This window comes from Poecile atricapillus, chromosome Z (genome assembly GCF_030490865.1).
Source record: "Poecile atricapillus isolate bPoeAtr1 chromosome Z, bPoeAtr1.hap1, whole genome shotgun sequence".
In the NCBI taxonomy this organism is placed as follows: Eukaryota; Metazoa; Chordata; class Aves; order Passeriformes; family Paridae; genus Poecile; species Poecile atricapillus.
The window spans coordinates 13,029,148-13,317,505 of record NC_081289.1 but is presented as its reverse complement, the minus strand read 5'-3'; the positions used below and the strand labels follow the sequence as shown (position 1 = coordinate 13,317,505).

General features: G+C 38.4%; 7 protein-coding genes across 30 annotated transcripts in view; 3 read left to right on the top strand and 4 right to left on the bottom strand.

Moving 5' to 3' along the window:
* The window catches only part of LOC131573139 (ataxin-7-like protein 1), a 114,289-nt gene extending 78,783 nt beyond the window's left edge, over positions 1–35,506 (top strand). For 5 of the 7 annotated variants that reach the window (XM_058826781.1, XM_058826778.1, XM_058826783.1 and 2 more), the window contains 9 exons: positions 3,382–3,604; positions 11,175–11,458; positions 16,168–16,250; positions 17,097–17,353; positions 19,497–19,689; positions 22,014–22,135; positions 24,751–25,702; positions 29,637–29,711; positions 32,845–35,506. In XM_058826781.1, coding sequence (XP_058682764.1) covers positions 3,382–3,604; positions 11,175–11,458; positions 16,168–16,250; positions 17,097–17,353; positions 19,497–19,689; positions 22,014–22,135; positions 24,751–25,702; positions 29,637–29,711; positions 32,845–32,886 — 2,231 coding nt within the window. In that variant the 3' untranslated portion in view covers positions 32,887–35,506. Of the gene's footprint in view, positions 1–3,381; positions 3,605–11,174; positions 11,459–16,167; positions 16,251–17,096; positions 17,354–19,496; positions 19,690–22,013; positions 22,136–24,750; positions 25,703–29,636; positions 29,712–32,392 lie in introns of all 7 variants that reach the window. The other 2 variants (XM_058826779.1, XM_058826782.1) reach the window with 2 other exon arrangements.
* A 7,217-nt stretch (positions 35,507–42,723) lies between these two features.
* On the top strand, positions 42,724–44,443 carry LOC131573106 (EF-hand calcium-binding domain-containing protein 10-like). 2 transcript variants are annotated; one of them, XM_058826703.1, is made up of 5 exons: positions 42,724–42,857; positions 42,978–43,142; positions 43,248–43,310; positions 43,422–43,506; positions 44,020–44,443. In XM_058826703.1, exons 1-5 carry the CDS (start codon positions 42,758–42,760, stop codon positions 44,054–44,056), a joined length of 450 nt encoding a protein of 149 aa, XP_058682686.1. In that variant the 5' UTR covers positions 42,724–42,757; the 3' UTR covers positions 44,057–44,443. The 2 variants fall into 2 exon arrangements, with proteins under 2 accessions (XP_058682686.1, XP_058682687.1); XM_058826704.1 differs by lacking the exon at positions 43,248–43,310.
* Positions 44,444–45,073: 630 nt separating this feature from the next.
* Positions 45,074–55,989, bottom strand: LOC131573105 (RAD50-interacting protein 1-like). The gene is made up of 14 exons (XM_058826702.1): positions 55,906–55,989; positions 54,662–54,857; positions 54,242–54,483; positions 53,899–54,072; positions 53,672–53,821; positions 52,373–52,529; positions 50,434–50,544; positions 50,024–50,249; positions 49,294–49,431; positions 48,365–48,564; positions 46,942–47,156; positions 46,105–46,285; positions 45,902–46,020; positions 45,074–45,309 (listed from the first exon to the last, which is right to left on the bottom strand). Exons 2-14 carry the CDS (start codon positions 54,836–54,838, stop codon positions 45,096–45,098), a joined length of 2,304 nt encoding a protein of 767 aa, XP_058682685.1. The 5' UTR covers positions 54,839–54,857; positions 55,906–55,989; the 3' UTR covers positions 45,074–45,095.
* Positions 55,895–56,580, bottom strand: LOC131592725 (collagen alpha-2(I) chain-like). Its single transcript, XM_058864452.1, has 2 exons — positions 56,461–56,580; positions 55,895–56,374 (listed from the first exon to the last, which is right to left on the bottom strand). Exons 1-2 carry the CDS (start codon positions 56,578–56,580, stop codon positions 55,895–55,897), a joined length of 600 nt encoding a protein of 199 aa, XP_058720435.1.
* Positions 56,581–56,734: 154 nt separating this feature from the next.
* Positions 56,735–78,942, bottom strand: LOC131573150 (pseudouridylate synthase 7 homolog). Of its 7 annotated transcripts, none has more exons than XM_058826809.1 (18): positions 78,817–78,942; positions 77,531–77,782; positions 76,025–76,084; positions 75,022–75,400; positions 72,633–72,729; positions 72,424–72,525; positions 71,620–71,764; positions 67,277–67,388; positions 65,900–65,977; positions 64,134–64,262; positions 63,785–63,910; positions 63,426–63,487; positions 62,930–63,090; positions 61,929–62,055; positions 61,122–61,223; positions 59,244–59,373; positions 58,124–58,215; positions 56,735–57,455 (listed from the first exon to the last, which is right to left on the bottom strand). In XM_058826809.1, the coding sequence occupies exons 4-18, from the start codon at positions 75,369–75,371 to the stop codon at positions 57,319–57,321; spliced, it is 1,950 nt and encodes a 649-aa protein (XP_058682792.1). In that variant the 5' UTR covers positions 75,372–75,400; positions 76,025–76,084; positions 77,531–77,782; positions 78,817–78,942; the 3' UTR covers positions 56,735–57,318. The 7 variants fall into 7 exon arrangements, with proteins under 7 accessions (XP_058682792.1, XP_058682796.1, XP_058682797.1 ...); XM_058826813.1 differs by lacking the exon at positions 78,817–78,942 and adding an exon at positions 78,258–78,431 and having other exon boundaries at positions 61,929–62,020; positions 62,967–63,090; XM_058826814.1 differs by lacking the exon at positions 78,817–78,942 and adding an exon at positions 78,258–78,431 and having other exon boundaries at positions 61,929–62,020; positions 63,003–63,090.
* Positions 78,943–98,654: 19,712 nt separating this feature from the next.
* LOC131572655 (SRSF protein kinase 2) lies at positions 98,655–228,374 on the top strand. Of its 7 annotated transcripts, none has more exons than XM_058825913.1 (17): positions 98,655–98,821; positions 98,916–99,000; positions 185,565–185,716; positions 191,502–191,610; positions 192,156–192,243; positions 192,491–192,578; positions 197,704–197,810; positions 200,133–200,298; positions 202,341–202,366; positions 203,832–204,078; positions 205,042–205,530; positions 209,353–209,453; positions 209,547–209,654; positions 219,026–219,095; positions 219,803–219,895; positions 220,327–220,419; positions 226,720–228,374. In XM_058825913.1, exons 1-17 carry the CDS (start codon positions 98,806–98,808, stop codon positions 226,902–226,904), a joined length of 2,223 nt encoding a protein of 740 aa, XP_058681896.1. In that variant the 5' UTR covers positions 98,655–98,805; the 3' UTR covers positions 226,905–228,374. The 7 variants fall into 7 exon arrangements, 6 of the variants coding, with proteins under 6 accessions (XP_058681896.1, XP_058681893.1, XP_058681891.1 ...); XM_058825910.1 differs by lacking the exon at positions 220,327–220,419 and adding an exon at positions 219,246–219,270; XR_009276034.1 differs by lacking the exons at positions 220,327–220,419; positions 226,720–228,374 and adding an exon at positions 219,246–219,342.
* A 1,775-nt stretch (positions 228,375–230,149) lies between these two features.
* On the bottom strand, positions 230,150–286,937 carry LOC131572654 (inactive histone-lysine N-methyltransferase 2E-like). Of its 5 annotated transcripts, XM_058825905.1 has the most exons (28): positions 286,662–286,936; positions 278,079–278,135; positions 276,485–276,562; positions 268,452–268,636; positions 261,687–261,798; positions 261,117–261,346; positions 259,432–259,512; positions 259,192–259,250; positions 255,071–255,243; positions 254,044–254,082; positions 252,225–252,437; positions 250,679–250,809; positions 249,442–249,559; positions 249,182–249,291; positions 248,048–248,309; positions 246,066–246,164; positions 245,142–245,306; positions 243,835–244,143; positions 241,735–241,989; positions 241,416–241,560; positions 240,440–240,693; positions 240,236–240,292; positions 238,766–239,329; positions 235,496–235,797; positions 233,743–233,831; positions 233,528–233,641; positions 233,280–233,371; positions 230,150–232,440 (listed from the first exon to the last, which is right to left on the bottom strand). In XM_058825905.1, the coding sequence occupies exons 4-28, from the start codon at positions 268,520–268,522 to the stop codon at positions 230,926–230,928; spliced, it is 5,559 nt and encodes a 1,852-aa protein (XP_058681888.1). In that variant the 5' UTR covers positions 268,523–268,636; positions 276,485–276,562; positions 278,079–278,135; positions 286,662–286,936; the 3' UTR covers positions 230,150–230,925. The 5 variants fall into 5 exon arrangements, with proteins under 5 accessions (XP_058681888.1, XP_058681887.1, XP_058681886.1 ...); XM_058825904.1 differs by lacking the exon at positions 276,485–276,562; XM_058825903.1 differs by lacking the exons at positions 276,485–276,562; positions 278,079–278,135.
* Between the last annotated feature and the right edge of the window lie 1,421 nt (positions 286,938–288,358).

Here is a 288,358-nt window from a genome sequence, read left to right as displayed (position 1 = left end):
CACCACCACCCTGGTATAGGCAGTGTATTCTGACACCTGATAGCCTTCTCTTTTTGTCCTATATTCCCATTATTTCTCTGAAACGTTACCAGTGTCCAAGGGTGATTGACTACCACATACATTGTAAGGAATGAAGAATCGAGAGGCAACTTGGTAATTCTTGAGAAGGAATATACCAACATATAGTTACAATTTATGCCCTCACCATCGAGATTTGTCTGAGAATTCACACCTTTGTCAAATACAGCCTCTTGCAACCATGCTTGCCCAGCACAAAAAGGGGACTTTCAGCCCCTTTGGAGAGAATTACTCTTCCAGCTCTCCACAGTGCCATACCTGCAAGGTGTTGCTGCCATCTTCTTCTGCTGACATTGAAGTGACATTAACTTTTGTGAAAAAATGTGCAGATTTTACCCGTCCAAGCAGTCTCAGAACACTTTTGTTTGTGTGGCACTGGCTATTTGCATTCTTTCTCCTGTATGACTTTACAGGGGTCACAGTTTCCATTCTAGGAAATTTGAAGTAAAGCTGGGTAACGCTGATGATACTCAAATGTGTATTGTACCTGTCTAAAAGGTGGAAGATTTTCTGTAGCACGTTTTGAGGGAAGAGGGGAATTTGAGGAGGTAAAAGGAAATGCTAATTAGGGCAGTTGGTTCTGATCACAAGAATAACCACCAATTTGACACACTCAGCTAAAATAAGTTTTTTTTCCCTTCCCTATCTTTTAAGTAAACATCTGCTGCTTAAAGCAGTGGGATGCACTTTATTATAGTCTAATTACAACAGTTTCCACCATATTCTATGTTAGAGTAAAAAATCCAAGGTTAATGTACTAGTTTGCTCTTAAAAACTAATAAAGTGAGAAAGTTGTCTTGGGAAAAGCACCAAACATTTAGCTTGACTAAAAATCCAGTACAAAAAGACTCTTATAAAATAACTTGCTATGGCATGTGATACTTAATGACTTTAAAATATATATTTAGATAATCAGTATCTAGAATGTTCATCTTTCCAGAAGATTAATTTTAATAAGAGTAATATATTTCATTTCCAAACATATCCATAGGGCTGATATTGATGACACAGTTTACTCGAAACCAGTCAGGCTTAAGAAAACCAGTAGCTGTGGTAAAAATTGGAGTAATTAATCCTAAGTTTATATAGCATGTGTGTGGAAAACATGTTTTCTCACAAGTTTTACTTTATATATGGCTTGATTTTGTTGGTAGCATAGCAGTTCCTTTTCATCAGTCCCCAAGTAATTTATGGGAAAGTTGCGAATTTTGATTAGCCTACTTAAAATTGATTAAATAGATGCTGAGAAAGTTGGTAAATCTTGAAACAATAGCTATTATGTAATACAATAAATAGTCCATGAATGGAACTGTGCATTTCAAAATCAGATGTGTAGCTTACACAGGTGTTACCACAAATGTGAGGTGAAATGAATGTAAATCCACTGCATCCTGCAAAGGACTTTTAAAAGCAGAGGCTGCACACTGAAGTGTGTGGTGGGGTGAAAAGTAGCGAATGATAGGGGACATTTTGGGAGTCACAATAGATACTTTTGTATTTGAAAAAAAATTAAGACTGTTTTGTTCTTCAGTTGCAGGAGAATGTGGAGGGAATTCCAGCATTGGTAATTAAAGCTGTGAATGTGAAGATATGGAAATGCTTGATCTTAAATAAAAAATGTCTTTATTTAGTTATTTTAGATCTAATAGAAACATTTTGGAATTTTTTAAAGCATTTCTCTTTGTTCTTGAGGTATTTGCCTATTGCAAGTTAATCATGGATGAATCCTTCTGCTACTGGCAAGTTTTTACTTGTGAGGATGCCAGACAAATTGTCATGTTTTGATTCTCTGTGGGAAAATTTTTCTTAGTTGTCCTTGAAATATCAGACTAGTGAGTGCAGGGTTGATGATGCAAGTACAAAACCTTCCCATGTATTAGCAGGTCGCTGGTGCTTCCTTAACCTGCTCTTGGTTGACTGTGTGATGCTGGTCAAGCTAAAAGAGTAGCACCTACTTGGATTCTTCAAGTTAAGTGCTGAAGGCTTTAGACAAGGAAAAATTGCTGCATATTGAATGAGAAACTCCACCTTGTCTGAAGTACTCGGCCTATGATTATGTTCCGCTTGCTACATTTGATTATGGTGTTGGTTGTGGGAGTACCTGCCTGATCCCTGCTGTGATCAGGCTCTTGGTGTTCAGGCACAGCAAACTGGAGTCCGTGCCAATGAGCCAGGCCCTGCTGACCGGAAAATTCCTCTTCCCCAGCCCATCCGTGCCAGCCGCTGCTGCCTTAGGCTGGCTCACTGCAGGGTCAGCGGGCTGGGGAAAGGGTGCTTCACAAATGGGGCCAGCAAGACTGTTCAAGATTTGTAGCACCCCTTGAAAATATCACAGCAAAGATCAACTCCTGTCTCTTGTAAGTATTTTGTAGTTGTGCTGAAGTTCACAGCACAAGCCTGTTGCTTGCTGCACACTCATGTAGCCAGCTGGCCAAGCACCGGCACTTTGACCCTGGAGAAAGATATGATTTGTAAAGAATGGCCAAAACAGTCTTTCTACTTTACAATATAAGGGACAGGACATTTAGATTTTAAAAAACACTAATAACGACTCAACCAAAACAATTTCACTGAAGCCTGCCTTGTGCAGGGTCAGCCAGGCCTTGCCTTTTTGTAGTGCTTGAGAGGCCTCTGGTGTGAGTGTGAGCCATGCTGACCTTCAGATGCCATGTTTGTTACTGAGATGTAAACGTCCTGGGTTTTTTGCACGTGCCATTTGCTCTGTGTGGAAAAAAACCCAAGCTTTTACCTTGAATGGTGCTTGGAGATAACCAAGTGAACCAAGCAGAGCCCACCTCTCTGGAAGGGCCCGGAGCAGTAGACGTTTTGCTACTTTTCAGTCTTCCTGTTTTTTTCCTTACAGTTTCTCAATAGAATTGAACCAAGATAGTCATAAAGTAAACTGCCCAATAACTAGGTCAGTTGAATTCATCATAAACCTTTATAGGAGCAATCACATATCTGTCACAGAGCAGTTTACTGAGTCATCTTAGCTGTTACATACTCTCCTTTCTTCTTAGCATGAAAGAGCTGGGACACCAAGTACACCTCACATAGATTTTCTGGTAGATTATTGCTATTTATTTTACTATGTTTTACATTTTTTTCAGATTGCTTCATGAAGCTGATTTTGTCTAATTATCATTTGGCTTGATTACATTCCCAACAGTAATGAACTGGTGTTCTTTGGAGTGATGAAAATCATTGTAACTAGCATAGAGAAGAACAACTTCCTCTTTCCCAACTTGTATTTTTAATTTTAGCCTATGACATGTTGTAAAATTAGTTTCTTTTCTGTTACAGAACGAAGACACAGTTCAATGTGTAAACCTTCCCCTTCTCCAGCTTCTCCAGCCTGTAATTCCAGGACATCCCTAGTACAGATGAAACCGAAATCCTGTATCAGCGGCCATAACCCTGTCAGCAGCAACTCAAAGCCATTCAAAACGCCCAAAGACAATCTACTTACCTCCAGTAGCAAACAGCACACAGTCTTTCCTTCAAAAGTGTCACGGGATAAACCATGGTAAGTACCAAAATAATAGTGACCAAAGGTGTTGGTGTTCAAAGTACTCTATATATATATCACAATCATCACAAAAATCTGTATTCTCATTTTACCTAAGTTTACAGTTTAAGCCTCTATATTTCTAAGGGAGGAAATTAGGATATTCTTGAATGAAGAAAAAAAATTACATATAGGAAGAGCAAGAAGGACTGGATTACTTTTTCACTGTTCCATCGAGTGTGTTTTTCTAAGATGCATATAGCAAGTGAGGTATTGACCCAGTTTTCTATCTTTAAGGTCCATCTTCCATTACACTATCAGCCCTTAGAACTGATGCTTTTAAACAGTTTAACAGGATAATTTTTTGTGGAGTTCTTAATATTGGCTTAACTGATGTTCATGAAAACTTACTGGTTATAGTCAATTATCTTCAATAGCAGCTGCTGTTGGAGTTCATTCTGTATTTTGATAATGTTTGATGCCTTATGAGATGACAAGAAAATTCTGGCTGCAAAAATCACTATTTTGGGGGTGTCTTACATCATGTACTGTGATATATGTACACATACAGGCTTTGACACTGCCATGCCCATCCTCCCGTGACTGTGATGATAGCGGCAGAGTTGCAAAAATATAAATGACAGCAGAACTGGGTCACTATTTTATCCCTTAAGGAACTGTTTTGTCTTCATTATCTACAGGAAAGATGCTTTGTGATTAGGCCATTAGGTTGGTGACTTGAGATCTGGGTTCAGTTCCTGGTTCTGTTATGCCTTGCTCTCTTCAGTTCTTCATCTGTAAATTTGAGATAGTGAGACTTCCTTTTTCTTAAGATTTATCTACTTACTTTATAAAGATCCTTCTCTTTTGTATATAACACCTAGCATAAGAAAGTCATGATTTTAGGTAGGGTTTCTGGACACAACTGCCTCAAAACAGCAAATCATTTAAAGCAAACTGTTCACTCATGAGACAAAGAATAAGCTCAAATTATGTTAAAGGCATAGCTCATGCTTTCTGCCTGAAATGTGCACAAGTTGGCATGATTTCAAGGACAGCAGCTTCTGCCTAGCTGTAGAATTTACCTTGTCCTAGAAAAATATATTCTTCCTATAAATCTGGACCCACCATCTTTTTAAGCATGATGAGCATTGTGGGCAATTATGATATAAAATTCTGAAAATAGGAAATCTGATTGGTTAGACTATACACTCACACATTAACTAGAAAAGCAGAATAGCCACTGTCTCATCTGTGTGTAAATACCTCTTTTACTGCTCAAAACCAAATATTATTGACTGAATAGTGACTTTTCCTTATGAATGTTGGAGGGGAATTTTATACAATAGAGGATTCTTTTATAAGTCTAATTAAAAGTAAATCAGAAAGGACTTAAGAGTATTAACAGTATTGACTATAAACCTATTTCTCATCCTGTTACAGACAGCAACATACATATCCACATTTCAGCAGACTCACTGAATCTATAAACAATATCTTCCGTTCTGGCAACAGATGTCATTCTGGCAGTCAGTAAAAGCTGGAAGGGAACAAAATAACTGAGTATTTCCACCAATCCCTTTTCCTTTTATTGGGAACATCCTAAATATTTACTGATGATTAACAAGGTAGATTTAACCATTTAAAAATGTTGTACTGCTCCGTTGATTGTTTGGCAATAAATATGACAGTAGTTGTACCCGAGAATTATGTAATTCTTGCAGCCATGCTAGGAGATCATACTGCAGTTTTGTTTTGTTTTGTTTTGGGGAAAAACAAGGCATATAGTAATTAATAATACTGTAATTACCACATAGCAAATCACAAACAGTCTGAAGTGAAGATCAATGAAATTCTCTTGCAAAATATAGTGTTAAGTGCTTTAGATTACATGATTTGTTAGAGAATAAAATCTGTCTGCTTATCATCGCAGGTTATAGAGAGCTGACAGCTGTTACAGAAGAAAGTGCTTGCTCCTATTCTATTAGAGGATTATAATATTTATTTAGAATACTAGAAAATATTCAGCAGATCTGATTTATGGTGAAATTATTAATAAAATTTATTATTTTTTAAGATTCTGTCTTCCATTCAGCTGCTGCACAAGCCATAGAATTTCTTATCTTAGGTTTTAGAAAGAAATATTCAACACAGAAACGTTTGTCTCAAAAATGCAAATAGGATTCATGTTGTATCCAAGTGTGCTGTGGTTTATCATCCTCAGAAGCTTCCAGGTCTTCAGTGCTTTTGTCTGTTACATTGTAATCTTATGCCAAGCATTTATTTGATATAAGTTCTTCTAGACAGTTGTCAAATCAGCTATTTCAGGAATTACATAATTTTAATGATTGCTTTTCAGACCTGGAACAACCTGTGTTGGGCTTGCCTGATTCTTTTGTACAGCATCTCCTTTAAGTTTTAGTTGTTACAATTAGGATTTTGGGAATGGCCTCTGCAACAGCATAGCCCAGTTTCTGTGTTGTTTCTGTGCCTGCCTTCATGTAGATCCAACTTCTGTTGTTAAATTTGTTATAGTTTTGATTGAAGCATCGTCTTAACCATTGACCAAGTAGATCTTTCTCTTGTTCATGTCCTCTGTTGTTCTAAGATGTGCTCCAGAGTTTCAGGTTGCTCCATGGCTAATGCTTTAAAAATCTTGATTGGAATGATCAGATAAAAGAAATATGGAACTGTTTCATTTTTCAGCTGCTGTTTTAATACTTTCTTGTAGTTGGAATATAAAGTATTATTGTGAATACATCATCCAGAAATATCTGTCAGTTATGATTTTTTCCCCTGTATCTCTACCATCGTTGCTATTAATACAGCAGTGCTTAGAGATGGAGCAGAGCTGGAACACCACTGCACTGTGCACAAGATAAATGCAAACCATAATTTTCTGCAGCTTGCAGGCAAGGTGGTAAGAGGTATAGCAGAAGGGAAGAAACTGGGGAGGAAAAGGCAAAGAATTGGCAATAATAATAATTATGAACAAGTGATCATAATTAGTAAGCATAGGTCAGATGCTTACCCTTTGTAAAAGGAATTCCTGCAGCTGGAGCTCTCTTCCTCACTGCTGACCTACCCAAAGGATGCTGCTTCGCTTGCTGTGCCCCAGCACAGCTTCTGGGTGCTGCCATGGAGGATTTAGGTGTTCATTTCCACCTATCCGTGATCCTAAGGCAGCATAAAATTGGGGTAAAGTGTTGAAATAAGCTAGTGTTGAGAAACCAGCTGAAGCAGATCTCTTTGGCCTCCCTCCACAAAGTTTAGCCTACCAGAAGTTCTGAAAATTAAAAAAATGAGATTAAATTGATATGGTTTTCATCAACACAGAGAAAACTGATTCTCTGTAAACAGAAAAAAGATCCCAAAGGTATACCTGTGAGCAATCCTTTAAAATTTATAATGTCACTTTTCAAAGTATTTTTTAATAATTTCTTGCCCTTTATTTCTTCTTTTTAGGAAGTACAATTCTTCATTCTGAGACTGAGAAAGTTAAGATAGTCATGATTTAAGGATATTCCTATTGCACCATGGAAGCAAAACTCAGCAGGGTTAACTTGGACCATACAATCTAACATTAAATCACAAATATTTTGTACATTGTAGAGGCAATCCCAGCAATATAGGATAATGTTTTATGTTTTTAAATGTTTGTGAATTTCTTCTTTCACAAATTTGAAGTGTTGAATGAGTGGCTGAGCTTTTTAGAATGAATATAATTACAAATGACCAAAACATAAACCCAACAAAATTACATAATAGGAAGGAGAAATAACTTTTGAAAGCCAAGAGACAGGAAAACAGAAGTAAAAGGTGTGAAAAGAAGTAAAAGAAGTGAAAAGTATTGTGACATACTGCAGTTATTTTTCTTGCTTGCTGGAAGGGACCTACAATGACCATCTAGTCCAACTGCCTGACAGAGCACAAGAAAACAGAAGGAAATGTTACCTTATTTGAAAAAGAGAATAAGCTTCTAAAGTCTATCGTGACCATGCATTTTGTGTAGTCCTCGTTTTTGATCCTTTTTCTGGTTCCCTTCTAATTCATCAACATTGGTGTTGTACTGCTGGTCAGCAACACTGGAAGCCATATTCCAATATCAGTATAACCAGGGAAATGTGAAAACCATGTCTTACTTGCCATATCCCATTTTTGATATAAGCACAACAATACAATAAAACCTCATATTGCTTATTCACTGTGACCACTGAATATTTTTGTCATTATTTTCCAGTGTGTTGTTTCCCTGTATTTCACTGCAGACTGAACAGCTTGTTATTTCATGTGTAACTTTACATTCATTTGTGTTAAAATGTCTCTTTGAGTTAATGAACTTTACCAAACACTCCATACTGCTTTTCTAACTTTTTCTCTTCATTATTTAGTTTCCCTCAATCCTGATTCCATCAGCAAATGTTATCATCAGTAATCTTATCTTTATTTCTCAGGTCCACTGAAGTTTTGGTCATGTCAGACTTGGTAATGATGGCTAAAAATGCCCCTAGAAAAACAGCCCTAATGAATAATAGATCTCAGAAAAGCTAGATTTGAATTTCATATTGTTTAATATTCGCTTTTAAATAATTTGTTTTATAATGCCTTTCAAGAACTGGAACATTTTCATAGTTATCTCTGAACTGGTAACCTCATCAAAAAGTGAAACCATATTTCTTTGCCAGGATCTGATTTTCTGCAAAGGCGTGTTAAGTTATTGTTTATCAGTTTATTTTTATTAGCTTTTCCAATGTTTCTTCCAAGACACTTTGGTTTGGGTTTTCAGTATGGGTGCAAGATCAACATTCAGCTAGCTTCTCTAAGATTCCAAGATTCAATTGGAAATTATTGTGCTGAGACCCAATACTGCTCCTACTCTTTTGGAACCCGTGGCCACATTATGCAGATTCCCATATGTAAAAAGAAGAAAAACATTGATTATTTTTTAGCTGGCACTTTGCACTTACTGAAGGAATCAAAAAGCATTGTTATCTGCCTGGAGAGAGTTATGCTATTTCCTTCTTAGTGCAGAAGAAATAATGTTTCTGAAGTGTTTGCTTTGGTAGTAACTTTTATTGCCTTTTAGGTAGATACTGCTATTCTTACTAGAGTTTCTTTTCTAAAAAAAAGTAAATTTATCTTTACTGAATACAGACCTTTTTCCTCACTTTATATGTTTGTTGCATATTGTTTTTCTAATTGCCCCTTTCAACAGCTGTCTTTAAAAAAATCTAAACAAGCTTATTGTTCAAAAACTCCTTCTGAAGTACAGTAAATAATTCTAAAAACCTGGGTTTTCTTTTTCTAACGAACTTTTGATATAAATCTTCAATTTTTTACTCAAAAAACTATGTTTGGGAAAAGAATTCTTTCTTATCATCAAATATAAATATAAACATTTGTAATTTATTTGCTTTTTAAGACTTTAGTAGTTGACTCCAGTCACTGTTGCTGTGCACCTTCCAGTTTGCCATTTGGCTATAAATTCATCTTTAAGTGTTATGCTAAGACTAGAGATCCTCACTCTTGAATGCAGTAAAAGAGAGAGAAATTATCATCTGTAGCTTCTGAAATCATAAATAGTTTATTGTAGAGTACCTATAGAATCCTATAGAATGTGTATGTCCACAAATACTGGAGTATTTTTCTTTTTTCTTCTATACTACAATGAAATGCATAATGAAGGTTGACTTGTTATCTGTAACAAAATGAAGGAAAAATATTCCCTCCCTGGGCATTTTTCATTGTCACAGTAATACATCTGTATGTGCCCTAGGATCTGAGATTCTAAACACTGCAAAACAGAGAAACCCTGGTAATTTTTATTAACAGTATTTCACTACTAGACCAGATAATACACTTGATTCTCAGTGAATATCAGTATTCTGAATTAAGATAGTTCTTTAAAACTGGGCATGCAGATTTGCTCTTATGTTTTTATATGGTTTATGTATAGTAGAACTACTTAATGTAAAATTATCCTATTTTCAGAAAATGTAAATGCCATCTGTTTAAAGATAAAAAATAATTCCTATGCTGAGATGTTACAATTTTTGCCTCCCATTTAACTTAATAAATTCAGAGCAGTTTAAAAAAGGAGAGGATCAAATCCTCCCTTTCATAGCTACATGTTTGCATTTGTTGAAATACTTAATGCAGTTCTGATTTTGTAAGGTATGTTTTTTGCTTAATTACTGGCCAGTGCTCTACACTTTACTGCAGTTGCATCTGTATTCTGACTAACTGCTTTATAGTACCACAGGAGATAGAATTTTTATATAATTTTATTCCAGCTCCAGAAGATGTCTTGGTCTAAATCTTCTTCACAGTTATGTATACCTATTGTTTACATCAATGTTTGTACATTTCCCTGTGTTAAAATACCCTTAGAATAAGGTCTTCAGCAGCTACAGAGAAACAGAAGTTTGTAGGAGCCCAGGAAAGCCAAGACTTGAGTTATTTTGGACCCTGCTTCAGTGTTTCCAAAGTGTGTCCCATGGAGAATGCCATCTCAAAGTCATCTTTTTCTAATTGTGAAAACTTCACACCTGTTACACTTTCCTTCTGTAGAAAGGTGCAGCAAAGTTGCCATTTCTCAGACACAAAAGACTGAAATTATGTGTGATTTGTGAATGGGGGGATGTCCCTAACCATACATGCATTATGTTATATTTTTTTTATTTGGGTTTGTTTCAGTAGGGAGGGGTATATAATTTATATATTAACTGGTAGTCATGAGATACCCAGTTTTGGAGTTGTTGAGTAGATAAAAAGCTGTCACTGGATATTTCCTCATGAAGATAGAACCCAGAAATGTTAAAATACTGTTGCAGCTGAAAATCATTTGTCTCAATCTTTTTTGCTGCCAAATTAAGAAGGTAACATTTGTTAGTGTCACAAATATGCAGTGGTGGTAGTTAAGTTAGAGTAAGTTAGTTACTGCAAACTTTACTCTGAAAAGGGACAGCTAAGTTAATAATTATATTAAGAATTTTTAAGTCCCGAAGATTTTATTAAAATACATTGTAGTAATGCTCAAGTCATCAAGGATTTTAATACTTTTAAAGGGACAGCTGTTAAGATTTCTATGCTTAAAATCTCTTTTCTCCTTGTTTCCAGAACTTGTATGTCATTCAGACACATCTGAGCAAATGAATTATTTTTGTGTTTGTTTAAAAATATTAATATTATTAGCAAACTGCTTCGTTATCATGGTGAGTTTAGTACAGCATACACATATCTGGTATGTGCTTGTGTTAAAGGCATGAAACTGTATTTGTAAGGGGTATGTTTTGCTTAGTACCAAATACTGATTTTACTTATAAATAGTAGGGGATTGGATCTTAAAAAAAAATACAAAGGTTCATTTTCATAATTCTCTACAGAGAATTACAAAATTGATGTCTGGCTTTGTAAATACTTGATTGAACAAAAATAGTCAATACTGGTACCAAGTATTTCATTTTAGTCTGGTCTTGAGATACTGTGTCACTTGCATTGAAATTTTTGTATCTGTGGAAAGGGATTAAGTAACCCTAAATCTGTGGTGCAGGAAATACCACATGAATATTTTCCTTTGATCTTGCAGCGTTCCTGTTCCAGTAGTCAGTCTAGAGAAAATTCCTAACCTAGTGAAGGCAGATGGTGCCAATGTTAAAATGAATTCTGCAACCACTACCACCATCACCTCCTCCTCAGCTTCTTCATCCACCATACCTGCTCCAACTTTGGTTAAATCTGGTTTGACATCCAAGTCAGTGCCACCATCACCAGAAAAGATTCTGAACGGCAAAGGAATTGTAGCTCCATCAATAGACAAGAAACACCAAAATGGCACTAAAAGCAGTAACAAGCCTTACAAAAGACTTTCAGGTAAGTGATGTTGTAGTTCACCTTTTGTGGTAGTCTGTTGTTCTTTGTTAATGATTCTATAGCTCATAATGCAGCTAATAAAATGTTGGGTTTGGTTTGCTTTTTTTTCTGTAAGATGCCGGGTTGCATGTATGAAAATGAAAACTTTCACACTCTAAGCATTTGTAAAGTCTTTTCAAAGTACACATTCTGTTTAGCTTGAAATTACTGGTCAACAGGCCAAATACTAATTTTTAAGGAAGTAAATTCATTAAAACAGAAAGACAGAAGACTTCTTCAAGCCATTATGGAATTTGAGTCTGTTTACAACAAAGGAAAATGTGCCTTGGTTGGGTGACTTTACTTAAATCATGATCAAGTTGAACAGGTTTAAGACATTGGTTTACCCTCCAAGTCATGATTTTTTAAAGACTCCTTTTTTTTATTTGTTTTAGATATGAGAAAATTCTTAAAGAGATATGGGAAATGCTGGGGAAGTGTTGAAAGTCATAATTTCCCTTCACTCCTCTCCCCATGCAATTCATATATGAGTGGCAATGTTTCTAGCGTGAGGATCTTGATCTTTTTCAGGAAGACAGGACAGTGGAGTTGAGAAAATGACATTAAATGGGAAACAGCCTGGATGGCCTTCGGCAGGGTAATTTTGAGGATGTAGGTCCTGTCCAAACCTGCCACCAAAGCACAGAACACCACATTGTGGGTGGGCAGAGGCTCTGTTAGAAAGGTTGCCATCCACGTGGAGTTCCCTAGAGGTGACCCATGCCAGCTGCTGGGCAGTGAGGAGAGAATTTGCCCCTGAAGGCAGAAACCAGATTTTTGCTATGAACGAAAGGAAACAAAGTGTTTTGAGGGTTTTTATTTTATGGGTTTTTTTTAAAGCAAAAGTAACTGACTCAAGTTTATGGCTGAAGAAGCTGTGCAAGGTCTATTCATCAGCTCGCAGTACTTTGTGACTCGGGCAGGAACTTCTTGTGTGTACTGAAAGGCTAATTTTGCTAATGGCAGCATGATCCGCATTAGATCGTCACTTTGGCACAAAGTTCGTTCACATGATTTCTAAATGTGCACTAGTTATGAACCAGTATAAGTTGTACTAGATAAATGCTTTCATTTCCAGTTCATGAGTGTGTCCTATTTTTTGCCTGAATATCAGGTTTATTTTTTTAGTTTTCTCAGATTTGGCAGTTTGCCGATGGTACTGCTACCTTGGCTGGATTTCAGACCAGTGTGAGGTGTTTGCTAGGGCTGTGTTGGGCATGGAACAATGCCATTGCCTGAAAAGATTCAGTACACTGATTGCTTTCTTAACTAGTTAAAGGTGGCATATAAGAAAACAGAACTGTTGTTCATTTATAGCTTTCACAACATGAAAAAAATGTTACAAGAGAGTAGTTTAAGATTAGGCTTTAACCCTTACATTTCACTTTTTAAAATCCAATGTATTATTCTAATAAAAACTCTCTATATTTTACAGTTAATTTAGAATATTGCTTCTTTTTAACCTATTGTTTCCTGTAATGGTTTAGATGCTAAATTTAGCTAATTTAGTTAACCAATTCAGAATTCCTCCTTGAGCAGTTGAAACTGCTAGTGGTTTTCCTCATGTCACCACTTAACACTGCAGGGCTGAGAGTGATACTTGTACATTTTTGTGCAAGTACTTGCAGAAATGTGTTCATAAAGGAGAATCAGTTCTGTAGCTTCCTACAGCTTGCTGGCTTTTTCTGTGGAGGTGGCACTGTTCTTTCTCTAGGCTCTGACTTTCAGTGTCTCTAGGCTATGGTGGAAATTTCTGCAAAGGACTGATTGAGCACCTGGATAGGCTGGTGTTTACCTTTTTATGGCTAACAAAAACACAGAACTGAGACTTTTTACAGCTTCTCTGTTATGGTCAGATTTGTGATCTGTTCAGTCTTACTTCCATTGCCTTGAGAATTGATGCAACAATGCAATAATTTAGGGATTATAAGCAAATTGTAGACGTCCTGAGAGCACTGGAGATGAATTGCCTGTAGATTGTGTGTCACTATGATGTATTCCTCTCCATTATTATACAGGACAGTGCAAAGGCTGAGAAAAAGATCTTGGAAGGTCAAAGAGATATTTAAGATATCCCATAATTTCATGCATTTCATATGAAAAGGATGAAACTTCAGCTAAGGGATTTAGATTTCCCTCGGTCCACTGCCCTAGAGCTGGACAGATGTTAATTTTTGAAGCTCCCTAATAAGTTTGGCCAGTTTGCATCTGTTTCCTTCCCTTTTTAACAACCTCTACTGTCTCTCACACCATTTCCCTGATTGTGATTGAAGTTTGGTTTTTTTCTTTGCTGAGACCTGATGGTTGTGTGATGAATCAACCTGCCCTCTTTTCAGGAGCACTGTCCTTGTTGAGAGAGAGGAAACAGCTTGTGGAACCACAAAAGACAGTCTGTAGCTGCCCAGCAGAAGTGGATCAGTGTTTCCTAGTAGCAACTGCAAAAAACATTTTTTTTTCCCCCTAAATCTTCCTCAGTTCTTGTTCTCTTTGGGATGCTGTTAAAGAATGCAGATGCCCAGCTTACGCCAAGTAAAACTGTTCTGTTGCAAACAGAAGTTTATGACAGTTCCGTTTTGGCCCTTGCTCTTCTCTTGGTGAGGTTATAACAAGTGCTCTTCACTTTATCCACTGAACATGAAGAAGTAGAATCCATTCCAGAAAAACAGCTTTCCCAAACTGTGCCTGTGCACAGGGGTCTGGGGCTTGCCACACTCCACATTTCCTAACACAATACTCAGAAGCTGCATTTTAGATGATAAGAAGGTGGTAAGTTTTTTGTAGTGTGTTGCCCAAACCAGGCATGTCTGTAGCTGGCAATTAGATGGTCATGATTTCTCTGGAGCAGCCATAAATGCTTCAGCCAGGAGAAGTGGTTTCCTGTTTGTCCAGTATTTTCTGTTTCTCAGGGAAACCATAATATTTTGTTGTTTGGTCAATGGCAGAGGCTTCCACTCTTTCCTCCTGTAGCTCCTTATATTGATTTTATCTGTATATCTTTTCCTAAAAACTGGATTTGCTATAATCAATCCTACAAGTGTTAGTCAGTTGGGCCATTTATTGACTAGTACCAATCTGGAGCACTTTTGAAATTTGAAGTGTTTCCTTGTTGATCCAAAACAGTCCTTGCTTGGTGACTTTCAGAACACATTCCATAGCCTTATAATTGCCTTCAGGACTTTTCATTTGAAGGCTTATTTATTAGCCCATATTTTCTCTTTAGTTTTTTCAATTTGCATTGAAGGTTTAAGGTGGGTCATTCAGGAAACTGTAATAGGAACATCTTACACTCAAACTGCAGGAGTAACTTACTCCTTTAGTTCATGAACATGTGTTTTCATCTATTAAGTAGAAAAAAATAGTTATTATATTGAGTCATACACAGTTACTTTTGTGTTTCTGTTGTGTTGTAAATACCAAAGAAACTACAACTACCTACAACATATTTCAATCCCTTTGTAGGTTTCACAAAAAAAACCAACCCTGTACCAGCTGCTTTTTCCAAGCTCACTTTTTTGTATGGCTCTGCTAATAGGTTAATAATATAACCATTTAATGTTTGGATAAGCATTTTTAAGTCTAGATAGCAGGATACATAAAACTGCTAGAAACTGTGATATCTGAAGGCTAGTTGCTGTCTAACATTAAGCTACTTGTCCTTACTTTTCTTATTCCAGCTGTTGTACTTGCTGTGATGCTGTCATAACATTGTAACACAGCTGTGAATCACTGTCTTCTTAGCTCCCATTTGTTTGTTTATAAAGAATTTTTAAATCCTCTGATTAAAAGTTGTATTTGAGTACAGGATATTTAATATATCTGAATGTAGCACCACTGTATAGTTAAAATAGGATTTGGCAAATAGTTTATATTCCCCTACCAAACAAAAGCAAACCAGTCTGCCAATTGCACCATAATTTGTCAAGGTGTATGAAGGTAATGGTAGAGGGTTTTGATGGCATAAACTAACAAGTGTAGATCCATAGTTTTGTTACAGCTCGTAGTGCAAACTGTAAAATTGTATTAACATAACCTAAAGGAGGTGATGCTATCTATGGTATAGAAATACTAAAATATTAATGAAATTAAATATGCAGGTACAGCATATTAAATATTAATGCCCTTTTAATGTTAATCATGAGTAGAACTCAAGTAAAAGCCTTTTTCATAATCTCCGCAAACTTTAAATTCCATCCCTCCCTTCACATCGGGAAGTAAAAACTAACATACATGGTATTTTTATAAAGATGTAGGGGACAGATTTAGATAAATTTTATTTTTAAAAATGCCACCAGTTGTTTAAAGCACTTGTGATGCTATTTGTGTCTTAGCCCATCTCTGGAGCCAGAGCTGCAAATGCTCTGAGGCAGCCAGAGTTAGGAAGGGAACTGATGTCACAGGGATTTGGTTTGGTCCTTTGTTTGGGCCACTCTACTGTAAGCAGACTTATTTCCATGAAGTCTTTGGCTGAAATCCTGCTCTAAATGGTTTTAAACATGCAAGGACCAAAAGATGCACAGCTATAAGTGTGATGCACATAGCACTGTTATGGGATCAGTGGTTCAGGCTGAGCCTGATTAAATTAATTTCTAACAGGAAAATTTATAAGCTACTCTAGTTAAAACTTCTGTAATAATCTATTTTTTCTCATTTCCCATTCTCCCATCAAACAGAAAGAGAATTTGACCCAAATAAGCACTGTGGAGTACTGGATCCTGAAACAAAGAAACCTTGCACAAGATCGCTCACCTGCAAGGTATTTTTCTTAGAAGATAAAATATCAGATGCTTTGTTATAGTTTAAATCCTACCACAGTAGTTTGAGAGGTCATACCTGCTCCTGTCTTACAGACAATGGGTATGGTATTCAGGCGCTGTCTTCAGGTAATTCTTTTGTGTAATTCTATTTCTTTGAATCAGAGCATCTGCATTATTCCGCTGATATTTCTAAAAAGATTTTTTTCTTGTCATTTTATTATGCAAAAAGCATTAATGTTTCATGTAGAAACCCAAGTGTTATTTTAAATGCTTCTTTTTTGGTTCATGTGTGCAACAACGTTGAAGTATAGTAATTTTTTAGTTAAAAAATTACCATATTTGTGTATAATAAATTACTTGGAGGCTGCCCTTGTGATAGTAATAAATCCTGTGTCAAAAAGTAGCTGCAATGTGAGATGTTTCTAATGAACATTTGTATGTGTATGTGCTGCCTGTCAGTAGAGATGATCAGCTAAATTTGCTTTAAAATGTATTCATGTTTTTCAATCCAATGAAATCAGTTTTCATTGTAAGTTAAAAGCTATAATGATTTTCTTAATATCTTAAAATTACTGGAATTCTATTTTCCATCTTGGAAAAGGTAAGTCAATAGTCTCTATTAAATAAAAATCATTTGAAAAAGTAATTTTAGCCTTGATGTTGGCATTTAAGAATGACTTTATAAATTATCAAAGATAATGTGGATTAGGAGCTTTATTTCCATAACTGTGGCTAAAGTTGTTTGAAGTAGATTTTATCTTTTAGAGTAGTGGTGTATCAGAAGTATAGAGGACTCATAAACAATGTCATGCACACACAAATGCTTTTTAACCACCTATTTTTAGACTCATTCACTTAATCATCGACGAGCAGTTCCAGGCCGTAAAAAACAGTTTGACATCCTTCTAGCTGAACACAAAGCTCGATCCAGGGAAAAAGAAGTTGCAAAAGACAAAGAGCATCCACCATCTGCAAGGGAAAGCTATCAGAGCCAGCCCACACCAGCACAAGACTCTCTGTCAGGATCCTCAGTGAACTCTGGGCAAGAATCTAAAGTAACATCTCCTGCAAAATCTAGACCACCAAATTCTGTACTTCCAAGGTAAGCACTTCTGCAGTGTGGAGTGTTGCGTTCTGAAGGTGCTGTAAGAAATTTCTTAGACTTTCATATAACTCATTTTATAAGCTTTTAATACTTTTTTAGGCTATTGCACAATAAAACGTATTAATACAAGAATTTCTGCTAGCTTATGTTAATTGAACTCTGTCCATGGTAGCCTGTGATCTAATTGGAAATGAGGAAAGGAATAGTGTCCACCTTTGGCTCAGAATCTCAGACTAACTGCATTTTTTTCCTAAAATGATCAGTAATAATTAATAAAGATTCTATTCAAATCATTTGGTCACACCTGGGAATTGAGAAAAGTCTGTTTACATCAATCAGTGTAGGTATTAGTGGTAAAATTCTGCACATTTATATAAAATTTTTCTCCAGAAATACTTTGCGAATTGCATCAATGGAATTGTAAAAAAGGGTGTAATTTAGTGTTGATTTAAAACTATTGATATGAAACCATCCATAGCATGTCTTCCCTTATTTTGAAGATTTTTCTTAGAAAGGACAAAAACAGTCTTCAGAAAGACAATGAAAACTTCTGAAGGCATCCTTTTGCAAAAAACAGAGTAAGGTATTTGATCTACTGAATTCTAATTATCCTCTGGAAAACTTCACATATATTTTGTTTATTTGTGGGTTTTTTTGGTACTCATTTTGGCTGGTGTGCATAGAGCTAAATCAGTTGGTTTTGTTCATATTTATATTTTTTCATCATTCATTTCTTTGCAGAAACCTTAGTCAGGATTGGGTGTTCATTTTGGGACTTTCCTACTGTGATAGTCCTTATTTGAAAGAGATACTTCTTGTATTTACTATCTTGGGTCTTACAGAGACAGCTGTTTCCAATGTTTTCTGTGTGGCCACCAAGCCTGAATGAGGTTTCATTCCTGTGGCGGCAGAGGTGGACCTTGCTGGGTTTTAGTGAAAAAGACAATGAGAGAATACCCACAGATGAGCGGTGTTTCTCTGCTTAATTCTTGGAAAAGCAGTGACCTTACACTGTCCTTCCATAGAGAGGAGCACAGACAGACAGGTAGAAATGGGGCTTAGTAGGTATTAACAATCAAAGTAGCAAAACTGGAGTGCAATTCCACGAGAGTCAGCTGCAGAAATTGCAGAGGTAGTAGTCGAGGAGGAGGATTTTAGCAGTCAGACATTGTTTGTACAGTCTGCATTTCTGTTTCAGCTGCAGCGCCTCTTGGGCTGTCCTGCCTGGTTTCAGAGCAGCCATGGAAGCCTTGTGGCCTCTCTGTGGGGGCCAGCAAGCTGCAGCTCTGCTGCTGCCGGTGGCACAGCCCGCCAGGGCCACCGTGGGGGCTCAGCCGAGCGCTTGGGGGCTGCGGAGCGCTGGCACAGCCCAGGTGACAGCAGCTGCAGCTTGGGCTGTGCCAATCGGCGAGCAATCCCTACTCAGGTCAGGACAGGGCTCCTGTGTGCAGGCTCGGGGACTGCACTGTCCTGAGAGCATGAATTAATGAGACTGAAGGAGGATTTTGCCCAGTGTGGGCATCTCCTCCAGCCTCAGAGCTCTCCATACATACTTGGTTGTACTGTAATTGAGAACCTTTTCCACTCCCACTTCTAATCTAATCTGTTTTCAAACTAGTTTTGAAAGGCAAAGCACCATTATACCTTGTCATGCAAGGACATTCCTACTTTGTTTTATTGCATTTTAGACAAAGGTAAAAAATGCTGTGAGGAGTTCTCCCAGTTACTTCACTCACTAATCTACCTGTAGAGGGGGTCAGCTAAACACTCCTATATTTAGTACACTAATTTAAGTAGGATTTTTATAAATGGACCTTTAGGATTAATAATGTAGCAGAGATTTTATATACCTGTGCTTTAAGCGTTCCATGTCTCTCTTAAGATCTGAAATCCAGCTTCATGACAAATTTAAAATTTCAAATTTCAAATTTGGTGATAGACAGGTGTTTCTGTTAACATTAACTTGATGACAACCCCACAATATATTTCTGACAAGACCAAATGTCAGCTATTCGGTGTCTTTTACTCTCCTTGTTTACATTGATAATTTCTGGCATCATTTGCTTTGATGCTTGATGCCAGCAGGTAGGTTTCTAGAGCCTTTGAATGCTGATGATTTAAATATATGTTCTCCTTCTAGACCTTCATCTGCAAATAGCATAAACAGCAACAGTTCTTCAAACCACAGTGGGTATGTACCAGAGCTGCCACTGCCTTCCATGGGAGGAGATATCACAAGCAGATTGTCCAGTGATGAAGGAGAAGTGGATGGAGCTGAAGAATCTGAGAAATTAGACTGTCATTTTTCTGGACACCATCCCAGACCTCTTGGGGTATGTGTCAGTCTGGCATGCCTTGCCATTGTTCTTGCATAATTAGGGAGGGGAGAACAAATAAGTAATTTAGTAAGAAGGTAAGGAATGAAGAAGTCACATTCTGAAAACTGTTCTAAAGAGAAAAAATACTTTTGATAGAAAAGGGTAAGGATGGGATAAGGTAGAGACCACTGGTCAGTACACATGATACATTGACGTAGGACAAGATAGGCAGCAGAAAATCAGAAGTTCTATTTTTAGATTGTCCTCTCAGTAGACCTCAAATTGGATGTAGCTCTGCTAAACGGAGGAAAGTTGCATTGCTTTAAATGTGACATGAGCAGATTTTCTCTTGGTTGTTGCAGTTCTTAGAAAACTGTACCTTGCAGTTGGTGGCAGAAGGCTAGTACAGTGCTCCATTCATTTCTGTAGTCTGCTTTAAAGCAGTAATTAAATGTCTTTTATGTGAGTGTATGTGGACTTTGAAACTATTGCTTCATTCACCTCAAAATGAAAAGACTCTGGTGGTGGCTCAAGTATGTGTTTGAGCAGCTGGTTTTGTCTTTCTCTTGTGTTAGTGAGAAATTCATTGTAAGTAGTAAAAGGTGCTTTGTGGTATTATCTCTGCAGTGTGAATTTGTTTACACTGTTCAAACCAAGAAGCAGTGGAAGAACTCTTGAAGTTCTTAGGAGTTGGTTCTCATAAAAATTGAGTCAAAGAATACACTTACATGTTTTCCATATAATATGCAGAATAAACACTGTGATAACTGGTAGCATTGTTTGTATTCCCTAGAGCAAATGAGAACTTGTTACTGTCAGACACCAGGAAAAAGTATGACCCAAACATTAAATGACTGTCAGATGAAATCCTGTATTTGGTTCTTACAGAGAAAATGAGAATTACTGTAGTCCACACAATAGTATGATATGCAGAAACCTCCTGTTTCCTTGGTACTATGGCATGCTACTTTGGTTTTGCTGACTGCTTCTCTATGAATTAAAAACTAAAGGTTCACTGCATGGGTGCCTACACAATTCAAAAAATAATCTAAGTGCAGCCAGTTCTTGTACATGCCTCAGCAGTGAGGCATGGCTGTCAATAGCCATTTTGGTTTAGGATCCTAGTTCTGTTTCAAGGCAAACCCACTGACTCATCTGTTCTCTGAAATCGTAACATCTCTCAACTGAAGCAGTTACTGGTAGTGAAACCAGTTCTTAGTCCATATCAGTGTGAAGTCAGAAAAGATAGTGTCAATCACATCTAGTTTATGTTAATTGCTGAATTTCATATTCAAGTAGACTCTTTTCCTTACAACATCCTTCTCCTGGCCAGGTGGTAAAAACTGATCAGGGGGAAGGTCAGTAGCTGCTTAAATTTCCTCTTGGTGGTACTTGGTGTTAGTGGTAGCTTGCTGGGAGGTAAGACTAGTTTGTCAGCTTAGGTGGTGATTTTAATTAACCTGTTTAACCTTGTCATGAAACAGAGTTAAAATGAACAGTTGCAGTGACCACTTGCTGTCCATTAAGCTAATGAGTGCTTTGAATGGATGCTCTCCTACTGCATCAGTGCTTCTGCTGTCAGCCATAATTGGTGTGACTGTGTCCCTTGTATGATGGAGAGTTGTCTTGTTTTTGAGGATGATTTGTAACAGAGTTCTCTCCTACAAATACATTGCAGCAGTTCTCTGCATCATGTAGATCATTAAGACTGAGCTGAACCAAGAGCAGATTCCTGATTGTAACATTTCAGTGTAGTAGGACTTTTCAAGAGGTTCTCCAGAGGAGGTGGTGCAGGTACTCCTGAACTGCAGAATTTTCAAAATACTACTCCTCCAGTAGATTTTCATGCACTGTCAAGACTGTAGCCGATGTTCTGTTGTAGCACAGATGCCATGGATGATAATTTACATTTTTACTGAAATGTCAGGGATTTGTTTATTAAGTAGATACTAAAGATGTTCCCATTGTACTTTTTTTCCACTTCAGTTATATTTTTATTGCTGTCATGCAATTATGAGATTTAAGACACACAGAACAGTGTAACTTGTCTTTCTGAGGCAGTAAGAATTTTTTCTTTGAAAGTACCTCAACAGGTACATTCTTTCTCTGGCACTGATTCGTTAATGAAGTATGAAATATACTTTACACTAAGCTAAAATATGCACATATTTCATAATTCTTAAAAAAACTATTTATGCTGTAGATAATGAAAACCACATTTTAAAAGAAGTTTTATATGCATGATACAAATTACAATGGTGTTCCTTGATCTACCAATAAATATTTCATCATGTAGAAATAATTTTTTATAAGCAACATTGAAATACTTTTTCTTTCAGTTCTGTTCATACGGCAGTCGCTTAATGGGAAGAGGGTACTATGTCTTTGACAGAAGATGGGACCATTTTCGATTCGCACTGAACTCCATGGTAGAAAAACACTTGAACTCACAGATGTGGAAGTAAGTGGAATTTTTACACTTCTTTTTTTTTTTTTTTTTTCTTGGTGGGTAATTTACTTTTTTAATTCTTTAAAATTTCTAAATTAAACACTCCATGGGCCATTTACTCCATTTGTAAAATTACATCTGTATTAAGGTATAGCAGTAACATGTGTACAAATATTTTCTGTTAAGGAATATACAGCCCAACGGAACAATATCCTAGTCCAATGTAAATTTCTGCCAGATCTAGGACTCTTTCTAGTCCCTAAGAATCCTGATTTTGCTTAGAATTTTATGCCTTTATCATGTACCTGTATCACCCATTCAGGCTTTGCTGTTCAAGACTCATGAGTTGTACGATAAGAAACTTGGTGCACATCCGTCTGTGCATAAGATGGAATATGATAGGTTTTTAATCCATAGTGCCCTTACTGCCTTTGAGATCTTAAAAGTTTGATTATTACTCACTGTTGAAGCACCTCTCTATCACATATGCAGCTTCCAAGCATTATAGGCTTTGACTACACAGATCCATTGAAATAGACTGCACTTCTAAAATAGATATTAATTCTTTTTTTAAAAAAAAGTAATTAATAGTTCATGGCATCTACAGATAGATAGATTTTTTGGGGATATTCTGCTACAGAATATGCATTCTTTCAACGTAATGATGCTGAAGTGCAGTGTTTCATGTCACTGTTTATTATCAGGACTGTGTTACATTCATTGGATAACAGCCATTAGATAAACAAGGTTTGATTTTCATTTAAATATATATATTTTTTAAGCACTAAAGCTTGGCTTGTCTGACTAACCTGGTAACTTAATGATAATGGTGACATTGTGCTAGGAGATAGAGTTTAGAAATGGTTGGTTCTGCCATAAAAGGGCCAGTTTCATTTCTGTTCAGAGACTGATCATGCTCAATCTACTTTGTAAATTTGTAAACTAGTGTCTGTCACCTTCCACAAATAAAAATATTTTAGTTTCCTTATACAGGAAGATTAAAATTAGTTACCTATTGGCTTTGTTTGTCAGGAGAAAAGATGCTTAGGCATCTGAAAAAACATGTACCACCACTAGTACAAACTAGTACAGAAAACAAACCTCTGTAGTAGTCATTTGATACCAGAAGTAAACAGGCCTTATCCTGCTCCCACTAAATCTGATTTTAAAAGTTTTCCCAAATTTTAGCTCTTATTATAATCTCTAATACCTTGATGAGCTCCAGCCATACTCACTTGTCTGTATAACACAGGAAGCTGACAGTGCCTAACCCCTGTTTTATTCCTCTGCTGTCCTCAACCCTCCTCTGGGCTTTCTGTGTTCCCCAAGCAGACCTGGATGTGAGGCTGCTATTCTATAGCTCTGCAGCTGTGGCCACAGGTACAGGGATGCAGGGCCATGTTCTCAGAACTGTAACATTAACAAAGTGCTTTAATCCCTAGTTCTCAAACTACTTTGCAAAGGTGGGTAGGAATTGTTGGCCCTTCTTTAAAAGAAACCTGAAGGACAGCTCTGATAAGCAGCTTTGTTTGCATTGCAAGTGGCAGGCAGTAGGACTTCCTCATTTCTGGCAGCATGGACTGTGTGTAATCCCTTATGTAACTGTGCCATAAACAGTGTTCTGTCCAACAGTCTCCACAAGAGGAATACCTGGAGAGAACACTTGTAATTAGGATTTGATTTATGATAAAACAGCACACCCAGGGCTGTTCTTTTGTTGTACTTCTGTGATGGCAAGAGTAAGCCTTTAAAAATGGGAAAGGTGTCAGTAGTGAGGATAACAAGGGCAGAGTTATGGGGCTGTACAACTTCTCAGAAAAGAGAAATAGGATTAAACCGGGACTTAAATTTAAGTCTAAATAATGGGAAAAGCTCATATATTAGTTTTCCAAGAGACATTAGGAAGGTCTGGTTCTTTGATAACACCACATTAGATAAAATAATAGATGATGGCTGAACGGAAAGGAATTTGAATACACCTTACTAATTTCACAGGTAATACTATTATACTTTCTTCTCAAAAGAGTATTCAGCTTTTTATAAAGCTTATCAAGCTCTGTTTAATATTTTGTCATTTTTTCAATATCAGTGAAAATTAATCAACAATTTACATGTTTAATGCCATCTAACCAGCGCTCAAATGAGCTGTTGGGAATAGCACTGCATTTGGAAAGGGATGATCTTTCCTCTTTATGCTCAATGATTAAGTGCTTCACAACCCCTCAGACTGTCGCATTTACTACTTTAATGAAATCTAACCTATGAGTTTAGGTTGATACTGAAACTGTTCCACAACTTGAGCTTTGAAGCAAAGCATATACAATTAATGAAACATGGTGACTAGGATATTTATAGGTGCCACTGTCAGGCATTTATTTGCATTTTTTAATTGTTTAGTAAAATAAGAGAAGGAAAAAGGAAATGAAATTTGTAATAATGTTTTTAAATTGTAATATTGTGCACTTAATTGCTGTATATGATTAATAGAATAAAATAGGAATCAAAATTGTAACAAACTAAGTTTGCCTTTTTGAATAAATTAATGGAAATTATTTCCTATCTGCATTGTTTGGATGGAATTTTTTATGTAGCTCTCTTCTTCTTTTTTCCCTCCCTTTTCTATTTAGGAAAATTCCTCCTGCGGCAGACAGTCCCATGCCTTCTCCAGCAGCACATGTCTCCACTCCTTTTCCAGCATCAGTCTTACAGCCCTTTAGCAACCCCAGTGCGGTGTATATTCCTTCAACACCTATCAGTTCAAGAATCACTTCTTCCTACATAATGACATCAGCCATGTTATCAAATGCAGCCTTTGTGACAACGGCAGAGACAAATTCCATTATGTCACACACCACAGCTTTTCCTCACATGGCTGCAAGCCTAAGTATCATGGACTCAACTTTTAAGGCGCCATCAGCTGTGTCACCAGTGCCAGCAGTCATCCCTTCCCCATCCCACAAGCCATCCAAAACAAAAACCAGCAAATCCTCAAAAGTGAAAGACCTGTCATCTCGGAGTGATGAGTCTTCAAGTAACAAAAAGAAAAAGCCGCAGTCGTCGTCTTCATCGTCGTCATCATCCTCATTATCTTTGCAGACATCTTCCTCATCTTCATTTTCAGGGTCCCACAAAAAGAACTGTGTCCTGAACCCCAGTTCAACGTTGAACTCCTATCAGGCGACATCCTCCTTTAACAGTGTGTCTGTGCACAATACCAATAATGGAACAAGCCCACTCAGTGCCAAATCGGAGCCCTCAGGACGGACTTCATTGTCAAGTAGTTCAACAGACTCAGTGAAACACATGAGCATGGTAGTGAGCAGTATTGACTCTTCTAATCTGTCTGTATCTTCTCTCGTGCACCACTCAGGGGACCACTCCCTGGGAGCACATAATGCAGTGTCTTCTCTACCCCTTTCTTTTGACAAATCAGAAGGAAAAAAACGTAAAAACTCTAGTTCTAGTAGCAAAGCCTGTAAAATCACTAAAATGCCTGGTATGAATAGTGTTCATAGAAAGAGCACTGCCAACCTTATTTCTGCGGTGCCAGATCCTACAAGCAGCTCCATCTCTCGGCAGGTAAGGGACTCTTCCAGTTATTTTTTTGTAGATCATGTCTGACTTCCTTGAAATATTTCATACATTCTGAAAAGAAAATGCCACAGATGGGTTTTCATCACACAATTTGCTTTCTAGGTTAATACAGAAAGTTATTTGTTTTGTACCGGTCATAGCAAGATGCTCTGAGAGTTAAAAAAATTGTATATATATATTTATATATATATATATATATATATATATATATATACACTTTCTCAAAATATTTTTATGAGATTTTTTTATTCAATTATTAAAGTAGCTGTTTCTATCTCAGCAAGTAAAATTGAATGTCCGGAATGGATAAATAATTTTTAGATTTTTTTTTTCTTAATTCTCATCTCTCTGAAATAAATTGTATTATTTAAACAGGAAGATTAGAGTCAGAATTACTGTTTATTTCTTTTCCAAACTTGTTGCTGGTTCATTTCCTAATGTTATGCAAGTCTTCATATCACATCTACCTTTCTCCTGGGGAGAGTCTGTGGTGCCTGACCTCAGATGTTGTTTCCTGTTTGAAACTGGAAAAATTAAGGAATTGGGATCTTAATCAGATGACCTTTAGTGGACATTTGGTTACCTTTTTCAGTGTACATGTGTTCACAGAATATTGAAGTCAGTGCAGCAGATAAGGTTACACACATTGCTTCATTGATAGTAACAGAGCTTTGGCTCCTCTTTCAGTGGTGCTATGTAAGGACAAAAGTATATGTGAAGCAAGATCTGGTGGGAAAACTGCCAATACAGTCTTTATAATGATCAACTGTTTCATTCTGCTGCCGTGCCCAGTGCTGTGCAGTGCACACAAAACAATGCTTGGCCCTGGTGTATGGAACACAAAGCCATAGAAAATAGGATACCTCAGAGCATCCAGAGAAGGTAGCTTAGGAATATTTTTTTTTTTAATGAAGCTCTCATTTCCTAAGGATATTGCCCATAAAAACAAGTGTAATTTAAAAAGAAGATGGTAAGTGCAGAGCAATCTGTAAGTAATATGGCAGAAATGGGAGAGGAGAAAAGGAATAAATGCATTCTAAAGCTGATATAGAAGACAGACTGAAGGTCTCAAAGAATGGTCTAGCAGGTATATTTTCTCTTTCCTACTTCCAGCAGAGGTGCAACAGAGATGAATTGTTTGGCTTTTTAAAATGGGGAGTGGCATTGTATTTCTGTTGTAAGCCTCTTAAACGTGTCCTGCAATCAGAACTGATCTTCAAGTAACTGAAGTCAGCAGAGGTTGCTGCAAATTCTTCTGTCACACAATCTGAATTTTGAAACGTGTGCCCAAAAAGATTAAATTGCCCTGAGGTTTAAGGTGTCAAATGGAAAGAAAAAGTAAGTAGAAATTGGTACTTTGGTACAAATATGGGTAATATTAAATGGATTGTATCATCTTTTCGCAGAACATAGACTGTATCTGTAGCTAGTGCAGTGTGAGGAAATCTTACAGAGGAGGTTCTGAGTTCAAATTCTGAGCTCCCTTGGGATCAAATCTGTTCCTGTGTGTCATTCCTGTTTCAATTCCTGATGTATTTCGTCGTGTTGCACAGTAATAGAAGTAAATAAACCCCAAAAAATCTATCAGAGGTCTTTGCTGAATATTTGTAAAAATGTAATTCTGACTAATATTTTTTTCTGAAGTAAGAGGTTAAATATTTGTAGTGAGTGTTACAATATACAGATATTTAAACATGTTATACATATATGTATGTATTGTGTATATCTATATATGTTTTATATATATGACCAGGTGCATACATACATACATATATATGTATACATGCATATATGTGTGTGTATGTATATATGTAAAAGTTGGTCACACTTTCCTCTTATATTGCTGGTTTTTGGAGCTACAGCAGTAGTCAAAAATAGGCCTTTGGGGTTAATTGTGTTTGAGAAGTGTAGCTGGCAGCTAATTGTCTTTGTGACAAGGATACTGTATGCAATACAGTATAAATGGAATTTGTACCCATTTAAGCATATGGGTCAAATAATATTACATACTCTACATGTGTTTATTGGAGCTCTGGAGAGTACAATACTTAAATTCCCTTTTAAGCTGTGCTGTTTGACTTGCTGTGTTCTAGAAATGCAGTTACAGTAAAAATCCCAATCAAAAAAATGGCACAACTTAAAATCTTGCTCTTGTTCCTTCATGTAACAGGGCAAATTGAAGAGACTAAGAACACAGCAACAGGCGATAGGCTCAGGTATAGTTTTCTTATTTAATTCAACTCTAGACTGGATAGATAGTGTTAGACCATTGGTTAGATAGAAGTGTTAACCATTGGGTTTTGAAGTACACTTTATTTTTAAAAGACTCAGGGGAGAAAAAAAGGATTTGAGTTTTGGCCTCCCACTTATACTTTTGGAATGGTGTTTCCCCCCATTATAAACCCAAGACATCTGAGAACCTTTCCTTCATTTCAGAGTGCTGTACCTCTTTGGCCTGTGCGACTGTTTCTCCATTTCAAAAGAGGATATGTATTTATTTTGAAGGGGTTTATGAATGCTGTAATGGTGTATGTAGAGAAGAAAGATTTGCAGGTGTGTCCCGATGTTCTGAATGACCAGGAAAGATAGAAGGTTGTGTGTCTTTAGTCAAGATTTGTAGCTGAAGAATGTTTTCCTCTGTTATGTTAACAGCTGTGACAGGCAAAACAAGCTGAAGGGAGCAGGACAGACAAAGGCCTATCCTTTTAATTTTCATGCACCATGGGAGCACCTTCAAAACTGGCTGTAAATAAAATCTTTAAACATTTATTCTGGATAGGATGTGAACAGAGAGCACTGTTTCAAACAATCTCTGTGTGAGAAAGTGCAGGTGTGGAGAGGAAGAGAGAGGCTACCTTTCACTCTGTACACGAAATGGCAGAATAACAAACAATGCTGTGGAAGGGAAGGAGAAAGCTGCTCTTGTGGAGGCCCTGCCAGCCAATGTCACAGCCCCACCAAGTCAGTACGAAACTGGCTACTGTATTTCTCACTGTTTAGGAGACAGGTTCTTGCTACTTCTCCATCAAAGGATTAAAATGATGTTACTTGAAGTCAGTGACTTTGTAAACAACTATTCACACTGCAGTCATCTGCCGTTTACAGACAGGTTAATAGTTAATTTTTATCAGTCTTGTAACCCCTGTGGAACTACTCATCTGACTCAACAGCTGTGTCCCTTCTTGTATGGCAAGAGAAATATCTATACCATGTTTACAGGTCATTGTAGAAAAACCTATGACAGGCTGCTCTTGCAGAGTGCTGGAAATTCACAAACATTGAAACAAGCAGATGGAATATTGCAGTATTATAACTAAGTATTTTTAAATGGATGTATGTGTACTACAATTTACACTCATTTCTAAAGAAATTCTCTGATGCAGTAATGGATACAAATGCAAATTTGAACTTCTGGAGTTTGGTTCTTGTGATTAATACTTTTTTTATTGAGTAATGATATATGGGAAAAAATGGAATCACTTAGGGCATACCCTGGTGCTTGGCCACTTGGTTTTTGGCCGTTTTGGAGTGGGGAAGATCTCCTGGGGAGGATCCCATGACCTGGAGCACTCAGTGCTCTCTGAACAGCTGCTCTAAGTGACTTCAGTAACTAGAGAAACCAGTATTTCTGTCAAGAGAGGTGGGGGGGTTACAGTTTATATTCCCTCAGCAACTGTTTTGTATGTTATTTTCTGACCTGTAACAGTATTTATGTGCCTTTTAAGACTACTTAAAGTGTACAGGCTCTGAGAGATAATGATGATTCTATCTGAAGCGTATCTTTTGCAATAGCAAAATATCTGTGATCCAAATGTAATGTGATTAGTACCACATTACACAGGGAAGGGAAGGCCATCACCAGCATCTGAATTCAACTGACAAATGTGCCTCTCAATACTGCTCAATTAATGTTTTTCAGATTGGAAAAAATAGCAGTGTAGCTTTGTCACAATCCAGTCCTTCGAGTACATCAAACCCAGTACACAACAGACAAGTAAGTTGCTTTTTACAAAGTGTACTTAAGTAGTCTGTAAACAGTTTTGAAACACTTTATACTATAAAATCTTAAAATACAATTTATGAATACAGTTCTTTATAGAAGCTGCCTTTCAGTGGACTAATACTAGACTTCTCCTCTCATGTAATTTTTTTCCAGCTGTTTTTCCCTCCAAGAATTATGAATTATAAATTTTTTTGCTTGTTTTTCACCACCTGAGTTATGGCTCAGGTTGGCTCATGTGCTGCTAGCTGGCTGTTGCTTTGGTGATAGAGGTTCAGCAGCAGCAGGTCTCTGTTGGTTTTTCTGTCCAACTTCTGCTGAGCAAGACGGCACAGCAGAGTCCCCAGACTGGCACAGGAGGGACAGCATTTAAAAACAGGCCAAAAGTGAAAGCAGCAAAGGGAGAGCAAAAACAGGACAGAGAAGACAAGGCACTTGACTATTCAGAGGAACTAATCTGAAAGCATAACTAACCCATGTGTAATGTGAGTTCTTCTTAAACAGGCTATGAGTTGGATAATGATAATAAATGCTGTAACTCAGCTTTTTTTATCCAGCCCTCATCTGTCTGGAGGACTGCCACACTGGTTTACTTCAATATGGCCCCTACTATTTGACTCTCCAACTTGAGTACTTTATCATGAATTTAATATAAAGTTCTTTAGTGTGAAAAGGTTTCCCACCTCAGCAAGGTATAGTCACAAGTAATTCAGAGGATTTTTCTGTACAGCCAGTGTCATAGAATTCTGTTATGTATTCTGGCTAAATTATGTATCAATAGTTACTCCAAATGGTTATGCTGTTTAGTTTCTGCTGTGTAGACACAGGAGAAGAATAGTAATGATAACCCATCACTGTATGCCAAATTAAAATACTCTGAATCACTCATATCATGAGATGAACAGTAAATTTTATTTTTTTTTCTTTCACTGCTGAATGCAAAGCAATATATGTATGGGAAAACTACTCCAAAGGGAAAAAAGTGGAAAGTTTCTTCATACTTCTAGGGAGTGGCATTTTCCTGTGTGACACTGTCATCTGACTGCCAGTGACAAACTGTTCTGAAGTGCAAAACTGTTTTTGTTTTAATGTCTTGCTCCTGTGTTAGTATAACATACACGCTGCCCAAGGGGCAGAACTTGTTGGGATGTGTTGCCTAGATCCCATGGGGAAAACCTAAGAGTACAAAAGATTAATTTTGTGTCAGCTCTATGTAAACTGAGATTATTGCAGAGCTTTTCAGCTGCCTGTTTTCATAACTTTATCAAAAATAGAAGTGCTTACTAGTTTTAAGCTCCACAAACTCTTTATTTTTAAGAATATGTTTCTGTCAGTTTGGTAGTTGAATGTGGAGCTCAAAGTACAAATACAAAAAAAATTAAGTTGATACTAAGTTTTATTAAAATTTTTTTTTTTTTTTTAAACTTACACAGGATTTTAGTATTTGGAACCACAAATAATGATTCCCTTTATAATAAATGCTTGTCACTGTCAAATTTGAGCTGCTTTGTTGGCAGCGTTTATCTCCAATCTAGCAATTGAATAGTCTCTAAATAAAATCTGTCTTAAACTATGGTAATATTTCATTATAAAGGTGTTAATAATTAGGTAACAATAAGTGGATCTACAAGTGTATGTTGTGTCAGTAAAAACTGGAAGCTGAGCTCTCTGGTTTTGAATGTTAGTGTTGCTATAACCATGATAATCAGGGAGTCCAAGTGAAGCAAGATCTGTAGGCAGAGACAATCTCTGCTATACACCAGGGTTTATAGTTGGAAAAATCTGGCAAGTTTTCATGAATACATCACAACAACAGACTTCTAACAATGCAGTTGGAAGCAGAGTTGTAGCTGCTGAGCTAAATGTGCATATGGAGCAGTTCCTCTGGACTGCCTCCGCTGTGTTCCCTGGCCAGGCAACCTGGTGGAGCTGTCTGCTGGTGCAGAGGGAGAGCCAAAGGGAGGAGAAGATTGTTGTTCTCAAGAGAAGGGAGAGGGGTCCATAACTCATCACAGGGTTGAGTGGCTGGGTGAGAGTGTGGCATTTGGAAAATTGTGTTGGGCTGTAAACCCAGCCTTGTTTGCACCTGTGACGGCCCAGGCGCAGTCTGACTGGGAGAGCTTCCTGTTGACCTTCCCAAAGCAGCCAGTCAGAACGACAGGACACAGAGCAGCACTGGGAAGGTCACCTGCCACCCTTAACTGAGTGCTCATTATTGAGCTGTGAGCTGAAGGTGGCCTGTAGTTGTTTTCATGTCACAGGAGTAGCTCCTTTTGATCACTTGCTGCATGTGTTGAAGTTCACTTGGGTACTCCCGTGGGACTGGTGGATCACAAGAATTGTTGTGGGCCTGTCAGCTCGCTCCCATTGCATTAAACTCCATCAGGTTGAACGGATTCTTCTCAATTAATGTTTAATATGAATATTGCTGCCCTTCTTTGAGACCTGAACTAGGGATTGTATGCATAAAAGCTTGCCTGGTTTTCTAACTATTGTTGCTTCAGTAAAAGAAATACTACTTTTTCCTAAAAAAACTACTTGGCCTTTAACAAAAATTAATGGAATAGTAGTTTTACAGTCAAATTATTTGTGCCTGTATGTATTAAAAGTTTGTTTTCTCCAGATTTTATTCTTGTTCTAGGTTTTTAACTAATCAAGTCTTTTTGTCTTCATAGTGCTTTTAGGTGCCTGAAAGTGTTAACACTTCAAGACCTCAGTATGCGGTGGTTTTTAAATACTGAGTAACTAGATCATTTTATTAAGGGAAGGTGACAACGTGTATGCTGTGTGAGGATTCCTTGTGCATGAAAACATGCTGTGTAGAGGAAAAGATTCTTCAGAGTTGTCGTCTAATTGCTGCTCTTTATTTGTAATGATAACCAAGTTAATGAACATGAGATTCACCAAAGCTTACTAAAATCAGACTGTCCCAAAAGGAAATATGCCGTTTATTCAAAGCAGTTCCTTTTCTTAAAGGTCTAATGTAGTCAGTAAACAGGGAGGAAATTTAGTTCAGGGACTTGAAAAAAATTCCTGCTTTGAGTACTGTCAGCCACAGACATTATTGAAGTGTTTTATACCAAAAGACATTGTGTGATTTTGAACCTGGCTCTGGTTTCTCTTTTAGAAGACATCAAACCGGACTGGTAGAATAAGGACTCTTCCATAACAAGGAAAAGGAACCAGCCTATAATCTCTAGCTCTCAGCAGCCCTACTCCACAGGGTTTTTCTTTTCTATGTCCTGCAGATGGATTTAATCTTTTATGAATTTGTGGTTTTAAAGAGAATTAAATTTACAGAAAACTGTAATAGTGATTTGTTTAGTTTTTCCACTTGTATTTGCCACTGATCTGTACGTTCTGCTTGGTTATGTTTCATGCCTTTTAAAGCTGTTAGCGTTGCAATGCTCCCTTTGTTTCCTAACCAGAACACAATGGACATTCAAAAAAAAAAAAAAAAAAAAAAATCCAGATCATGATTTGAATTTATTTAAAAGATCTCCAAATTTTTTCATTAAATAAAAATTACAGTAATTCTGTATTTAAGCTTGTCCTATGGATAAAAATTGAGTGCATTTCTTAGTAATTTGCAAACAGCTGGGGCACTGCAACTTTAGGGACTAATCCTGATTGGTGCTCTGTACCTACAGCATTTAATAATTTCAGTGGGAATTCTGAGTGTTCAGCCTCTTCCAGGATCAGGCTCTTAAGGAATCTATACTTCAATCAATGCACAGCAGAATTTTGCACCAAACTGTAATTACTGTTATCAGGGGCCCAATGTGTAAAATCCCCATGTCTTGGGGGATTTCCAGACCCTTAAGAACACAACACTTGATAACTTCAGTGAACAGTTTGGGTTTGTGAGAACAGGAGTTGAGCAAATTGGCTTGCATTAATAGAATTGCACTGACAGTGTTTCTTATAGGATTACTGAATAATTTTTTAATAAAATATAGATTTTATAATCAGGAAGCCAATACTAGGTACTGGAACAGTAGTACAGAGGAGTTAATTTTTATTTCTACAGTGTTAAAAGTGCACTTATATGCTGGTTTATTTACATCTTGGGGAAAGGCGAGAGACTGCAAATAGGGAGATTATTACTACTTTCTTTTTTAAAAAAAGAAGGGTTAAGGCAAATTTTAAGACTAAAAATGTTTAAGCAATTATAAACAAGGCTAGACCCTTTGAAAAAAAGTTTAGAAATATTCTTAAAATAAATTTTTATAGTGTTAATTTTGTAATAATTTATGTTTTGCTATACTTCAGAGCTAACTGACTGGTATAGTTTCAGAAACAGTATGAAACTTAGGAAAGTTTAAGCAATGTTTATATTTTTAAAATGTTCTTTGAATTATGTTTTTATTGTACATTTCTTCAGACTGAAAAATGTGTACATATCTTTGTTATTTTTGCACAATTTTTGTCTTGTTCAGTTTTAGGAGCAGTACTATGTTGATTTTTTTTAATTTATTTTGAGTTATAAAACTGCAGGATTTTAAAAATCTCAGTAACAAAGTCATCCTCTGTAATCAATGAACTGCTATTTCTAGTTGTTGAGGGAAAACAGTGGTTGTGAGATTCAGTGGTTGCTTCTGAGAAATAATGCTAATCAGTGACTGAAGGAGCAATTTTGTAGTTTTAGAAAGCTTTAGCTGTTTCCATGCATCTTTTAATTGGAAAGCTGAATTATGGAGCCTGTCCTTTGAATGCTGCTTAAATTTTATTTTCAACTGGCTTACACCTGACAGCATTTCAGGAAAGTTAAGCACGAAGTAAAATCCCGTGGTGTTCTTTCATCATCAAAGAATCATTATTTAATGAAATGTACCTGAAATTTTAGCCTGCAAAATGAAATGGAAGTAAACTCTCGGAAAAAAGTGGAAACAAACTGGACCAGCCTATAATGCATTCTTAGTGTAGCATTCACTCGTAGTTCTTTTTCTTCCCCATTTGCCTGAAAACCTTGTGATTTGTTTCCAGCAATAGAGGCTCAGAAGCTTTGGTTGTTACACATACGCAATGCATAGGCCCGTCAGCCATAAAAAGCGACTTGGATAACTTGTATGCCTTCTTTTGTATCGATGTAACAATTGTAAATAGTGCTGATCGACCTTTGTAGAGAATAGTTTATACAGCATATTCTATTATTGCTGATTCTCAGTGAACTATTGTTTTAAAAAAAAATAAGAAAAAAAGAAATTTTTCTATTTACACCTTATATTTTGTTATGCTGTTGACCCATGGCACTTTAACAAAACTCTGTGGGTTTTGCATAGCTGGTCAGTCATGGGATATATTAAATAACTGTTGTTGCACAGAAATGAATTTGCACCTGCTATATTGTGCTTTCCTACTACAGATTTTAGAACCTTTTCCAGAAGACTTTTGAAGAAAGCATGTCCAATCATTCTAAGAAAAAAAAAAATGCCATACTTGTACAGCCAATTTCTTTTCTACAATCCATATTTTGTAACACTAAGTATTTTCATTCTTTGTCCTGCACCTTTATGTATTAGCAGTATCAAATAGAATTCATTCCATGCTTGTGATAATTGTAAGCAGAATAAATGTCTAAAGTAGGTGTAAATAGTAAATTCTATGGCTTACAGTTTAAAAAAGGAAAACCAGAACAAACATGTATCTGATTGATACTGCCATGGTTCAACACCGGGCCTGGAGATATTCTCTAGTGAGCGATTGTATTTTTTGTTTTTTGCTTTATTATTATTTTTTTTTTTGTAACATGGCTTTGTAAATAAAATAATTTATATGTTTGTAAGAAACAGATGGGGTTTGTCATTATTTCTCTTTGCAAAGCAAAAATGGTGTGCATTGCAAGACTGCTCTTTCTCTTTCCAGAGGCTGAAATACATTTTGCAGATGCCCTGCACTGAGAATTCCGTGGTAGTTCAAAAGATCTGCCCAGCTTTCTGTACAGGGCTGAATTCCTCTGGGATTATTTTTGGCATTCATGTCTAAAATATTTCTGTATTTACATGTCAAGACACGTGCAGTGATCAGCTATTGAGGTTTTTTGCACTTATAAATCATTTTTAAATTCCTTTGCTTAGCTGAATGCATTTTCTCATTCCTTATCAGTGTAAGAATTAACTTTGTTACAGCTGCTAGATTTAGGAATTCTCACTTCAATGGGCAGTACAAATTTATAACCGGTCTTTTTATCATCATTAATACTAAAACCGCAGCTCTTATCTAGGCATTAAGATTCTTGTTCTGTGCAGAGCCTGTTCCAATTACAGATCAAATGAGACTTAAATTGTTCATTGGCTCGACAGCTCTGCAGAGAGGATTGCAGTTTTTTCTCTCACAGGCACCCTCGTCTGCAAATCTGGGGACGATGTACATTTTCATGCTCCTTTTTTGAAGTATCTGGAAACTGTCTTGGAGATGCTGTAGGGAAGATGCTCACAATTACAGTACCTTTTCCAAAAGCAAGCAATTTGGACTGCCACCTGCATTTTTGTGTGCACACAATCAGAACTGGCAGAGGAGACAGGAAGCTGGGCTGCCTTGCAGGAAAATGGAATTGAAGGAGGGAAATTTTACCTCCTAGGTAAACAGCTTTTTGTGAGGTGTCTTGCATTTTCTGAGACCTGTCACAAAAGCTAATCCAAAATTTCCTCTTTACTGTACAATTCATGCCTTGATCTGAGATACTCTGAGATACTTGTATTTTGAATGCTTTTTTTTTTTTAATAATCTTTAGTTTATCTTTTCTACTACAGAAAAAAAATTAATATCATGAAGTAGCAGTAGATGCTGAAGTTTTATCTGATAAAAGTGGTCCCCACGTATGGCTAAAGAGTAACACTGTTCATAAGATGCTTTGCTATTTCTAGCAGCCATTAGAAATTAAAACTACAGCCAAGAAAACAGAATATGGCTGATATATTAGTTGTATTCATTTCTTGCCATCGTTGCTTATGGCCAGCAAAGGTTGAAGACCACTGACTTTACTTCCCAAAAATGAATCAGATTTTTAGTTCTTGTGGGTTTGTTGGAATAATCTTTAAGCTGTTCTCATATTTGGAGTTGGGTTTCCCCTCCTTTTTTTGGTTATGTACAAGTATTTTGCTTGTATCACTCCTCTCCTGCTTCTATTCTCTAACATGCTCTAAATATCACCAATTTTAGAGGAAAGCAGATCACACTGTAACTTTGTTCATTGCACTGTAGTTTTTATGCTTCTGTTTGTACCATGGAATTATTTATAAGAAAGTCATTGCTGTGTGCAACCAGGATATGTTTTATTCTTCCAAATCTGTCAGGATTCACAATTGGAAAAAATGCCAGATACTGATTCCAGAAATATTTGGAGGAGCGTCATACAACACATTCAGACTTCAGAACACAAGAATGTTTATTTCATGCAAATTTTTCTATGCTGTTTTGCTCCTTGAATACTTCCTGAAAGCAACAATTCGAAGTAAATGCAGATCTCTTTTAAAAGATACTTTCCTAAGTAGAAGAAGGCTAAAGCTGATCATTCAGCAGCAGGTCCCAGTCTGCCCTTTGACTGGAGGATCCATGGCAGATGATATTGGGTTCTTCTCATTTTGTAATGTGCCACAAATGACACGGGCTGCATTCTCTTGTGTGGGGGGGTTTTGTTCTTTATGACTGACCCAAAAATCTTTAGCTCTTGTCTGCGATCTGTTGTCCCTACAGAAAGGAGAAGAGAAGCTTTAGAGGAAGTTTGCCAGAAATAATAGTCAGGATCCAGGAAACTTGATTTGAGGGTAAGGACACCCGTAGGGATTTGAGATGGGGCACCACCTTCAGCTGTGCCCTTGGCCAATTTCCCAAATGTGACATATTAAAAATACATCAAATAAAATAATTTTTTTTAAATTTAATTTTTTAAAATAAAAATTAAAAATTCAATCTGGGTTTGACTAACTTGGAACAGTTGCTAACATGGTTGATGTGACACTACAAGGGTAGTTTTTCAGAAAAGCTGTTTATCATGGACAAAGTGCATTTACAGAACCCACAGGTGTGAAGGCCTTTTGGTGTAAGTACAAAGAATGGCCTGATGAACATGGGAGCAGCCCTGGGAGTCCCATGCTGGCATCAGCTCATTTCCAGCCTGGCCCTACTGAGGCAGCAGATGAAATGGTGATGGAGGAGACATCACTGCAGAAGAGAAACCATCATCCCTTCCCAGTGGGAAATTTCCTCAGTGCTGATTTGGAGAGCTCTGGCACAGGTGAGTGAGATAGGTCACTACTGGGAAATGACTACACAGGCTCAACCTCTTTGCCTTTCCCACCACTGGTGCAGAAAATTTATATTTATATTTATATTTATATTTATATTTATATTTATATTTATATTTATATTTATATTTATATTTATATTTATATTTATATTTCCTCAGTTCTAAGCTGTTCTCAACAGCCTACACAAGAAACCTTCCCCTCTGGTCAGCTCTGCTCTTAAATCGCAATTATTTGCCTTCTGTTTTTTTAGTTTTCTCTTATTTTGACCCATAATCAGTTAGGGAGTTTTGTAGTGCGGTTTCTTGGGCATTTGGGGTTTGTGTTGTTTTTATAATCTTGCCTTTAGCTACTCCTTCCATGTTACTTTTCTTTAGGATTTGTGTTATAACACCAACAAGGGCTCTTCCTGGTAACTCTGCTTTTACAAAATACTGACTGAAGTGACTACAGTTAGAGTAGATGTGTGGATTTGCAATCAAGTACAGGAAAAAAAGGGGTTACTCTTCAGAAACACAAACCTTTAGAGATGCACAATCCATACTTACTTCTGCTTCTTAACTGCATGCCCACCTTTTTGTTGCTCAAAATGTCTATTTGAACCATGGGTTGTCAGACACACTGAGGCGATGGCATCTGACTTAGATGGACCTCTGATCTCTCCTACCCTGTGTAGTGTGAACTCATTCTACAGATACTGCTGGAATAAAAGCATCTGTGCTTTGAAGAGCTATGGGCTCAGGGCCTTAAACAGGAAAATATACTGTATATATCAAAGAATGCAGACTTCTGCTCAGGTAACTTCTTTTTTCCCCTTAGCCTTCAGCAGGAGGCCAACCACAGTTCCAGGAAATCAGCTTCATGGCTTTTCAGCCAATTGAGAAGTGGACAGTTCTGTGACAGTAAAGTCTTCTGATATCAAACTAGGCACTTTGTGACTTATTTCTCCTGGACTCACAAACAAGAAGTACTTTTGTAACTTATTTTCCCCAGTACATGATTTCTGATGGCAGGTTTAGCCTTTATTTTGCAGCTGAGTGGGTGAAAGAAAAACAAAAAAGGCAACATTCACAGCTTAGACTGATAACTACGGGCTCTTGTTCTTTTAGAAAGGACTAGGATGGCACAAGTGGTGATCCAGCTACTGAAGTACATCAAGGACAATTTTTTGACAGAAGGGCTCAACTAGCAGAGGGGGGCTATGCTAGACATGCTGCTCACACCTAAGGAAGGGCTGCTGGGAGCACTGACACTGGTGGCAGCCTTGGCAGCAGCGACTACAATATAGCAAATCTTAAGATTCTGAGGGAAGTGAGGAAGATGAATTGCAGCCCTGGAATTCAAGAGAGCTGACTTTGTCTCCTGCAGCCATTTTGTTGGCAGAATCCCTCAGAAGACTGACCCAGGAGAGTTAGCTGAAGCACAGGAACAGTCCATTCTGATCTGCAGGAAGCTGAGCAGACATGGGAGATAGTAAGGAGCTCTCCATTCAGCCATGCTGGGTAAGTCAGAGGCAAAAGGCAAAAACACAGATTGTGGAAGCAGGGGTGGACTACCTTAGCAGAATAAGCTGCCTAGGCATGCTGAAACAGAACCAGAAAAACCAAAGCTCAGTTGGAGTTGGAACTAGTGAGAGATGTGAAAGACACTTCCAGAACATTAACATGGAAGGAAATGTAAAATGTGAGCCCCACTGCATGTGATAGTTAACCCGGTGACAGAGGACAGGGAAGTGACGGAAGGACACTCATTGCTACCTTTGCTTCAGGTTTTAACTGGAGAGGTCTGTGCTTGGAGCTTTGGGCATAGTTTGGGCACTGAGGTGCTATCCCCAGGATGTCTGAGTGAAGGACTAGTTATCCTGCATCTCTAGAAGCCTATGGGAAAAGTTGGGCTAGATTCAAGGATATAGGCTGATACCATTCCCATGTAGCTGAGCACTGGAACACAGAGCAAATGATGCTGTGAAATCTCCATTTGGAGACAGTAAAAACTTGAAAAGGCAGTGAGCAACCTGAGCTGGTCTTTCAAATTAACCCAGTTCGAGAAGGAAAGGGAGTTGACCACAAGATCTCCAGAGGACATTTTCAACTTAATTATTCCACTGTTCTGTACAGTAAAAACAACCAAAAAAGTTGTTCTGGCTGTTGGAATAATTAATACTCAGAAGCTCAGTATTTCTGTAGTTAAGCAGTTTCCTCTGTAAATATATATTATAAAATCCCCTGATGAAGAGCTCACCTGTATCTTAGAAGTCCTTGGGGACACACAGAGGGAAGGTGCAGTGGAGCTGCAGCAATGGCAGGACCAATCCCTACAGCTCACCCTAGCAGAGTGCTTCCCAATGTCCATGCTGAGGAGCAGCAGAGGTAAAGCCTTAAAGGAGCTGCTCTCAGCAGCTGTGTGCACAGGAAGCCTGTGGCACATCTGAGGATCTTCCTCAATCTGTATTGCTCCTGTCTTTTCCCACAGCCCTAGGCTTCAGTCTTCTGCCATTCCCATTTGAAAGAACATGTCCATCTGCCTGTTTCCCCCTGCAAGGTAGTTCTGGAGCCAGCTGCATTTCTGACCTGCAGTCCCTGTTTCTCTTCATTGTTACAACTCTTAAAGGCTCATTGTAGTCTATTTAGCCCTATTAAATTAGATAAAAGGCTTAAATTATTAGTGATATTCTGTAGAAGACTCAGCTTCTGTCACAACAGGTATTAAGCCTTTTAAACAAATTAATTTATATAACCAGGACACTTTAAACACATGAAAATAATTTAGTCCTTTAGTTCTTTATTAAAACTCATTTAGCAGCATCTCTATAAAAGAACCAGAATAATTTCAAATGTTTGTCAAATCCTGTTTTTCTCAGCTACCAGAAGTTCAATTTCTCTTACAATAGCCCATGCAAGCTCTATACAAATTATCCTGAACTATCATACTTTTTATCCATATATATGGATAGCTGATACTATCATTATATGAACTGAAGATAATTTATTACATAAGTAATAAATATGTGATTCATTATCAGAATATTTTTTTAAGTAAATAAATTGTGCTTCCTTAATAGGGGAATAGAATTTTAAAAAATACATTTCTTGTTGTAAATCAAATTGGGGTCACTCTGTTTAGTGATTTTATTTTTTTTTAACCATTCCTCAGGGGAAAGCACTTAAATCTGTAATTCCTGTGCTTATTCTTAAAATTTTAGCCTTAATGTGTATTTCATACTGGTTATTTGTTGACCACTAAAGGAGAAACATCTTTTGCCAAAAGCTGGTTTCTTTTACCCAAACACTGTCCTACTTACCTACCAGTATCTCATTTGTTCTTTTCCTGTCAATCTTCCTATCCTCATTTTCAATAATGTATTTTCCAGATCTCTATTTCTCCTCTGCTGACCAACTCTTCTCCTGTTTGTACTTCTCCACATTTCCATCTGCACTTTCTCCTATGGCTCCTTTTCGGGAAAAATTTTTGCTAGTGCTTTGTGAACTCTGCAGAAAGGCATAGAAAGACAAATGCAGGAATGGATTGAGTAACTATGGAATGTTTTATTTAGGAAAAGGAGATTTCCATCACTGCTTGGCAACTGTCATAGGAGGCAACTGTTAGAAACCTCTAGCCCTGAGACTCAAACCAAGTAGCATAGTAATTTAAAATACTAAATACATACAGCACATGGCTGTACAATCTCTGCAGCTTTGGATGCTGCCTTTCTCCCACTTTATCTAAAAAAAAAGTGAATTCTATTACTGTCTTGTGATAGTTTTGGCAAATAGTTGAATATATTTAGCAATAGTCTTTTCATAGGAATACTGTTCTTTACTATATGCTCATTTACCATTGTTGGATTTTATTTGATGGCAGACAGTTATATATTTGTAGATTTCCTTAATTTTGTTTTAGTGAGATACTTTACTTGATTACGGTTCTATTAACAGAGGGTAGTACAGTGAAAAGCTTCTTTCATGTCTCTTCTCTGTTTGCAGAGGCTATGCTGCAAGGCTCAATAATGGTTTTAAAATGCAAACTCTCTTCCTCTCCATTGCTGGCCATTGGTTTTGCACTTCGTACGGGTGTGGAGCTCTGGGAACATCCTGGCAGCCCCTCACACGGCGGGGATGAACCAGGGCTGTGCCCGCGGAACGGTGAGAGGTGAAGAAGGTGGTACCGCCGGTGGAAGGAAACGTGGCTGGAGCTAAGAACACAGAAACACAGAATCCTTAGGGCTGGGAGAGATCATCCTGCCCAAGCCCCCTGCCCTGCAGCAGGTGAGACGGGAGCGCACCCAGGCGGGTTTGGAATGTCTCCAGAGGAGGAGACCCGCGCCCGCCCTGGGCAGCTGTTCCGGTGCTCTGTCACCCTCACGTAAAGTTCTTCCCCATCCTGAGGTGGAACTTCTTGTGGTTTTTTTATGGCCAACGCTACCCGACCTGTCGCTGGCATCGCTGAAAAGAGTCTGGCACATCCTCTTGGCAGCGGCCTTTGAGATATTTGTTGCATTGAGAGAGGATATCATTAGTCTTCTCCAGACTAACAGGCCCTCAACACCTGCACACGCGTTAAAAAGCACCGCGTGTAATTTGCTTTCCCCACGAACCAACGCAGAGCCGGGACCCAGCCGGGAGCGAGGCGTGGCTGTTCCGGTGCTAACGTGACGACTTCCAGGGAAGTCAGTTTTTCCTTCCCCTTCCAGCTCACCCCAGCGGAGCGTCCCGCTCCTCTGCTCGCCCTCCTCCCGCCCCGTGCCCGCCCAGCTCCCGCCGCGGGCCCCGCTGCCGCCTCACGCCTCACCGCGGCATGGCGACGGCCGAGGAGCAGAGCCGCGAGTACCTGCGGCGGCACCGGCTGCCCGAGCTGCTGCACCGCCTCGGAGCGCTGCTGCTCTTCCACCGGCCCGGTGCGCACGGGCCCGGCCCGGCCCCGCCGAGAGCGGGGCGGCAGCGGGGGCGGCGGGGCCAGCGGCCTCCGCTCCCCGGCTGAGGGCCCGGTGCCCGCGGGCACTCTCACCTCGTTGCAGAAAGGCCACGCGAGTTCCTGATCCAGGTGCTGGAGAGGGTAAAGGCTGGGAGACGAGCCGAGGGCGAGTACCCGTTCCTCATGGACGAGGCCAACGTGGACGCCATGTTCAGCCTGCTGGATGTCCTAGGCCAGGGCCACATCAGGCCCGTGCAGTACAGGGAAGGTGCGCCCACCTGCACCCCAGCTCACAACAAACTGTTTACTTGCACAGAATTATTAAAATAGTTTCCAAGTTGCCCATCTGTATACTTCAGAATTATCCACACAGCTGCCCACAGGACCTGGAACTTGGGAAAGTTGAGAGTTACATGTGGTTGTTTCCTACATAGAAGTTATGTGTTGTTATGCTACACGTTTACCTTCTGTTAGATCAAGGCACCTTTAAATTTCAATTTGTCTTTCCAAAAGACTCACATAAGAAATTCTCTTTTGTTAACTTTAGCTCTTAAAACTTTGGGACTGAGCACTGAGGATTTGGAGCTAGACGATGACATGCTTATCACACTGGATGTATTCAAGAAAGGAATGTAAGTTTAATTGAAATCGTAGTTTTGTTTTTTTTTTTTGGGGGTACATATGCATAGAAGATATTTTACTGAGATTTATTTTTTATTTACAAAACTACATAATTAAAGGACTTGCTAGTTTAAGCTTGACTGTGTCACTTTGCGTTGCAAGATTAAAAAAAGGTCAGTGATTGCCTGACCTTCTTGCCATGCTGTAAGGTGAACCAAACTCCATTCCCTCCACCAGCTCAGTTTCAGGATCTTCTCATGGTACCCGCGCCTAGGTCAGAGCAAGGGTCATCAGGCAGCCCAGGGGTTAAAATACGGATCTAGAAATGTGGAACAGTGAGACTCTGTTGTCTTTATCAGGGGTGGTACCACAGCTGGAGATGAAATAGGTTCAGAGTTCAAATAATTCCTCATAGTCAAGGTATGGTTCTAGAAGCGATTTTTTTAGTAACTGTTGCAATTGCTGAAAGGTAATGAACTAATAATCTTAATTATCTAACTAGAGATTTTCTGTTTCTGTCTTAGGAAGAAAAAGATGCTGGAGAGCTGGTCTGTGTATTAGTTTGAGCAGCGTTCTGCAATATATATATATATATATATATATATATATATTAAAAACAGGCATCTTCCCCAGTTTTTCTTCTGGTTTGTCAGCTGTGTTGATTTTAAGCAATACTCTCTTTTTCTCATCTTCCCCACCCTTCAGAGGAACAATCAGCTGAAAAGGACAAATGACAACAATGTCTTCATGTTGAGAAGGCACTGAAGGGAGTATCTTTAAGAATTGCTGTTCTTAATATAATTAGACAGTTAAAAAAAGAAGTAGAGATGTCTTACGCAACTGAAATAGTATTTTGGAGTTTCCTCTTTCAAATTATAGTTTACAGTAAAGAATTGTTACCCGTTGGCTCATTACCACTGAATAAAATCAAGTTTGTTTTTGGCCTGGTGCTGGGTTTTGGTTTTCAGGTATTTTTAAGGAAAAAACAACAATGTATGACAAATGTCCACAGGTAAATACCAAGTGGTATTTTCAAATTTAGCACACACTATGCAATTTATAAGGAGAAACTTAAAAAAAAAAAAATTAGGAGATTGTTTTTTCTGTACAAGACTCTTAATTTCTGTGAACAAAACAGTGAAATATTCCTTCTTTCTGCATTGATTATATACATTTTAATACAGAACATCCGTTACCTGGATTTTGGAGCTGTGAAACATCTGTGTTTAACTGAAGACCAAGCAGTTCATAGGGAACATTAGCCCACATTGTACAAAAACACATTTACAGTGTAAATACTCTGTGTTCCTTAGAATGATACAGCAAACACTGACAAGGCAGACTATTCATTAGAGATGAACACAGTTTTAGCTTCCAAATGCAGTGGCAAGGTGGCCATGGAAAATAAGATCTGCACAGTTCAACACCAAGTCATTTTGAATTGTTTTTTTTTTAACTGTATAGAATAAGGCGAAAGATTAGAGTAAAACATTCTCTCAGCATACAGAATTGAAATAAATAAGTATTTAAAGATATCTGCTTTGCTTTTGCTTGGAATAAGTAATCTAGACCAAGTTATTAACCATTTCTGAAGAAGTCTTTATTTTCCTGTATTTGGCCAACTAGCTCTCAAACTGAGAAGAATCTCAACATCCCTTTGAGACAGTTTATAAACTCCAAGTTCATTTAGTGCTGCTGTTGCAGATGGCTGGCTTGGCTTTAATGATTCATTTTCTGAAGCTGACTGTAGGACATCCTTCAGAAGCAAGGCAGAGCCAATATTCAGGTTCAGGATAATGCAGGCTTCTTTTATGCTAGAGGAAAAGTTACATGGATTAATGTAAGCAGCACAAATTTAAATGTAACAAAAAACCTTCCATGCTCCATGTTGGTTTAAAAATATTCAGATTTCAGCCCCAATTCGATGAGGATTTTGATGCTAGACTCTTCAGGAGACTGTGGGCTAGGAAAAAAGACTAACCAGAAAGAAAGTAGCAGCTTCTCATCCATGACAGCAGCTAGACTGCTACACAAGATAATCCTGAGGAAGAACATAGTTTTAAGTACTCCTTCTAACAATAAAGTTTGTTGTGTTGTAACTGTATCTTTGACAAGTTTATTTGGCCAAAGTTTCAGAGGTTTGTGCTACTTAATATTTCTTCCATAATTTTATCTAGACCTCCTGACTGCACAGAATACTCCAAGACATGCCAAAGTCTGTGCTGTCTGAGTACATGCTGCAGAATCAATTTTTCTAGTTGAAAACATCAGATGCATGAATGATCCACGCCTTTAAAGCGTGGATACAAACTAACCATGAAAAACACTCGGTTTTAAGTAAAACACTTGCATTTCTTTGGACACTCACTTTTGAAATACCAGTAGATCAGAAGTTTGCCTACTTACTGCTTGAAGTAGTTTTCTGGCCTCTTGCAGTAGTGTGAAAATAAGGGGAACAAATTCCGACTCATGTCAAACTGGAGTTGTGCTGCTCCTCCTTCATTGAAATGATTTGCCATAATGATCTACAAACACAAAAGAGGTGCATCTGCTGTTTAAGCCAGTCACTGAAGCGTACATAGCACTGCACAGGTCACACTGATACCCACTTCCTGATAGATGTACAAATCCACTTTCTCTGCAAGCATTTGCCAGAAAATTTTAAACAGCGAGTGGCAGAGCTGCTGCTCCAGTTGTAGCAAACGGTCTCGCAGTGTCTGCAACATCGGGCACGCCGTGCTCGACAAAGACATCACTGCTTGCTCTGCTTGAGAGGGTAAAGACAGCCACCTAAAAGAAACCATTGCACTGCAGTTGTTAGAATTAAATTTATATTACAACAACTGAAGTTAAAATTACCCTTTAAAAAAAACCTTACCCATTTGCAATGTTTCAGAGACAATTCTTTCCCATTTCTAATCTAAAAGTTATCAGTCTAATGCTATGTTTGAATTTCATTTAATATTAAACTCATGCTTTAGTTATAAAATCTCTGAACATGTCATTCTAGGGAACCCCATCTAACTTGAAAATCATTGAGTTGTATTTCTTATACGAAGTACTTCAGAAATTCTACTCAGGAGAAAATATTCAAGAATCCCTAGGAGTCTGTGAAGACAGAACAGTCATGATAGCCCATTTTGCATAAAATCTTCAATACTACTATGAAGAAAATAATTCCTGCTCAAAATAAAAAACTAGAACGATCCAGAATCTTTCCTAGGGTTTTTAACTAATGAATGCACTAATTGTGGAACTACTTTAGAAAACATAGCATGACAATGGTCCCAAGGTAAGAATGAAGAGAATTTTCCAGAACTCATTACCCTGCAGCTTTCCCACTCCAGAAAAAAAATACTATTATCTATTCTTGTCTTTATTTACCTCAGTATTTTTAACAGGAAATAATACCGTAATATGTGAAGAGATTAAATAAACAGAATCACCTCTCTTTTTTGTACAGCTTTGCAGCATCTTTGACCTCTCTGAAGACATGATCTACTTGTCGCGTCAGCATGTCGTGCTTCAGGCGCTCCAGGAGGTTGATCATGTCATCAAAGACAGAGCTCTCCATGGACGCCAGCTGTCCCAGCTGGAGCTGGCTCACCGTGTCACTTTCTGCACAAACCTCTAGCTCGGCCTGCTGCAGCTGCAAGAAGAACTAGGCAAACAAAACCAGAGAGGAACACCACAGAAAATAATCTTACCCCTTGAACTTTTCATTGGAACTTTGTTAGGCATAGTTCTAGAAAACACTCTCCTCTGGCACATTTATAAAATAAAATTTTAAGATTTTAAAAACACTTTCTTATCTTTCCCTGTGGTCCTGATTTAGTGAAAAATAAAACATGCTGGTTTAATCCTAGTGATGGAACTGATACAGGTTTCAGATACAACAGCAGATAGGTAAAGGGAACAGATCTAGAGAAATACAGAAAAGATATTTTAAGATTGACAGCAGCATGCTTTTAAAAAAAATTACTACCTTGGCCTCTTTAAGATTTGCAAAAGTAAACTTTAATAGTAATTTTTTTAGCAATGATTATTCATTGAATCATAAATTTACTGTGCTGACAACAGCAAGAAAATTGAATTTATCAAGATCAATGTGACATTGTGGTAATAGCTTGTTGGTTTTGCTTTTAAGCAGTTCAAGACACTGTAGTATATGCAGTTATACAACATGAAGACTGCTGTCCTGTCAAGTCAAGATTATCCCCTGCTAGAGCCACAGCTTCCTGTGAACACAGTAAGAATTTGGAGGTTCCCACAGCACACACAATGCCTTGTTCTGCACACTCCATGTGTAACAGGTTTTTTGAACTTTAGCACCAATAGTCTTAGAAATGCTGAAATTCTGCACTAGGCCATGCTGCCAGCAGGCTGTTGTACAGCAGTCACTAATTCCCAGTTATCAGTGAGTGGCCTTTCTGGGCCACACCTGAACCACGCTGCAACACAGATTACCCACATGGGATTTGTCTAAGGTCTCCTGACATGGGAGGAATTCAAGCACCAGGCAAAGGCTGCTTCTCTCGTTCAGAGATCTCCAAAATCAATTCATTTTTTTTTTACAATAAAAAGCATTTTAAAAAAACTACTTTTTTTGTCTCTTCAGATTGTTCCATTTCCCAGGCTCTCTCTGCATTTCCCTAGGAAGTTTATAATTGGCATCTTAGGCCTCAAACAATAACCCGTCCTTATTTATTCATCTTTTACTAAATCCAAATTTATATGTCATTCTATTTTTTCAGTAATTAATTCTCTTAATACACCTAAAAAGTGATGAAAATAAAATGTCTGTTACAAAACAAACATCCAAAGTCCATTTTTAAATATTTTGTTTCCTAAAGAAGATTAATTACTTACTACATTGTCAGCCCAGTCTGCCAGCACTGTTGCTATATAGTTAACAGCATTAAGGATTGCACAGTAGCGGAATCCTAAGGAAGCTCTTGTCTCTTCCTTCATTACTTGAGTTAATCGTATCCTGAAATCATCAACTAACTCCTTCTGTAGGCCCAGGAACTGGAGTTTTCTAGAAGCTGTTGGAAGATTCTTATACCTGTCTGGAAAGACATTAATAAAATGTTTTTAGGCTTTCCAGCAGTAAATAAAAGCTTTTCAAAAAGAAACATTACAGGCACATTACCGTACCACCTCACACCTATGAGAACATAATATAGTCATTATTTAAATGTCAGTATTTAAAACAGTTGATATTTCAATGTTTTCAGGGAAACTGTTTGCCCATGCAAAAGCTAAAAAGGCAATGACTTTCTTCTCCTTCCTCATTCCACAAGCAGCTTATATTCTAACACTTGAAGCAATGTGTGGTAACACCACACCCTCCATGGTGGCCCCTTAAATCTTCCTCACACAGAGAAAAGCCATTGCAGATGCAACTGTCTCCTGAAGACACGCTTGCTCTTATGTACTGTTGCAAAAAAAGAGAAGTTACTTAATAGCTTCTGAAGTCTCACAGATTGGAAAGGACTATTAACATTTATTACTGCATTGCAACAAATTATATTCTGCCAACTATGAGAGAATATGGTAAATATCAAATGTATATTTTTAATTATTATTTTGCAAACATGTTACTAGGTCAAGATTATTCACGCATGAGTTAGTGTCCAAAATACAAAATGAACAGGAAGCTTTTATTAAACTGCAGACATGACAACTTTGCAACTTGGTGATTACTGCTGACCATGAATATTTAGTAAAGAGGTCTGTTAGCTGAAAGTTCTTTACTGTTCATTACAAACAAGAGCAATGCCCATAGATATAATTACCTGTTATAACTAACAAGAGAGTCATAAAAGTTTCAGCACAGTCTGGAACTTTCATTTCATCTACATCAGTGATATCTTTGTACTGTGATATCCACGCAGCCTCTGATGAAAGCATAGAGTCCATCTTCTGAAGAGCAACTGAGATGGAAAAAACTTGTAAGTTAAGTTTTTAATTTAAAAAAAAATCTAACAAAAGCCCCTCTAAAATATATATCAAAATAAAAGCTTTATGTCTAGTAACTTAAGTTCTGCATTATCAGGTTATAAAAATTACTGACAACTCATTTCATACAAAACCAGCTTCAATGTATCTGCATTTGCAATGCCGTTAACCGAGTTAAACTGCAGAATTGATTGGGGGATTTTATTTGTTTTTTAATAGTTGGCTCGTTCCTTTCCAATATACTACTTTTTCATTTCTCAGAAACTAATGCCTCACCCTTATTTCCGTTTAAAGTCCATCTCTGTCTGTACACACATAACATTTGTCTAAAAATAAGCCCACTTGATTGCATACAGCTTAGGGGCAAGAGTGCCACAAAATACAGAAGTACTGTTGAAACCAAATCAATTTTTATTCAGAATAATTACAGAGCATTAAAGTACCTATGGTTTTGTTAGTAGCCCTGTCCAAGTGACTTATCCTATTTAAGAAGGGTAGCTGTGTAAGTTGACACATACTTTCTGACTGTGCAACATAAAGGCCAAAAAAATGCACTGGAAATCTTACATTTTTTTTCCACTGTTAGCCACCTTTGGAAGCAGGATTCTTCTGACAGAATATGCATGCAACTGGGAAAGCTGCTAAGATAACCATGAACGCTGTATAACTCTCTCTCAAATAGAAGTACCTCATCCACAAGGTGACAAAAGAGTGTATCATCATACAACAGGCAGGGAATATCAGCAGCCAACTTCTCCAAAATCAGCATTACTAGAGCACGAGAGAATTCAAGCTTTGGAAAGGAAAGAAGTGAATGTCAGAGACAGGAAGTACTGACATGTGCAAATACGTACACAAGAAACTGCTACTAGACTTAGTCTTACCACGTACACGTTTCAGTGGAAATGGGCCTACACAAATATCTATCAGAAGCTTAGATATTTATATTCACATTTACAAACCATTTAATTACTTACCCCAGCATTCACTGAAGATCCTGCCTTGTCCAGTATTGGCTGGATTTTGTCATCAAGGAACTTTGAATGATTTCCAATCCACATAAGTACTTGTGTTAAATACCACTCAGGCTTATTTAAAAAAGAAAAGACATTATTAAATGTATCCAAACATATATCCAAGTGCTACTAGTATTTTAGTACAAATTTTAAAAAATGCAGCTCCTTCCTTACCTTCTCTTGATCACAGGTCATACAAGTCTTTCACTCTGTTTTACTTAACTTTCATTTGTATAAAAGCATTGTCAGAAAAATATTTCTGGATTTTCACTGTCTTAAATGTACCAAATATTGTGTCTCTCAAGCAAAAATTCCATTTTTATTTCCCCTTTCTCTACTGCTTTCTTACTCATGAGAGCCTTGTTTCTGCTTCATATGCTTCTTCCTGTTATCCTGTGTGGCCCTCATTTCTTGGTACAACAAAAAGGATGCACTCCTGAGAAAAGCTCTGCTCTTATTGTTATTGTACCTAACCTCAGTCCCACCTTCCCCCTAGAAGTGGGGAATCACTTCTTATTTCACATTTTAATGCCTTTAAGCTTTTTCAGTTTCATCACCTAAAAATATGGGCTTCAGGTTTTGATGAACACTTCTTTCAGCGTTAGTGCAACTGGAAGCAGTTCCTGTTTTCCTCATTCCCAACAACTAAAGAACCTTCTGCTGAGGTGCACTCACATTTTGTGTGTCTGTTTCTCACCTCTGTATTCATTTTCAGTTGTCTCATTCATTTTATCATGCTTGGGTTGTTGGGTTTTTTGATGCTCCTTCCCCAGCTGGGCAAGGTCATTGTGAACTCTGAGCCTCTCCTCTGAAATACTGTTAATCCTGTCCAGGTTGCTGCCTTGTAAATATTTTACATTGTTTGGGTTTTTTTTCCTTATTGCATTATCCAAGTAATTACTAAAAAAAAAACCCCAAAACCCAATCCAAAACCCCAACCCAAATTTCAGCAAAGCCCTGTTGAAATATCTTTCTGACCTGAATCTAGATTCCCTGTAAAATTTTCTTAACAAGTTCTTCTTCTTTAAACAGTTGTTCACCTATTGTTGTTTGCAAATTCAGTGTCTTGAACATAATTTTCCATTTGCTTTTAAAATAATTTTTGTTCATATCTGAAACACCTCTTTCACACTGACCTACACAACAGTATTTTAAAAGCTCTGTAGTAGCATCTGTCAAGACTGCAAATGTATTTAAATTTACACAAGATGGTGATCATAAGCAGACTTGGGACTTGGGCAACAGGACTTGTAAAAAACAGCTCTCAAACTCTGCTCCAGATGTGTTACAGTGGCATTAGTGCAATGAAACCCATTCCAATGCTAATTCTCAAATAAAAATCCTCAGTCCTTGAAGGCAATTCACACAAAAAGTGAGTCAGTTTCCAACAACTCGGCATCTTGTTTTATGTCAATTAAAAAAATTCAACCCATTTAAAAAAAGAATTATTTAACAGTACCTTTAGACTAATCCCATTTCATATCCTAACTGCAGAATCCAATATTTTCAGATACATGAAGGTAGCCAAACACAATGCCAAAAATCAAAGTCACAGCCTTTGAGCTCAGGAAATACAGAACAGCACAAAACCATTTTCAAAAAGACAGAAGAAATTAATCAAAACTTGTGAACAGATGGGAGTCAGTCTAAGATTGCAATACTGCTTTATGAAGGATCTGGGCAAGGGAAAAATATTGCCTCACTCAGAGAATATGCCTGTGTCTCTGAAAAGTCTCAAAGTGCTATCTCGATGTCTGTCCACACTTAGGTAGGCACAAGAACTGCACAGGATTCAAAGAATCCTGATTTTGGAAAATGTGAAATCCATACAATTTAAACACAACAATCTAGAGGTTGCTTAGAAAGCAATTGAGAAATGTCAAACCACTTTCTCACATACCTTGTTAAGAACATTGGTTTGTTTATTTCCAGTGAAATGATACTTGAATCTCTTCTGAAGAGGATTCAGCATGATCTGTATCGGAAGGACAATTGGCGGTGAAGGGGGTAAGGGGTACTTTTCTGGCAACTGTTTAGGTTTGGTTAACAGCTCATCTCTAAGTTTGACAGTCAAGGATGGATGTAAGCATTGAACTATCCCAGCATTATCATTTTACTGGATAAACACTGCTTAGTTCTACAGCATTGACTGAAGGCAGTATTATGAAAACAATACAATTCCTCAAATATAAAAGATATTTAAAATATTCCACTTTACATAATATTATATATAACTCAGGCCCTTAGAGATTATTTATTCAATGACAATACATACCCCTTAAGTCTGTTTGATTTAGGAAACTTATAAGAACCCAGCAAACCACCATTGTCAGAAACAAACACAGTGGCTGTCCAAGAGACACACTTATTCATATTTGTTAAAGGAGGATAAAGACTCCTGGAATTAATAAATGCAATACATGATTTCCCACTTTCATGTAATAGATTTAAGTGAGCCAGTCTGCCAAACCAAAATTGGTGCCAACTCAGGATTGTGTACAATGGCCTTGCATCTTTCCACTACATGATTAAGAAAACCAAAAAACTGGCAGCCATAGTCACACACACAAAGACTTTGTTGAGCTTTAATTTTAACTATTTTTTTGTGAATTATTTAATTCATAAAAATCAGGAACAGAATGAGCGGCAGTGCCCTCTGAACAACCTCAAAGGCAGACTATGATTGTTGCACAACAGAAATCCTTATGCAGTCTCCCCTTTTTGTAAAGTCTCCTTCCAAGACATGTATGTTTAGTTTTCCCTCTTTTTCTTCTGGGGTGAGACATATTAAAGTGATTAAAGCTGATTTCATATAAGGCTATAAAAGGGAAAGCATTAACTGTGGCTAATAAAACACACATCACACCATTTTTTCATTAACATGCATGGGTAATGGTACCAAACAGTGTAAGGCCAAATCCTCATGCAACCTCAAGTGTCAGCTACAATGACAGCACTGGATCTGATGATTTGGAGTTAAAATGTTGCTACTGACAAAAAGGACGACTTTGGCACTTGGCTTTTTCTAAATGCCAAAGAAAACCCAGACAAAAGCCCCCACAACATTCTAATGTTAATACAAAGCAACATAAATTATGTCTCTAGGGAGAATAAAATTTCAAATAAATCTCCTTGAGAATGTCCATCTCTAACAGTTTTTATACATGCTAAAATACACCACAAGAATTTAAAAGGATACGAGGTTTGCAGTTTCAGAAGCTGACAGAACAGCATCTCCAAGTTGTTGTACACCTCAGGAGCATTGGCTGGTGCAGCAAGGCCAAATGTCTGGGACTGAGGCGGCCCCACAAAGGGCCAGCGGAGCTGTGTCAGTACCTCCTCAAAGTCACTGCAACATAAAATAAGCACTTGGATGTAAACTTACAGTACAATGTAAAGATGAGGGAGTCACAGTATCTCTCTTACCTTGTCAATTTGTCCTTAAGGATTTTATGCCAGAATTTAACAGTGGATCTCACAAAAGCAAGAAGATGAGAACAAGATGACTCCTGAAGTTTAATATCCAGTTCTGCCATGAAAGCTAGAGTACTGGCTGCCTCTGGAACATTGTTGGTCATCAGATATTGCTGAATGCTATCACTATAAAACACAAAAAAGTCAAGGCCAAATATTTATTAATGATAACAGAAAAGAATAATTTGTGTATTGAAAAGTAAAGACAAAACTTTCTTGAATTTAAAATATTTTAATAATGGGATAAACCAGGTTACCAGCCTCAGAACATATACACAGTACTCAGAAACTTTACCTCAGCTCTTCTATGCGAGAAATCCACTTGAGGTAGGCCAGGTGTCGCTCAATCTCTTCAACCTGACCGATCAGTACATCGAGATCCTCCATCCATGGCTCGGCTTTCAGCAAGTGGCTATTGATGGACTCAGACAGAACAGTTTCTTCCTCTAGAAGCTGACTCAGAGAGTTTTTGGAATCTTCTGCATTCTTTAAGGCATTCTGAATTCTTTTAGGAACTTCTGATGAAACTGTAAGTACCTGCATTGACAAAGAAGTATTAATGCAGACATAAAACCATTGCACTGTGTAGAGCAGTACCATTTGAGATACTGATACATTTAATTTAGTTTCATATTCTTATTCATATTCTCATATGAATATATGTAATGTAACATGTTCAGAAGAAGGAAAAAAAATTAAACAGAAAGATGCTTACCTGTTCCTCTAAGTGCTTTTTATTTTCAGATAGCTTTTCAATCAGACTATCTAGCTTTCCCAGTGACTCATAGTCATTTCCAAGTTCTCTTTCCACAAATTCAGAAACATAGTATGGAATATCACAGTGGTCTAGATCTCTAGTGACTTCTTTCTTTTTAACAGCAATGCTTGCCATGTTTTCTTTCTCTGCAATACTGAGGATACAGTTTCTAATTAGCCAACACAAAGACAGCACAAACAAATATTATCTATAGAGGAACAAAACTCCATGAAAAACTGGGCAGTTCAATTCAAACTGAGACTGAAATACCATATTCATGAATTATACTGTTTAAGTGAGACAATTTGCTGGTTTAAGTCTAATCTGAAGTCTGATAAAACCTTGCTTACATATCCAACTGGTGAGTTATTATATATTAACTAGCAAAGAGAAATACATCTGTTAATTTCTTCCTTCCCCAAAAGCATGAATTCTATTTAAAATGGTTCAATAAGTAAGTAGTTCCTATATATATAAAATATAGAAAACTTAATGAAAAGTACAAAAAAAAATACAAGTTGCAACGGAAGATAACGTTCCACTTTCCCTTTTCACAAGTTTAGGATATTTCAGAGGCACCAACTCACCACTAATGTGTTACTAGCAAAGTATCTATATGGGCCTCACAATAATTTGGAAAATAAATGCATCACTGAAATATTTACCAAAAAAACCCCAGAGTATAACATAAAAGACACTTGCTGATCCACACATTTGGCAGCATCCAGAGAAACCTGACATTGAGAGGATGTTCACAGTGAAACAAAAAAGGCAACAATGACAACTGTTTGGCTAGTTCAATCCTCAACTTCTTAGTATCACTTTCAAAACAGTATTTAAAAATAAAAACCTATACACTTACACTTCGTCTGCTACAAGCTTTAATTAAGTTGAACCCCCTATTATACTGACAACAGCACAGAGAAAATGGTACAGCTGATGAGCCAGAGTTGTAGAGGCAATAGAGAGCACCAAAAAGAACAAACTGGGTGACCAAGGGTGCTGCAGAGGAAGAAGCAAAGAAAACAGAATAGCAAAACTCCTGTTTGCAGCAACCTAAACATAATATGGCAGGAAAAAGATAACCGAGCGATGCTGTTTTCATACTTAGGGAAAAGGATCGGGTTACAGGAGAGAGGAACAGGACTCTGGGCGCATCACTCCCAGCAGCTTCCTGCTCAGCCCCGCGGCTCAGCACCCACCTCGGACAGAGGGCCGGGCCCTTCCAAGGGCCGGCTGAAGGCTCTGCGAGCTCCGGGAGGCTGCGAGCGAAGCACCACCGACCACGGCCCGGGCCGTGCGGCCAGGCAGCCCCTCAGCCCGGCGGCGGCTCGGCGAGCCCTTCCTCCCCCGCCACGGGCGAAGGCCGACGAGCCGCCGCTTCCCCTCGCAGGATGGTGCCACGGGGACGGGAGACCCGCGGGTGCCGCCGGCCGGAGCCCTCAGTGTGCTCCCCGCGGCCCCCTGCGGCCGCAGCGCCGCCCCCGCCGCGTCAGCGGCGCCGCGGGTGAGGGAGCGCGGGGCGCAGGCGCGGCGCCGCTCCAGCGGGACCCGCTTCCCGCGCCCCGGGGACAGCCGCGTCCCGCCGGCTCGGGGACTGTCCCGCCCCGGGCTCCGAGTGACGCGGCCTGCAGAGAGCCGTGTCCCGCCGCGGGCTCCGAGTGACGCGGCCTGCAGAGAGCCGTGTCCCGCCCCGGGCTCCGAGTGACGCGGCCTGCAGAGAGCCGTGTCCCGCCGCGGGCTCCGAGTGACGCGGCCTGCAGAGAGCCGCGTCCCGCCGGCTCCGGGACTGTCCCGCCCCGTGCTCCGAAGGACACGGCCTTTCCCCTCACGGCCTCCCCGCCCCCTCCGCACGCAGCCGCCGTGGCCGGCGGCATGACTAAACACCGGCTTTGCATTTGGCTGAAAAGGGCAGGTGGACTCTTTAGAACAGCTCCACTCTATTTCTTTTTCCCCCACAGGAAGGCTGACTCATTCCCCACCAACAATGGGCAAGGGCCAGGCCTAAAGGAAGCACTTACTGATACACGCTCAGAATTTCAGATTAATTTATTTTTAAGTACCTGTTCTTTGGTACAGGTATTGGCTGGAAAATACAGGTATTTTCTCAATGAGAAGTCGAAATAGTTAGAAGAACTGTACAGCTTTACAGCTCACAAAAGCCTTGCTAGCAGAATCCGCTACTGCATCAGTGCAAATGCTATCAGCAAAACTCTAGCAATACCTATGTTCATCAGTATCTTAATTTTATTGTAATTCATCTTTCTCCATGTATTTGAAAAGACTTTCAAGGTGGGCTGAACTCGTAAAAACATTCAGTGCTTGCCCAGAGAAAGCAAGCTAAACATTCTTCCAGGTCTGATGCCATTATAAGCTCAAATCTAAAGACGCACTCATGTTACAGCTCAAGCAACTTACTCATTCAGTAAAAAGCACCAGTCACTAAAATCTGTATTATATTACAGTTACCATCTTGCAAAGGACTACTGAAGTTAAATGCCAGCACTAAAAAAACTTAAAAAAATACAAATCTCTTACTGTGACTCTTTAAAGATTTGTACAGAACATGTAAATAAGAAAACACTTTGTTAAAATTAAGTAATTTTGCAGTTCATTCAGCGCAACCAGGTAGTATTCAGTTGTGTCTGGTTTTTTATGCTTGTGTCCATTTTCAAAACTTCTCGGATCGCCATGGTAGCGTAAGTGGACGGGGGAAGGGAGAACTCCATCTTGAGTGCCCTGAATTTGCCATCTATCAGAAGACATAAGAGACAGAAAGAAAGAGCATGATTAAGGGCATATATAATGCTTATTCTGGATGCCATCTAAACTAGACTAACAGTTTCCATAACCAACTTAGCCTGTCCATAAAGCAAAACAACCACCACCATCACACTCCTGTTTATAATCCACAGTGAAAAATTTAATGAAACAAATTTCTAACATTTTCTCTCAGCACAAAGTGGTGGTTTCAGAGTTTTAAAAGCAAGCATCTGTTCTTTCAGAGTGAATTCCCAGCCTGTCTTCACTTTTCTGGAAAGCAGTATCAAAACACCTTGTGACCAGAGCTAAGTATTTGAGTCTGTGTGCAGCACCAATAATACAAGCTCAGTATATAGACAATTTGTGACTTAATTCTACCTTTTTTAGTTGCAGACATTTACTGCTAAGCATTTACTTGATTTTACAGATGCCTGTAAGAAAATCTAACAGTCAATACGGATACTGGAGGAATGGCTTGCACCTTGAGAAATTAGGGTCCTTATTTAGATACCTGGCTTTAGAGGTCGTTGTTACCCTTGCTTAACAGTCCATAGTTAAATGAAAGCCCTTCCTTAAAGGAGCTTTCAATATGTAGCAGTTGAAAGCAACAGCCAGCTCAAACTTCCATTTAGCAAACTAGCAGAAAAACTGACTTACCCATAGGGAGAACTGGTAATGGTTTGCCTTCCAGTTTATCCAAATCCGTAGTAAATAATGGGATTTTAGGATCATCATATGCAACAACTTCCCTTTATAATATACATAAAATTTATTATTATTAAATTATTTAGGTTAACACATTTTATATAACCATGTATTTATTATAATACTATTTTTATTATTATTGCAATTTGGCATTTACAACTGGAATTGAATTAGGCAAAATATCATGTAAAGCTTTATGTAGAAGACTTGGCCTTATGAAGATTATTAAAAAACAATTTTAAGTTAGTGAGAAGTTTCTTTGCATAACTCATCTGTTTGCCCTTGTGTGCTGTCAGAATTTCCAACTATACAAGAAGTATAGCTCATGAAATTAAGGGAAGAATGATGTCAATGCTAAGGGTACCTAGCAGGAGCGAAGCCTTTCAGTACAGTCATCCAAACTTTGAAAGGGCTCGAAGACATTGTACAGTTTCTGCTGTTCATTTAACAGAAATCCCATATGTAACCATGAGGCTGAAAACCTAACTGGGAAGTAGATAAGCTTAATATTAATTAATGCTGATGTTTCAAGTACATAAATATTTGTATTTTTCTGCTTCCTCCTAAGCCCTCTACATTTTACTCTACGCATCGGTGATGTCTTTCTGCACATTTGTACAGATCCCTGTTTAAAAGGTATTTATTCAGTTGCCATATGAAAATTAGGCTGTATCTCTAACAGTGATTTAGTAGGTTTAAGTGATACAAATTTTCATAATTGATAGGTAATTGGAGACCAACCTTCTCACAGCAAGACTACAAAAACAAACCCCCATTTTGAATATTATCTATCATTGTTTCAACATAAGTAATTATCTATGAAGTGTTCAGACAAGCGCTTGCAAAAAGTGAACAACTAGATACATGTCTTGATACTCTTCCACCACAGAGCCAAGGAATAAATACGGGTATAGCTCCCCTTCAGCTGCATTAAAAACATGAGAGAAGTGCAGAGAGAGTCCTCTCTACCTGTTTCAGTCTGTGTGGATGTCCCATGGATCAATCTCATGTTGTTTTATACTTAAATAAACGGTGTCAATTCAAGTGTAATTTCCTTTATGCTCCCACTCACCAATTGACATTCTGAGGCCGAATGATAATCTTTCTGTATGCTCCAGAAAGTGAGTAATCTCTGATTTTATGCCTCATGTTGTTGATATCAAGGTTGTCAGCTACCAGCATCTCCTTGTAGGCCTCACCAACTGCAAGAGAGGAAAATATTTAATAGGAGAGAATGTACTGTGGCAAATTTAAACGGCCTTTTTTCATGGATTGTTCCCTTCCCTTACATTCAGTAAGTTTTCAGCATATATGGGATGCTACACAGAAGTTTAAAATTACTGCAAATCTTATTACCTCTTTACTTCTACACCCTGATTAGTAGAGGCAGTAACAAAGAACGCATCAAATCAAATTTCAGCTGAAAACAAAATTTACAAAATACTTTACTGACATTTAAATATCATCTCATATATGCTTTCCAATTTTCTAGACTTCAGAGGACTAATCTCAGGTATATGGAAAAAAATAATTAAAGGGCCAGACTACCCATTACTCTCTCATTAAAAAGCAACAGAGAGAAATCAGTTGACAATTTGACAACCAAGTATAAGAACAGTTCAGTCCAGTACTGAGGAAAACGTGCAAGGAACTCATGACTAACCTCATCTATCAGAACACAGAGCAGGTGAAACCTAGGGCCAGCTACAAAGAGGCACTATACCAGCATTGTCCAGGCACACAGAAATGGTGTTAGGAAAGCCAAAGCTCAGCTACAGTTGAAAGCAGCAAATGCCATCAAGACCAAGAAGAGTTCAGCTGCAACATAAGGAATGAAAGAATACAAGGAAAGCAATGGCCTGGTGCTATACAGGGCAGCTATCTAGTGACAGACGTAAGGCTGATGGTCTCAGTGCCTCTCTTGCCTGAGCCTTGACCAGCACAGTGTCCCAGGCCTCTCTTCTTAGAGGCAAAGTTGAGAAAGAGAGGGGCTACCAGTAGTGGGAGAAGATACAGACTGAGAGAGCTGGCTCACATCATGGTGAAGGTTTCCCTATCATCTGAGATAGTGCAGATCTAGGGAAGTTCCAGACAACTGCAGAATACCAAGTGTTGTACCCAATTTCAGAAAGAGCAGGAAAGATAATTAGGGAATTACAGACCAGTCATACTCCCTCTGGTCCCTGGGAAAAATAATTATCTTCTTTGGGTACACAACGACTGTGGGTTTGATAAAGGGGAGAAAAAGGACGAGAAAAAGCAAAAAGCCCACCAACCTTACCGTCTTCTATGATGAAATTATTACACCTGTGGGTGAGGGGAGAGCAGGGACTGCTGCCTGCCCTTGCCTTTAGCAAGGCTGTCAATCTATTCCCACAGCATCTTTGTGTCCAAGGTTAGAACATTACAGTGGGTGGACTGGTAAGTGCGTAACAGCTGTCTGGCTCAGCATCTCAAAGTATAGACACTACTGGTTGCAGCTCTACCTAAAAAGCAGAATTCCTCAAGGAACTGAGATGTGTCCTGTGAAATAGTGGAGAAGAGCTTAAATTTACCCCAAGTAATCTGTGGGCTAAGCCAAGCTGGGGTGGCATTCAATACATGCAAGGACAGGACTGCCATTCAGAGGGACCGAGGCACACTAGAGGAATGGGCCAAGAGGAACCTCATGAAATTCATCAAGGACAAAATCCTGTACCTGATTAACTCCTTGCAGTGGTACAGGTTAGTGAGAAACTCTGCTCTGCTGTCATCTGGGATTCCCAGTGGGAAGGAGACTGAGCAGAGCACCCTGGCAGCAACAGAAGGCTGACATTAATGTTTTAGAGATCTGCAGTGATGTATTGCTTTAAAAGTCATGAAGGTTGACTAGTTCCAATCTTCCTTTTAAGAACAATCTTAAATCAGACTTCCGTTTTCAGAGTAAATATTTCAGTTAAGTCAGACTTACTTTTATGCTTTGGATAAATAACATCAAATCCAGGCAATGGCATCACTACATCGTGGATAGTGTAGTTATCAACATCTCCTTCTTCAATGTGAACAGCTGTAGCTACAGTCAGGATAGAAAAATGAAGTTACCAGTATGGATGCCTGTGACAGTTCAGCTAAATTTAAAATGAAGCCTTTGATTGAAATAAGCTTACTCTGAGAAAGATAACTACCATGTTTTATCTCCACTTAACAGACAACATTTCCAAGAAAAGAATTAACAGCCTCCAAGGCTGTCACAGTTACTGGCAGAATCACAGCCTGGCTTCCAGTGATTTAAAGCTACATGAACTAAGGACTGCTAGAGGAAGAGCCCCCTTCCATGTAGCAGGTATACATAAAGGAGAAATACTGTAGGAAATGCCAGAGCAAATATAAGAGAAGAAAGTTTAACTGAGTGGAGCTTCTGCTTTACAACACACCAATACAGTCAAGAACTTCTATGGTTAAAACTTCATAACATCTTTCCACACTTCATAGCTCAACTAGGTTTGATGTCATTCTTGAGAATAATCAGTCCTCCATAGTCTCTCTTCCCTATCCAGTTATTTGGAAAGACAGGCCAACAAACAGCTCATGGAAGTGTAATACCTAACTTCCAATTCCTTGCACAATTTGTCTAGAACAGGGCAATGGATTGAGATATCACTGGGCCAAAATGGGTGAGAGAAAAGAAACTATTGAAGCAGTATTAGACAAACAGCTACATGCCTTGTTTTCCTAGGAATCTGAACTACACAGCATCACTGGCTTTGTCTGATTTTACCTCCTTTAAGTATGAGATCTCCTGGCACAGCTCTAAGCCCGTATTCTTCTATTCTCTTGCTCACCATGTTATTCCATACATAACTCTGGTAGCTATGAATATACATTAAACGATTATTTCTTGGTATCTAGAGGTAAAGAAAAAAAAATTAAACACTGGAAAGATATACTTTCTGTTTTTTTTCTGACAATCATAACTAAAAAGGGGTATATTTGAAATGTTACCTTATCCAGCAAAAAGACTTACACCATTTCTTGGTATACATATTTGATTTTTGTTCCATGTTTGAGAAAAGGATATGTGAAGAAATAATGCTTTTATACATTTGAAATATGCACAAAAAAGAACTGTGCTTAAGTTTACCAAAAAAACCCTCCAGAATTTTTTAATTCTACAGGTCAAAAATATGGGTCTATTATTATAAAACACTGAATTCATATTCAACCTCTTGAAATCTTAAGTAAACTTCGCAGCTGTGAAAGCGCAGTGTTACTCTAATTATCTTCCTCATAAACAAGAAATTATCCCCCAGATCCTACAATGGGCCCAGTAGTTTACTAGTGATGAGGTATTTTCTCCAAAGACTTGTGCTTGATTACAGCACTTGAAAATGACAAGTGGATCCATCACCTCTATATCAGGCTGATTCATTAGCCCACCATCAGTTTGATTTATACTTTTAAAGCAACAGGAAAACACTGAAATTGAACATCTGCACAATTCTCAGATCCATATTATATGTAGCTACTAAGTATAACTGTACTGCTTCCCACATACCAGAGAGATTGTTGTATAAATTGGAAAGCTCATTATGCATACATTAATTGGAGATGTCATCAGTTACTACACAGCAGTACTTCCAGCAAAAAGGCAGGATAAACGCAAAGATTTTTAAACTTAACCTTCTACTCATCAAGCATCAATGAGTCTATTTTAAATCCATCCTGATACCATCAAAAGAATGTTTATTCAAGTAAATACCACCCAGCTTTTACACTCACTATGCCAAATGCAGAGATTATGTTCTTCATTCCATACTTTAAGAGTCCACGTAGAAGTTGTCCTTCCACGCACCTTTTTACAGGTAGCTTCTTGAGCGCTGCTGCTGGATCTTTAGTCTTTGCCCATTCTTCTCTGCATTTGACTAAGTATCCCTTTTCAGCTAGAACAAGGATGTAAAATTAAAATATTTTAACTATACACCAAAAAAAGCAAAATCTCATCTTTTGTTAGAACAGTTGAAAAATTAAATTTTCAGTCATGGTAATTAGAGAATCACAGAACACTTGAGGTTGGAAGACCTCACATGGAGCAGACACTGTGAGTGCTCAGGTCCCTTTTCAGCCCCCCCGCAAGAAACTGCACAGCAAGGAAAGTGAGGCAGAAAGGGAGAGTGAAGATTGCTTCTCCACTACTAAACTGGCCTAAGTTTTTCATAAAGATACAGTTCTTGGAGAAGAGGCAGAAACACATGATGTATCATTTTTCAGTTCTCACCTCCTGGTCGTGGTTTTAATATCAAATCCATTACTTCAGTCCAGTTGTTCTGTAGAATAGCTCTAGGATTCAAACACGAAAGTGTATTAAGAACTGACTGAATCTATTTTAAAGGGATTTAGCCAACTTATAAAAAAAATAAGTATTAGTGTTTAGACTTATGCAATGTTAAAAGTAGTGCTATTATGCAAGATAACTGCTGAAGCAATCTCAGAAACAAGATCTATCTTCAATCTAAATTTAAAACTGGTACAGGCAATATGTTAGAAAAATGTTCCCAAAAATACATTAAGTTACATGGTGATAAGAATAAAATTAAAAAAAAAAAAGAAGGGGGGGAGGATGAAAGCAACACATACCTGCCAATTTGATAAGTAGGAACAGCTGTGGTTCCAAATCTTTGCATTCCATAGTAATTAATGAATCCAATTTCCCTGAGTGAATGCATTGCTTGCTCTATCTGGTCATCAGTTCCTGTTATGTTTCTAGCATTAAGAAAAAAGTTATAGACAGATTAAGGATTTATGCTATTTTTGAGATGTCCATTATATTAAAGCTCAAGATCAATATTATATAGCATGCATCAATTTCAATAGTCTCCTGCCAACAAGCCTTCTTTTTTCTATCACCAGTTGCACTGATATCACTTATCTATTTGAAGGAAAAAAAATTCTAACAGAACCATCTAAATACCTACTAGCATACTACCTGAGAACAACAGTGAAATGGTTCCCTTGCAGTTCTCCCAATTTCAGTGGATGGTTCTTGTAACTGAAATTTCCTAATTTGAAGTTCATCAAACATTTATTCAAATGAGCAAGTCTTTGTGCAGTGATTCTAAAAAGAAACAGGCAAAAGTGACCAACCTATGCTTAGAAAAGCAGGTAAATATAGAAATGCTGTCATTACAAAACAAAAACCAGTGAGTCCAGTTTCCCCAGTTTTCTACCATTGCCTTTCCAAAATACTTTAATGAAACAGCTAAAGGAAGATAATATATAATTCTTAAGGGTACTCATACAAAAGAAAATGTACCTTGTGATAGACTGTTAGCACTATTTTTTCCTATCTATGTTAAAACACGTACTCCAAAAATGTATATTGCAGTATTGATGTATAATGTACCCCACAGGCTGAACTCTGTATTACTTGAGTAACTACTTCATGAATACAGCCCAGTTAGCACAGTCATAGATACAGTTAAGTAAAATTAGCTACTGTGCTTGCCTAGTGCAGATGAAGGAACATGGAATCCAATCTGTCACTGATACCTGCCATTTTTGTTGCTAGTATTTTTAGAAGCATACCCTGTTCTTTGCATCACCAAGCTGCTCTTGGACACTTCTGCTAAATTCTGCCAGGATAGTGAAATTTATGAACCAGCATGGCCAGCATACTCAGCTTAGAGCAAGCTGGCAACTGGCAATGTCCCCCGTCCTGTGCAGGAAAGTCAGAGGCTGTGGCACCTGAGCAGACACCACACAACACTTAGAGCACTCTGGAGCTCTTGGATACCACATTGGAAGCGATAATGTTAAAAAGTAAATGGAACAGCACCTGAGATGGCTGCACCACACATTTGGTTAATTGTTATCACTTTGCAAAGCTGCCTTGCAGCAACACAAATCTGGGGCTTCTCACAACTCACATATCACTATTTCCTTTTATGTGTGCTAACACACACATACAGAACATTGGGAGAAAATATGAACAGCTCAGCAGTGGATGCCCTCCTTTTAACAAGGATTTGGTCAAACCTCTGTCTTTCAAGCTGTGAATTCCTCACTTAAGGAGTGTGTTTTTCAAAAAGTTGCAAAAAGTAATGGAGGTGGGATATTCCAGCCAGCTAAAATGATATTGTAATATCATGGGAGACATCTGCCATTCTCAGTTATGGATCTAACACTAATTTAAAGTGCCCAGAAACCATATAATTATCTTAGAATATGACAAAGTAAATTTTATTTTCTCTTAGAAGTTAACTTAAGGGAGTAGGTTAAGGCAGGAAAAACTCCTCATCCTTTTTTTGCTCCTTCTGACGACTCATAGATGAGCAAAGGCAGTGTTAGCCTTTTCTGGCACTGTTCAGAGAGTGCAGTGAAAAAGAAAATAGGATTCCAGTTGTAGAAAGAGAGAAACAAAAGCCAGGAAGGAAGTGGGACATTATTTTCACCATGCCATTCTGTTTTTCTGCTGTTGCATGAGATCCAAGCAGCCTAAGAGCACGTAGGCAATCTGTCCCACTGCCTGGGCCAAGTACACGTAACCAGCCTGTGACTCAGAGCACCACTGACCGAAAATATCAGTAGTAATCACAGAATACAAAAGCAATATGGCATTTTCATTAACACCTGTGTTTTACAAGGTCAGGACCTGAACCTGCCATTTGTATCATTGAGTCTTTAAGGTATTTAGTGAGATATCTAAGCTACCACGGCAGAAGTGCAAATACTCCAGACTGTACTTTTACTTACCTGAGAACAGCAATTTCTTGAACTGTTATAGCCCTTTTATCCTTAGTTCCCATGTAGGAAAATATGTTTGGCTTCACTCTTAAAAACAACAGTAACATATATACATTATCTATATTAAAATAGCAACAAATCAAACAGTTTTTACCATAATTGCCTAGAATTACTAATCTTATAAATTAAAAATAGAAAAATATATCTACATTCCTCAGAACTGGGTTACAATTTGACATGTGTGTGACATTTTCTAATCTCATCCATGAGTACATAAAACAGAAGGAAACTTCTCTGGTTTAATTATATGTAGACAATTCACTTTTACAACTTCAAAATAAACAGTGCTTTCAAAACATGAACTTTGAAATACTTCTTTATACATGTTCCTTCAATCCACAAATGCACAGCCACTACCAACTTCACTAAAAAAAAAACCAAACCATGTCCATTTTTTCCTTAAACTTCAAACATGTCTGTTTGAGTATCATGCCTGCACATTATGAGAGAATATAGGAAGTTAGTTTAAAATTTGATCCAGTCCTTTCCCTGAGAGGAAAATTTTCTTTCCTTTTCACTTCGTACCTTGCAGCCTGCGTTAGAGTTATTCCAGTTAAGGGCTCCAGGGGGTAGCAGGACTGCCATTACATACAGTTTTCCACCTAACTATGCTCTTGCCATTCTGTTCTCAATACCAATACTAAGTAGTTCACTTGTTACTGTCTAGATTACAAATTTTTTTTTTTTTGGACAAGAAAGGCAAAGGGAGAAGAAGGGGAGAAGTGGGGAAGTTTCCCTATGAATAGATCACTGAACTGACCCAATTTTAAAACTGCTCTTCCTCTGCAATTCACTGTGTTCATGTCATGCCTTGGCAAATCTTTTTGTTTCTGCACTTGATGGGGTGAAAGGAACTAAGCCTGTGTTGCCATGGAGAAATTAATACATGGAACAACAGTTTATCAACTGTATCTGCTTAGGAACCGATCAGCATATTATCACAATATCTAACAGGTTCATAACATACTCGCATATATTCACACATTGGGGAAAAAACGGCTTTTAATTCAGGTTATGTACTTTGAGGCTTTCAGCTGCCAAGCCTTTCTCAGATCAGCCAATGTCAACTGTGGACTTTTTCCATAGAAGTGGTAGTCTTTGAAATTTCTTAGGCTCATTTTGTTCCATTCTCACGGCCTCACAAAAATTCTAAGTTTTAAATTTGATGTTCTAAAGTAACTTTTTATTTTAAACTGTCTACAAATTAGAGAATAGCAATCACTTGTGTTGATCTTATATAATTCTGAAGTATAACATTTACAGCAACAAGAAACATGGATGGGGAGGGCTGCACGCCAGCCAGGATGGCAGAAACAACAGCCTTACCTTAAAAATTTGGATAGGACATTAATGGCATCCATAGTGTCCTTATTCTCCTTGTACAGTACAAAATGGCAGTAGCTTCCCCTAGATTTTGGCCAAGAGTGCTTTCTTGGATCTTTAAAAGCAAAAAAGGTTAAAGTGTCACTTTTTGAAAATTTAATGTATTTGCTATTGCAGCTACATTTATTTTAAATACGCAAGATTCAATTTCTGCTATTTCCATCTGCTTTAAAAGAAATGAAAAGGAAAGAGTTAATTACTGACAGCAAAAGCTGTGAAACACATTGAAAGAGACCTCCCCTTCCACTGGACTGTAAACTTCTCTTTAAGCAGTTCTGCCACCTAGAAAATCCTGAATGAAAGAGTGACATTTCCTTTGTCATTAAATTACCTGAAAATATAACCTAGTCATTTAATTGCTGTATCACCTGAATAAATTTTTCAAAAACATTATTATTATACTGACTTTCAGCAATAGAAGCTACACCACGTTTCTTCTAGCTCCTTATATAATTAATAGTTGAGGACCACAGGAGCCCAATTTGTGGGAAGACTACCGTTATTATTTATAGTACAGACATATTCTTTATTTCTGTATTACTTTTTCTGTGTGTCATGCAAAAGAGTGAATTGTATCACTACAAAACCCTAAAAAATTATGCTCAAAAAGTTGCTTTAAGATGGCTGTTTTTAAAAATCCAATGGGAGCAAGAAATCTGGTACAAGAGAGACATTAAGGTACCATCCATGGCAGGTATGATGCCATGCTTAGAGAGAAGGCCAGAGGCTAAAATAACTTCATACACCACAGACTATTTACACACACTGATTTACAATTCTGTGCTACTATTTGACATTTTCTGAAGAAGGAAACTGTCAATGATTCCTTAAATTTTTTTTTGCACATAAAACCCTGCCCTGAGATAAAACTTTCAGTTTCTAATAATCCACTGTCCACGGCATTAATGGGAAGGGAGACTAATTCCACAGAGGTTTAGTAATCAATTGTAAGGTTCCTTCAATTATTATTATCAATTCCTTGTTATTTAAGAACAAAAGTAGGAATTTGTTTTGCTTTAAATAAGAGGTCCCTTACCTCTTGCTAGCCACTAAGCAAGTAAAAAAAGGCATAAGCATCTTTCCTATCAGCAAAAGCTAACTGAAAAAGCCAGCCTTATTTCAATATATAAACACCAATGCAGGACGGAAGTTCCTGGGAAATACTGCTTTTTCTTTCACATTGGCTTTATAAAGTCCAGATATCCCACAAAGATATATTTGTTTAGTTCTTGCTTGCTTTTGAGAAGCTGCCATTCATGCACACACTTCTGCAAAGATAATTTTGGATGCTACAGTATAAAATACTATATGTAGAAGTTTTAGTCACTTAGAATTATTGCATCATTTGTCTTACACCATCAGTTTCTAAGCACAGTCCCTTTCCCACAGAGTTTCACAGGACCTGAACTGGAGACCTCAAGCTCCTGCTGGTCTCTCCTTCTGAGCCATCACTACTCTTAAACTAAGTCAATGAAACACTGCATTCAGCTGAAGAGAAAGGTTCTCCATGAAGATCTCAGCGATTAGAAGGGAAGAGAGTAAGACAGAGCTCAATTCACAAAGGAGAACCTTCTCCATTCTTCATATTTAACTAATACATCTTGCACATGCTCACTTCAACACAGTTCAAGAAGTGTGCTCTAATGTAATCTACACTAAAAGGATTCTCTATACAAATGGGCTCCTCATGCTTTGGGCATCACAGCCATGACCCTACCCAAAGAAAGCTGCAGCCACAGTCCTGATACTCAATCATTCCTCACCCAATACTTCAAAGCATTCAGCTGAGTAGACGGAGTAGTGGGACAATTTGAAATCCTTATTGCTGTGTTTCAGAGTCATGTTACATTTTTGACAATAAAATTGTATTTCCAAGCCCTTTTTCCAAACATTTTGCTGAAACTTAGGCTTGGAAGCTCTTTTTTAACAGCAGGACGTGTGAGAAATGCTTTTGAAGTTGTATAAAGACAGATAGTAGTGTCTGAAATACAGGTTGAAAGGCAAAGGCTTGGCTAACTGAAATCCATGAAAAATTTACCATAGTTGTCAACATGTACTGTCAAAATTGATAATTCATATCACTTATTAATAGAAGACTTTCTCTGCACCAAATGAATACTGCCTATACTGCACTATGAAAAAGAGGTACAACAAACCTAATTCTTGGCTGTTTCAGGGCATTTTAAGTAATACTTATGTGTAGGGATTTTTAAGAAATTGTTACAAGTTTGGCCAGTCCTGTTGCTATTTAGGAGGTCGTAATGGTTGGCATTTCATTTCTGTTAGTATGAAATGTCAACGTCTCTTACCTGTTGCAGTTCTGACCTCTGTCCCAGTGCAGAGCATAAAGAGTATAAAAGAGTAGCATTTAATTTTTAGACTGTCAAAGGGTTTTTAGAGGTGAACATGCAGGTTTATGGTCATGGGATTGTTTATGCTTCAGGGAGCATCCAACAGCCGGGTGGTGGATGACAGCAATTTAGACAATTATGGAATGGAATCGTGCAGAGGCAAACAGTGAACACATGGAAAGCTTCAATCAGAGATGCAACAATCTTAATTTGTGGACAGTGATGAAACAACAGTTTACTGACAATTTAGTAAGACAGTATTGTAAATATTTGGAGGGTAAATTGACTATAGACACAAAGCTTCTGATTTTAAATTTTAAGAAGCATGTTTGGTAACGTTTTATGTTATCAACAAAACTAATCAGGTATCTCAGCTAATAATCCAATATTCTACACTGCTGAAATGTTTCTTGCCTGGGAAGCCCATTATGACTAAGACATGTTTGTGGCTATATAAACAAGAGAGATAAATATAATCCTGACTGGGAAGAACTTCAATCTTACATCCATAAGCATTTGCACACACTCAGAAACTGACATCTCCACCAACAAATGCACAGATGCCTGCAGCATCACAGCTGGGGAATCCAAGTTTAAATAGATTACACTTTTCTCCATCACAAGACGGTGCTCCACATAATGTTTTAATCCTAGAGACACATCACTAAATTCTTTTCAGCATATTTCAAATACTTATATTCTTTTATATAGTATCCCTTAAATCAGCTTAACAACATCCACTTGACTGTAACAGTGATTAAAGAATAGAAGCAGCAGAAGGAAAAGGTGGAGGAAAATCCATTACAAACCAACAGAGAACAAAACTGGCCGAGGAGAATTTTGTGCTGGTAAGCATACAGACTCCATGCATAAAGCATGCAAACATATGCATTTTCTAAACATGACTAAGTAAGACACATAAACACATAATAATTGGACAATAAAAATACAACATTCCCATATTTGCTTACAACTGGCCTTAAACAAACAATTAAATTAAAGGGGAAATTATTTTATTTCCCATTTTAAATTACTCTATTTCCTTATCCTTCCTCCATCAACTTTGTCTTTAAAATTAAAGGGTAAGGTTTACATACCATCATTTGTAGTAGGTTGAAATGACAGAGGAATGCAACCAATTTAAACCAAACCTTGGTATCTTTAGTTAAATGTGCACCATTCTGCAGGTAGATAATCCTCTAAACTTACAGTAGCAACAAATTTTTAGTAACTTTAAAAGATGTAAAACACTTTAATTTATTTCCAGTATCCAAAATAGCATTTTGCAAGATTAAAGTGGATAACACTTCATTTTGAAAGTCCTTCATTACTTTGACTATTTCAAAAGATTAAGTGTGATCTATAAAGAATAAAGATAATTTTCTGTAAATATAATTAGCCTTGGAAGCAGAATTAAAAATCATGGTAAATAAACTATGTTTATATGAAATTATAACTCTGAGAAAACAAAAAGATGCTTGTCTCTATTCAAGCCATTGAGAATTTTGTCATGAATATTCAAGACAATCAAGATTACACCATCTATCAACCTAATGTATATTTTCCAACTACAACCTCTTACATCCACAACACACACCTACACACACAGTTAAGATCATGAAAGTTAAATTCAAAAAAATACTGGAAATAAAGCCTCTGTTTTGCATATTCCCACTGAAGTAGAAGATAATGTTTTCTCTTCTAATATGGTTTTACTGGATGAATTATTTGTAAAGAAAAGCAAGTAGAAATTTCAATTTAAATCATTTCTTGTGGTCTTAATGATTTTAGATGCACAGCATAAGCTGAAGTGAGGAAAAAATGAAGCAAGACTACATTAGGAAGCACGCTCACTTGAAGTACTTACTAACAACTCTTACTTTGGGGATAATTTTAGCATTTACTTTACCCATCTGCTGTGATACTGAAACTCACTTGCCAATGCTTTTTTCCCAGCAGCATGATAAGCAATAATGTATTTCTTTCCATCTCGATCTTCTGTTTTAGTCTCCAGTCCTGGAAACAAGGACTTCACAGCCTGATGGATGATGGTTCTTTTTTCTTTGGTGTCTTCAATTACCTGTGATAATAACACATACATGCAGAAACCAAATAAATTAAGAGAAAGGGGAAGGGTGTCTTAAAGAAAAAAAAAAAAAAAATAGCTAGAAAAGATTATTTAATGTACGAATGCTTATTTGAAACTACCAGATATAATCCTACTCATCTCTGTGCCCCAAATTTAGCTCAATAGTTATTCTTTGAATATGTGGAATGTTTGAATGTTTAAAAATATCAAGGTTTTTATTTCATTTTCTTATCTTGTTACAGAAGACTACATTTATCTTCTTTTCTATTAAATCATTAAACACTGACCTTGAAAGTAGTGTTCCGTCAGGATAGATGTTTTATGTAAACCTCCTTATTCTTTAAAACAATACTAGACAGGAAACCAAAATACTGCAATATAATTTTAACACCACAGGAATTAAAACCTGTATTTAAGTTCCTGTATTCTCACCAAAATCAAAGTGACAACTCACAGATGCATGAATTCAAGTACATTTGTAAGACTTTACAGACTTAAACCCTAAACTGGACACCGTTTGGTGTTATCTGTCACATCACGTTCAAATTGCTCTTATACTTTACATGCTTTATAAAGTGTGTGCCTTCTCATTCCCTCCCTCAGCCTCCCTCTGCCCACATCCCAAAATTCATACCATTTATTAATTTTACCTCTATGGCAACACTAGCTTCCTTATTCTTAAAAAGCTGGAGCTCTTCTAAACGCTGCTTGTCTTCGTCTGACAGAACTGTAAATGTTTCTTCTGATGGGTCCTAATATATGTTTGGGGAGAAAAAACAGACATCCAATAATTCTCTTCAGTCTTATAATGTCCTTGCTTAAGGAGCATTAAGAAGCATAGCCATTACCAAATCTTTACCTCAAAATTTACCTCATCATCCACTGGAACAGAAAAGTCATCTAAATGGCTCACACGTCCATCTTTGCCTATTTCATGGACAACAAAGTCTGAGTATCTGATAGAAAGAAACATGCATTACATTTGTAATAAAAAATCCCACATCACATAAAGTCCTTCCCTAAAAAAGCTGTTTGTTAGCAGAATTCATCAAAGAATTCTGAATTCATGTAAATCAATTCACATAAAACAAACTTTACCATGAGAAAGTTGTACCTATTCCTACCCCCCAGAAGGACAGCACAGGAACACATATCCAAATACAGCAGACTTCTTTGCAGATCACCGAACACCTGCTGTAGTTATTCTGAGTAATTTTCTTACTAGCTTCAAGAGACCAGTAATGCTTATTCCTCAATCCCAGTCATTACTGGCAATTAAGACTCTACTGCATAGCCACAATGTGCAATGCATTAACTACTGCATTATCTGTCACTTCAAAAAGCCTACAAAATAAAGTGCATTTCAGCTGCTCTACGGGCTGGACAAATTCAACTTTGTTCATATATTCAGTTGTAGAGAACATCATTCAAATAAAGTTACTCTGCATACTCTATGAGAGCAAGAAAGAATTCTACTGTGACATTTTCAATCCAGTCACTCATGTCTAATAATAAAAACAGCTCAACTATAACAGAACACAGTTGGAGCCTTGTGTTACAACTACTAAATGATTTTTAAGTAGCATTTGCTAGCAAAGTGGGGAAAAAAAAGTGAAAATAATTCCTATTCTATCAATGTTAAAAGATGAGTTAAACTTCACCAGAAGCTTTCTACTGTACCTCCCCCAAGCACCCTTTTGCCATCCCTCTATGCAGATATACACTATATAGGTAGAATTCCCTCCTGAGGAGTATTATGTGTCCTCTCTTGTATTATCTGTAGCTGTCTAGACATGTTAGCGACAGTACCATAAAAATGCCAAGAATTAATTAATAATAGGCGTTAAAAACTAGGATCCAAAAAAATCCGAGAAACCCACGAATTTTCTACCACATGGTAGAAAACTGGCCAACCAAATTGGCAGATTTCCCAGAAGATGGTTTAGCACAGATTATGTTTCCCAGAGAAGGGTTACACTAGATGCTTAATGCTGCACATAAAGATTAAATACATACATAATACGCATATATCATTTTATTATGCAAAATTATCTATATATAAGGCCAGTATTTAAACACAGGGACTTTTCAGTGTTTAAACAAAGCAACCGTAACTGCTTTGCTATGTCAGGGAAACAGTGATTCTCACTTCAGTGAGCTTTTGTATTTGCATTCTGTTTTGTATTTGCATTTTATTTTATTCAAAGCTATTCTTTAATTTTAAAAACCTAGAAGTTTCATTTCAAAAAGCTACTAAACCCCAAAGATCTTATTAAATATATAATGTTTGTATATAATAAATTCCACATCCTGAATTTTAAAACTCCCTTCAATGTAAATGACATTACAACTGAGCAAACAATAATTTAAAGCCTAACTATTCTTGTTTACAGAAATTAGGACAAAAAAGTCAGAGAACAGTAAAGAACAAAAGAAGGATGGTTTTGATGTCATTTTTCAGTGCATCTCGTATCAGCACTGAGAAAAGGTACAAAAGGTGGGCGTACCGTGTAAGGTTTAATGTGTGCTGCTGCCAGAGAGCAAAGGAAACAGCTAAGGTCAGTGTAATCATGTATCTCTACTCATATACAGCCTCCTTCATTAGAGCTCCATCTGACAGGGAAATAAATTTTAAAAACAAAAAACAAAACTAAAACAACACCAAAAAACCCCTGTCACAGTATTGTCCCAGTACAGCTGGCGTGGACTGGACAAAGTAAATCTGACCATAACACCAATCCACTTCAGCTAGCCTAGCTCATGCCTGAACATGCCCCCGGATAAATTACAGGGGACCCACGGCCAGCCCTATCCAGGATGAGCAGTAAGCACACCACTGGACAGGATGCTGGGCAGGGAGACAGATTGCAGCCAATGGCTGTACAGCCTAGGAGATTTGAATTGGATATTTAAGTGAGTTCTGAATAATAAATGAGGCTGTTTGTCTCATGAGGACCTGGATCACAAATTGTGGCGCTTTAGTCTCCCCACCCACGACTGGCATGTTATAACCCAAACATCCCCCCCACAAAAAAACCCAGAAAAACCCCAAAACAAAACAAAGAAAACCCCACCAAACAAGCCACAATCTAGAAAAGTCCCAAATTAAACATTCTTTCAGTCTCAGCAGTAAAAAAAGTAATGAACCTCATGTAATCCAACTGCAATCTGTGAGTCCAAGAAGGAAACTGGAAAACTACAGCTGTGTTACACAAGGAATTAACATATAGAACAAGACAAAGAGTTACCTCTCTTTTAAGATTCCAGAAAACCCCTTATGAGAGCTAACAAATTTAGTTATGCCAACATCGCTTTCTGTCAGTCCATGCTTCATCATGTCTGCAAAGCTCTCTGGATCTCCATCTTCATCACTGTCCCCTAGGTCCTCTTCTTCCTGCTCCTCACTTTCATCATTGGGGATCATTTCACTTTTTATGTCTTTGAGTTGTTCTGTTACAGTCTCAATACTCTGCCCAGAGTCACTCCCTGCCTTAGACTTCTCCAAGATCTTCTGTCTTTTAATTTCATCTGCACTGGCCACATCATCCTCAGAGTGAGGACGTTTCAAGGACACACTATTCATTTCTACAGCTTCCATGTTTAAGGCACAGGGTAAGATAGAAAGCCCTGGGAAAGAAGAAGAAAGACTTATTTTCTATCTGCTAAGAGCAATACTAATACATTGTCACTTCACTCCAAGGACTCTGCCCCCTGCAATTTTTCAGGAAAACCATAAACTTTCTGCATTTAAGTTAAACATCAAGTAAACGCCTAGAAACAATACGTACTTGGGGGGAAAGAAGGAAGATATTATGAGGGCAGCATGCATGCTGGAATACAGCAGAGCAAGATTCAGTACTACACTGACCACTTACCACCATCTTTACTTACCATGGCTGCCTCCAGGCCTGTGCACACACCAGCACTGCTGTCAACAGCAGTCTGGTGCCCAAGAAACTGTCTGTTTCCAAGCCTTCTCTCAAACATGGCTACCCTCAATTATTCCCTATTCTATCAAGATTCCATCTTGCAAAGACTGAGACAAAGAGAATGGCTGAGTTCCCCCAAACTTGAAACCTCATGCCTTCCTTTTCTATGTTCTTCCAACACACAGAATGCCACACAGAACTCAAGGTGGCAGCAATTCAGCCCAAAAGGTAAGATGGATGAGATACCAAAATCATTGAATCAGTGAGACAAGCAAAACAACAAGGAAATTTAACAATCTCTGAGGAGAACATGACTACTCACGCTGGTGAAATAGGGCTCAGAGCTGCCACCTTTGTGTCAGCAAAACCACTGCCTTCAGATCTGAAAAGAAGAGGAAAACTAACTCTTTGAGAAAGTTTTATGAAAAAAAAATATTATGAAAACATATATGAATGCAATCCTTAGAGAAAGCAGCTGCCCCTGGCCCAAGTGTTATCAGCTGCATAGGAGCAAACACAACTGCTCAGATGGGCATGTCAATAAATACAATTGCAAAAGTATTACCATTCTAGTGACCCAACACATTATTCCTATTTAGCAAGCTACAGGAGAGTACTTGGTTTTTATTTCTAAGTGTATAAAAGGAAACTGGAGTTCCTATAATTAGGCATGGATAGGACCTTTCTTCCAGCATCACCCAATTGGCACAGAAGTGTACTGGGGATAAAGTGCAGGTTTTGGTAGCAGGGTCTGGATGGGAAGAGGCCATAAACTGATCTGTGTGGGACAGTTCCAGCTGGCTCCATAAACCTGCTGCCTGCCATCCTCCAGCTCATCAGATGAGCACACAGTGCCTCCACTCCAGTTTATTTGAGAAACAGAGAAGCAACCAGTGGCAGCAAACGCAAAAGAAAGTGCAGGAGGAGACACATGACAGAGTGCTCAAAAAGGCACAGAGAAGTGTGGAGAAGAGGACAATTGCTGTGGACACAGCTGGAGATTCGCTCTTGGAAGGAGCCTCTCCACACTGGAGCAGGGATACCCCTGAAGGGACTATGGCCTGTGGAGGTGCCCACCCTGGGACAGGGACACCCTTGAGGGGCCCCACATGAGTGCAGAAGTAAAGAGCAGTAGAAAGAAACCCCCATGTTCCAACCCCAACCTCTTGCACTACCACTGCCTTGTCCAAGGGACAGAGCATAACCTGAGGGGTCAAAGAGAAAAGGGGAAGAAAGGAGTTTTCCCCAAGTCTGTGTTTAAGTAGTGGTCTTCTCTGCATATCACTAGCCAACTGGAAATTAAAAGTTAACTGGTAATAAACTAAATTCCCCATGTTGAGTCAATTTTGTCCACAACAACCAAGTTTCAAGATGAATAGAATTCAGCTGTTACTGAGAAATTAATCTAGGCACAAAGCAGCATTTTAGAGCTATATACATCACCCTGTATTACTTCTCCAGTCATCAAATAGCATCATCTATCCAATTTTAAAGGGTATGTTTTTAAAGAAAACCCTGCTACTAACTTGATAATCAGCATGAGCTGGGTTGCTAAGTAATTGTCACTAGTTAGCTGTTAGCCACTGCTGACTTCATGGCCTGGATTCCCCATTGAAGAGATCACCAGCTTAGGGTAAAGAGACAGGAATGACTGCTTTAGAAACACCTAAAATGTTTTGCTCAAATGAGGAAGTGAAAATGGATGCTACAAAAATATATGAATAAAAGGAAAATAAAGAAAGACTTACAAAATTAAGTGTATGTATGGCCTGAAGAGTGATAAGACACACACACACAAGAAAGCAGAACAATTAGCAAAACAATGTACCTTCAAGCTGAGAGCACCAATTTTAGTCTGTCTTCAAATAAACGCTCATAAAACTCTTCCTTCAAGAGGAACGATAAATAAAATTCATAGCCAAATGAAGCAATTCACCACTGTTTCCTGATTCTTTTCCCATGTACCAAGATTTACAGAGGCTGGGTTATAAAGCAGTGAAGTGGAAAAGGCTCTTAGATGGCTTGTATCTTCACATAGCGAACAAAACAGCACTCAGCACAGCAAAATCCTGTGAGACATCTGCCAAAGGTAGGAACAAGAGAAATCTCATGCTTCTTAAATAAAACTGTAATACTTAGTTATTGAATTATACAACCTGTTATAAGAATTCGATACTAGTCAGAAACACTCCTCACACACAGACTATTCTCACAGCAGAAGAGTGACTCATACTATAAAGTACTGTCCTGAGCCCAACGGCAGCCCTCATCGGGGATGTATTCTGCAGGATAATTGCTTGAAGGAGCACGTTGAAGCGAGCGGGGCACACACTGCCTCACCTGTGCAGATTGCTAGTGACAGGCACCTATTTTTTTTGGCAGCTGCTCAACTGTATCGGCACTTTTCCTAACAGGTGTTTCCATAAAAGCCAGAATCTGCATAAACACCAACTCCGCAAAGTCAGTGTTTTAACAGAGACTGAGTTTACTACTGCAAATAAAGCACTTGATTCTCCGCAACAAGAAACGCCGAGCGATTACTCCTGGCGCGGTACCTGCCAAGCAGGCACAGCGGGGGCTGCACGGCACTAAGTAACAGAGCCGGAGCACCGCAGCGCTGGGTACGAAGCCGCTTTCTCATGACACGAGGCACGTGGGATTAAAAGGCGACCGAGGAGGGGACGATGTTGCAGCAGCAGCGCCCCAAGGCCAACCCTTGCGGCGGGGGCAGCGCGGAGGGCGCGGGTGGGGAGGGCAGCGGCGCTCGGAGCCCGCGGGCCGGGCAGGGCCGCCGCCACAGCGCTCCGGGCACCGGGCCGGGCCGGGCCGGAAGAACCGCTACCAGCACCGAGGCTGCCGGGGCAGGGCCGGAAGAGCCACTACCAGCGCCTAGGCTGCCGGGGCAGGGCGGGAGGACACGCTGGGGCCCGCCGGGGAGCGGCAGGGGAAAGCCCGGCGCCGGTGGGGGAAAGTTGCCCCGAGGCGGAACCCCCCGGCCCCGCGCCCAGGCGAGGAGCGAAGAGCCGGCCCCGCCGCAGAGCCCCGAGCGGCTGCCGGGGAAGGGTGCGGCTCCGCCCGCCGCCGGGCAGGAGCCGCCGAGGGGGAGCCACTTACCCGCACGCCGGCACGGGAGGACGGCCCGGCGTCAGCACGGCGGGGCGGGAGGCGGGGGCGGCGCGGAGCGGGCCCGCCCCGGCCCCGCGCGTGCGGAGGCGGCCCCAGGCCGCGCCCGCCCCCGGCCGGCCCCGCCGCGCTGATGCCGGGTGCGGGAGAGGAGCCGGGGGCGGGCGGTGCTACCTGCCGGGGGCTGCTCCTGCCCACGCTGCCATGACCGCCGGCCGCCTCAGGCTTCCTGTGGAGCGCCCAGCGTAATGGGCAGGCGATGATTTACAGAAGAACGGCAACTGTGCAGAACAAAAGTTTAATTTCCAAAAGGCGGCTATAGCCGAAGCAGGGAATCGTGTACACGAGATGGTGGCCTTCCTGATAGTCCCCGGCATCTGAAATACATTGCGCTAATTGAATGTTAGTCCCAGGACAAGGCAATGTTCGAGTGCCATTCAAAACCTACACTGTACCTATGCAAATCACTTTAAAATTCAGGCCTGTGCTGTCAGTCTTTTCTGACGTAGTCAGAATGTCATCTTCTACCCTTTTTTCTATTTTAGGCACTGGTGCAAGGAAGGTATTTTCATTAACTTTAACACGTAGATTTGTCCTTATTTTTAAGATCGTGTGTGTCATGTCTGAATCCCAGCCTGTCTCGGACTTCCTCTTAGCCAGGCTATTAATACCAGAGTTCACTGTCTCATACTTTTCATTCTTTCGTTGTATTGCATTCACAGTCTTCTTATGTGATGCAACTTACAAGTGGTATACATGTATATGGGCAACGTATTTTCTCATCTCTTGTACTTACTTTTCCCCTTGGGGTAGAATAAGAAAGTAACACAATGGAGTACTTTTCTTGGGATTAAAAAACTCCCAGATATGCATGCATTGCTCAATGACTAGCTTATTAAAAAGACCCCACCAAGGAAAAAAGGAAGGAGCAAAGATGCAGCTCTCCCTAGTTCTGACCAGAGATGGATCCATAGAGTTTTATTTTAGAAAGCACTAAGGGGATCAAATCTTTGTCTTTTTGACAGAGCTTTAGTTTATCTCCTGTCCAGCCTTCACACTCGGAATTTCATTAACCTACTATATACCAGTAGGGATATCAGGAATCAGTTCAGTGCACTTCTGAGGAGAGGTGAACAGTGGACTGTAAACAGCAATGGAGGTTAGTGATTGACAAGGCAGATTATGGCACTTCTGACAGCTGTAGTGTCATGGAGGAAGCCAGGGCTAGGACTATCTCCAGCTCCAGGCTGTCCAAGTGGTAGGGGCAACACAGAATTATGTTTTGTTTGAACATTGCTGTCATTTGGCCATTGACTGTAGCTGTGGTATGTTGAAAAGTTTCTTCACCTCTCCCAGGCAAAAACATTCAGCTGAAAATATCTGGCTGGGGAAAACCTTCATCAAGACTTCTACCATGCATTGGTCCAACTTTTTCTGTCATGTAACTTCTTGCTTTTTCTATCTTCTGCAGGAGAGCTTCCCTAAAATACTTATTTTTCCTCCTCCAAATTCCTACATTAAGTACCTCATCTTCAAAATCCTTGTTAGTAATTAAGTAGCTTGTTTCTGGCTTGGTATGATAATTACCCTTCTCTTAGGTCTCTCTGTTGACTAGTGTTCATCTATCGTCTACTACCATCAGCTCAGATAGAATTTGGAGTGGTATGAAGTACCTCATGTACTGAAGAACCAGCATTTTGAAGGACCTGCAGGTGCTACCACAAGGTAAATAGCTTAATAAGATCATTCCTATGTGTTTCCCAAATCTTCTAGTATACTCAGAAAAGTTTATTACTCCTTTCTCAATACCAGCAAGCATTCTCTGACATATTAAAGAACTGTCTGCCTGTGTCTGAGAATCTACAGACAAAATCCTTGAGATCACCTTTCCTATGGTTCAGGGGCTGGAAGGAGGGAAATGCTAGCTCTGCTTCAGAGATAAAACTGATCCACCCTGGCAAGTAGAGACCATCAGCAGAGACCACTGAAGAAGGCTTGCTCAATCAAATAAATTATGTTATGATCTACCCTCAACATGGTTTCCAACTGTAAGCTGGCAAAGGGCTCATAGTCATGACCCCTTTCTCTTTCCATTAGTCAGGTGCTCCTTTTACACACAGAGTTATAGTGTAAAATATAAAAAGAAAATAATAATATGGCTGCAACTTGAGCTCGATTTTTTTTTCTTTCTGGTTAGTTTAACAATTAAAAAACCCTCAATTATAAATGATCTAATATATCTATTGGGTGGTATAATTAAAATATTATTTTAATCTCTATTACAATGTATCAGTACATTCCCATAGAAACTTTGTTTAATGTAACCTAAAGGAGGTTTGTTTTCTGGGAAAAAAATATGACCAACCATTACCAAACTGTAATAAGTTTGTAATGTCTTCCTACTCTCAGGCTCCCCAGGAGGGGAAATCAGGATAGCACATCTCAGCAGATGGGAGCATAAATCTGGCTAGGACGAGAACGCAAGTGAGAAACATGTTGAGTCAATCTCCTCCAAAGATACTCATTGAAAATCTTAAGGTACAAAGTTGAGATGTTCCCAGTCCATAGAAAAAGCTAATAAAACGGAGCAGCAATAACTGCTCTCACTCTTCTTCAGTTTTATGCCTCCCAGGGGCACAGGCAATCAGGCAGATAAGTTGTAATTTTACACCCCTTTGCACCAGCTGCACTTCACTAGTCTGATTTTTACCTGTCATCAATAGCACCACAGAGAACTAAAATGAAAGAACTATTAAAAGCCTAATGTATTTTTCATGTGTAGGTTGTTTGGATTTTTCATGCTTATTTTGAGGCCTTGCATGAAGCAAAAAGTGGGGGTGATAACTCATTACCATGCAAAATTTAAAAATATAATATTATGAGAAAAGGATTTTTTTGAAAATACAGAATTTTATTCACAACACAATTTCAGCGAGAAGGTTCTTTGAGGAATTTTGAAAGCAGTCCAAAATGAATCATACCGATTTCCAAAATGACAAAAAAGGGTCTTCTGCAAACACAAATTATCAAAGTTTATAGCACTTTAATAGGCCATCACCTTAAAATTGATTCTTCCCCTTTTCCCTTCCACCATTTTTTTTAAATAAAAAGCTCCTTATTTTTCAAATTCATCTCTAAATCCTTTTGTCAATTAGTTGGCAGTAGAAGAAAGGTGGAAAATCATCTTATCTAGACAGACAAGGAGAATTTTAGTCAGAGAGGGTTTTTATTAACCAAGTCTGTTCATCTCTAAAAGAATTAATGTGCTCTACAGGGTGATTTTAAATGAAGAATGTATATGACTATAGAAAATCAACCTTAAGCATAGGATTGGGAGGTAACTGTGAAATATGTTTTCTCTTTTTACCTTAATTTCCCCATTAGACAATTGATTGAGGAGTGCTGTAAAGCTTTGCAGTAGTGCAGACAAAACAGGATGTGATCACCCACAGATCAACTGAGTGGCAGAGTTCAGTTTTTGCAAAAGATGGTAAAGAGTAAATATAATATGAAATAGGGATCTGAGCTGGAGGAATAATTATATATTTCTGTCCCTATTCACAGTTATCTCTGAAGGCCTTTAAGAGGTCAAAGACCTTCCTGTGTATTCGTGCAGAGGAGGAGGGGAACAGCTGGGACAGGACTGAAGTGTGAGCTGCCTGCAGGGCTGATGAGGGCCACAGAAGAGGGAGGGTGGGGAGAAATGCTGGGTGGGACCCTCTTGTGCAGCAAAGCTTCTGCCCCACATGAGGCATGAACAGCCAAGGCTACAAAGGTAGAGGGAGAAAATGAGTTCTCCTGTCAGCTCATGCTGCTTGAGTGCGGCCTGCGGGGTAGCAGAGTGTGCTCTTTATATGCCTGCCTGCTTTGCCTGTGCCTGCTGTCACACTGGGTTTTCCATGAATTATTTCAGCTGCCTTTGATCACTGCTATTGCTGTGAAATTTTGTACCCTATTAAGCTCCTGGTAAAATGCCTGTTTTTCTCAGTGCAACTGGATCAGTCCACTAAAAACTGTTTAGAAGTCACAGCATTCATATCAAAGATTCACAGATGTGAAACTGAAATGGATTATGGGAATACCTGGTGTATTTTTATTCAGAGTTATGAATTACTTTACAATCTCATTCCTCATCATCCATACAGAAAATCCTGGTACCCGAGTTTGGTTAACTTCTAGATTATAGCCACAATGTAGTACTCCTTTGCGTGCCTAATTCTGCATGTAGACAATAAAATCCAGAGTACAAGTAATCCTTCACCTTTCTATCACCCATCACTTTCCTTCTGTCTGAAGATACTAGGATATACAGAGACCTCTGGCATTCATCATTCACACATGGAGTTGCTCAAACTGATGAGCACTGGCAAAACTAATTCCTGCATCTTCCTGGCTGCTTGACAAAAAGAGCACAGCTGATTTCAGGCTGCTCTGTAGAAGCAGTACAGAAAACATTCATTAATTCAGGTAGGAAATAGGTAATAAAGTAGGTGTCATTTCACAGCAGCTTGTTTTATCTAAGCATTCACTGGACTGGTGCATCCATACTAGGAGCACACAAATAAGGTGTCCTATACAGGCAAGGATGAGGAGCGAAATCCTGAATCCTCTCAGGTACCTGCTAGGTGGTCAGCTGGGAACATGGAATATGTTCTGATAGCAACCACCTTCACTGTATTTTTCAGTGTACAAAATTACCCTGTAGCTATGAAATAAGTGCGATGTTATGGATAACACTAAGTTTGGTTGTGGGGCACAGTGGAAGCTGGAGAGTGGGCTCGTACAGTGGTTCGCCTGATTCTGTTTCTTCTGTTAGACACTTGCCAATGTTGCTGATAAATAGTAGGGAGGAAAGAAATCTGAAAAAGCCCTAAACCAAATGATAAAATAGAGTTTTAGATTCCTATTTCTGGTGCCAGTTTGTCAGACAATCCATGGAGTTACTAAAAAAGGTTTAAAAAGAAGAGAGAAAATTCTAAATATAATTTTTAGTATCCAGATAACCTCTGAATCTAATAAAGCTTTTCACTAAAATGAGACATAATATGCAGACTGTTTTGTTACATTTACTTCTCCAGAAAGGCACCCAAAACCTGTGCTATTTGTGCTGCTCTGTTTCTGTGGAAACTGTGAGTTGAAGTGGAATAGAAAAAGCAGGGAAAAGAAAATGAGAGGTGAAGTGGTTTTGGCTGTAGTCCCGTTGGCCAGTCACAATTTGAGCTGGGCTAAGTCAAACAAGCAAGCCCTCAATACTGAAGTCCAGAGTTTTCTTTCTTCCTCTTCTTAACTTGCGGTGAGGGAGGAGCCTGGTTCGACAGACACCATTCAGAAAGTGGCTGCTTAAGCAATTTATCTGGGTTTCCCCCTGTTTTTTACTCATATTAAAGAAGTAATATTTACAGATATTTTATGCAACAACAATTTTAGTCAATTGGGAACGCTAGAGAATAGCTACCTAAAGCAGTAGAGCGAGATTTGCTCTGAAAGGAGCCTTCCATTGATGGACAAGTTTCACAGTCACTGCTCTTTTGAAAAGCACCATTGTATCCTTGAAAGGACAGTCTGCTCTTCCAGGACTGAAAAGATACCTTTTCATCTTTCTAGGGCTTCCAACACATGCATGTTTTTGATGAATTACTATGAAAGACAGACAACCTTGACTAATAAACTCAGCTCCTCATTTTCTGTTCCCTGGTAATTGGTTCACTGCCAGTCATACTGCTTTTTCCAAGAATAAAAACCTTTCTTTAAAGTAATATCTAAATTAACATCTTAATATATTGTGATTTTTTTCTGTTGTTGACCAGTATTTGCCTGGCTGCCTGTGGGTGTGGGTGCAGGTAAAAATTCTTCAATTATATGGTTGGGATTGATGGCTTTATTCTGTAGAAACAGAGGCAAGAGTGGATCTGTTTCTACCACATACACACAAGAAAATGAGCAGACTATCATTGCAGTCTGGTGCTCCAGGTTGGAAAATCTGGGCATTTTCTTGTCTAGCCTCAGTAAATGCTGCTACAGAAAATCAAATGGAAATGTGCAGCGCGTAACATTGTGTCCAAACTAATTCTGAAATTACTGCTGGAACAGATAAAGCAGCTTGTAACAATGCAGATTCTGGAGGAAAAATTAACTGAGAAACTGACATTATCTTTTCAAATTTAGATTAAGTGTGTGCAGACCCAAAAATTTCAGAATAATTTCTTGCAGATAGAAGGTGAAAGGAAGGGCCAAACAGGGAGAGTACCTGTACATTTTCAGGCTTCTGCATGGAGCAGTGAACACCTACTTCTTGTTCTGCTGTTGCTTCAGCTTCTTCATAGACTTTAAAGTCTATTCCAGTCTCCCTCTAATCTCTATGCATGGGAGTTAGCGGTCAAACATGAAGAGAGTTGACTGGAACCATTCAGGGAACCTTGCAGCCCTTTCCTTTTGTATGCTTGTAGTGTGTTACACTGTGCATGAAAGCAACAGAAAGAGAAAAGAGAAAAAAGCAGAAAAGCAGGGAGTTGTTACCAGGCACTGGTGCTGCCTTCATTCTTTTGTGTATTAATGTTTCCATAAACTGCAGCTGAGTTGCAGGTCAACCTAACTTTTCAGTTTTATTTTATTTGTAAGCCATTCTGCATTTTAGAACAATGTTTGTTGTTTACAGTTGGCAGGTCTGATTACACTTCTTTTTAAGTTTTTCAGGCTTTGAGTTTGACAGCTTAAGAAATATCTGTTTGTTGAACTGCTTACTGCTGTTCACTGATTTGTAATGAATAGGAAGTTCAGGCCACACAAAGACATTATGGATACAGTCAGAACATGCCAGAAACACAGTACATTGAAGGAACACTCCATTAACCCAAATCAGGCAGTGCAGGAAAGTGATCACATTTATATCAATATATGCTTTAGGAGACAAATTAGCCTTTTATTCCCTGTAATCCATAAAATTCTCCAGGCACAGAACAGAGGGCATTAATCAGCAGCTATTTGGCTCTACACACCACCTTACAATAGGGTCTGGAACTGCCTTTTACAAACAGAAAAAGTGTGAAAAACTCTTTCCAGTGCAATAGGAAAGTCCCATTTGAAAATCGCGATAGCTGAGCTGGATAAACAGCCTCCACAGAAACACTGTGCTCACTGCTGCACTGCAAGAGCACACAGCAACCCTGTGTGGGCAGCTTCTGTACAGAGACTTTCCTATGGACAACACACTCCTCTGCAGACAGAGTGCTCTTTCATAGGCCCATTAAGTTTTCATGCCACTGTTACTCACTGCAGTTCTACAAATAATAATTCCACTCATTTTCTTGGTGTTACTTTTCCCATTACAGAAATACAGTTGAGGACAGAGTGGCAATTACAACGTGAATAATCACGTACAAATACATTGTATTTCCAATGCTTTCTCTCTTGCTGACAACCATAGAGCCTAATAAACCACCAAAGCTTCTTAACGCATTTTGAAGCATCCCTCTACAGAGCTGTTCAATCCCATATTTCCTTAGATATATTCGGAAGAGAGCTCTTAAAAAAACCTTCGTAAATGTGCATTTTTATAAAATACATTTATGTAGTGTGTGAACAGCATATGCATTCTCTAGCAGCACACAGTATTTGTCATTGAACTGATAGAGAGAAAAAATGCTCTACAACACATTGCAGGCAGATTTTCAGAAGGGTTTAGCTCCAAGTATCTAGATCAGCTCCAGGTAGCTCAAGGTAACCAGCTCAAGGTAACCAGTGCTGTACCCAAGTTAAAAGAATTAAGGTTCAGAATTTTTCATAACTTTAAAAAAAACTGCAAAAATTACAAGGGCAAGTAGCTTGAATCCTCCCATGCCCAATTACAGCATATTGATAAAGGCATGCTCAGTTTTTCTCAGCAAGGTTTGAGACACATACTCAACAAGCAGGCAGCTTGAGTCACTGCATGGCTGCAGCTGAAACAATGTGCCTTAAACAAAGCTGCAGCTCAGACTAACAAATCCATTATTTGCTTTAAAGAACAAGATGATGAATTTTGATTTTCTGCTTTAAGTCTAAATGGTTCACATAACTAACCTAGAGGCAGGTGTACTTTCTGAGCTAAGAATATCTACAAAAGATCTCTATTTATTTGGCTTCAGATATATTGGTACTCACTGTTAAAAATATGAACAGGTTTAGACATTGGAAAGAAGGCAGTTCTGCTGGTCCATAAAAGAGTAAATGAGAAGATCTCGAACTTGGTGCAAATGAGAAAGTATTATCTTAAAATCATAACTTTGCAATTTTTCTTACATCTCTCAATCACAATGAAGGCATAAAATTCAATGTCCCTTTTAAAATCTCTCTTACATATAAATCAGGTGTTCATTAGCTAAAAATAATTTAGGTTCAGATAGGTTTCATTAAAAATAAGACAATGCTGAACTATGAAACCACTACTGTGTTTCATGAGTAGTAAAGCCAATGTAGTTGTTTTTTGATAAATTTGTATTCTGTGTTTGTTACAACTTCTCACCATGATGCCATCAAAATATTCTTCCAGTCTTTTTCTTTGCTTCCTGTATTTCCTCCCAATGCCCTCAGCTCCCTTCTATATCTCAGATGCCTTCACACCACCTTGTAATTATAGTAATTTGTACATTATTCTAGTAATTTGTACATCATTTGTACATCCTCTGCTTGCCTTTCTCCAGCTTGTTTCTGAGACCACAGTAGGAGAATAGGTTGGCTCATTCAAATCCTGCCAAATAGAGTTGAAGGCTTTTCAGTTCTCCTTCATTTCCTGTCAAGAGACACATTAGTAGTGGCTATCCCTAGTGTCCTCACAGTAACTTTGAGAATTAATAACTGGCAGAAAAACCCACTGCCAGCTTCACTTGAAATCAGGCAATCAATTAAAAATATATCAGAGGGAGACCGACCCTTCGTACAAATCTTGTTTTCTTGGAAAATATGCTAAGAAAATACTAATAGAAATCCCACTAAAAATTAAAACAAGAGTAAAAAACCAATTAAGATAGCTTTATGGATGTTTCATGTAGATGTTTTAATTAACTTGGAGTATGGGATTGCTTGCACTTAGTAGAAACAAATAATTTTCCACTTCAGAAAAATAAATTAAGAAGGAGGTTAAATGAGTTACGAGATGAATAAATTATTTAGCGTGAAAACTCTAAAAACTTAATAAAAAATTTCTGGCATTTCAAGTGTTCTGGTGCTGTTTCTTGATATTTTTAAATTACTGTCTTGCAAGCTGTAGTACTTATTCAAAGAAGAGCAATTTGACATATATCTCTGTTTAGGTTCTACACTTTCGGCCCTACAAAAGGATGATTTTCAAATTTAATTAAATGCTACTTGATTAAGAAACTGTGTCTGTAGTTAACTGAGTGTCTGTTCTTCATTAATAGATGTCTTTGTTGTACTGCTTAGGAAACAAACATAAATGCAGCATGACAACAATATACTTATCAGATAGCTTTTTTGCAAAGTTTTTGGACATTGCAAACAGAAGTTGGGAGTTAGGGTACCACAACCTCATTAATTAAATTAAACCTTCCTTATAAGATGAGTGTAGTAAAAATAGAGATGTTTAAAGTCTAAGTGCTTAAATATATGGGGTGAAACGTTGCTATATACAAAGAAGCATTGTTAACCAGATGTCAGGCCTAGAAACTTCCCCCAAAATAACTCTTAAGAACTAGGAAATTAATGGTACACTATTTTAAGGAAATCGGGGAAAGAATCTAAAGTGTTTATGCTCCTTTGCTGTCTGTTCAGGAAGCATGATTAAGCAGTGATTAAATCTGAAAAAAAAAAAAGGTTTTTATACACACAGTATTCAACAAACACATTATTAGTCTAAAACAGTCTAAACTTTCTCAAGTCCAGTCTAAACTGCAAAGTGTTGTGCTGCTCAGTATAACCAAACCCTAGTTCCTTAGTTCCTTCAGATCAGACAGTACCAGAGCACAGCATTTCTTCTTACTGGCCTCATGCTCAATTCTTATTCCACCAATGAAACTAGGTGGTAGAGAAGGTCAAGCCTGGCTGGATTTCATTTCTGTGTAAGGCTGAGAAATAGCTGGGGATTCTGGGTCCTGAATTTCAGATTGACTCAGTGGTCTACTGGCCAACTAGACTGTAATGTGTTGCTACATGGCAGAGTGTAATTTAAGGTCCAAGATCACAGATACAGTTCTCAGCTCTGTAGATCTTGAGTAACTACAGATTGTCCTAACAAATTCAAGCTAATTTTAACTAGTTAACTTGCATTCATCCAGCAGCGTAGCCTGCTAATTTTCTAGGTTACTAGTTCATTAATTCACTAATTTAGCACAGAGTAACCCCAGATCCCCAATAACAGGCTGCTGCTATAGTACCCAGACTAGCTCACTTAGAGCTAACATAGACGTGCTTATGCAAGTTGCACCTGGATCTTTGTCTGCACTGGGCATTTAAAATATACAGGAAGGCATGTTTCTTCCTGATAACAAAAACCTAAAATTACTGTGTTGAAACTCTGAAGCATTTCTTCTCAGAGAGAAGAAAACTTAAGAGTTACACAAGGCCACTGATGTCCAAAAATAGGGCAGGAGAGGAAGCATGGCTTATACTTTTATACCTTGCAATCTTTTCCTGAAAAAGGCACATTAGGAAATGTTCTTGAGATCCCCTGAGTCTAGTCTGCCTAGCTAAGTGGATAAATTAAAGTTATTTGGTATCCATCCCACCTATTTAGCAGAATGAACATCAATTGCAGCATGTGCACTGTGATACTATTCTGTGGCCTTGCACACTTCAAGACTACTTCTATTTTTGTCTGTCTTACTCATTTTCCATGAGGGACCATACAGCAGTTTAAGTCCCTGTTTTCACATGGCTTTCTCCATTTCTGTACAGCTATTTCATTTAAGCAATGCAAAAACAGACTTCTGGGACAGCTGTGTCTGGGCATGCTGTGAGCTAGCTGGAGACTTGCACAGCCTTCTAGTGGTCCTTTAGGGTGAGCACAGGAGAGAAGATAATTCAGGGCGGAAAACTCTTACAGATAAACACTTTTTGTAAGTCTGATAATAAAAGAATCAAGTAGGGAGTCATTCAATATCAGAAAAAGTAAATAAAGTACATCTGTGTCTCCATTCACATTTGACAGCTTTTGAGGCAGAACAGTTTGTATCAGATTTTAGACTGGGGCAAAAAGGGCTGTACTGTAAGAAATTCCTGCAGCAGAGGTAGTGAAGTGGTAACTGCGATGTGGAGCAGGTCTCAAAAACAACAAAATGGACAGAGAACATGACATTACCAAAGGACAGATTCACACAGAAACAGAACTGATAACAGCCACTGCCTAAAATGGATAGAATTACAGCATCACCACAATAGAACCTCTGCAGGTATTAATTAGTATGGGGGATAGCAGATGGTGTAGTATGACTGTTCCTTTGGCTAAGGACAGGAGTTCTAACTTCTGTCTCCTTTTCCCCCTTGGGACCCTTATTCTATTGGGTATGTGTACATAGAATCCAATATAAATTCCAACTGGTGAAAATTTACCTATGCAATTAACGATTTTCTCTAGGCATGATTTAACTGGTAACTATTAAACTTACTGAAAGCTGGGATTAGATGCTTAGTGAGAACCAAGTGCCTACCTTTTTATCTCCACCTGAATTTTGTAAGTGTCACACAAGTACTAGTATTAAAGCACTGTTCCAGGTAGTGCCCACGCTAAATACCACTTGTGTTAAGTGAAGAAATAATTTTGTATTTGCTGTGTTTGGTCTCTTTTAGTTCACAGGATGCCTTCCAGTCAAAAAGATAAGAATCAGATTTATTTTTAGCTAGCCTTAGCATTATAATTCAGGTTCCTTTTAATGTTCAACTGTATGTTTTCCCTGTTCTTTCTTGATGAGTCTTACAAATGACTGAAATATGAGGAAAATCGCAGTGGTCAGTGAAATTGTTGGAGAGAACTCCCTGTATCTGTTCTACAGCTTACTGTCTCTCTCCATTCAATGGTTGGCTAATTACCTGCTAGACTAAAATGGTCTTCTACCAGATATTAGGAAAAGTTGTTTCCTCTTCCAATTTGGGATCTCCAACTGATTAATATATTCTCATGGCTCTGCTGTTCGAAACCTTAACTGGGAAACATCCCTTTTATCTGACAGCTCCCGTCCCTCAGCAAGGGCCTCCCTAACCATCAGAGCCTCTATGTAAGAATGCATTAATATGAAATACTATAGGCTCTGTACACTGGCAGTATGGGATACAACTGTTTCTGAACAGAAAAAAGAGATGAAATGAAAGCACAGTAAGCACATAAAATATTAATTTAAGGCTCAGCACGATACGAAGTGTTACAGGGTGACGCATTTTTTTCTTTCTTCTCTCTGCGGGCAAAATCAGATACACATTTGGTGAAAAGGACCCTTATCCAACAACAACTTAAAAACCTCAGGAAAACAAAACCAACAAAAAGCAACTTGCTGCAAATAAACCTTGGACATGGGCCTAATGTGCATCTTGAGTTTTGAAAAGAAAGATGAGAAGTAGTTGCCAATAGTTTAGGGATCAACTGGAAAGTTAGAATACATATTACAAAATCAAGAACAGTTTCTTGAGTTGCTCTTTCCCCTCATGCCCAATAAACTCTAGCACCCATGTTTTTATCAGGTGATATACAGAGAACATGTATTTCCTATAATCAGTTTCTTCAGCTGGCAAGGGAATTCCAGATTTTAAAGAGTAATAGCCAATCATAAACTCCTGAAACGAAAGACTATTTGGACATATGTAAGGCTAACTCTAGAGAAAAGGATAATAGTGTGCTGGCAATGCAGACTTCCATTGCAATTGAGATTAATTTCACTGCAAATAAGATTTCTGCATACTTTTTTATTTGCAGGTAAATTCCCAGTACTATTTCATGCAGTACTTTATTTTGTAACAGAATTCTTAGTCCTGAACTATGCATTATTTTGTGGAAAAGAAAGGACAAGGAGCCTTATTCAAAAATTTAATCAGGGCAGGCAAAGATCATAGTCTCTTAGAATTATTTAGGTTGGAAAAGACCTTTAAGATCATCAAGTCCAACCATTGTTGTTATAACCAGAACAGTCTTAGATAAATTAGTGTGTACAAAAAGCCATCAACATCATCATATTTCTGCATGGATTTCAACTACAGTTCAAAGGAAGAAACAGAAAAGGCACTCTGTCCTGGGTTTTCAATAGGAGGCATGCTGTGAGTGTACTGAGTTCACAGTAACATTTCTTGCTTCTGTTCCCATATAAATGGTCCAGTGCATTGTTCCACTGAATGCAAATAGTGCCAAGCATGTTGGTAAACATGTTGGTTTGGATCTATCCTGCCACCAACTAATCAGATACACATTGTGATCATTTTGCAATTGGTTCTTCCCATCCTTCTTTTTCTGCAGTTTTCTGCAATTTTGTGCTTACATTAAGAATAACGTATAAATTAGGACAGAGGAGGAGGTTTTAGGAAAAGGATTTATAGTCCTATTGCAACTAGTGTTTGAAGAAAATAAAACCCCGTATTTTCAAAACAAGTTAAAGTCAGGTATCTGAACAAAAAAGAAATCATTGTCCTGCACTGAATTTCTTCCTCACTAGGAGCTGAAATAGCTTTAATAACAAATAATTATTATTAAATAATCCTAATCTAATAATTCTTTAGTTTTGTGGTTTATCTGTACCAAGGCAGCCCAACTAGTAAGGCACTTAGTGTTCTGGAAAATGGATAAAATCTTCATGGCTTAGAAGTTACTGTAAATAGACAGACTTACTGTGTGAATATATTCTAACAGTGTAGTGATTTTAAAGGCCTGATTTGAGTAAACAGTGCAATGAAGACATACTCTTTGGTGACAATATTTACATTCTTAATGTTTATTATAATAGATTGCAGCTCTGAAGGCAAAAGCATGTGAATATTTCCTACCACAGTCATTTGTGTTACCACAATGAATGGCAAAGTGGGCGTAAAACATGATTAAATCAAACCCAAAAAATCAAGCCCACGGAATTAATTTCTAAGAAACAATGCACACGGCCCAATTGCAGTAGATTAATTCTTTGTGCTTTGAATGAACATAGATGAGTGTTTGTAATATTTTCACTGTGATTTGATGTTACACATCTTATAGTAGGAGCACAGGGAATTTCCTATGCCTAGAGGTGGATAATCAGTCTTTCTTCAGTTCTTTGAAAATAACAAGATTCATTCATGAGTGTTCTTTGTGAAGGCTAAAAACGTTGGCTAACAAGTTAAGCTATATCTGCTTTTATTTTAATGATTATCTGTAATATTTTCTGCTTTTGAAAAAATTCCTGTTGTTGTTTTGCATGGTATAGATAAGTTATAGACATATCCAGACAGAATGAAACTGAATGGCTAGGTCAATACCAGTTATGAACCAGGCTGGTAGTGCCTATTACTATGAAGCTGGTTGACATTTCACTTTGTAAGATCCAGTTACTGTTAACTTTGTAAAACTTTAATCATATGGAATGAAATGTCCCATGCTGAGTAATGAAATAAATAATACTTTTAAAAGAATGCTCTTTTGATAATATGACAAGAATCTTCAGCCACTTCTTGGAAATGCCCCTCTAGCCCAGTAGTTCCTTGGATTCAGTATGTAGTCAAAACTAATTAAGCAAAAGAGGCAATGTTCTGTACATTAATGGCAAACAACAGTGTACTGATAACTGCAGCTGCTAATGTAGGTTGCCAGTGTAGCTGAGCCATCCTTTACCAAATGGCTGCTTCCTATGAAACAGGACAAATCTGCTGTCAAGGTGAAGCTCTGGGACTGTACCCAGACAAACTTGTTTGGCCAGTGCTTCTTTACTGGGCATTCCCCTCACAGAAGTTTATTTCAGTAGGCATAGTAATCTGAAAGTTTGTAAAGGAGCACTGGTCCTCCCTGGGCAGTAATGGCTTTTAATTTCCCAGAAAGGTTTTGGTGAGGGCGTTGTAGCGATGTCACACTGCAGGATGTGTGAAGAGAGGACGTTTGGGGTACTACTGACATAACATGGCATCATCCTACCAGGCAGCTGGTGTCTGATTTTTCTGAAGGCTGTGAAAACATCTTGTATCAAGTAAAAGTACAGGGGAGGTTACAGGGAAGAAAGAAGCTTTATTCTTCCAGAGAAAATGAGTCCATTGCTTCCTCTTACGTTACACTTAAGCTTATGGTTTGTCCCTTATTTTTCTCATTGTGACTATTGTTTGTGTAGTCCAAGTCAAGAGCAAGGGAAATGGGGTAAGCCCTGCATCTGATTTTTAATGGATTCTCATCTCACTGGTTGTCAATCCCTACCATTGAGTAGGAGGCTGAGATTTCATAGAAAGAGGCCTTAATATCAAAGATATGGCATTGAAATCCTTAGGAAAATCTGCTTAAATGTGGGTGAATTATGAGACTTTGTAAAACAGCATTTTGTGCATGTTGGAGACATGTGAGTGTTTAATTATTAAAATCTGAAAATATTCCATGCTGACTTTGCAGGTCAATCTCTCACATGCACGACCAGACTGCATAGCTGTCAACCAGAAAGAAATAGTAGGACTGAATCCAAAACACCACTGCATCACTCTGAGAAACTGTTGCTATAATTGCTTGTGTTGAGTTTGAACAGAAAACTGAGAGCAGTTGCTAATCTTTCAGTGATCCTTTCTTCCCTTGCTGACCTCTAATCAGCATAAAGGAAGAAACCATCCAATTTAAACAGAATAAGAAAATATTTGAAAAACAAGATGATGCAGGTCAAGATGAGAAGGGCAAGCTGGATAAAGAGCTGGGAGCTAAGAGTGGAGTCTAATGAAGAAATTTTAGACCAGGACCCAGGAAAACGGAGGGAGCTTAATTGAAGGCGTGTTTGTGAGTCTGCTGGAAGTAATGGGGGAAGCTAGAATGAGTCATTCTGAAAATCTGAGTGCTTCAACACTAGAAGAAATATTTTCATAAAAATATTGCCAGTCTGTTTTAATTCTGTTTCAGATCTAAGTTAAGTCATGCTTGTTCATGCCCTATTTTAGACAATGTTCAATATATATCTGGGTTGATGCAGCTATTTCTGGGCATAGGTTAGTCTTTAATTTCACATCAAATTGGTGTTAAACCGGTCTGCTTTGTCCTTTATGCCTTTCTTCTTTTATTAGTATTCCAAATTAACTTGATAAACAAGAGTTCTCTGCTCTGTAATGTAAACTCTGTGTAGCTGGCATGCACTGTACCATTTTATAGATGAAGAAAATTAGTCAGGTGAGTCATGTAATTTGCTCTAGGAAGGGCACAATGAATCAGTGAATGAGCCAGGAATCTAAACTGAGGAATTTCTGACCTCCTGGTTTTTTTTGGAAATCCCAACTCATGCTTCCTGCTATTTTTTCTCATTACACTACTGAGATAACAGCCTACTTTTCTTGTTTAACTTGTGCAATGCTCCTATTAATGTTAACTGGTTATTCTTAGGCACTGATGAGCCAATAGTCTTGATCTTACAAGAAACTTGGCTACTTAGTCACTGTTGCTTAATCCTTCCTATCTGTTTGTTGTCTGTGTTGCTTAAAAAGAATTGAGAATTGTCCTCTTTGCTTTGTTTACATACTAGAGGAGGAAAAAACCCACTTTGGTAGACAGAAAATTCTTCAAATGAGCAAGAGAAGGACAGACTCATTGTTTGTATGCCTACTTGGGCGTGTCATACTTAAAGAAATTCAGAATGGGGGAGGGAACTGAAGGAACAAGAGACAACAACGAAAGGCGAGAGGATGAGAAGGCTGGACTTGCATATTAATGAGAGCTAGCCTGTAATTGGGAATTTCCTTTCACTATACTTTTCTTTTTCCTTTTTCCCACTTATCGTTTCGTTGGTTTTTTTTTTTTTCTTCCTCTGCCTTATGTGTTATTTCATGTTTGTTCAGTTCTGTGCAAGAGCAGAGTGAAGTTGGCTCATATCCTGATTTCTGAGAAGTGCAGAAATAAGGATATGAGCCCATGCTACTACAGAGTGGAAAAGCAGTGCTAAAAGGAAGTAGTACAGAAATCAGGGAAAAATTTTCTAACATCCCTCTGCTGAAGGAAGAATTTTCAGTTATTCTCAGATGGATGACAGTATCATGTTTACAGGACTGCTGCTAGGTAACTTCTTATTCTGTACAGAAGGAAATATTTCAAAGGGGTAATAAGGGAATATTTCAAAGCTAGGTCAAAAGGAAACAAACCAAACATCTGTGGGTATCAGGTCCAAACTGTGTTACAGACAGGCAAAAATACCATTCCATAATTTGACACTTAATTCTTCTCTCCTGATATTTGTACCTAAGATCACCTAAATCTGCTGTTGTTCCCCGCTTCTGCATGGGTCATATGACCTGAACCTCACAGCGCCTCTCCCCTGAGTGAATGAGCTCTATGATAAACCCTGCAACAAAACAGACACCTGTACCCATAAAGTGTTCAGAGAGAGACAGACAGATACATTCTGGTTCAGTTCACCTTTATTTTGTACACTGATTTTGCAAACGCTGCCCTTTGCTATTTAGTCTGCCTTCTCTCTTAGCTCATCATTTCCTTTTGAAAAAGATGCATGTTTAAATAAAGATGGAAAATTTCCCTGAAATTAGTGGATTCAAATAAACAGACTCTTTCTTAACAAGAACATAAATAAAATTATTCTTGTCATTTTTTAAAATTTCATTTACTATTTGTGTTCTCAGGGAATTATTCTCTTGAAACAGAGAAATTGCATGGGGGTTTGTTGGTTTTTATTTTTTCATTTTCTGAAATATGTTTAGCTTCTACAGACCTTAATTTACTCTCCAGTCAGTTAATTGCACGTGGTAATCCTCTATAAATACAGAGTCTCTGTGATTTTTTTTGCATTTCTGCATGACCATCCTCTGAGTGATGCTTGGCAGGGTAGGGGAGGAAGAAAAGAACAAAACCCTGATAAAATACAGTCCCAAAATATGCTTCCACTGGACTGAATGAAATTGTGTGTGTAGTATACACCCACCTGGTACTAACAATTCTTTTCTCTGTGTGTTGGCGGGTTGTTCCCTTGCCCTGATTATGTTGCTGACATTATGCTCGTGAGGGAAATTCCTTCCTGACTCCAGATCTAGTGGATTTATAATCCTGTTGATGTAAGCAAAACTCCCTGTACTTATCTAAGACACAATTGTCCAATCAGTTCTACATATAAAATTCCTGCTAAAGGAAATAGAATGGCACACACGTTGCTGGAAAAGATGATCAGGACTCTGGGATGGTTTCTGCTCTAGAACCATAGCTACAATATAACTTTAATGCAGCACTGGCCTGACAAAGAAAAAAAGCAAGCCTTACTGTTTTCTCCATCATCAGCTGCTTCTCTCTCTCATTCTCTACACAGGAACAAGTGTTCATACAGGCCCACAATTTAACCAGTGAAGCTAAATTAGCCTGGAAACAATGAGTAAATGCATAGTCTGCTTTCTTAACATTCAGCTATTATTAATTTTCATACGCCTAAACTTTCTCGGCAGAAAGCCTTCAAAATTTCAATAAGACCTTCTGTTACCTAACCTATCACACTGAACTAAAAGACTAACTGCAGTAAGGGAGAAATGTAACCTCTCAGCATTGTATATTACTGGGAGCAGTTTATACTGGAAATATTTATTTCTTGTGTACTTTTATGATGGAGGATGGGACACAGAAAATGTTTTGATTTAGAAATGCAGCTGGGGTGCCTCATGAAAGCTGTAGTTTAGAAACTTCATGGTCCTATTGTTTTCTGTTCACCAGGCTCTCTAGTCAGACAAAAAAAGCATTATACAGTGTAGTGCCTCCTTTTTTTGGGTTGTCTAGCTTTATCTTTCTGTGGCTCTACCCTTCCTAAGCTGAACTAACCTGACCTAGGGATTCAATTTTCTGTCTAGATGAAATCTCAATGATCCAATTACTTAAAACCAGCAATTACTGCTAGTTCCCTTCACTCTCATAATGCCTTGACTGCAGCTGCTTTCAGGATCTTCATCCTTGAGGATTCTTCGTGTTGCCATTTAGGGGAGCGGTTCTGCCTCAAAATTTAATGACCATCCCCCGTTATCTTCAGTTACTATGCCTTGGAATTCCAGTGCCACGTGAAGATAAACCAGACAAGCCTCACACTTAGACTGGAGCTTTGGATATGACCCAGATCATAGTCGGCCCCAGGCATTAAGATATAGATGGCACAAAATTTCAGCCATAACACCGTGAAGCACCGAGCAATGCTGTGCATAGCTCAAGTAAGAAGGGGCAGTGTTCAGTGGGTGATTACTATGCCAAATCTGAGCAGTGTTTGGTACCATGAGCAACAAAATGCCGTTGGCAGGAAAAAACAGTTGCCAAGAGTTGTCCATCATGATACTCAAACAACTTAGTGAGAATCAGAATTAAGGAAATCTAATTTCCCTGGCTTTGGCGACGAGGTTAATTGGTTCTGGCATCTCACCCCACATAGGTTTCGGGACAAACTAAAGCTGATCACGCCCCAGCTGCTGCCGGGGAGAGAGCCTTACACCTCTCTCCTCTGCCTCTTGCCACCGCTCCCAACGTGGCACAGCAACAGGGCGGATCGCTCCGCTACTCCAACCACGACCCGAAACTTGGCAGAATTCATTCCCATCGGGCTCGACAGCCCGACAAAGCCGCACCTCGGCGGCGGCCGCAGGGCCGCTCCCGCCTCAGGTGCGCCCGCCCGCCCGCCGCCACCTGCCGCGCCCCGCCCGCGCCTTTCCGGCCGCGGCCCCGCGGGCTCGGCCGCGCCTGCGCAGCGGCGGCGGCGGCGCGGGGCGGGCGCGGGGCGGCGGTGCCGATGCTGCCGGACGGTGCCCGGCGCGCGGTTGCGGCTGGCGGCGGGGCCGGGAGCGGGAGCGGAGCCGGGCGCGGAGCCGGGGAGCGGCGCGCCCGCCGAACAGCGCGGGGCGATGAACTCGCGCAAAGGTACCGCGCTGTGCCTGCCGGGCGGGAGCGGGGGGGGCTGCGCGGCCGCCGCCGCCGCTCACGCCGGCTCCCGGCTGTTCTCTTCTCCCGGCAGTGCTGGCCCTGCAGGCCCGCAGGCGGCGGCCCAAGCAGTCCGCGGCGGCCGGTAGGAGGGACAAGCACCCGGCGCCCCACAAAAAGTAAGTGTGGGGACCCCCGACCCGCCGGGACGGAGCCTCTCCCCGCGACCCCTCCGTTGTCTGTGCGTCCCTTGCGCGTCGGTCCCGGCGCCCCGTAACCCAGCGGGCCGTCCCGGCTGCCCGGTCCCGCCGCCCGCGGGACGCTCGGCGGCTCCCCCGGCAGGGCACAGCACCCGCCTGGACCGGGCCCTCCCACGGGGGATGTCGCCACGGCGGCTCGGGGACCGTCCCCAGCCCGGGCGTCGGGCTCAGCATCCTTCGGGCAGGGCCGCCCGGTGCCCCGTGGGAACCCGCGCTAGGCGCTCCGGTCGCCGGCCCTGAGAACCCTCGGCTTGTCGGGGATCTGCCCAGATAATGTTTTCCCCTTGATTCTCCCTCCAGTTCTCTCACCTTTGTGGTCTCCTTTCCCAGGGCTTTCTGTTCCGACGTTTCTTTCTGCATCACTGTCCCATCTATAGGCAGTCCTTTTCTCATCCTCCTCGGTACCATCAGACTATTTCCCCTTCCCAGATATGTCTGTCTCATCACCAATGATGCTGATACTAGTATCTCTGGTTAGTTTTAAGTTTCTGTTGGTCTTACAGATAAGAACAGAAGTTGTTCTCTGTTTTCCCCTTGTCTTCTGCTAGCCATTCGTGTTCTTGTCACTGTCCAGTTGATCTTTTCTCATGATACTTCACTTCACTGAACCACATAGGAACATTGTTCCATCTCTAAAGTGTTCACACTTTACTCTTTCCTAGGACGGTGTGGCTTTGGACTATTTCATTTTTTGTCCTTGAAGAATTACATGCTTTTGTCACTAACTTTCACTGTGTTTTGTTCAGTGGGACTTTATTGGTAACTCATGAAGTTGCCAATAGGCTCTTGTCTTTGTTTTTGTTACTTGGGGATCCAGTCTTCCTGCTTTGTCTGACAGGGAACTAGGGCCTGATGTCACCCATTCCCCTCTCTTCCTAGCTGGCTAGTCTTAGAACTGGGAAGCAGTGTATGATGGATGGATGGATATGTATGTGGTGGGGAGAGATGTTGCTATGTGCTATGGCAAATGATTCAAGGGCCAAGGTCTTTTTCTTTGTTACTTCCATTGGAAGAAATAATAATATCTCTCTGACCATAAAGTGTTCAGTTTACTTTTTTTTTTTCCTAGTTATAATGAATGGGTGCTTTTTTCCCCTTTTGGATGGGTAAAGAGAACATAGATGAGGTGGTGGTGTAATGGTGATCAGACTTTAATGCTAACTTCTGTTCACATCCTGTTCCACTATTGCTGTTTCCTCTAGCATTGTGTAAAAGCTGTATTATGCTTTCAGTTGTTTGAATGTCGAGTTAGTGTAATGGAAATAAATGTTATGTTCAAGATATGCAGTGATTGATTCCCTTGTTTCCAAAAACCTTGTTTGTAGTGTTACATGGATTTATTTTTTGCCAGTTTGAAAATGGAAGTAGGTTAAATTTCCTTGTAGCTCTACGTTCAGAGCTATTTTTGAAGCTTTCACTTTAGTTTTAACCACAAGGTTGTCATTAAAGTTCTGTTCTTAGGTGATAGAGTGTTTAATACACTTCTTAGTGGAGATATAGTGGGATGTTTTGCTGAATGAGTTTGTTAAAAGTTTCCTTTCACAGAGACTCAATAAGTACAGAACTGGTAGTCTTTGTGTTGGCTGAAGAAACTGGCTACTGTTAAGTCGGGGTGCGCAGTCAGGAGCTGGCCATTTGCCTGAGTCAGCATTTCCAGATGCAATGCTCATACCTCATGAATCGAGTGGTTTTGCTGTAGTTGACAAGAGCCATCTTTTCTGCTACGGATGTTTTCTTTTCAAGCCACTTTTATGCTCTGGAGGTGACCTACTCTGTTTCATGCTTCTATATGAAAGCAAAATACCGTTCAGTTTTTTAAGTCTCCTTGCGAATAGTCAAGGCCCCAAAGTAAAACCAGTTTTCAGTATCTTTTTTGTCCTGTTCCTAGCTTTACTTTAAATTCAACTACTACAGAATATCTAGTGTTTTAGAGGCATATGGTGTCTGTGATGCACAGTATTTGCAAATGAAAATGTTGATTTGAGGTGTGGAAATTCTATACCATAAGAAAATTGTGACTTAGTTTTGAATTCTAAGCAGGGATTTTTTGGTGTGGTTTTTTTTTTTCCTCTTTTTTTTTTTTTTCCCTCTTTTTTTTTTTTTTTTTCACCTTTTTTTTTTTTTTTTTTTCCTTAACTGTGGTTCTTAGGAGAACTTTTCTCTGCCAGGTCAAAGCTTTATGGAGTAACTTCCATTGTTGCTGTTAACAATGTGCTTCAAAGGGAACTGCAGGACTCCTCTTGTAAAATTGGCCAGGAGAGTTATATCGTATTGTGGCTTACTTGAAGGCTTTTGTTTGAAGAGTATTAAGGTGATGACACAAGAAGAAGAAATTGCAGTACCCTGAATAGCTTTTTGTCTGTTATGACCTTATTTACCAAAGAAGGCTGTAAGATTGGTCCTGTAGCTGCTCAGTGTTGACCCCCTAAGTCAATGAGGAGAACTGGTGGAGGTGAAGCTGTTTTATTGGTGTTTTGTTTGGGTTTTTTTTCCAGTAGTGTGGGAAAAAAGGAAAATAGAGGTAAAGTGTCACATATTTTGACGAGGAAGCACATCTGGTGCTATAGACTATATCTATAGTTGCATGTAATGATAAAATATACTTGGTATGACTTTACTTTGAAATCAAACATCCAGGCTACTGAAACAGAGGATGCTCTGTGTTATTCACTGTATAGAACACACACTGTATTTAGATAAGTTAGGACTTGGTTTTGCTTGTAATAGATGAATTTGCATGCAGTGTGTGCAAACTACTTAAGTACTTTTTCAGCTGGACAAAAGAGTAATGAAAATTGTGAATTTGGGTCCTCTGTGATTTATTTCTCCTTAAAGTGGAGGTCTGCATTGAGAGAGGTCTGTGAAATAGCGATTTTGACAGATGCCTGAGTCTGTCTGTTCAGATATAAACTTGCTTACAGGCAGACAAGCCTGTTTATTGTCCTTCACTTAGTGCTAACAGATGGCCTCAGGTACATCTACCTTTTGCATTCAGCGCAGTGGTAGGCTCTATGTTCAGGCTAGTACTGGCTTCAACTGGGGTAAACTACCTTTGATATATTTTTTTGCTTGACTTTATTTCTAAATGAGTATGACAAAGACCAAGTGAATACCCAGTTAGAATTGTCCTCTTTAGCATGTTAACTGTTCATCTTTATCCAAAGCTAAAAAAAGCATTTTGTAAGTAAAAAAAATCCAGATGATAGTCAGTGAACCTATGGAGAGAGGAGTGTCTGTGCTGCATATTTTGATACAAATGTATAAATCTAGATACCAAGATTGATTTTGGTTTTGTTTTTAAGCAGTACTTTAGAACAGGTAGTATAGACCATGTGATACTATTTTGCAGAGGTGCAGTAGCGTGTTGGCTAATGGAATGGCATTCCATTACCAATTAATTCCCTGGCAATGGGAAGTGCCAAGTTTCTGTACCATGCACTTCCAGATGTCTAACTTCTTGAACCCACAAGTGTTGTACAGCTGTCAAGGTTTAGGATATATTGCATTATTATGGAATTTTAAATGTGTAAAAGTCATGCACTACTTTTGCCTGTTAGGGTTTCTCCAGTGTTTTTCAGCCTCTTTCAGTAAGTTTTTTTTTCTTAGAAGCAGCATCTATTAGGTAGTTCCTGTTCCCATGAGTATTGACTGCATGTATACTGGGTGCTGACCAAAGGCTATGGATGTAGGTCTTGGCCTTTCTATATGAAATTCACAGTCTGCAGTGGTCTTGTATTAGCCCCTCAAGTGTCATCTTTGTGAAGTTGTTGGCAGTTGGTTTTTTTTAATTCTTGGGATGATTTACTGAAGAATGTCAGAGAACCTAAATTTTTAAAAGCTTTTAAAGAGGAGGATTAGGAAAGATTCAGAAGAATAGAACCCAAAGTTATGCCAATATCTAATGAAAGCAAGTAAGGTGACCTCAGTTCTCTACTGAACAAAGGGATAGGACTGATAAAAATGAAAATGTAACTATATAGCAGTTGTATTCATAATTGATCCCTTCCCTTTTAGTAGTAATTGCTTTTGTTGTGATTCTACCAGACTCTTATCTTTGCAATCTAGCCTATATTTTAATAATCAATAACTAATTCTGTTCTAATTGCCTATAGGGACTTTGGGAATGGGCACTGTTTTACTAGGTTGTTTAAAAAGAAAATTAAAAATATTAATATTTCAAGAAACAAATTGTCTCTACCTGTCATTACAGTTCCCAATATTTTTATCTTTAAAGTACTGTTTGTGTCATCCTTTATATATTTGAAGTGATAACCCTTGCTTCCTGGTTTTCTTAGCAGGACTTTTTTTACCCCCTTCTCTACAGTCCATTTCCTTGTTTTCTCATTTTTTACTTTTTATCTGTTAACAGTTATAGCATATGGTAAGTGTGAGAAGGATGATCCTATTTGAAGTTGGCAGAGCTTTGATAGAAGTCTTCTTGTGTCCACTGTCTACCCCAGTAATACATCTTTTAAGATGAAATCTGTTTTTGGAAACTATTGTTTGGATGGATCTCTGAATGTGCAGAAGGAATGTGTAGAAGTGTCTGGAAAAATACGCCTAATATAATAAAGCACATGTTACAGAACAGAATTGCAGGAGTCTGAGAATAAGATAACCATAGAAGAACCTTTTGTATTTAAAAGAAGATATTCTGAACAAGCGTTTTGTCTGAAAAACATTGTCTAAATTTCCAAGTGAACTTCTATAAAGGTACTAATGAACCCTGGTGAAATAATGCTTCTTGACAGTACTGGTGCCTCACTGTTTTTCCTCAACAGAAGTTAGTCAATTAAAAGTCGATAATTTGAATGCAGAAGATTAAAATAATCAAGGGCTTCAGTTGCCTTGAGCTATTATCAATGCTTAGTTTGCAGTTTTCTAAAATGGGAGTATTCCATTGTTAGAGGTCAATTTTATTTTCCTATCCCCGAAGGAAAAAAAATTATATCTCTACCGTTCTTGTTGCAGTGATAAAGGTCAGGGCAGTTTAGCTACAGGATATGTACCTTAAATTCCTATGTTAAAATCACTTGTTTACTACTTTTCAAACTGTATTAAAGTTGTATTGGTTTAGTATTTGTGTTTCTAAAGAAAGCTCTCTTGGGACATATTTCTTCCCTTGCATTGCTCTGCTTTTTCTAGTCTCATGTTTCACCGCAGTAATTTCTCTGTGTAATAACTGTGTGTGTCTGCTGCTTGTTACGCTCCTGTTGTTGCTCACCTGTATGTGAGCACCTTTATCACAGACTGGGATGTATATGTTTTTAAAAAAACATGAAAATCATTAAAATCCAAGTAAAAATTAAAAGAATGCCAGTTAAGTGCAGCTGAGACTTTAGTTAAGTAAGGTATTTACTAAAAATGTAATAAATAAAGCTGACTTTTTTTAAGGCTATTTTAATGTTTGAAAGCTAATGTTTTATAATAAATTGTTCTTCTCTATAAATCGTGGTTTACATTTATGGTCATGACATAGTTCACGTCATACTGTTCCAAAAAAGATTATGTAGAACTAAAAACTGTTCAAAGAAAGAGGTAGTAAAGGTGATTGAGGATATTGGGCAGCTAATTTATGACTAGTACATTTTAGATATGTAAAGCTGATTAAGGAGCTTGATTTTGATATGCCTAAAAATCATAACAGGCATAGAAAGGGAAGAAGAAATAACTTGCCTTTATTCCTTACAAAACAATGGTATTCAAAGAATGACTAAAGTGAAAACAACCCCAACCCAACTTCTTTTTGTATAGTACAAGAGACAAAATGTGGCTTTGCAATATGTTGTAGAGTCCAAGTTAAAGGTGGGTTTAAGAAGGATAAGACTGCTAACCAGAACCATCAGTAGTTTTTAAGAATGCTATTGTCAGTGCAGTGTGATTTTCCAAGCCTCTGTTTGCTTAAGACCTGTCAAGCAAATTTGTCGTAATACAGAGTGAGCATCCACTTGTATGCTCATTGCAAAGCATATGTTTCTGGCACCCAGTGGTATAATACTGGCCTAGGTATGTGTTTGACCTAAATTAGTGTGGCAGCCCTTAGATTTTCAAGGCCACCTCTGTGGATCACTTGCAGCATCTGACAGTATTCACAAGCCCGAGAGCATCTGTGAGCCTGGATCCAAACAGGGTGGTTCACTTGTGTACCTGGATCAGGAGGGAGCCGTGAAACTGGAGTTAGCTCCTAAATCTGAATGTACAGTGAATTAGTAAAGGTATATTAGAGCTTTCATGCCCCAGAACAGGAAGGTTATGATGATAGGATGAGGAGGCTTTCCAGGGAGTGAAAAATGCTGGAGGAATGGGCATGCTTGAAATGCTACTTTCCTGTAGGCTTTGATGCCATCTGCAGGTCTGAATTTGATGCCAAAATGAGCCTGGGATTGCTTTAAAGTTGTGAATCTAAGAATTCAGATTATTTCCTCAGTTGTAACTTTAAAATAAAGTTTAAGTTCTTATGTAACAGTTCAATAGTTAGCTCACCTGTGAAGTACGAGTTAAGACACCTGAGGAATTTCAAGTTTCTTATTTCAACCTGCCATGTGCAAGTGTCAATCATAAGATTATAGGCCATGTTAGGCTTTAGTGTGTAAGGGATGGCCAGTCACTTCTGCAGAATAATCAAGAGCAACAGACTGATGGAGTTGGAAGAGAATGATTAAAAGGGAAGCGTTGCTATCAAGTTTCATTAATATACAGGTATCAGCATGCTGCTTGACTGCTGCCAGGTAACTGAGTTACAAAACAAACACATGGTGGTTTGGTTAGAATGAGGCTGTATGGGTCATTAAATGATTTTTCTTTTTAGTGCAGTGATCACAATTTAGCATTTTTATGAAAGAGTGAGCCCTGAGAAGATCAGAGGCTTAAGCTTTCTTTCGGGTTCCCTTCCTTGGTGTCAGGAGGCACAGTATGACAGATCCCTTTTGCCAGGACCTATTCCTAGGTGAATGTTGTAAAGTGTCAGGGAAACATACAACCAGGAGCTTCATAATACTATTATGAGTTCTGTCTCTAAAGAATAAAATTAATCTTCATGGATAATAGTATCTGAAAAAGTATTCTTTTTTTTTTAAGGTAGCCTATTGCTTGAGGTGACCTGTTTTGTGTATTAGTAACACAGTGTCTCAGCACATGTTGGTGTCTGAGTCCATGATGCTGGTCCCCAGACATCTAATCAAATTCCACTCAAGTACTCTTAGAGCATTGCCTCTCTTTTTCAAGTCAGAGATTTTAATATTTATTTGTTTGTTTCCCAGAAATCTTTTCTATGTAGTAACTTGTAAGTTGGATTGTGTCAACAGTGTTGAGAAGATGACACGCAGATTTTGGTAGTTGCTTCCATGCTCTGCGTTTCAGAGACACTCTTTAATCCGGAATGAGAAGTGCTGGGAATTGGGAGCTCTGTGATGAGCTCAGCAATGTTGTTGTGGGCTGACATAATTTGGACACACCAGCCAGTCAAGGTTCTTGGAGAAGCTAGATATGAAAGCACAATTTGTGAATCTCAGGTGGACTTAAAATGTGAGATAAAGCTACGCTGTATTTTAGATGACAAGATACCTGTTACATAACTGCTTTGGTGTTTAGTATGGATCAGTTATTTTTAAGTGCTGCGTTCTCGCTGCTAATCCAAGTTGTTTAGTAAATCCAGCATTTAAAAACAAGGTTGAAACTATTTATTCCAATAGACAATACCTTCATTTGTGTAAAGCAAGTGTTATTGAGAATTGGTCAGTTTATCTAAAAATGTTGCAACAAAGTTTGACAAATTTTTTACATACTGTATAAGAAACATGGTGCAGGAAATAAACTTATTTATCCTGTTCTTCTAATTGAAAAGTAGTATACTTGTGTTTTCTAATGTTTATTTCTGAAGTCAGAAAATCAGTTTTGTGTAATGAGAATATTTGTCTTGGGAATAAAGATGTTCCTCTTTTAAAATTATAATTTTGATCTAATTTTGTGTTTCCAGAGTGACTCTCAGTAGCTTGTGTCTCACAGGGTGCCATATCTTGTTCTAATTGTAGCATTATGAAAACTTGAGATAAAGTAGATCAGACTCCCTTCTTTTCTAGTTGTACCTTCTCTGCAGGAGCTGCTTGTCTTAATCCTTTACTTGTGCTTTGCCATGCCAGTGAAAACAGAGAATTGGTAATAGCTGCAACTAAAAGTAACATTAAAATAAACTACAGCTGATACCTATATTGAAGCAAAACCACAGGTTTATTTTGAAAGTTTTGCTGTTTTCATTATATTTTTTTCTATACCTCAGAGTGTGGGATCACTGTATCTATCAGTGTCTGGTGAGCGGAATTATTTTCATAGTTTAAATTCTAGGCCTTCCTTAATGGATTTGTCTGACATTCTGCCTTTGCAAATGATGAAAAAGGAACATGATAACTTGGGGGCTATACAGGTAAACAGGAATAATTCACTCTTCTAAGCGTGCTGCAATCTGAACCAAACAATTTGACATATTTGCATTGTTATGCTCCTTTCCCACTTTAAAACAATTAACATTTTAGATAAGTATGTTAAGTAGTAAAGCCACTTTAAAAATAAAACTATGAAAATGTAAAAGAAGGTCCTTTTATGATGGTTTTAACACCAGAAAGTTAAGTATCAGCAAATAATTATCTTTTCAGTTTATTTGTGAGATGCATAGATTGCTAAAAATCACTTTATCTGATTTCTTCAAGTGGGAATTTTTATGGAGGACATGCATTTAAGTAGAAGAATTTGACTGAAATTTTAAATCAGAAAGTGGCATTATATACATGGTGACAGTGTCCCTCTTAAATCTATACACTGTGTTTAATTATGGCAAAAATAATAAAAACAATGCAAGAGTTAGCTAAAACTTAAAAGAGCAAACCAGACCTCATGGGACCTCTGTGAGTTGTTTCTTAACATCAGGACCTGATGGGCAAAGTGCAGAGAACATGCTTGTCCTGTTGGTTTATTCAGAATGTTTTTAAGACCTAGTGATGTTAATATGCAAGGGCAATGGAACTGAATATATGCCAGCTTCTTCCTAATTACAGTTCACAGCTCAACATATTAAGTTGAATTGAAACTGTGAATAGTTTAAATTACTGTGTTAAACTCTGAACTGTGGTGTACCAGATGCTGGCATGTTTGACTTAGCAATGATTGCTGCAAAGCAGCAATATCCAGCAAGAGGAATCTTCATTCTCAGAGTCTGCTTTTCAAACTGTTTCTCAGATTTTGTTTGGAGTAGTATTTCAATGTTGATGCCATGAAATTTACATTGGTAATAAAGGAGCTCCTTCAAAATAATACTACAGAGCTAAGCAAAAGATTTTATTGCTTTTTGGTGCTTGTATCCTTAATTGATTTTTTCTCCACAGTTTGTGTCAATTCTGACAATTATTTTTGAAAAAATGTTTTACTTCCTACTTCATGGTTGATTTGCATTGGTATAGGTAATAAGTAATAGTTATATATGTGCATGTACATAAAGTACTGCCTTTACATAAGAAACTTAATTTGGGAGTCTTTAAATATAATTTAAACTCAGTAGATAAAGTCCCTTTAGTCTCATAGCAGGGATGAAGTGTGTGATTTCTTAGTGTTCCAGGAGAGGCTGAAAATCACAAAGCAGAAAAATTGGTCCCCTCTCACTTCTTTGCCTAGTATTATCACCTTTCTTCTTGGGTTTGCTTCTTGTGGTGTTCTCATCAATGTATGACAATTACAAACAAGTGAAATAAAAAGGAGCAAGCTGCCTTGCTTTTAAGATGATTTATGGTTTCCCTCAAACTGAATTATTATAGATCACATGGAAATAAAACCTAATCAAGAACTAAATGCATATTCACCCCATTTCACAGGATAAAACACAATTTTGGCTTATCAGCAGCAATGGAAAGCACTAAAGGCCATATATGCTGCCAGTAAATAGAATATACCTAGAATATCAGAATGAAGAGTCAGTGAGCATATAGTGACAAATATCTTAGCAAATATACATGAATATAAAGGGGGAGGGGGTGTTTGGAGAAAGGAAATAGAAGACAGGGCAGAGCCAGAGTAAGGGGACTGTTACTTCAGCAGAAGATGGAAAGATTCATGTACAATGTAGGGTTTCACTGATGGGGAAAAAAATGTGCATGCACTCCAGTTAATGTGAGCAGGCACCCAAAGTGCTCTAATAAGTCTGTGAAATTTGGAAATGGAGACCTGGTGAGGTGAAGAGAACATGTCTCTGTGTTTGTATGTGTGAATAAAATGGCTTGCTATTTCCCCTCTGAGTAACACATTCTCTTATTTACAGGCTGATAAATTAATTCTGAACTCATTCTTTTCTTTATGGAGGCTGGGGAGGAGTGAATCTTTTCCAGCTGTGTGCTTTCTCAGCCTGAAGTTCTTCACTGCTTTTCTCCCATGTTTGCAGCATGAACTGCACCCACCAGCTGCTGAGGTATTCTATTAATGCAGTTCGGACATGTATTCCTCTGCAGGTTAAATAGCTGCTAATGCATCCATCTGTACCTGCCCTTCCAAATCTTGGAGTACCTCCTCACTGCTTTTTTGCACCCAGGTTTTAGAGAGGTTGCTAGGAAGTCTTAAAGGTCCAACCAAATAATTATTGACAGCTGAGTTACAGTGATACCAGTATTTGTTTCCTCTTGCTTACAGATTAAACGATACATGCCCAAACTGTGTAGTACCTGTTCTTTCTCCCATGCTATGCCTACCCTTCTGGGATGGATGCTTTCTTTTGGGAGAAGGGAGGGATATTGCCAGTCATCAGCCTCCTGGCCCTGCTGAGCAGTCTATGAACTTGATGTTTGTAGCTTTTTACTCCTTATTCTGGAATCTGTTGGAATATGTTTTATGTGATTCTGCGGGTTGTGTCCATGCTGCCTTGTAAATCCATGTTGCAATCTATGTCAGGCCATCCAGATTTACTATATAATGGTATATTTTACATCAGTTTGATGCTTGTTCTTTGTTACTTCTGTGAGTGGTTTTGCCCAGCTCCTAGGCTGCAGTTCTGCAGCCAGCAGCTGACCACTGATGAGGTGTTTTTAGCCCCAAGTATCTGTATCATCCTGTCACATTCTAGTCCCCTGCAGTGGTTCCATATCTTGAACCCTCTATGCTGCATTTTATTCCAGCATCTTAAATGGTTATTTATGCAGAATAATTATTATTTCCATATTAGATCCAGATATATGTGTAGCAATGGGTGCTACAGTGCACAGCTGTGCCAGGTGAAGCAACAGCTGAAACAAAGTAGGTAATAGTCATTTGATCAGTGGGCTGTTGCTGTTCAATGCTAAAACAAAACTCCAGGCATGCCAAATCTTCAGACAGAGCATAGAAAGTCCCAAGGCTCACCTGAACAAAGGCTGTCGCCCACTACAGGCAATGGCAGCAGCACTTTTATTGGCTCCGTGGTCTTGCTTAGTGTGATCCATGGTGAGCAGCGATCATTGTTAGCCTGGATGCTAGTTCTTATTAATTCAATAAGAATGAATTAGAATGAAAAGTTAGATGAACTTGCTGCTGCTTGGGTGATTTCAAAGCTGGCAAGAGGTAGTTAGGAAGTCATGAGGCATAAATTTAGTGTTGGTCTGGTGATGGCCGAGTGAAGTGGCATTCTGGGCCTTTTTCCAGGAAGATGGAGGATGTAGGAATTCATAAGATGGTACTTAAATCAGCACATTTGAGAACATATTTGCAGAAAGTACAAGCAGAAATTTTGTCAGAGGAAGGGTTCCTGTGCATTTGAAAAATTGTAAGAGGATTAGCTTTAAGATTCCAATACAAGCTGTTTTGTTTTTACTGGAAGGCTATATAATCTTAAACTATTTTATTATCTTAAATTATTTCCTTGCTGGGAACTGCAATAGTAGCTAGTGGGGAAATTTGGATAGTGGCAAAGTTCTCGTTTGCAAATCAGCTTGAAAAGACCTGTGAAGGCTGGATCTTGTTGAAGTACTGTCTTTAAATATTGGTGGTTTGCAGAGTAGCTTTTGGTTTTATTTACATTTAACATATAGTTATTCAGCACCTCATTAGAAAGCTGTTATTCTTGCAATAGAACTTTTGGACCTGCAATCATGAGAGAAACTCTAAGGGCTTCAAGATATGAGGACAAAGCTATGTAGCATTGAATTGACTAAACATTGAATAAACACTTTAGCTAAATAGAATTGAAAGGGCTTGGATGCATTTTCAAGGTGTTATCTTCATCATAGACATACTTAGTGTTCTAAAGTAGATCAGAAACATGGCAGCAAATAATGGGGAGATCTTTCGGGTATTTTAGAGGATGATATTATAAGCAAAAGACCTGGTCTGTGTATCTCCTCAAGGTTAAGGAAAATAATCTTTCTTTTTTTTTTTTCTTTCCTGATTATGACATCAGTATAATTTTGATATAATATGTATAAAAAAATGTGGAGTAATAACCAGTCTCATGGAGTAATAACCAGTCTCTTGTTCTTTGTGTATGTAAATATATATTTGTGGGCTGTGCTATAATAATACCCTTGGCCTTCTTGGCCACCTGAGTATGCACAGGCTCATGTTCAGCCACTGTCCACCAGCACACCCAGGTCCTTTTCCACTGGGCTGCTTTCCAGCCACTCAGCCCCAAGCCTATAGTGCTGCCTGAGGTTGTTGTGTAGGACTGTAGGACCTGGCATTGGTCTTATTGGATCTCATGCTGCAAAAAAATGCTTGAATAGGTAGACATATGAAAATTATGTAGGTTTTTGAAGCAGCAATTTAAAAAGAAAGTATTTTTGTCCATTAGAAGTAGGGATATAGAAGCAGAAGGTATGGGAACTGTTTTGTCCATCAGTTTTTACTTATGCTGTGTAATAAATACCAATGCTTCCACAAGAAACTGAAGATGGCTGTAGCCTGAACAAAGAGCAGGCTTATCTGTAGCTATAGGACTCTGTGTTGGTTTGGATCACAATGAGCCAGGTGTGCCCAGGTGGCCAAAAAGGTTGATGGCACCTGGCCTGTATAAACAGCAGTGTGGCAGCAGGACCAGGGCAGGGATTGTCCCCCTGCACTCAGCACTGGTGAGGCCACAGCTCAAATCCTGTGTTTGCTTTTGGGCCCTCACTACAAGAAGGACTTTGAGGGGCTGGAGCGAGTCCAGAGAAGGGCAGTGGAGCTGGGGAAGGGTCTGGAGCACCAGTCTGATGAGGAGAGACTGAGGGAGCTGGGGGTGTTCAGCCTGGAGAAAAGGAGGCTCAGGGTGTGCCCTTATCACACTCTGCAGCTGCCTGGCAGGAGGGTGTGGAGGGGTGGGGGTTGGCCTCAAGTTGCACCAGGGGAGGCTTAGATTGGGTATCAGGTGAAGTTTCTTCACTGAAGGGATGGTCAGATTGCCAAAGGAAAGGAATGCCCACTGAAGTGATGGAATCACTGCCTCTGGAAGCATTCAAAAGGCATGTGGATATGGCACTTAGTGACATGGTTTAGTGGTGACCATGGTGATGCTAACTTAATGGTTCCAGTTGATGATCTTAAAGGTCTTTTCCAAACAAAACCATTTTATTATTATATGAATTAACAATGGAAAAGCTGCATAAATACTCAACTCTTGTCTAGTTTTTCTTTCCTCTTATAAATGAGATGCACTTGCCAGCATAATTGTTTTGAAAGTTGTTTTCCCTTATATTAGGACTTGGTCTGCATTTTATTTTCTGTATTTAGGGTATTCAGATCATCTTGACATAAAACATACAACAGCAGACCTACATTAAACTGAAAACTAGTGAGATGGGAAATATGTTCGTCTTTGCTATTTTGTATTCAAGAAGGTGAAAAAAGTAAGCTTTATACATAGATTTTCATAGTGGTACTTCCCCTCTGGAATTGTGTTTGGAGAGTTTTTCAATATTGCATTATTACATAACATAAACCTAATGATTTTATTATGCTGTTTTATTCTGGCCATAGAAATAATTTTATTTTGAGGGGTATGTGCTACCTTAGGCTTGGTTATATACATAGTCCTTGGGGATTGCCTTTGTTTTGGGTGGAAAGCAGAATTAGATTTTTCTCTACTGGTGAAAAACTACATCTGGTGGGTCTTGGGAAAATTATTGTAGATGTTGATGTTCTCCTGCTGGTTTTTATGATTGTTTAATATTGTTGAAACAAGCCGCTAGGTGGCAATATCAATTAAAAAATTTCCAATACATATGATTCAAGTTGTCATCTAAAATGGGGCACTAAGGAGTAGGTTTGATTAAACTGAAAACATTACAACTTGTTGTATGCAAGATTTTCTTGATGTAGAGAGAAAGTGTTCTGCCAAAGCACTTGGTGTAGGTGATTGGTGACTGAGGACAGCTGGGTGTATTTGCTTGGATAGAGAGGAAATGTTGTTTTTCCTTTTTTGTATTTCTCCAGTATTTGTTAGACACTTGCAAAGGTGAACTATTATCATCCTGCTTCTTGATGAAACTTGTTTTAACCTAGCAGTTAGAATCAGTTGGGTTGTATCAGTGTTTACTTGGGAAACAAATCTGGACTGGTGTGAACATGAAACATTTCAAACTACTTGCTTTAAAATCAGTGTGAATTTACTTATGGCTGTGGGTGAAATCATGAAATATTTAATTATCTGTTACAAGTAGACGCATATTAATGGATGTGCTGGTTATATCTTTGGTGTGGGTGCCACTGTATAGCACACTGGGTTTGTATGCAAGAGAGAAGAGTGACGAGACTTGCACCTCTAAGCACATACATATCCCATGTCACAGGGCTTATCTTATCAGAGGTGCCTGGTCCTTTTATTTAGATATGGATATCTTTTTTCAGTATGTTTATTGAAGATGCTTTTGCTGGTGTTCCAGCTCAAGCTCTTGTTTTGGTTTTACTTTGGGAATATGTACAATGAAATTGCTGGCGTGTGGTAACAGTGGCATTTCTGCTTCAGTGTGGTTTTACTGGAGCTCCTGTCTGCCTGCTCCATCCTGCCTATACCACTCCACATGCATTTTTGAAACATCTGTGTAGTAAGCTGTGCTCTTGTTAGGCTTTCTTCCTGGGTGCTTTAGCTTTTTGGGGTTTGTTTGCAGTGCTTTGTTCTGTCAGAAATGGACATGTGGCATGTGACCCTGCTGTGGCCCTTGGGTATTTTTGTGCTGTCTATTGCTTTAATACTTAGTTTTTATTTTGTTAGGACTTACAATCTCATTTTATCAGGCAGTGGCTAGAGGAACTAATTTATCTTGGAGTGATTTATATTTTGCCTTTGTTCTGATTGTCTGCTGTGCATTAGGGTTTTGCAGTGACTGTGCTTCTCGGTCCTTATGTCATGCAATTTCTTCTCATCTGCTTCTGATGTGGTTGATACAGCACAAGCATTCCCTTCAAGTGCTGGTTTGCAAGTGGTGTTGAAAATTCTTGATTTGGTGGTCTTTGTTCCCAGTAAACTCTGTCATAGATCAGACTGGACTGCTTGTTAGGTTGTGAGTGGTGCTTCTTAAAGTCAGTGGTAGTGTTCTCATAAGTTGCTATGTCTAGTATATGAGCTCTAGGCAATTAAGAATTGTGCCCTTAAGGATTGGATTTTTTGGTGGGTTTTTTTGGTATTGTTTTGGTGTTTTTGTTTTGTTTTTTTTTGTTTGTTTGTTTAAGTCTTTTTACAGGTTTAACTTGAGCTTCTTTTCCATTTTCTTTTTAAGGTAAGTAATTACATCATACATGGTGGTATTGTTGCCCTAATGTGGTTCTCTGCATACACTGCCTCTGTAAGAGTAGATAGTTTAATCTTACTGTATTACAGTAGACATTTAAACACTACTGGGACAGAAGGAAAGTATTTTCAAAACTTTATATTGTGGTAAGACCTATGCCTGTAGAGTCTGCTGCTATTAAGGTTTTCATTAAGTTTAGTAAGTTATAATTTATGCACTACACTGTTAGAAGCTGTGTAGAAAGTGCTTCATGGTTATGAGCTTTCTTAAGCATAGGGATCAGTAAAGCCACATCGATATTGTATCTGGGATAACTGAGCAGGGAATATAAATGCTAAATTCACTGAGCAAGCAAAATGAGTTGGCAAATGCTGTTAAAGGTTTTTAGACTGTGATCCAGAGTCCAATGCTGACTTTCTTGCTGTTTTTCCTCTTACTGTGGAATTCATTGTTGCATGTTTCTGTAGGTGAAGCATCATAACAATTTTATGTTTGAGGTGGCCTATGTTAATGCAAGGCAGAAACTTGCCTGTGTTATATATTAGAGTGTATTTTCTGTGTCAATTTTGAATCCTGGTGGTATTTCTTCTACTACAAAGAAACACTTGTAATTCTCTTGGCTGTCCTTTTTCTCAGGGTGTATTGTATCCAAAAATAATGTTCTATCATTGCTGCTTAACAGTTTTTCTTCCAGGTGTGGCATGTACTTTGCACAATGTGTCCATGCCCTCCTGGTATTCTCGTTCTGAGTGCTTTGCTTTCTGATGGTCTGGTGTCTGTGTTACCACAGGCTTACCATATCTGAGATTTTCAAAGACTACTTTAACAGTTTTCAAATACTTTTCTGTGATTTTCTACCTTAGTGTTGCTCCCTTGCATCTTCAGGCAGCTCCTGGTTCCTTAGGGACAAGGACAGCCATGACACAATATTCCTTTTACTTCAGTGCCATCATGCCTTCCTTGTTGTGATTTCTTTTTTTTTTTATATTTGAATTATACTTAATTTGAATTTTTTTTTTTCTGTTGGGGAATCCTATTAAGAGTGAGTACTGAATGCTTTTGTTCTTGTAAAAGCTGGATTGTCTCTTACTGATTTCAGCTGGGTTAGTCACTAGGCAGGTCCCTGATCACATTTATATCTGGGGGAGCGTTTTTTCCTTTGGAAACAAGAATCCTCAAGTAAGTTTAAAAACCCAAAAACATAGCAAAAGCCAACAGATGAACTGCTGGAACCACCCATCTCAGCAGGTATCCTGTCAGGATTGGTGGTCTGCAGACAGCCCTGTGCTTTTGTCTAGGACACATAAGAAAGTGGGATGCTTTTGTGGGATGTCTGGTTTTTTTTGTCTGCCTCACATGCTGCAAATGCTAGCTTTAATTCCCTTCATTTTAAGTAATTTAAACTTTTTTTTTTTTTTGCAGTGTTTTTCAGTTTAAAGTTTGTAGATTGCACATGCTTGTAATGTTTTTTTCTCTATGCAAATGACAATTTTGTTATTTTTCCCTTCTGCTTCTTGAAGATAGTAAATTCTGTAGGTGTGCCCCTTGGTTTTTGTCTCCCAGTGATCCCGCAAAGCATCCTGGTTTTGTGTCTAGCAGCAATACAGCCCTGGGGAGGAGGGACTGCAGGCTCTTCTGCAGGGAGGGAGATGTGGCTCCTGGGAAGGAGGAGATCCTTGAAAGCAGCACAGGTTGAACACCTAGCACCCAAGCTAATTGATCTGCTGTTTCTTTGAAATCACCTGAAGTGTGTGAAGTAGTTCACTGCTTCTTCCTGTTCACTTCCTTCTACCATATGATTTATGCTCAGGAGCTGCTGCCAGTATGTGTGTGTTTGTAGATCCTGAAATAAAGTGTTTCTGGTTCATCTGTGTTCCAGTGGCTCCCTAATTTGACATGACAGGCAGGGAAAAATGATTTGCTGTGACTTTGCAGAACTACAAAAAATACAAAGTTGACAATGAGTTTTGGTGGTGGTCTGAGGAATTTTGGAAGATGGCAGTGGTCTTTGTTCCAAAATGATCTGAATCCATCTGCTCCCCATGTGGATTTTCATTCCTATTCAGTACTGCATGCTTTTGAGAAATGGATTCAGCAAAGTATGGATCCATTTTGATAGCTGCAATATGAAAACATTTATTTCTGTGTAGTAGAGTTATTTTCTTGTTTTTATTTTTACTTTGTAAAAGAGCAAATACAATGCAGTTTAGCTACAGGGCTCATTTAGTTAAACCCTGAATACAAACTTAAATAGTGTTCCTATTGTATTGAGTTTTCTCCTGTATGTTTATGTTGTCTCAGGCAAGTGATCCAAGTAGCCTAGGCCCAAGATCTTGTATTGAAAAATAAAAAATAACCAAGTTATATGCTGCAAAATGTATTGTGTTCCCATTATATTAAGCTTTGTTTCCATTTGTGTCCAAGTAATTATCTGTTTACAAGGTACCTGTTGCCTTTTGCTTCATTACCTGCAATAAAAGGTGACTGCTGTGTCAAATATGAATGAAGATTAACATTATCATTTATACAGCTCTTTATAAGTCATGTTTACATGACATACAATTAAAATCTTAGCTGGCTAAGCAGCTGCTTATCTCTGTGCTTATGAACAATTTGAACATAAACACAAATAGTAAAGGGTAGTCAGTTCTACAACCACAGGAAAAAAACCTGTACCTTTTAGTACCCTCTGGTGCATTTTTATTTTTTTAATTTTTTTTTTCTTTTCTTAATCCTCCCACAAAGATTTGGCAGTTCTGTCATAGTAAGCAGAATACTGGCCATCAGTCAGCTGCATGCTTGGGTTGACCTCTTTTCTACTTGGGTTTGTATTGCATGACTGATAAAATCAGTCAAAAATGCACTGTCTAGAATGTTTCACAGAATTAGATATTTTGTAGTTTGTTACTAGGAGCATGGGGACTATACAATAAAAATGCAACTGTCCTTGTAACTACCATGATATACTACATAGCCTAATTTTTTAACTTGAAGAATAAGCAACTTAAGAAGTGTGCAGCTCTGAGATAGGCGAAAGGTCTCACCTGTCATCCTGTTCAGATTTTCTGTGAGTGCTGTCCTCTTCTACAATGAGGTTTTCTTTGGGAAAACCTTTATTTTTATTCTTCAGTACTGAATTCACATTTTCTTTTGGTGTATTTAAGAGCCAAGAGGGCAGTGGCTTATTCTTTTGTGTAAAATAGTCTGTGAAGTAAAAGGGGTCTCACTTGTTCATGCTGTGGTAGGTTTAAAATACTATTTCAATTTGCTTTAAACTGCATCAGCTAATGTAACTGTCTCCATGTTAGCATATTAAGGGGCTATCATGTGCATATAGATGAGTCCTAGACTGAAAATAGTAGTGAATACTAGAATACCTATATTTGTAACTTCTAAGTACAAGGTAGTATTCCAGAGAAGTCGAGAGTTTCAAAATCTTCCAGGGACCTAACAGGCTTTGCAGGCAACAACTTTTTCTAGACTAGTCTTAAAACTACCAATCAGGAGATCTGGGTCTCAAAGACAAACCATGAAAATGCATTGGAATTGCCTGCTGAGCAAGGAGGCTGAATTAACACCTCTGGTTTGGGCATGTGTCAGAGTTCTGCTGTCCTGTGTCAGGAAGGTGTATTTGAAGGGTGTTGGAGAAGCTTACAGTAACTGGAGTAAGAGAGTAGTGGGGAAAAAAAAAGTTTAAATAATGGGCAATTAATTATGTAATTTGTTTATAATAGCATCCTTGTGGTTAGTTATTTTTGCAAGTATTTCTACCCACCCTTTTGAATTTATTTAGTTAACATACTCAAAATCTCAATATTTTAACAATTAAAAAATACGATCCAAATATATCTTAATAAATATTACTAAATGTGAAAATTAGTGTGGGAAGGAGGGTGAAAAGGGTACTTCTGTCTTATTTAAACTGTGTAGTTGACTAAATTTTTTCCCTGAAATCACCATAAATGCTAGTCAGAATTATCATTAACTAAAAACACTCCTGGATAACCTTGTTATTCCATGCCCTGCTGCAGATTTACCTTGTGCTGGAGAGGGAGCTGTGCTGCTGTGAAGATTATTCTTATGCTGTGTTGTGCTGCTTTGGGAAATGGCTTTTGTGTTCTGCAAACCTGGGACTTGTGTCTGATGGGGATTTGTGACTTGTGACTGCATTTGTGACTCACTGCCGGGCTATGGTGGGACAGCTGTAGAAAGCAAAGCTTATGGAAATCTCATCACTGTGGTTTTAGGACTGGAACTTTAAGCAAGAGTTAGGTATTCCTATACTGCTTTATTTTTGGCTTTAGATTACAGATCTCTCTGCATAGCCTAACTGCAGTGACCTGAAGTGTGGATATGGCTTTGAAGCTAATGGTTTTTCAGGACTGCAATATGTATGTTATGGTGCACCAGTGTTATAATTTCACAGAGCCATAATTATGAATTTTATACTGTTCTTTAGCTCGTGTGGTATTATTTAACAATGTATAAAGAAATGGCTTAGTATGAGTGAAGCTAATACTGTGTTACTTAGTTTTTTGAATACCATTAAGGTGATGTAACTGCCTTAGATGTGGCATTTTATACTTGTGTTGAGGTGAAAAGCATGGAATGGGCAGAAGTGGTTGGAAGACTTTGTATTCAGTTGTGTGAGAAGAGCAATCAAAATGTTGGTTAGTCTTACTTATATTGAGTTAAAGCACCAAAAACTGCAATGGGACACAGCTTAATTTTAATACCAGAAGAACAGGGAGAGAAAGCTAATTTCACTTTAAATAAATTAGATCACTAAGGCAGCTGCTTGGGAATTATTTTAAAAAACTTAATCATAGAAATTGGCATATTGAGTTTTTCTGGGTCAAATTTGGGGAATGAAGCTTTAAGCCAGGCGTTAGGACATTTATTCGTAGAGACTTCCATGGAAATAAAACCCCAGAGCAACTAGGAATACTTAGCTACTTTTTTAGACACTGATGGGAGGAAAAAAAACCCCTGACTTGTAAAGGAAAACCTTACAGTAGCTTACAGCAGGCTGAAACATGAGTAATGAAGTGCAAAGTCAATGTGGATTATTCCAGCATGAGCCAGTCTGAATTTGCTTCATTATTTGATTGTGCTGCTGCTGGCGATGAACTGAAATCAAGCCCTTTGGTAATTTAATAAATCCATATAAGGAGATGAATATGATTATATTTATAATCTCAGTCTTCTACTGATTTTTAGCTACTTGCAGCAATACATGTATTTGAATCAAGTGTTTTTGAAGCATTATTTGAAAGACATCAGTAAACCAGACAATTTTGTTATGCATGAGACCTACATTTAACTTTGTTTTGGACTCTACATGTTCATTTTTGATGTTACTTGTAGCACATCTGATGTTCTAAATTGAACTAACTGGTGTTTTTTGTAATAACTTAGGCTAGGTGAATTCAAACTCTTCAGCAAAGGTCACATAGGAGTATAACCTTAGATTCATGAAAGCTTCAGGCTCCTTTCAATTTAAGTGACATGCCAGAGGTCACTTGGAAAAACATCTTTTAGGTAGACAAAGGGGACCTTTCATTCCCATCTGAGACATCAGCTGATGGGGCACTCCAAACAAATTCTTTGTTTATGTGCATCTCATTTACAGTTATTAAATTACCAAATGAAAGTTAAATACTGTCTTAGGCACTCAGAATATTTGTACAGTCAGATACTCCATCAATGCAAGAATTATTTGTCAGATCTAAAGCAGATCAAAAATAAGAGGGTGGGTTTAACACTTCTGGTATTTTAAACTGAACAAATGTTTTGGTTTTTTTTATGCCTTCAAATGATAGATCTGTGTAGTACAAAATTTCCAAAGTGATATTGTTTGTCAGACTCATGTGGATTGACAAAGCTTTTATCTTTTACTATATGCGTTTTAGAAATTATTTGCTCATTTCCCCTATTCTTGATACTTACATTAGAGATGACTGGAGATGCTAGTTCTTCTATATAGCAATATTTTTACATGAACTGTATAGTTATAAACCTGAAGCCCTAATACACCATAGGTGAAAGCAAGCTTTGGTAAGAAAATAACTGACTAATAATAGCCTGTAAGTAAAGGGAAAAGATAAATTCCTATAAATATTCTCAAAGTGTTTAGATTTGGAGCTGTATTTGATTTTTAGTCTGCCTTGCAAGGGAAAAATTTTTGTTTGAACCTCATTACTTCAAAGTTTTCATCTGAAGGATCTCCCTGCTGGCATTGATGTCAGCTTTCAGAACACAGGCCGCTGGTATAAGAAAGAGGCACTTGTACAGGAACTGCCAAGCAGGGTCATCCTAAAGCACAGTGCACAGGGTTGCAGAGACACATTAAGCTATCATATCGTATTTATGGTTTTTATTGTAACACTGAGAATGATTGTTTTTAATTTTTTTTTGGTTTTTTTCCTCTATCTCTACTGTATTTCATTTTGCAGAAGTCTAAACCTGATGTAGTAATTTATTTTTCAGATAATGGTAAGCTCTGTAATTGTTTTCTGTAAATAATACTGAACATTGTGATAGCTCACCATGTGCCAGCTCTCCAACACGGAAAAATACTTTTCATTCTCTAAAATTGCCCTCTTAGTAGGTTTTATATTCTTTCATTTGCTGCCTTCTTGAAAGAAATTATGGGCTGAGGGCTCTTGAAGCCTTGTTGGACATTTCTCACTCAGGGTAACTCATGAACTCTCTCATCAGTATCAGCAGTTCCGAATTTTGAGATGTGCCATTCCCACAGGAAAAAATATCTCAAGCACAAAGAAAAGTCTGGGGTTTGCTTGTGGTATTTAATTCAAAGAGAATGACAATTCTTCTACATTGTTGTATTCTTTGACTATAAGGATTAAATATACAAAAGGTAATTTATTTTTAGGTAATTACAGGAAGTATTGCTTTCAAAATGAATTCCCTTTAATATGGCCTTCCATGTTTTGATTGATGATCTACAAATATTAAAGCATTATCCTGTGAAACCCTGTCCCACTGGGTTTCAGAAATTATATTTCTCCCTTTTTACTTATCTTCTTTTTTTTTAATGGGATATAGATTAAATACATTGGTCAGTTAAGACCTCATTGAAGAGGTAGGACCTTCTGAGATTCGGGGTTGTATGCAAACTATGTGCAAACTTAAAATCATTAGAATCTACATAAACCTTTTGACATAAATGTTGCAGATGTCCCTAAGACTTTGATATCTCTGACAGCTGCATTGATGTGGTTACTCAGTGGATACTCAGTGGTTTGAGTAATTTCATTCTATGTTATGTTTCTCACTTCTAGATCTGTTCTCATTGAACTTGTTTTAATCTATTGTCTTGATGGTAGAAAAGCAAGGACCTTGAACTGGTTTGTCCTGATGATTACACACTCATCCATGTGTTGATGACTATTACAATTTGAAGTCTTTGGGGGCTCTCCTCAGTGAGTAGGTAGTGATTTTGACAGTGACAATGCTATGAGATCATTACATTTAATTAGCATAATTTGACTTAAAACAGAACTTTCTGCTCAAGAATGAGAAGAGAAGCAATCAACAGACAAAAAAAGATTTGGTCTTCATTTATTAGCTGGTATTTCTTTCTATAAAATCATTAGGTCTATGACCTTTGATTTTCCTGTTTTTTTTTAGATAGATTAAGTTGTTTAACCTTTCTCCTGCAGGATTTGGCATGCTACATACATAGTTAGAAATTCTCCATGCCAGATTTGTCCTTCAGATGATGCTTTGCACCCTCTTAGATTCAGGGTAGAAGGTTGGAGTGGGTGAAGGCTGCTTTGATCTCTGTAATTACTGAAGAATCTGGGTAAGAGACTTGTGATCATCTTTTGGAGAACTAGTTGAGTAATTTAGCATCTTCTGTGTTTTGGGTTCAGCTGCAGAAAGGAAATGTTGACTGGTCGCGTGACGTTGTTGATAATTACTAGCAGTCAGTAACACTGTGCAGTTGCCCACTTCATGATACAGAAATGTGTGCTTCAAGAAAATCATTAGGATATAAATGATATAAGGATATAAATGAACGTTAGCAGTTTTTCCATAGTGCTGCATAGTTAGAGGCAAAAAGTAGATATCTATAGTGTTAAATGTATGAACCCTTGTTTTAAAGGTTAAATAATACTGAGATATCCTATTATTCAGGCATATAATTAAGTGAATACAGAATTCAGTAGAGATTTAAGGAAATGCACATTTATTTAAGAATTCGATATAGTTTTGTCATCTGGTGAAGTCATGAAACTAATAATAGGGAGGTATTTTAAAGTACATGGTTCTAGAAGACAGTAATTTAATTTATAGTATTTTCCTATGCCTGCTCTCAGAGGCATTGCAGCAAGATTATTACCAATCACTTCTTCTTCAAATTTTGCATAACATTAATTCCATATGTTAAAGAACACTGTGCTGCTAAAGATACCATATTGCAGATGAGGTTGTGTTAGACTGCCAGTTCATTCCATGTGAAGTTAGCATGGAATTGTGAAATCTCTTAAAAGAATTAAGAAAACCCCTCAAACCCCAAAAGGCCCTCTGGAGTGCATGATATGGTGCTATGGTGTAAGATACAAAATGCAGAAGAGCATTTTAATTGAGGCTGGGAGCAGTAAAATATATTTATATGCTAAAAGGCAGCTTCTCAATTGGGTAGAAGAATTTATGTGAGAAAGGAAATATGTATACCTTATCTACCAACTTGATCACTGCAGGATCATCCCTTTGAGTCCTTCCAAGAAGCATACACAATGAATTATATTTCTTATTTTGTCTGAAGTATCCTTTCAAAATCCCTTCATCAACATTTGCTCTAAACTGAGCCAGGTTATTTTTTTCCCTATTATCTGCATTTGCCCACTGTGTTCCTCCTTCATGTGCAAATCTGATTGCATCATCTGTCTCTTCATATCTGTCAGCATTGTAAGCCTTGCCCACTCATTCCTTATCTCCTGTAAATGCTCTATTCTTCTTCCTATGGTGTTTCTGTCCTATAAATACCCTTCATCACCATTTGTAGCTTCTGCACTCATCTTTTTCAACTTCCATAGCCATTTCTGCCATCACAGCCATAAGGAGTTGAGGAGATGATGGATTTGGTTGGCAATTGCATTACTCTAATGATAAATGTTACCTGTGTAGATGCACTTATAAATGCTTTTATCTCACCATGCTTGCCTTCTTTTCCCCCATGGTACAGTCCTTGTATTCTGAGCCCGTGAGCTCTTCATTCAGTGAAGCAGTCATCTCTTCGTGGTTTTATATGGAGCAGTGTGTTGTAACCCTAACTGAGGGTAATGTAAACTCTGTATAAGAATACTTAGTTGTTGTGTAAAATGTTTTGGCTGGTGTAGAGGGGATCCTCAGTGTTTGCTGTGAATTGTGTCTGATGGCAGTGTTGGAGCTAGAGTATGAAAAACTGGTGTTTTAGTAGGCTCTGAAGTCTGTCACAAATGCTCCATGGCTGTAATGTTGAAAGAGATAAAAATAAGGACTTAGCATGAAAATATATCTTAAGAAGGCTTTAATACCATAATGTATATATGTATTCAGAGCACGTTTTTCCTAGGATTTCTTTGTGAAGGTACAGAAAGAAAAAGTGATTTTAATTGGAAGGCAGTACAAAAGTCCTCAAAAGGGAAACATATCTGGGATCTCCCTGACAATTGACACTCTCCGCAATCACTGGAAAAATGTGCATTTTGAATGAACTTATGCTACAGTGCTGTGTCAATAAATCACAAATGTATCCTGGTAGTTAGTGGTCGTGACTGTGGTTTTTTGAGGAGCTTTGTGCAGTACAGCTGTCTCTGAGAGGAAAGCAGTGCTTCAAGAGCATCATCAGTGCCAAGTGTCCTCTACAGAGTTTTGCTTTCAAAGAGAGAGAAGGCAGTATTATAATCAGTCTGCCCTGAGGAATGCCGCAGGAAAAGGATGACTAATGATTTTTTTTTAAAACAGTAAAGCAAACTGCAAACGAAGAGGGATTTAAACACAGGCTGTAATAAAATATTGATTTCAACCTCTTTTCCTCTCTGTCACACTAATGAATGTTTTCACTGTACTTTGCCAGAATGAGTCTTGCAGGGCAGAACTCAGGTCGGTGGTGAGCATGTCCTCTTCTACAGCACCAGTCTAGCTCTGTGGGTATTGCGAGACTGAAATTGTTCTTGTCTCAGCATTGGAAATGTGTGTTGAAACCTGCTGTGAGCTCTTCAAACACGGAAAACACTGGACTCACCAACAGGGTCAGGCAAACAGATTATTACTTAATCAGGACCAATATTTTCAGGTAGCTGTGGGATACATAGCTTTGTGTTTAAAAATGGAAAACAGCTATTCACCATGCTTATTTTCCTCATTCATACATAAGAATACTTATTCTTTTCATATTTAGTACAAAGTTGCTGCTTTTTGAGCCGTCACAACAATGCCACCACATAATGAAGGTATTTGAGAAAATGAACAATATAAAGGAGACTAGTAGTTTAGTAGTTTAAAACCTGTGTTCTCTGAGGACATTCTCTCTGGGCAGATCTTAATAGGTTAACACACAGCTTAAAATATATAAATAGTCTATTTGGTATACAAAAGTAGTCTTAAGGATAAGGCAGAAAAAAGGAATCCTTGACATGATTCAAGACCTACTCTCAATGAAGTAAGGAAAGACGAGTAAAAGTCTGCCAGAGGGCTTAAACTGGGATTGTGATTAATGACACCACATATGAGTAAATGCATGCAGATCACAGGTTTGCTTTTGGCATGTGTTAGCAGCTAATGATATGCAGGATTTCATCTCAAGTAGTAACCCCCTAAGTGTGGTTACATTTCGGACTCATATGTGTGCCTGTTTTAGCATTTCCAAGACCTCCTTGACTGGCAAAGAGGGACAAATGCTGGCTCTAAACTTTGAAAGATTTAAGGCAAAATTTGTGAAATTAGCAGCAGTCTTGAATATTTTATTGTTGTGGCTCTCCAAGGGCAAGAGGGAGGAGGCAAAAATAGGCTCTGTCCCAGTTGCACATACACGACATACAAGTAGGGCCAAAAGGTCAAGTTAGGCATTTCTGGTATTTTGTAATTACTTAAATGACTTGCAATGACTAAAAATCCCACACCTGTGTGAGCCCTCTGCTCTTTCAGGCTGTTTTGCAAAACATGGATGCCTCCATCTCAGAGGAGAAGTTAAAAAACCCCAGAAAGCAGCTAACCAAAAAACTGAAAAGGAAAAAAACCCAAAAGAGTAGGGGGAAACAAACTCATCCAATTATCCTCCACTTGACTAGTTTTTGTGGGTGCTGCATCAGAAATGCACAGAAGGTAGTTAGGGTATGGTTGTATTTTGTGTGTGTTTGTTTTTAAACTCTGATTATCTCATGCAATTATTCTTGCTTGGAAACTCAGTATGTGCATACTATTGTCAGGAGTGTAATGGAGAGGTAATTTTAGCCGCTGTGGTGGCAATCTGTATGCATGGCAGTATGCAAGGCATGAGCCAACCTGTGCCATCACTAGACAGCCTCTCATTAGCTTCTTTAAAGATATTTCAGTGGTCTGACACTGCAGGTTAATTGGCAGAATAAAATCATTTATACTTTGTGACACAGTTTCATAATAAAAGCTAGCTACAATTTAGGTAATATTTTCACTTTAATGATCACCCTTTTGGTTTGAATTCTAACTGTGTATTTATATCTAAAAATGTTGCATTATTTATTTTAAAAGAAACATTTATTATAAAGGTGGTAAGTCAGAGCAAGAAACACTACATGTCAGCACTCTGGGTTAGATTTTGCCACACAGCAGAAGATGACATCTTGGTTGATTGACCTATTTCTCTTTTGCCTGTTACTTGGACTGTGGAAGATTCAATTTTATTCTGTCATTCAGCTGCCTGTTAGTAGATTTGTTAAAACCTTAATTCTTTGAATGGTTACAGGATTAATTCTTCTATTGTTTAGCTGTTCTGTTCAGCCACTTTTCAACTGATGTTTGCTAAAATGTGCCCTATTATAAGATGCTTCAGTCTTTCTGATGAGGATTCCGTTCCTTGAACCTGCTGTGTCTAAAGCCTTGTCTTCTGTCAGGAATTCACATGCTTGTGTTGAACAGATAGTGTGATACTAGCTTCAAAGTTAAAAAAAAAACAACATAAGATGCACAACTCAGTTGAAAAGGGTCCCATAATGGTTGCTGTAACTGTGGCAGTATTCAGAGTTTTTCAAAGCCTGGCCCTGGCTGCAGAACACAGGCTGGGGCTGTACCTGCTCTGGAGCACCCAAGCTCTGGAAACAACACAAAGGCTAAATTGATAATTCTCTTGTGCTGCCAACAGGAGCAATATATTTATCACCTGTAAAATTTTAAAATTTCTAGGACAGTAAATAAAAATATTGATTCTACCATGGCCTTTACTTTACCCATCACAGGTTTTAAAAATTTGGCTTGGTAACCAGGATTTTCATATGAATAGAGATTAGGGACATTATAGGTCTGAAAATGTTCTTACAGTCCTGTATGTGTCTCTTAATCCACAAATATATCTGCTTAGATTTATCCCATTTAACTTTATCAGCCTGAGTGCATTTCTGTCAGTATTTAAATTTCCTGTGCTGTTGTGTACTTCCTTGTCTATCTTACCATAGTACTTAAAAAAAAAAATAGACCTTTTGTTACTTTGCATAAATGTAAGAGTGATGATAAGAAGTAAATGCAACGGAAATTTCTTTGTTTTTTCCTGTCTAATTTTTTAAAATTATTTTTCTCAGCCAACATACCTATTCACTCTTCTTAAAATTTTCTTAGAACTTTTAAAAGCACTCCACCTTTTTTTCACTGATATTCTCCCTGGTTCATTGTGCATTTCCTATTTTCAAACTTCATCATATCTATTTTATTTCCTTTTTCAATGAAAATGAAATGTTAATGTGATTGATGACTTGCATCTGTATAAGGGAATTTATGTGTTACTGGAGGTATATTAGTGCCTGTTCTAATCTTTATCATCTGTGGATTGCAGTGAATAACAGCAATTTAAAACATTGAGCAGCTGAGTGACTCTACTGTTCAACAAACTAAAAAACCATCCAAGCCATAGCTCTCTTTTCCCTGTTTACACCTTACAGAAGGAAAGTGAGTTGGTGTCATTAGTGCACAAAGATGGGTGATGTTAAGTGATACTTTAATCCCATGTTAAATGACAACAGAAGTTGGTAACTAAATGGATGAAGATGATATGAATTGATCCAGCTACCTGAATCTGTACAGTAATAGGGGGATTCACTTGATCTCATGTGGCTATCTTCAGTGCAGGCATCCACGTTCTGTCTGCTTACACAGACTTCTCTGTTGTTGGTGGGGAGATGCTGGCATGTGGGGGGATTCAGCCTGTTTGGGATTAGATTAACCAGGTAGTGAGTTGAGCTCTCAACATAGATTTCCCTGCCTATGGTAAAAGGATCTTGGTAACTCAGATAAAGACACTAATAGGCAGAATTTGTTTAATCTGTCTACAAGTTAGTGGCTGAGAATTGTCATTGTGCCTGTTCAGTCAGAACGAGCAGAACTGTAGGAAGGCCATTTTTCCCTTTTAAAAATGATGCTGATATCATCAATGATCTTGATGGTATGCTAGGGATTTATACACCTACAAATGCTGGGTTTAGTAGCTTTTACAACTGTTCCAGCTAGATTTTTAAGAGAAGCTTTGTACATAGGCAAGCATAATGTAAAATAATTTAATTTACTCTTCTTCTGGAAGTGCCTTTTCTTTATCTACTTCCCTTATGTGCTTTCTCAAGCATATTAACAGAGGAATAAAATAATTGTAATAATTATCCTAAGGGATGAAGTCTGAATATTTTATCACTTTCAGTCACTTTTCCTAATGGTATTTCTCAGCAAAAATAAACCAGGGCAATGTCAAGTCTTGCCCTTTTTTTATTCTTGTTGGAGGAATGGTTTGCTGACTCATTTTGATTGGAAGTTTTTCCAACTTAACATAGCAATTTCGGGGTGTTGCATATCTAAAAAATAAAAAAAGAAAGCTCTTTTTCCTAGTCTTCTATATAATAATCATAAAGAATAGCTAATCAAAACTTTGAAGAAGATCCAGTTTTTAAATGTATGTTTTACTTCTTGTTTGCATGATGTTATTGTACTGTCTTATTCACAGTGGGCAAAAGCTGAATTTCTAATGTAAAAAAATAGATACTGCGGGTTCTCTAAATACACTTTGTACTCTCTTAAAGTCAGGTTAAATTGTACTCAAGATACCATATTTTCCAGTGTACAGAAATCTCTGAAACATGATTTTAAATGTAAGGTGATGGGTGCAACTTGCAGATTTGCCGTTTCCTTAGCTGCTTTTGTCATTGCTTAGTTGCTTGTTAGAGTAGAAGCAGCAGTGCAGGCGTGGGGGGAGTAGTAATGTCCTTACTGTTGTGTCCTTTTGGGTGGAAAGCAAGTGTTATTTTCCAGTGCATATTCTGAGGTATCCTGTAGACACTGCATCGAAAAGCACACATCAGTCTTCCTTAAAATATTCAAAACGCTCTTGTTGTCCTTCTCCTTAACAACCTCATATCAGCTCACTTGAACACATTTGCTGCATTTAGTGTTTTCCCTTGCAAGTTTTAGTCCTCATCTTTTTTAGTTTGGTTTTCTTCCTACACTTCCCTGAGCTTTTTCATCCTTCATTGTCTACTGTCTTCAGCTGTCTGTTTTTGCCTTGGCAATATACCTTTTCTCTGTCAATGTTCCTTCTCTTTCTTCCAGAAATTTTGCTGTATTTTTCTATTGCTTAATTTTTCTCTGCTCTGTGATTTCTGCTCATTTTATTTTATTCCATGTGTTTCCCAACAGTCTCTGTACTCTTTTTAATTTCTTTTCCTTCATGTAGTTACTAATTAACATTTGAAGCTATATTGGTGATTCCATAACTTAGGAAAATCCCATTGTTTCGAATCAATTTGTTGCATGGTCTCTTATGATGCTTATTCATAGTTTCTCATTATGGTGTTACGTACCAGGAACAAATAAAGATTATATAAATGTTGCCATATTCCATGTTTCCCGAAGGTAGGGTGAAGTAGTAGTGGCATTTAAAAAAAATATATAAACTTTGAAGTGTGTTTCCTTCCTTGTATGGGAGCCAGGATGATGATTGGTGGGGTTTGTCTGGGTGAGACTTGCCAGTCCTGTTGAAACTTGAATAATCTGATTTTCAAGCATGTATTTTTTGTGACTGTAAACTTAGATACTTTAGTGAATGGTGAATAGCATAGTGAAACTGGAAGAGAATTCAGATAGTACAACTTTCCATGCTCTTTCATCAGGTTTTTTATTTTATTCAACAAGGTTTTCAGTTTGTTCACCTGTGTTTATATAAAGGGAAATGCTCTAAGGCTGCACCCTTGCTCTGACTCCTCAGCAAAACCTAAAATAGTAGGTAGAGTGTTATCTGCCAATCTGTCTTCCCATTTTGTTTTTCCTTTTGATGTCTTTATGATTATCTGCATTGATCAGTTTCTAAAACAGTTTCTTGTAGTTAGTATGGTTTTAGTGTTATGAAAGACGTAACTGACACTGCTGGCAGCCTGTTCAGCATTGTATATTGTTTAAATGTTGCTCTAACAACTGCCAAACTTGGGACTGTGTTGTCGAAAACCTGTCTTACCAACACTGACGTCTCTGCCTCCTGTGCAGGGCGAGAGCAGCATGTGTAGAAGTCCTGAGCTCCTGGTTTGAAGATGCCGTGGGCTGGGTTTGGGCACTGGCAGCCACCAGCACTGGGACAAAGAGAGGTGCAGATAGGGGCGTGGGGGACGACAGGCTGGGGGACAGGTGGGGTGGCAGGATGGGGGACAGGTGGGGTGGCAGGCTGGGTGATGGCCTGCACCTCCAGCAGCATTGCTCAATAAAATCTGCATCATACAATCCAGGAAAAGATAGGAGGTACCAGAGGGACATAACATCACCACAAATTTGCGGAGTGGAGGGTGATTTCTCTCCACCTACATCGCAGTGTCTTCACTACAGAAGAAACTATTTGTAGCCAGCTTTTAGTCAAGACAATAGCAGGTTTCTCATATGATTGCTGAATAAGTGATGGGGAAGTCAGATGGAGAAGAGGAGAGGGTGTGAAAAGAAAAAAAGTAGAGCTAAAAAAAAACAACCTTGAAAGTCTTAATGTTTAAGTGGTAGGTTTGCAGGCCAGCCAAGAACACTTACAATTTTACATCAGCAGTGGCTGATTATGATACAGTGTAGATGAGATATTAATGAACAGCAGGAAATAAAGGCAAGCAGCATAGATCTAAATAGCTTTATCCAGTTGCAGCATCAGATCTCATCAGGTCTTAGAAACTTCTACGTTATGTAAATACCAACCTCATTGGGGTTGCTTTCAACTCTGTTCTTTCCTATAAAAATATTTTGTCCTTAGCCAGAATTTTCTTCTAATCGGATTTTAAAAAAATTTCTTCTCCCTTTCTCATATCTTGCAGCAAAAATTTATAGATATTTTGCCAGATTCCTTGTCAGTCATTTATTGTTTTTGCATATGTATAATGTTGGGGTTTTTTTTTTAAAAAAATCCCATTTCTTCAAAGAACAGAGCAAAGAAAGGGGATATTTTGATATGTATGTACATGCATGTTGTATGTTTTATCTATAAAATTAAAAGTATTCCTAATAGAAGTCCTTCAGGACTTGAAGGCTTTAACAGCATTACCTTCCCTGGAAACACCTCATATTTTCTCTCTCCATTTTTGGGAACATAATTATGTCCTTTTCAGTATTTCCAATTTTAGATACTCAGTACATGTATGTATTATGTGGTAATTACTTTCAGACTTCACAAAGACAGGCATCTGAGGAATTAAAGGTATTTCCTTTCCTTGCAAAATGGGAAGTGTAAGCTGGCTGAGTGCCAAGTTACCAGTGTTGGGTTTTTTAACGTTTGTATCAGTTTAAAGAAATAGGTCCCTGTGTTATTGCTATGTCCATTGCACTAGGGAGAAGCCCAGTAGAAGAATCCCCAGTATTTTCATGTTGCTATGTAAACCCAGAGCACTGGCAATTAAAGAGTGAAAATGGTATATGTGAGAAAAACACTTGAAATATAATTAGACGGTTCCTCCTTTCGTGGGCACTGCATGCGTATTTGAAATTTGTCATCATTACAATTTTTCTCCAGTAATAATTCTGAAATTTAATTTTTCTGTGTTACAGCTTTACTGATGATACCATTTCCAAAGGATTAAACTTGATCAAGATCTAATTTAAGAATAGGTCGATCCATTTATTTGACTAAAAAAGTCTGAGGTAATAAAATGATGCTATATTAACAGAGAATAGTATTTGTTCTCAGGTGTGATCATGACAGCTTTATTGTGGTTACTGGGTGTGTGTATTACAGTAGACAGTGATTTCCTTCTGTGCAGCATCTCAGGGTTGTTTTGCTGTCAGTGGTGGTGATGGCAGCAGGAAAGCACATCCCTGTGCGAGAGGCAGGGATGGTTGCAGTCAGTGCATGTGCATTTCCAAGGCCTGGAAAGTGGTGGTGCTTTCACGTTAAGTTTCTTCTGGCAGTTGTGAGCTTTACCTCAGAGATGGCAAAGGTGAGAGCAGGTGCCACAGATCCAAAGCCTTTTCCTTGCACTAATTGATGTTGGTCTGACAGGCTTGAGCAGGATTTCAGAGCTTGCATTGGCCCATCAGTTGTCCTTTCAACAAGAAACAAGCTGCAAAGAGCATACTTGAAGGATGGCTGACTGCTCAGATACAGGATTTTGAGGTTTGTTTAATATTGGGAAGGTTGCAATATTAGGAAGGAGACAAATCCTTCCTATTTCATTCAACGGTGACTGGTTCCAGAGGCTGTACTGCTGAGTGGACATGGTCAGTCTTGTTTACACAGGAGTTGTATCATGTCCAAATGTAGAACTAGAGGTAAAGCTAGGAGTATATGATGTTATTTGGTGACTGTGGCATGATTCGGTATCTTGGTTTTGGCACTCTTAATGGCTGCTGAGAATGTGCCTCTTGCTCTTATTCCTTCAGGTAAAAACATTTTTTGTTTCCCTCTTCTGCCTCTTGTCTCAATTATAAACAATATGGAACATTTTATATGAAGTTTGATGGAGACAAATCTGTAACCTGGCCAGCGTTCCTCAAGACTTGGACTTTGGATAACCTGATCACCATGTGGGCCCATGTCCCAGTGGGGCACAAATCACTGCTGAAGTGGAAAGATTTTTGTCTTGCCTTGTGCTTGGGATGATGTGTTTTTTTGATGGAGCTTTTTTTAAGAACTCATGAGACTGTACTCTCATGAGCCCAGGAAAAGGTGAAATGAGTCCTCTTCATATCCTAGAGGAGCAGGGCTGAGAATGTCTTTGCATCCGAAAATTCAAGTAGTATAAGAGCCTGATGATCTGCTGGTTAAGAAATGTCAAAACCCTGCAAGAATATTTGGAAAAACCAGTTGTGTAGATATTGTGATAATAATCACAATATAAAAACTTCTTGAAAAACATGCGGTGAATATGCTATCTAAATATCTCAATTTACAAGGATTTCTATCTGTAAATTTTGAAAGGAAAAGTAAAAATACAAGGCTTTTTAGAACAGTGAATGATTCTGAAAAAGAAGACTAAGAAGAAGTTCTAACCTGAAGTTTAAGGTTATAACATGTATTCAATAACTGTGACCTCATTTAATCCTTTTGGGTAAATCATGTAGCTTCATCTCCTAGGAGAGGGAGGCATCAGTGTGTGCAAGATTTTATGAGTCACTGCTTTAGTCTTTATAAGGTAACATATGCTTGACTCAGTTTGGATGAATAGAAACCTGTTTTTTCTTTAAAACTGGAATTGTCATTTTGCTACATTAGGGCAATTTATTTTTCTTGTTGAATTCTGAAAAAAAAATAAAAGCACATTACAACAAATGATAGAAAAATAATAGTAGTTGAAAAGTTGAAGAGCACTTAAGACATTTAGGCAAAGTATAGACCTGAAAGAAAATGCTGTTATCAGAAGGATGCTAACACAGTAATAATTGTACACTAGAATATAAAAGGAATAAATTAGAAATATTTTGGATTAAAAATCATTCACTCTGTCCATTGAGTTAAGATAGTAAGGATAGAAGAAATTATGTGGTTTGAGGGTGTCTAGCACACATTATTTTGCTAGAAGTTGAATTTTTTTCAGCTTCAGCAGAGAAGCTGTCCATGTACATTTGGAAAACCACTTGCCTCTAAGTAAGGATTGGAAAATACAGCAAATGACTTACTGTGTTTTAGCTAACAGAATAATGTTTTTAATTCACTCTGTCTCTAGCTACCTTGTGTCCAGCTGTTTCTGTATGGAAATGTGTTTTTTTTTTTTTTGCTTAGTAATAGGAAACAGCTGGTTTTTAAAGGACAGAAGGTATGTTTTAACATTCTTAGAATATCTGGTTGGGTTGTTTGTTTTTTTCCCCTAAAATGAATAGACTTGTAGGAGTAAGCTTTCTGTTTTCTGGCAGCTCTAGGAAATGTTCTCAACTCTTTCCCTGTCCTCTCCAAACAAAACCATTCTCATAAACCTTAAATACTTAAAAATAATAAAGTTCAGTACATCAATAATTAGGAAATACACACAGATGTATTTGGGGTTAATAGTGCTTTCTTTGGTGTGCTTCCTGGTATTTAATCTGACAGTTATGCAAAATGAAGAATTATTTTTTATTTGCAGAATGGCTTTTTGTAAAAGCACAGACTTTCAAAGAAACTTTGGTCAGAGTTGTTTACTGGCCTCTGATGGGAGGAGGGAGGGAAAAGCACTGTGGTGCTGGGCATACATCTGGTACAGCAAATGCTGCCAGACCCAGCAGAACTATGAGAATGAAAAATTCCTCTTATTGTCACCTTTGTGTTTCAGTAAGCATTTTATTAAGGAATATTACAGTCTGGCAATAGATCAAATGCCAGATTATGTCAACGAGGCTTATTTAAGTTATGTTGATGACTAAAATTCGAATTAATAGTTTTGTTTAACTAGTTATACGTAGGTTATTCTGCTTCCCTATGTTCATAATGGGCCATTTATTGAGTAATTGTAACATATACTAAAGGTTTTCTTCTTTAATATCTAATGCTTCCTCAAATTTATCTACAAACTTACTTCAAAATTAATAATATATAATCTGACTGTATTAAAAATTCTTCAGAGGTGTAACTTATGTGAATTATGTATATTTATATATTTGAAAATTTAATTATTTTATCAAGTAAAAGGAAAATTCATCTGTGTATTTTGTGTTCTTTTAGACTTAACTCTTGGGTACTGACTGGGACTAGCAGCCATTTTGAAGGAAGACAGGTTTTCCTTAGAATATTTTGTGAAAGTATTATTTTTCAACCATGGCTCACATATGGAAAGCAGTTTAGAAGGACAACAGTGATATTACTATGAATATGTTCTTTAAAAGTACCTGAGCATATGGTTCCAGTAGTTTTAAGTATATCAGAAATGTAAAAGGCAGTGGCTCTGAGATCACTAGGAAAAGATCAGATGCAACATACAGTTTCTCAAAAACCCCAAAAGAGTCAGTACTACTAACATTAAGTCATTGAATGAACCTATAGATACTGAGCAAATCCATCTTACCTTTATGCAAGGGAAAATGAAAGACTTAAAAAAAAAATTTCTGTAATTTTTTCCCATCATTAGATATTGACTTCTAGGTATTGTCTGCCAAGCTGAGCATGAGCAGGATCCACTTGTGCAGTGTATAGAAAAAAACTTCCCTTTGTATCCATTATCTGGTCCCTAGAAGTTGTGTGTGGGACAAGGAAGTGTTTTTTTCAAAACATGCTTTACATTGAAAGCAGTAACTAAAACATGATTCTTACAAAAATGTTTACACTTTAAAGTACATTTTGATATTACCTTTTCTAATACATGTCTTTAGGAAAGGAGAGAGTTTGCTTTATCATTTGGAAGTAAATAATTTTTTAAAATGGTGATTTTAATATTTTGAGTATGGCATAACTTTAAAAGTTCTATTGTAATTTCCTCATATTCTGAGCAGAAATATTATTTAACATATTGAAGAGGAATAATACTAAGAATATTAATGTAATCTCTTCAAGAGGAAATTGCAATGAGCTAATTTTTCTATCACTCTTCAGTGAGACAGTTGCTGGCTTGTGTATCAGTATTGATGTGAATGTTATGCATGAGAGACCTGAAGAAGTCCGTAAAACTACTATTTTTTTCTCACTTCAGAAGCTTAGTAACGTCTGGAAGATGATTTTATTTTAGAGCCATTATACTCCTTATGCTTCCGTACTACCCCATTTAGTATTCATATGCTTATGAAATTTAGGCTTACTCTGTGTCTGTACCATTTTGAAACCCCTGTTTTATTCACACAGCCTGTGATTCTAGCAGTCTTTTAGAATTATTTATTTTAAAAATACATGATCTAAAACACATAAAGTAGTGAACCTCTCAAGATGTCTGCAGAGCCAGTCTAGTTTTGTCTGGGGTCCAGTGCCTCATCAGGAGAATCTAAATTTATTGCCTTTTGTGTTGTTTAGCATGTCACCTGTATAACAATTACCCAAAGCTCAAAACATAGATCTGTCCACATAAAATCACATTACTGATACCAAAGTTCCTAATGCATATCATGACTTCTAGGCTGAAATATTACTTAGAATAGTCAGTTTGATTAATTTGATTTAATAGTTTCAGATCTGTCTTCATAGATTCATTTGGGAAGCAGGACTATTTCTTTCAACAGTAACACTGGAAGTAGTCAACTTGCAGCAGGAGGAGGATTTTATAGGCAAATGATGAGATCCAAGCAGCTGTTGCTGTGATGCAAGGATGGAAAATTCAGTGGAGAATAGACTAGGATGGATATTGATAAGGAAGTACATGTTTAAAGATAGTGTAGAAGAAAGGCTAACAGCACCTCAAGCTCGTGTCCTAACATATACACTACACAGAAAATGGAAGAAAAGCACTAAACCTGCTAGTTTATGATCAGATTAGACTAACAAAATGTGTGTGCTAGCCTACCTATTAATTAAAAATGAAGTATATTTTTCTTGTACCTGTTTAGTATAATATTTAATTTAAAAATGAGGTATGGAAACTAGTATGGCAGGGTTTACATTGCAAAAAATTGCAGGTACTTATGTTTAGATGCTACTTTGTCTCTTCCTTTGCTCCCAAGAGGCAGAGGGGTGGCAGAAGGAAGAAGCTGTATTAGTTGAGTTCTGCAACAGTGGATCTCTGCCCTGGATAAATTTAATACATGCACTGTCAGTAAGATATTTTAATCTTGACTGATGAACATGTTGTACACCATTGAGATAATCTGTTTGCGGTAGACATGATTAAATTTTTAGTGAAACAGTGACTTCTGTCAGTAGACTTTGAAATTGTGGTGACTCTGATATCTACCCATATGTCACAGGGAACAGTTTGTGCAGTGCCGTATACCTTGTCCACACTTTTCCATCTGTGCTTAAACAGCAGTTACGATTATTTTTTTTTTAATTGTGGAGAGCTCTTGTGTGGTTTTTTTAATTGATAAAACAAATAAACAAAACTCTAGGCTAATTCTGCTCCTCTGTTCTTTTTTCCAGATTATGTATATATCCCTCAGAGATCCCTAGCTCCCACATCAATTTTTTTTTGTTCTTCTTTCATATTGCTAAAATGACAGGATTTCTCTTTATCTTGTGTAGAGAGTTTCTCCCCTTACAATTTCTGAGGTGATTTGTTCTAGATTTGATGTGGAAATTTCAGGTTGCTTGGAGCTTTTGGCATGATGCTCTCTGACAAATCCCCCGTGGGTTTAGAAATTGCTAGCATCTCTTTCTAGGACTACATTTTCCCAAGCTTTTGGGGTTTTTTTGGGTTTTTTCTTGGCATAGCAAATGCCTTCCTGCTTTAACTTCACCTGATGCCTTTTTCTCTGGTCTAACACACAATTTCCACTTGAATGTATCAGAGGAGGAGAACATGGAAGCTTAAAAAAAAAACAACTATGGTTAGTTTCTGCTTTGCTTTGGTTTGGGAAAAACCCAATCATGATGATTAGGAAGCCATTTTGGGCAGTGTAGAGCCTTTCTGGTTTTTGTTTTCATTCAATCACAGCTTGAATAGTACGGCTTTAGAGACTCAGTGTATCTGCTTCTCAGGCGTTGGCTGAGAGCCAGTTGTCTGCTACTTGATCTGTGTACAGTGCAAAGTGGACTGATGAAGTGCATGGAATCACTGAGGAGTTGGTGACTACGATACTACCCCATACCTGAATTTATTATTGTTTTGGAGCTGAAAATATTTACTGCATTAACTCCTGCTTTGAGATGTGCAAGCGCTAATTTTCATTCATCTTCAGCTTTTATTCAGCCAGTGTTAGGATCTGTTCTACATGTGGTTCTGTGTAGAGTGCTATCTTTTTGTGGCCTCAGAAATAAGGACAACCCAAAACTCTTCAGTGAAGATGTAAATGCTTGCTCACTAAGCTGAGGTTCACTGTACCTCTGGGTGCTGATCGGTACAGTTACTGAATTCACTCATGGAACATATTAAAGGTGTGGGTCTTTGAATCTGTAAGAGGTGTAGGTCCTGAACAGCCTAGCATTTGCCTTTGTGGCACTGTACTTGAGGTAAACTGAAAGTGGAAGTGTTAGTTCTGTGTTAGGTTGGATGGTCATGAACCAAGAAACCTCCAGGAAGAGCTGTTCAGTTGTAAAACTTTCGTTTTTCCTCTCTTCTTTTTCTGTTACTTTAACAAATACTGCTGTAATTTGCATTCTTCTGGACACAAAGGCTGGTAGAGTGGTGCTATGGTGACTGCAGTTCAAAGGTTTTTTCCGTTTTTGTGTTATTTGGACTTGGGATGCTATTTCTAAGTTCCGAAAAAACTCTGTAAATGATCCCAGAATTCTGGATATGTAACTTACAAATAATCAAAATAAACAAATGAGAACACTGCTGTTTCTGCAGCCGTTATTCTCTTATGATCTAAAGGCACTTAGTGTAAAAGCCATATGTCTTATTTTGGTGATATTATTCCCAAGATCAGTTTTTGTATGAGTGATAGTGATTGTATCAGCCTGAGTTTGCTGGTGCACTATGGATGTGTAAAGGTACAGAATTGTTTTTAAAAATGAACAAAAGGGGTCCACTTGCAAAAATCTCAGGTAGCAGAGACAGAAGATTGGTAAATCCTAAATAAGAAAATACTTCAAATTGACAGAAGGAGAAACAGAGGAAAGAAAAACTCCAAAACCTTGTGATACAACTATTATCTAATTGTGGAGAATGCTTATTAAGACATTACAATTTTTTTTTTCCTATGAGGTCTCATTTAAATTCTTCTTGTAGCTATATTAAATAAGTCTTTGTTGTCACTTGGTTACTATAATTATGTAAAATTAGATTACGTGCTATAATGCCATCATGGAGAAATGTCTGTGCATCTTGTAGAGAATCCAGGGACTCAAAGTTTGCAGTGAAATAACTTATATCTTGGATTTGTTTTTAACGTCTTGTACTGTTAGCAGTAAAGTCTTAGTATAATAATCTCTAGACATCCATTGCAAGGCCTATGTGGAATAAATAATTTGATCAGTTCATTCCAAACTCTGTGGATTTTGTTTTGCTATAAAATCCTGCCATGTTAATATCTGTTTATGTAATTAATTTTCATTTTTAAGCATCTTCAGAAGGAATTAAAAATTTGTTGGACTTTGAAATTGAAGACCATATTTATAGTCAGTCAGTGTCAAGGGTCTGTGGTAGGGAAATGAACTTTAGTTCATCCCTGCATTGGGATGTGAGTATCCCAGTAGTTGTGACTGTAGAACCACTTGCTGCCTGGAATGGACAATGGTAAAAGAAATTTTTAATGATACTTGCAGTTATGCAGTGGAGCCAGTTCTGAACATACTGACATTTCACAGACAGGTTTTCAAAGATCTGAGAAGAATCTACTTTGGATGTGAGAACTGAGATAATTCTTGGAGGTTCCTCTGATCAGTATGTTTTGGGAAGAACGAGTGCCAGATGCTTAAAAAGGTGATGATCACTTGCTATCTTGAAAGCCTTCCACCGAAGCATGAGAGTGATAAACTCATTCAGATAGTAATAATATTCTTGTTTCAACTTTGGTTGAAAAAAAAAAAAAGAGATAAATCTAGTTACCCAGTTTCTCTTCTGTTTTCAGAAATTTCTGTGGCTTTGTACCTGAGCTATGTGTGAAGAGAGAAAGAAAAGTCAGGTTGAAGGTCTTCCATTGCGGAATGGTTAATCCCAAACAGTTCAGGTTTACTGTGGCTGTTAAGTGGACATAGTGTTGCTCAGGTCTTACTATTATTACCATAGGTGGCACTACGGTCTCTGGTGAGGCTACGATCTTAAAATGATGCTCGCATCCCTGACTTTGTTCTTTCCATTTTTTTGGGTCACAAACCTCTCGACTCCAGAGCTCCTGGTGAATTCACTTTTCAGCAGTCTGTCCTGCTTCGACAGGATCTTGTGAAGCGAGTGGCAGGGTGCATCTCCCCTTGGTGCCAGCACGCCGGCTGTCCGTGCCGGGGTGTGCTGCCGGCGTTTTGGTAGCGAGGTACCAGCCCATTGGTGATGACAGAATCACAGAATGTGCTGAGCTGGAAGGAACCCACCAGGATCATCAAGACCAGCTCCTGGCCATTCATGGCACCATTCCGAGAGTCACCCCGTTTGCCCGAGAGCATTGTCCAGACGCTTCTTGAACTCGGCCAGGGTTGGTGCTGTGACCGCTGCCCTGGGGAGCCTGTTCCAGAGCCCAGCCACCCTCTGGGTGCCTACTAGGTATTAAAAAAGAAAGAAAAGGAAAAAAAAAGGAAAATGAAACATTACTTTTCAAAGTGTATTTGGGGGACATTAGAGGAAGATCACTAAAAACCAAAATTCAGGTGGCCTAGCCTTTTCCACGTCTGGTTTCTCAACCGTGTGTGAAAGTAGTGATTTAATACCTCGCTTTTTGTGACAAAAATGATTCAAAGAGCCATATTTTTCAGATCTTTTCATCTGGAGGCTTTCGCGGGTGTGCAGTACCCCTTAGCGAGGTACCCGGGAAGACGATCCGTGCCGGGAATCCTTTGTTTCGGCGTTTTTCCCCTCGGCAGGCACCCTCCGCGCCCCCCCCCGCCGGCGGCAGCGGTGGCGCGGCCCCCGCGGTGCCCGCGCGAGCTCGGGCGCGGAGCGGCGCCCCCCGCTCGGCGATGGTTCCGCCCGCCGTGCGCGGTCATGTGCGCGGGCCCGGCCCTCCGAGCGCGGCTGGGCGGCCTCGCACAGCGCCGCGTCCCGGGCCTCCGGCGGACAAAAGGGCGCAGGGAAGCGAGACCTCCGGAAGGCGAGGGCAGGCGGTGTCGGTGGTGAACGTTTTCTGATTTTTCCAGAAATCAAGCAGAAGACTGAGCTGCTGATGTCAGTTAACTCTGAGAAGTCGTCCTCTCCAGAAAGGTACGGCCGCATCCCCGTCCGCATGAACGCGGGGCTTCTCCCTCTGCCTCCGCGCGGCTGCTGGCATTGTCCGCCTGCTGCATGCTGGATCTCGCACCGTGCCCACCCAGCCTGTCCTCCTGGTCGAGCTTTGTGCGCGTTTGCCGAGGGTTCCGGTGCCGGGCTGCGCCCCGGAGCCCGCGGGCTGCAGCATGCGGATCGCGGCGGGGCGGGCTGGGCTGGCTGGTGCAGACCCCGCGCCCGTCACGCGAGCGCAGCGCGCAGACCCCGCCGCGCTGCTGCCCCTTCACGTGGGCAGCACATAGAACTTGGCCAAGCGATTCGTGCCCTGTTATGTGGAAAAGGGAGTGTCCTTTGGAAAGTAGCTCAGGAATCGCAAATCCCCCTATTAGTCACATTCTGTAAGATAGATGTGATCCCTGTTCAAGTCTGTGCTAGGAAATGGAGCAGTCGCTGCATGCAGTAATGGTTCATGCCTGCAGGTAAGGACAAAATGACTCAGAAGTGTTTTTAAAGCAATTATTTTATCTGTCAATCAGATTAGTGCTATTTCAAGTAGCTGTTTCATTTTTAGAGAAATACTTAAAGGTACTAAATGTACATTTAAGTCTTCTGAAGTGAAATAGCCTCTTGTGGTTGTTTTGTTGATTTTGAATAAATCAGCCCTGCTCACTTCTGTTTTGCTTGCAACTGCATTTTAGGGCATTTTTATTTTTTAAACCGCTTCAGTCTAGAGACACGTAATACCATTTCCCCCCCATTATTTACAATAAACATTTTGGCTGTATGCAAAAGACCCTCTGAATGTTTTATTTCACCCTTCTAATATTGGACATTGGCAAACAAAATACTATTAATTTTAAGCTGTCAAGCTGTGTTAGGCTGAAATCATGATCTAAAGTTTATTTCATTGAATGGTTCAGCATAGAGAGACATGATAAGGCACTGAATGCTATCTTAAGGAAACAGCCTAAAAGACATCTTTTAAAATCAACTAGTGCTGTATGGCATGGGTGGTTTGAAAAACCAAAATGAGAAATTTAATTTGATTTATAAGTATATTTATGTATGATACGTAGAAGCAAACTGCATTGCTTTCACCAGCTGTAGTTATGACAAAATACCAGCTATGAGAGATACAGAAAATGGTGGGGGGGAATGGGGTGTTAAGTCACCTTTCCAAAATGGAGAAATATAAGAAGAGCTTTGAGAGGAATTTTAGTATTTATGTGTTCAAAATTAAGAATGAGGAGAGAAAATGCAAATGTTTATTTGTTAATCTTTATCCCACTCCTATGCCTAAAATTTTTAAATACAAGACTCATAAAATGGTGGTGGTAACAGGGAGGATGATGGAGTGAAAATAGTCAAGGAAACAGGTGTTAACTTGATTTTTGGAAAGACTTCAGTTGGCATTGCTGTCTGGGAATTTGGTATATTATACAGATACTTATTTTATTAAAATGAATGTTATGCAGCACCTGACATCTGATCAGTCTGATTTTGAGCAGAACATGCTCATGGTTGAACTAATGGTAGTCCTAGATGAAGAGATCCTTTTAAAGGATCATAACACACAATTAGAAAAAGATGCATTTGTTTGAGATTCATTTGAATGTGATTCATTAAAAAGTAAGATTGTTTTAGCAGCATGATGTGTTATCATGCAATAAAGATTAAAAGTGGCTGTTGTATATGCACAGAGATTTCTTTTGAGGATTTAAATATATAGTACTCTTTACCTAGAGATTGGTTTGACAGATCAGCTCCATGGTCAGTTATAAATGAAAACATCTTTATTTTCTTGGAGGGTTTTTTTTTGTTTTTTTTTGTTTTTTTTAAAAACCACATTCTTTTCATCTATCTAAAAATAGACTGAATTTTTTTGCAAGCTGTTATGAAACAGTGCTGTCTATCCTATTAGCTGCCAGTTCCTTTCAAGGCTCTTTGAAAATTAATATACTAGATTTTTTAAAAAGAAATAATTATAATATTGAATGTCTGAACTGTAAAACTGGCCTTATCTGCTCTGCAGAGAAATTGCAATGTGTGTTTATGCCATACAGGCATGAGAATATGCATGTTCTTGAAAAACATAGAAAGGGAATTAATTCTTGCATATTTATTTATTTATTGCTGGTTTTTATCCTTGCTCCTAGTGGTTGGCCTTCTTGTGAAGCTTGAGTTCTCCATGTGGGAATGCTGTGTGGAAGATCTGAAAGAGTCCATGGCTTGTTTCTTGTTTTCCACGCTAGCAGAGGCTGCTAGACAGCGCTTGCATAGCCAGAGGGGAGGGGAGAGGAGGTGCTCTGTGCATTTACAGAGACTGATGAAATGGGAATAGAGAAGGAATGAGACAGAAGACCATTACTTGCCTCCTTCTTTGGCTGGTCTTTGTTCTTACAAGACAGTTTAGTGTTTGTAGGTTTTCCTGCTCATTTGGCAAGTTCAACATGCTGTCACATCTTACTGATGAGAAGAAAGCTGGGATGTAATGGATGGCTTGGCTGTTATGGAGGCTCAGCATTTTAGAAATCCTGCAGTGTTCTCTTAGGATAGTTGTTATGATTTTAAGAACCTTTCAGGAGACATTAACAAGAAAGTTGAACCTTTATGTTGAGGACCGTCTGAGATGTTTAAAGACATTGGCAGCCTTGAAAAGTAAATCAATACAAACCTGAGACATTTTTCATAGATACATCGTTCCTTTCCCTTTACCTTCTCCCTAGAAAAACTGAAATTGCAGAGTTGAGGTGATGAGATTAAGATACCTGTGTTTTGGCGTGCTATGGGATATTTCTTTAGCAGATACAATCAGACAGCATCTCTATGTCCTAAATTTCCGAGTGGTTAATGCTGCCCTGGGCCAAAGTCCTGGTTCCTTGTTGATAAGGTAACCCAGGTAACTGCAGACGCGTGTGTGCACATGGACTGGGCGGTGGATCAGGTAACCCACTGCAGCTGCTGTCGCTGAATTGATTTGTTTGCATGTCCGAGCCTTAAGGAGACCATGGATATGTTTTCCTACAGTGTGCTTACAATGTGATACTCACCTGATTTCCTTATTTAATAAGTAGTAATTAAACTACCATGTACCCCCGTATTTTTTGTGTTTCCTTGGGGGCTGCATGAAGTTACTGGTCCAAGTCCTGAAGAAGCACGTAGCATCACCCAAATGAAGGAGGGATTTTGGGAGCCCTCCAGGAAAGTAAAAATACTTCTGTTTCAGGTGTATGAGTTATGCAGTCTTCTCATCTACAGTACAGTGCATGCTTTGAGCTGCACAGGATTTTATTTTGTATTTTTCCCCTTTTTAAGGGCTGTGTGGAAGTCTTGGCAAGTTCATTTCTTTCTCAGAAAAGTTAATTCTTTCACCTGGATGACTTGATACTCTTAAGACTTCAAACCTAATGTATGCAGTCGTTTTCTTTTTCACATTTTAGGACTAAGAGCTTGTTATTCCTTTGGCTCTGATTTTGGATTCTAAATTTGTGTCAGCAGTGCAGTTTGACCATGGAGCATTTTCTGATAAAGGTTATTAGCAAGGCTGATCAGTCTGAAGTGTTTGACCTGCTCTTTTTCCTTCTTTTTACAAAGGCTGCATATGCATGTTTCTTTGAGTTTCTGCTTCAGTGTTTTTTATAAAAAATAATAGCAGCCACTTTTGAACAGTGTTAAAGAAGGTAGCTGGTGTGTATATAATTCCATTTTCATGATTTTGAGTGGTTTCATAAATCCCTCAAGGAAAGGGAAGATACTTTCAAATGACAAGTTTGTATTAATCAGTATGTAGAAGTGTTTGGTGTCAGGTGGTGCAGGCAAGTTTTAAGAAATAAGGGTGATTTTGGTTTGGCTTTTTGTTGGGATTTTTTTTGAGTCTTGGGGTATGTATATCACTCTATCTTTGTAATTTATATTTGCAGAGCAAATTAATGTATTTCTCACTGCTTTTACATAGTTTCTTCATCAGATCATGCCAAGGAGGCATTCAGGGATAAAATAAAGGAGAAAGAAAAAAATCTGAAATAATGAGAAGGAAGGAAAAAGATGGAAGCTGAGTACTGTCTGCTTCCTTTTCTAGTTGTTAGAGGAGGGATTGTAGAACAAGTTTTGATGTTGAAAGATTCCTTTAGGTTCTGGAACATGAGGGAATTTTTTTATTCTGTTCTTGTGTGTGTGTATTTCTCTTTTTTAATTTCATTGCCGATGCACTACTTCTAAGGTAGAAGTGTAACTTGTAATAAATACAGAAATAATGTTTAAAAGTAGAACCATCAGCTAACAACATGAAACATAAGCTGATATTGCTGTGTGTCAGATAAATGGTTTGGAATAATTGTTAAATAATAGGGTATTATAATGATTCCATTATTTATGTAACTAACACTTAAAAAAAAATAGTTGTCAGAATAATGCAACTATTTCATCAGTTCCGGTAACTTTCAAACACATTTATGAAATTTTCTTTAGCTCTCTTTCTGCTTTGCTGGTTCTTCTTTATAGGATAAAAGAAATGTTGCACATCTTCCCTTTCAGGACAGTTCAAATCTATTTTTAGTGGTCATAAAACTGTAACCTTTATGTTTTGTTTTATATATGGTAACCAATATGTATTTCCCTCCCATTCTACTTACTGTCTTTTATCTCAGAAGTAGAAAGAAAATCATGCTATCTTAGTGTGGGCCTTAAGTTGTTTGTCCAGGGAGGCACTTTATTCTACCACCAACTCTGTTGGGTGACAGTGTACCTGTATAGCTCTCTCAGACTAGGTGCTTAATTTTAGATTACCAGTTCTGGACCAAAATAAATCCTATGTTTTGTGTGGTTTTCATATTAAAGGTTTCACAATCTCACTTGTTTTAGCACGTAAGGCTTTTAAGTGAAAAATGAAAGGGATGTGGAGACAAGGAATGTTGCAATATGCCATTGTCCTTGTGTAAGAAAAAAATGGAAATAGCTTATATAGAAATAGCAACTTATGGAGCATGTTTTTCACTTGAGGTGATATTTTTAGTGGACACTGAACTGTTTTATAGAGTTGGTAGTGCCTCTTTGAAAAGATTGAGAATTTTAAGTGTATTTTAGTTTTCAAGGATAGACTCAGTTTATTTCTCTGTCTGGAATTTCTGCCATAGGTAGAAAATTATGTACTTTGATGTTTAATAACAAGTGAAATATTATCATTAGTATCCTTACTACTCAGATGGCCTGTGCACTACTTAATTTTTTTCTTAAATTTTTTTTTAATGATTAACAACTTTTCATCATGCAGGTATTTGTGAGGTATTTATTACAGGGAATTTTTTAATATACCTTCTGAAAACTAAAATCTCAAATTTTGTCAGTTCCTGTTGGAACTAAAATGAGAGAATTTTCTGAAAGGGAGAGATGGAAAGTTCTGGGGTGTTGTATGAGGTTTTCCTGTATGAGAACTGTTCACTGGAAACTAACTCAGGCAGTCCAGTGCTGGTTTGAACACCGTTATTTAATGGCTTAAAAAAAAAAGATATGTAGAAAATTTGAAAACTGTGACTTGAACAATATACTTTCTAAGATATTCCAGTTCTATCCCAGGGTAAAATGTCTGGAAAAAAGTAATGGATCATTTTAAGCAAACCCTTTGGTATTACAGATTTAGGCAGTTTCATGACTTATAACATTTTGCCTAATCACTGTCTTGGTCATGCCTTCACTAAAGTGTCCACTTCAGCCCCTAGGTGGAAGGTAAAGGAATATTTCCTGATAGATTGCATAAAATGATATGTATCTGTGCCCGGATTTTGCATTTCTGTTGTTGCTGTAGTGTATTACAGGTTAAATTAATTTGTGGTTTTCTGCATCTTCATATTATATGCATATATTCATATGATATACTTACAAATCAATAATAAAATGTTTAGACAGTGTTATTAATTGAATTTGCTGTGTTGTGATACATGTATTTTCATTGATCTAGAATTGATGTAGTTACTGAGGGATGCTAGGAACATCCTAAGCAAATGCATGCAAATTTAGGCATTCCATTTTGTTGCATAGTTTGTGTTACAAGCATATTATCAGGAAACTGTGCCATCTCTCAGCTTTTGACTTAATGTGAATCCTACCATACAGTTTGGAGGATATCTAAACTTTCCAGTGGACTGAAAAATACTGTCCAAATGGTGTTGTGCCCAGAAGGTCTTTTACTAGTTCTTTCTTCAGGAATTTTACACTCCTGAATCAGTATTTGCCTTAGGTGCTTGTGTATTTTCTTCAAAACTCGCTTTTAGTCTTGGGTGATCTCTGACAAAATCTAAATAGTCACTGTTACCTTAAAAAAAAGATCTGAAATTTATCTCATCTAGGATGCCTGCCAAACTCATGCTGATATTTATGACTAGATGGATAGTGAACTGTGATTTCCTTTTTTTTCCTGCTTCATTCTCTTTTCTCTTTTTAGTCTTTAAAGCTTCAATTACCAAAGAAATGTATGCAGCTCCAAGCTCTGCCTATGTTCTTCACCAAATTTATCTATACAGCTTTTCTTGTCTGGTTATAGCTTTAGGTCAGTCAGGCTGTTGATTGCTTCTCTTTCCTGACTGGACAGTATTCAAAACCAGAACCACATCTAGTGTAGATGTTCTATTTGTATGAAGTTATGACCATTGTGTTTAATAAAGGCACTTTAAATAACTTCTCTGTATTAATAATAAGTGTCCTAATTTTGTCTTGGTATCTGTTAATATAACAAATGGCCATAAATTGGTGATACCCATGTTTACTAAACTGCATTTTCTTCTCTTGAGAATTGTGAAACATTTTTATTGCTGGTTAATCTTCAAGATTTATTTTCCCCAAATTTGGAGCAGTCTAATTCCATGGAAGGGAGAATTTCTTGAACCCATTTCTTATTTGGTAAAATGTCATTGGAGTAACATGAAACCTTTTAAGAATTCAGTGCCTTGTTTTCATGGACCAACTTCCTATGTCCCAAACCTACTGGAATGATCACAGCCTTTCTAAGAAGGCCAGGGCTCATCCTTAACTCTGTTGCTCAGTACTACTGTGCATGGCAATAGTGTATATCTTTGCTGGGGGCAAAGAAGGTCATATTATTGCAGGAGAAACTCCTATTAAACTACATTTCTGCCCTGCATTGCCAAAGCTTAACTTTTAGCAGTTCTAGCAGAAACTGGAAGTATTATTTTTGTAATTAATACTACTGTAAAGAGACAGCATTATTTTCTCTGGCAACTGCTGTGTCAGAATATCCAGCAATTTTTATTTTTTTTTGTGGAGATGGAAAAGTGGTTTGAAATGTCTGTGGGTTTCAGTGGACAGCTCTTCGGTTATTCTGTATCCAGCATCAGGACTTAGGGATTCTCATTGTTGTCTTCAGCTGCTGCAGCTACTGTCCATAGAAGCATTCGGTTCTTGCTCTGCCCACATACCAGACACTATCCACCTCTGTTTATTTCATGCCATGAACTGGAATGGAAGATGTTTGGAGTTAGCTCTGCTCTTTACGAATCCTTCTATAAAAGGATTACCTTACCCTTAGGAGACCACGTGTGGTGGTTTCCTCTGAGTGGTGCTTTGTCATCCCCAGTATGACAGTATAAAGCCTTTCTGACAGCTTCTGTTGCGTATGTGACAAGAATCAGGAATTTCCACTGCTGCTTGGTGTCTTAGCTATGAGAAGTGCCAGGTTCCAAGAAGACTAATACAGCTTTGGACCAAGACTTCCCTAAGGTATGAAAAAGATCGTCAACCATAGTGATTCTGAAGTACATTTTTATCAATTAAAGCCTTCTGTTCTGTTATAAATAAGAGTACAAACAGTCTTCATGGACTTAGTTAGAAATCTCACTTGGCTCCTTTCCAGGTAATTAATGTTTCAGAGTATTAGTCTAGAAAGCTAAATGAAGAGAGGTATAGCCATCCTCAGAGTGCTTAGGTTCCACAATCAGAGGAAAAGAATGAACTTACAAAGAAATTATTGGTGATCAAGGAAAAACTTTCTCTCAAGAACTCTTGGTATTTGTGAGTAGATTACTACACAACGAATTAGCTTAGACCCTGTTCCTTGAGCACCCCAACTGCAGTATGCGGCCAGTGAATACATGGGTTTCTTTTGCGTAAACCATTAATATTTAAAAGTGGTGTTGTTCTTTATGGAAAGCTCTTCACAGGTTTCTCCAAGGTAATCTTATTGAATATGTTCCTGTAGTTTAGTTTATATGTACTTTTTTTCACCTGTATGTCTGCTTTATTTGTGTTACTTTTCTGGCTTGGAAAGAAAACATACAGGAAAGAACTAGTCAAGATTCTTTTCAAATGTGTTTAGCACATAGGAATTTCAAGAGCTATTAAAAGAACCCAAAGTCATCCAGTTGAAGCAGGACAGTGCCCGAGAATGCCAATACATTTTTTTTACTATCATTTAAATACTCAGTGCTTTAAAAAACGCCTTAGCAAGACTGCGTGGTGTTCCAACAGATGCTTAAAAGGTCTGCAACTAAAAGTCTTAAAGACTACCTCAAACTCAAATCTAGGGCAGATTTAGACACTTCACCTTTGAAGTGTTACTGATAGCTTTGCTAAGAAGCTTGCTCAAAGTATGTGTCCTTTTAGCCATGCCAGTTGTTAGAGGTAGCCAAGCATGGAGGGCTCTGTGTCCCAGGGGCAACATCTCCTGTGTAGCTAAATAGGTAAGTGCAGGACTGCTGTGTCCCAGGGCCAGCCAGTGAGGAGTGTGGATTCCCCCAGGTGTGTGTGTGCATGCACACACTCACGTACAGAAGATGCATACGCAGCTGGCCATGCAGGGCAGCAGAGACTCAAACCAGGGCTTTTATTGACACCCACATAAACACACAGAGCACTGAGGCAAGAACTGCGTGGACAGCCCTGTCCTTTTCCTCCCTTCCAGCACCTTACAGTGGAAGTCCTACCACTGGTTGACTGGTAGAAAATTCCACTTGTGGAATTTTTGCAGAAACTCACACATAAAGCCCTCCCAACCAATTTTAAATGCTCTGAGTAGTTCCTAGCCCAGTAACTCACAAGCCCTCGAGATTCATGTTCTCACTCCTGTTGCTGGCACATGGACCTTATTTACCTGCTGGCCAGTCTGACTTGAAATTGGCTTGAGTTCACACATACACAATCCAAGTAGAAAGTGCATCCACAAAGAGTTATGGGTATAGGGTTTAATGACAGTATAGGATGGACTATCGTGAACAAGGGCAGGGCTTAGTCAGACAAGTGCACAGAGCAGATGCTCATTTGTACTGGACCTGCCCCATTTATCCTTTTTCCTTGTTATTTTCCCTTACTTATTTCTCCCTTACCTACTTTTACACCAGTCCTCCTCCAGATCTAATGCCTTTCTCTGAACATTTCATAGCATCTTGCTTATTCTCACAGTACTGTGGTAAGTTTTACACAGTCCCAAAATGTTCTTCCTCCCTGCATCCTGTAATAAGTCCTATACCCCTTAAGGCAATAACCTTTAGTTTTCAAGGTGTTTTTTGGGAGGAGTTTTGACTCATCTTGGTAGGTTTCACAGTGGGGGAATATGGTCTAATTGATAGTCGTAGGAGTAGCTGATTCACATGCTCTCATTTTTAATGTTGAGGTTGTTAGGGTTGACCTGTTGTTTTGCTTCTGGTGCTTGCTGGTTATGTTTCTATTATGGTTAGCTCTTAATCAGATAACCTAACACTGGTCTCCCAGGGGCCTAGTAGCACCTGTCAGAACTGGATATAGCTCTGTATGGATTTTTGGCCATCTGGTATGGGCATCCAAAAGATTGAAATTAACTGAGGACATTAAATGCATAAATGCTTTGCTTATTACTTCTCAGTCTCCTGAAAGTTTGATATTACGGAGTTTTGTCTACTACTTAACTCCTATTTAGCTTTTAGACCTATGTTCCTAGAAAGGAAGAGTGATGATAGATACTAGATAGATCATGTGTTAGATACCTACTCTCTGCTTCAGACTTACACTGCTGGATGTGTCAAGCTGATACATCTACTGAAGAAAAGCTCAGGCATGACCAAAACCAAGTGGTGCTACTTACCTTGCTGAACCAGTATCTGTGCTTGTCACAAAATCCATTTGAGGTAGCGCAAAGATGTTTAACAACAGTAAACATCTCTGGAGCATAAACTGTCTCACATCCTACTTCTCTGTAGTCTGGTCTAGAAAAGAGATGTCTGATAATAGTGGGCAAAAAATGCCAGTTTCAAAAAGGCAAAAGGAATCATATTACTTTCACTCTAAGCAAAGCAATGTCTTTGAGGTAGACTGGAAGGCCAGTTGTTAATCTGGGCTGCAGACATCGCGATACTGCTCAGTTCTTTTGCAAGGTAGCTGAGCAGGCAAAAGACACAGAGCCACAGTGTGTGTTAGTCAATATCTGGCTATCTGACATCAGTATTCAGAAAATCTGGCATGTATTATTTCTACTCTTGGAGCCCAGAAGATAGCTAATACTTGAGACTTTGCCAAGTTGTTCTTCTCAGGAAGAGAAATATATTATTTGAAGGTTGTGAGTTTGTGTGTATGTGTGCAGGGCTGTTTATTTACACAAAACATGTAAACAGAGCTCGTTTGCTTGAGCAGAGTAGAAACAAAGTGCAACAAGTAGCTATTTTGCTGATGTTTTCAAGTCTGCCTGTCTAGCAAGTACTGTACTAAAAAAAAACTCATTAAAATTAAAAAAAAAAACACCCAAAAAACCCCATGAAACTCTCTCCTGGAATCACAGGCACAGCATTTTTTTCCTGTTTGTTTTTTTTTTTTTCTTTTTCTGCTTTTTCAGCTGTTGTGTAAAGACCTAATGTTCCTTTTTTACTGAGGCTGAAAGGAGGCTATTCAGCCCAACTCTTAGTCTTGACTGCAGCCAGATATACTGAATGCTTAGACAGTAGCTCAATCTCAGACATAAAATTTGTAGGACAAAAATACTGTACCTAAAATACAACTTTACAAAAAAAAAAAAAAAAGAAAAAAAGTTTGTATACTATAATACCTTTATTAACTTTCTGAACAGTTCAGTTTATTTCCAGGTCATGCTGTATGGCATCTGAGGACTCTTGCCCTTTACTGCAAATAGTTCTTGCCAGATCTTTTCCATGGGCAGGTGTGAGCTGTCTTTCAAGGCTTCTGCCAGGTTTCCACTGGATTTCTTTGGGGCAGGAGTGTTTAGATTAAAACCATCCTGGGCTTCAATTGTAGCTTTTGTTCCTCCTTCTAAATGTTGCTTTTTTTCCTCTTGAAAGCTTTACTAGGTTTTTGTGTGGTGCTTCATCACCCTGCTCCATCGGTCTAAACCTGTAGAAGTCAGCTGGAGCTGACAAAAACCTATCTTCCTTAACTCCTGGAAGATTCTGAGACTAACAAGTTCTTGGTTCTCTAAACTACTTCTGAGACCTTGTTTTGTTCACAGCTAGTAGTTCATGTGTGTATTGTTGCCTGCAAAAAGTAATCTGAGTTTGAACTGCAGTGGGGTTTTATATGGAAATAATACAGTGGGAGATTTATCCTAGAACTTTCCTTTACCTCCCACTCTGGTCTTCATTATTCTTGTCACTCCTTTTGTTGAGTTACCATCTGGTCACAGTCCTCTGTCATCAATTTGTTTCATTAACTCATGCCTTTGATTTTGTGCTATTTATTTGGACATTTATTTTATGATGTAGTGAAAGAGATGTAGAATATATGAAATGAAAGTCAGAGATATGAAAATACAACAGGTATTCACTTATTTGTGTTTATATATATATGATAACTCAGTTATCAGCTTGTGATGGCTAGAGTTCACAAGAGACATAATAGAATGTGTTGTGATAGAGCAAAAAAATGGTAAAAGTATATATTCCGTGCCCCTGTCACAACTCTGCCATTCAGCTAGTTCTCAGTTCCTTTGGTCTCATGATCTCCTCATCTAACTCACAGCTTTCCTGTGAGGATGTTCTGGCATTCAGTGTCAAAAGCCTTGTGGAAGTCAAGGTAGACAACATCCACTTCTCTGTCCTCATCAGCCAAAGCCAGGCATGCCACTGTGGGAGGGTATCAGATTGGTCACATGAGATTTCCTCTTGTGGAATACATGTTGTTTCCTCCTGATAACCTTCTTTTCCTTTCCATGCTTAGAGATGTTTTAGACACTGGTGCACAAGGGTTTACTTGTAAAACATGTAGCGCTGCGTTTTTGTTACGATAGGCACATTATAATAATTAGTGGGCTACAGCTATTTCTATTGAAATGTAAACTTTGGTGATTTGTATTGTGCATACTGCCAGATGTAAATGGATTCTTGTGAGTAGTTTAATTCATTGGAGGAGGAATGTATTATCTTAGAATCTTAGAAAATGCTGAGTTGGAAGGGACCCATCAGGATCATTTAATCCAACTCCCAGTCCTGCACAGGACACAGTAAGAGTCACACCATGTGCCTGAGAGCATTGTCCAACCACTTCTTGAGCTCTGTCAGGTTGGAGCTGTGATCACTTCTCTGGGGAGCCTGTTCTAGTGCTTAGCCACCCTCTGGGTGAAGAGCCTTTTCCTGATGGCCAGCCTAAACCTTCCCTGACACAATTTCAGGCCATTTCCTCTAGTCCCTGTCAGTGGTCACAAGAGTGAAGAGATCAGTACCTGCCCCTCTGTTTTCCCTCATGAGGATGTTGAAGGCTGCAATGTCGTCCCTCAGTCTCCTCCAGGATGACCAAACCAAGTGAACCCGGCCTCTTGTCATGTGGCTTCCCGTCCAGACCCTTCACCATCCTCATGGCCCTTCTTTGGGGGTGTTCAAGGCCAGGCTGGACTGGGCACAAACCAGTCCCCTACAGTCAGAGGTGTCCCTGCCCGTGGCAGGAGAGTTGAACTGGATGAGCTTTAATGTCCATTCCAACCAATACAATTCTGTGATTCTGTGAAGTGCGGCAAATATAAGGCACTACAGGCAGCTACTGTTTATTTATGCAGTGTTTTACAGGTAGAATTGGTTAAGAGCGTAGTAATAACCTTTTGTCCCAAAGCCATGAGCATGATACATCTAATTTTATCTTCTGTTCCCGAGTAATTTAATGCTTTTTTAATCAAGTCCTCCAGAGCTGAAAATCAGAGTTTTGTAATTTAAAATGTAAGAGAAGATTGGGAGTTTTCAAGTTTCTTTCTAATTATATTTTGGCACGTTTATTGCTGCTGTTAGTGTTCAATCCCATAATTCCATTGCAATGCAAAAGTCTGCTTTTAATTAAAATGTTATTTCATGGAATGTAGTAGAAACTGTTGGTCCTTTGGTGAAACACAGATTGGTTTTCTTGTGGCAGATTGGAGGATTTAAATTGCCGTTTTGTAATGGTGTGGGTGATGTCAACAAAATGTCAGTGGAGGTGATTTGTTGGGATTCAATCACCACTTAGATAGGAAGATATAAAGTTGAGAGTTTGTAAGTCATCTTGCTTTGTATGTTGATTTGACTTCAGAATGTGAATTACTAGGAACTATGAAAGGCACAGTTTATTTTACAAAGGAGAAAAATGAAATGTAAGGGAGAGTAATGCTTCATGGAATCATAAGATTCTTTTGGTCTTCAAGACCTAGTTCCAACCTCACTAACATGGGCAAGGGCAACTTCCACTTGAGACCAGGTTGCTTCAAAGCCCCATCCAATCTGGCCTTGAACACTTCCAGGTTTGGTGTACAGCTTCTCTGGACAACCTGTTCCAGTGCTTCATCATACTCACAGTAATCTAAACCTGCTCTTTTTTAGTTTGAAGCCATTCCCCCTTGTCCTGTCACTACTTGTCCTTGTAAAAAGTTCCTCTTCAGCTTTCCTTTAGCTACCGGAAGGTGCTCTAAGGTGCTGCCAGAGCTTTCTCTGATCCAGGCTGAACAACAACTCTGTCAGCCTGTCTTCATAGCAGAGGGGGGGTCTTCTAGCCCTCTCATCATCCTGGTGGCCTACTCTGGACTCCTAGAAAATCCATATCCTTCTTACCTTTGGGGCCCCAGATCTGGACACAGTACTCCAGGTGGGAGTAAAGGGGGCGAATCACCTTGCTGGCTGTGCTGCTTTGGATGCAGCCCAGGACACAATAGGCTTTCTGAGCTGCAGGCACACATTGCTGACTGACTCAAGCTTCTCATTCACCAGCACCCCGAAATACTTCTCTTCAGGGCTCCTTTCAATCCGTTCTCCATCCAGCCATACTTGCGCTTCACGTTGCCTTGAGACTGTGCTTCAGAGGTGCAGCATCTTGCACGCGGCTGTGTCGAACCATGAGGTTCTCACAGACCCACCTCTCAAGCCTGTCAAGGTCCCTCTGGATCCCTTCCCTCCAGTGTGACAGCACCAGAGAGCTCGGTGGTGTAGGCAAATGTGCTGAGGGCGCTCGATCCCTGTCACTGACAAAGGTGTTAAACAGCACCGACCCTTGAGGAACCCCAGACCTCCCTGCTCTCCTTGGATGTCCAGCTGTTGGTCACAACCCTTTGAGTGCATCCATCTAGCCTGTGCCTTTTCCACAAGTGATCCATCTGTCAAATTCATGTCCCTCTAGTTTAAAGGCAAGGGTATTGTATGGGACAGTGTCCCATACTCAAATGCTTTGAGTCATCATACTACTGCAATAAATATTTCATTTGGCAGTATAGTTTTCTTAGTTTTATGAGCTTCCTGCCAGTTAAATTTGGCAAATATGTCTAGATATTACTAACTGCTGTTCCAGTGTTGCTGATGTGACTAGTTTAATTTTTCCATATTCTGTTGAATATACTGTGTTTTGCATAGGTCATATTGTGCACTGTGTAAGGTTTGGGTTTTTTTCAAGTTTTAGTCAACTGCAAATGGTTGTATCTGCATACTTCAGGACAATCCAGGCGCTTGTTGAGCTGGAATCCATAAACATAATTACCATGATGGTGGTGTTGAAGTGTAATTAAGTTCATTAACAATATAAACATGGAGTGTTTTATTCACAGGAGATTACTCGTATGTTTTTAATTGTATGACTGTGGTTTGTCTATTTAGAACTTTTCTTTCAAGTGATTTGATTTTTCTTAAAGACTGGGTTTCTTAGTATGAAAGATGCATATATATGTTTCTTCCAAGCAAGTGTGGAGAAGCGTGGTAGGTGTATTGTCTGAAGAGAAGGATTTTTTTTCCTCAGTTTTTGTTTTTTTAGAAAGAATGCTATTTCAGTTTTGAGAAATTGTTTGAAATGTAAGTATAAAAGCACATGCAAATGTAATATATCTTTAAAAATTTATGTGTTTAGCTTAGTTTAGTACCTCATGCTTTTTTTTAACAAAATTTAAAAATACACCTGGTGTTTTCGTGCACTCTTTCAAATCAGTCCTAATACCATAGCATTGTTTTGGTGACTCCTTATCTTGTTTACACTGTTGTTACACTTGCAGTTTGCAAACATTAAAGCATTAGCTAAAAGATATTGACTGAATGTGGTCAAACTCTGCTTTCAATGAGCAGTATTAATTTATGCCCACGCTGATTGAAAGTATCTGTCTCCATGTAATACTCTTGTTTTTAGTTTACTTTTACCAGGCTGATGATTAGAACATCCTTGCCTGAGGAAGACTTGATCTATCTCCCTCTAGGACTCATCAATAACTGTATTTATTTGGATAGTCCTTAGGGTATTAAGCAAAGCTGCAAAAGTCATTACTGTCCCTCAGGATCTGATTGTGCTGTGGCTGAAATGATGCCAGCCTGTGACAGTCAAAGCACAAGGCCTGTGTTTGGTTATCAAACACTGTTGTATTCATACTGCTTTAACTTCTAAGCCATTTTGTTCATTCTTACAACCATTTTTACTGTCATTTTTATTTCTCTGCGTTGTGTTGTGCAGTTACGGATCAGTGAGGAACTAAGGCATGGTTGTAGTAATTCTTTACTGGGTTTAACGCACTTTGATTTACCTTCTGATGTCGCTTGTGCTTTCTTGGAATTTTTTGGTGTTACAGCAGGAAACAGCAGTTGTTCTGTAGCTTTTGGCAGGTGCTTGCTGTGTGTTGCACACCCGAACCGAGCCACGCTGCTGAGTGGGAGGATTGCTTAGTTAGTGTGGCAGTGCTGCTGCCCTCCTCAGATCTATGTAGGCTTATTAGGGAATTAGTATCTGATAGTACTGGGATTAATGATTAATGAATTGCAGGTATAGTATTAGTTCCCTCTTCTGTTTGCTTTCCTACAGGAAGGCTGATTTCTGGCACAAAGACAAGTACCTAGAGAGCTGGTGATATCTTGCCCTGTCCCAGCTGTCTTTGAGGTGGATAGTTGCTGGATTTCCGGTTGGCAAATCCTGTAACAGGATTTTGGTGCTGGTGACATGACAGGCTTACCCAGATTCCTTATGCTTCCCACCTAACTACAAGATCCAAACCTTGAGAAGGGCTCACTGCAGCCTCAGTGTTTTGCAGCCCTAATGAGTGGTCCAGCTTTCCTCACTAACTTAACACCAGTCTTCCTGAAGTCCCTTTTGCCCCAAAAAGTTTTCTACCACAGTGAGCTGAGTTAGTTTGCTGGGGCATCAGGTAAGTTACGGAGACTGAATGCTGGATGGGAGATAACATTCATGTTTAGGTTTTAAAACTTCAGCTGGGATTCTCTTGTTACTGTTCTAAGTCAGCCTTTATGCTTCATCATTATTTTGTGTACTTTTTTATTGTAGTCCTTGCCATTATAGCTGCAGTTGGCAAACATTATAGCATTAGTTAAAAGAAAATGTTGCAATTGAGATTTTAGGATTAAACGGAAATTTTGGCATAAAAGAATCGGATGATCTAGATGAAAGCTCACTTGTATTAAGTAAGAATATGGCATGTCTTTCAGCATATTGAATAGTCAAATGCCTAATAAAGTTCGTGCATAGTTCCACATAACTGAGTTATTTAGTAATCCTTCAATGTCTACCTGCTATGTAGGCAGACATTTCTTTCATCTTAATTATTAGATAGTGCGATCTTCACCTTAGCATATTGCGTGGGTATTTTGGGTTCAAGGTACATTAAAATGAAACAGCAGGAAGAAAAACTATGAAATATTCTCAGGTATATGGTTCCCACTCAGGAATTGCAAAGTCAGCCAGTCCTAGAAGGCTGATGTGGAAGAAGAGCTCACCTACAAAACACAGCCTCATTTGGTCTTGTAGACCCTTATCATCCAATTCCTTCCGATTTGGGGGGATGAAAGCTGAGACTTCCATGGTGTTTTTCTACTGGATCCTGGTTCTCTGATAGGAAAATTATGAGTATGACATTTTATTACTTCTCTCCAGAAGTGTCCAGGATGGCTGCTATCCTTGCATTTTGATATTTTCCATTTTTACCATTTATTTTCAGCATTAATTAATCCAGCATCTTCTAATTCACAGATCAACAGCAATAATCAATATGTGTGAGCATTTAATTTCTTGTCTCAGCAGTTCTTACTGGCAGCAGTGGAACTGATAGACTTCCAAGGCATTCTATTTCTGTTTGATAAAGTTTTAACAATGTAGTCATCGATATTTTAAAAAAAGAAGTATAACACTTGTGACCTGCAAAGATTACATGTCCAGCATATATGATGCTCTACACCTCTGTATTTCTAAAAAGGAGAATATTGCTAAAGCAAGACATTGGCAGTCCTAACAGTCCATCTCACTGTAGAATTCATATGAAGTAATGATATTCAGTGTTCATTGTAACTTCCTCCTGAATGTATCATGCATGGCAATAAATAGTTAATTGTGGAATGAGAAATGGTGTTCTGATCTGTAATCAATATTACAGCTTTTTTAGACCAGTCTTAGAATGAAAAATATTTCTAAATTTTAACCCTGGTTCAACAGTAACACTTTCAAGAAAAACTTTCTGAATTGTAAGAGAAAACCCCACCAAAATACCCTAGAGATTTACCCTTATGTGTTTTTGCCCATTTCTATGATTTAGATACGTCAGCCAGAAGCTGGAGATCTAAAAGCTGTCAAAGACTCATTTGAAACATGAAAGTAGCTGTTATGGACCATAGTAATGGTTTCAAGTGTCGGAAATGTTACATTTTTGTTGCAGGAAAGGTGTTTAAGCTTTAAAGTTACAAGAGTACATAGCTAGATTATACTAGTATGAAAGGACATTTGATCTGAGTTTTAGTAATCTCAGGAGACAGGGGTGCCTTGTTGATAGCTCTTTATGGAGGTGGAAGAAGAATATGTGCAAGTCACTGAGCTTTAGACAAGGTGACTTAGGGTGATGGCATTTCATCTCTCTGAAGCAGTTTAAAAGGAGGGACCTTCAAATACCAGTGACTAAAAATATTGCATGATTTGGTTTCATTCTGAGAAGAAAGGCAACACCTGGCAAAGGAACCCTCTTAATATAGTAAAATATAAGTGCTTTCTGTCTCTAGTAAATGTTTTGGCTCAAATACATACAATACCTGTCATTATAAAATATTCATTCATGTATGTACTCTCAACATGGTTCAAAGCAGTATCTGTTCAAAAATGCTGTGTTTCTTTGTTATAATTTACGATACAGAATGTTGAATTAATCAGGTCAGTAAGAGTTAGTTAAGATGGTGCTGAAGTCTACATAGAGTGCTAATGGTTTTCAATACAAGGTCATACTGCACAGATCAAGAGGATGAGAAGATTTGTGTGTGTATATATATTTATTTCAGTATCATTGTCAGTAGAAATGTTGGGGTGAATCACCCAGCTCATCTGAGTTTTGTTCTTCATGAGTCCATAATGAAATATGTGTATTTACCCTTTAAGCCATTTGTACTGTATGTGTTACTGCATAGTTCTTAAAGTTCTGTGTAAAATTTTGCAGAGAAGATATTTCATATTGAAAAAGCCACAGTTTCACAGTTGGCTTATGCTTGTGATTAGAGTCTTGCCTTATACCCAGTACTTGCTTCTTCTGTTTATCTTTAGTGCTGGCACTGGTGGATGAAGGTTTGATGAGTCCGAGCGTGGCCTCAGAGGATGGGAGCAGGTTTTTGTCTGGATTAGGGAACTACAGGTCCTAGTGGTGTGAACACAAACACAGGCAGAGGAAATGCCTGGAAATAAGCAGAAGTCCTTTTCACTGGAAGAATCGAGCTGGAAACCAGTGAATTGTACAGATTCTAAAGTGATAATTCTAATAAATATCACTCAAAAGATGCACTGAATAACAGGAAATCCAAGAGCTCATTACCATTGTAATAACTTATCCATCCTCTGTGCAGTGTTGTCCACATCAGGTTATGCCTGTATTTGCACTTTGCAACTGGCCTGTGATGTTTCAGTTTGTTAGAAGAACTTCCAAAAGACAAGAATCAAGGAGGGCTAGAGCTGGTGCAGAGGGCAGGGCTGTGTTCCCATGGCTATGAGAGAGAGGAGCAAACTGCCTCTGTCGCAGCAGCACTGATGTGTATGATTGAGCCACAGATCCACTCTCAGCCCCAGGAAAGGAAAAGGGAAAATTAGTTCCTGCCATCAAAAATGGGTAGGAAGGGAAGGTGTTGATTCTTTCTTCTGGTGGTGTTTATTCTGTGTCCTATCTTGCTTCAGCTGTATCACTCGTGGTTCTTCTGTTCACTGCATTGAACCTGTATGACAGAAAAATTAGGTGATTGGTTTTGTTTGGGGGATTTTTGGTGGATTTAGCAAGAGAAGGAGGCAGGTGAAAGAATTGAAGTAGGGAGTTTGACTTCCTGCTCTTGTAGTCTTATGGTCATACGGTCATACTGATATGGTCTGGATAGTAAAATTGAGGGGTTGTTGAAAAAAAATCAGAAAAAATGCTACAAGAGGGGAATAATATGCATAAAAATGTAAGAAATGTGAAATGAAGTTCATGAAGGGGGGGGGAACCTTTGACATCTACTTATGGGATCTTGTGCAATTATTATCAGTTATATAATTACCATTTGAGGAATGCTGGGTCCGCAGAAGTCACAGCTCAGTGCTGTAAAAGAACTATAAGGATGATGTTAGAAACTGTCAGGAAAGAAAATAGTGAGTAAGCACTATCTCATGCCTTAAATATGATTTTCATCTCAGAAAGAATAAAATGATTGAGAGAAATTACAGGGAAGATATAAAATGGTGAATGAAATGAAAAAAGCAAATAAAAATTATTTTTTCTATTTCTTCCCACACAGTAAGCTTGCATGCAGTTTTTGAACAAACAAAAATATTCTTCAGATATGGGCAGTTAAGTGTGTAGAATTTCTTGCCACAGGATGTTAATGTTAAACTTATCAGTTCAAGGAGTGACTGAGCAAGTTTGTAGAAAAATGCTTCACTGAAGATTAATAAATACAAAGATTTTATCTGTGGCCCGTAATGTGCAAATTGTTGCAGACTGGGCCATTGTTTGGCTGTTGTTTGATCATTCCTGTACCCTTCCCAAGGTGACCTCTTTCAGCCACTGTCAGGAATGGGATAATGGACAAGGTACATGCAACTTTGATGTGACTCAGTGTAACTGTTCTGTTATCAGAACTCCAAGTAGCTACAGTGATTGTCAAGATAAGTTTTGTTTTGAAGAAAATTAAGTTACAATCTATAAATGGCCTGTGTAAAACTAGACTTTTTCTTATTGAATTAATGCACCACACTTGGCACTGATAATGTTTGAACTCCTCAGAGTTCAAATAAGGAAGAAATGTGTTTGAAGGTAAAAATTTGCAAACTGTTGATTATTATACCTCTATAGGTAACAGTTGTGCTGTTTTATATTAAAATTGTAGAAGATAGGTTAAATCACATATACAAAGTGATTGATATACTCAATACACAAAGTATTGAGAGTTGCAAATTCATGCTATGTTTTTAAAGACCTTGGTCAGTGTAGACCCCTGATTAAAATCTCGTGTTTAGTTAAGAAGTTCTTATGCGTGGATTTGGAAGTGGTTGGTAGTATATATAGTAAAACACACAAACTTGATGTTCTTTTTCTAGAAAATATTTCTGTATTAATCCTTTGTTGTGAAGACTGTTTTGAAATGGTGAACAGTAAGTTGTTGAAGCCATTTCAGGTGCCATGCTAAAGGCTGTTCTCTAACTATGCTCTAATGATTATTCACTTGGACATGCCATGTACAGAATAAAGAAGAAATAAACTTGTACCTTAATTTTGAAATGTATACAGAATTTATGAAGGTGGTCTGAAATGTTCCCTTCCTATTCTCAGAAATGTTTTTAAAACTCATCCAGCTCTTTATATTTTTTAAATAAAATTTCTAGTCTGTTATATTCTCTGTTTTGCATGAGTCAGATGTGGATTAGTAGTTCTCACTGTTTTAATTAAAGTGGCAGAGTTGTTGAATCCTTATCAAGGCAGACTGAGGTGGAAAGGACAAAACAGAATAAAACTTCATATCTCTTCTTAAATCTTAGCTTAATCATCTCTGAAATCATGTTCATATAATTGTTTTAACCATCTACAGAATCTTCTAACATAGATGATAGTTTCATGTTGGAAGTAAGAACAAGCAAGGAAAGTATTTAAATTTCAAAAGGAAAATACACAGGTTTTCAGGCTTCATAAGGAACTTGCAAAAGGAGGGTATGTAATCCTACATCTTTCTGTATTCTGAAGTAGTTCTATTTCAGGGCACATGTATGTGTGTTTTAAGTAAAAAACTGGTGAGTGCAACATTATTTTTAATGACAATAGCAATGTAAATGCAGTATATGTGAGATAGATGGAGGCTCATGGGGTTCACACAAAACTGGAGAAACCTTTTCAGTACTTACCTGTTTTTGAGGTTGCTTTATTTATGCGTGGCATACATTTTATATGTTATTTATAGAAATAGAAGGACTGGAAGTACATACAGAATTAATGAAGTCGAAACAGTGGTTTTGTGTTCTTTAAGAGAACCAAAGCCAGAATTGTTCTGTTGCAAGTTGAGTATTAATTCTTGGAAAATTTTTGTTCTGTTGTCTTTCTAATTTACTGAATTAACCTTAGGGCTTAATGGCTTTAGGTTGCAATCCTGGTTTTAAGTTGGCTTAAAAATTAAGAAATAAAAATTTTAGAAGTTCTCTTCAAGTTTTAATTCAAGCATTTGCTTCTGTTACAGTTGAGAAATTTTGAGCTACTCTGTAGCCTGTTCGTACAGCTGAATGGGGTCCATTTTAAATCTAAGTAGATTCAACTATTGCTTTTCTGTTTTCATAGCTGGTGTACAAATTCCATTCTCTGATTCTTCCATATGGTAGCTGACATCACATACATCTTGTCACTTGTTTGTGTTTCAGATCTCTGTTTTGGTTTCCCAGCTTAGTTTCAATCTCTCTCACAGAAATCTGACTACTGTCTTGCAAGTAACTTCAGTCTCTGTTTGCTGTAGTACTGCCATACAGTTTTTGGTTGTACCCACACACTAATTTATTTACTAAAAGCTACAAGCCATTTTCAGTGATGCAGTGTTTGTCCAGAGCTTTAGCAATGCTTTAAAATGCTGAAAATCACCTTTGTATAAAAAAATTATACCACTGCTTTTTTTTGGGAGAAAAAAAAAGCAGGAAAGGCATTCTTATAAGCTTAGTTGTAAAGTTTTTTATAGATGTTAATAGTGCCTTATTGACAGCTGAGTTCCCTCTCACCACTGTGTACGTGTAGCACATGCTGCCTGAATATTACACCCACTTGTCCATATTTTTAAATTTATTTTTTTTTTAAATCTGAATGACAGTTCATGAGCAGTGCTGAAGAGTAAGGTTGTACTCAGCCAGACCCATTTGCAACTTTGAAGGCAAGTGGCGTGACTTTGGATTTTAGGGTATTGTGTAAGTTGTGTGACTCTGGTCTGCAGTTTCTTCCTTTTGAAAGAAGTGAGAAAAAAATCCTCATAAAAATACAGTTAATTTGTTCTGTTTTGCTAGACTCTCGCAATATTCAAGGTTCTCTTTAGCCTGTTTTTTACACAGACTGTTCTACAGTGGTGTACAGTGGTTACAACGAACCTCCTTTCTTAATCAGCCCATTGACTGTGAGGCCCTGCCAATGATGCTCAGTTTTATTTGAAAAGAACTCCTTTGATTTTGGAGAGAGTGTAATATTTTGGCAAGTGACTTAAACTCCAGGCTTTGTTTTGATATAAGTGTACAAGTGTAAGGGTAATTGTACCCATCTCTAGAAAATGCAGTGGTCCTGTTTCGTAGGAGAATATTTTTTTAATCTTAAGTATAAAATGAAAGTCTGAAGTGGATGCCTTCATGTTATATTTCTCTACTACAGCAATTTGTCTCCCCTCATACTATAATTTAAGAAGGCAAAGAATCCATAATATGAGCAGTAGGTCCTTCAAAAGCACTCAGCTTTTTATATTCAATGGCGGTATCTCCACTTTTTTGCTAAGGCTCCCTGGTTGTGCTGATAAGGCTGCTATTATCTATAGTGCTCTAACCTTACTGTGTGGGTAGAGGTGAAATTACGAGACTTCATGGGGACTCTGGAGAGCCGTGAGCCGAGCATCCCTTCCTTCCCGTGCCTTCGGTGCTGTCAGAGTGCACCCCAGGCAGGCTGTGCCTGGGCAGCTGGACCTGGAGCTGGCTGTGCTCTTCAGTGTGCTCAGGCACTTCTCACACTTTCCATGCTCTTCCCAAATTCCTGGGAGCCAATGCAGGAGAGGAGCGTGGAGATGTCGCGCTGTGGAAAGCTGGTGATGTGCTGGGCAGCAGGACATGGAGCTGAGCCTCCTGAGGGCCTGGCAGCCAGCCTGCTGGAGAGGTCTTCTGTGGTGAGCACCAAGGTGTACTGGAGCAGCTGACACTGAGGAGGTGCTGAAAGGCACCTCCTGGAGAGATGAAGTCAGATCTTTGAAGATTTCTGTGTTGTCTGTGTGCAGAAGGATCATTGTTACAACTACATGTAATTGCTTTGTCCATCCTCCAGACAGATACAGGCAAGAGAGTGGTTTGCTGAAATAACTTTGCAATGCAAACTGTTAAAATTACAGAATACCTTATGCTTTTATTAGATTAAATTACTTAGAAAAAGTGAACGTATCTTTGGGCTTAGAGCTTTTCCCTCAGCTCAAAGAAGAACCAACTCACTCATTCTGCTTGAAGAACTCTGAGCATAAGTACTAGCCTGATTTTAATTCCTAGTATCAAGAACTCTTTATTGAAAGATTGTTGCTATTCTTACCTCTAAGCCTTTATGGTTTTAACATCACTGTAATGCACTTGCAGGTGAAGGCTGAGTCCAATAAAAAATGCTGAGTGACTTTATTTTGCATTCTGATGTCCTTTTAAAGTTTTCATGAAATCTTTATCTTACCATTCAGGATAACTTGTCCTTTTTTAATTATATAATTATTTGAAATGTCTCCATATTATTATAGATTAGGTGTGAGGAGTGAAAGAGGAAACAGTTTAAAAGCTGTTTGTGTTACAAGTTAGATTTAAATCTTTTTAAAGTATGGTCTATCATGGCAGAAGAGTGTGCCCACATCTATAAGCTTTCAATGTGGATTAGACCCTGTATTCAGACATGTTTTGATTTAACTACAGGCCCTATCCTGGGAGAATTGAGGGCAGATTCTGCTGTTTGGAAAGCAGACTTCCAAAACTGTCACTTGCTGTTCTATTCATACACTCTTGCAGCAGTAATTTCTGAACTTTCCTGTCCTTTCTGCATGTTTATTTTAGGCGGCTGGTTCTGCAAAACATGGCCTCCTTTGGTTTGAACTGGTTATTGAGTTGTAAAAATGGGACCTGCAAGACTATATTTCTAAGAGAATACATTTTAAAATTTGCTTGCTTTTTAAAAAATTTTATTTTTCATTATTTTGATTTAGAGGAAAAGTATGGAAGAACACATTGTTCATAGCTAGATTCTCGTTTTGACCTTAAGCATTTAACTTTTTAGAGAGGAGTTTGTCCAGTCTTTGTAGCCACTAGTACAGCAGCATACTTAATGATGCAATCATTACATGCCCTTTTACTTTGATTTACAGTAATTTTTAGCTTGTAGAAGATGAATTTACTAGTTTTATTTAAGCTCATGCAATTTTATGGTTAAAAAAAATTCTGTGAAGTTTTAAGTTTAATAAATTATTGTGGGTCATTTGGGCATAGTTCTTAATTGTTATTCAATCTCAGGTAGAATTTGGAAGCAGGCAGAAGAACTGTGGCTTTATTTTCAGCCATAGGCTAAATAAAACTACTCTGTTTCGAATACCTGTGCTTTTCAGGTAGATTGCTTGGTAAATCTGGGTTTTTTAACAAGAGTTTTAGCAGTTTAGGCAGTCTGTTAATTTTCAGAATTCATCTTTTCCAATTACTTCCCCCTAGTGAATTTCTTCCAGTGTCTTTCAAAGAGCAATGTAACTTAAGTTAAAAAACCAATGTCAGTGTATTGCTGGCATTGTAAGGATTTCTCTTAAATCTATATTCATAAACCTTTTTTAGGCATGGAATCATATGCTTGGTTATTTAGCCTTGCAGAACTGTCAGAAGCTGAGGAAAACAAACTGTAGCAACTCATTTCACTTATGTTGCCACACCAATATTCTCTTCTATATTAAAAAAAAAAATTAGGGCTTTGCAGGCCCTACCCTTCACTTGTTTCTCTGTCCTGGCTCCTCCACCACTGGGGATGGAAACAGGGCAGGCAGCAGCTGCCTTGAGGTGATTAACTCAGTTTACAGTGCATATATGAGTTGGAGAATGCTGCAGATTGAACTCTCTCTGAAGTGTAGTCACATGTAGCATGAAGAGTACATGCGTCCTGATTCTCGTTTTCTCTAAAGAATGAAAAAAAACCCCAACTCTAAAAGAATTAAACAACAATAAGTAGAGGATGGGAAGTAACACTGCAACAAACAAGTTATGTTTTCCAATATTTCTACATTTTCCTAAAGAGCCATTCTTGTACAAATATGCAGCCTGACTGCTGCATTTGAGTTTTAAAAGAAAATTATTCCTAAGCCAGATATAAGTATACAGTTGACAGGTAATCTAAGAAAATGGAAAGCTTTGCATTTCCCTCAAATCTGCTTCCAGGTAATTTTCTGTGTCTCTTAGAGGACATCTGGAATAAAGTCCCACAGTACGATTCTGAAGGTCCTCATCCCCAGTGTTTGTGTGATCCTGAAATCCTAGATTTGTTTTGTGAGGAGCAGATAATACTGTTTATTTCACTGTGGAGTCTACATACGTTTTGCACTGGACATTGATTGCAGTGCAAATTATTGCCCTATTTTTTAAAAAACTATAACAGCAGTTTTGCTCACATTGTTTCTGGTTCTGGAGAATTCCCTCAACCTGAACAAAATTTTGTTGCAAAACTTTGATGTCTACAGAATCAGTATGATTATCTTTTGCTTTCATTATGTCTAACAGAACTGTGCTAAAACACTTCTGGAGCTTAGAAATTGTGTGGTGGCTGTGTATCAAATCTGTTTTTGAGAAGGTAAAAAAAAATTTCAAAATTGCATATCTTTTGAGGCATCTGTGTTGGTGTTGTATGTGCATGTTCCTTTGCTTGTGTATGTGTGTATTCTTGACATTTTCATTCCGTTGTAGTACCCAGAGTGATACTGCATTCTGGTCCTTCCTTTCCATATCAAGGTTGTGGGTTTTAAGGACCATGTTTTGCAAATTAGTTTTCCATAGGCCCTTAACCAGCCTATACTTTGCAAAAGGGGAGAGGGTGTGCTTAATTTTTGTCTACTCCTGATATTTTGTGAGGAAGATTGCGGTTTACTTTCACGGGGATAGTGTATCACTTAAGTGAATATTAAATATAATTACCAGAGATAAATGCCCAAATTAAACTGCAAAAAAGGAGGAGCAGAGGTTGAAGGGGCAAAACAATGTAAGGTTTTTTGCCTCACAATTGTAGTAAAATCTTTATACCTACACACTCCCCTTTCTGTGATCTCTACTCCCAAAGCACAAGCCTTTTTTATTTAGTGGAGGCCATGGTACCTGCAGTTCTAGTCACAGTTCAAAACCAGGCAAGCAAACATGAGCTAAGTCACATTTCTGACATCTGTTTTCCTTTAATTGATCTAAACATTTAGCAGAGTCAGAAAATTTACAGGAAATAAATGAATGTATTTTCCTGTTTATATCTTATGATTGTTTTCTGCTCTTGTTGGGCTGGGTCAGCTGAAGGCTCTGTGTGGAGCGGCTGGAGTGAGCAAAGCCTTTGAAGATCAGCAGGGAAGTATTCTTTCACCTATCTTTGTCCTAGCTTAGATCGGTATTTTATTCTACAGATGGAAAAAGAATCCCAAACACCAAATATCCATGGATCTTAAAACCCACTTTATAATAGCAGTTTTGCTTTTGGTCATTGATTATTAGGCAATGCCTTTTGAAACCATTTCAAATACCTTTAATTGTGTTTTAGCACTTAAGGTAGTGTGGCACTTTTCCCAGTGGGATCTGACAAAAAAAAAAAATTCTTTAAGAAAGTCAGAGTAAACTTCCTGAGGTTTACCATGAATTTTAAGTGCAAGCTAGTATTTTATATTTTAAAAGCAGTCTTCATTTAAGGATTCATTCCTATTCATTTTGTTGTATTTATTACAGTGATCTTACCCATTTGCCCAGTTGATCTTAAAATTCCTCACAGTACTGACAGACGTGTACGTTGTTTGTGTGCAGTGGAAGGTACAGCTGAGAATGCTCCTGAATGTACAGAATCTCTGAACAAAAGATCACTCTGGTAGTGGAGTTCTCATTTGCACGAAGAAGCAGCTGCTTTCAAACTAGAATTGGTTCATTTTTCATTTTTATATACATTAGTGATTCATAAAGATTTTTTACTTTTTATTTAATGACAAGCATAGGTAAATAACAGACATCTCTGAGAAAGCAGTTTGTACAGAAATAGCTGAAGAAAAAATTACTTTCTTATGTTATTGGATTAAGTTGCAGCTTGCTACAATTTTGTAGGATCTTTATTTGGATATATTCCAATCACCTGAAAAATAATAAATAGCATTATAAAGTTCAGATTTCTTTGCAGTTGTAATAATGAAGTGAAATGATACTACACTGAAAAATGTAGTAAGATTTTCAATATATTGCCTTGCTACAAATATGTGGAAGACTTCTACTGATTTATAAATTGCTTGAAGAAACTGCTCTCTTCTCTAGACTGCTAAGTAAAAATCTGCTGTAAGCTTGGAGCTGTCTGGCCTACACTGATTTTTGGCTTCTGCAGATAGTTAACAATGAAGCCCAAACAGTTGATTTTAAAATTGTTCTCAATTCTCTTTAGCCATCATCACTATAATATTTTTAGTGCAGCTGTTTTCAGAAAAGTAGAGTTTTTCTGGTCAGAACTTAATGTTGTGACGTGTTTGGTTCATTTTATTAATATTCTGTGAGTGTAAACAGTTACCACTGGAATTTAAGCAACCTCATCTCTCAGTTGTTAAAATCTCCTCATAAAAAGGAAAATTGTTTTTAATACAGTTGATTAATTTATTAATATAACACTCATTCATTTGAAATTAAATACCTATTTTTACTTGTCACCTAATGTGTAAATTTCCCCTTTTTTCTGTCATTGTTTGAAACAGTTGAAGTCAACTATGTTTCTAAGTTCTAGTCTCCTCACCTTTCTAAATTAGGTAGGTATATTTTATCTTCCTGGAATATGGCTTCAGAATTGCCATTACAAACACTATTCTAATTTAGTTTGTACTACCTTTCATGTTGATATTTTCTTCCTGTCAATGACAATTATTTCATCACGTCCGTAGAAATTCAAGTTTAGAGATAACTATTTTGAAGTCCCAGGTTATATTATAAATTGCATATGTTCTTTTCAAGACAGATGACACCTGAGTGGTATATTTGAGTCAAAGATAAAATTACTTTGAAGAAAATGTCTTCTCTGCATTGTTTTGCAAAGCATATGTTTTGTGGGCCTGTCCAATGTTAACTAAAGCAGAGCAGGAGTTTTTGTGTATGACTTTGGTAAATATTTTTAATTTCAGGTCTCTTTACCATTCTAGAATCTTATTTAAAATTCATGAGATACATAATTATTTTTATGTAAAATGATATTTTAAAAGGAAATGTCATTTCCTTTTAGAGGTACTGATTAATCTGCTTCTATTTAAAGATCTAATAACTCATACCGTAATCACACTCTCATTAGAAAATAAATAGACTGTTCTGGGGAGTCACAGTTACATGAGCTAGTCATAGACATAGGATGTTAGAAACAAAAAACCAATCAAATATTTCTTTTCCTGAAGATACAAAGATACTTATTTTGATTGTGATGGAACTGTATACATTTCTTCTCTTCTGTTTTATCTTGGTGGATCTTGGTCAAAAAAGCTACATCAGGCCCAGTTTACTATATTCAATACCAGCATTTTGGTTAAATTGGCAAAGAAATTCAGCCTAATAAATGTAGAAATAATGCCATAAAAATAATCATAACTTTTCATAGAAAATAAAGGATTCTGAGGTGATAATCATTATTTAGGGAACTGCTGTTTAAATAGATGCTTCATAAAAGCATCAGCTTAGTGTTCAGTAGTGGTAAAAAGAGGTAAGTACATGTTTAGAAATAAAGGAGGAGACAACATGGTAGAAAATGTCATTATACCAAAATATACGCCCTCCACACATTGCCTATGGAATATTGTGTACGAAGACAGCAGCATGACGGGGTTCAGGGAAGAGTGAAGGGTAGGCTCTTGAATCGTAGAGCAGCTTTCCTGTGAGGAAAGACAAAATTGAGTAGGAATCGTCAAGGCTGACAAACAGATGGCAGAGGGTGTACAGTAGATGTCTCTAAAATTGTGTGCCAAGGAGAAGGTGACTGCAGAGTGGATGTTTGCAGGCTTTCAGGACAAGAATCAGAGGATACCAGTGGAAGCTGCGAGATGGCAGATACAGAACAAACACGAAGTGATGATCTTTTGGAAAAGGTGTAAGTATGCTCTGGAATTTCACGCCATATGAGACGGATGTTAGAAGTTTCCATTTGCTCAGAGGGGAACTGGATAGATTTATGGAGTAAACATTAGGTGGGAGTTACTAAATTCACAGAAATCCCATCTGGTGGCCTTGGAGCTTCCATTTTCTAGAGACCACGGAACTGCTTATGGGAGGAAGGATCCCTGTGTGCTTAGTTTGCTCTTATGCTTTTCCTTTGACATCTGCATGTAGCAGTTTTTCTAAATATAGGCTATTGGTCTGTGTGGATCACTGAACTGACCTAGAATAGCCTTTCTAATATCACTGTGCTCAAGTTCTTGCATCTGCTCCTTTTTATGGGATTTCTGCCCTCAAGATAATTCATTCCAGTTAATGTTTGCAACTTTAACACATTTTATTTGGAAGCAAGGCTATATAGCTGAGTAAGAGGGTAATACTTGAGTTTAGTAATAGATTTTGGGTATTGGCTTTACAGTATATAGAGAAGAACTAGCTACTTGAAGTAAAAATTAAATTTCTGATTGTGCAAATCAAGGATTTAAATATTTTCAAATCTTTCTCAAAAGAGAAGCTTTTGAGTCTTCCTCAGGTTGTCTGCACAGAGAATTTGTGTAGCTTCTGTGTCTCCTGCTCTCATATTTCTAGTTAGAAATTCTTCCATACAAAAAAAAAAAAATTACTTAAGACTACTTTTCAACATGTTACTTTTGAAAAAGTGTTCTGAGAGAATCTAAGAGAGGTGAGGGAAATTTGACTTAGTGTTTTTCTTCTATGTGAAAATCTCTGCATCATTTCCCACCCCTTTAAGTATGCTTGAAATGTATTTTGTGTTATGTCACTTTACAGTAAACTGCCTAACAAAATTGTTTTGGTATTGAAAATGTATTTTGGGCATCATTCAGTGGGTTATTTGCTGTTTAGAAGTTTGAATCTGTCTCCTGATCTCATGCCTGCTGCTGGAAGCTGAGCACTAGTGTGGATTGGTTGCCCATGAGAGACATGGTAGGATCTCCATCCTTGGAGATATTCCAAGTAAGCCATCTGGAGATGGTTCTGGACAGCTGACTCTAGGTGGTTTGGCTGGAGCAGCAAGGATGTTGGACCAGATGATCTCCAGAGGTCCATTCTATGACTGTGGGCATACACAGCTTGTATTCAGAATTAAAAACCAACACCAAACCCCTACCAGAATTGTGGGGCAGTGTTTTTATGGCAATATTTATATAGGAAATTTTTTTAAAGAGGGCATGGGGGAAGAGAAGAAAGACATGCTATCCTATTAAAGGAAGAGGAATACTGAAGGTTAAGTTTGCTTTCCTTTGTTTCAGATTGTGTAACAAAAATAGCCTCCATAGTCTCCTATGCCTTTTTGAGAGTGAGGCTCTTAAAGGAATAAATTAACTTCTAGTTTCTTTACAGGAGATTTGAAAACCACATGATTTTACTTACTTACGAAGCATGGAGCTTATCTCTCTTTTTGAGTGGAAACAAGGAGAAAGGAATATACTGAATTCCACATCTGTGTGCATTTCCTATGCTATGCTTTTGAGACTAGTAATAAAAATATACTTTGAATGTCTGATAGAAACAGTCTGAGAATACTTAAAACTGCTTCAGCCGGTCTGGAGGCCTCCAGTGAAATCTAAATGTTGTATATATGTTCTCTGTTGCATATTATATAAATATTACTTAAGCTCATTTCCTGCTTACATGGAACCTATGTTGGCAGTAGAAATTGGTCCAGTTTCCATGGCAACACGGTGGCACTGGGAGAAAGGCTGATGCTGTGCTGTGGTTGGTATTTTTTTGCAAGGGAAGAGGTGCAGACCTACATTTTTAGACAGGAAATGTATTTCAAGCCACAAAAACATTTAGCAATTTTTATAAATTTGTTGGATAAGTAGATACCGCTGACAATAGAAATTGAAACCTATTGTTTGCTGTTTGCAATAGAAAAATAATTTTTAATTCTATCTAACATTACAGAAAGCTGCTGTTAAATACGTACACAGTTATAAATGCTATATTTACATGGAAATAGCAAGGAGACTTATGTACTGAGGACAAAGAAAGTTTTGTCCTGAGGCAAATCAGGGAGAAAATAGACTAAGGCATAGTCTCCTAGCATTTTCATTCTAGTTTCACCTTCTGAACTCCTTTCAAATTATTTTCACAAAGAAATTAGAGTCACAAAGACTTAAAGAAAAATGCTTTTCTTTTTTTTTTTTTTATGGCAGCCTTTTTGCTCTGTTTCTGCATTTAATAAAGATAATCCTTGTTTGTTTTTTCAACCCTCTGTTTTCCTTCAATGGTTCTTAGTACTGGGAGTCATTTTGGGGGAGGGTTTTCTTAATCCTGCAGTTTTGGTGTGACTAGGGTGAAGATTTGTTCATCTTGACTGTTGAGTGGGTGGTTGAGTCACCAATGCTGGAGGTGTTAAAAGATGTGTAGATGTGGCGCTTAGGGACATGAATTAGTGCTGGACTTGACAGTGCTGCGTTAATGGTTGGATTTGATGACCTTAAAGGCCTTTTCTGACCCAAAGGATTCTATGATCTCTTTGCATTTCTGTATTCCTCCTACAGCAAAGTACTTGCTCCACCTCAGTGAAGTGGGATGTTCTGAGAAGTCAAACCTTCTGAGAAGATTAACCGAACTGGAAGCAGTATTCTTTAGAAGTGTGAAGGGCTCTGTTCATCCCTATGAATCATCATCTTTATTTCCCAACCCTGGCACTATACAGTTAGTCTGTGTCTGATGTTGCCTAGCAACAATTCATCAAATGTCTAAAGGGAACTGATTTACCCTAGCTGGGACTCTTGTAGAAATCCAAGTAGATAAAATGTTCATGGAGGAATATTAGCCTTTTCCTATGTCTGGCACCCACACTATCAATCAGAATTAAGCTCAAAGGCATTTTACAGCTGTCCAAGGCTTGGTTGTCTTGCTGATAATTTAAGGATGTTTCATTTTATAGTGGAATATCTCCATCCCATCCTGCAGTCAGGATGTGCTTCAGCTATCGTGTTTTCAGAGGTTTAGTGAATCAAAACTCTCAGTGATAGCCTGCTTACACAGGGCACTGACTGTATATACACACCTTGGTTCAGGAAGAGAAAACCAGCTTTGCCTTTGCAGTAACTTACATAAGGGGAGATGATCCTTCTATGCTTCCAGTTCTTCTTAGCCTCATCTCCTGAAACACAGTGGTTCAATTCAGAGTTTTCTTCAGCTCTTTACCATTCATTATTATTGAGAGTCTCCATAGCTTGAAGACTTCTCTGAGGCTTGTTACTGAGCCAGTGGCAGAGGAGACTTTAGCTGCCTTTGGCACTGTGTCAGTGAAAGTCACGACATTGGCACATCACAAACATATGTAATGTATCATAGTTCTAGCACCAGTCAGATCAGTTTTGTCACCACTGTAACACCTTAACATTTACATTTTCAGCAGCAGTAAGCCTGCCATGTTCCTGGGACCTCAGTTTCTGCTTGTAAAATGTTACAGGTTTGAATTCATGCCATCATAGTCCTTTACTGCTGTTAGAACTTGGCACAACAGTGTTTCTGATCTTTAGTGTACCATTCCAATTACCTTGGTCATTTGACTTTTGAAACCTAGATTAGGAAAGTTGTTCAGTCTTTCAGAGCTCTGTGTGGGATCAGGTGCAGCAGACACAGTTGTCCTTCCATAACAAGCCCTGAGATAAGGTTACCCCTGGAGAAGTGAGCAGAAGGCTGTAGGCTCATGGAAATAATAGTTGCTGTCCACTTCCTATTATAAACTGGGTCCAGAATTTACCTTTACAAGGTGAGATTCCTTTCCTGAGCTGTGGAGTTACTGCCCTGGTAGAAGAAGCTTCAGTCACAGTGTTGTGTTAGCAAGACTCAGGATATGGAGAGATGTCATTTTGGCAGGCAGGTGCCTCTTGACTAGTTGCATCTTCTCAACAGGGGAGACAGTTCATCTGGGATACCATGACAGCTGGGATTCCTTGAGTGCTTTTCCACCATGGATGAGACTCTCTTGCTGTTTGAAATAGGAATATTCCAATAAGTGAGTCATCCAGCAGCCATGCTGTGAGGTAAAGCATGCCAAGGCTGGGATGAGTCAGATGGTCTGATAACCCTTATTCTCAGACTTGCTGACACAAAATAGATTCTGAAAATCTCAACAGGAGTTGTCACAGTGTTTAGTATACAAAACTGCCTCCGTCAAGCCAGCTGGACGGTGCTTTGTAATACTGGAGTGACTTTCCTAACTCTACTGAAAAGGCTACTTGCTTATTGAAGATCAAATTAAATGAAAGGTCCTTCACTTGCAAGGTTTAAAAATAATAGAAAAGCTCCAAAATTGCTCCTTCAGCTCCCAAGGCAAATGGTTGATGCAAATAAGGGATGGAAAGGCATCTCCCTGGAAACATCTGGAAAGACAAAGGGCTCATGGAGGGTTCTTACAGACTGATGACCTCTTCATTGAGGGAATGTGACAGGAGAGCAAACTGAATGCAATGCCTCTTGGAAACAACATCTGCATAAAATAAAATATGCCACATTCTATGAGGTTGTTGGGCAAGAGATAAACTTTGGTTTTGCCTTAAGAAGTATGAGAAGTCAACTTAAAAAAAATCAGAGGTCTGGGCACTTAAAAAAAGATACTTTGTAAGCCAAGGAGCTTAAGTAACTGCTTTCTTAAAGATGAGTTTATCAAAGTTATCCAAATTAAAAGTGTTTTCACGTGATTGAAGAGTAATTGCTACTGCCTCTATGAAGACAAGAAGACAGAAAGATGAAGTAAATGGTCATGAAGCTAGAACCAGCTGCTTGTTATTTATCTGTATTTGGATGAAAATGGGTTTTTGTGAAAAACATCTGCGATTTTTCCATTTGCTGGGCTTCAACTGCAGCTGGACTTGGCAAACTTTTTGCTGCTTTTACTTATTTCTGTTAGGAAAATCAGTGCTTAAATTAACAGGAGTGAGTGATATACAGAGAAAAACTCAAAGCAGACATTTTATATATTGTACTTATGACCACATATACCCAAAATGGAAGAATATAGCTGACTATATTGAACACTAGCAACAAGTTTTTGCATGATAGGCATCTTTGCAACTTATGTCAAATAATTAAGTCAAAATGTTTTGAGTTGCTTGTTTAGCTTGCTTTTATTAGTTTTAATGATATTGCAATGGAAGCTGGGTACTTCCATAAATGCTAGTAGCAATTGTAAAGAGATTTATTAAAACTCTTGTTTTGTAGAGGAAATGCTACTGTGATTTGGAAGTTTGGGAGAAGAGCAGTGTGTTTTTTGAAGGATTGAATTAAATTCTTTATTTTGAAAGAAAACCTGTTAGTGAAAAGGAGTTAATATAGAGTTCATGTAAAATGCTTGTTTTGACTTGAAAGCAAGCTTAATGAGGAGAAGTCTGGTATCAATAGAATTCCAACTGGAGCATTCAGAATTTACCACTGCAGCGAATGTTTGTATTTGCTGTAGACAGAGAGGTTCTAATTGCTGGCTTAGTCATGCAACCTTGTTCCTTCAGGCTCTGGTTTCTCACCTGCCAGTCATGTCCCTCAGTGTTTGTCCAATGCAAAATGCCTGTCTGCTTACCCTTTTCTCATAGCCTGAAGAATTGAGTTCCCAGACATAATCCAGGGCATGATGCATTCACACTTAACGAGATGAATGGGTCTTCTAAACGTTAAGTAAACATGGACATGAAAAATGTATTTTTGCACTGAGATGATCACATGAAGCCAGGATTACATTTTACCAGGGTGCTTTAGGGGCCAGAAAAAAGCCAACCAGCCAAAGGCAAGAGGTATTCTGCTGCTCGACTGCATTTGATATTAAGTGAAGTGCTGCAATTTCACTATTCCTATGAAATCTTTTCTACTAGGCTGTTAAACAGGTAAAAAAGGGAGTGAAACACTGCATTTGTTGGTTTACTTCAGTTTATTTTGCTTCATTTGTCTTCATTTGTGTTCATATGGTTTCTAACATATAAATGTAATATATGCTTTGTTATTGTCTTGTGATAAAGACTAAATCCTGTATTTTGTAGTTAATAATTCATATTTCAGTCCATATTTGACCTCAAAGGGTCAGTCACTTAAGTGGTTTTGGTGCTAAATCAAGTTAAATCTGCTAACATCTCCAGGGTCAGTTAGGGTTGTTGGAGAGCAGAGGGTGATTCTTTCCCCCTCCTTCAAAACGTAAATTTGTTGCTAGTGGCAACTGCAGGATACTGAAGCAACAACAGCATGTTTTCTGAATAAATCTTATTAATAGAAAGACTAGAGACACTATAATTTAACATGCCAGAGAGAAAGGCAGAAATTAAATACTACAACATAACATGCCAGAAAGAAAGTAAAAAATTAATTTCCATTTATATACTTCTGAGTCATTCTGTTAAAAGTAATCCGTTGTGTGGCCATGGTGTGAGGAAAAAGAAGTCAAAATAGTGGCCATTTCTGTCACTGTTGGCTAGTGTTTTCTGTCAGGTCCTCTTACTGGTTGTAAGTGCAGGTTGCTGCACATGGATAGAGGAAGAAGCTTTGCAGCATGAGAAGGAATTCTTGTTGCAAGAGGATTTGAAAAAGTTGAAGCTTCAACTTGAAGTGTGGTTTATGAGACTAGCTTATTTTTTAACAATTTTCTTATCATTATATTGGAGTGGTATTCCATATCTGATGTACTTCAGGTGAAAGTTTTATTTTGACATGTTAGGATGTATATATAAGAAACTGTATTATCCATTGATCAATACGTATTACATGGATTTATGACAGCTCTGTCTTTCCACTAGGGCTCTTTGGAATTTCTTAAATTTTTTTAGCCAAAAGCTCTTGTGGGACCTCCTGATGGGACTTGGGTGTTGCCAGAGCAGCGGTGGGAGATTAAACGCAGTGTAACCATCTCCATGCCTTTGAAATATAGCTCCTAGTGAATGCAAGCAATCACAGAAGGCAAATAGGGCATGAGGAAAGGCTCCTCTCCACAGAGGCCATTTCACTGGCAGGGTGGAAGAATCAAGTACATGCAACCCATGAACCAGGCACCAGACTGTGGCGTCTGGGAGCTGCTAAGAGAGGCAGTGAACAAACTCAGCAGTTGGTGCAGAAGGGCACAAAGAGGTGCCCTCATCCCCGGTCTTAGTAGTCAACACTTGCTTAGGGTTGCTCTGGTCACGCCTCAGAACTCATTTGCTGGTAGCTGCTGGAGTCACTGCCTCAGCTGTGACAGGGACCCCCACCAAGACACACGTGATGGTAAGTGTAGCTCTCCAGCTCTCAGGTTGCCCAGTGCCTGCTGTCTCTCTGTGAAGCTGGATCTGACAGTCACCTCTTCTGCAGAAGGTGATCTCATCACTCACGTGATCAGTGACAGGACTCGAGGAGATGGCATGGAGTCAAGGAAGGTTTAGGTTCAATACTGGGAAAAAGTTCTTTACCCAGGTGGTGGCTGGGCACTGGAACCCCAGGGAAATGGTCACGGCATCAAGCCTGACAGAGTTAAGAAACATTTGGATGAAATGTTCAGGCACATGGTGTGATTTCTGGGGCTGTCTTCTGAAGGACCAGGAGATGGATTTGATGATGCTGGTTGGTCCTTTCCAACTCAAGGTGTTCTATGATTTTAACATTCTCAACCTTTACAACACTTTACTGGTGACTAGAAATGCAGGTAAGGTGCAAGCTGCTAAGTATCTTCATCTACTTTCTTTTTGTGCTGCCAGGTGGGTCTGTAGTTTTTAATTAACTGTTGACTTTTTTTCCTTTGCAGTCTCTAATAGATGACTTGTCTGGAAAACACAGCTATGTGAGAAAAACAGTATTTGAGGAAGAAAACAAATTACTTTCACAAGTCCAGATAAGCTTGAGGCTTTCTGGATACATTTGGCTTATGATTTGCTGTCTTAAGAACATTTTAACAGAATCACATTTCTTTGAGAACAAAATTTCATTTGGCACTGACTTTCAGAGCTTGAAACCAGTTACTTCTGGGAGCTTGGTGTAACTATGTCAGAGAAAGGCCGTAAGAGCTGCCTCCTAAACTTAGCAGACTTTACTGCTTCATCCTAGATGTGATTTGATGTAATGGTAGGCTGCTGCTGGGTCCCCTCAGCTCTGCCCATGGTGATATGCTCTTCCTGTGATCCTGGGCTGGGGCGGTGGCGTGCTAAAACTGCAGTACTTGCTGCGTGAAATGGCATTTATTTATAGTAGCTGTTGTTTTGAACAGAAGAAGGCAGTGTTCTTGGCATTTCACTTGGACTTTGAGTGTGCATTCAAGCCCAAGGTGGCCTCCAAAAGACTAGTAAGCAAGATGGGAATGAAAAATTCATTCTGTGTTGCTATTTGAGGTTACAAAAGCTACTGTGTCTCAGCCTGCTCCCTTCCAGGAGGGATTTTTACTGGTGCTTCTATTAATGTTTGATGGTAGATGGTAACTTTGGAAGGAATGTTAACAGTCCCAGTTAATATTTTGTTCGATAATGACCAGATGTAGAAACTGCTTCATGCTTATGACATACCAGTGCTCTCTCTTTTTATGCATAAATTTTCTAGAATTGGAGATTGTAGTACAGTTTTGTACTACAATAAGAACACAAATAGTGCTTTTCATGTATAGCAAAGCTTTCTCTGGAAGTTCACATCAACACTTTCTTGTAGTTAGTTAAAAACACATCTCCTTATGCCCTATTTTCTTCAGGATTTGTAGACTTTTTTTTCTGCAAATGGTAAGAAGACCTCTGCCATAATTAAAAATAGTGATTAAATTACAAATAATTTATCACAACTATTAACATTTAAAAATATTCTGAATTATAATCCACTTAAAATCTTACTTGTAACATGAAACATAATTCTTTTCCTTGAGTGATAACTTCAGAGTTATTTTGATCTTTCTTATGTTTTTGTTGTTTGTTTTATGTGTGTGAATTTATTTAGAAAGCCTCTGTTTAAGGTTGCATCCGGTTCAAAGAACTCAGTGTTAGAAGGCACCTGTCTAATTAAGCTAAATTTGCATTTGACAAAAAAGAGTAGGCAAGAATTCAGCTCGTAAAGCAGACACCATTTGAACAAATGAAAAAGGGATCCAAGTAGCTGAGTCTTTCAGCAATTAAAAACAGCTGTAAGAAGATATATGTGTACAGAGATTTCAGACTTTTAACTCTACAGAACCTTGAGAGTCTTGGAGCATAAAAGCTTTTGCCTTCAGGAGCTGGAGAGGAGCATAGCTGGAGCTTCTTACAGATGGACCCACACTCACTAGTAGATTTTGTAAAGCTCCTATCTCTTAGGAGGCTTACAGCGTAATTCTTCTGATGCTCACCCTCCCCCTTGCTTCCTCTTTTTTACCAGTTCAAATTGAAATTCCCTGTAGAAGCTCTGTGGACATGGCAGAAGGTTCATAACATTGTTAGAACATACTTTATTCCATATTTTATTAGGTATATGAAGAAGTCATTTAACCTATTTTTAACTGCATTTACTGTTATATGTCTTTGGTTGTGTTCATCTGAAAATCTTAAGGGGAGTTTTATTTTCCCCTCAGACTGAGGCAGTTTTTAGTTTATTCCGGCAATTTTCTGTCTCCCAGTATTTTTTTTCATTTGACACAGTCTGTTTTCCTTCTGAAATGATGCTTTCCTAAAGGTAGGAGAATCAGGTGCAGGTTTTAGCTACTTTCAAGGTAAAGCTTTGTTTACGTAAGAGTAGTCACCCTGAGTGCAGTACAGTGTTCATAGAGAGGGACTTCTGCTGTTGTATGCCTGTTCCCCATGGGAGCAGGAGGTTTTCCTCAGGTAGTCTTCATCTATAGCAGTCTTGCCTTCAAGACATTCTTATCCATTACTTCATAATGAAATCATATTTTTTTTTTCTAGGAGGGTTTTGGATAAAGAGGCCTGAAGTCTGTTTTGGTTTTTAGTAATGGAAATTATTCATTAGTTGAGGAAAATAAAGGAATGTCTGAAGATGGAGTGACTGCAATAGGACAGACCCAAGGTGCAGCTGCATTCCCTCTGGCCAAGAGCAGTTTCCTGGGGAGGAGTGCAGGGTTGTGCCCCAGTGTGCTGAATACTGTTCCACACCCAGCCATCCCAGGCTGCTGGGCTTCATGAGTCGAAGGCAGTCCTGGGTCAGCCATCAGTTAGATTTTCTTCCATGAGTTTTTTGAGCCCTACTTGAACTTAACTAGCTTCTCTTATCCATGATATCCAAGGGAAAAAAGTTCGTTTTCATTTTTAACATCATATTGCATGAGTAATTTAGTTTTTTAGAGTTTTCAATCAGCTTGGCTCAATTTGTGTGGGATGAGGCAATGGACAGCCATTTCCTATTTGCCTTCTCGGTATCTCAATATTTTGTAGCACTGTGCTGTCTTGTTTTCCTGGCTGAAGAGCTCTGGTATGTTCAGATGCTTCCCATATGGAAGGCATTTTGTGATTTTAATCACTCTCACTACTCTTGTTTCACCTTTTCCAGAATAGAAGAATAGCAAATGACCCCACAAGATCATCAACAACAAAAAAAGAATGGAATTTTCTGGATTTCTCATAGTATAATATTCTCAGAATTTTAAGGTTTGAGTGTTAAGGAGATTGCTTTTCCTGTTGGCTGATACCCAGTGGGAGCGTGGAGCAACATGTCCATGAGGGAGAACAGTAAAATTAAGTTGTCAGAAATGTTGTGTTTCATAACAGTGGGCAGTTGATTTATTGTAAGACTTCATGCAGGGTTTTGACGCATTTTGCTTCAAGTTCACTGTAGAGGAGAAATACTTCAGCTTTTCCTTTGTCTTTTACTAAGTATTCCCTCTAAGAGCAGTTTAAAAATAGGATCTAATTGTATTTTGATTGAACTTTGCTGTAAATTAATTTTTGTCCATGGAAAAGGCAGTAATTAAAAGACAAAAATGCTGGCTAGTGTTTGCTAATTGTTTTTAGTGTTTCTTTCAATACAATTTTAAGGTTTGTCATTGTAGCCTGTGGAGATGGTCAGTTCTCTGCATACCCGCTGTCAAAGTACTGAGAGTCTAGAAATGGTGTCGTCTTCTGTTAATTGAGTGTTTATGCTTGGATGGTGATGAACAACCTAATAGTGGCAGACCACAGAGTACCAAGTGATTACTTCAGAAAAAAGAAAGGCAGGTTTAATATTTATCTCACATGCATGTGTTCCCTAATGCATATCATTACATAGCATTTTAGGAATAAGAAAGACTAATAACTTGAAATAATGGTTGTTGAATAGCTTTTTGTGTTGTAATAGTATTTGACAATTATGTTTTGAAAAGGAAATGGAGATTACAGACATGTTTGTGACTCACAAGTTTCTAAATGGTTGGATTTTTTATTGCCAATGATGTTTTAAAAGTCTACTCAAAAGAAAAATAATTTACATTTTAGCAGACTATACTGAAAAAAATGAAATCTAAGATGAATAAACTCTGTATTCATGCGCTAAATCACAAATGGAGATGTTGAAGCATTCATCATAGCTTATCTTTGCAATTCAATGAAAGGGCAACTTAGAAATAGCAGAACTGGAGTTCTCTCATTCATGTCCTTCCTAACACTGTGAAACTGTGAATTGGCAGAAGAGCAGGAATGGGGATGCCAGGATGAGTTACTCAACCTGTAGGCAGAATTTAAGCCATCAAGTGAAGTGTTGAAGACTTAATCTTTACATATATCCTAGAAAAATAAAAGTGAACAAAACCAAAGAACAATAAGAATCTCTAGGTAAGAATTCTAAACGAGAGGAAAAAATAGCCAAAAATGCAGAATTAGCAGTCAGACTGATGTAACTCAGCATTTTTGTTTCCCTCTCTCATCTTTCTGTACTAATATTTGATTGCTCCAAAAGATGCAAGCAAAGTTAAATGGACAGTGTTTTATTATTTGCAGATGAAAATCTTAAATAACTCCAGAAGGAAATAGAGTAATATCTTTCCTTCCTTCCTGGTACCCACAAAAGTCAGTAAGAAAACACTTCTGAATATAAAAATCAACCGGGATTGAAGACAGGAGAAATAACCCCTTTCAAACCAAAGTCAAATGCAGTAGCTTGAGAAAGTCTCAGAAGCATCCCTGTTTTCTTAACCTTATTTCAATGACTTTTTAAACTTATACCATGGTCTATTTCCCTATCCTACCCTGAACTTTTCTATAGTTGTACATTTTATGTGACCAAAATAATAACATGGACACCTGTGGTGAAAACAATGTCTATGATCCCATCCAAAATAAGGAGTCCAGGCACTGATGGATGTGCCTGTGTTCCTGGTACCCTGCTTTCAGGTATATTGATGAAGTGCAGGCTGTTTCACTCTGCATTCGTTTTATTGCTTGTAGAATCATTTAGGTTGGAAAGGACTTTTAAGGCCATCAAGTCCAACCGTTAGTTATTAATTTTTAAGTGTTCATAGTTCTTGATCTGTGTATCCAGAATGGTCCTGTGCCCAGCAAATGAAGTTTCAGGGTTTGTAATGTAGGTCCTTTTATAATGGTTTGTTGGATTAAAGCTTTCAGATCAGGTGTGGGAGCTGTCAGCTTGCTGACACTGTGAAGCCAGGCTGGTTCATGAAACCAGGACAGCCAGTAATCCGGTTTGTAGTAAGATTAGCTGGTCAGAGAATGTTCTGAACCTTCCATTTGCAGTTTACTTTCCTCTCAGTGTACCAGATAAAGACATCTTCTGGGAGCCAAAAATGAAAGAGGGAGGCAAACAACCAACATAATTTTAAGTAGGAACATGTGCATATATATTTATTTTCTTATTGTACAAATGGATTAATTCTTTCTTTTCTGTCTAGTTTCATGTTGTTAAAAATTATATAAGTTCATGTATTTCATTAAGTTTTTCATCATAACTTAGATAATTGATAAATTAGTTCTTTTTAAATCTGACCATTTATTGATGGAAGAATTTCATAATCTGAAAGGGGTAGCAGGCAGATAGATAAATTTGGTATGCAGTGCAGCTTGCAGTGATGTCCTTTTAAGCAAAGGTGTAATAGCAGCTGCTGTGCAGGTGTTGAGTGCTGCCAGTGGTATTTGTTTCTGACCAGCCATGTTCTCTTTGACACCAAATGCTCTGTCTGTCTTGAGCAATTGCAGTGTGTGAAAAGAAAAAGGAATTAGGAGGAGGAGGACTTGAAGTGGGATAAACATAAGTACAGTTTTTACTCATGTTGAAGGAAGTATTTGGATCTTAATTGTAGGTGCTGAAACACCAGCAAATTACAGATTTCTGTTTTTTTATGACATGAAGGACAAAATACTGTTAATATATTGTTTTTTAGATGTGGTTAATTTGAAGTAGATTTAAATGTAAATTATAGCAGCTTTTGATGGTACAAATGCTTAAAGTTACTTTGCAAATATATTTGGAAAGTATATCCTTTTAATTTGTAAGAGGTATGAATACAAAAAAATAACAGTATCAACCTGTTTGGGGAAGACTTTCTTAATTAAGTGATAAAGAGGTCATATCGCCTCAACCCTGTACTTAAGTCCATTGAAAATACTCAGTTTTGAAATGTGAGTAATTTGTAGTTGTACCAAGTACAGCTTTCTTCAGAACAGGATATAAAATATATTTCACTTTGTTTGGGTTTTTAAAAAAATTGGAGTTGCAGGACAAAAATATAACCCCATCTCTTGCCTGGTGGTGTCAAGCTTTGGTGGGCGATTCTGTTTTGTTTCTTTTTAATTATTGTGTATTAAAGCATATGCTTTATATTTATTTTTTTAAAGATATGCTCTGGGATGAGCATGGTAGAGTACCTAGGAAGATGAGTTTTCTCTCACTTTCTAATAGACGTTTTCAGTATTTTGTATACTGATACAGCTTTCCAGTGTTGGCAGCAGCTACAGAGGAGAAAGGCATTAAGATTTGGATCAGTGTCTTTAGAAGATTGTTTCTTGCTGTGCATTAATGAGATCTTTCCTACTTCAGCTAGCAGGCAGGAGCATTTGAATAACTTGATATTCTTTGAAAAATATTTCTTCAGTTGTGCTCAGGAAGATGGTTTTAATGTCTCATTTGCTCATCAGGAATTTCAAAAGCTCGTCTGTATTTCATTATATACTTTGTGTGTCTATCGCAAGCTCTTTCACTTGAGAGCCGCTCTTGGTTTGGCCAGGTTCCTCCCTGTGCACGCCTCTCCCGTGTCCCAAAGAGGCTCTGAAAGGTGACAGAATGTGAGATGCTTCCCTGGTTTTTCACCCCCTGAAGGGCTGGGCTTACCCCCGTGAGGAGGCTCTTTAGTGAGTGCGCTCTCTGTCATTTGCAGGCCAGAGCCTCAGCAGAAAGCTCCCTCTGCACCCCCGCCTCCCCCCCCGCCGCCGCCTCCGCCCCTGCCGGAGCCCGCGCCGCCCGAGCCAGAGGAGGAGATTTTGGGCTCGGACGATGAGGAGCAAGAGGATCCCGCAGATTACTGTAAAGGTGAGTGCAGTGCACCACTGCTGAGAGGGTAAACACTGTCATGCCAGTCTTAGTTCTGGTTCTTGAGGGATTTTTAAAGAGCTGATCTTTAATCATGGAATTTACTTATACAAGAATTGGGAACAGCCCTTCATTTCAGGTCCTGATGCATAATTGTCTTCAGATTAGTTTTTCACTTAGCCATAGCTTGTTTATACATTTTTCAATAAATATACAAGTATGGCATCCCTGTATTCTTCCTTATGTCCCAAGTATAAGAATTGAGAGTAAACTTACCTTGATTCATGTGAATTGTAAGAGAAGTTGAAGCACCCAAACCAATACAAGCAACTCTTCTCATGCTCCAAAACATTCTAAAATGCCTTGGTGCCTTTACCCAAATTTATTTTTTAAACTGTATCTTTTTTTTTCCCCTTTCTTCTCTCACCTGCACTAGCCTAAGATGTTACATGCTTCCTTTCCACATGGTGTCTTTCACAGCTCTCGGCATTGTCTGAGGCTCTCTACTACATCTTCATTTTAACTCAGTTTCCTTAATTTTTGTATTGGTTATATTCAGTTTTTAAATATTGTTAAGTGCGTAAAAGCATAACTGCGGTACAATGGTGTCAATATTTAAGTTTATTTTAAAGTTGTTGCTAAAGTTGCAAGTCTGTTTCCATTAGGGTAGAATGTGCACTGTACTTACATGAAAAACGATAAATAACAGTTCTGTCAACTCTGGGTTACTTATTGTAATAGATTTCAAGAATACAAATATACTTACATTAGAATTTTGTCATTTCAGATCAATATTTTTAAATATACAAAAATCATTCTATGCGCACTTGACTATATCTGGTATTCTGTATTCCTCATACCAAGAAACACATGATAATGTCTTCTTAATCAGAAGTTTTCTGTATAAGCCTGGAAATGTGATATTTTAAGAATTCCCCATTCCAGCTTGGAAAAGTATTTTGTATTTACATATTTAACAGTGAAAAGTGACTATTTCATTTTGGTGTAAGAAGTTTTATTAATATATTCAAATGTCTAAGTGGCTTACAAATGCCAGTAGTGAAAGTCAAACAGTAAACTCAAACTAGGTGTCAGAGTCCACAGCAGGAAAAAGTAAAGCATGTTGCTAAACCATGCTTAAGCATTTTGGTTTGGTTTTTTAATTAGTTGTGTTAAAACACATTTGTTCCATACGATAACTCTTTTGGTGTCTTTAACATGTTCCATCAGTGAATAAGGGTTTGTTTAAACATCTGTGTACTTGTAAACATCTGTATTTCCTTGAGATTAAGCATTTCAAAGGTCTGACTTTATTCTATGAAGTAAGGACTGCATTTAATTTCAGACAATCTATTGTTGTCTGTTTTCTGGTATCCCTTTTAAAATGTCATCATCTGCAGAAGCTAGATCACAAAACAAAAAATAGTCTAAGTTGAGAGCCTGCTTATGAGTTACCTGTTTAACTAGGGCAGGTCAGTAATGAGATCTGTATACTTTTGAAATAAACTGTATGTTACACTAAGAATACTTGCAGGATTCCTGAAAAATTAAAGGAAACTTCTGTATGCATAGAAGTTCTTCTGATTTTTTTCTTATCCTGAGGGTTTGAATTTTTGGAAGTATATCAAGGCTGGTTCAAGGTTTGGTTCATTTGGGTGTCTTGATCATTACTTGTTTCTACGAGAGCAGTGCTTTTGCTGCTTCAGTAGAGGATTTACTTATTTCCTGACCCTAATTTCCTGTCAGACTGAGCAGTGCATTTCCTTCTTTCAATCTGCTGGCATGGAACTGAAGGGAAGGACACCATAAGGATCTGAATTCCATGACCATATTGGGTTTTGTGTATAAATTTTATATTCTGTATAGGGAATAAGAAAATTATTTGGTAATGAAGTCCAGAATGGCTTTTAGATACATTTTCCATTTTTTTGAGAGATGTTTTATTAGTTTGAGTGTATTTTTCTGTTTTGGGTAGCCTAATCTGTATTTACAGAGTGGAAGATAAAGATTTGGAAATTGCCATTTATTACTGGAGTGTCTCTTTTATTCCTAATTTTGTCTTCAAAATGGCAGTCTTCCAGGATCTTTGACTGAAGCCCAGAGCATACTTCATCTCTTCTCAACCACAGTCTGAAATTTCATAGGAAGGAAATTTTGATGATGACTATATAATTATTTTTTTTCAGGAATTCAACAAACAACTTGTTAGCTGTACTTCCTGTTGAGTATTTTTTTTACTAATTTAATTTTTAAGGGTATGTTACCGTGTGCTAGATTTGCATCTTGACCACATTACATGGTGATTATTAAATAGTCATAGTAGTGTTTTTTAATGAGGAAATTGGATCAGTTTGTATTAGCACCTGATGTGAAATAGACTGACTAGCAGCCATCTGTGAAAAGCAGATTAACTTCCGTTCCCTGGGGGCTTCCTCCAGGGCGTGTTTAAATCTGTGACATTCTGTTTGTGTCACTGAATTTGCATAAAATTAGTTTCAAATATTTATTTGATTAAGAAATGGAAATATCAAACGTCCAACTGCATGATTTTTTGAGGGGTACTTTGTAAAGCTAGTTTTTCTTCTCTGAAAAGCCTTGAAACACTTGATGATTTTTTCTTTCAGAGTCTGTTGTGTCATGGATGTAATTGGAATTTTTTGCTTCTCTGATCATCTTCTCTGCCCCCTGGAGATGTCTCCCATTCATCCAGTTCACAAAGGGAATAATTCCCTTTACAAACATAGAAGAGCCAGCTACAATTACCAATACATTCAGGAGACATCCAGGAATAATGATCTCATTTTTCTGACCCTCCTTCTTGCATGCATGTAGCTAGCTAGCTGTGAGAGACACTTCTTTTTCTGTGTGTGCTTCAGTGAATACTGCAACAGGGTGGGTTTATTTTGGTTACATTATCAGCAATGACACACATTGTATATTTTCCAATGCCGGTTTTGTTTTTCCAAAAGCCCGTAATTTTTATCAACTTGTTAATTTTGCATAGATGTTTTCTTGTTACTATTACTTAGAAATACTTCTGATGTCATGGAGAACTTAAATGGTTACATTCATCATAGGATGACACCAGTTTTTAAAATATGCATAACTAAGTGGGTTGTTACCTGTTTATCCACAACCTGTAAATGTATATGTTGCTGATGCAAATAAGCAGAGAGTAGCATGTACAGGAATGGTAAGAGATAAACTGCTTCTGTTGTGACTTATGTCAATGGAAAGTATCTTGTGAAATATATATACTCATATGCTATATATGCTACCACTGTTGGCATCTGTCACATATGCTGGTGTGTTGCTATAATTAGTTATGACAGTAATGTAGGGATCAAAACAACATGAGTTTTACATATATAGTACTGTTATGCTTCCAACATGGAGAGTTTACTAAAACAACTTACCAAGCCCCAGTTTATTAACTTTGTCTGATTTCCTTTCTATGCTGTTTTCTTTTGTCTGTGATGGGAGGAAACTATCACAAATTTCTGATTATTTTTTGACTCTGAAGCACAAGTATGCCAAAAGCTATTTATAGGGTCAGACATAAAAGGCACTTGTTTGCCTAAACTATTCCTAGAAACCTATTTTTATGTGATAGTGTATTTTGTGGAAGTCTCACATAAATTTTGCAGGTCATCATGTTCGATTCACTTCACATATGTGAAAAATCTTTTCATAATGGAAGGTAGAATTTCTGTATGTTCTCTTAACTTTCCTCTTGCATATATGACTTCATCATCCTGCATAGAATTTTGTGGGAAAAAAATTACCAAGTAATTATATTTTTGTTTGTTTGTTTTAAACCAGTCAAGAGCTGTCTTAAATAATGATTATATTTTTCCAGATTATTAAATATCTCCATCAGCTGTTACTAGAAGGATGCTTAAATAGACAAAATCAAATTTAGTTTTGATTTTTGTATCAGTACTGATTCATGTACTTGCATTTAATCAGCAAATTTCTATATTAATGAAGCTGCAATAGACTCAGCTTCATATGTGGCTGATACTGTTTCTGTTTGCAAATGGACAGTATAATAGTCAGCCCTTATTCTCAGTAAGTCCATGCCCCCCGCTTCTCTACTGGAGAGTAAATCTGGTCAGGTATTCCAAAAGTGATCTGGTTTTTGATTTGGAAATAAGGAGTTCCCGCTTGGCAGTGTGGGCATCCTTACTGAGGTTGGCACAGCTCAGCAGTGGAAATGAAAGTATCATTTTGCTTTACCGGGTGAGTTGTCCTGCAGCTTTCATGAACATTTCCTTCCCAATGATGAGAGGGCTGGGGAGGTCTTCCCCGAGGGAAGGGTCAGCTTTTGGGTGAAGCTGTGTCTGCTGTTTGCTAAGCTTGCAGTTACACGTTAGCACACATATATCAAAGGTGTGAGTTAGGTACACCAGCATCTAACACAATACGTCAGTTAAGCTTTATCCTTTTCCTATGTAATCATTATAATTCTGTAGCACAGTTGCGTTAAATTTATTAATCTGCTCTTACAGTATATAAAAAATCTTGCAGTTAATAAAAAACTGCTGAACTTATGTTAAGGCAAAAGATGTTATTAGCAATAAAGAATATAAACATATCCAGATTTGACATCACTGTTCCCACAGATAGAAGGAGATGAGAGAAGTCCCTGTTTTAAATTCAAGGAATTAAGTTATAAATTCACATTGTTGTCTTAACCACTTCTAACAAGATTTTCAGGGCATTCAAAACAGACCCAGAAACTTCGAGAAAGTAGTCTGAGGTTTTTCTGATTCTAAATGGGTTAGTCAGTAGCTGAGGATCCTGCAAAAGTACAGTTGGTCATGGCATTGTGAAGGACCAGAAAGAGACAAAGAAGTGGTTCCTTGAAAGCTGCTCTGAGTCTGCTGCTGGTGATGTCCTGGAGGGTTGCATGGTGCAGCTTTATTATTTGTTTGCAATTTAGGCAAAATTATGGATGTTATTGTTGGTCTGTTAAGGTATGAATAAATATCTTGTGTGTTCATTGTCTTCCCTGTGTTTAACTAGGAGTAAGAATGTCTCCCAAAATACAAAGGAAATAAAAAGCTCCATTATACCTCCTAGAAACCTGAGCTCCAGCTTGCTCTGTCCTGTTGGCTTTTCTGCCTAATGGGGTTGTGGAGAACCTGTGTAGTTGTTTAACTTTGGACTGCAGACTTCAGTAATGAAAAAGCAGTTCAGACAAAGCCTAGAGCTGCCTTTTTTCTCTTCTTTCTCCTCACTGTAAAACCCTCAGACATCAGATTCACATCCATTGCTGCTGTGAATCAGGAGCCAAGCAGAACAGCACCAATGAAGTCTGCGTTGTTCTTAACATTTTCTCAGGAAGTATTTTATTGCTGCTTTTATTATTTGATAACAAATGGGAATTAAACCAATCACTGTTGAGATTCTGCAGTCATCCAAAATATGTTGACTGGAGGGGCTTCAGATATGATAAAGAAATAATGTAGATCTTTTCTGTACTGTCTGTGAAGTGGAAGATAAGCCCGAGGAAATAAAGAACAGATGGTAAGATTACCATAAATAAAAGCCATAAGAGAGAAGGGTGAATAAACTCTACAGTAGTTACAGGACATGATTTTTTTCCCTCCAGGCCAAGCAGGGCAGAATTTTTACCATTAAAGTTTTCTTTATATTTCCTATTTATAGTACAGAACAATTTGAAGAGGAAAATTTACACTACAAGAGAATGTTTTGAAAACCTGGGAATTATTGTTTATTTTCTAAATATTCTTTTTTTCTACTTGTTTTTTCATGAAAGGAGGCTATCATCCAGTGAAAATTGGTGATCTTTTCAATGGCCGATATCATGTTATTAGAAAGTTAGGATGGGGACACTTCTCTACAGTCTGGCTATGCTGGGATATGCAGTAAGAAAACTATTTATTTCCATGTATTTCTTAATACGTTACTTTATTTTGTTTGCATTAACTTTTATTTTATGTGCATGATGAAGTTATGTAAACTTTTAGTGTCATTTTGTGCAGAAAGATGCCTATAGTCTTATTTTGCCCTTGATTAATGGAGTAGTTTATAGAAGCTCTCAGAAATAAATGTAATCCTATTTTCTTTGACAAATTAGCTTTGCTTATTAAATTTGTATGTTGTCTTGAGCATGCAAGAATAAACTTAGATTATTTATTTTGTGTCTTTAATGAAAAAATGTAATTATCTTCATTAAATGATAAAAACTGTAAGCAGATTCCTATTTTAGGGACACTAGCATCAAGGAGATTAAATACTCAATAAGTTACAATGTTAAGAGTATTGTTAAAAGTTGTCGTTAAGTGTAATTTCAGCATTTTCTGTACAAATGCATTAGACTATGAAATATTCTATTTAAAATTTCCCAACCTTCAAAGTATGTTTATTTTAGCTTGGTATACATGTTGAAAATGTGTCTCTTCTTTTCAAGGGGAAAAAGGTTTGTTGCGATGAAAGTTGTAAAAAGTGCCCAGCATTATACAGAGACAGCCTTGGATGAAATAAAGTTGCTCAAATGTGTAAGTATTGCTATTGTAATACAGTGTTCAATAACAATAATAACAGTAAAAGTGAATTAAAAGAACCACAGAGAATTGATTCTAAACTCTTTGTTTTTTTACATATTATCCTCTAAATTTCTGGCTTATTATGAGTTAACATGTTTTCTGAAGCTCCATAATACTTAAGTTTCTGTGGGAATCTAACTAATTAGTATTTTAAAGTGATTTTTTTCCTAAAATGTCAGTGTTTGCATTCTTGGTTTAGGTTCGTGAAAGTGACCCTAATGATCCCAACAAGGATATGGTTGTACAGCTAATTGATGACTTCAAAATTTCTGGAATGAATGGAATTCGTATCCTTTTGAAAACATGGCATTCTCATTAAAAATGTTCTACTGAACTAAGTAAGCATTTAGTTCTGGATTTTTTCTAGTTAATCTTACTTGAAACATGCAGAGTAGAAACACCAAAATGTATGTAGATGGAAAGAGAAGTGCAGTGCGTAAGGCACTCTCTGGAGTGCCAGAGAGTCTCTGGTTTTTCTGAACACAATGCAAAAGTAAAAAAGAAGTCTTATGTGTCCTGTCATGGTCAGGTGTAACTAGAGATAGATTACTTAAAAAATAGAGTTTATTGAAAACATTTGTAATAATTAAAGCTTACAAATATTTTTTTGTTCTAGACTGGTAAAGAGAAATTGTCAGTGTCGTGAAAAAGCTTATTTTCTGTTTTCTTGTGAGAAGTGTGAGGCTTCTCTTGTTCACGTAATCATCTTTTGGCCTGGTGTTAACCTTGTTTTTGGCAAAGGTTGTGAAGCTTTGCCTTTGAAAGCTTCCTTTAAAAAAGCAAAAGAGGGGTGGTGGAAAAAGAGAGAGATAATGTGAAATATAACTGACTCATTCTCAGGGTAAATTTTGGGTCTGTGAATATATTTGATTTTAGAGTCGAGCTAAACTGAGTTCTCCTTGCTAATTGTATTAGATATTTCAGCAGCTTATTATATTACTGTGCTTTCATTTACTGTTACAGCTGGACTCGTGTGTGCCCATTGTGTTTTGGAGCCCAGTAGCAGACCTCACTGTTCATGGGTATAATAGTGCGAGAGAGACAGTTCCTGCTCTAGAGAGCCTAATTATACATTGATTTTGGTGATGTGCCTTCAACCTTCAGCAGGTCAGATTAAGGTGCCTTTCACCAACTCCCATCTTCTAGGAGAGGAATGTAAAAGGTAACTGTCAGTAGATCTGAATGCTCACTAGAAATCCTTTTGGATAGAGTGTGCAAGCAGTTTTCATCCCGTTCATCTGTCTGTTGACATTAGTTACAGAACCTTTGGGTATGTGGTGAGAATGAGAGTGTGGGGTCAGGTATTCTCAGTTCTAGTTAGGTGGGTGTCTAATCTCCTTTTCCTTTGCCTCATTTTTATTCATTTTCATCTGACAGTAGTACAGTTGAAGAATAATTACTTTTAGAAACCAAAAATTTTGATTTACTCTTTTATTGTGAAACAGTAATATGAAATAAAGATTACAATAATGCATTCATGGCTATATGTAGAAATAACTCTTACCTGTTTATCAGAGCAATTTCCCAATAATGTTTTTAAACTCTTGCTAAGAATACAACTGTATTAAAGGTGAGGGCTGTTTCTAGGTGTGAAGAGTAAATTTTGTTAGTGATAATAATTTGAAAGCATATACAAACTTACATCTTTATACAGTATAGCACTTACACTGAGAAAACCGAAAGAGACCAAGTGCTAGTGAAAAATAAGGGATCAGGTAGCTTTGTATTGGCAGATTGAAACTGGACAGTTGATGTTGATTTATTCTATTTCAGTTTTGCCTTCATGTTGAAAACAGGCAGTACAGAAATTTTTATGTAGAAGACAAATGTTCCTGCCTTACTGAAAAGTACATTTTTCAGAAAAGTGCCAATGTACAGGATGGGCTGATGCTGGACTCAAATTTAAATTGCATCTGGAAGTCTGTCAAAGTCCTGACTGCCAGCAAAAATATGATACCGAGTATCTTATACTTTGAGTTTTCCTGAGAACAGCTTGTGCATCCTGAGTTATTTGAGCAGCACTTGGTTGCATTGATTATTTCATCAGCTCCTTTTTAAGTTCTAGGGAAAATAATCTTTGGTGTAGATTCTCTTACGATGGAGCAGGTAATTGATTTTAATATTTGGTGCTGTTTACTTTTTAAAGTGCCATATTAGTGCTACATTAGTGTCACTGATGAGTTGCAGAGGTTGAGAGAAATAGAGTAATTTGAGATTTTTTCCATGCTCTGCTGTTTCCAGCTTCCTTTGGGCAAGTCACTGAATATCTGTTGCTTGACTGTAAAACAGCATATGCTTCATAGAGGCTTGATTATTGGTTGTGGAATGCATTTGAAAGCTAAAACAAGACAGAAGAGTGGTGGGTGAATCCTTTGGATGGCTAATACCACAAAATGTCATGGAGCTTCCAAACAGGGAAAATTGTCAAGAACTACATAGAGTAGAGCCGGGAATGTGCAGAGCCATTGGTCTGCACTGTGTGACTGCAAACTATCATCCTTCTCCTAGGAGCTGTAGTAAGTGTTTATATACAGAGGGATTTTAATAATGTGTTATGCTGCACTAGGCTGATAACTTTTTAGCTGCTTGTATATTTTGCAAAGATTGCAGTTACTACTTTTTCATGAAATAAAGGAATTCATGATCTTGGGCACTTCGGTGTTTTCAGTAAGTGTAAATTACTATGTTTGCAGTGGACTTTTTTTTAGAGCCATAATAAATGTTCATTTCAGTGTAGCATTTTTTTAATGAGAGATTCAGATAATCACATAATGGAACAAGTGTTTTGAGAGACAAATGGAAGAAGTAAGGAAACATTCCCACATAATCAGACATTATAATGATTGTAATAAATGTATCTCCAAAGATATAGAGTATTAATTAAATGTCATAGTGCCTAAATGCTGCCGGTCCAAAAGCAGCTGAGATGCATCCTAAAGTCTTCTGTGCTGGTACTAGAGCTTAACTAGTCTTTAGCCTTTGTCATATTTCTAAATGCTTGAGTAATATGTATTTGCAGATAGATAGTTACAGGTAGGATTTGACTCAAGAAAGCACAGTTCTCAGTACTTTAACCTGTCAGCTGATTAATGTTATATTTACTCTGACTTTTGCTGCTGTGCTTAGTTTTTCTTCTGTGAGGTATCCCCTATGCTGCTCTGAAGAGCATTTCACAAGAAGCATGTCTTCTAGGTGGGCTTCAGGGATTTTTTGCTGCAGGACTTTTTGGACCTGCTCACCAGTCAGGTTATTGATGCTGTAGGAGGATCCTGGGACTTGCAAGTCTGGTCTCCTAATAGTTAATGCAGAGGTTTTCGCACACTCTTTGTTCTGGACAGTCTGGCTTAAGGCTAATGTGTTTCAGATCAGGATAGTAAATCAGGCAGCAGTCACATTTCTGCATACCTACTCCCGACACTGAACCTGCTCTGTATCTTCTCTCCGTTACAGTTGTCTCTCCAGTATGCAATATCCCTTGAGTTTGTCCAAATCCTCCCAGAAAGGGAGGAATTTCTTGTAATCTCTTTTTTTTCAGGTAGACATCACTTTCTGATGACCTTCCCTCTTTCTGCCTGCCTCTTCCATTCCTCTTACATCTTCCTTTTTGGTGCTCGCCCCTTGCTCGCCCCTTGCCTCTCAGCTGTTTACTTCCCTACATCCCTTTCTCATCTGGTTACTGGCAAGGCTTAACATTTCTGTAAGTGCAAGGAATGTCAGGAATGTGCATCTGAGAGTGCAGCAGCAGTGGTCTGAAGGACTGTGGGCGGGTGTCCTATATTTCATTCCTGAATGTTGCAGTGTCCTGCCTTTTTGCAATCTGTGTTGCTGTAGCTTTGCAGCTTGACTGCGTGGGCTCAGTTAATAAGCCCTGCAGAGCTCATGTGCTCTGCTCATCCTTTATGGTGGCTGTGTGCTCTGCTAGTGACTTGTGTTCATTATGGGGTAAAGTAACCAAGACTGTTTCCTCTTCTGAATGGACTAGAGTTCTGACCCAGCTAATGTGAGTGGGGAATGACTGTTCAGTGTCTCCTCTAATACAGGAATCCAGGAATGTGAAATGAGATGAACAGTTGGCAACAGTTGTGTTGCAGTTCTTCACAGTGTGCTTTGACCAGTCTTGAGACATCTTACTGTTGGTGTAACTTCAGTACAGAGGATGCAGATGTTAAAACTTGAGTTACCTTTATGTGTATAGGTAGGTACTTCAGAAGCATGTGTATGATAAACTGACAGACAAGATAAGCCTCATTTTGGCACGAGGGAGTGACCCTTGAGATCATTGCCAAGACTCTAGTTAATAAAACTTAGAGAAGTTAGGTAAGATTTCTAACAGTGTAGATGTGGTCATCTATATGAATGGTTTCTGACGTAGTCTAATTCATTGAGATTTTCCTGCAATATCCGTCAATTAATTTTCGGTTGCTTATATTACATTATTCTTTGCAAGGTTATAGCATCATGTAATCAAAATTCTGACATCCTTCCTGATTTCTAGGTACATTAAGGTCATTCCCAGCTCATGTTTGAGGATTAATTTGGTGTAGTCTAATTGTGTAACTTCTTTCCAGAATGTTGTGGATGGTAAAACTTTAAATTAGCTTCAATATCTGAAGATTTTCTCAATAGAAAAGTAACCTACCCAGACATGTAGGTGTAGAATCTCTTAACTTAGAGAACCCTTGAAGCAGAAATCACAGGAAATTTCTACATCATGTTTTTTTCTAATAATCTCCCCAGATAATTGACTGTTTGCCTCTGTCAGGGGCCAGTAATAAATGCTGTGTCAAATTAAAAATTTTGGCATTGTGTTTTTTGCACGTTACTTCTGAGCTCTGCATTGCTTTGTTTGCAAGTTCTTTAGTGATTGCCATTATTCTCTATAGTTAAAGCTACAGGTTTTAAGAGATCCATTATCATACTGTTAGTGTTTGTTGTCAAATGACTCTATTTAGCTTAATAAAAAAATGGTTATTGTGGTTCATTTTCTAAAACGCTGTTGCTTCACACTTTTGTTATTAAAACCTTCTATTCATATAATTAAAATTTATTAAAAACTAGAGATCATTGGCCAAATCAGTACTTTTAACTGTTTCAAATAAAAGAAAAATAAGTTAGTTACTTTTTACAATTACTCAATTATTCACCCTAATATTGTTGTTAGCATGTAGAAGTAATGGACAAAATTTGTGTAATTAAAATCTTTTCTTTTAATTTGTTCTGCAGTTGGACACTGGTTCTGTATGGGTTTATACATACTTGAAATGAACTACCAAAGCTTTTACCATGCTCACTTTGGGGGGAACCATTTTCCCTCTAAAGGGGGTGATGACTCCTTTAGCCAGAACACAGGCAAACATTTGTGTTGATGTCCTAAACAAGTTTATTTGGAAGTTATCCTTAATTAAATTACAGATGTCTGCATGGTGTTTGAAGTGCTTGGACATCATCTTCTAAAATGGATAATCAAGTCCAATTATCAAGGCCTTCCTATCCGTTGTGTAAAAAGCATAATTCGACAGGTAAGTTTTGTTAATCTTTTAATTAGGTTTTTCCACAATTGTTAGCAGTTTGAAGGTTAGAATTAAGGATATTTGAAGTGAACTTTTACTACTATCTGAGATAATTTTGTTTTAATCTCAAGTTTGCAAGACCATCTTAATGAGTAGCCTGCACTTCTGTATATGGGGTTTTTGGGGTGTTTGTGTTGTGTTTTTTAATTGAGGTTTCCTACAATAAGGGAGTTTCCTGAGCTGCTTCAGAGAATAAAAAGCTGAAGCAATGAGTCTTTCATAGAATTATTTAAATTTCAGTTTTGTTTGGCATGTCATGCTTCTAAATAAAATCTGGAAAATACATGATCATAACTGTGGAAAATAATAATACTATTATGATGATGATGGTAGTGATGTACAGAATGGTATCTTTCTGAAAAATGAAAATAATCTGTTCTTTAAAGAAATTGCTGTCTGTCTGTATTTAAGTTTTTGTAGAGTCAGATTGTTAGCAAGTTGAAACACTGCTGAACGTTTCATTGGGATATGTTCTTTCAAAATATATTATTTTTCTAATCTGTGAAAATCAAGTTGCTGGGAGGTGATTTTAAGGAGAGGGTGTTTCAGCAAGGAGAAGGCATCTATGTAATACATCATAGAGTGATTCAGGATGGAAACTACCTGAAAGAGCATCAATTCCAATCATTAACCCACTGCCATGTCCACCCCTAAACCATGTCCCTAAGTGCCACATCTGTACTTCTTTCCAATACTGCCGTTGGTGGTGATGCCACCATTTCTCTGGGCGGCCTGTTGCCTTGGCAGCCTTATCAGCCCTTCAGTGAATAATTTTTTCCTGATATCCAATCCAAACCTTCCTTGGTGCAACTTGAAGATACTTGCTCTGGTCCTGTCACTTGTTACCTTGGAGAACAAAGCAACCCCCACCTGGCTTCAGCCTCCTTTCAGGCAGTTGTAGAGTGAAGTCCTCCCTCAGCCTCCTTTTTTCTACAGACTAAACACCCCCAGCTCCCTGCATCAGACTTGCACTCCACACCCTTCCTCAGCTCTTGTTGCCCTTCCTTGGCCATGCTCCACCACCTCAATGTCTTTGTCATACTAAGGGCCCAAAACTAAACTCAGGATTTGAGTTGTGTCCTCATCAGTGCTGAGTACAGGGGGACAATCAGTGCCCTGGTCCTGCTGGCCATGCTATTGTTGATCCTGCCAGGATGCCATTTGCCTTCCTGGCCAGCCAGGCATGCACAGGTTCATGTTCAGCCACTGTCAGCCAGGACCCCCAGGTCTTTTTCTGCTGGGCTGCTTTCCAGCCACTCTGTCACCAGCCTGTGGCACTGCCTGGGGTTGCTGTGACTCAAGGGCAGGACCCAGCACTTGGCCTGATGAACCTCACATAATTGGCCTCAGTCCATCATCTAGCATGTCCAGATCCCTCTGCAGAGCCTTCTTGCCCTCCAGCAAATCAACTTTCCCACCCAACTTGATGCCATCTGCAGGTTTTGCATGGGTGCACTTGATCCCCTTGTCCTGGTCATTGATAAAGATATTAAACAGGACTGGCCCCAGGACTGAGCCCTGGAGAACACCACTGGTCATGGCAGCCAGCTGGATGTAACTCCATTATTCACCAAGCTCTTGTGCCAGGTGTCCATTCAGGTTTTTACCCAGCAAGCAGTGCACAGCCCAGCCAATTCTGCATTTTGGGAGGTAGTTGAAAGTGAATTGGATAAAGGCTCTGAGCAGGCTGGTCTGATTCTGAGGTTAGATACAACTTTGAAGGTGGCATGACTTAGGTTTGAATCACAGTCTTCCAACCTGAATTGCTTTTTGAATATAGACAAGGGTAATTCAAGCATTTCATACCTGATTAAAAAAGGAAGAGCTTAGTCCTGAAAGATTAAAAAGCTTTTATTTTTGTGAGACTGGAATTAGCTGTTTGGACTAGTGAGAGTGGCATTATTTAGTAAGGCTTTCAGGCTGCTTATTAAAGGTAATGTAGATATTTCTTCTTTTTCTACTTGGACAAAGCTTGTGCTACGCATGTTTTAGAAACTGATTTCTGAAAGTTGAATATGAAGGAATTCAGTCATTGCACTGGTGTTATTGTACATCAAACAGTTTTGCTTCATAAGCTTCTGTAATTCTGTGCTGCAAGGGAAAATTGTGTGCTTTTGCTACTATTTGGTAATGTATTTTTTTCCAAGTTTTGGGTACTTTTGAGCATTGGGATAAAATCAGGCTTATTATAAAATGCAGCTGAAGATTGAGCTTCTTAGTAAATTCAGTTGCAGTTTCAAGCAGGTTTTTAAAAACTCCCTTTGCAATTAGGTGCTTCAGGGTCTAGATTACCTACACAGCAAGTGCAAGATCATTCATACGGATATAAAGCCAGAAAACATTTTGATGTGCGTGGACGATGCGTACGTGCGCAGGATGGCTGCTGAAGCTACCGAGTGGCAGAAAGCTGGTGCTCCTCCCCCCTCTGGCTCAGCAGGTATGAACAGGATATTGAAATGCAATGCAGTAAACATCAGTATATTGTTGCTAACAGTATTTTGTTCAATGAAAATTCACATTTTAAATAATTGCATGTGAAAAGTGCATGTCTATTTAATTCTTATTCCTGCTCTGGAAACTATCAGAGTAATGATTTCTTTTTGCAGGTTCAAGTTTTTAGGGTTCTCAAGTACAGAAAAAGATTTATTGGTATAAACTTACTCCCCTCCCATCTCACAAGCATTAATGCCTGGGTTTTAGTCACACTGGAGGCTTGCCTCTCTAATATTGACAACAATTAATAATCTTATCTAAATTATATCTAGTTCTTTTACAAGTTCATCAGCATCCTTCTGAAATCATCTGCCTTTTTGTCTGTTGTGACTTACTCTTAAGATGCAATGAAAAGTTTCACATTTGTGGTTTTTCACTCTTAAAAATGGAATTTAATGTACCTAACTGAACTCGTGATAAGCCCATTTTCGTAGGGATATAAAGTGTTTTATGTTAAGCTTGCCAAGAGTTTAGATAAGAACTGTACCTTATGTTTAGCTAGGAAAAGCCAAGGTAAAGAAGTTCAAAGGAAAAAGCAAAGACAAGCAAGGAGGAAGTGTGGCTTTTCTGGTGATTTTCTTTTTAGTACTATATATTTTTAGTACTGTGGTTGCTACTAATTTGCCAGTTGAGCACATCAGCTACAGGCAGTGGAGAAGTAATTCGCTTTGTAATATTGTCAGAAGATATATCACAGATTAAAGTCTGTGATGTGTGCTAAAAACACATTCTATATCAGGAACAAATACAGTGGTCAGAATCCATTTCACAGTGTTACATATTTTTAGATGAAAAATCGTATAAATGGTGAATATGTTATATTGAATTTGACATAATATGTAATCACAGAGATTTTATGTTATTTGTGTGGGAAATAACTTGATTTTGTTCATGCTGTCTTTATATTGCTTTCTGACATTAAAATAAGTATTATTCTAAGGAATGGCATTCTTATCACATTTCGTTCTTAGCAAATTGTAATTAAATATATGGCTTTCCACACAGGAGCTGAAGACGAGTTTTCTTTACAGCATTGCAAGAATAGGTTGCATATAATTTCCTTTTTTATAGCAGTGCTCAGGTTTAAGAATCTTTTCAAAAACCTTGCCATTTCAGGGGTATTCAAGCAGATTTTTCCCTGAGCTTAGCAGCAGGATCTGAACCTATAAAACAACCCTGTATTTTATTTGGCATTCCTTAATTGCCATAGGCCTGTGCATCTGGAGAGGTTTGTGAGAGGTTCTCCCCCGTTCAGTTCCTCATGCTCACTTTCACTTTGCTTCTGTCTCCCATATTTGGTTATTTCTGTTGGTTTTGATCACAAGGGGGAGGTTTTACGTGGTTTGTGGTGCTCTGTGTGTGTGGCAGTCAGCATTGCAGTCTCATCAGACCCAGTCACTGATGGGATCCTGCTCGAGGTGCTTTGGAGAGGCCCATGCTGGAGCTGCTTTTTCTGTGATATGGTCTGTTTTTTGCCTCAAGCACTTCTTCATGCCTCCAGCCCTAGCAATCAAACTGTCTTGTTTAAGAATAAAAAGCATCAATATTTGGCTTTTCTGTTGGATACAACACAGTTGAACCTTTGTCAATATTCCCTGAACTATTTAAACCAGTGTATACCTGCTCTGCCAGCTGACTGCATACATTTAATCTGTGACAGCTCTGCAGTCATTTGATGTTTTCTATCCACTCTTTATGGTTCAGCCTTTTTTTTTCTAGTTCCATAAACTCTGCCAACCACAACACAGTGAATACAGATAGCTGCTAGCTCCCTTCAATCACAGATGCTTTAATGGAGACATCAAATGATTTCAGGCAGCACGTACTTGTAAACAGTAAAAAATCTGGCTAACAAAGTAAATGTAATACTACCTTATTTAGTTAAGAATAATTTTTAATTATTTCTACTAGTTTTTGCTTTTATAGAGTTGTTTTTTGACAAAGAAAACCTTCATTGTATTTATAATTTATTTTTTTTCTTTTTAGTGAGTACAGCTCCACAGCAAAAACCTGTAAGTATTGTTATATAATGCAATTTCACTGCCTTATTTTCAGTGTTTCTCTGTGTATTAATATGTATTAGACTGTTAGTAGCCTTGACCCTTTTTAAAAGCTTCCTTTGAATAAAGCTTTTATCTTTCAAAGAACATTTTTCTTTTCATGTCTCTGACCGTACCACTTTTAAGCACAGTATTTCTGTGATGGAAATTCTCACAGACACGTAGTTCTATAGCTGTGTCAAACTAAGTTAAGCATTGCCATTTTCTTCTCTTGAAGAATAATCCATTCGTTCAAATCCTAATGAAAATGGGTGAATGCACTAAATATTGTGCATTGCAGCTGTCTTAGGGGCATAAAGGCCTTAATCATCAAGGCCTGAAAGTTGAGGCAATTTTATGAGGTTTGAAAGATCTCTTTGCCATATGCATATAGCAAATAACCAGTGGTAATACAGCTGTTCAGAAATATCTGTGGTCATACCTGCTTTCTGTGTGTACAGAACATGTACAGTTTCAGTGGTTTATACAACATGGATGAAAATGATTAGGATTGTGAAATGTAATATCTTGTTTAGACTATCACATGGATTTTTATGAAAATAACAGGATTAACAGATAAACCTTTGAGGAAATGTTTCTCTCTGTTCCTTGTACTTTATTTTTTGATTATATTATGAGGATTTCTTACTGTGATATTTAAACAATGAATGAAAATTGGATAGATCTCATTTACCAAATAGTAAAAATAGAAGCCACAATTCAGTTAAAATGGAAGGAAGTATTTCAGTCCAAGCTCTGGTATGTTAATTTCTCATTTCCTTGTTGTTGTACCTGAGTTTTTCTATCCTTATGCTATATAAAATGAGAAACTTCATAATGGTCATCTTCTGTTTGTAATTCATATGTTTTGGGCAAGAAGGGAGTAATAAAAATGCTTTTCTTTTACAAGAAAATAGAACAACACAGGTTTTATTTGAAATTCACTGTTTTCAGTCTCTAGTTTTCTCATGTCCTTTTCCTCAGAATACTTTTGCTGGTTATTACCTGCATTACACAAAGGGAGAAATCAGGTATTAAATTTATATGCAAACAACTAATATGATACCTGATTATTTTCCACATGCAGTATCATCTGTTAATCTGGATTGAAGTTTAAGATTATTGTGTTTACTCAAGATTATAGAATCATAGGGATTTTATTATGGCATCTTAGATGTATAAATGTATTTTGCTCTTGTATCTAATAAAGACTATGTAAAAATATGATTAACTGTGTAAAATTTTGGTGGATTGTTGCCTCATATAATCCTATATCATTTTTGATCTGAAGTAAACTGGAAAAAGCAATATAATTACTAAATTAGTTTCCATCTAGTATTTTCAAAAAAATGGTAATCAAACTGTAAATGAGTTTGATGTGAGATACCTTGAAAATAATGAATTACTTCTTTTTCTTTCTTTGGTATTAATATTTCAGGTTGGAAAAATATCCAAAAACAAAAAGAAAAAAATGAAGAAAAAACAGAAGAGGCAAGCTGAGCTGCTAGAAAAACGCCTGCAGGAAATAGAAGAACTAGAGCGGGAAGCTGAAAGGAAAAAAATAGAAGAAAATGTAACCTCAGCTGTACCATCAAATGAACAAGAAGATGAGTACCACCCAGAGGTGAAACTAAAAACAGCTGATATAGAAGAGGTAGTAGATGAAGAACCTGGAAATGATGATGGTTAGTATTGCTTGTTTTTATTGATCCTGAGTTTACTGTTTCAGAGGGGAAAGTAACAGTGCAGTGTTGCATCTGGTGCAGTGAACAAAATCTCCAAACTATCCTAGATCATTAAGTTAATTTTCTCCTGTAGCTAAAATTTTAACTACAAAACCTAAAAAGGCAAAGAAAAATCAAACCTACTGGAGAAGTGAAGAAAACCATCAATAGCAGTCTATAGCTATAAACAACTCAAAAAAGCACATAGAAAATTCAACAGAACAGTCACCATGCCACATTAAGTGGAAGAACTGAGTATCCTGGTGAAGCAGAAGAACAATAAGATACATTTTTCTGTATTATTGTAGTAGTTGGAGTCATCATTGTTTTCCCCTTTTCTTCTTACGGTATTTGTTTTAATGATCTATCAGGTAACAATGATTGCAACAACTTCACTAAAATTTTTGATATGTCTTGTTAAAATTCCTGTTCAGCCCTAGTGTCTTGGACCATAATCATTATGGTTCAGCTCCATTCTGGCTTCCCTGATTTTCTTGTCGGCTCTTCAGTCCTGATAAAGATGTAACTGCTGAGACTGTAGTTCAGTTTGGTTTGTTTTTGTTCTACTCTTACGGAGAATTTTCCTTCTTCTATGATGACTCCCTGTTGACACAGATGGAATTACAGATTTTTAAAAGCTTGCTTTCAAGGCCTCGTTCATCTTCCCTTCATAACATTATTCTCTTCTGGGTTGTTCCCTCCTGAACCACTTCCCATTGTTTGTTTTTCCAACAGCCTTACTAGTCCTTTCTTTTGCCTTTAGTTTAGATTTTAAGGTTTGCATATTTCAGTGATATTCAGTATTTCCTTGTTAGGTAGTGTCAGAAGTCAGGTAGTTACTGAAGAGTTAAAAATGATGAATGCCTAATTTTAGTCTGGTTTATTGATGTATGATGTAATGTGTTGCTTGCTGAAATTTTTCAGGTGAAGCAGAAGATCAGGATGAAAAAGAAGACACAGAGAAGGAAAACACTGAAAAAGATGATGATGTTGAGCAGGAACTTGTCAACACTGACTCTACAGACCCTAAGTGGATAGAATCCCCCAAAACAAATGGCCATATTGTGAACGGCCCTTTCCTATTGGAACAGCAGATTGAAGATGAAGATGAGGAAGAGGAAGAATGTCCAAATCCAGAGGAGTATAATCTTGATGATCCAAATGCAAAAAGTGATTACTCTTACAGCAGCTCCTATGAACAGTTTAATGGTGAATTGCCAAATGGACGTCATAAAATTTCAGAGTCCCAGTTCTCTGAATTTTCAGCGTCAGTGTTCTCTGGGGCTCTAGAGTCTGTAGCTTGTGGTTCTGCAGTTTCTGAAGGATCAACTGTAACTGAAAGAGAGGAGAGCAGCCCATCTCATGACAGGAGCAGAACGGTTTCAGCTTCCAGCACTGGGGATTTGCCAAAAAGTAAGTGTTCTTCTTAATGACTTTTATCTGGTAGCATGGGTGTGTATTGTATTAAATAAAAGAGGGGCAGGTAAATGGAATACAGTACAGAGGCAGTGGTTAGGTTAAGAAAAGATTGTTTAAATAAATGAGATTATTTTTCTGGCAGAACTGTGGTTTGTGGATTATTTTCCACTCTAGAACTTGCTTTTAAGGGCTATTAGATAAATAAATTATCATAGAATAAATATTTGCATTGACAAGTTCGTTTACATGTGAAAGAGAAAAGGAAATCTGTAGTTGCAAATAAGCATCATTCCTGTAGTTTAAAGGTAGAAGATGAGCATGAGATGGTGTAACCTGACGTCCTTTGATAACAAGTCAGTAATACACCATCTTTTAAGCCCAGTAACCTTTATTGTTAGCTTGAAATGTATTTTTCAAAGAGAAAATTACCTTTTCTTAAATGGACAAATGAAATTATAATCTAGTGTGATTGAAGAGTGTTCCACTGCTTGGCACTTTAAATTGTTTTAGAAAAATTGTAGCAAGTTTGAACTTTTCTGGCTGTAGCTTCTATCTGTTACTTCTTGTCACATCTTTTCTCATATATTCTTCAAATATTAAAAATTCTGTAATATGCTGTGTTTTCATTCATTAATTGTTCTTTCTGTATCAAACAGTTGCTGTCTTAACCTTTTATTAATACTCAACAGGGCATATTGCCAACCCTCAACTCATGATGGCATTTCTATATTCAGCATGGTTTTGAACATTTAAATTCTGGCCATCAATCCAGAACTTTTGCCTGGAAAGCCTGTTTGTCTGTAAATCCATTTGAAGACATGGAAGATGAAATCTTGGTGTTGTTGCAAAGAGAAAAAATGCAAAAAGAAAGAATGGATTTTTGCCATTGAATTAAATAGCTTCAGGATATTACACATAGATCTTACTTATAGTGCCGGTGGTTAAATGATAAATACATGGGTTTCAACTTCAATAAAGAAAATACTAAGAGACTAAATCTGTAAGTGGATAGAAGAAAATGGGAGCTTAGGGAGAACATCACCAAGCTTGCCATCAGTGATGATCTGTCACAGATGAGGTTACTAAATTTAAATAGAGCTGCATTGAAATATGCAGTCTGAGTGTAATTCTTGGTTTAAGACTTTAGAAGAGCAATTCACACAGTTTATTACAGGGTCTGACAGGTAAGGTAAAAAATATGAAATAAAATACAGCTCAGTAGAACTGCATTTCTGGAAGATCCAGGCAAATAAACCTTCTAGTCCATCTCCTTACACTCTGAAGTCTCTGAAACAATATAGAGGAGGTTCCTACATGCCTGGTAGTTTCTTCTTTTGTTCTGCCAGCTGTATATAGGCAGAAGAACTCCACTGCTGTTTTCCTGGGGTGCTGTGTAAAAACCTCATGTCTTCAGAGATTAAAGCCACTTTTGTCCTCATGCAAACAGCTTACGTCCATAGCTGGAGAAACAAACTTATTTATTCCTTCTTGATGTTATCCCATCAGTTCACACACATTTCTTGCAAAGAAGGAAGACAGACATTAAATTCAGTGGTAGTTTACTTTTTTTGAAAAAAGAGGAAAAGCTGAATGTTACAGATATTAATGGCATCAACAATAACATTGAGTATAACAGTAATAAAACAGAGAAGGTATTTAGAAAGAAGCAGGATTTAGAGGCTATTTAGTATTTTTAAATGGAGCTACATAATTTTTCACCATATCTTTATAGTCCTTTTCTTGTACTGAAGTAGACTTTTATTTATTCCTCTTTCTCTAGGCATTGCTATGTATTGTTAAGTGTCATGGTATTGTCTTATTTTTTGGGATACTTGCCTTATTCGGTGTACAGTTTGTGTTCAGTGGATGAGCAGTTTTTATTTTTTTCAAGTTTTCACTGCATGACCAAATGCCCTGAAGATGGATCTGTAATTTCCTCACGACTCTCCTCCTCCTCTTTCCAGTGTTTGAATGTTTGCCGAGTACATTGTCATGCTGAGACTGTGAGAATTAAGGTTATATTTCTTAGTTTTTATAGAACTAGGACACAGAAGTGTTCAATAATTTTGTGAACAGGTTAAGCTTATTTGGGTGCTTTTTTGTGAGTACTTTCTAGAAAATACACTTGTTCTGACTTCACTTTCAATTGTGAATGATCTGTGTTTGTCAAAGACAGAATACAAGAATTCATCTTTCAGAAGAGACAGGATTTAAGCATCATAAGCTTTTAGGAAAACAAAGAAGTGTAGGTAATTCCCTATTACCTGCTCAGGTCTCTTAGGAAAAGGTTGAAGAAAGCTGTTGCCTAATGCCATATTCAGATGTCTTAGTCATGAGGCTTTCCCCACACTTCATTCCACTTTATTTACTGCAGTCCTTCGGCAAGACATGTGGGAAGGATTTATCTAGCATTGTCTTTTTATTTTTCTTTTTTTTTCAAAGACTGCTGAACTGAGGTCCTTAAAAAAATTACACTGTACTGTGCAGCATATTTTTAAAGGAGGACTCTAATATTAAGAGTGTCTTACTTCTATCCTTATGCTGGTGCTTTTTATAAAAGTGAATCTTGGACTCCATTCCAGCTATTTTAGAGGGCTTTTTGTTGAGGTCGCTGCCCCCTCTGCCTTTTGCTGTTTACTTCATTCCTTCTCTCCTCTGGTGCACCCTGCCGCTTTCTTTTCTGGTTGGCTAATACTTGGTGCTCTTATGACCCATTCAGGCTTCCTGTGCCAGCGGTTGAAAATCTCCATCTGATTTCAGTCACTCCTGATTCACCATTAGACATCCAGTATTTTCTGTCCTTGTCCCATGTCTGGTGTATTTTCCTCTTCCAAGTATTCCACCAGTTTATCAGATCATTGCAGTCAAAAGTGCTTTTTGGATCTTGTGCCTCTTTCTTATGTTACCTTCAATTTCCAAGTTACACCTTGTAGCTCTGGGACAAGGAAAGAGAGACCAGTCCTGTGCTTCCCTGTGATTTGTGATACCTGGTTCTCTCTTGTGCCTTCAAGTCATCTGCTTTCTTTCCAGGGCAGTTTAGGAACTAGCAGGTGGAATGTCAAAGCAGAGAAAAGCAGAACCTCTGCTGGTCTTTGTTAAGGTTCCTGTGTCCCAAGAGCCTCTAAAGATTGCAGAATTAAGCAGATTAAAGTTCTTCCTTCTTAGTCTGGATCATAATTGATGCAAGTAGGACCTTCAGAGAACTTTAAATGCTGAATTATTGTGAGAAGGATGACAGCCCCCTAGGCTCTCAAAGTGGCCAGGTTTTGGTGAGTGTTTTACCCCTTGGGATAGGTTTACAACCCCTCCACCCCCAAAAAAACCAAAAGAAACAAAATAAAAAAAACCAAACAACAAAAAAAAAGGGGAAAATCCGGCCAGATTTTATTTACTGTAGCCAGGCATGGAAGTGCAGGATTTATTTTCTTAACCAAACTGTTCCAAGAACATATCTTTCATGTGTGTAGTGGATGAGTTCTTGGAGTCTGAGTTTTAACATTTTCTGTCTGAATCTGTTCTGGGAAACATATACATTGATTTTGCTTAGAAGTTCCTCTGGATATTGTAGTAATAGTCATTTGGCAGCTAAAGAACGCAAAAAATTTACACTTGACATGTATAAGGATATTTAGAAATCGGGCTAAGAAATCCTATTTATGTTGCATTAATTTCTTGTAACATTCAGCAAATTATTTTGATATCTTCAGTGTATGACAATTCTGAACGAAGTGTCAAGGCAAAACTGCTTAGAGATAATGAATAGTAGGCTTAACATACTAACTATTCTGCATTTTCCTTGCATTTTCCTTGCATTAGCAAAAACTCGTGCTGCTGACTTATTGGTGAATCCACTGGACCCAAGAAATGCAGATAAAATTAGAGTTAAAATTGCTGACCTGGGGAATGCCTGCTGGGTGGTAAGTGTAACTACATCATTTCAGCTGTTCACTATTTAGAACAGGTCTTTTTATAGTCCTTTATTTCCATTAATGTGGTTCTTTCTATTTTAGCATAAACACTTCACAGAAGACATCCAGACAAGACAGTACAGATCCATAGAGGTTTTAATAGGAGCAGGTTACAGTACACCTGCTGATATCTGGAGTACAGCATGTATGGTAAGAACAATGAAATGTGCATTTTAAGAGTAAAGCTCCTAAAAACAGTTGTTTATTTAGTGAGGAAACCTGATGGGGATGGTTTTGACATTTTGACACAAATACATTATCGTAAATGTTGTTACATTACATAGCTGCTGATGATTTCTTCCCTTTCTTTCAATTTCTCTAGCCTTAATCAAGTGGAAATATTTGGGAGATCACATCTAATTTTCATGTGATGCATTTTAAACTTGTGCTCAGAAATATGAAAGTTCAGAGAGAAAATATGTGTGTATTTTGAATGACAAAATGTAACTGAAAAAGTACAACTGCTTTTTTCATTCCACTATTAGAATCTGTGCTACTGTTACCTGCGATTGCATTCCTTTTTCTTGTGTAAAGTAGCAAAGCAATGAAATACTTTAAAATGGTGCCAAATGCAGTGCAAACACAGATCAGATTAAGCTTGGTTCTAAACTTTCAGGAGAAGGAATTCATTTTATTGGTGTGAAATATGCGGTAATATTCTCTAGAATTAGTTTTAACACAGAACTGAAACTGCACTTTTTAAGAGTCTTTAGAGAACAGAAAAAGTGAAGACTCAATCATGCAGCTTTCTGAAACACTAATATCTCTTTGAGGATGAAGCTGCATGCATCTTCTCATTAAGATAGTATGTATTTCCAAAAAACAAATTTAGAAATACCTTTGCCTATTTTAAAAGCAAAAACTTAATCAAATCTTTATACTTTACAAATACATGTCTGATAAGAATAAGTGTGTGAGGAGGAGGAGAAGACTCAAATACTAGACACAGTTTGCAGGCGTGGGTGATAAGAAGAATTACACAGCTCGGAGGGAGAGGAGGAGGAGGAGGAGGATTGAAAGGAACATAAAATCCTACAGATATTGTAAGTTCAGCAGGCCATGTGTTCGAAGTAACTAACCCATAAGTGAAATTAAAGTATATTTTTCTCTGGGGCTTAATACTACCTGTTCCTTTAGTACACAGAAAACCCATCCATTTCCAAATTTACTCTTTGGGACAAAATGGAGAATTTTTCTATTATATGGAAAACAAAGCATGTAAAATATTCCAGTTTGTTCTTTAATTCTTTTAATTATTCTTCTCTTAACTAACTACAGAATCATTATAGAGACTTTATTCTGTTTCCTACTATTTTGTAAACCTCAGCTGAACTTGATAACCTTTTATTAGACATCCTGCATTCATCCTTAAGTTGTACCTATTGCTGCTAATTTTATAGTCTCATATAGTCTTTTAATCTTGTAGCTAAAGGCACATAAAGCAAGCTGAAGTATATCTAGAACTGTGTTATAAGATAGTGGGGTACTAAATAGCAGTATCACACCTAAGGAATATAATATTCTTGCAATACTTGGGGTCGCCCAGCCTATTACAACTTCTCATCCATGTTATGTGTTACTGCTTTCTTCAAACTCAGAGAAAGAAAAAAGCCTAAAGCATCAGTGCCACTGGAGGTATCTTAACTCAGAGTCACAATTATGTATAAAATTTCAGTATTTTAATAAGGAAAATGTTTTTCTGCTTTTTTGTTACATAAGCCTTGCAGATAGTAAAGCATTTGAGGCAGAGGTGCTGTAATTCTGTCTTCTGTCACAGTCTTTAGGTTTCTGCCCTTAAGAACTGTGGTAGAAATTTTATAATATTACAGCACTGACATACAGTTGTTGAATTCAGTTGTCATCATGGTATAGTTATGTAAAAAATAGAGAGCAGCCATTCAGGCTCATAGAAAAAAAATTAACCATTTGAAAACCCCCATAATCTGTTTGCATTGCTGTCTGCCTGATCAAATTGGTCAGGGCACTGGGGATGCTGATCCTGTACAAGATGGAAAACATATCTTCAAGACTCTGAGGTACGATTGCCTTGAAGACCTTGATATTTCTTTCTGTAGAGGACTTGTAACAGAGGTTAATGGCCAGGAAGGCATTCTTGAGGTGGAACTGCAAACTCACAAATAACTTACTTAGGCTGTCTTTGGAAATTATGATGTGAACCTCTCAAATCCCTAAGGAAGTCAAGAGCTGTGAAGTGCCAAAGTGTTGTAATGCCTCAACAGCCCAACTTGCTTTCTCAAATTTGGTTTCCTTGTTGTACCTAGATTTGGTTCAGAAAGTGCCCTTCTAGATTATCTTGCTCTTGTTTCATATTTAATTCACTCTGTTCCATGTTTATTGTGTTTTCAAAGGGATTGTCCACTGGAGCAGGTGGTGTTTATTTTCAGCCAAAATACAGCTCACTGTTAGCCTTGATGTCCAGGACTCCCAAAGGAGAGCAGAGGCAACTTAGCTTGTACAGGTCCTGAGTCATTAAGGACATTTTTAGAAGCCAGTACTGTGCAAAATGAGTGGTCCAGCAGTACTTCCATTACTCTTTCCTTGGCAACTTTCCATCCATCCATACTTTACTTTGTGTGACAGCACCAAGCACACATGAACACTGCTTAGCTTGCAAAATAGAAGATTTTTTTCCATGTATTTTGTACCCACTGTTCTGATATTCTACCTCACATCTCCATTTAAAAAACTGCAACAGAAAAGGCATTTCTTGGAACTTAGTGTCTACAGGGCTTCTGTGTCAGAGATTTATGTGTATATAAAATATGCCAATCTTTATTTGTCCTGGATTATATGGAGGATGACTCAGAATGCTTGGTATGACTTGGTCTTGTGCTTTGTAGATCTCCCTTTGAGCCTAGGGTTTTCACTACCTTTTGCTTGCTAATGAATTACTCTGGCTCACTGAGGGTAGCACTGACCATGAGCAGCCCAGCTACTGGTTCTTGTATAGGCTTGTATTTATGATCTAAAGTGTGTTAAGGACAAGACAGAAAGTTGTGTTTTCTCTCAGCAGCAGCAGAATGTCTTTTTCCATCATACCATTTGCCTGTCCATTTTAGACAGTCTTTAATAATAAGGAAGAAGATGAGGTTTTTAAACAGGCCCTGAGCATGCCAAGCATCTGTGTTCCTGTGTGCACAGCAACTTTCAGAATATCCCCTTATGAATTTTCTGGGACATGGTACGTTGTGTCTGAGTGGAGAGCATTCCTTACCTTAGTTTGGGATGGCTTTGTCTAGCCAGGAACTTGATGGTTTTGATTCAGCTTCCAGGAAGGAGTAGTCCAGTTTTATTTGCACTGACTTTAGTATAGGACTAACCAGTTTCTGATCAGGATTACTGGTGCTGGGAGTATGTAATCAGAGCCATGTAAGGGCTCTACCCAAACAGCAAAAGAGGGCAAAGTAATTCAGTGCTGCTAACCTTGCAGTGCTGTTTCTTTGGTGTTATGTCAGTAAATAAGTAGCATTGCAAGCTAGCAGCCTGTGAGCTGCATCTTCTAATTTTAGATAGTTTGGTGTGGCCCAGTTCTTGTGCCCCAAACTTCTTTGAATCATGTTTAAAGGATGAATGTGAATATCCTCAGACCAGTACTAGTCCTCTGCTCAGGGGATCTGAGTTGCAGAGTTCTCTAACAAAAAACAAATAAAGGAAGGGAAGAAAAGAGAATGATGCATATTTTTGAAAGCTTAGTGCATGCATGAAGTGCTGTGAAAGAGGTTAGATGTCAGTGGGCTTTTCCAGACCATGGTGGAGTTTCATGCTTGTTCAGGGCTTGGCAAAGAATTCCACAAAGTGTAACTTACATCTTTTTCTCTAGACTTTGGTGATCTTAGTTGGAATGATTATTGCTGTCATTTGCTGGACATGCATAAGTTTGGTTAGGGAAATTGTACAGTGCCATTTTTGTTTTTACAGTGTAGCCTGTTTAAGTGGAATACTCAGGTGCTCTCATGGAAAGCTAGACACTGAGAATCTCTCCACAATTACTAAATTCTAGAAGATGTTCCCTTCCTGTACTAAGCCCTAATTTAATTCTGCCAACAGGGAGGTGCATCTCTCATTTTCACCCTAAAAAGAGAATAGATTGTGAGCCAGCAGTACCTTTGACAGGATTGAAAACACTCTTGATGATTTAGTTGTATTGGTTTGAATTTCCACATTAACAGTATTGAGCGGGTTGCTTTCTTTAGAACAGAACAGACACTGGGTGATTTAGCATTTCCTAAATCCCAGAAAACATGGAACACAGCACTCCACTGCTGCTGCCAAGAAATCCTGGCAAGATAAGGGAATTAGTACTGGCAGACAGCATCCCTTTGTATTGCTTCTGGAAATGACTGCAAGAACCATGATTCCACTGCTTTTCCTTGTTCCAGTCTCCTTGGATTGGAGACAGGAAAAGCACCTAAAGTGATGAATCTCATCGTCTGACTTTTGTTCATTACCTTTGGTTTGAGCTGCAGGGAGGAAGCGACTGTGTCACAGGCTGGGACATGAACAAGTCTTTTTAAGTTTTTAACACTTTCCTGAGGTGTCTTTTGTGGAGAGTTGTGATTCCTGCAATATCTCGTCTTTGTAATAAGACCTAGCAAACAGATGACAGCTGTAGATCAGCAGGAAGTCAGAGAAGGTGAAAATTGTACTTGGTATTTTATCTACCCAAAGAGAACACAGACTAGGAAAAAGGTGTGGAGGAAAGAGAACAGGCAAAGAGCTTTCAAAACAAGGGACATGCTACTACAAGGCAAGCAAGTTTACAGCAGTGGGGATTATTCATGGGTATTTCTGTTCATGTGAGAGAACTCAGAGGAACAGAATGAAGAATGAACAGAATATCGTAAGTTATGATGTTAAAATTAAACCTACATGTTGTAGGCAAGTTGCAGGCTTGTGCCCCCAATTTACTTCTTTGAATGATACTCTCTAACATCATTCAAAGTGGAGTGAGAGATAACTATCCTTAACTGCCCTTCAACTGTTGTAAGCAGGGAAAAAATGATCATGTCTCCATGGGATCATGAGTATCATCATGTTAGTATGTGTGAGTGGCACATACCAAAGGTGTGATGAGAAGCCTCAGTCTGCACAGAAGCAGTATTTTGAGGAAAAATGGAAAATCAAAAATGTGGTTTTGAGGGGAGGAAAAGCTGAAGTTGCTATGCACATATTTTTCAGTAGGCAGATACAGTACAGAATGCTGTTATTACTCGCTGTACACCCTTTTTGAAGGTGGTGGGTGGACAACCTGAAACACTCTAAAGAAAATGATTTCCCAGAGGAGCTGACTTCCAAAGCAACCACTCAGTATGTGCATGATTCCAAGATCGGAGTACAGCAAATAAAAGAACCCTGTTTCCTTTCCAAGCATCCTATTCAAGTCTCTGTTTTGTATATTGGGCCTTTCTTACCAAGCACTAACCATGCAAAATGCCTTTTATACTCTTCCCATTGCCTGGCTCTGCAGAGGGAGATGTCCATGGGAGAACAAACTGTCAGCTGGTGTGTGCATCTCAAAAAGCTTTCTGATCTTTCCATGCTCCCACTGACCTGTGGAATGGGGTTCTTAAAACCAGGTCTATTTTTAAAGCAGTTACAGTCTTCTCATTCACATATCTTCATTTCAGCTGAGGCAGAGAAGCTCTGGCCAAGAGCTGCATCTCATCTGTCAAAATAGTAATTCTGGCCTATAGCTTGTTGTTCTTTTTCAGCTGGGGCTTCAATTCAGGGAGGCTGATGCAGTCCAAGTGAATTGTTCTTCCAGTCCTCTCCCAGACAGCTTTCCCTAGGCATGCATCCATTTTTCAATCACCAGATTGAGTACACAGCTGTCACACAGTGAAAATGTAGCTATTTCCAATTGTGTGGTTAGATATGGGTCCATTATATAGTGATGCCACCAGTTCTGTACTGTGGTAGGTTCGCATACGATCCTGTGGCAGGAAAGAAATAGAGCTTCTTCAGAGCCTGTAAAACAGCAGTGTAACCATTTATATGAAAGGTTCACCATCTGCAGATGGAGAAAAGCAGTCTAGACTGGTTTTCTATGAGAACCTTAGGAAAGTGGTAAGTAGAAATCGCCAGAACAGTCAGTAAGGATGGATTGTTGCCTTGGGCTTCTGTGCCATATGTTGAGTGTGCTGTATCTAATTTTTTATCTCCATATAATAAATGAAATGCTGGCTTCTCTTGAGCTAAATGTCAACAGTAAGTAAAAAAATCATGGTATTTTAAAGTTGGAATTTCTGTCAAGAAACTAGTTTTTAGAAATTATTACTTTCAAAGGGAAAGTAAGTAAATATGGTTAGTGTGGATTTGTAGCATCATAGAAATTATGGACAAATTTAGGTTTAAAGTGATCTCTGGTATATGCCTCCTTCTTGAACAGGGGTTGTTGTCAGAGTTAGATGAGGTCACTCTGAGCCTTGTCCAGTTGAGGGGTACATACCTCAGGATGTATGAATGGCATTTCCGCAGCCTGTAACAGTACTCAGGCAGTCTCACCAAATAACTTTTTTCCCTCATGTTTGACTGGAATTTCCCATCTTGCTGCCCTGTGTCTGCTCTGTGTTGTCCTTTCATTGGGAAGAGTGTATCATTTTCTTCTCCACTATTGCCTTCAGGCAGTGGAGTGCAGCAATTAAATCCCTTCTCTCCTTGTCCCACCTGAGCAAACCCAGCCCCGCCAGCCTCCCCATCTGCATCCTCTGCTCAGCCCCCAGAGCACCTGAGGCCAGGTCCTCGCTGACCTTTCTCCACTCTGACAGGGTCTCTCTCACACTGGTGGCTCCAGACTGGTGAAAGCTGGACAGACCAGACGCGTGGTCACTGCGCTGCCCTTAGGGTCTCGATCTCCTCTTGTCATCACAGGATGTCAGTCAACTCCCTTGGAGCTTGGGGGGTTGTGTGTGCCTACACGTGGGTGTAAAGTGTGGGTAAGTACTGAGAATGCCCAGAAGTCCAGAGCAGCAGTGGTTCCACAGCCAGAGCTGTGGCTCTCAGTATGCAGCAGCAGAGATCTGCTCCTCCAGCAGCACCCACTCGGTAATGGCACAGCCTTTCCAGTGCACCACCTTTGGACAGAAGTTTAAAGAGCAGAACTCTGACTGATGCAATCCAGAGATGTGATTGTCCTTCTTATAGCTATTTATGTGCTTATTAATGTATCTCTAACACTTCTTTATTATAAAAACCTAGGTCTGGGTTTTGGTTTTTTTTATACGAGGACAAATTAATTTCATTTATCTTGTACTGTGTAGCCAGTCGTCCTGAAAATAGCTGGGAACATACTACCAGGTTGCCACAGATGAACCTGTGAGACATTTTCTTCCATGGGTGCTAGGAACCATCATTACAAATACTGAACACCTGCCTCTGGGATGTTCCTATACTCATCTGAGTCAGAAGTGTTCTTTGTTCTTAGTCTCTGACTGTCTTAGGGAGAGTCAGAAAATCAAATGTGTGATGTGCTGTGGCCCCAGCCCATCCTGGGCATGGAGTCAGAACTGTACAAAAAGGAGATGAGAAGCATCATCATCATTTTCAAAAGCTTTAGTTTTTGTTCAGCGTCAGGGTGATATACTCCCAAATCTGTGAGAGCTTTCAGCTCTTGTGATACACAAACTGATCTCAAATTCAGAGTATCACAGCAGCATGCTTGTCTCTTGTGCTTCTCTATAAACAGTGCTCACAGTTCTTCAGTTTAATATTTTTAGTCCCATGCAGACATATTGAGATAGTAATACTTCATTTTTGGGACAGAAACTATATTCTTGTGTAGTCTACCTTTGTGGCTAAATTCAGGTACATTTTTGTTCTTCTCCAGGGATCTGTGTGTAATAGCAGTGAGTTTCTCAATGTCCTCAGGAATCAGCTCCATTTGTGTGTGCTCTCCTGGGAAAGCTGGTTCCAGCTCTTCCTATGAAAAAATATATTGCCATGAGATACAGAGAGGACAGGGGTCTTCTCTGTCTTGTCTCAGGAGGATAACAATTTTCTCTGTGTTGTGTTTGGAGATCTCTCCCAGTGATCACTTCTGGCTCTGCTCTTAACATTTATTTCAGTTGAGAAACCTGCTATTTTATGAAGTCATTCAGATTTTTTTCAGCTGTAAAATGAAAGCTGTAAGCCTTGAGCTAAGTAGAATAAGAAAAGTAGTGAATGACTGCTTATTAGTGATAGTAACTTTAGAAGTTAAAGGGCTGTTCATAGGATCAGCAAAAATGTCAACAAGGGGTGTTCTTGTTTTCCTGGCTGCTATGTGTGATTGCAATGAGTTATGTTGGCTGTAGCCCACTTGGATGACACTGCAGTTCACAGCTTGAAGAAGCCAAGTGCTCATAAATAGGCTAAATTTACAGGTGATTTAACAGCTCCAGATTATAAACTGGAACAGAAAAGTGTCTATTTTCAGGTGACAAGTATTCTGTAGTAAATGTTCTAATGGAGTGAAATCCCATTCTAGAATTGTGCCAGGAAGCTCTGCCTCATTTTTGGAATGCTTTTCTGGATCAGATGTTTTCCCATGTCTTGGACGTGGAAAATAGTTTGATGTTTAAACCACCTGGAAAGAATTAGATTCCTGTGGCTGCTTGGGCAATTGGTGAGCCAGAGCTGAAAGAGAATAATTTAACAAATTAGACCAGATGAATCCATGTCTGGATGCAAGTAGGGGCTCTCATAGTTGCTTCAGAGCTTTGCAGCTTTTCGTATTTATCACACCCATAAAGTCAGCTTCATCCTCACCAAACACAGGGTTAGCATCCCATGGAAGCACTGCCTGCCCTGAGGGCATCTGATGTCCCAGTGTCTGTTCTGGATTCCCCATCAGTATCTATCTCACCATTTACTCCCATCATTGAAGTAAAAAAACTTTCAGATTTAGAGCTGTCGAAGAAGCTAATTCAAGTGATTAATTATACTCATAAATGGATTTTATTTGTGATTTGGACTCTCTTGGTTCAGCCTCCAACATTCAGTCTGACAGGTAAATACCCTTCAGATACGAGTGTAGCTCCTATTTAGAAATACCTGAAATGTTTAGAAATGCTTGACACTATCACCAGAGTTCTCAGGAGTCTGTAGCGCCGTGTTTAACGCTGGCTCAGTGCAGCACAGCCGGACTCCTGGGCAGCCTGGAGCTGCTCTGAGTGCTCTGGCTGGGGGCTGCAGGGAGAGGCTGCACTCCAGCCCTGTGGGATTCCTTCCTTCATCCCCCTGGATGGGCAGCAGTGCCTGGGGATGGGCACGCTGCTGGTGCCTCCAGCCCCAGGGCTGGGCACAGGGCTGGACACGGGGCTCTCTGCAGGGTTCGTGCTGCTGCTGCACTGCAGGAATGATGTCCCCAGGTAAGTGGCCTCTCCTCAGTCTTGGTTCCAGTCACAGGCCTCGAGCTCTGAATGTGAATTCCTTCTTGCTTCTGAGATGGTTGTGATGTTTTGCTGACATCTTACAAAAGCGTTCCTTCTGAAATGCCCATGACTGTGTCTGTTGTGTTGTAGGCGTTTGAGCTAGCGACTGGAGATTACTTGTTTGAACCACACTCTGGTGAAGACTATTCCAGGGATGAAGGTATGACTCTTCTGAGGTATTGTAAGAGTTTCTTCATATTTTCATGCACAATTTCCAGTGAGCTTACAGTGGGGTTTAAGTTTTGTATTTGAGTAGAACTGTTCATACACATTGTTTTCAGAATATAAATGTGATTTTTTTTCTTTTTAGTTTTAAGTTCCACCACTAGCAGTGGGTAGGCAAAAACTCTCTTCTGCAGATATTCATCTACTTAACAACTGCCTGAAGGAATTAAACTGCCCTTCTTGTAAGATTGCATATGTGTGAAAACCTGATTGAAAATAACAACATTTTAGTTTAGAAAAGAAATGACAAATTGGAACTTTATTCTGTTATTCTCTTTAAAAGAGTGACACTGGAATAATGTTTACATTGTGTATTTTTATTTGAATTAGGCAATTACTAATTATTTTTTTAAAATCAGAGTTAACTCCTGCTTCCATCTGTATACCTGTCCATTTTCATGCTTGTTTGCTTGTAAATGCTCTTTGCAGTGGTATTGTAGGCATCATTCATTGTTCCTAAATGCTACTAATGATGCCAGAGCTCTGCTGATCCTGGAAACCTCTGCATGGATTTGCTGCAAACATTGTTGATTTGAAACTATTTCTGATTTTTTACTAATTCCAGTTTCTTTCCTCTTCTTTTTTATCCCATCCTTTCCCTGCCCCTTCCACTCCCGTATCCTTTTTTTCTCTCCCTCATAGACCACATAGCACACATCATAGAGCTGCTAGGCAATATCCCAAGGCACTTTGCTCTATCTGGAAAATATTCTCGGGAATTCTTCAATCGCAGAGGTAGTACCTCTTCTTTTTGAAAGGTGCCGTGATGCAGACAGAAGTGGAATTGCTGTTGCTGGTTGTATCATGTCCCAGCGAGGAGCATTTCCTGAGATCACACACAAAAATTTTCATTTTGAAAAGCAAAATTCCCAGGAATCTCTGACAATTTTTTTTTCACCCAAATGTTCCAAAAAATAACTATTGGTACATTTTTAATGACATTTTTAATGTTGTTTGTGGCAGCTGACACTCAAACATTATTTTGAGAAGGAAGTTTTGCTGAAAGTACCTTTCCAAAGCAGCCACTGAGCAAGCAGTGCACACGTGTGTTTTTTACCAGGATCAATCTATTTCTGTCTGTACCGGGCCAGTGTTAGTGTGTGCATGCAATGTACTGATTAAACTGTTGTATGTTTCTGTTTTGCTGGCAATGTTCTCCAATGCAGACCACATAGCATTGATCATTGAACTGCTGGGAAAAATCCCTCGAAAATACGCTATGTTGGGGAAATATTCCAAGGAGTTTTTCACCAAAAAAGGTAACGGTATTTATGCAACACTAATTTAAAGCATAATACTATCCAAAAGGAGAATATGTTGATTTACGGGTACTGAAGAAATATATCCATTTAAATGGAGAGCTCTTACTAAAGAAGAACTTTGGTGTAAACTTGGCCTTCTGGGACAAGCCACAATTTGCGGTGTTCATTTCAATATTTCATTTAAAATTCATTTGGGGATATACTCAGCGAAGTGTGGATGTTAACACGTGTCCGTGTGAATCTGTTGTCTAACGTTCGTGTAAGTGTGAGGACTCAAGTGATGCACAGTTTGTAATGTGATGAAAAATCATCTGTCAGCAGCTTTGGATCCTAGCTAGCAGTCCAGCAGGTGCTGCTGGTAGGGAGAAACGGAGGTGGGAGGGGAGTACCTGGGCAGTGGACACTGAGCTGAGTGTGGCTGCTGTCACAGCCCAGGAGCAGGCAGAGCAGATGGGGGTGTGCCAAGCTATGGAACTTGGCCCAGGCTGCTCTGTAAGGCAGGCTTTTGACTCGTGGGGGAATGTGGTGATGCCTCAAGTGTTCCATTCCCTCGGTGTATGAGACAGCACAGTGCTGTGTGGAGGGGCAGGGTCTGTCCTGTTACATGCTGGGGGAACAGCCAGGGCTGTCAGCCACAGCTGGGGAGGGCACGTCCCTGCTGACCAGAGCTGGGGGTTGCCCTGCCCATGGGCTGGGCCGGCCCAGCAGCTGCGGTGTCGCTGTCTGGGGGCTGAGCCAGTGGCTCTGGGAGCTCGGGGTTGTGAGGCTGGACACAATCAGGGATTCTCCCTCCTGTGCACGGGGCTGCCTGTTCTCTGCTGGATATTCCTGAGACAGCAGGGATCCCTCTGTGTCCTTGAGGGGGCTGTTAATGGCATTGCAGTGCAGAGAAGGGCAGCAGTGATGATCAAGGAGGGAGCAGCTGCCCTTTGGGGGAGGCTGAAATGCTTGGGGCTTTTGAGTGTGGAGTAAGGTTTATGTAATCAGGAAGTCAGTGGATAAGCTGAAGACAGAGCTGCTGTTTGCCAGCACTCACCATATAAGAGCTGGGGGAAAGCCAGTGAAATTTGCAGAGGATGGCTTTAAAACAAATGCTTCCTTGCCCAGCAGGCAGTGAGGTTCAGGAGCTGGCTGCCACAGCAGGCAGAGAGAGGGGCTGTATCAGCAGGCTTTAAACAGCCTCCTGGTAACTGAAATGTACAAACTCGAGGCCCACAGGTCTGGAAATTTATAAAGCAGTAAGAGGGCTGGGCACAAGATAACCTGTGGCAGGATTGCAGCTGCTGGAGTGCATCTTACATTCCTACTTTGTACCTTACAGCAGACAAGTTGGCATTTTCTGGTGATGTCATAGAACTGTAAAATGACCTAGCAGTTACTCAGCAACTGCAGTGTTGGCAGTGCACAGGAGAGGGCAGTTTGTAAAATTCCTGTGATGTGGAGTCTCTGGTGCTTTCATGAGCATCTTCAACTTCAGTGTCACTGTTGTCCTCTAGGGCCTGACTGTCAGTGACATTCCTCACAGGCACTGAGGGTGCCTTTTAAATCCTCAGGGTGGGATTTAAGATAGGATTAAAGGCTTGGTTCACCAACCACACAACATACAAGTTCAAGTTTGCTGTGGAAGATTAAGTAGACTGGATCCCACTTGTTTTTGCTTAAACCAGAGAATCTCAAATACAAGACAGAGGATTAACAAACCAAATGGCATTTTCAGATCATACTAGTTATTCTACTTTTGCAAGTTGGGGAAACTGAAATATTTTGTGGAAGAAAACTGGAGATGGCAAGTGTCCTGCTTACTTGAGCATCTTTTCTTTGCATCAGGCACCCTTTTCCTTTTCCCTGGGCACCCCAGTGCTGCCAGCCTCTGGTGTCCTGCCAGCCTCTGGTGTCCCCAGCAGGATTTGTGTGCGGTGGGCTGGCGGGGTATGAGGGATAGGCCCCAGAGTTGGCCAGCAAGCCAAATATTTTGTACTCGTCTGCTTGTGGCTTGAGCGCTGGAGATGAGAAGCCTTGTGGTACTGGCCTGAGGCTCTTGGGAGAATTTCTCACTGTGGTCTCAGGGCAGGCTTAGAAATCTTGCTGTTGAGCTCCTGTTTTGAAAACATCAGTCTTGGGTGAAAATCAAGAAATCACAATTTGAGTTTTACTCCTGTCCATAAGCAAGTTTGACCTCAGAGAGGTGCTTTAAACATTTGAGTTGTGCTACTAAAATCCCAGGAACAAAAAGAAAGATGTTAAAGAGTTTACAGGATCAAGTCCTTCCTCAGTAATTGCCTGAAACAGTTTTACACATTCAAATAGGAGGATGCATTTAAAAGAGGAAAAGCATTTGTAAGTTATTTCTTATACTATAACACAGATGCTTACATATTTTTATAGGGTCTCATCTTGATTGAGCCCAGTAATAACTCCAGGGAGTCCTCTTCTTCAGTGTCTTCATGGAAACTATTTTGACTGTAAAAATTAATATGTTTTGGCATTAAAATGTAAAACCCTTTTGTTTTTCCTAGACCATGGTTCCTGCTGTTTTTCTTCTGGTATTTGCTAGTCCTGTTTCCTTGTGATCTAAGCCAATGCAAGATGCTAGCCAGGTGCTGGCTTTGCCCTTTGGAAGCTGAGCAATGAGAATTACTCATTGTGATGCTGCTCATTTACCCTCCTGGAAGGGAGGGAGGGCTTGCTTCTTTCTTCCACCTGCTCTCAGGATCATGTCATAGATGTGTAGCAGCAGATTATATCCCATTGCTGCTTCACCAATCCTCATTTCATCCATGTCTTACTGTTCAGTAATCCATCCTCCTCTTGCCTGGTGACACATCTTAAATTTGTCTTTGATGAATTTTATAGACTAGATCTGGGGGTTTTTGTATTACTGTCAGCAGACAAAGCTTTAAATAGCATTTTTCCCCTCTGGTCCTTCAGAAATTTTTTTAGTAATTTCCTTCTGGCTTAACATTCCATTTTTCAGAGAGATCATTGCTGCCTCTGCTTTGGCAACAGGAGTTTTACAGCTCTGACAACTCCGTTGTCCTCTGTGGATTATCTCCTGTGTACTTCACTATCAAAAATCCAAATAAAGGGCTTCTCTGAGGAAGTTCTCAGTATCACATTTTTAGCACTTCTTTGAAAATTCATGCTAATGCCCTGAATACAGATGGTGTCAGACTGGTAGGGCTTGTGCTTTTTTAATTTCTCCCTTAAACATAGGTACAGCCTTCATAGGTACAACCTCCATCTACATGGTACAAACATCTTGGAGTAGATGAAAATATGTGTTGGCAGACACCTCCATTTCCTGTGCTACTCTCATGCTTTAGGATGGGAATGAGAAGGATCCACATGAAAATTTATTCTTAGACTTCTTGTCCACCTGAGTAGTGTTAAGTGTCTTTTACTTACCCTGTTTTGTTTCCATAGTTAGCATAATGATCCTTACTGAAAACTGAAGCATTACTTTAAGCATGGCCCCCACGATAATTTTTACTGTATCCTATCTTATTAAGTGCTTTTACAATCTTCATAAAATTTCTTGTGGGAAACCTCAGCCATAGTGCTAAAACAGTTTTGTTCCTTAGCAGAAAAACTGCTGAGTATTGTGCTGGCCTTAGCATGGGTATTCACAAAATGAGGAGTACTCAAACAGCAAGAAATCTTCCACAGTGGCACCAGGGGCCTCATCGTGCAATGTTACCTTATCAGATCTGAGGGAGGAAAGGTGCTGGAAATGACAAAATGTGAATGCAAAGATGAAGACAAAGATGAAGCTGGATGGGAACACACACCCACCCTCTCTAAGCCTTATTTGGTGCATGATTACAGCAGCCCTTGCAATGAATGCTGGGAGCTAGAGAAACCATGGGCATGATCTTTTTTTTTTAGCAATTTTTGGCTTGCAGTCAGTAACAAGTCACTTTCCTATCACTTTTTGGCAGTATTTGAGTTCATGCATTCCTGTTATATAATTTAGTACCTGTTCTTGTAAGTAGTCACCAATATACTCTATTGGAAATCTTCCAAAAGGTAAGATTTTCAGCAGTTAAATTTTAGGGTTGCACAAAGTTTTAAAGGACTGAGTGAGAGCCTGGAAATTAATATGCAGCTCCAAGATGTGGTGTCCTTCCTGTTGTGTGGGGCAGTTGTGGGCCCAAAGCAGAGCCTTTCTGTGTCTGTGGGGACTGATGGGACATGCTTGTACTGTGAATATTCACACAGAACCAGAACTCTGTGGCCTCTGCTGGTGTGTACCTGCTGGTGTTCCTTGTGGTGGGCAGCACACCTGGGGTTCCTCTTGTGAGCAGCACTCCTCTGCAGCTTGTGGGTGATGGATTGCACACTCGCTCTTGTGGAGACCCGGTGACAGCAGCTGGAGAGCTGCTTTCTTGAGCACTGCACCCTGCCTAGGACGTACTGCTGGGGGCTGAGGCAGCAGAAACAGGGCCTGCTGAGCCTTTGGGGATTTAAATCCATTGCACTGAGATGTTCAGTCCCTGAGGCAGTCGGACAGACACGGGTCACTTCTCCTGCCCTGGAACTTCGCTCGCCACAGGGATGTGCAGAAACTCTGCCTGTGAGCTGATGGTAGGCAGGGACAAGAATCACGCTGACAGACCACTTGGCTTGCAAGTAATGTGGCCTGGATGCCCCCATCCCAGGTGGTGAAGTGAGCTTCTGAAGCCCATTCAGCCTCCAGTATTGGGTGAGACCCCATCACTCTCCTTGGTGCAGAAGCACCACAGGGGTCTCTCAAGTGCTGTTTGCAGTGTCCCATGGAGACTGGCACATATGCTCGAGAAGAAGGGAGATGGCTGTGGGATGCATTAAGGGTACAGAAATTTGGCAGAAAACATCTGCCCTTGTGTTTCAGCTGGTGTCCTGAGGGGCTGGGTGTTGCAGGGCTTAATTACTGATTAGAACAGATCAGGCACTCTTTAAGTCTGGTCACATTCTGTAAGAACTTTAACACACACAGATTCATGGCTAGTGTAGTTTGTTGAAGCGAGAGGCCTTAGATTCATTAGATTGTTGGTGATAAATGCACTGGAGCTACGAAGTGTAAGAGCATTACACACAGGTGTTCCCGTCTGTGATCTGACACAGTCAGAAGGCAGATGTTAGCAAAGAGATATCCCTGCTTTGAAGAGGAGAGTGGAACAAGCCTGTTGACTTGTCTGCAAGGTTGGGGTCCTGTTCTCATCCTCTGCAAGGATTTCAAATGTCAGATTTATACTTTCAGGAGAAGTGGTGCAACTATAGTCGAATTTCCTCATGTTACTGCCCTCATGAATGATGAGGGGACAGTCACACCACATGTAAATGAGGGCTACTGAGAGCCTTGATTGCAAAGGCTGTGGGTCTCATGCAAGGTGACACCTCAGTATCACTCCCTCCTGATGGCAGCAGTGAGGGTTATGCAGCCTGACAGCTGCTCATCCCTCTTGTGCCCACAGCAATCCCTTCACCATGTGCCTCGTGGCACATCTCTTGGCTTTGGGCCTCGTTCCTACGCAATGGAGGAGCAAGAAACTGTAAGAGTCTTCCCCATGGTGCTGCATGACCCATGGACAGACCTGGATAGTGTTGCTGGTTTGAATGGCAGAACAATTCTCACCTCCTCCCTTCTGGTCTGGGACACATTGCCAGGTTGGCAGAAGTTCCCCCTCTTGGGGATACTCCATTCCTGCAGCTGCTGTCACCACTTGTGTTGGTGATTGGTTGAAAGAGACCTGGGCAGCAGCAGGAGCTTCCCTCAGGAAAGATTTGGATCAGGTTTCCTGGAGTGATTGCCTGGGAGATGGAGCAGAATCTCTGGAGCACCAAACCTCGGCTTGCTTAGGAATGAATCTGCTGCATTGCTGGCAAATGACACATGGTGAGGCAAGGGCCTGTGTTTCTGAGACCTCTGTCCTGGAATTGGAGAAGATTCTGTGAAATTTGAGTTCCTTGGCTGATTAGGAAGGAGCCGCCTGCAGTGTGGTTTGGCCATGGTGTGAGCATGAGTGTGAATGAGTGCCTGTGTGCACAGGAGAGTGAAGACAGCAGGAAAACTCAATGGAGTCCAGGTGTAATTAATGTACTGATGGCTGTAGGAAGAGTTCTTGGCTTTGACATCGAACATACTCATCTCCTTTGAGGACCTCATGGAAGTTTAGTGTGCACTGCCTGTCCTAAGCAGTGATTCCCAGCCTGGTCAAGGTGCTGTGAAAGCAGAGTGGGAGAAAAACGAAACAAAGATTAGTCATTGACATGAATAACAAGGTGTTTTTCTAATGCTGTTAATATTTGTGTTTGCAGGAGAACTCCGACACATTACCAAGTTGAAACCTTGGAGTCTTTTTGATGTGCTTGTGGAGAAGTATGGTTGGCCTCATGAAGATGCTGCACAGTTTACGGATTTCCTGATCCCCATGCTAGAAATGGTCCCAGAGAAACGTGCTTCAGCTGGAGAATGCCTTAGGCATCCGTGGCTGAATTCTTAGCAGAATCTTCCAGCTGTAAAACAAACAAAAAGCCAGTAACCACTTTCCAATGCGTTGGACCTAAATGGTGACTGTCACAAAATCTTTAGCAGGATCACACGTGAGCTGGCTTCAATCCTCAGACCTTTATTTTGCTTGAGGTACTGTTTGACATTTTGCTTTTTGTGCACTGTGTTCTTGGGGAAGGGTAGTCTTTTTGTCCTCAGCTAGTAGTTTACTCACCCACTTTCTTCAGAAAACACTTAACGTGTCTTTAAGCATTGTTTCTTGTGTTGTGTGACATTCAGATGTCAGATTTTTGAACAAAAGAAACTTCCCCCCATGTGTTTTGGCAAGTTTTGTAACTATTTATGAAAAAAAAAAATATTTTAGCTGATGCATATTATATAATTTACGAGTGTAAGAAATTTATCAAATCAGAACTGAGTTATGGCGAGGAATTGTACAATTTTATCTTCTGGCAAAGGGATGTCATTCTTGTATTATAGAGTATGTAAATGCACCCTGTAAATGTTTATTTCCATTTAAATATGGGATCGGGGACTCAATTTCAGAGTAAAGCGACTAAGTTTTAGAGAGCTTTATAGCAAACCAATTGCATGTAGTGGACTTTAAACCGCTTTAAGGAATTGTGTAAACTTTCTATTCTGTAGCAGTTCCTGTTCATTGGATTTTAAACAAAGTGGCTCTGGTTTACAGGATTTCATTCCCCAAATGGCACTTTAAAGGAAGGCTAGACTTCTTTCTAATAAAGTATGCATTATCATTTAGCACTCCCTTTTAGAACTTTTGCCTATTTTAAGTGCTTTTAAGAAAAGAAAAATAGCAATTTCCCTTACAATGTGATAGTGAAGACATGGTACCATATGGTGTTGCCTTTTTCTAAGCACTGTAAGTTGTACTATACCTTAAGAAAAAGAAAAAAAATTAAAAGTAGAGCATGAGAACCACTCTGTGTAGAATTACTGATCTTTTATAATAAAAGTGTGTGCTTGGCATCAGTTAAGGAAGGATATAGCTGCAGATATTTACAGTGCAGTGGGTAAAATAATCCAAGAAGCAAGATCATGCTCATTCCATTCATAGCTTTACATGTTTCTAAAACAAATTGCACTAGCTTTATTCTTTCCCATCCGTAGACATACGACTGCCCATTGTAAGTTGCACGCAACAATTATGTGTTTCCTAGGAACAAAAGCTGCATAGGCTGAAGCTTATAGGCAATACAGATTTTAGAATGTACAGTACGGAGGTGTGTTTGGGCCTCTTTTAGAAGTCAGTGGGATGAATGTAAGCTTACTCCTGATCTTCATGTAACTACAGTGCCACTTTTTTCTTGACTTTGTCCATATAAAATTTATTCACATGCCTTTGCAATAACTAGATTGTGAGAAGATAGCCCCATGCTGTAACAATAACCAGTTGTTTGAGGTGCTTGCAGTTGTCTAATTAAAGTGTTTTGTTTTTTCAGACAGTGTTGCTGGTCATTGGAATCTTTGCCTAGCCACGCCTCAGCTGCAGGGGTGTTGGAGGGGTGGGAGGTGGGGGCTGGCTTTTCCTGGCCCGAGAAAGGCAGCTTCCCATGTTCATTTATGAAACACATCACCTGGTGTCAGTCAGAGCAGCCCCACGGGTCCTGTGGCAGCAGGGACTGGGTGGGAGTGGTTTGCTGGGTGAAATGTGACCAAAAAAAAGCATCTTTCCTACCAGCTGTTCTGTAACAAGTCCTGTAAACAAGGGAACGATTGTCCCGTCCCAAGGGCTGGGGCAGCCACTCCTCCGGAGAACTGCCAAGGCACCGCAGTGTGAAACACTCTGGTCTGGGGAAACCTGTCCAGTGCTGAGGCCCCACAGCAGTTGGGTTTCAGGAGCGTGTGCCTTCACCCTCATCCCTGGGACTGCTTTTAGTGGCTGCGAGGACAACGCTGCTCACAAGGACGATGCCACAGTGGACTCATGCTGGAGGTAAAAATTACATTCAGCTTCACCCCCAGCCCAGCTCTGCAGTGCCTGGTTGCTGCAGCCAGTTACAAATGTGTTCTTGAATATGCAGAAAATGCTGGCACTGGAAGGAAGTGCCTGGGGCAGCCCCAGGCTGGCACAGCTCTGCCCTCTGCCTGGCCTTGGTGCTGCAGCTGCACTGGGGAGCCCTGCTCAGGCCTCGTCCTGTTCTGCTCCCCAGTGCAGCAGCTCCCTATACTGCACTAAGACCTTGCCAAGCACAGTTGGGTATTTTACGTTCTCTTGTATTTGAAATGATGTTGTCACTTCTTGGAGGTATGGAAGAGGGGCAGACCACCAGATCTGAATGCTGGGCTACACAGGATGATGCACATTTGTTTTCAAAATCGGTGTCTGAGTAACTGCACCGAGGGTGGGTTTTTTCTGCTGGTTTTGGCAGCCTAATGCTGTCCTACACTACACATGCTAGTGTACAATGTGAACTCCAGTGTGTGTTCTGCAGAGGCAGCAGGTTCAGGAAAGCATTTCTAGCATATGATTCTAGTGTACAATTTTAACTAGCAAGATTTTTTAGTAGTTAGAAGCAAATTAGAATTTAAAGTGGCCCCCTTTTTCTTTTTTACATGTTAAAAGAATTGCCACTTTTTTTTTAGTGGGTAGGAGCTGCCACTTCCCCTCCTATGCAGTTTCAGTCCTCCTCGCACAGTCTCTCCTCTCTGGTCTGAGGTGGAGCCACTGAGCACCGTCCAGCTGTGTGAGCAGGACTGAGAGCAGTTACTGCTGGCACGGAAGGACGCCCTCACCCATGGCAGAGCACCCCCTTCACTGCTGCTTTCAGCAGCAGGAATAAATCGCTTCCCTTACAAAAACCCCAAACTGCTACAGTTTGTAACATTCTGAACCCCATTACAGCACCACCCACTCAGCTCCTCCCCTACATCCCAACTGGAGGGCCTGAGGAGGCAGGAGAAGGGAAGAGGAAGGTATTGCAGCAGGCAGGTGCTTCCCTGCTCTGCAACCAAGGTCAGAACACCTTGAGCATAAAAATACCCCTCAGTGCCCCTGACTATCGGTAACCTGACCCTGGACTCTGCTGTGCTTGGGGTGATCATTCCTCAACCTCTAAACAGAGGAAAGAATCCCCCTCCTCCGGCCTGTTCCACATCTGTCTGTGCTACAGAAGTGAAGCCACAGCTGGAGACTGCAGAGAAGTGAAGAGCCTCACAGGGAGCAGGGGAGATCAGAGACTTAAGGCCACTTTCCTGCTGATACAGCACCCTTTCAGGACAAGTAGGTAAAACTGACATAATTGTGATTTATTAACATGAATTAAAATGCCCAACCAGTGCTGCAATGTGACAGTATATTAAAAAAAAATTAAAGATCATATACTGTACTACTTTCACAAAGATCACACTTTTTTTTTTTGCAAAAGACTTATTATATACAATACTATATCAAATGAAAGAAGCTTTAAGCAACTTTACAAGCGAAAGAAATACAGTATTTACAGCACTCGTCCGAGACATTAGAAACAGTCTATACATTAAATTACAATTTCTGCAAATAACTGATGAAACAAAAAGCCATGTCCACACCAAAACTATAAAAATCTGTATTGCATTGTTTCCTATCTCTATGCACACAAAAAACTGTTGACAGAAAATGGAAAAAAAAAATTGTTAGTGCCATCACTTAGCCTGTGTACTTATTTAATTACATATGTATAAAAGTAATATAGAAAACTTTCACTAAATGAATTTAACTGCAACAATAAAATTTTAAACATTATGCAGCATCAAACCTACTGCCAGAAAAAACAGCTGGAATGTCCACTTACAAAATAAAAAGAAATACCTAATACTGGCTTAACAGCACGTTTTTCAGGAATTTTAAAAAGCAAAAAATGGAAAGGATACAATGGAAGAGCACTGGTGTTTGCTTTTATACAAAGTATCATGTACAAGCTTTAAAAAGTACCTTGAATAGGTACATATTAAATATACACAGTTTATATTACAGAACATTTTAAAAATGTTTATAACTAAAGGGATCTGTTTTAATGCCACCCTGACCCATGGTAATTGTTCTGAAAGGTGGGTGGCACCTGTGCTCTGTGAATGGGGATCTGTCCTGGCACGGGCGAGGCCTGCTGCTGCCCTTGCACTCCGTGGGGAAGGGTCACGGAGCCGGGGTGAGGGCAGAACCCGGAAGCAGTAGGTGTTGAAATACTGTTTGGTCCTTGAGGTTGGATGTGAGGACCTTGACCAGGGAGTGGGCAATGAGGTCCTGTGCCAGCAGGCTGATGTTGAGGTCCAGGTCCTAACGTTGTGTGATGTGGGGCTTGCGAGGAATAGGAGGAGACGCTTGTGTGAGCATTGGAAGGGAAATGGGGCGGTCCTTGATGAGAGGGGTGGTGTAACCCTTGTGCTGATGCGGGGTGGTGCCCCGAGCCGATAACGCTGGAGGGAGGGGGCGGCGGGGGAGGCGGTGCCGAGTTTACAACGTGCTGGTGTTGTGCTTGCAACCCTTGGTGTCCCGTGGAGGGATGGGGAGGTTGGTGGTGGGGGAGAGGACCTGGTGGTGGAGGTGGTGGTGGCAAATGGTGACCAGCAGCTTGAGAATGAATGTGTGATCCAGGAGCCACCGCCATGGCGTGAACTGGACCAACAACATGTGCTACAGAGTGCTGCTGATGAGTACTTTGCTGCTGGACAAGGTGGGGTCCTGGAGCAGGGGGTGGTGGAGGAGGAGGAGGAGCAGCAGATGCCGATGCCTGGTGATGAATACTGGGGTTTTGAGAGGGCAAAAAATGCCCTGCAGCGACGTGGTGTCCTGGCACCGTTTGCTGACCCGCAGTGCCAGGAAGTGCTTGGTTTGGTCCAGATGAAAACACAGTCTGTTGGGGTATGCTGCCCTTCAGCTGGCTGTAGCTCTGAAAGTTTCCAGAGGGCTGCTGGCTTTGATAGTAAGTAGAAGAAGGGGGTGGAGGGGGCGGGGGAGGTGGAGCATTGCTGTTCAAATTTTGTTGGTTAAACTGGCTGTAGGAAGCTGAAGATTGTCCTGATGTTGTCTGAGTGAAGAGGGGGCCACTAGCCTGCGCCTGATTACTGGGCTGGAGGGTTGGTGCTGCCGGGTAGAAGTTTCTGTGTGTTTCCCTCTGGGGTGTTCCAACTTGAGGTGACTGTGGATGATGAGGTCTGTATGGAGATCCCAGCTGCTGTGAGTGAGGCTTTGGTGAAAGGTAACCGTGCTGCACAGGCGGATGAGGGGTAGAAGACTTGGGGGGATTTTCTACGTGAGGCGAAGGAGGGCAATGCAGCTTCAAAGGTGCGGAAGGCAACTTCTGTGAATGTGAAAGTTGCTCAGCAGAGCTGCGCAGATGTGACTGAGATGGATGGTTTTTTGAAAGTGCTTGGACGTTGTTTGTCAGCTGTTTCTGTTGCAGCTCAGATTTTGGATGATTCGCACATTCAGTCTCAGGTGCGTTAGCTGCAGTTTCCCAGTGCGAATCTGGTTTTGTGGGCGTTTTCCCAAGTGGCTGTGCTGAAACTACAGGACTTGGTGAAGAGGGCTGGAACGAAACGAAAGGCAGTCAGTGCTCAATGTTCAAAATACTAAACCATGCACACAAAAAACAAACAAAAAACTATCGCAGAACACTTTCCTCCAATTGTGAAAAAAAATGCTGAGATGCAGGATATGTATTTGGTGTGAGAATAACACCACTAACAGAGCAAGCTTAAGATGGCACTATTTTTATCAAGTATATATTAATAATGCTTCCAAGTCAAAAACTACTGAAGTATATTTTAAACTTCTAACAGAAATATGATCATTAGCTCAAAGTCTGAATTGATTCTTTGTTAAAAGCTTTAGATTTCTGAATCTGAAAGAAGTAATTCCAGAGAAGACTACTTACAGAAATAAAGCAATTTTTAGAGTGATTTAAAGCTGGGTACTGCAAGCAAACATACTAAATATGACAACCTGAATTACTTCATTTAATATGGGTACTACTCAACATCCTTCTCCATATTATCAGAGTCCTGACTGCCAAACCCTGGCAGATCAAGAACAACCCCCCTGTTAAGGGTAAATCACATGCTGTTGGTTTTGAGTGCCTTTTCTTCAGCATTCACACCACAGAACAGTGCAGATACAATCTCTTCTCTGTCTACAGAGTGTAAAATCATAAACATGTACAGCTACTGAAAGCACAGCATATAAACCCACTTTTTAGTGAATACAGACAAATATTCTTGCAGATGTCTACCTATGTTAATTTACTGCACAGTTAGATGAACATGTGTGTATGTCACCAAAGTAGTAAATCCTACAATTAACATTTTTATAAGTAAATCAGAGATGGATGGAGCTGTTCCTATGCATATTGTGCAAACCTTGCATTACCTTGCTTGCTTTTGATGGACTTTTACAAGTCCTTTGTGAAGTATCTGGGGACGGACACTCAGAAGTTGGCTCTGGATTTTCAGAATCAGGTTCTACAGAAATAAAGCAGAGATAAATATCAAATTGGGAAAATCAAATCTTTTGCAGAGATCATTAAGCACTTTATATTTGACTTTAAAAGAGCTATTAAAGCGGTTGTTAGACTATTGAATATGTCAAGTGCCATACAAGGTCATCTGCTTACTGACCTTCAGGAATTTCAGTGAAAGAAGGGACCTTAAGCTGCAACTGGGAAATGAGATTTGAATGAGATGGAGACTGAACATGAGACGGTGAGCATGGCCTACAAGGTGATTCTCCCCCTACAGATGAAGCAGACCCAAACACAGTATTAGAATTATTACAGATTACCACGGGGGAGCTGGTTAGATTTATGTATCTTCAAAAAAACAAAGCAACTCACCGCTGTCCTTGTCTTTCCTATGATCACTGAGAAGTAAAGCTCTCTGATAACTTCGTTCTCTCACTTGTTCCACAGAGGTTGATGCAGTCCTGAAAGAGAAGTCCACTTTAAATTTAAGAGGATGTACTCCCATGGACCATATTTAGGACAATGTATATGCAAATACCGAGTAAGAGGAAGTTTACAGTGTTGGCTGCATGTAACAACCAAATAACTTGTGCATAAGGAATATTATTACTTAAGTGGTTTGTATCTATTTTCTCCCACTTTAAATACAGTGATTTCCTACAACCTTGTAACATTAAAAAACTGGCATTTCCTCTTATTAAGGAAGTAGCTGTAGATATGTGGGTTTTTCTTTGTCTTAACAACTGAAAAGTAAAAAAGAAAAATTAAGGTCACAGTTACTGGTTCATAGTCTCAGTTTGCAGAAAACTGTCTTCTTCCAGAACTGCAAAGAATCTGCTCTTTAATAGTGGGGATGCACAGCTATGAATTGTGTACCACTACAAATCTATTGGTGTTGAAGCTTCTATACTATGCAATGACAGTCACATCTCTCTTAAAAGCCGTTACATCTCTCAATCATAACCTGACCAAGAATATTTTAAGTGACAGCACTCCGCAAAAATATTTTCCTTTCTGGCAAGGACATATGGCATCACTTCACAATACTGCTGCACTGGAATAAGTTTTGGTGCTGCTCTGCAAGGTTAGTGCAAAATCTAAGCAGTAAATTATTCCCTGTTTGGCCTGCTTCCACAATTTAGTGCAGTAGCTTCTGCACAGTGAACTTAACAGACACTTTTCAGTGGAACACTGAAGACTGCACTCAGGTTCTCCCTTCAACGGGTTTTACAAAATCTTCTTTCCTGGAATACTTGGAGCATCTCAGTGGAAGGATGTTCAACTCCTAAGCTCATGGTTCATCCCCACCAGTTAGGCTTTCACCACAGCATGAAGAACATCTGCAGGATTTATTTTGCCCTAATAATATTTTGGAGACGGTGTCACCACAGTTGACCATCTATTTTAAAGCTACCAAAACTCACTGAAAAATTTGTGCAGTGTTTTACACAGACTGAAGTCACTCTATCTCCTCCCCATCCACACACCACCTCTGCTGAGGATCTGGGGTTGTTTGGAGTATCTGGCATTGCACACTGCCCATATGGTCTGCAAACAAGGGAACCACTGAGCAATCACCAACAATCCTCTTAGTGTCACCATATGCTCCCACCTGAGCATTCAGCCCTGCACAGGGTAATTACACAACAGCAAACATCCCACACACGCTCCAGCCACATGACTGAAAACCAGACCTCCTAAAGTCTTCCAGAAACCATTGCTAATCAGTATAGATTATTCTCCTGCTGCACCTTATGCCTTACAGTACTTTTGGAAAGGCTTTGAGATTAAACATGAAGAATTCTCTTCAGCTCAGAAAGCAGTAGAAATACAAGGATACAAATGCTCAAACCAGTACCTATTTTGCCACTACGAGATAAAAAAGCAGAATTTAAATAATTTAATAAATATCTTATGGGTAATTCTTCATGTATTTGAATCATTATCAGGTGTCTGCTGTATTTCTGAGGAAAAAGGTAAGACAACTCTTTACTAAGCTGGAAGAAGGGCTTCCAGTCAGTATTCCACAACAGAAGCCTTAATGAAAAATAGATTTCAACTAGCAAATACTTAGATTTACATAAAAAATTCTTCTGAACTTTAGTCCTGTAGTTTTGTGGCTTACCACTGAACTTCTGGTTCACTCTTCTCACTGGAGGAAGATTCTTTAATTGCACAGTTGTTGCCAGTGTCTTCTGGAGCTGCATTATAAACAGTAGTTGGCAGTGGTAAAGGCAGGCTTGCAGTGTTATCAGTTTGCTCCCCATTTTCACCACTGTTGTTATACCCATCACTAGCACCATTATTACTACTTGTATTTCCTCCACCAGCAGCATGAGGAGATACAGTAACCAGGGGGAAGCTGTCTGTCTTTGAGCCACTTTTTCGAGCTTCACGTTGCCTCTTACGGTATTCTAACAAGGACACCTAAGAGGAAAAAAAACCCCACAAATGGACATTAGAGAGGAAGTTTTAACCATTTTCTTTCTCACAATTTCTATTAAATGCACTACATTTCAGTAAGACCTACCATGTAATTGGTTCTAAAAAAAAAGGCAGAGATTAATTGAAGATACTTCACCACATCTACAGTGGAATCTGCAACGTACTGAGCTACTAGCAACTGCAAAGGTGGTATTAAGAAGGTGCTTCTGCCAAGAGAATAATTATGTGTTCTGCCTCAGGGAAGAAGCAGATGACAATGACACAGGTCAGCAAAAGGTCCACTGCTGAAGTCATTTTGTTGGCTGTAGTTACAAGGGACTATACAGTTTCTCCTGGAACTGCAGAATTTTACAATTATACTGATCTAGTAAAGCTAATTTCAAGAGATGTCACATCCTGCTCTCAAGACTGACTCCCTTGCATGAGAACCCTCTACCCTTCTGCTTCATATATCAAAGGATTCACTAAACTCTTCAAGCCTTCTTTTAACACAGAATTTGCAACTTTTCCCTGTTTATTCTGAATTTGTCTTTACTGCACTTTAAGAGAGACTGATTAAAAACGTATTTTTAAGCTAACTCTTAATACCAAAAATAATGGCACATGGTTCCTATTTAATGTATTACATATTTAAAATCATTACACCAAAGTTCCATAGAACAGAAACCAGTTTTGGTGGTTAGTAAATTGCCTCCAGTGAAAAAATACATGTTGAAGTATTTTCACCAAGAATCTTCAGGATTTGAAGTATAAAGCTGAAATATTGACCTCCAGAACTACTTTATTTGGTAACTACACTTGTAGTTTGGTAAAAATGACATTTAACTTCTATAAATTTTCTTCTAGTTATCAGCATCCTGCTCTGAACCATACAGCATCCAAACAAACTGAAGTGCAATAATGAAAAAAAAATTGATTTTTAACTGGCTTAATCCTCAATAAAACTGGACATCCATTTTTACAGAGAGAGAAAAACTGAAGCAGCTGCTCTTCTTGCAGTCCTAAGGGGTTTTGTTTGTTTGCTTTCAAACAGATCTATTACAGACCCATCCATATGTCAGAGTAAAAACAGTGAAAAATACCTGATTTTGCATAAAGGAGTTCAGGTTAAGAACTTGCTTTTAAGTACTTTGTATTATTTCCAGATCATGTGACAGGGACCCCCTAAAGAATACCGCTTTAAAGAAAGCTTAAATGTTAATAGACCCCTGTAATGTGGCCACATTGTACAGGATTGTATTGATAACGACTTGTGCAATAGTAGGACAAAACACAAGCAAATACCCACAGAAATGTACAAGTATACAAAAACATCCTGCAAAGACCTACCTAAGGATATAGCTGTCTTACATGACCCTAGGGAAAAGGCTTTTATGAGTCTCTTCAAATTCAAAATTCCTGAATTCTTACCTTTCACCTCAGGTGGGATCCAGCCCACCACCTCTTTTTTTACACTAAGGTTTCAAATTTCTGTGTGTCTTTGGAAATCCTAAACCCCCTTCTTTCAGGGATACAGATGCAGTTTTCTCTGGCTGTTTCTTCAAATGAACTTTTAGACAGGAATTCTAAGATTGGGGGGTGTCGGGGGCAGCCCACCTTTTTTATTGGAGGATTAGTATAGCATAGCTCTCAACTGTAACAACCTGGAACAATCCTTGCCAGCAACAGAAGTGGGGAGGGTTACTGAATTACTAAGTGCTGCTGGGATTTGTGAAGACAAATTTAGCCTTCAAAAAATTTAGCCTTAGAAAAAGAAGGCCGTCAAGTTACAGGAATTCTAGCTTACATTTTCTTTTCAGGTTTGCCAAAACAGCAGGCTACAGTAACACACACAAGATCTATCAAATTCTCAGGGCCGTGACCAGGTAAGATCAGAGCTCCTACAATATTGCTCCATGTATGTCTCAGCTCGAAGCAAGTGAACAAAAATTCAGTTCTGAAGGAGAACAACTGAAGGAAGATTCCTCACTGCCCCTCAGCAGGATGCCCCAGAGGAGCAGGCATGTACAAAGGGCTGCAATGTGACCAAAAACCCCAAACTCCATTGTGCAGGCATGTACACACGCAGAAAACCCTCCTCATCACTACTTCCATGAAGAAAATAAATTACACCTTTCAAACAGGAAAGATTACTAGAGTGTGTTATGAGACAAAACAGGCAAGCTGGTACACTGGAGACCACTGCCTTTCATCTTTGTCATTCTTTCTGCAAAGGGAGTCAACCTGGCAGTACAATGCAGTCTAAGAATTATGCAACGTAACTTCCAACCCCGGTTTGAGTTACCCATGACTACATCACTATCTATAAGAACTGTTTTGTGAGAACAGAAAATTTAGATTGTGCTTATTTTTCAAACAATATTTTAAAAAACCCAAACAAACAAACAAAAAAAACAAACCAGAAAAACCCAAAACCCCACAAGCAAAAAACCAACCAAAAACAAAAAACAAAACCAAACCCCCGAAAAACAAGTAACAAAAAAACAAATTAAGCCAAGAAAAATATTTCTTGGAACTAAGTATTTCTGTGCAGTTCTGACTTTAAAGTCTGAATAGCATACATCTGTTGTTGCAATTTCTTGCAGTGATTTGTAACAGATATTCACAGTATATGGCCTCTATGATCTAGTATATATTCTGTATAATGGAATACTGTAACACCAGGTGGCATAAGCAACCATCTTCAAACCTGAAAACCAATTATTTATTGGGCAATTCATTTAAGACTCATATGAAAAAGAATTTGTGTCTTTCATATTGTAGAAATAAATTTACTAATGGTTTTATGCAGCTTTTCTCTTAGCCCTTCATTACTTCTGAATGTCTACTATACTGTAGTATGTAAAATATGAGCCAACAGTTGGTTTTTATTACATTGGGGTTCTTTCTGTTATAGAAATATCATTAGCAGACAACTGAAGCCAGAGCAAATTATTCTTAAAGCTATAACCTTTTTCTTTTGTGGAGGGTTCTGGGGTGTGCAATTTCCATCCATTAAATTGTCGTTATTGACAGTCCTTCCAAAGCCAGGTGCAATTCCATCTTCTGAAGTACAAAAAACAGATGCTTCCATGAACATGCCTCTTGCATCGTCTTGAATCAGGCACTTTGACTCGCTTATTCTGAATCCACCTCCTACCTCCAACTGATGTGAAGGGGTCAAGTCCCTCAAATTAGAATTCATTGAGAAATTTACACCTGTCCTGTCAGGACTTTTTACCCAGGAAGAGTAAATTGTGCCCCGTCCACAATGAGCAGTTTCTAATTGGCTGTTTGAATCAGTCCTATCATGTGTGGGGGCTTCCAGGTTTTTATGCAGTGCACTTTGCTCAATTACTTCGAGTCCCAGCTGGAGGTCTGACACAGATTCCATTTCTCCAGTGCACTGCCGTGTGACATCAGTCCTATTCCTTGGACTAGAATATCCAATAGTCTTTATTTCTTGCAGGCCCATTTCTGTCAGGTTGGAATTTCTGAAAGAATTCAGTGCTAGAATAGATGCTCTGTCATAACCCTGCATGAAGAAAAAACATGTAAATATTTTTTCACACTCCATCAAACCTGCAACTGTTTCACATTCAGATGCACCTTCAAGTGGTATTAAAGGCCTTCTAGTACCACGAACTGATCTGTTTTTAAGAAACAATTCTACAGCCAGACACTTAGTTCTACTATTTCCACGTATTAGATTAAAGCTTTTTAATAAAATGTACATTAACCAAAGTAAAAATATACATTAAGTGCCAGGTTTTATTTCTGACTGGCAGAGGAAGGGGAGGAATTTCAAAAGGAGCAAGTCCCAGGCCAGGAAGCTAGAAAGCACCTACTTCAACATAAAAGCAATCCTCCTCAGTGTCAAGACACTTATTTCAAAGAGGGAGAAGGAAGGAGAAGTTTTTCCAAATTTTAGGATGAAGCCCCATGGCAAGACACATGCATCCTACAGCTGGGAGTACCCAGGCATATGTTCCAATAGCACTAGCTCTTCAACTAATCCACCACCTATGCTGACTTATTTTCTACTTTGCTCTTTCACCTGGAGCACAACTGGGGTCAACAAAAACAATCAAGAAATGCTGGTAACAAGGAGAAGTGTTAATCTGAATCTAACACAGCCTGGAAAGCAAAGTGTTCTCTTTCTGTTCCCATCTAGAAATTGCAGTAGTTACTCCTTTCTGTTACAGGAGCTGATCCTGATCCAAATCAGGATTTTTAAGTGATACAGAGAGAAACCAGTTTAAAATAGAGAATATAATAGATAAAGTGGAAATATAAAGCAGTAAGCAAGTAAAACCTATGGGGAAGTTACCCTTTAAATTCTCAGAAACTTGTAATGGTTGGTGAAAAGCATTCACTAAGAACAGAGCAGCCATTCAGGTGAAACTGAGATACCATTCACAGGTTTTACAGATTTCCTTACCTCTTGACTGTAAGCTCGTCTTTTTATTTCTGGGGAACTGTCAGGTGAGGAAATATTCTAAATAAACAAGAAGATATTTCAAGTCAATTTACTTTTTGGCCTAGAGAAACACCCCCCCCCCCCCCTCCCCATTTTCTAGCAGGAGTACAAATACTGATTTACACTGAAATATCTGAATGCTCTAAAATTTAGTACAGATCTCACCTCAAAGTGCATGGTATTTCCATGTATACATGGAGTTACAGGAGTAACTGGTGAATATACGGGCTTGTAACCATTTCGACAAGCTTCATCTTCTGTTTTTACCCTCGGAGGAGTAGCAAACAACGATGGTTCGGAGGCAGTGATGTCAGCATGGGTTGGTGTGGCATAGGGAGAAGGAGTAGGTGTGGAGGTTTCTGAGAAAGCAGACTCCAAGAGCTGATACAGTCTTCGTTTTTTTAGTGGTGTGGTTAGATCTATGTGTTAAAATTAGAAAAAGTTACAAGACTTCTAGACTTAACAATCACCTACAGTTGCTTAAGTACTTTATGTAATGAAATTGTGAATTCTAAATTAAAGAATTCTAAGATTAAAAAAGTCTCTGAAGGGCAGGAGGCTTCCTGAGAGACGAACTTTTAACAGCCTACAGGCTTCCTGAAAAATAAACTCTTAACAGCCTACAGATACACCAGTAACTGTGTGCTAGAATGCTTGGAAGAACTGTCTGTATCTCCAGAGAAGGTAATGTCAACTTCCATCCATTTTTAAGACCGTTCAGCTAAAAGGTGGTTTCAGTGCGCTCTGATTTTCTATTATGCTTACACAATTACACAGCTTTTTCCCCTGTGTGCTACACCGGCCTACTGAGTTTTAAGTATAAAGATAATATACAGAAAGTATAGAAAATTAAATTCATAACCTGACCTCTTAATACTAATACCAAAACCATTAGTTTTTTGTTGACTGTAAATGCCAAGAAATATAATTGGTTATCTGGTTATCTAATATACACTGAAGGGGGAAAAACTCCACCATGCAACTAAGCATTTCTTTCAAAGAAAGTATCAGGAAAACATGCAGATATGCCTGGAATTTTCATCAACTCATGACTTTAAAAAACACAGTGCTCCACAAACAGCTACTTCAACATATTGGTTGAATACACTGGTTATGTAGTATATTTACAAAAGCTTCACACCTGTTAAGGAACAGCTGTCATTCAGTAATAAAGGACTTTTATGTTCACCATTGATGGCTGGACTTCTAGATCTCTCTTGTGATGGTGAATTAAACCTATCAGTTGTTGTTGAATTTTCTTCTTCCAGAGCCTGCTTCAACCAACGCTGTAATACAAGAAGTTCCAGTTAGTGACTTACAATTTCGATGATGAACATTTCAAATTGTGTGACATGGCTGGTTTTCCAGACAGCCTTTTTTCTGCCTGAACTTATGATAGTAAATAAAGACTTCTTTTTAATTGATATGGGATAGAACACCACAATGAAGGGAAGCATTACCTTCTTACAAGAGCCAGTAATGTTTTCCACAGGTTCTTTTTTCCTCCTCTTTTCTGAAAGGAATGGAGAAGTAAAACGGATATAGTGCTTTGGAGTTGAATATACATGTGGACTGTAAGCAAGACCAGGTAAAGAATTCAGCTGAGTAGCCAGAACTTCGGGGTCGGTGGTTATGCGTAGAGGCCTTTCTGGTAGAGTGTCTGTAGGCTTCCCTGCTTTATCACTCTTTTCACTTAACCATTCACTAACCAAGTGCTAAAGAGAGAGAAAAAAATAAAGAAGTTTTGTGAGTGTGTTTACCAGTGGCTTTAAAAAAGTGTTTAGTTCAATTATTCATCTAGTCAACTATTACACAAACCAGAAACTGCTTGTTTCCAGGCTCCAAGTTTAAGAATACCTGGCAAGAATGAGGTCAGCTGTAGAGAAATCACAGGGAAAGCAGGAGAAACCAGTACAGATTTGCTTACATACCAGTTAGTGGGAGGGATGGGGGTGTTTAGCCCCATCCGTTTTTTGGTTTTTTTTCTGTTGTGAACTACACTTAGTTATTTTGCATTTAGTTCTCACTGAAGACTACAATACAAGTGTCCAGATCAACATTTAAGTATTCAGGATGCCAATTTAGTAACAGAATTCTAAAACATAATTTAAACTCGTGCCCAAGCACTCAGGCTGAAGAGAAGTAGTATAACATTAAGAGAGCAAAGAAAAGAAACTCCTCATCAGATTTCCATTCTGTCAGGACTGTGCCTCAGTCAACATGTCAGGCAGCTGCCTTGAACACTGTTCAAATGTAATAGTAAATGTGGTGTAGCTTAATACAGAGACACACTGGTCTAAAAAGGCTATTCTTTCCTAGCTAGTTCAGTGTTTTTAAAAAATATGCCAGTAGATTTTAGTTTCTATTAACAGATAAACTAACCTCCTAGATTTTAGAGTGATTTAAAATTAAAGACATGCAACATTAAATGATATTAATATGATATTAAGGCTTTAACACAAATTATTATATTTTATTTTGTCTTTTAAAAGCCCATTTTTATTTAAGTAATTTTTAAAGCAATACCTGCTCTGCACTTAGGGTACACTGGGTGCAATGGAGAGATGTTTACCTGAAGTCTGAATTTTACTGCACTTTTTTGCTGTTTCATAGTACTAAGCATCTTCCTTCTTTTCTGATATGCAACAGGCAAGAAAGGAAGAAAGGCTCTAGTGTTCCCTGTCACAAGTATATAACAGTGATGCAAACAGGCAGTGTTACAAGAATGACTCAGGTACCTTTTGGGAAAAAAAAATTCTAAATTATGTTTGGGGATTCAAGATAAAAAACCATCTTGAAATTGTTATTTTTCTTTTGACAAGAATTTTTGACCTATGACTTCCTCCCCCTTTCCCTCCACTTCAAATTTTCAGGACTTCTTGTATATCACACTACAAATACTTTTTAATGCATTCTGTGACTTTCAAAGCAGAAAACTGTACTGCTTTAGTTGCACTTGCAGAGTTAAGATTTCTGCATATCTTTTAATATTGTGCCACTTCATACGAGTTTTTTGCAATGCGGTCCAATGGAAAGAAATTTACTGACAAAGCATTAAAGAGTAAAGAATTTTCCCTCCAGACATGCACATACACATTTGGAATGTTTTGATCCATTCACTTCAGAAAAGACAACTGAGAAGTATCAGAAGTTAGTGATTTCCTTGGAGATACTGTTTGTCATCAGAAGCATACAATAAACAAAGGAAAGAAAGGCAACTTTTATTTCCTTAGGTTTTTCTTCAAATTCAGCTTTAATTATGTTTTGGTTATGTATATTATTTCAATCCATTTAGAAAGCCCATTTCGAAAACATTTTGTTTCAAAATTGCTCTGAAGATGTATTTTGGAAGTCTTAAATCCAAACTAACTTCCACCAAAGGATGTTACAAATATTTTAATCTATTACCAGTGAGTGGCTATACAATGGGAATTTTACAAAAAAATTTATAAATATTTTTTTAAAAAAGTATACATGCAGCTGCATACTGATGAAGCAGCCTACGATTTTTTAAAAACTCTGTTAAGGTCCATCTTTTCCCTATCCCTCAGGAGACTTACCTTCTTTGTTTTTGGATACTTAGTAGGGCATTTACTAAGTGCTGGAGCTTCTGTTTCAGTAACCATTTCTGTAACAACAGTTTCTGTTTCAGGCTCAGCTACCAGTGCTGCATTCTCAGTTTCGTTATGCTGCGAAGTAACTTCCACATCAGGAGAGGAGGGCTGGATATCTGAACACATGCTGACGGTCCTGTGTCGCCTGCGCTGCTGTCCAATGTGAGTTCTACTCCGGGAGAAGCTTTTTCTCTGTTTAGCTCTATTAACTTTGGCTGGGGTGGGCTTGGTGGCAGTTTCTTCTTTTGCCGGTTCCTGGGACAAGACAGAAATCTAGTAAACAGATCTCATACACATTTAGAGCCACTTATCTTTCTTAGGGAAAAAAAAAAAAAGTCAGTTCCCTCTTCTTTTACATGTCCAAAAAGTCTTAAATCTCATTTCTATTGTCAGAACTACAATACTTCTCTCCTTCTTGAAGGCAAATATCAGGATTTCCTGTACTTTCCTCCCAAGCATGTGCTGTATCATCAGCAGTACTCACACACAACCCATCACTGGTCAGATCATGACAGATTTGTGTAAGTACTGACATTCATTCATCCCTAAGCTAGAAATCATGCTTGTATCATGAAGTCTTTCAGTCCAATATTCTTTCTGTAATTCATAGCTTACTAGGTTGTTTAACTTTGTCACAGAAGATACTTAAGAGAATGTCGACACATAGCTCAGGGAAATAACCTGGACTGAGAATTATTCTATGAGTATTTGCAAACTAAGAAGCATCCATTAACAACAGAATTAAAAACTGTTTCTAAAATATTAAGGATCATCTGCAAGAACTGAGAAAAAAAAGACTTTACTAACTAATTTCCTTTTAAATAACAGAAAGATTACAATGCTCTGTGTTCCAGAAAAACCCACTGAAGAAACAAATTGTTCTCCATTGGTTATAGAGGGGGCCTAAAGAGAGCCACATCCTGTGGCTGAAGTCAACACTGATGAATGTTTCTATCCTGAACTTCAAAGACAGACTGAATTACACAGCTGGTGTGTGTGTTTGTGTGTGCATGCATGTTTGCAAAAATTCATGTAACTGAAATTTTCTTCATTAAAGAAATCTACATGTATCTTTCTGGAAAAAAAATTCAGGAGCTAGTAAAATGTCAAAGAACCACACAGTTTTTGTTACATATATTTGAGTTCAGAGGAAAAAGAAAAAATTTCATACATCTTAACATGCAGCTCACCATGTAAATTGACAAAATACACAATATTAAAACTAGCTTTAAAATAAAGCTCCAGGTAACTACCTGAATAAATTCAGCATCATTGAGAATCTGTGCTTCCTTGCATTCTGATTTAACCTCTGTTTTTGCTGTGCTGATTCTTTCCAAAGCCTGTTCTCTTCTTTTTTCTCTTTTTTCTAGTCTGGCAAAAGCTTGCAGGATAGCTTCCATTTTCCGTTCTTCTCTTGTCTGATGAATTTAACAATAATCACAATCAGTTTCAGTCATAATCTTTCATATATATATATTTATTTATACACATAAAAATATGTAATTACTCTGTCTCTCGTATTTTCTTAAGTACTTCAAAACCTGTTCAATGTATGTCTGACATGAAGATCAGCAGAAGCTCAGATTAAAGGGATATGTTACAATCACTGGAAATACTAGACTTCTGAAGCAAGGTTTGCACCCATACCAGCCTGACACACAAGGGAATCCTACTTTGGATTAAAGAACTTGTTTAATTTTTAAATACTTAACAAAAAAAAAGTGCATTTTAAGTTGCTACTTTTATTAGCACTGTTCCACCAAAATCTGAAAATCAGGATTTCTGAGACTTTTTATTCAAGTAGGGAATTCAAATAAAATAGGGGAAAATCTTGATTCACAATGCTATCTATAAAAATAGCCATTACAAGTAACAAGTAATAATAAAGAGCAAATAATTATATCTAAAACAGGCACTGCAGAAATAATCTAAAGACACCAAAAAATTATATACAACTGAAGATAAAAGCAGATTTTTGTCAGAATGCAGTGATGAACCCAGATGAACTGTTCTCAAATAGCAAGCCTTGCATTTTAAGGGTAAGTTCATGTAAGGATCTGACTTTGCACATGCGCAGATTGTACAAGCCCACAAAAAGGCAGCAATTAGCATGGGAAGAGCAGGTGTCACTAAGCCTTAATGATGCCTTTTAGGCAGCTACTTGCTTCCCAACTTACCATCTTCCTTTTCCTTTCTGCAATCTGCTCCTCTGATTCCATTTCTACTTCATTGCTAATGGGAGTTTTTTCTTCTATATCATCAATAAAATCTGGCTCCTGGAAGATGGAAATGACTGTTTTACAGAAATTCTACTCCTCTTGCAAACGGGAGTGAACTAAAAGCTACACAGAACTAAGAATCCTTTGCTCACTACAGCAAAAGTGACCAAACCAACAAATCAGGATGAAAGTGCTCCAATCCCCACTCCCTCATCCCACCAAGCAAAAAGTAGTATCAGAATAAAACCTTTCAACCAAAGGAAACTTTTGGACACTAACAATGGCAACTGCTCTAACCACTTTGTAATTAGTTAAATAGTTAGGTGCTTTGTATTATACATCCACAAAATTTATTCTGTTCTATTATTCTATTTATTTCTATTTTAGTGAAATAGAATGAATGCCAAAGTTTGCAACAGCTCAGAAGTGTATTCAACTGAAGTCACACTTTCCATTTAAACACTCACTATATAATCTAGCAACAGTGCCATACCATATGGAAACACAGAAGTTACCTAACTAACAATGGTTTTCTGTTTTGAAAGATAAACAAGCATGAAAGTGTAACTTTGAAACTAATTAAGTGTTCACTAGTCCTATATGCAATTTCACTTTTACATAAAGGACTAGACAAAGATTTAAAGTTGTCTGATGTATTTAAAAAAAAAAGGATCTAGAGGTAAAAATATGTGTCTAAAAAAATATGTATCTATGTACAGAAACCAGGAAATTAGTAGCTTTCTTCCTGGGGTGATATATATGATGCTACCATAAAAAAAGTGTACAGGAAAGTGTAAATGTGCTTATTTTAAGAGCTTTATTCTTTCCACAATTCCTACTCTTCGGTTTTGAAAAACAAGTTCTCCTGTGACTGTTCTATTTAAGCACTGTATTGTACATTATAAGATTGGGAAAAGACTCCCTATACCAGCTATCATTTCTTGAAAACATGACACAAAATACAAATCAAAAATCACGTAAGGTAAGAAAGTTTAAGTATTATCTCTCTGGAGACCATAATTTGCAAGTCACATGCATGCCTTCTGACTTCCAGTTATTTTTCAGCTATTTAGCTACTAACACACCGGAACAATTTATCATCTTAGGAAACCTGGGTGTCAGTATGCTCATTTTTACCTCATTTTCTTCAGTCCTAAAATGATGTTAAAGGAACTAGGAATTGCTCCTTCCCAGAATAACTCCCTTTTCTCTGCCCCTAAATCATCATCAAAAACCATCATATAAAAAAATCACCACCACCACCCTCAAAATGAAGAAATATAGACAGTTACTAAGGTAACAATCTAATCACGTTAAATAGTTATCTTTAAGAGCTGCTCCACAAAATTAGCAATTTATGTCATGGACCCCTCCCAATAGCTCTTTCAAACTGACATTCTCAAAAAAAGACTTGATTTAAAATTTACTATCACAGTACAATACCACGTAGCTTTGCCATACTACCTATACATTTAGTTTCAAAACACACCTTCCTCCTCCCAGCTGAATTAAACACGAACCTGCACAGCTCCATTAAAAATGGAGCTGCAGTCAACACTCAGTATTCTGGATTTGAGTTCTGTTTTAAGAGCAGGGCTATGTACTGCTATGTTGAAAATACTTCTGAGTGACATGGGCAAACTAGCCAAAAGGCATTCCAGGATGGACTGGGAGCTCCTCAAAACGTAACATAAGGCCTTCACATCAGAGAGTCACAAAGACATTCAGAAGAAAAAACTCCAACATACCTTTAATTACAACCGAATATTAAGGAAAACTGAAAATAATATATAAAATTCTAAACAGCTTATCCATCATTCTGACTTTTGATAAATTTCCACATTGCTTTTCAGTAACTTGTTTAAATTCCTTTAGTAGCTATAAAAGGAGAGTATCTGTATTTAAAAGCTTTTTATTGCTGAGCATCTTTGTGTCAGTACCTGATTATTAGAAATGGACAGCCTGAGGGGAGAGAGCTTCCTCTGTTTATTATCAGCAATTTTCATTTTGGTGGCTGCTCCTTCACAATCCAATGTGATGTTTTGATTTTGAGTCTCCTTTTCTCTTGAAACATCTTTCTCTTTCTTTCCCTTTTTCCTTCTAGTTTCATATCCAGTATTCATGTTTTCCGTAGGCTCAGAACGTCTGAGAACTGGACACTCAGGATTTTCTTTGAGGCAAGCACAATCCACTTTGTATTTACTGCAAGTAATTATATGCAAGAAGGCATATTTGATTAGGTTGTACAGCAACGAGCCCCTTCAATACTATATCACTGGTATTTCATATTAAACATCTGCTATAATGCAAACCAACCACATTAAAATGCAGGTGACTCAGGTTTTCACCACAATATACAACATGAAAGTAATTCAAAAACCTTATCTATTGGTTTACTGAAGTTTTGACTTCTTTAACTTTGCCACACAGAGTTCTTTTAAATTCAAGGTTAGTATTCTGCTTAAAAGACAAAAGACATCTAAAACCTGAGTATAGTCCTAGGTGGAAATATAACCAGTACAAAACATGCAGATGCATGGAAGTCAGAGAGTTCATTTCATATGCAAAGATGGCAGATAAAATTTACAGAATGAGCACACCAAACTCAGAGTCACTCTGCACAATTTTAACCTCCGCTTGGATACACGGTAAATATTATTCAAACATGTTCAACTGAAAGAGGCTGTCAGCTCATTCAGGTACTAAACACAACTACCATGTATTTTTAGGAGAAGTATATCTACTCTTAACAGTGCCGAGTATCTTGAGATAGTCTGAACCCATGCTGATTGCCACATGTACTCTGTAGTCACACATAGTTCAGGTCAAATAGCAAAGGCATGTCTGCGCAGCACGGCATCCAAGCTGGCTTAAGAGCAGGCCACAGAAACGCACATAATAAAAATACACAATTCTGCCCGCACACACTTTTCATTGTAAATGCAGTGCCTAAGGAGCCTTGTGTTATTAAAACATGCAAGAAAGTAAATGATACAAAACCAAGGCCATTCTGAACTGCAAAGTAACTTAATGAGCATTAGATATATTTTAAAACAGCATTCTCAAATACTCACCAATTTCCATAATCAAAATCAAATGCTATGGTAATCTCTGCTCCTTTTGGAATGTTATGGATGGAGTAAATATAAAGATGAATTGTTCCATCTTCAATTACGTGCCTTACCTATAGTCAAGAGAACATTACTACATTACCATTAATTATTTTCAAGATCCTGTATAAAAATTGTAGGGATTGCTCAAATTATCAGGAATCTTAAGGAAAAGGAAATTCCTAAGTAAATAAAACCTTGTTTAACTTTCTCAATGTGCTCACCTCTGCATTTGGTGTACAAGAACGCCTGATAAATCGAGCTTCATTTCCGAAAGTTCTTGCATCAACACACATTTCTAGCCCATGGAATTTGGAGTAAAACAAAACAAATGGGTATGGCCTGAAAAATACACAAGAAAACCGGGAATTGCATAATTTTTGAAGATGCTAAACTGCCTATTTTTCTTATTTTTCTGCCTATTATTTTTTTCTCAACTAATCATGTTGAAGACATGTTGAAATTGTCTTTCAACATGATGCTTGGCACAATACACCAAAAATAGAGGTTAATCTAAGAATGACATGTTCATATTTAAGCTTCATGATTTTAACAGGTGCATTCCCCAAATATTTTCTCAGAATACCTCAAGGTGGAGTTACATCCCTGTATCATCTGCACAGGATCTAAAGGGAGAACACTAACCGAGCAAGCACTAAACATGGAAGAGACACAGTTAATGTTTTTCAAATTTCTTAAGATTTTGTTATGACAGGCCCCAAAATGAAACTCGGAAATTTATACACCACAGAAAATAATATTTTTAAAAAGTAAGACCAGCACATCCCTGTATAACACCTGCAGCACCACTAGTACCAATGCTCCTGAAGGAAAGGGGCCTCCAAATACTTTGTGAAGTCATGCTTCAAGTTCTGCTATTCCAAGTGCCAAGGAACCCATTACTTAGCAAAAGCTGTCTGGTCTATCTCCTCCAACAGGCCTTCTGCAAATTCCCAAGTAGGTGTGTTCATGCAGTTAGTGCCAGCATTGTAACCACTCCGCAGGAAGAAGGAAGCAGTCACACACAGCTCAATAAACTAACTAGAGAACTCTGGCAGTAAAATGGCCCCAAGCTGACCTGTGTCCAATTTCATTCTCAGCCTCATGGACTTAAAATCCATTTCTCTCACAAAAGATAAAGCCTTTACCATTAATATATGAATTATTTTAGGATGGCAGAACCTGTCTTTTTCCTGGTTTAAGATGCACAACTACCCAACTGAGCATGCAGGCAATCTTGTAATCAGGGAGGAACAAAAAGAGAAAACTAGCTCCTGAACAAATCTGTAAAGGATATCCAGAAGAGAAAGGGACAGAAAAGGTTTCAGCTGTCATTACTTTTAATCAGACGAAGTAAATATAAGACACTGCTGGTAACTAAGATCCACTTGTACTTGAAGCAACAGTTTGGCAAACACCATTTGAACAATTACTTTACTGAGACAGTAGGAATGAACAAACCTTTTAAAGAAATATCCATTAGCTTCAAATTGTTCTCTCAGCATGAACTTTCCTCTGTACTCAATAATAAGTGCATCAGGAGGCAAGTCTTTGGCAGCCTTTAAAATTTTCTTGTTTTTTTGCACATAACTCTGTAAAGACAAATTAATTTATGAATTTTCACCTTCTACCATTTTTCCATTATTACTAATAGCAGATTATACTTTCACAACTACTAAACAACTTTATATGAACTAAAAAAGCCCCTCCTTTTTATAGTTAAACCTCCTGCCTGAACTGACCAAGCTGTCCTGCTCCCTAGCAATTCTACTAGTTACCAATTTAGATACAAGGAATGCTTTGGCCCTAGTCCTCCAGGACACAGCTGAAAACCAACATACTCATGTTCTCACAATTCAGGTACTATAGCCTTTAGTGCACTTAACTCTCATCATGACTAGGATGGTAGGTAATTGCTGCACTGTTTTGAACAACATTTTCAAAAGGCTTCAATTCCTTTGAACAAAACAAAACATGCAGACACAAAATGACATTCTCAATTCATTCAAGGAAAAACAGGGAAATAACATAATAATTGAAAAAAAAAAATCCTGAGAGAGTTTCCAAATTCATTTTCATATCTTTAGATGGAAGGATGGCTTTAAAAACCAATACATACCCTGGTAATTAGTGAACTCACACCTCTCATAACTGTCATCACCAATCAAAAAGGAAGTAGCCTCTATGTAGGCAAAAGGCTCTGTAAGTAGGGATATTCCTCTAAGGAGGGTGTCCCATATGCCATGATGGTCTTTGAGAAAAAGAAGCAAAGATGCTTCCATTAATCTGCTACAGTAACTACTCCTCAAGATTTCTGCTACAAAACGCTAAGTCTTTTACATGGGTCTGATTTTAAGCCTGTAAGTAACTGATAAGTTACTGACAAAGACAGAAAAAGGCATTGCACTTTTTCTTCAAAAACTAGAAATTACAGGACCACAAGTTAAAAAAAAATCAGTATTAGAAACACCACCCATGAACATCCAGAGCACTTAGCACACCTGAAGAAAAACATAGACAATGAACATCTTGATACACATACTAGGTGGAAAAATAAAAATTCACTTCCAATGATTCCTTTACTCTAACCACTCCAAGTATACCTCACAGAGAAACAGCAGCCAAGTTGACTAAAGCTGACTGTGTGTCAAGAGGCAGTCTAAAGGCAACCCAATGTTCAGGCTGAAAATAACACTGTAGCTACTTTTTGGGATAAATGATATGCAAATGTAAACATAACTGAGGTGATACAGAATGTATAAAAATCAGCTACAAGTTCTGAAAAAATGTTAAAATTCTGATGCTCAGATCTGGTGAGACAAACAACAGAAAGTGAATACGAAGTCCCCTTTTTTGTATTTTTTTTTCCTGTGTTTATTTTTGCTTGTTTGATTGGGGTTTTTTGTTCTGGTTTGGGATTTTTTGGTTGCTTGGGTTTTTTTTTAAGGCATCTAATGTCATGGCACAAACACAGCATGCAGTAACACAACAAGGCACAGCTCGTTACCTCTACTGGAGGTTTGAAAATCAGATTGCTGGTGCTGACTTCTTTTTTGTCATTTCCATTGCCTAATCTGAGAGCTATCTTTTGTGCCTCCCTCTGGACACCTTCACTGTATTGATTATTATTTGCTTCTTCATAACGATCCATCCATGCCTTGATTTTAGTTTCCCATCCAAAGTTTGAACTGTCAGTAGGATCAATCTCTGGAGCTGAGCCCTAAAAATTGAAGTAAGTGACCAGATATTAGAAGGTAAGATATTAAAATAAAAAGAAAATATTCTACAAGACACAAAATGACGGGCAAAGGTATGCCACTGAGTTACAGTTCGGGTATTTTTAGCAAGTCTGGTATAAAACTTTGTATTACTTAAAAACACTGAGTTAAATTCAGTCCCATTACATTTGTCCTTTCAAGAATTTTATTATTAAGTATCACCCAAGTTCAAGAATACTTTCCCTCCTCAACAGTGATTCCTGCTCTTAGTGGGATGAGAATGGAGAGTGACATTGTTTCCTCCCACAACTGCACTACATCACAAATCTAAGTGCAGGAATTGTTGGAGGGTCAGGTCTCCCTGCCCACTCAACTTTTGTGAACATATGCAAATATAGAGAACTCCAGCTTTTATCCTGTAATACACAGACTTGATTTTCCCCTTTCAACTTCAAAGATCATGCTGTATCTTTTCTTCCGCTGCATAACTTACTAAACTTTACTAATTGTACACCTGCTACATTAAGGTTGTGACTCTAACGTTACAGGCTTTGCACATAAAATTTTTCTCTCCTTATCAGCTCCTCTCTATACAATTTTCTTCTGCAGTGCTTCAGATCCTTTCACTTTTAAAGAAAGTGCCATTGTACCTCCAGACCTCACAAGCAGCAGCCAGGCTGCAGCCAACCAAAGCTCCTTACGGACAGCAGCAGCCAGCCAACGCTCCCTTTTCTATCCACCTGAGCAGAGACACTATTAAACATTAATAAAACACAAGTAGTTCAGCAATTCAAATTACCTGTTTACATTTATTTTGTGCATGAAGAAAACCATACACATAAAACAGCATTTCAAAGGTGTGAAGCTAAGACAACCATGAAAAAACAATGGAACCTTACAAGTACCATATTATAAAACCCCCACAAAACTAGAGATTTTATTTCCCCAATTTTGTCTTCACTGTTGGCAAGTCACATCTTACACATCTGAAGTGTAAATTGCATCCCACTTGTTTTTATATTTACCAAGCATGAATGAACTATGGAAATACCTAGTTCTCACACCATGCACATTTTTATGTCACAGAGAATTTAAAGACTACTGTAACACTTAAATCTTACAAAGCAGACATCCCAATATGATTCCCTCAGACTATGCCAGTATCAGTGAGTAGAATCCTGCCAGATGTACAGGAGTCCCACCAGGTGTAGATGGATGTTTGACAGAGAAGAACCACTAACTTAGCTTTCAAATTCAATATAACCATTTTATTATTTCACTGCTTAGCAGTTATGAAAAGCTGGAGCCACTAAGTTCAAATAAGGTGTTCACTCAATTTTACTCCCTCACATAGCACACATGAGCCCCAATTAATCTACTGGCTCTTGAAATAAAAATCTGCACTAATTACTTTGGTTAATTTCACAAGACAAAGATGTAGTGCGCATACCTTAACTTAAAATCACTGTGATGCATACGTAACATATTAGTTACCAAGAAGAGAATACTGTAGTGTTTAGTGTATAGCCCAAATTGCACTATTGATGCTTATTATTTAAGTAAAGTACAGTTAAGGTCTGAAACAAAACCCAAACAAAATTACATTACCTTTACTCTTGAAGATTTCCTGGATCCTTCTCGAAATGCCTGGAATAAAATTAGATATTCATATTCACGGCAGGAAATTCAAAATCTCTAAAGGAATTGAAAACTTATTAACAAATTAACAACTTTTCAATCAAACATGCAAGATGAAAACAAACTATGCTGAAATCTCAAGGAGGTAAGAGGTTACATCTCACAAAATGTATTTTAAAAACCAATTCAGCATTCTAACCTAACTGCACAGTACTCAGGTACCGCTACCTTTCTCTCATATTACAACGTGATTCTCTAGAATTTCAGAATCCAAGCCAAAATATCAGAGGTAAGAGAGGAATACATGGCCATAGATTTGTATTGAGAACTGCTCAGTCAAAAGGAAACATTTTAGTGAAGATTCCAAAAAGACCTCAATAACTTATTCTGACTTTCAAGTTTTAAAGGACAAAATTCTCACCCAAGCCAATGAAATTAACTATGAAAACCACTTATTTAGAAACTTCTATGTACTTTACTTCTTCACAAATGTTTTGTCTTCACATATATACTGTTTATACAAGCAGTATAATGTCAGTATTTTTTTTACTCTAATTAGTTTAGCAGCTAACTTTATGACAACCCCCTTCACACAATTTCTACTCAAATAAATGGAGTCACACTAGGACAACTGATGACAAACATACTGTACTTGAAACCACCACAAATGAAGACTTTCACGGAATTTTTCTTTGGGTATCCCAAAGCTTGTTCTGTGCCACCTCTATTTCAAATGATCCAGTAAATGCAATTCCTGTGGGGAGATTCTGCCTCAATTATAAAACTGAACTTGCCCAGGCAGGATGTATTAACTTGAAATAAGGACAAGCCATGGGGGTCAGGCACCCAGGAAGACTATCATTTACTGCAGAGTAAATGCTTCAAGCTAAAACCAGGCAGTAAAATAGCCTGATTTTTAAATCGGTGTCTTTTGGTAAGAAATGTCACATAGCTGTAATTTTAACACAAAGTAATAAGAGAAATTACAGTCACTTACTTTTTTACATTTTGCTATGTTCTGTTCTTTCTCTCCACTTTTTTTCCTTTTCTTATCATTAACTTTTGTAACTCTTGTAGCAGTTAAAGTAATTGTCGTTGGTGTATGCTGATAAGCAGTATACAGTTCCACAGGAACCTCATCACCACTCTCTGTTGCACTGGTGTCCCCATCTTTAAAACAAAGAATATTCTGTAAATACTCAAGTACTGCAGAAATAACATTCACTAGTTACTCTACACCTGCTTTCAAAACACAAAAATTCATACTGACAAATGCTCCAAGCACTCATGCAAAATTCACCAACAGTTGCAACAGCATGAAAATGAAGGACCAATGAGAAACTGGTAATTAAGAGAGGTTTGTAATGCAAGGTAAGAAAAAGGCACCAGATTAAATTCCATTCTCAGAATGGAATTAATGACCATATTCCATTTTAAGCAAAATTAGAATTGGAACAAAAAAGGTAAAAAGTAAAAAAAAAATTCTGCTAAACTCATTCACTTATATATAGCTTTTACTTGTAATACAGCATTTGGATCCTCTCAGATAAATGTATTCTAGAATGGATTAAAATTAATGACTGACCAGCATTTCTTGTGAAGCTCTATTAATTAATCACATGTAAGTCATAATCAACTATTTCAGCTGCAATTTGCACTGTCAAATGCCTTTTTCAGGGTGAGTATGTCAAAAGCCAAAAGCCTTTTGTATCAAAATCCCCTTACAGTAACACTGTGCTACTCAGAAAGAAAAAAGAGACAATCAGACACAAACTGACAGATACTTTTTCATTGTGCTGTGCTCTCACAGACCTAAAGGCCAAAGCCTGAAATTTAGCATACATCAGCATTTATGTCAGACAAACACATATCCTGACCTGAAACAGGATTACCCTAGTTCTGTCAAGATGAAAGGCCGTGAAGGATGGGGAGGATTGGAAGAGAGCTGATGCACACAGATAAGAGACTGTTTGCATGTACTCAGTACAGTCTTCTCAGATTTTAGCAGCTTTTCCATATATTCTGCATTCAGTAAATACACTTCACACTAAGCAAAACTTTCTCATATGGCACAGAAGAAGGCTGTACAAACAGTTAATATGAGAGCAGAGAGAACACTGCTTCTGATCTCAGAAGGATGTTGCTTTAATGAGTGCACTCAGCAGCCCTAATTCTCAAAACCTTCTTTACTAAATAAAGAACTCCAGCTACTGGTTACTCTGGATTTTTCCTGCTCACAACATTTCTTAACAGGATTCAGCAAACAATCCCATTTTACCATCTCAGTTACTCTTTTAAACACCTTATGAGGAACATAATTATATTTCATATATTAGGAACCGATGATGTTTTCTGAATTTGTTCACATCTCTGCTGAGAATATTTTCTAAACGAGCATAAAAAGCATATGGAAAGAAGCAATGTCTAATCAAAGAAGAATAAATAGCAAAATAACCAATGCCTGAGAAACAGAAACCTCAGAATAGAAACTTAAAACTGCCGGTGTCTGTAGACCATACACTAGTGCCCACAGAATCATGACATCACAGCCACACACCTCTCCCCCTTACCCCAAGCCCCACAAAATACTGTTTTCCTTAGGGAAGCAACATTTCAGTATTGTTGTCTACAGTGTGCTGTAACTTACTGTAAAGAATAATTACCTCAACTGAACATATAATTACATGGAGTTGTTTTGAGACACTCCTTCCTAACCTACATAACCTGCTTTCACTTTGAAGAGCCACGGTAAAACACACTAAGGGGAGATCTTGAGTTTGCATGTCAGAAGCAAGATAAAGACTCTCCAGATTTCACAAGTTATGGGCCCGGATTCATCTACCCGTAAGCAGCAAGTGATCTCGACAGCATCAATTTCAAGACCAAACAGCTTAAAGCAACATCTTTATGTAATTTACACATCTAGATATTGCATCTTAAAAAACTCCAAAAAATCCGAAATGAACCCACCAACCAAACCCAAAACATCCAGTATACAACTGAGTATGGGCTTAACAAGGGTGCTCACTTCACTGAGCCATAATAGGTAATCCACTGCACAGTAAGCTGCACCAGAACCGGACTTTTATACCAGAAAAACAAAAACAACATCTCATACAACCACAGGCCCCAGAACAATGGGCTAAAACTGTTGCCAGAAAAAAAAGTGATGTAGTTACACATAAAAGCTTAAACACACACACTTTTCTACCACATGAAATGTTCAATTAAAAACTCTTTTCTTGAAGCAGACCAACTGACCTACTGCTTTCTCCCCACTGTTTACCCTTGGATGAAACACAGCTAAGCCAGCAACTCTTCAGAAATCTTTACAATGAAAACATTATACTCTGAAGAATTCTCATATCTAAGTGAAAAGCCCTATATATAGACTTGCTCATCAAACAGTATCCAAATTATGCAATCTTACCTTTTATCAAACACTTGTAAATTAGTAATAATTAAGTTAAAAGTAACATTCTGCTTCTGTTGAGTATCTAAAACATTTAAAAGATCCATTCAAATTGATGCCACTTTTGCTTTTCCTGCTTGAAATCATCTACGAAAATTGCCCATTTTAATAATGTCTCACACAGTTTATACCCAAAATCACTAAGTCCAACTGAACTTTACAGCAGTCAACATAAAGTGCATTCACCCAAGCTAAATGGAAATTAAGAGGTGTAAGCATAGACATTCAAGTTATGTATTATAAATCATAGCAATCAATACTGCATTTTGACCACATTTCAGATGAAAAGTGAATTCTGGTTCTCTTTAACTGTTTTGATACTTTTGCTTTACCATTTAGTACTTCCTACTGAATGCACGTAACAGATTTAGAATACTGATCAAGATCAGTATTTAGAATACTGATCAAAACACTAACTTCAAAGGTAAAACCTTGTCAGCTCTTCCTAAGATTTTTAATCTCTCTTCCTTTAAGTTTACAGCAGATGATCCAATAGAGTGCCTACAAATCCCAAGAGATTATTTAAATCGCTCAGATCATCAACTTCCCCTATTTGTTATGAAAAATTCAAGTTCTACCTCACAGTATTATCAGACCACCCAGTGAACTCATTAACTCCAAAGAAGCTATAAATCTACTTGTTCTACTATTTTAATAGCATCAGCAAAAACAATTTTGAAGTCTAAACATTTTTTAGAATTTTAATTTGGTTGATCTACTAGGTCAACCAAACTGTAAAAAATAAGCTTGGTTTTGTTAAAATGAAAAGAGACGAAACAAAAAATTACTGTGGTTTTGTAAGTAGATCGTTAATGCCATTAAGGGACTTTAGGTAACAGTACCAGACAACACCAGGTACCAACTGCAACAAGAAGCACAGTTGTGCCACACACCCCCCCAGACTTTCTGAAGCCATATGAAGTGGGCAGCAGGAGCGTATCTACAAGGTACTTTTAAAAGAAATCTTAAAATACACATACACACTCCACTACTTCAGAGACATGATCTGGAAGTAAAACATGTTACATTTAGGAGGATGACCTCCTCCCAAGTTATTACTTTGGTAATAGACTTTCAAAGTACCAGCTGTCAACCAAGAATTCTACAACACACTTTGTTGATGGTCAGACAGAACGTGTGACAAGTTAGGCCAGGTGAGCTTTGAAATCCTGTGAATGGGTACAAGAACTACGTATGTAAAAAAAATACTCTGACTGAAGCGGGTGCTTGCACTACACACCACCTTCATTATCAAAGCAAAAAACCTTCAAAACATCGTTATTACCTACATTGTATTAACTTGGTTTAGGAACTTCTCCCATTTTTGAAACAAACTCAGAGCCATACCAAAACACCCAATCTACATCCAACACATATGAATTAGGATTTCTTCCTGAAACTTTTTTTTCCCATACTGCTATAAAAAAAAACACAGTGCTGAAAACCATTAACATGTGGAACTACAACAATTCTGATACGATGCTATCTTGGTAACAACACAGTCAAGTAAAAGGCACTGATTTACTTCACCTTGTATGCTGAAGGCTTTCAAAACTGTGGGAACCATGAATGCACTCAAGTCTGTATATATATTTTATACTTATTTTATGACCTTTACTAAGGAAAGAGCTTTAAATTTTACTCACCTGACATATTTTCCCTTTTCCTTCGTTGCAACAGCACTGCTCTTTCTTTATCTAAACTCCTGAAATCAGAAAATATATCAGAGCATTTAAGTATTAGAACAGACTTCTAGCATTTCCTATAGACTACTGTCACATTTGTTTACAAACAGTACACTAAATGAATGTTCAGATGCTTAGGAAAGTATCAGCTGTGCACTGTTCCATTCTGTTTTAGAGTTCAAAATCAACAAAACTACTTACCTGGGTTGGCAACGTTCACACAGATATATGTCAGGAATATGCTGTCTGTCAATCCCCATGCAGTCAATGTGCTGCCAGACACTACAAAAACACCAAAACAAAACCCCAGCTTTAAAGTACAATTTTAAGAATTGCGCACACAGTACACAGAGAAAGTAAGCTGGTTTTTTTTTTGTCATCTTTACTCAAATTCAGTACTGCCTAAAAGTACATCTCAATCACTGTGTTTGCCACCACTCTGCTAGCTGACTCATTTTCTCTCCTGCAAGTTTTCCTCTAACATGAGAAATAAAATGGTAAATTATCACAATAGAGAGCAAGATAGAGACAAATACCCTCAGGAACAAGACTTATGCTTTACATAGAACAAGTGGTTTGGTTTTAAACAAAAGGATTCAATTCCCTTTTAGAAATGGGTATATAAAATATTTTTATATGGAGAAATAAGATACAGTTTGATTTCCTTACATATTTTAAGAGAAGAATAAATACATATTTTTATACACCCTGCTATAACCTGGCAGTACTGTACAGCACAGAAAGAGCTTTAACTGCTTCCCTGAGTCTGGGAAGAGACTGAAGGCTAACCTAAAACAGTAGTTTACGCTCATCCCTACAACACTGCCAGAAGGATGAGGGACACAAAAACAGTTATCCTCCCACTTGGAAAGAGTTGTGGTAAATTCACAACTCCTCACAGAGAATCTCCTCTCCCAAGGACAAAGACTCTACCTAACTGGTGACTGCCTACAACTCCACTGCTGGAAGAACATCTCAATACATTTCAAAATAATGTACAAGATTATCAGAATCAAGGACCATCAGAAATTACTAACAAACTTGTTGCATAAGCAGACAGAAGGATGGAGCTCAAATTAGTATTTTAATTAGCTATAATTTTAAAAATACATGAAGAGCTAACAAATCCAACAGCATTCATTAACTGAATGTAAAAATACAGGTTAATATTGAGTAGGAATACAAGATTTGTCTTAAGTACATCAGCTCTAAAAATTTCTAATCTTGTTTTTCCAATTCCAAGTATTTAACAGCAGTCTCTTCAGTCTCTTACTATACTATGATCAAGTAGGTGCTTAAGCATCAACTCAGAAGTCTAAACATTTAACTTCAGCTTCTCCAATAAGAACCTAGGTTAGTCTTTTCATACTTATTAACTGAATGCTTTGAAAAATAAAGAGTAATCAGAAAGATCAAGCACAGAGAAGCCAATATTCAAGAAGTTTCTCTCCCATCATTTTGCATCCTTCGAGTTCTTTGATTCACATACATGTCAATCACCAAGACACTTTATTACTCACTACATGCAAATTAAGCAATGCCTAGGTCTTCATTTTACCATACTAACAAAAAACTTGGGACAGAATACCAGAAACATCCTTTTTAGAGGGGAAAAAAGCTATACCTTGTGCAGCGATGCACAAGCAAAGGCATGACCAAATTAATGAGTAGTCAATACTGACTAGAATTAAATTAAAAAGTACTCACTGGCCTTACCTGACTATGTTGCCTATAAGAAAACCACACAACCTTCAAGCACTTTTCTGATGGAAGGAAATTTCTTGTGACTCACCGTAATTAAAACACCATTTAGTTACATTTACTTCCAGTGCAGCTGTAACTTTTAAGCAGTATTTTACTTTTTAAGTTATTTTAATATGCATTACCTGCATTTGTCACAACAGATCATATATCCATCATCATGTGTAAAGCCACAAATGCATCTGGTAATATCCGTTCCATAGCTTCCATCCTCTGACGTACTGATGGTAGTAGCACTGGAGGTTTCATCAAAGTTGGGAGTGGTAAATATGCCTACTTCATTCTTGCTTATAAGCACTGATGGAGGAGGAGAAGCTGGAGGCGTTGGAGGAGGCCGAGCACCATAGTTATGGTCCTAGAATTTTGTTAAAAGGCAATTTATCATAAATGCTCATACACTGATGGTTATTCAAGCCAAAATGTAAGAATTCATTTGGCAAAGAATTTCAGGCTTCTTATTTTTGCAGTAAAAGGTTAAAATTTAAGTTATATCCCAATTCAACCTTATTTTCTAACTTCTTAACTAAGTCAGACATTTAAGTGCACTATTTTCTGCTTCTGATAGACCAATTTTAGCCAACTTATCCAACTCCCAATAAGATACAAATATATAAGCATGAATCAGTTTTTCCAGATAAAACCAGCACATTTTTACATAATATCTATTTGAACAGAATACTTGGCACAAAACTTACTGCGTAGGGCAAACCAATGTAACTGTGTGAATGCGAGCCGCTGGTATACAACTGATGAGGATAACTGTTCGATTTTTCAACTACCACAGGGCTAGCTTCTACAGATTCTGGTCTGCAAGGCAAAAGACAGATGACGAACAAATGCAATTACTATATAATTTATATGAATAAATTGGAGGCACTTGATGCACAACTTCTAATTAATTCCCTGCTGGTTCTGTTTAAAGGAGCATATGGGGGCAGGAACAAGCTTGCAAACTTCCCCCGCAGCCCCCTCACTGAGCGGTACCAGAAGCTGCCAAAAGGAATTCTGCCCAAGGACTGATGCTGCACAACCACAGAGCCCTGCAGCGACACACAGCGACAGTGGCCTGGCACCACCAGCACCGACTGCTCCTACAAGCAGAAACCCTAACCAGTGCAAATTGTCTAAACAAGGCAGTTTCTACTGATTTATCTTTAAATAGAAAGAAAAAGGTGGTAACCATTTGCAAGACGAAGTTTTGTATCAAAAGCATTACCTTCTTTAATATACAAACCATGTTTTATATGGACTAAACCACACTACAAATCAAGAAAGATAAAGGAATACTAAAACAGGAGGATCTATTTGAGCACAAAAATTTACATCTTCATGGCCTTTCTCGAGCAGTTGTTCATGTGTGCATGACCAAAATAACTTGCAATTTTTTTGTGGCATTGTATGATTTAATCACACTAAGACAAATTAGTCTAGGTTACCAAAAGTCTGGTTCAGTTTTCAAATTTTAATATGTGTGAATTCTATTTCCTATCACATATCTTACTAATTCCTTGAACTGATTTTAAAAATAAACTTGGTGTTTCTGAATCTTAAATTGAAATAGATACTGATGGCATTTTTTTGTTACACATTGAGATACTTGATTGAGGCTTTTTTGCTATGCCATAAAGCTGTACTATAGTTTGATTTAAGAGGACACCAGCAACTTACATTTGTTAGTTTTTGGAAAAATATATAATTAATGATTAACTTTCTGAACAAAATGCAGCATTTTCACATCTCTTTGTAAGTGTCCTACTAATGGGTTTGGTGGCCCATTTCTTCTTTTAAGCTTTTTCCCATGTGAGGCTGCTACATGATAAAATTGTTTAAGAAGAAACTAGTTAAAAGCACGTCTGGGGGAGGGCTTTAGTTTCTAGAGTCCAAAGGAAAAAATCTTTTTTAAAAAGATTACCGTCTCCAACAGTTGTCAGCTGCCTTTTTTTGAGAGTGAACAAACACGTGAGCACACAAATCATGTGAAGTACTAACATTAAAAATATGTCTGACTAGCATGAGACAAACCAAATCTGACAGCACTTGCTCTTCTTTACCTCATAAACCCAGAAAAATCCTCATTTACTCTCTTACATACCTTCATAACTTGAAAATACAATTTTATTTGGAATTAACAAACAGCTTAGAACTTTAGCTCATGACCAAAATAAAGACAAAATATGAAAAAACTGTGCCTTTCCAACCAATTGGCTTTTACCTATTTACCAACACATTTGTGCAGTAATCACACATCTCTTCTGTGCTCTGGTTATCCTTCTGATGACCTAGCCAACAAAAATGCCAGCAAATGAAACATCAGCTATGCATCCATCATGACTAGGGCAGAAATTAGCTTCTCCAGTAACAAGCAGGTCTGGACCACTGTGTTGCTTCCACTTCTTTTCCTCCCCATTTCCTGAATGGGATGAGCAGTAACGCGGGTTCTCTTACGCACTCTGCATTCAATGCTCAGCCTAGGCCTTGCTGAAAAGTACTCCATTTTCAGAGCAGGAAGGCTTACTAATAAAGGACAGGCAGGAGGGGATTCTGGTACAATCCACCCAGGATTAATTTCAGAGAGTTTCCTTCATTAAAAATAAGTATTACTATGACCTAAATACCAGCAACAGGAACATTCAGTGAAAGATATGAGAATGAAAGTATCCTGAAAAGAGAGGTTGTGTATTTCATCAACTGACTAAAAAAATAAAAAAGATAGTCCAAGTCTCTTTTAAGATATTACGCAAGACAGTACCTCCAATACCCTACATCCATTTCTTATTACTCTAGCAATTTATAAACCACTTAGGAGAACAAAATTTAATATTTAGAGGCATAACAGTGGTGGGAAGCAGAAGTGTAAAGCTTCCAAAAACAATTTATTACCAACTGTTTTAGAACTCATAAAACAAATTCAGAGAACAATGTTACTAAGAAGAAGGCACATCTTTACTTGAACAAGGAAAACCAGAAAAATGGTGGGAGAAAAATCAGGTGACACATAAAGGCAACTATTAAAAAATTAGGAGCACAACCAGCTTTCAGTAAAACTTTTTTCAAATACTTATCCAGGCACAGACACTGCTTTCAATTATAACAGATGTTCACTAGAGTGCTGAATATAAATGTTACTGTTCCATTTACCCACTGCACTGGGCTGGGGAAGTGAGGAAGAAACCAAGAACTATGGGAAAGAGTTCCAAGAGCATTCACTGAAGCTAGAAATTAATCATCATAGGTTTCCTTTACAGTCAACAGAAAAGTGATGCAGACCCCATAAAGTAGAACAGAATGAACACAATTTTTCCAGACAGCCACAGACATAATCAACTTTGACAGACAGGTTACTGAATTCGTTATTATTCCTGGTTTTGCCAACCATGTGCATGACCTTAGAAGAAAAGACACCCTCTATGCTCCTGTCTGTTCAAAGGTCAAGTCCTTCTTCTGAAACAGACATCTCAGAATTGCACAGCTTTAAGAAGAAATGTGTCTTGTCAAAATATTTAATTGTTCAGATGATTAAGGCATGAGATACTATGTAATTTAAAAATCAAGTTTTACGTTTTTTAGGCTCAAGCACCAGGGCCCAAGCAGCAAGGCACTAACTACTGCACTACAGGAAAACATCCCCTCATCCCACCACCAGCATTCTTACAGCCATTTCAGAAAGCAAGTTTTCAGGAGGAAAAAGTATAAGAATTCAGATCTGCGAGAACACTGTGAGGCTTTCCTTGATTGTATTTTTGGACATTAGCCAGTTCTGTCAGAGACTGAGGTACTAAACCTGTTAGCCTTCTGATCATACCACATTTTTCAGCTTCACCTCAAACAACTGCAATCTTACTGTGTAACTAAAAAAGATATTTACTGTATTTTTTGTTTTCATCAAAACTGCAATGTCTGTATTACAACACAGTATATACGAAGCTCGATGAAAATGTTATTATTTCCTAAATAAACAAACATTACTGTGATAAACTAACCATGGTATTTTGCAAAAATATCACATACACTTGTTAAGCGTTGTGGTCAACAATTCAAAACTGTGCAAAATGTTCACAGGGAGCAAAACAAAAAGCTCTACATAAAAGCTTTCCACATGCTCTTGGGCTGCAGTGATTTAAGACATTCCTGTACCTTGAAAACTGTACCTTGGAAGTATTTTCTCAAATCAATTAAAAAACCAAAGATGTCCATATTTAAAGAAAAAAGCCTTGAGAGAATTGTCATTTAGCAAGCGAAGCAACTACATGCTCTGGGCCATTTCCTACTGCTGGTATCTAAAATGGAAACAAAATATTCTGAAAATTGCCAGCAGATGGCACTAGTGAGAAACTAAAAGACACGCGAGACCAGTTCATTTACAAAACCTCAATCCCAACACATTTAATTTATATTAAGGAAATCAGCCAGCAATGATTCAAATAAAGTCAATTCGTCTCTAAAACGTGATCTCCCCAACTCCATTTCTTTTAAATATTGTTTTGTTTTTGACCATTTAGTAATAAATTTTTTTTTAAAAAAGAACAAAAAAAAAAAGGAAAAGAACAAAAAAAACCCCCACACAATTTTTGACTAATACCCAAAATACAATCAGTTAGACTTTGGGGCCATCAACCACTTCCATAAGTATGTAGATATTCAGATGGGAAACAAAATCTCACTGAAAATAAAATGTTCAAAGACAGATGGGGTATCCAAGCTTTAGGCTGTGAAAACTTCTGAAAAGTACTTGTGAGTACTTCCTGAAAATGTGTCAGAACTCCAAATGCAAACTCAGCAGCATCAATCTTCCACAATCCAGTTGGATAGGTCTAATTTTCAAGGAGTTCAGGTTTATTTCCTGTTTGTACCAGCACACCTGAACAGTATCTAGCTGAAGGTCATCTCAGATAAAAAAATACAATATATTTTGCATGAGAAACAGCATTTTCTATTTCAAGACACTTCATCTGACCAAAAGACATTTGACATGCTTTAACACCTAGACAACAAGAACCAAGAACTGCTTCTCTACCAGGGAGTGGGTTCTTCTACCTAAGTGCCTTGTAACAGGCCCTACAAGTACAAGCTGGCCCAATTATCAACTGTATTTAAGACTACACCAATGTTCTTTTTCTCCTGGATACTGAACTCAACAGAGTGATCTGTACACTGTTATTGTGAGGTTTATTATACAGGCCTTCTTTCTAAAAAACATGTACAGATATTAAAACCAGAAAAGCAAGTTCCATTCATAGTATTTCCCAAAGTGTAGCTTATTCTTATGCTCCAAGCTACACAAGCACTCTCTGGAGCCAGGGAGTGCATTTGGAAACTTCAGAAATGGCTTGCTCTGCTTACGACTACAAGGACCTCACCATTAAGAAGCCACACATCCTGATCTTTAGTAAGATCTACAAGTAAAGGCGAAGTATGTGTCTTTTGACTATGATGACATGAAGATCTATCTGGACACCCCACTTAAGTACGTGTAACGTTAAGAAACAAACTATTTCACCCAATTTTTAAGATCCTTAAACCTCTTAGTAGACTATTCTACACACACCTATTTGCTACAATTATGAAAATAATGTGTGGAACTATTAGTCATATAAACTATCCCCTTTTTTAATAGCCTTACGCCTTGGTTCGAAGCGTAAGGAAAAATCTTTCAGCACTAAGAGACTGTACTACACAAAGAGCTTTTCCCTAAGCTGCTTCTCCTGCATAATCAAGTTTACCACTCCCCCATTCTTGTGTTTGCTCATGCTTCAGCAACTGATGAAGCAATATGAGACCTGCCAGTCACAGTGGAAAAATTCCAGCTCCTCCCTCTTGGGAAAACCCCAGAACTTGCTCAAAGACCATCTATGACTGCCATTAATACACTCTACATCCAACATGCTACTCTCTGGAAGAACATGTACAGGAACAAAAAATAAACCACACAGATGGTGACAGGAAAGGTTTACTACAGCTGCGTAAACTGGTAGGTTAGGGACACACCTTTGTGCCACACTTGTGACAGTGACATAGCTTTTGAATCAGCGTACACCGATCCTGCAACTACACATATTTCAGCCTGAGTATGGCTGAGATGACAAGAATTAATCTAACTGGTAACAGCCACTTAACATATGAAGAAAAGCAGCTCCTAATTGGTTCACTCTGCCACAGTATCAAACAAATAACACACTGTGAACTCTATCTTGTTTATACTGACAACTATATTTATTTATTTTAATTTCAGTATGACATGCTGTGGCTGCAAGGGGTGTCAGCAACCTCAGGAATCATGACCCTCTCAAAACATGAAAGAAAAGCACAAGAAAAGATAATGAAAAGAAACATGAACAGTTCACTAAAGTTAAAAAATTTTCTGCATCAAGGTAACTTGTGTTCATAATATGGAAATATAAAACAACTTTAAAAATATATTGCAAAAAAAATTTTGAACTGCAAATTCTTGGTTCTCTTCAAATAAATGGCACAAACCAAGAACAGCCTCATATATAACTGGAAGTACTGGAAAAACTGGAAATAGAGAAACATCCCTTTAAAAAGCTATTCTAGAGTTCTGCTCAAACCTTCCCTTGAAGTTTGGAGGAAAAACCACTTTTATTAAACGTTTGATAGTCATGCAGATGCTACACACATGGAAATGTTTGTCTGACAAGAAATGTATCCAGTCAGAGATCAACAATACCTAAACCTTAGCCCATAAGTAGGATGGAGACTAGGAGACTTGGGGGAAAAAATAGTAAAGAACCACAACACAAAAAAACCCACACATAATAACATCACCACCCCCTGCCCCTCCCCGCCAAACCTAATAAAAAAACCTCACATGCCATCCTCCCCATCCCCCAAAACCCAGAAACTCACAACACTAAAATATTTTGTGCAAAGCCAGAGTTTACTGAATGCATGGTTTCACTGGCTCTTTGTAACCCATTATACACAGTTATTAAATGATTTTTCTACTAGCTTTACAATTAGAAATAACTTTCGGAAGGCATGGTATTAGCCATTTAAGCTAGGCCTTCAGTTTTCATTATGAAATGCACCCTTGTCTTAATTACTATTTTCTTGCAGCTTAATGCACTGAATTAATTTATCTTTCTAATGTGCAAAAACAAAAAAAAATTTTACATGTAGTTAAAAAGGAAGCTGAAATGGCAAAATATTTGAAGTATGAGAAGTAATCTAAGCAGCATCTTTATTTCTCAGTCTGATAAGCAAGAAAAATATGCATTTGTAGAAACATTTAGCTTCTCTCCTTTGCTCCCCCTGAAGTGGAGGAAACTGACATAATGTCACTGAATAAAGTGACAGTTATTAATTTAAGCAATTAAATATTCAATGAAGTAAGGAAACTCTTATGTTTTCTCCAACTGTATTCAAAAAACAGTCATAAAGGAAAAATGAAAAGGAATTAAAAAATAAGTAAGAAAACTTACAAATTATGTTCACATACTTACTCTGAGCCTGCAGCCATTTCCAAATAAGAAGTATCTGCTGTGTCAACCCCCAATGGGATCACTATGCTCATGACGTTCGTTTCTGATAAATTCGATTACTACGGAGTCCTATGCATTGGTATCCAAAACACTGGGGCATGCCAGCCACAGTGCTCATTGCAAACATCTAAGTGCATCCACAAACCCTGTCAAAAACGAAATGAAACATGCAGAAGATTAAATCAGTTCATTTTAAACTCAGGCAATTTTACATCACGTATTTAATTAAAAAAATTGCCACTTTTATTTGTCACAATTATTTCATTAGTTTTATTTTACACAAGCAAAAGGAAAACATTCAATCCTCTCTAAAAGTTAAGTGCAAATAAACTTCTTTAAAGATTGTGATAATCTTAACACCTGAACTTGAAAATATTGGAAATGGACAATCATTACAATTTATGATTAAAAACCCCAGCACAATCAGGGAAGTGCCAGAGAATCACTTTATGGCAGATGTACTAAATACGAAGTACATTTGCTTACTGCCCCGTGATGTCAAAGCTTAGTTGCTGTACCTTTCAACAGAAACCTAGTTAGAGAATTTGCATGTACCTCTAAGGCAGCACTGCTCACTTGATTTGCACTTAAAAAAATAAATCTAATGTCTTAACTACCATTTTGTATTTTTGAAAAAAAACAACATCATTCCACTAATTCACAATAATGATAGGAAATATTTTCCATTTTAATTAATCACCATTAGAAGATACTATTCCCGTTCAATGCCACTTTTGGAAGTAATTTTTTTAAAAGAGTAAAATAGAAATAATAAGCAGTAGTTTTCAACTGCAGAGCAAACTACAATCTACTTGACTCGCACGAGTGAATACCCTATCAGACCTGTATGCCAGTTACTACCAGTCCCCTGCACTTCCCTTACTGCAGGCTAGGGCAGAACACCCAATCAAGCACAGGAGAAATATAGACAAGTATTAGTAAACTAACGCACCTTTATGCTCTAATACAGACCAGGTTTTACACATGTGACCAGGTAATTTAAGTAAAATAGCTCAGGATCTTCAGTACTTACATAACGAATAATTGCAAATGCTTACCAAAACGTCCAAGTTGCAAGACCACAGACCACTTTGCAATGAAGCACATACCGTGCCTAATAAAGATACTCCTCTCACACCACAAAATGTTGTATCTTAGCTGATGTCTAGATGAGCACAATTTTGAGACCAACATATTTTCACAGAATCACAAAATGTGCTGAGTTGGAAGGAAGCCACCAGCATCAAGACCAACTCCCGGTCTTGCACAGCACCATTCCCAAGAGTTACACCACTTGCCCAAGAACATTATCCAAATTCTTGAACTCTGTCAGGCTGGTGCTGTGACCACTGCCCTGGGGAGCCTGTTCCAGAGCACAGCAACCCTCTGGGGGAAAAACCTTTTCCTAATATTGAATCTGAACATCCCCCAACACAACTTCAGGCCACTCCCTCAGATCCTGTCACTGGTCACCACAGAGGAGATCAGTGCCTGCCCCTCCTCTTCCTCATGAGGAAGTTGTAACCGCAGTGAGGTCTCCCCTCAGTGTCCTCCAAGCTGAAGAGGCCAAGTGACCTCAGCCACTCCTCATATGGCTTCTCCTCAAAGTCCTTCACCACCTTTGTTGCCCTCTTTTGGACACTCTCTAATAGTTTAATGTCATTTTTACACTGTGGTGCTCAAAACTGCCCCAGCACTTGAGGTGAGGCCACCCCAGAGCAGCGCAGAGCGGGACGATCTTGCCCAGCTGGCGATGCTGTGCCTGATGCCTCCATGGGTGGGTGGCCCTCCTGGCTGCCAGTGCACTGCTGACTCACGTTCAACTTTCCATCATCCAGGACACTCAGGTCCCTTGCTGTGGTGCTGCTTTCCAGCCTCTCATTCCCCAGACTGTCCATACATCCATGTTTGTCCCATTCCAAGTGCAGAATCTGGCATTTTTCCTGGTTGAACTCTATTTTAACATGTCATCCTTGCCAAACACTATACTACCAAAAAGCACAAGCCCCTGGTGAAAAATGGCCTTCAGACAAACACTGTGAATTAAATCTGAATTGTCTTCCTTTATTGATTAGGTTGACATCTTCAGGATGACGAAGTGGCATGTACAAGACATCCCTAAGGATGAGATGGCAGCAAGTCTTCATCTAGCTTTTGTAATACTAGTGGAGATTGGCAATTAACTGAAGAATATGCCAAGATGTTTGAAGCGCCTAAACTTACAGTTAGTTCATTCTCCTTTTAGACAGTAAAAGGTGTGTTTTGGTCCTGTTATGTGAGATATCAAATACAATGAACTAGAAGGCTATTGAGCCAAGTAGCCATTGGAATATTCTACTTTCCTCATTTAAACACTGAGCATTTTCTTACTAAATACCACAAGTAACAAACCATATCACTAGCTATGCAAAAAAGTAAGAAAAAATGTACTATTTCCAAGAATAAGAAGCAAGAAAAACACGTTAAATCAAGAGGAGGCATAGAATATTTTCAGTAGAAGGCTTAAGAAAAACAAAAGCCCCCCTAGCAGTTGAGCATTCGTTTTCCCACCATATAGATAACTCTACTCACAGGGCAGAACCCTGAACAGCTGCACCAACAACTTAAAGAAACATCAACTCACCATTTAGTTCCCATCTTCTGAAAAAGTAAAAAATTTACCCAGTAACTAAAAGGAAACCAAGAATTTTTAAAATCCAGGTAAATCAGCTAGCCCAGGGTTAATGGCTATTCCATTACCCCCTGCAGTGTGACCTCTGCTAACAAATCATTAGCAGAATAGGGTTTTTACTTTGCCTGCTATTAGGTAATTCTTTAGTGGTCTAACATAGGTCTAAAACACATATTGGACAACACTGCCTAGGAGCAAGATCTTCACTCAGAAAGATGTTTCTTGCACTTAAGCTTGACTTTGGTGGTGGTGTGGTTTTTCTTAAAACATTTTCTTTAAACACTTCTGACCAGGTAAAGAACCAGCTGTAGAATAACGCAGGCAAAAACGCCCTGGAGACTGATGGAATGAAGAACATAGTTAGACAGCTGTCTCATGGGCTGTGACACCTCCAGACTTGCATAAAACGACTGAGGTTACCCAATCATCAAATAGTCAAGTGACTTCCCTTGTCAACACAGAAAGAAGAGATCTGCTTACCAAATCTGATAATCAAGTGATATTTGGGGCTTCTTTTAAAACGTAATGCAGAAAAAAGAAGAGCTGTGCATACATTTTCAGAGCTATGTATTGACTGAAAATTAATGGCTAATGCATGTCTTAATTAATGACAATCTCTGACAAAGCAAATACATCACCATTCTTGCTAGAAGACCACCACAACAAAACCAAACAACCCAACAAAGAAAGGCGGGGGACACACACAGCCAAAACAAACTTCCTACCCTATAGCACGCTATTCAAATACAGCTCTGTCAGAATTCAGTTCAAAAATTCTAATAGCCTGATCTACACTGAATAAAATCAGAAACTTAAGGAATCAAGATTTTTTTTTTTGCCTGAAGAGCATTAAACAGATAAAACAAATCTTTTATCTAAAAGGAAGTGGAACATGATTGCAATATTAACTCACTGGTTTTTACCACCTTCATCACAAGATGAAGATTGTAAGAAAGCTTTTCTTTCCTTTGCCTACAGTTAACTATGGAAGAATGGAGGTGGTCACCAGCTTGCAATATCTACACAGCCAAGTTAATTCAAACAAACATTGCTCCTTATTTATGAGTAGCCATCCTCAACAAATGTCCGTAATGGGAGTGGGGGGAGATCTATGATAAATTAATAACACTACACCCACTTATTAAACAAAACTGTCACCTTATATATGGGCCATCCAATTATGATCACTACAGTGATGTCAAATTAGGAATGATGGAAAATAATTATTTTCTGCCATGTCAGAAACAGAAGCAGTGTCATAACATACTAATATTCCCAATATTTTTGTAAGTTCAGAAAGAAAATAACACAACCACTGGGGAATTTTATCTATGAAGAGACTGCTTATCCTTTGAAGCTTGGTATTTTAGATGAGTCATAAAATACTATCTGCTGTCATGATTTGGTACTTTCCAATTCCTTCAAGTATCCATCTATTTCAAGTAATTATTCTTTCAGAACTCTGACAAACTGTCATCCATGGCCTTTAAGAAACTGTTTTCGTAAGTACATTAATTTCTCCAACTCAGTGTTTAAGAAAGTATTTCTTCAAGTAGTACATGAATTTGAAAGACAGGAAGACCACTCTGGTTTCTCCAGTTAATTTCGGGGTCACAGAGTTAAAACTATTATAAAAACTGCTTGTCCAAAGTTCACTGATCAGCTCTTTACTGGGCAAAGTGGCTTATCGACTGTGCCTTAATTAACAACAGTCGAGGGCCTCCCAATTTTGTTAAAGTCTACTCTATTAGTGATAGTACACTCTGGAAGAATTTTGGCAACTTCTTAGATTCACCAAATTTTCTCATAATCACCCTACATCTTTATTATATGAGAAAAAAAAAATCCCTTATTCAAATAAATTTTGCTTTTATTTACTTGCAGTAAAAAAGTTTATCTTGCCCTAACAATAAAATATTCCTCTTAAAACCCAGACAAATTTCTGTTCAATCTGACTAAAACATCTTATGCAAGGACAAACCTCCTCACATCCATCACACTTCACCGTTTATTCATACTGGTTTACACTTTTAATGGCACTTCTCGTTGTTTCTAGAAAATAACAGGAGCTTTTTGACTCAACAGCTACATCAAGTCTAAAATATTTGAAGACTCACCATACTTCTCATGACCCACTTCGTGACACCAGGACCCTTTTTGTAAAAATTAATTGTACTCAAACAACAGAAGTATAAAAGCATTATACATTCAAAAATATTAATCTCTGTGGCTTTATACAGAGAACATAATTTATGCAATAAAGAACAGGAAATAACTCACACATTATCCCTGAGGTATTCCACTAAAACAACATTATTCTGTGGTCTAACAGAGACCACATTTCCTTTCTGTCATGTCCTACTAAGATCACTTGTGTCACATCAGAAGAAAAAACTTTTCCACTGGCACACAAAGGAGGAAAAACCCCCAAATATAGACAGCTCAGCTCTTGAATCAGAAGGTAAGTGGGTGATATCCTGAAATGACATCAGTAGTTTTCAACCTGCTAGACCCTATGCTGTATGTCTAAGAATACTAAAGCTCTCGCTTAGATGCACAGATAAAAAACTTTTCATAAAAACCAGTGATAAGAGATGGTGACAACACCAGTAACAATTTGTCTTAAACGTAAAAAAAACCTAAAGAAACAGCAATATATCAAGATAGCATTATTACTTATAATACTTACAGTAATATTATTTATTACAATGTGGTGAGGGTTTTTAGTTTGTCGGGGGCTTTTAAACCACGTTTATGTCTAATACCACAAAAATCAGAGGGAAAAAATAAAATAATAAATGAAATTAAATAATAAATGAAAACTGTCTTTGCTATTCTTCACATCTCTTGACAGCTTCTACACAGACAGTGTAGAAGTTCCTTGTTTTTCCCTTCCCATGAATCAATTTTCAGATTCTGTTGTCATGTAACAAATACAAAAAGCACACAAAAGTTACAGAAAATATATTTACTATAGAAGTTAGGAACAGAATTCAAAGCAACTTGATACTTAACATTTGTTTTCTACTTTATAAAGGGACATAAGTGGAATCATAAATTAAGCCTACAATTAAATTATGTCCTAGTTCAAATATAAGAATTTTCCCACATACACAGAAGATTACACTAACTGAAGTATGCTGATTGCTAAATCAGTTCCTCACATCACTAGGTATTACAAAAACACTAAATCTTTTTTTATTACTTCAATATACTAACCCCCAACAAAATGTAAAGTTCTTCAATACTTTTTTCTATCAATTGCAGTTATCAGCCATCACCTGTCAGCAATTACAAGATTTAAAAAAAAAAAGTTATTGGATGGTTTAGATGTTTCAAGATTTGGGAGATTTCATCACAGAATGCCTCTGCAAAGACAATTACCAGGATCTCCCTAAACACAGAGGTTTAAGGAGAAAAATCTAATTCTAATTAGCCTACAATTAGGCTCTTTCATTAGATGGAACAGTGCTGGTTTAAGATAAATAATTATTTAGATTTTATACTAATGCATACAACTTCACCTTGAAGTTCTTAACTAATGCCATTACAGATGTATTACCATCTCTATACTCTGTCTACTCTGTATTTTCACAGGGTCCATATACAAAATCGACCTAACTAGAGGTGAAAAATTAATCAAGATCTTCTAACCTATCTACATATGACAACTACCCTTCCTTAAAAGCAAAATTATGTAACTTGAAATATGTATTACAAAATACATAAAAGGTGAAAGTGGTAACTTTCCCGTATGTAGTAAATGGAGTAACTGAAATGGCCAAGAATAATAGTCAGTCCCCAACACCTAATAAGTTATTGTTTCCCAACTTACCCAGCAATGGACAGCTCACCTCATGTTTATGCAGAGCTTATTTCCGCTGAACACAAGCACCGAAGAGGCTCTCTTTTGCTAAACTAAGAGTACTGGTAAACCTCTTCCCTCACACCTTTAAATCCAGGCAAGAAATTAGTAACCATTTCCTGGAGCAGTATTAAGTATCAGAATACACACAATATATATGAAGGCTCATTTTCATGAGATGTGCACAAATTTTAAGGGAATTAACTTGAAACAACAAATAAATTTGCTGAAATGGTCAATTTTCCACTCAGGCACTGACCAAGGAACAAGAGAAGAAGAGTCATGAGGTTTACAAATAAAAATAAATTAGTGTTAAAACACATGAACTATCTGCATGACAGTCTTGAATCAAGCAAGACCTTTCAGTTTAACCAGCACACAATGCTAACCTGGTTATAACTTCAAGTCAATTTTAATGTCAAAGTATTCTACAGCACTAAGCCCAAACCAAAACTCTTAACTTCCATTTGCTCCCAGTAAAAAATTCAACACCACTGTGAGTCTAGGTTGGCTCCGAAGTTACAAAGGATCACTACAAAACTAATTACTGTTTCCTGTATCAATATGCAAGATGCAAAGATTTCCAAGATTGTATTATTGCTTTCAGACTTCTGCTGACTCCTGCGTATCTTATTGTTACTTGTTTATACAAAGTCATCTCGGGTAATAGATGGCCATAAGGTAGTATTCTGTTTTACTGTATTTTATTACTTCACCATGAATCTTCAACAGGTAAGCTGCATTTATTGAGAATGCAATCTAAACATTCTCCTCCCTCCAATTACATCATGTGTACACACATTTTGCAATCACGAGCAAAAGCAATTCTTGTCATACTTTCCTTCAGATTTACAGGCCAATAATGTTAACCCCTGGTCATAGGAACCACCCTTAACTGCAAGAAATCCACAAGAATGGGCCTAAGGAAAGTTGATACACCTATGCCCTAACACAATCTATACAGAAATCTAACTAAAAATGCAACTATCAATAGTTTGTCAGAATCCACAAACACAGAGTGAAAACTAATGTCCTGAACTGTCACAAAGCCAACAAACTAAGCTTTACTACTTGGCTTTCCTACCTACAGGGTTTTTTTTGCCCCTTTGGAATTTTTTGTTGTTGTTGTTTTGGTTTGGGAGGTCTGCGTATGCATGTTGGGTTCTGTTTGTTTGTTTGATTTTTTTAATTTTCTTTTTATTTGGGAAAAGAACAAGAGAGAAGATTTAAAGAAGATTTAATTAAATAAAATCATGCTTTTCTAAACTGCTGCTTTCTACCACTGCTCTGAGCATACATGTCTAACAAGAATTAGATTATTTTCAAAATTAGCAAGAAAAACTGGCATTTCAATGGTACACTCTAGATATACTTCCAATAATGAACTATACTGTGCACATGTATATATGGATATCAACACACAAATATGGAAAAAATATGCAGCATATATACACATACCATAAATAAATGTATAAAGTAATCAATATTTATTCATTGCTGTCTGTTTCTCAGGAGGTAACATGCCTTTAATCAGACCTAGAAGCGGAATACATTAATAAATTACTAATCTTACATACAAAGAAGTTTTCTCCGTTTCCCCTAACATGCTCCATAACCGTACCGATTTTCCTAAGAGATTAGGATGGATATCCACATTCCAGATGTTGCACCACTGCAGTGGCAGTAAGAACTGTGCAGCCTTAGAAACAACTGCAAGTACAAATTCAGACCTTTGCTACTGTTTGCTGCTTTCTATGGTAACATAACCTAAGTTAGCAGTTTACTTCTAATTTTTGCTGACACAAAAAAAAAAAAAAGGAGGAGTAGGAAAAATATGACATAGTAGGCACATTCAAATATACAAATTAAGACCTATTAATGACCAACTCCTGCAAATCATATAGAAGAAATAACCTGTTCCAGGAGAAATCTGGTATTTGTAGTGTGTGATCAAACATTCCCACTGATTTAATGTTTTCTATATCCCTCTCAGCAGTATCTTCTTCCTCATCACAAGACCCTCAATAATCTCCTATGCTGTTCAGGGTCACCTACACATTGCCAGTACTCATATCCATCTAACCTCCTTCTCACATGCCCCGTCAGACAGACAAAAATCCAAAAAGGTACCTGCTATGGCTGGTTTGAAGTAACACTTAACAGGCAGCGGCAAAAATCATTATGCTTCCTCTCCGTTTCTCACAGGACACTGCTCATAGCTGCTCCCATCTCCTTTTGCATTTTCAGTAAGCTTCAGAGAGCTCAAGGCTATTAAGTTCCTAGCCCTGTCAAATTTCTGTTGTATTACACTATTGGTTGTACTGACACAGATCTACTTAATCATTAGACCAACTTATTTAAAAACATTGCCATTACAACCAGCTACAAAGTAAGACTCCTCCTCCAACTTTGCTTTAAAATAGTGCCAATAAGCATGATTTACTAACACAGAATAGCTTGGGTTGGAAGGGACCTGAAAGATCATCCAATTCCAACATCCCTGCCATAGGCAGGGACACCTCTGCTACCAGGTTGCTCAGGGCTTCAACACTTACAGCAATGGGACATTCACAACTTCTCTGGGCAACTTGTCTCAGCTTATGAACATACTGAGACAAACACGGGATTTTACACTCAAAGACCACAGTCACGTTTGGAATGACAGCAAAACTTTATGAATTGGTTAGAGTTTAGCATCTAAAACAGAGAAATAAGAAAACCCTGCCTCCTTCACGGTATCCAGGATTTATGCATAAAACCCTTTAGTTTCCATCATGTAATAAGGTTTCCATCGGTACAGAGGTCATACATGCACTACACAAACTCTAGTCTGCACAAAACAAGGCACACCTCTCCGTACACACCAAGAGTCAGTCTGCCAGTTTAGCCAAGCCTCTGCTATACACCAAAAGCTGCCTTCCACTGGACATAAGCTATTTTCCTTTACTATCTGGTACAACAGTGCTGCTCTTGCTTATTCCTGTGAGCGAAAGCAAGGTCTGCTCCTCAAGTATTTATGCCAGTCTCTTAAAATATGAAGACTTGCCCTTACCTCTTGTCTCTCTTCACTCCTTTTCTTCACTCAGTGGAAGTTAGACAAAATATGGGACTAGGAAGAGAAAGAGAATGAGTGGTAGAAGGGAAATAATGGTAAAAGCAGCTACAGAAGAATGAGAATTAGTTTATTGAACAGAAATCAAAGAAGCAGTAAGCAGAGATATAATAATGCACACCAGGCTAACAGATTTTAGGTTTTTTATTTGCAGAACTCAACAACCCAGGACTGAAAATTAACTGCCAATTGCTTGATGTCTGTAAGTTTACTAAACACCTGCTATACTTCTGAAAATAAATCACACAAAAAAGGCCTAGCCATTCAAAAAACATCAGTTATTTGAGCTGGAGAGCCAAGGAACTGTAAAATACAAAACAAGTACAGCACATGAATAGGAGTAAAATTATTTTCTCATAGCAAAATTGCCACGTATATACTACCTACCTAACACTAGCCTATTATAGTCTATCACTGAGAAATGTAAAATGCCTTTAAAGAGAAAAATTCAAAGGATAAGAACACTAATGAAGTTGTTTCCCAGTAAAAATACCTTGGCTTTACGTCATTTTTTTGCATCAGCTATTTTACTGCCAATTATTTCTCCATCTAGCATAAAATGATAAAAAGCTGTTGATTAAACTGGGACAAACTGCCTGTGATTACTCTAGTGTGCAATTACTCTTGAAGAAAACATTTCATCTGTTACCTTACACCATTATTCCTGACGAACATTCTAAAATATAACGGCTTTCTGTAAGTATATTCAGTCCACATTCTGTAAGAATACCCTAATTCATGTCTACAGACATGCATGGGCTAAGTCTACTTATTTTTTATCAAATGTAACAGTACACTTCATGGCGATTCAGTCACCAATACTCCCAGTAAGTACAGATTTTGGGGTGAAAAAATACGTGGCTAAAAATAGATACTGGTAATGCCTTCAACACTAAACATTTTGCAGGCTTCATGACATCAAATAAACTAATTAATTTTTTCTAAGCTGCTTAAAAAGACTTGGGAGTCTACTGTAATTATTAGCTACCAACTACACAAGTAATAAATTCTCTTGATTTATTTCAAGTCTGACTTCAGCTAAGCATATTTTTGTTTTGAAATGTTTTCACTTATGTCATTTCAAAAACTAGCTCCTCTTTTTTATCCATGTCATTTGATTTACATAAATAGTACTTCAACCTTTACTCATGGAAGCAATTTGTAGACATTCACCTAACTGCTACACTTGTGCCTAGGAATCTAAACACGATCAAGTCAGAAAGTCACATTCATTCACACAAACTTTTAATTCTTTCTGGCAGTTAGAAGAACTCCTTTGTGTAAGTTTAACTACAGTTCAACCTGGACTGTATCTTTTGGTAACAATTTGGCAGTATTTCAATGCTCTTTACAAAAACTTGGGGAAGATACTGGCAAGAAAAAAAGAGGGAACAGATGGAGGGACTATTTCATGTTCAAGGACACACAAAAAAAATACAGAACTCTAAGATCAAAAGATCCTTCATACTTTCAAGAAAACAAAACCAAATTTATTTTCTATTTCAATTACTCTGCAAAACTGTATCATTTGGGTTAAGAAATTTTGATTCCATGCATTTTAACTCTATAGCTTTGTGTTTTCAATGAACATTTCAGTATGTTTTTCAACTGCAATAACAGAAATACCTGATCTTTAAATAAGCACAAAGACATTCTGCCCAGTGATGGAAGCTCAATAAACAGCTTTAATTTGCACTACTACTGCCACACAGCAGGGAACAACAAGCAGTGTTCAGCTTTTGTCTTTCAGCACAGGAGACATCACTGGAAATAAGACAAGAGAACAAGCATCTAAAAGTACCCCACAACATAGTCATTCATAATGATCCTTCATAATATCAAAGATATTAAGTATTTGTATCAAATGTTCCTATCCTAAGCAAAAGAAAAAAAAAAATCAGTGGAATTACTTGGTAAGGCATTTGATGGAGGAACCTTACCCTTATCACCAGTAAAATAACTACTGTATTGTTTATGAATTATATATAAAGTATTCATGTTTCTTTCACAGGTCTAGAATGATAGGTTTGGAAACCAAAGGAGACATGAAATCATGCTGTACCTTCCTCAAAAGTTGTATATAATTTGATGAAATTCTCAAGTCTTCAGTTTAAGCTGAACTGACTAAAACCAGTTTTAGTCAATAAGTTTTAGTAAGTTTGCCTTATTGGAAAACTTTCTTTAAACCAATAGTTAAAACAGGATTAACCACCTAGACTTGAATATCATCTATCTTGTGATACAGTTTTCAACTCAGGCCCATTATAACCACTCTAATTAGAAGTTGGATCCCCCTGTCTACTGAAGGCAAGCTAAGAGCATTACCAACTGTCAAAAATCCTCAGCCCTATCAGTCTAGAAAAGTTAAACAGTAATGAACACTAAACAAATTTAAATATTCAGACCTCCTCAAGGTAAAAGGCCCAAATCTACCAGTCTAAGTAGAACTTTAAATTTTTGAGTGGCAAATACAGGCTATTAGTTTTATCAGTTTCTGTGACCAATAAATAACTGTTCTGCACAACAACTTGAACTCTGAAATGGAGACATGAATGTGGTGGATGGACCATTTGGTGAATAAGGAACTGGCTGCATGGTTGCACTCCTAAGAGCTGCAAACTGTCAAGCTCGATGTCGCTGTGCAGACAAGCGATGAGAGGCATTCCTCACAAACTGGTATTGGGACCATGGCTATTAAAAACCTTTGTTGGCGACATGGATTAAACACACTCTCAGCAAGTCTGCCAATGCCATGAAGCTCTGTGGTGTGGCCAACATGCTGGAGGGAAGGGAGAGCATCCAGAGGGACCCTGACAGGCTTAAGAGGTGGGCCTCTGTGAACCTCATGAAGTTCAGTACAGCCAAGTGCAAGGTGCTGCACCCATGCACACTGTCAGGGAAACACAAGTACAGGTTGGACAGAGAATGGGTGGAGAAAGAGCCATGAGGAGGACAGAGGCTTGCAGCTGCTGGTTGATGAGCACCATGACACAACTCAGCAGTCTGCACTCTCAGCTCAGAAAGCCAGCCATGCCCTGGGCTGCATCACAAGCAGCATGGGCAGCAGGTAAAGGGAAATGATTCTGCCCCTCTACTCCACTCTCAAGAAATCCCACCTGCAGTTCTTTGTCAAGCTTTGGGGTCTGCAACACAAGAAAGAAGTGGATCTGTTAGAGCAGGTCCAGAGGAGGTCACAAAGATAATCCAGAGGCCTAAGCACCTCTCCTACAAAGGCAGAGAGAACAGGGGTTATTCAGTCTGGAGAAGAGAAGGCTCAACAAAGCCTTTCAATACTAGGGGGGGGGCTTATAAAAAAAGAGGGAGAATTACTTTTTACATGAATAGACAGTAATAGGACAAGGGGGAACAGTTTTAAACTAAAAGATAAGAGATTTAGATTAGATTTATTTAGAAGAGATTGTTTACAGTGAGGGTGCTGAGGCACTAGGAACAGGTTGCCCAGGGAAGCAGTGCATGTCCTACTCCTGGAAGTTCAAGGCCAGACTTTGATGAGGCTTTGAGCACCCTGGTCTAGTGGAAGGTGTCCCTGCCCATGGCGACGGTGTTGGAACAAAGTGGTTTTGAAGGTCTCTTCCAGCTCACACCATTATATGATAGATAAGAGGCCAACAACAGATTACATGCCTTCCTTCTTAAGTTGCAATATAAAGTACAATAATGTCATTAAAATTTAGTCTTATCATCCTGTCTTTGAACTTAATAGCAATTTACTTTTGTGATGAAGTTATAAAAGTGAATGATTACCTAGATTATAATGGTATAAAATACAAAAAACGTAAGTACAAATGAGAATAAAATAAAAATGCTTTCCTTAACCTGAGCCTGCAATGTGAAATTTTAGTATCTACACTATCCAAGTGCTAATTTTAAACTTTAAAACTAGGAACAATACTATTCTGTCAAGTGCTTGATTTGCAAAATTGCTGATCCCTTCAAAGTCTCACTTAGCTTTTAAAGCACTGGATCTCCATCTAAGCAGTGTATAAACTCACATGAAACAAGAGGTTGAACTTCAGTATACAATATGCAAAAGTAACAAACATACTCTACTCGCAAAGGATGCAATCTGTGTGCTACTATAATACATTCTTCACATGCACTTTTGAAACACATCATTTGAATGGACACTGATTTACTAAAGTTCTTACCCATATTTTAATTTTGAAAAATAAGATACAAAACCACTTAGGTCAGGCATGTTAAAGAAATATTCTCTGTGCAATGAAACTGTCTTCAAAGGTTTACAGATAACCTTTTGAAAATTTTCTAACAACCAACACAGCTTAAACCTTGCCTGCTTCATTAAGACTTGTAAGAGGAAATAAAAATAATCTCACTATCTCCTAGCAAGTATATGAAACCTTGAAAAGGTTTCTTTTAAGTACTTGTTTGTTATGCCTTAAAGGTTAACAGCAGTTTTTCTTTGAACACAACTACAGCACATTTTTTTCTGTAATGTGAAGGTCATGAGCAGAATTTTGGATCCTCAAAGAGATTAGGTTTTGTGAGTACAACTCTTTGGTTACTAAGAAAATGGGAACACTGAAGCAGACAGAAATATTCATCTTGCGCCATTCAAAAGAACACTACAATTAGTATTTAAAATAATCCTGAATTTGGAAGCATGAAATTGAGCGTTTTTCCCATAATCCACATTCCACATCTGTGGAAACTTTTCTTCCCCCCACAGATGTCTTAAGTGTCACTCTCAGCAATAAATCAGAACTATTTGCACAGTGGAAAAACAAACAGTGTAAACAGTGTACCTGTTGAAAAAACACTGTCCAACAAAATATGCCTTTGAGAGATTCACAAATGCTCATTTGTAAGGAAGTCAAGAGGCAAATAACATAGACGCACTTCTTCAGGATCTCTGTAGAAGTCTGAATTGGGTGCTATTTTATATCTTTACCCATCTATACCCCTCCCACTAAATTTTGTTAGAATGTCACGTGACAACAGCAAAATACTTTCATTAAACCTTCATTTACATTAATCTAGTTAGAACAATACCACGATTACATACACCACTCCTTAACTCAGTCCCACAAATAGTCCTTACTAAAATTAGTATTAGCATGCAGGCAAAATTAAGACTGTCCTTAGTCAAACCAAGATCATAACTGGAGAAACACTTCAGCCTTTAGTGTGCCACTGATTTCTGATTTCCTCTGCTTTCCAACAGAACTTCAATAGTTGTGTGTGCTGAAGTTGTCCAAGAAAAATCAGGGGCTGCATTATTTTAAAGCTACCTGAAGAGGTTATTTAGTCCTAAGAGAAACTTTCCCTAGATTTAGTCTAAAGAGTAAGTATTATTTCCCCTCTGGAATTTCCCAGAGGGCAGAAACACTCACCAAAAAGGCTAAGTGACAATTAAGCAAATTTTTCCTTTAGATATGAAAAACTTCAAGATACATAAATGGTTTCATAACTCAAATCCATACTATTGCATTTGTAACACAATGTTTGTGGAACAGAAACATGTATTAAAAAAAAGGAATTTAGATTTCAAACCTTCCCTCTTTGAAGAAGTTTGTATTAATTTTGGGGGAGAGGGGTATTTCATTTTTTATGAATATATAAATAAAAACATCAATGGAGTTAAAAAATAAAGGTAGAATTTGTTTTGTATTCTCATCTCCTTAAATCACAAATCTGTTTTTACAAATGGAGAAACTGAGTCACAAAGGCAAACTGACTCATTAAAACTCATACAGGAAAACTCAGAAAGATCTCTAAATTCCCAAGAGGTTCTTAGTGCATAAAATAAACTGTAAAATTTGAAAATTAGTATTTTTTTGGTTATTTCATTATTGTCCCCCAAACACTTTTTGTAACATGTACAAAGTTATTTTCCTCTAACTGTGAATCAGATGTCTGCCTGAGAACATGAAAGAGGCCATGAAGAGCTACAGACTGTACAGCATCAAGAACAGGAGCTTTCAACTGAAAGCAAGGAAAGAAAAAGGCAAAAAGTTTCCATAAAGGCACATATACTCTTTAAAGTCTTATTCTTGTGCTCTCAAATAAAGAGAATAAGACATGGAAAAAAAATAAATTGTATTTATATAAATAAAGATGATGGGAGCATGCGTTACTGGAGAATTAACAAAATCACTCAGCCTTTGGCCTCAAAACACACTAAAGGCATGCATTAACAACACCCTCAAAGTCTAACTATCCTACTGTTCAACTTCAGGTATACCTTAAATCCCACATCAGTGCTATTCAAATTAAAATTCATCAGAGATTGACGACAGCTTTGCCCCTTCAATACCTTACTTTTGATTGCTTAGCAAATCCAGAAGGTTCTAAAGCTATATTGGAATAGGAATTCATATTGCATTAATTTAAAGGACAAGATTAAAGACACGCATTTAAAAAAAGGTGAAAATTTATTTTTTGCTATTGTTGTTTCAAACATACAATTTGCAGCTTCTATAGTATGTATCAGAGTACACTACACCAACTACCAAATAATGAATCCTTGTGACCTCCCTTCCCCCCACTCAAACATATTTATAGTGGTGATACTAAAAGGTTCATATTTCATTTAGGAAAAAAATTAGAGGTTACAAACCACACCTTCCCTCAGTACTTGTATCTTGTATGTGTATTATCACATATACAATTTATATAACAATATACAAAATAAACTGAAAAAAATGTAATGCAAAGATTACATGGCAGCAGAAGAAATTCCGTGTCGTGAAATAAAGTAACAGGTTATAATCTCACGTGCATTAGTCCCTTAAATTCATTTCGTATTCTCAAACTTTGAATACATGGAATTACTACACCGATGTCCAGTGAAGGTATTTCCTAGATGAACATGACGTTCACATATGTGCTTCCACAAAAATATTTTGCTGTCTTAGTGATCGTAATCCACTACTCGCATTGATATATATTACTGATTTTATGTCGTTAGTAGGACAGACAGTTCTACAGTATCGATCACAAACGCAGCTTTTCCGATCTACTAAACTGACATACATACTACCTTACAGCACCATATACACACCCCTCGAAGGAGCTGCTTGAGTCTGCTGCCTCTTTTCCACCCCCCTTTTCCCCGACAAGAGTGGTCTCGTTCACTTGCCTTTCACACACATAACCAATAAAATTAATCAGCTGGAACACAGCATTTTTAAATCGCAGTAAAGTCAAGAGATGTTTTGTACGTTATTTGAAGGGAACAGCCTTTTCATTTAAACATAGTAAGACACTAATATGCTGCAGACAAACGCACTGCATGGGGTGTGGAGGACCCGAGCTGATTAGATTACCACAACATCAGCCTGAGGCCGCCATTTTTAGAATCTCTAAAGGACAAAAGAGGGAAATTAATAAATTTACTCCACATTTTTTTAAAAGTAACTTTAAAAGTATAGTGATGATAACCAATTAATCATGCATTGCAAGTACTGACATGGATATCTCCTGCTTTTCTCTGATCTGAACCTTAAGTAACAAAAATGCTTCGTTATTATTCCTTTAAGCTATTGTAAATAAACAGACTAAAACATTCCTAAACCCAGATGCAGCACTGAACTTCTGCTTTTGACGACACGTAGCACGTACCATTTTAGGGACCTCAGGGCTTTCAGAGACCGCACATTCCCTAATAGCCGAGTATGGGGGAATACAGGACCTTTATAATCAGGCTATATTATGTTTCTCTACCCTATTTAGTAGTACACAGTGAACCGTTTGTTTCTTTTCCCCTGTGTCTGCAGCAATACGGTCTAACCCACCAACACTTACTGCTTCAGGAAAGAGACTGATATATGCCACCCAGGGAACCCGAACACTGCCTGCAGAAACTAAAGCAAGGAAGAGGTGCACCAGTGTAACTACTTACAGCCTCGAGAAAGGGGGTGGGGAGAATGATCCCCTTTTAAATTGGCACAGAAACTCCTGGGGACAGCTCTCCGTTTGTCCAGGTTACACCACGAAACAGAGATATTAACAGGGAGGCAGGCAGGGAGGCGGGGGTGTGGAAGGCAAAGAGATTAGGCCTATAACGAGCCATTTTAGTACCACAAAGCAAAAATATACAGGATGGAGGAAAAGAATAGGCTTCCCCAAGCTTCGTAAAACTCAATACGCAGTCCCAATAACGCACAAACCCGTTCTGAAAACCGCCAGCCCAAGGAAGCCTATGCTGTCACATAATAGCTCCTTTTGGCTCATTTTCCAAGCATAATGCATAAATCTGGCGTAACTGCCAAAAAATTCTCCTCAGCTCCTCCAGTTACAGTAACCCGCCATATTCATAAGATATAGCGACAGCCTGCCATTTTTTAACCAAACCCCACAAAAGGAAAAGCAAATTCAAGGCAACTTAAACAAAAATTAAACACATTTCAGGGTTAGAAGGAATTATACTCGCACCGAAGGTAATGAGACATGACCGTCGCATTTCACTCCCTTTTTCCACCCCCCCCCCTCCCCCAAAGCACCCACAGCAGAATATGCTGGTAATAACCAAAGACTCACCTGTAATGGTCACAGGCCAGGCAGTAGGACCCCTCAGCTGAGCCCCTTCTCTATCCCAACCAAAACAATGCAACAGCCCCACTGCGGATATCCCTACCCTAGGCAGGACTCAGCCCTCAGTAGGCTCTAGTAAAAGAAAGAAAAGGGAAAGAGGAGACCCCCCCTCCCCCCAAACCTAGCTCAGTGCGCAGAACCCTACAGGGACCAGCTCAAAGGCGCCTTTGCCCTGGGACCTGTGTACAAACCCCGCTGCTGCCGCCGCTGCTCCCGTGCCTCCCTCCCTCCAGCCTCCTACGCTCCCTTCTATGTCACTGCCTCTCTCTGGGAAAATGGCGTCCGCTCTCCCCTCCCTCCCCCTGCACGGGGCTCACCCGCCCCGCCTGACAGGGGCAGGGTTACCAAGGCGAAGCCAAACAGCCGCCATTTTGCTTACGGGCCGGGAGCGCAGCCCGCGCCAGCCGAGCCCTCAGAGTCCATTTTGCAACACGCTGAACGGCTCCGGGGTCTGGGCGCGGCCGCGGCACCAGACTGCGGCAGGGGCTGGGCAGGGGGGCCGTGAGGAGGGAAGTAGGGCAGCGGAGGAGGGGCGGCGGCAGCGGGGGCTGGCGCCGGGGGCGATCCGCAGCCCCGGCGGCGCAGCCCGCGCGGGAGGGGCGGGGGCTCCGTCCCGGCCTGTTGTGGGGCCGAGCGCGGGCGGGGGCGAGGGTGTCTGAGTCAGAGCTGCATCCTCGGAGGAATAAAAGCCAAAATTCCCTCCTTGGCCGCTCTCACACCCTCAACCTCCGGCTTCTTCCTCACGACCGTCGATGCTGTCAGCATATGTGTTCTTTATGAGTCTCTAACAGCACATTTTCGGCCTAAACTGCGCGAAAAGCCGGAGACACCCGCCGGATCTCAAACGCAGAAGAACTACCTGAGGGGCGGGGAAGAGGGGAGAAAGAAAGCGGCAATTTTTTGCAGACTTGCTCAGGAGGTTTTGGCTGAAACTCTCAGTAAGACACTCGAGGCTGAGAATCTTCCCCGAAGCGTTTAGGACTCAAAGGCAAGTGGGAGAAAGCTTCTTTCCTTAAAGCGAGTGGGACAGCACTCGCTGAAGGCACTTCTGTAGGGAAGGAGGCAAGCGGCGAACGAGCCTCGTTTGCCCTCTAGGGAACAGCGCTCGGGGAGCAGGAATGGCGCGCTTCCGTCCAGACCAGCGGGCGCTGCCAAAGGCAGGAGCTCGCTCAGCCTTTCAGGGCAGACACAGCCCCGCCATTCGTAAGGCGCTCCCTTCCTACCACCGTATCTCCTCCCAGCTCCCGCTGTACCCGTACGCCGCCCTGCCTCCCCTGCCCGGCTTCAGCCCCTCCAGCGATATGGCTGATGGAGGGAGGGGAGGCGGCGGCTGGGGTTTCGTTCGACGCCCACCAGGGGCTGAGCGAGCCTCCTTCAGTGCGCAAACTCGGGGCACCAGATAAAAGCTGGGCTGGCAGCTCTTACCCTGCCTCGATGGAGCCACCACATTCGGGTGACTGGAGAAGCAGTTAGCAGCAGCGCCATAGACTAGCGTCCCCCCACACCTTGGGCACAGAGAGTTTGAGGCTCTAAACAGCTGCTGCTGCGGCAGGAGGGAGCCGAGGTGAAGGGATCTGCTAGCTGGTTGGACGTAGAGGAGGCGGCTGTAATGGGGCATTAAGTCTGAGGGAGGAGGGGGGGCG

Bases quoted from the DNA above. Each gene is read 5' to 3' on its own strand.
- LOC131573105 (XM_058826702.1), bottom strand. From the start codon at position 54,838: ATGGCAAGCATTGCTGTTAAAAAGAAAGAAGTCACTAGAGATCTAGAC. The intron at 47,157-48,364 runs GTAAGTAATTAA...TTGTTTGCCTAG, and splicing joins CAGACTGGGCTGACAATGTA to TTCTTCTTGCAGCTGCAGCA. The intron at 45,310-45,901 runs GTAAGTAGGCAA...CTTTTCCTCTAG, and splicing joins CCAGAAAACTACTTCAAGCA to CATAAAAGAAGCCTGCATTA.
- LOC131573150 (XM_058826809.1), bottom strand. From the start codon at position 75,371: ATGGAAGCTGTAGAAATGAATAGTGTGTCCTTGAAACGTCCTCACTCT. The intron at 64,263-65,899 runs GTAAGTAAAAGT...GTTTCTTTTTAG, and splicing joins CAAGAAATTGCTGTTCTCAG to AATCACTGCACAAAGACTTG. The intron at 61,224-61,928 runs GTAAAATCAGAC...TCCTGACTGTAG, and splicing joins AGATCTCATACTTAAAGGAG to CTACAGCTGTTCACATTGAA.
- LOC131573106 (XM_058826703.1), top strand. From the start codon at position 42,758: ATGGCGACGGCCGAGGAGCAGAGCCGCGAGTACCTGCGGCGGCACCGG. The intron at 42,858-42,977 runs GTGCGCACGGGC...ACCTCGTTGCAG, and splicing joins GCTGCTCTTCCACCGGCCCG to AAAGGCCACGCGAGTTCCTG. The intron at 43,507-44,019 runs GTAAGTTTAATT...TTTCTGTCTTAG, and splicing joins GATGTATTCAAGAAAGGAAT to GAAGAAAAAGATGCTGGAGA.
- LOC131592725 (XM_058864452.1), bottom strand. From the start codon at position 56,580: ATGCCGCCGGCCACGGCGGCTGCGTGCGGAGGGGGCGGGGAGGCCGTG. The intron at 56,375-56,460 runs GCCGCGTCACTC...GGCTCTCTGCAG, and splicing joins CGGGACGCGGCTCTCTGCAG to GCCGCGTCACTCGGAGCCCG.
- LOC131572655 (XM_058825913.1), top strand. The intron at 192,244-192,490 runs GTAAGTATTGCT...TTCTTGGTTTAG, and splicing joins AAATAAAGTTGCTCAAATGT to GTTCGTGAAAGTGACCCTAA. The intron at 192,579-197,703 runs GTATCCTTTTGA...ATTAAATTACAG, and splicing joins TTCTGGAATGAATGGAATTC to ATGTCTGCATGGTGTTTGAA.
- LOC131572654 (XM_058825905.1), bottom strand. From the start codon at position 268,522: ATGAGCATAGTGATCCCATTGGGGGTTGACACAGCAGATACTTCTTAT. The intron at 259,513-261,116 runs GTAATGCATATT...GTGTTTTTGTAG, and splicing joins ATCTGTTGTGACAAATGCAG to TGTCTGGCAGCACATTGACT. The intron at 259,251-259,431 runs GTAAGTAGTTTT...TTCTGATTTCAG, and splicing joins TGTGAACGTTGCCAACCCAG to GAGTTTAGATAAAGAAAGAG.